General features: G+C 40.8%; 2 protein-coding genes and 4 long non-coding RNA genes across 12 annotated transcripts; 1 reads left to right on the top strand and 5 right to left on the bottom strand.

Moving 5' to 3' along the window:
* Window positions 1-12,341: 12,341 nt before the first annotated feature.
* On the bottom strand, window positions 12,342-17,780 carry LOC147656106 (uncharacterized). Its single transcript, XR_015295044.1, has 3 exons — window positions 17,383-17,780; window positions 14,425-14,539; window positions 12,342-14,356 (listed from the first exon to the last, which is right to left on the bottom strand). It is a non-coding gene; the product is annotated as an uncharacterized LOC147656106 (long non-coding RNA).
* Window positions 17,781-18,339: 559 nt separating this feature from the next.
* LOC105735713 (uncharacterized) lies at window positions 18,340-21,839 on the bottom strand. The gene is made up of 4 exons (XR_015295043.1): window positions 21,667-21,839; window positions 20,644-21,498; window positions 19,330-19,496; window positions 18,340-19,239 (listed from the first exon to the last, which is right to left on the bottom strand). It is a non-coding gene; the product is annotated as an uncharacterized LOC105735713 (long non-coding RNA).
* A 6,895-nt stretch (window positions 21,840-28,734) lies between these two features.
* Window positions 28,735-44,877, top strand: LOC100866499 (UNC93-like protein). The gene is made up of 7 exons (XM_012487677.2): window positions 28,735-28,901; window positions 35,930-36,567; window positions 39,226-39,512; window positions 42,423-42,648; window positions 43,445-43,604; window positions 43,672-43,939; window positions 44,435-44,877. Exons 2-7 carry the CDS (start codon window positions 36,320-36,322, stop codon window positions 44,704-44,706), a joined length of 1,461 nt encoding a protein of 486 aa, XP_012343131.2. The 5' UTR covers window positions 28,735-28,901; window positions 35,930-36,319; the 3' UTR covers window positions 44,707-44,877.
* Window positions 34,803-35,991, bottom strand: LOC147656105 (uncharacterized). The gene is made up of 3 exons (XR_015295041.1): window positions 35,873-35,991; window positions 35,079-35,517; window positions 34,803-34,975 (listed from the first exon to the last, which is right to left on the bottom strand). It is a non-coding gene; the product is annotated as an uncharacterized LOC147656105 (long non-coding RNA).
* On the bottom strand, window positions 36,780-37,269 carry LOC147656104 (uncharacterized). Its single transcript, XR_015295042.1, has 2 exons — window positions 37,042-37,269; window positions 36,780-36,923 (listed from the first exon to the last, which is right to left on the bottom strand). It is a non-coding gene; the product is annotated as an uncharacterized LOC147656104 (long non-coding RNA).
* Window positions 44,878-45,011: 134 nt separating the features above from the next.
* Window positions 45,012-235,753, bottom strand: pdm3 (POU-domain protein pdm3). 7 transcript variants are annotated; one of them, XM_086916951.1, is made up of 14 exons: window positions 233,785-235,753; window positions 218,173-218,468; window positions 97,051-97,098; window positions 71,399-71,573; window positions 70,923-71,081; window positions 69,929-70,141; window positions 65,679-65,852; window positions 65,126-65,379; window positions 63,804-64,023; window positions 60,447-60,627; window positions 59,461-59,517; window positions 58,177-58,260; window positions 51,166-51,317; window positions 45,012-50,922 (listed from the first exon to the last, which is right to left on the bottom strand). In XM_086916951.1, exons 2-14 carry the CDS (start codon window positions 218,437-218,439, stop codon window positions 50,798-50,800), a joined length of 2,109 nt encoding a protein of 702 aa, XP_086773077.1. In that variant the 5' UTR covers window positions 218,440-218,468; window positions 233,785-235,753; the 3' UTR covers window positions 45,012-50,797. The 7 variants fall into 7 exon arrangements, with proteins under 7 accessions (XP_086773077.1, XP_086773078.1, XP_086773079.1 ...); XM_086916952.1 differs by having other exon boundaries at window positions 51,166-51,302; XM_086916953.1 differs by having other exon boundaries at window positions 69,929-70,120.
* Between the last annotated feature and the right edge of the window lie 23,583 nt (window positions 235,754-259,336).

The following is a 259,336-nucleotide window of genomic DNA, read 5'->3' as shown; positions in this document are numbered from 1 at the left end:
GAGGAGGTGGCAATCGAAATTTTTGGAGAAAATGTAAAATTTTGCGATTCTGGCTAAAATTTCGACTTTTCATTAGGAGAATATAATTCTAGAGGAGGTGGCGCACGAAATCTTTGGAGAAATTCTAAAATTTATCGATTCTGGCTAAAATTTCGACTTTTCATTAGGAGAATATAATTCTAGAGGAGGTGGCAATAAAAATTTTTGGAAATATTCTAAGATTCACCATTTCAGCCCAAAATTTCGACTTTTCATTAGGAGAATATAATTCTAGAGGAGGTGGCAAACGAAATCTATGGAGAAATTCTATAATTTAACGTTTCTGGCTAAAATTTCGACTTTTCATTAGGAGAATATAATTCTAGAGGAGGTGGCACTCGAAATTTTTAGAGAAATTCTAAAATTTAACGTTTCTGGCTAAAATTTCGACTTTTCATTACGAGAATATAATTCTAGAGGAGGTGGCAATCGAAATTTTTGGAGAAAATGTAAAATTTAGCGATTCTGGCTAATTTTTCGACTTTTCATTAGGAGAATATAATTCTAGAGGAGATGGCAATCGAAATTTTTGGAGAAATTCTAAAATTTATCGATTCTGGCTAAAATTTCGACTTTTCATTAGGAGAATATAATTTTAGAGGAGGTGGCAATCGAAATTTTTGGAGAAAATGTAAAATTTTGCGATTCTGGCTAAAATTTCGACTTTTCATTAGGAGAATATAATTCTAGAGGAGGTGGCAATCGAAATTTTTGGAGAAATACTAAAATTTATCGATTCTGGCTAAAATTTCGACTTTTCATTAGGATAATATAATTCTAGAGGAAGTGGCACTCATAATTTTTGTTGTTTTTGTTGAATCATTTTTTTTTATTATTTATATTTATCTAATATATATTTACTTACCTGCGTACTTACCTGCATACTTACCTACATACTTACCTTTTGCAACTGCTATTTTTTTATACTTTTTTATCTTTTTTTCAACAGTTTACTTATTTCTATATACTTACCTTTCATACTTACCTTCTGTATTATGCTTCTTATGTTAGTCTCTTATAAAAGTGTTTCTTGTGTATTTTAATTATTTTGTTTTGAAATTTCAAAATTTTTCAAATAAATATTGATTCCTTAATTGTCTATTAAGTATTTTCTTTTCTCTTTATATGTATTTTGGTTTTTAGTATTATTCCTCGAAATTTGTCCTATAAATATAATAATTATCCTATATATTCTTATTGCTTTATTAGAAATGCATAAATGGAAATGGAATATTTTCTAGTTATATGATATCAAATATGTTAAAAATTATTGAAATGGATATTATTCCATCTTCAATTTCTATTTCCATTTATTCGCATAAAAAACGATACTTAAAATACTATGAATGAAATTTATACTTATTGACATGCACAACACACAGCACGGCACAGCAATGGCCATCGACGAAATACATAATTATCGAAAGCAGATAACAGGTTTCGTTATACGAACATCGTGCCACATAAACTATACAGCTTATTTGAATTATCCAAATTTTAACCGCTGTCGCTACATTTTCATGGAAACTCCCGCTTAACATCGTTCCATTCTGGTGATACTTGTTATAACGGGTTCCACATTGTTACTACAGCCTCTCTTTTTTTCACTCCTCTGCATTTACATATTTCATCAGAAATATTTTCGATAATTACATTTAAAGTTTGTTTTATGTTTGATTGATCAAGAATGTGTCCAATATTTTTATCATATTCGATATGTTTTCGTCCTATTTTTGACGTTACAATTATTCTAAAAAAAAAAAATCTTGTAAGCTTTATTAAGCTTATAGTTTTTTAAAATTTTTTTTAAAAAAATGGAAATGCAATTCATTATATTTCTTAGATTAAGCTCATTGATTAAAAAGTTGGTAAATCAACAATGAAAAAGAGACAATGATAATCTTCTTCAAAAGAGAAAACCGGATTTGTGATAATGGTTCCTTAAACAATAACGGCATTATAAGGATGTTGAATTTAAAATGGTATGTATAAAGAAAGATGAAAATGTCTGGAAGATGTTGTGATTTAGTGAGGTGACTTTCGAAAGTTTTGGAAAGTATATTTTTATATTCTCCTCTGTCTCATTCCAATCGATTTATCGATTAACTTTTATTTTTCTTTATAGTTTGACCACTAGAGGATATTATTTTGTTGGGAGAAGTTGCTATTACATGATAAAACTTTAGAGAATCTTACTAATCGAAAACTCTCAATTGTTTAATATTTTATAGTAACTCATTGAAAAAAATAGAATAGAAAAAAAGTTTGCAATATCAAATTTTAACATAAAATCTTATAATTTTAAATACATTAATTATCAGAATAGAATATTTAAAATTTTCTAATATATTTTTTATTTATATAATTAAATAAAATATCTTTTTATTAAACTGAAGAATGAGATAAAAATTTACATGAAAATCAAAAGATTAAATAAGAAATGGAATTTTTTTTGACATACAAAAGATGGAAAGAAGTTAACGAGATTTTACAATTTAAAGAAATCTAATTACAGGAAGTAAGTCAGAACAGTAATTTCACAAGATATATCCGTCATAAATTATCTCAACCTCTTTAACAAACGTTTTCAAATTCCCTGTGACTCTAGTATAATTTTCCTATAATTGTTCGAACGAGATTGCGCAATATCTTCAAAGAAATTAATTATCAGAACATAATTTCAGAATATGCAATTCTATAAATTATTCCCACCATTCTTAAAAAGTTAAAATTCGCTCTAAGAGATTTCCTATATCTTAAAAAAAAGTCAATTTTCTAATTGTTTGAATTTTCCTCGTAATTGTAATACGACACTTGTAATAGCAATTTATTTGCTACTTTTTTCTCAAACAGTTACTTCTTTCTTTTCCTTTATTTGCATCCCATTCTTTCTTTTTCTTCTTTCAACATTTCTATCTTATTCCTCCTTTTTATCTATCCATCCTTACTACTTATCTATACCTTTCCATACTCTTTCCATCTCTTTTATCTATCTCTCTTATACGATCTTTCATTATCTTCCTTTTTTTGTTTTTTTCTATATACCAAGTATCTCACTTCATTATACAGAAAATATCTCCTGTAACTAATAAAACAATATGTTAAATAAAAATTAAATGATTTCGAGACGAATATCGTGTAATTATTTTTTTATTTAGGTAAACACTTATCTTTTGTTTTTAAATAAAATTACATATCTTTTAATATTTAATTAATTGGATAAAAATATTTTTGCTTGAAGAAATTTTAATTTTTTGTCAAAAAAAGAATATAACATTTACTAAAACATGGCATGTGAATTTTTTCACTTGATTTTTACATGAAAAAGTATTAAATGTCTACCTTATGCCCACACATGTGCTTTAATTAAATAATAAATCGATGCAGCATTTTTCTTTTCATTCTTTTTCTCGTGATAAGTGTTTAATATACAATCGATAGATATTATGTATCATTTTGTTTTATAAAAATATCTTGATTATTCGCAAACCAATTAGGAGAATATGTATTCAGAATATTAATTTTGTTTGATGAAATTTAACGTTGATATAATTTTTATATATAAGATTAAAACGAAGGGACGATTGTTCGAGAAAATGTAACACCGTTTGTATTGCCTATAAATATAGATTTAAATTGATTTTTTATTGAAATTAAATTTTGACGAATATAAGAGTAATGAAGGAAACTTTAACTTATAAATTGATAGATTACTAATCTATAGTTAAATTTAATTAATATTTTATTTTTAGGATTAAAAATTGATGAAATTAAAAAGAGGTATATTGAAAAATGAATTAAAGGAAAAAATATTTATTACCTCATTTTATATTGAAATGGAATACGTTATAAGGAATGATAAATACTATACGTTATTAAATACAAATCTGTTCCGACAATATTTCGTGAAGTGGAAAATTATTCGATTCTATTCTTTCGTCTATCGAGTTATCGAAAAGGATCGAAATACATTAAATCATTCGTAATGGACTCTACACAAATGCCTGTTACAGAAATTGATACGCTATATTTTATCTGGAAATGTAAACTCTTAAAACAATAAAAACTATTATCCAATGGTATATTACCGTTTTTCTTTCGTACCTAAAAAATAATGTAAAAAATAATATTGAATAATACTGTTGGAATTGAGGGAAAAAATCTGAATGTATATTATTATTATTATTATTATTATTATTTAACGATACAATAATTACGTTGTCCTTTTAATATTTTGTGTCAAATATTTTTATTATATTTATTATGATATCATTCTCTTCCTTTCCTATACTTAAGATATGTCTATCAAAGTAAAATTAAAAATCGATTCACCTTTTGTCTCGTAGATCATTAAAATAATTGTACCCTTTTAGCAATCTTTTCATCGCATCATTTATATATTTTTATAGTTTCTCGGAATAATAATTACGATTCGTGATTATTGAAATGGAGGCAAAAGGCGAAATTCAAAGGTTGTTATATAAATTGAAGAGCCTTTCGTTTTATTTCTTATTAGATCAGAGAGAAATGGCAGTGGAACAATTGATTTCCTCAATTTTTTAAGTCATTAACTATCTTGAAATTTTTTTTATAAAATTGAATGAATTGAATAATTACATTTAACATGAAGACAATAGTATTTAAATAATTTTAATAATTATTTTGTTGATTTATTTAAGAATATTGTATCATCTAAATAATCTAAAAATGAATAAAATAAAGAGAAAGATGATTGAATAGTATTGTATTGTTTGTTCTTCTAACAAACTCAAATATTTGAATATGATACAAAAATTTAAAAATATTATTTTAAATATAGAATATTTGTTTTTTCATTTTAAATAAATATTCTATATATATAATACAAATATAAAATTGAAATAAAATTTAAATTAAATAAAAATATTTAAAGATACACATGAATAACGTACATGAAGATGAAATCTGAAAAAAAAAATTACAATACAATATAATCTTCAAAAAGTTCTCATAAATTATTTTATATAACAAACTTAGAATTCCATTACTCGTTTTTACAATTTCGATCCAACCCAAGAAACGTTTAAATAATTTCGATGTTTCGAATACATCTAGCAAGAGCAAAGGTTTATTAAAAAGTCATGTGGAAACTCATTAACTTTGAAAATGTGTTACTTAACCGAATTCACCTTGGAAGATACTCCATCCTCAAGTTCAACGTTTCCTAGAAGATATTACCTGTATATGCATGGTGCATGTAATGTGCACACCTGACCTGTTTATATAGCGTTCGCTATCTATGATTTATGAAAATGGAAGTCTTTGCATTTGTTGCACACTCTCTTACGAAATTGAAAATTTAATGCATTTAATGAAACTTTGTGATTCCTCATATTCTGTTCCTATCATTCATACTGTTTATTGTGTTACTGAAAATGTATCTGCATTATCATTTCTCTTCTTATTATCATATTTTATATTTGATATATTGTCATATATTATATTTTCATCCCCTTTCCAACTTAAACATTTATACGTATGCAAATTCTTTTCTGGATATAAATTGTAGCTTCTTTAAATCTCTTTCTTTAAGTCAATTTTAAAGTAGTCTGGGATAAGTAATTTAGTAGTAAGTAGTTAGTAATTCTAACATACTTAAGCAGTTTAAATAGAGCTTCGCTTCCTTCATTCACAAATTGTTGATATATATTCGCGAGACATTTATGGAGAATCGATTCTAAAACGAAAAGTATAGTAAAATATTAGTTTATATATATTGAATTATAAGCAATTGAAGAAAAATAGAGACATCCCACTCGCATGCACACTTCAATCGTCTACAATTTTCGTAAATAACTCCATTTTGCATATCAACTTTTGTGCTTTTTAAGTTTTAAAATTAATCCTGTAAAGATATCCTATGAATATTAACATTGCAACACTCTCTACATATTCATCGTTTCGCGAAATAATAAAATCCATAATTAAATAATTGCGTTTATTAACTGTCATATCGTAAATTAATTCCTGTGTTGAATCATTATGAAAACGAATAAATCCCGAAATAAAGGAGCAAATAAATTCTGTAGATTGGAATTTCGCTTCACAAATCTGGATACACATAAGTGTCTGATATCCCTGAAACTAGAATAAACCCGTTATAATCCTCGCGTACATGCACGATCCGAGTTGTGCATTTTGGTAACAATGTCTATTCACTCAACTGCAACTCCGCGAATCATTTGTCACAAAATACTGGCGGCACTCGATTTGCCAAACGATCCACAACTGTAAATTTACTTTGAGACCGTAAACGGGAAATTTATGGGTATGAAGGGAACGAGTAACATTGTTGCCAACCGAACTGGCTCGTCACTCGCCCCTTTGTGCAAACGTAAACGGGTTACAGTCATCGATTCTGACAGCATTCACCATGACAATCGTTTCGTTCTGATGAAATTGATGAATTTCTCGCTCAAATGTTCCGCAACGAACTTTCTAATTCTATCGTGGTAATTGTAACTGATAGCTAATTACATTTCCTCGATCATGTCTTCATGAACGAAGTTTGGATATTTTTTTGAATAATTTGAAAGGGAGGGGGGAGATAGGAGAGGATAATTATCTTATCTCGCGATGATTTTGAATTTGTGTAATTTAAACTTGAATTTTTTGAGATATTCGATTTTAAGGATCGAAAAAATTGTTTCATTCTGTGAAGAGATATCGAAAAATTTTGAATTCTTGCAAACGATTCATTGTAAGAATAATTGAAATTTGGATTTTTACCGGATTGCCTTTACATTATGGATCAGTATTCTATACGGTGCTACGAATAATTAATAAAAAAAGAATATAATTAGAAATTTCCACCGTTGTTAGATTAAATTTTTCTATTAAGAATTCTACAAACGAGTAGCGCAAATTAATTAAGAAAAAAAATATATAAGGCATCCAATAATTTTGATTATACGTACGTAGCCAATAATATCATAAAACCTTTCAGATCTGTTCTTCCAAAGGTGATTAATATAATCCAAGTATGGTTTCGTGGCTAATTGCAAATTCCAAAAGCTACATTTGTTAATTTTATGGATTCATTGTCGCTACGTGATGTTTTAATTCTTTAACTAGACTGGCCAGTGATACGTGACGTTAAATAAATGCATGGATAACGCGTGGATAAAATGAATCATCATCCACTTTACTATACTTGTATTATAATTTAATTAAATGGGATCGTAATAATTTTCCTCCTCGTTTTATATCTAATTCCGTATTAAATATCATCTTGAAACGATTAAGAATATTATAGAAATTTTTGAAAATTTGATAAAAAGGATTTAATAAAAAGGATCATCTTTCGAGATTCGATAAGTTTTATGATAGAACTGTCACAGTATTGCGATTTAAAAGGTTCAACGCGTGAACGATCAATAAGTCGAAATTAATGGTGGCCTCTGATTTAAAAACGGTTCGACGAATTCATCGATTTCAGGCATTCCCTGTTTCCCGCAAATCGGTGAAGCGGAAATCGCGTGATTCGCGTCTTTCCTCAATAAACATGATAACTATCTTTTTTAATTCTCTTATTGGAAATAATATTTTGCTGCATAATCTACATGTCCATCTTATCGATAATTTTTCTGAATCGGGTATTTCTTATTTATAGAATTTTTAATTAATTTTTACGTGAATAATTTTTATTTAATTTCGTATTTCAATTTTGTGTATTTTTTTGTGTATTAATTTGAAAATTTGTATCGAATTTAGATTAGAAAATTTTTATGACAATTACAAAGTGTCATATGATTTTAATGTTAATGAATGACGTATAATGTTATGAATGAATAATGAAAATATTGACTTTTTTTCACATCCTTTATTCAATAGAAAGAAACGAGAAAACGAGGCCTTCAATTAATACGTGACACACACACACATGGGAAAGAATTTTTTTTATTCCTTGCGGTTGCATTCTTGTTGGCGCGCGAACTTGAATCTCGCGCCAATTACTTTTTTCTTGCTAATTAAACTTTGTAAGAGCTCAACAAAAAAAAGAGGCCTCTGGGGATGTGGAAAAAATGAGAACAAACCTAAAAAAAGAATTTTGCCTCCGGCCAATTATCTTTGTGAAGATTATACAATCTGGCGACATAATCGAATTTTTATAAAACTGACGATCCTTTGTGTTTCTGGTGTCTCTATAAATGATAAATATGATAAAAAAAAAGGAAGATTAAAAATTTTAAAACCTCTTAATTTTCAGGATTAAACGGTTTAAACAGAATATTTTTGTCAAATAAATATTTATAAAACGCTACAATCGCTTTGAAATTTTGTTATTTAATAATGTTTTTTTTAATTTTATCGTTCTTACTTACTTTCATTTATTATATTTTTATTATATCACTTGTTGAAAGTCACGATCGAAAGAATTATCTCTGATTATTTCGTTTCGATCTATATAAATTATCCTCGCTGTATCTAAATCATTCTAACAATGTGTACATCTTATGTACTGAACGTACAGAGAAACATATTACTCAGCATTCTATCTCTTCACAATACGTATTGTTTCCTTTTTAACTTATTCTCTATCTGTCATAATGTAATTTCACAGTGGTTGAGTGATGATATAACTTATACACTCAAATTGAATTCAAAGAGAAAAATATGACGCGATGACAATTTTTTTTAATTCATTTTGTTATAAATTTCTATATTGTATTCACTTTTTTTCTTTTACTTTCCATTTCTATTTTATTCTCTGTTTACACCACATGTGGGTGCCTTCAAAATTTAATAAATATCCAAGATAAACTTTCCAAAAGACAATTTTTCTCGATACTATGTTAAATTCAAATTATCTTCCCATTTCTTATAAAATATTATTGCGAATTTGCATCAGCCTATATCGATAATCGAAACATACATTCTATAAATTGCGATCGATACATCCTGATCAGTATTCGAACAATGTCTAAAAGGATTGGCAACGCACTCACCTTCAGTTCAAACACGCTCTTCCTTCAATCTTTCCCTCCTCTCGTGTTGGAACAGTTCCATCGTGGCTTCACTCGCCTCTCTTGTCCAACCTCTCTTGTCAACGTTCCACGTTAAGAAAACCAACGATGATGGGTCCTAAGTCGTGAAATTTCGCATTGACAAAGTGCATTGTTCGCTCGATCACTCACACGATAATAATACTGTCACTCCCTCGTTCCTCGTCTCCCAAACGAGCGATCCTCTTCCAAATATAAATATATACTTTTTACCATTTACAGTCCAAATTATTTATTTATTACACCCTTTCTCCTTCTCCTCTATCTATCACACTCTATCTCGCGGAACAAAGTTTTGATAATCGTCGAACCGTGAAACTTGCACGCGAGAAAACGATCGACGTCCAACGATCAACAACAACGTGGCAGAGTTTCCATGTCAAAAGCAAGTTGGAAAGTTCGTGAGGGCCAATTTAACGATAACGTCACAACGACACTGCAGAACGACATGGATTAATGAATCACGTTTCTCGATCTATCCTCGCCGATGCGTTATCCCGAATTTTGCACTTTTGCAAAATTCCCTCCTCGTCCATCCCCGTACACCGTGCTACAAAATAATATAATAAATTAGTATCACGAGTAACTTTTTAAAAAGAAACTCTAAACCGTATTTCCCTCCTTTCCCCCCGTCTCGTTTCTCGAATTTTTCGAAACAATGAAATACTCGAATGCGAACATTTTCGACGAGAAAATGAGAAATCGTGAATCACGGCGCGTCAGAATGAGCCAAGATACGTGGTTCGATCGAAGATACTTTATTTACAGAACGAGTGAATGGAGATTGGAAACAACACGAGCCACGGAGAGGAATCGAGCTAGGGTCCAGCCGAATGTAGCTACGCGCGTACACTGAAGGAACTCGTGAAGCGAGGGCGCCGGCTTGAACCGGTTCAACCCCTCTTCCCAGCATCCCACGCCGTCGCGCATTCTCTTATCAAAGAATTCGGAATTCCCCTTGGAATCTATCGGCATGGATCCGCGAAAACATGTTGGCGGACGAGGCTTGGCGGAATTTCTCGAGAGGCTGGTGATCTAGTGTAGTAGTTAGAAGTTGTTGATCTTCGTGGATCGATGAGACGGGAAAATTTTCTATTTCTGCCTTGTTTTCGAGCGTATGGAAATCGATATTTGTATCCGTGAACGATTGTAATACTTTTCTTATTCGAAGAATTTGTATTGCGTGTTCGAATGAGTAAGAGTAAATGGATATTATTATAAAATTGGAAGTAATTTAAAGTATCCATTGTTGTGAAAAATAAATCTTGAACGTTTTACTCTCAAATAATAAATTTATATTTTGAAAGAATGTAATTTTGAGCATAAATAAATATATATATATATTTTCTTAATAAAAAGGAGCAAGATTCTTACCGAAGTGTATGTGTTTTGTATTCCATGTACAAAAGATCATTTTTCTCCACTTATCCCACGTTCCTTATCCTATAATTTATATGATTTATCTCACATCTTACGTTACGAGGAATAACAACGTTTCAAAGTATTATACCAAATCTTCATCACACATTATGTGCTTTCTCCTTGAACCCCATTTCCTGCATTCCATATCTCATATTCTCTAGATCATTTCCCACATTGCATATTCCACTTTCCATATTTTCAACTATAACTCATTCTGCATAATTTATATCCCCCAAATAATCTGTTTGCTGCATCACGTATCTCATATCTCTTGTTCTATGCATTCCAAATTCAATACTTCATTTCTCATATTCCGTGATTTCGCTTCTCACATTTCCTGTCACACGTATTTCAAATGTCTTATTTGACGTTTCTCACATTGGAACATCTTAGATTTACTTCATATTCTAACCTTAGTTTTCAAATACTCACGTATACCCACAAGATACTCACGAGAAGATACTTTTGCAGGATTTTTTTGTGTAACGGATTAAGCAATATAAACTAATAAAAATAAGTTAAAATTTATTTTTCATGTATGTTAGAATAATACAAAAATGTGTTCACTGTGGAATATTGTATATATTCACTGAATGAAAATTTGTTTATTTTACATTATATTTTTATTATTCGTTGTATAACACTAGGAGTAATATCAGTTTTAATTTTGAAGATGTAATAAACGAATATATGCGCACGATAGAAAAACTTTCATTTCCGCAACTCGACGAGAGGCAATACTGCTTACATTTGACTGCAGAAATTTAATTTTATGAAAGAGACTCGTACAAATATCGAATATAATGTATCTTGTAAATGAGAATTTTAAACGCTAAATTTTCTTCCAATTTTCATATTATTATATTTTCTGTTCGATGAACGTTTTATTATAAAATCAATTTATAAATAAATTCGATAAATTCGAAATTATAAAATAAGTAAACAATTTATTGGATGTCAAAAATGTGATTCACTTCACCTGATATATAATATAATAATATTAAATAATTAATAATAAAAGTAATTAGAAATTTCTATAAAATGCACACGTATAATTAAAGTTTAATTATATCACGTATCTATATGATGCTTCAAATTATAATAATACTGTGAGGAATACTGAGAGGAAATTACATTTACAGTTTTTTCTAAAATATTCATTATTAATGAAATTATACGTAGAATTTTTTTTTATCGAAATAAAAGATACGCTTTATAGAAAAATTTTTAATTTTCGTTTAATCATTAGAGTTTAATAAAATTTTTAAAATAAAGTTTTAAAATGAAGGAAAATTTTTGAAATTGAAACGATATTTGTAACTAGTCAAATTATTTCAGTTAGACATTGTTATAAAAAAGTAAAAAATAATTTTTAATGATAAAATTTTAACATGAACAATTGCTTGAGAAATTAATTGAAAAAATTTGACATCCAACTATTGTTATTATGTAATATCGTCGATAGATTAAAACAATTGTTTTTCTTTTTCTTTTTTTCTTTTTTTTTTTTTTTACTATTTTCTTGCATTCCATTTCTACGCAAAACTGTTTCGTTTCGTTCTCTGTACTTTGTTTTTTTTCTTGGAATTAAACCATTATTTATATCGTATTCGAGCACAGCATAGAAATAGATTCTTTAACAGTTCAAATAACAAACAAAAATTGCATATGTATTTATACAAATGCTTTTCATCGAACATTTCTTGTTTAGATACACTTGAACATGTAATACCAAAATACACTTAGATAATTAAAGATAATTAATTAAAAAAAATTTTTTTAAATTTGTATTCGTCTGTTAGAACAACCTTTATTTTTACCAATTTTGATAATTAATTTGTACATACGTAATTTATTGTCTTAAATAGAGCAAACAAAATTTGTAACGTAGAAATTGATCGTGTCGCTACGTGGTGTTGCACAAGTGATCGATCATGTTGAATTTAGGTGTCTTTAATAACGGTGAATGAACAACGTGTTCCTTAGTCAAACAAGTAGAATAGGTCACCGCCTGATCAAACAAATAGAGTACAGTAGAGGTTTAAGGTGAGTAAAATGCGTTTGGAACACGGTTGATGAAATATAAAATAAAGATAATTCAATTAAATTTCTTTAAAAGTATTATTAATTTTTTTTTCCATTTATTATTTTTATTTTTTCCTCAATTTTTCATCATTTCTCATCATCCTCTTTTATTCTCTTATCATCCATTATTTCTTTCATCACTCTTTCCTTAGTTTTCCTCCTCATTTTTTCATTGTTTCATTATCTTTTTCTTCTATTATTATTATATTTTTTTCACATTTTTTATTCATTATTCTTGTTACGTTCACTTTATATAATTTCTTCAATCTTCATGTTTATTGATTCCTTTCCTTTCTTCCTCCACAATTTTTTTCCATTTCATCGCTCTATCTCTCTTTTTCTTCTTTCTCTTTTTCTTTAACATCGTCTTGCACTTTTGCTTCTGCTTCTCTTTTAGAAGAAGAAGAAGAAGAAGAAGAAGAAGAAGAAAGCAATTTCTTCTCTTTTCTCTTTTATCAGATTTTACAACCTGAATTCGTCAACATTCGTCGCAGGATTTATTACAAGATTTGTAACGCGGAATTCATGAGAAACGAAAGGAGAAAGAGTTAGATGCGTGACAAAAATTTGAAAAATGTTCACCGGGAATACGAACAAAATTGCAAAGCGTGCGAAACACGCTGATGCCATTTTTTTCTATCTTGGAAATTGAATATATATCAAGAGCATTATTGTCGAATCGAAAAGGGAATTTTTAAAAATGCAATTTTTTTGAATACCTCGAGAAAACGTCGAAGGTATTGAAAGTTTCAATAGATTTATTTCTTTCGTCTTAGTTGACAACAATATCGATAGAAAGTTATGAAATTTTCGCTTCGACTCGTCGATTTCTTCGTTAAGAGGCCAATTTTCTTGGAACGCGTCGAATCAATGATTTTCTGTGTAACGAAGTTTCTACTTTATAAAAAAAGGATCTCGATTTTTCATTATCGGGAATTCTACTTGTCTCTCTTTGTCTGAATTCATTTACGCGAGTCAGACAAGTTCAATGATTCATTCCAAGAATCAATAATCGAATTAAAAAACAAAAAAAAATTCTTTTTTAGTTACTGGAATGAAAAGGAATTTTCATTTTAACATTTCTATTATATACGTTATTTTTAATTAAATTTTGACATGTAAATTTACGTGAAATTGGATTTATTCTACTTCATCCTTCCAGCAGGATATTTAAATGGCCTTGAACCTTCTTGATCATTATCTTTATCCATCACGATCTTCAAATAATTTTTAAACAAATTAATTCTTTACTATCAAACGATCTTATCATTTATCATAACCTTCAAATTATCTATTTTTTAAATATGATATAATGAACCATCAGTCGAAAAAAAATTATCGACAATAACGTTTGATTTATTTCATCCAACGAATGACTATGATTCAATCAAATTGTTGTGTTTAACACAAGGAAATTTTGAGTAATTTTAAGTATTTCGTCTTTGGTTTTTAATATTTCATTCAACTCGTTAGCTTTAACATTCCTTTTCCTTCGTAGAGATGTTCGAATGAACAGATTTCAATTTGGAATTTTTTTGTTTTTTACTCGTTTCCTCTTTTGTTGGTGAAATTTGGAATTTACTAATTACTAAAAGAATATAAAAATATATCACTCTTCGTTTATTATTAGACTTGTTATCATTGTAACTATCATTGTATTATTATTATTGTATTTATTAATGTAATTGCTTCGTTTTTTATAATTTTTCTTTAAAAATGATATGTTAACAAATATTTTGTGCTGGCAAATATGTGTCTGCTACTACCTAATTGAAAACATATATGTAAGTTTTAGTTTGTACACATTTTATTAAAATTACAGATTGGAGCATACCTCGAACTGTGTTGTGATATTTGCCTTGAAATTATTTATCTTGGCACTACAATATTCCATTATATAAATTATAAAAAAACTTTAAGTAATAACTTTCCAAAAACTTTCATGAAATCTGAAAAAAATTTAGAAAAAATCTTATTTACAGTAAAATTATCATAAAAGGAATAAATGTTTACCTTAAATTTCAAACTTGTGATCGGATACAAATTTTTAGCAATCTAAAATAAACTGTATGATACCGACTAAGCATAAATAGGGGGACTAAAATTTCCCCTGTTTTTAAACATAAAAAGGGTTAAAGAGGAAATTTACATTAATAAAATTCTTGTTCTCTCCAACGATGAGCAACACTCAACAAGTTTTCCAAAAGCGTGCTCGTAACATTAAACTGCACAATTCTCTCTTTCTCTCAAAAAGGAAACAAGAAAAAAAAACACACATAGCAGAATCTATTTTGTCGCGTAAAAGCGTTTCACCATTTTGCATGAATGTTTTTTAATTCACGCGCGAGTATAAAACAGTGAGAAAATTACGAATGTCGAGACTTTCGTTTTCTTTTTTTCGATGTTTTTTCAAACTTTCTCGTAAACGAATCAATGAAAGGGAATGGAAAAATGCGATGTAGGGATAAATGGATGAAACGATAACTTTAATTCTCGTTATTTTTTAAAGGATTAATAAAAACTGATGGATGCAATTAGCGGGGATGAGTATAGGAGTATTCGTAGTGGACTTTAATTTCATTTTAATTTCTAATTTAACGCTCCACCCCTGCAAGTAACTTATAATAGAGTCGAGTTTTTCGAGTATTTTACGGCAGATATGCAAAATTGTGAAATTTTCGTGTTTGTGCACGAATTGACAGCTTTGAAAAGGGATCAAGTTAGGGATGTAAACGAGGTTGAAACGATAAACAGGATGAGTTTCTTTTTCCTACGTTTTCTATGTAAAAATGATTGAATATCTTTTAATTGATTATTTATTGGATTACTTTTATTTTATTTATTTATTCTTTTCTTTGGCGAATCGTTCAATGAGGACGAGACTTGACTAGATTTTCCAGTATCTATCGCGAATTTTACTTCTAATAATGAATGTTTCGTTAAAATACACTTCAAAAAATATTTTCCATCGAAACATTTAAAAAATTATTGTGAGAAGTTAAGAATGATTGAGAATTAAAACTTATTTCACAGAAATATTTTCATCTTCTAAGAATTAATCATTTTCAATGAAAATTTCGGGCACTTGAACGGGCAATTATTTTGCGGATAAATTTTTTATCGATTGGTTTATTAAATTTATTAATTTTATAGATATTGTATGTATAGTAAATTCGGATAATTCGATTCTCTCTTTAAATGAGATTGCGAGAGAGAGGAAGGGAATATTTCTATATAAATTTAATTTCGCGCGTAGATCTAAAATGTGGGTTAATTTCCGGAGGGTAAATATCGCGTAAAGGAAGAGACCTAATTTTATTACGAGGATAAAAATCCCTTTGGGAATGTGGCATTGTTCCTAACGATAAGGCCAATCTTTAAATATTTATATTTTCATCCTTGAAAGCATATGACGCACAGATAACAAAGTTCCCTTCTTGATAAACGATCCGTTGGTCGAAACCAGTAAAATAAATGTTTGATGAAATTTCAGCGGTGTAGATTTAAATATGCTTTCAATTTTATATTAAAATTTTAGAGTTTCTTCATAGAAATTTCGATGTACATCGTCAATATATATCAAAATTGATACAAAAGTATATTGAACTTTAAGTTATTAGAACATAGGAAATGAATCAAAGTTTTAGCATCTAAGTAAAAATGATCTATCATTGGTCAGACATGCGAGTAAATACGAATTTAATAAAGTTCTCTTTCCACTAATGGACATAAAATTTTCTTCGATAATTACTCGAATGATGAATAGACAGTAAAAATCGAGTTAAATTCTATAAATTTTCTGCTTAAATAAAATTACAAAATTTTATGGTTTCATGAAGAATATATGGACTCGTTTAAGAAGAAGAAGAAAAATTTTCCAAGTAATATTGTTGAAAATATAATCTTCGATAAATGATATTGTACACGATGGAAAATACTGAATATACAAATTTTTTTTAACGCCACGTTTGAAATGAAAGAATAGATCGTATATTTTGAATCGTTGCTAAATTAAAGCATCAATAATGAACTTTTCACAAGCTTTACCACTTTACGATGCAAATGTTCGTAAAGAATTGTTTAGAAACTTCTTCAAATTGTTACGTTGTATTGATGTCACTTTGAACAAGTTCAAAATCGTGTCACAATTTTGAAAATTTAATGATGCGATTATTAGCTGGAAACAATTCTCAAATTGTTATATTTCCATTTCACGTAAAAAATTTTCTTCTTTTTGTTTTTACTTTTTATTTTTTAAAAGAATTGTCGTAAATTTCTTCTAATGCAATTAAAATTGTTTTATATTGTTATGCAAGATTGGAGAGGAATGCGTTAAGTCGTCGGATACAGAGGAAGAAAGATGTAGCAAGGCAGAATGATTTATTTGAACAGACTTCTAAACGAAATTGCGCTAATTTTAGAGCTTCTGTTTTCCTAACCGTAACTGGCTCAAGAGCTTTAAATGATAATACATTTTCTTAAATGCTAGTGGAAGAAAAACCTGGTGAAACACCTGAAGGAATGATCTCTATAAATCTTTGAAACGAATTTCACGTGATAAATCAGGATTTTAATTTGTATTGGAAAATAACAAATAATCGAAAGATAAAAATAAATTTCGCTTATTCTACGAATTTTACGCTCCATCCAATTAATTAAAAGGATAATATTTCATTAATATTCATACGTTACATCAACAAAAATAAAGTGAAACGTGTATCTCGTGTCACGAGAGTGAATTAAAAAGGGGAATAAAATTTTCTCGAAAATTATTGGAGATTAAAACACTTACCTCCTTCTTGCCCCAATATTTTTCCACCAGATACATCGCATACTTAAATATTTCTCCATATTTTCCCACCCTCTCGCCAGTCTCACTCGCGTTGGAACGTTTCTCAATAAAGAAGAAAGAAGCTTCCGGTCACGTTTCAATGTTCCCATCTGATTAAATATATAAATGCAACCATTTTTATTAACGCATCGAGGTTGTTACGTCGATCATTAACTTTCAACCGATCTCTCGCGAGTTTCCACGTTCCCGAAATACGTGGACGGAAGACAAAAATAGAGCGATGGAATTTTTATTCGAGTCACGCGACACCCTTGGGTGCCTATCCCATACTGTTGATGCTCATGGACCACCATCTGGTTCACGTTGATGAATTTACTCGAGACCGTCATTAATCAACCAGTATGATCAAATCAGGGTATTAATTATCTCGTTGCCAAAGATTTTCTGATTGAAAAGAATATTTGTTAATTATCGTAACAATTTTCTTGATAGATTTTGCCTATGCTTGGTATTTATTTAGCTTTGTTTTTTGGATGATTGAAATTTAATTCTCCGTAGGTGCGTGTTTATTTGGAAATATTGAGAATATTAAATTGTAGGAGATTCTTTTTTTTTCTTTTACATTTAATGTTCTTCTTATATTTGAATTTTTCTTCCAAGTTTGTTGTCCAAGACACTTATTTTTTGAATAAAATTCCTTAAATACGATGTTTAAAGGAAGACGTCGAATATACAGTTGACTAATGTTTCGAGATCAATATCTAATTAAATTTTCCGCCACTTTCAAATTCCTTGAAAGTTGGCCGAGTTGGCCGTAATGATGAATTCGTTCCTGTGAATGTCGTCAACGTTCCGGAAATTAATAACTCGGAGGCGAGAGGTCTAATGAAGCTTCGTATGAAAACGGGTGTCGTTCCAATCAAAACTTTCCTCGTCGTCGGGGAAAAAATCGTGGCAGAAAAATCTGGCTTTCAAAAAGCGATCCCCACGACTTGGCTACTTTTCGCTTTGTTTTACGTTATAACAATTTTTTGCAATTCACGGGGCGAGCTGCGTAAAGTCGATTGAAAAAAATCGAAGTGTCTTATGCACTTTTGTCGTATGCTTTTTAAAATTTTACAATTTTACATCGAACGAGAGGAGAACTTTTTTCTCGATCGTCAGATTAAAAAGCATTGCATTATTTTTTCAAATCAGAAATTTCTCTTTGCTTTTATTCAATTTATTTCAATACTTTTATTTAAGATCATCATTTTTTTTTTCAATGAATTACAAAAGATTCTGCTTCTGTTTCTATTTATTTCTATTTATTCTTTTTGTTTAATTTGTTACTTAAAATTATTATTTTCTTCTTACCTTCATATATATTGTTTCTTTCTTTCAATGAATCACAAAATTGATTAAGAACACATCCTCTTGAACGATTCTTCTTTCATTTTATTAAATATTTAAGGAGTTAATATTTTTCATTTCAACTTCAGAGAATTTTAATTGATTAGGATTCATAAATGGCAATTATTTGCGTTCTTATGTTACTCTAAAAATGCACTAGATTTCTGAGATATGAAACAAAAGGTGAAACGAAGAAAGGATGGCCGATTTCAAGGAAAAGAAGAAGAAAAACTGGAACGAGGTTCGTGGAATATCTTGATTCAGAATGCTGTGGGAGTAGATCCAAACAAATTGTCCCCGTCTTTCGTCGTCGCACGACGAAATATTTTTTTAATGTCGCCCAGGAAAACAACGCGAGACACGAGCTAGAAATTGGACGAATCTCCAGCTTCAGCCTGGAATCTCGGTAAAATATTTTTTCGCGGTTTGCGTGTGGCTTGAAGATTTGAATGTAAAATCACCTTGCTGCAAAAGCCGAGATGTGGGAATTATTTAAAATGTATGGAAATCTCGCGTCCTTGCTTGGCGTTTCATTGTTCAAATCGTGTTACACACCGTTTTTGCTTAACTTTTTCCAAATGTCCGATGTCAACGATGATTTAAACGATTCGATGTTGCAGTGAAAATTTTCCTCGAAAAGGAATTTTTTCTATTATAAATTCTATTTCTCAATTATTTGCAAATCGAGGTAAACAATTGTTCAGTTGTTTAGTTGCTCGATTCTGAAAGAAAAAAAAATTTTTGTTAGTATAAAGTTAAACATAAAATAAATATAAAATGTTAAAGTTATTTTGTGTTTTAATAAATAATGGTTAATAAATAAAAAATTTTTACGAGATGATACATATAAGAATGATATTGAACCGAATATTAATTGTTTAATTATAAAATTAATTATTGAAGTTATTGAAATTTACAACATATCGATAATTGTATAATTGTTATTTTCTTTATCATTATATATACATTTAATGTACATGCTATTTGCATTATAGCTGTCATGTTCCATTAGTCTGAAAAGTGATTGATCGATACTATTTATTTTACTTTACTTGACTAATGAATTATAAATATATTACTAGTTTAATCATTTATAAAAAAAAATAAATATTATATATAATAAAATATATTTTGTAAGAAATTGCCAAAAACGATTGATTTTATAGTTTTAATTTTATACGATATACAACAGAAATTCATGTAATCAGAGAGAATTTGTGAAGATAATCTACATGTAACCTACATGTCAAAGAATAACTGGTACTCGTGGATCAGATGTCACAGGATTGATAGATTAGAAAATACGCGAGTCTAGGAATGCCGACATTGCTTTTGTCGTGAAGAACAGGAGAATGAACATTCTTAAAAGACTTGTGAGTGACAAAAGCGAGAATGACTTCTAGTTACAAGATTGAACTACAATTTAGAATTATTTCTTTTTATAATTATTTTCTTTTAATTCTATATTTCTTTTTTTATTAATTTAAATCTATCCTATAGCTAATCTTCTATATATATTATATATTTTTAACTTTCTTTTCAATAATCTCACACGTGAAATTACTATTGTAAGTATTTTCATCTCATGAAATTCCAGAAAATTGTATCATTTTAATTTTAATTAACGATTAATAGAAGCAGGAGAAATCGAATAAAAAAAAATAAGGGAAAAAAAACTTTCTATACAAATACGATTTTGACCCATTTTAAACAAATCTACGTCGAGCTAATTTACGTTTATTTATACATCATTTATGGATTAATCATTATGAGGTTAAAAATCAAATAAAACGTACAGAAAATGGAAGAAAAAGGAGGGGGAAGCTAAACAACGTTTAAATATTCACTTTGTGGATTTAAATTACTAACCATGCATACTAGCTCGATCTTGACCCGTTTCCAACGAATTTAAAACGATCGTGCATTTATTTCATGCAAGGAAGTCGGAATTTTCCTAATTTTTCCTCGTGCACGCAAGTTTGTAGTTGAAGATTAATGCCGCGAATCCAAAAATGCAACATTTCACGGACGATTTGTTAAAAGCATCTCACTGTGACAATATACAGTTTTTGCCAGAAATTTTATGCGAATAAAAGAACCACCCAATGTTCTGTTCCTGGGATTTTCTCGAAATCTCGATGCATTTCTCATCGGGTAAAAACGTGACAGGACGATTCGTCGTTGACAGAATGATAGGTTACAATGTCGTTCTTTATGTGTTACATCTATACCCAGAAATTCGTAATTTTCTTAATTATAGGTTAATAGGAAGATATTTTGTTGCTTTAATTCAAAGTTAAAATTATAAATCTCTTTAAAAGATTGTACGTTAAATTTTTCTGCACCAACACTATTCCAATTTAATTTTTTTTTTCAAATTGTTAGGAATATGCTGATAATTCTATAATACTTGAATTTCCTGTATAATTTTCTATATTTCTCACAGCACATCCTTTTTTTTTTTTTTACAGATTAAAGTTTCACCAAGTTCTTACATCGAGCCTCGTGCGATTTCTCAGATGTTTAAGTTGAAGAAGTTTAAAGCTTTTCCATTTTCAACTTAAAAAGTTCGAACGTTCGGACAAAGGGGGATTTTGAATTTTGAATTCGTCGAACTATTTAAACTTCGTTGTCCTGTCGCTTCTTTTCGAATCTGAACTTCTCAAGTGTTGGCTTTGAGACTTCGACCAGCCACCGCGTTTTTTACTTCCAGAGACGCGCTTTCTACAATCAGCAAGAAAAAATTCGATTCAAAAAATCGATAACTATTCTACCGGAATGTAGACTCGTTATAGCATGGAATAAGAGAGAGAGTGGATGCTTGGAGATTCCTATTGTGCGAATTGAGATAGTTTAGCAACTTTGTTGCAAGTAAATTCAAGGAAAACCTACTGCTCCTATTTCCATGCAATAAACTTTCAAATCTCTTTCTCTCTCTCGAACTGTGACACGAATAAATAAATATTAATTCGTGGAGAAAAATATATCTTCTTGTTGAAAAGCGAGGTTAGGTGATGATAATTAACTTTGAAATGTATCACGGTTTTCGAATTTATAAACTAACTTCGCGATTCAAATAGAATTCCATATTTTGTTTCGAATGAATAATTTCACAAAGTTATTCATAAATCGAATACATAAATAATTTATTATTTTCTCAAAAAAAAAAAATGAAAATAAAAATATACGTGGGAATAAAAATTGGCAGTAGAAAATAATGCTCGATATTTATTTCGGTCCTATCATTTAATGGCTCCTGAAATATGTATTCTTTCAATTAAATTATTATTTAATTATCGATATCCTAAATCACCGGTTCATTGATTCTGTAATTCTAAGAATTTCGAGAATCATCGAAAAATCTCGGGACGAAATACGTTTACGCAAATGTTTGATGAGATTACAGCGTTCCGTGAAGAAATGCTTGATCTAAAGGGAATAGATAAAAAGATTGAGAAAGCAAAGTGAATCGAGTGCATCGTTCTTCTCGAGCCGATATTTACATAATGCCTCTTGCACGCGATTCACTATGTATGACATTTCACTTGTCTGCAAGGTATGTACATCCGTTTCGCGGAAAGGACGTCACATTTGTTGGTCTTGGTGTAGTAAAACTTTTCTTCCCTGTTCCATTGCATATTCCTGCGTGATTGTTCATCTGAAATTCTAATTCAAACGCCGCTGAAAATTTATTTTGCCAAAGTTCCTGAACATGAGACTCGATCACACGCAATCCTGATGTTGTTCCCAGTTACATTTCCAATTATATTAATGAATTTTTACTTTTGTGCAATTAAATTATGCTCGAATTGAATTATATTTGAGGATTGGAGATGAATTGTTATAAATTATAAATTGTTTGTTATTAGATGTTTCGTTAAATTGGCTATCTGCTTTCGCGAATAAATATTTCCTTTTTTTCAATATTCTTACATCTATGGTGCTATAAGTTTTGCTTTAAGCCTTGTCCACATTTATGAACATTATCTGCAGATATATATTGATATACAAGATTTTTGAGTATCCATGTCAGTTCATAAAATGAAGTATAAACATATAAACCTATGCAATATGTGTATACAATGTGCGTATAGATTGCATCCGGATACTGTAGATGAATTGTCGTATCGTTGAAGCAATAAAGTGGTCAAATTTTCGATGAAATTTTCGACGTTCGCAATATTATTGAAAATAATATCAATCGAAATATAATTTCACGAATATAATTTCACAGCTTGACAACCCTGAAACAAGGAAATAATTAGTATAATTGAAATTTAAATGATAAAAGTTTGAAATGACTTGCACAATTTCATTCGCACGATAATACTATGGGATCAGGATATTAAGGGTCAATAACTGTTTATCGGCCAACAATATTCAATTTCTAAAGATTCGTTGTAAATATCAAACCTGCAGCTTTATATCGGTGAGTTTTTTATGAAGTTCCAATATAAAATAAACGTGCAAAATTCGTCGACGGTTCGACTCGATGTGCAAAATATTTGTCATCGATTCGAGTCGATATGAATGAATAGTAAATTATCACCATTGATATGGAAATTTATCTGACGTACAAAAGAAATTTTCGTGGGCGATCCCCATGATACAAACAATTCTCGATAAAGATTGATAAATAATATTATCTGTCATTTTCGTATAAAATGAAATATCTTCTTTATTTTCAAATTTTAATTTCAATAATTAATAATTTTATACTCCAAATCTGGAAATCTATATATAAATAAATTTAAAGGAAAGATGAAGTAAATCGTAGTTTTTCCATTTTCAATCAATATTTTAATCATATCTTAATATATAAGGGAATAAATATATTAGAAAAATTTATGATAACGTTAATAATACCACGAGTTATTCGGGCATATCGATTATCGGGCATATCGCGTGATTGCGACAATTGCAATGATGCATCGCTTCCAAGCCAAATGACATATAGAAATTTCATGCTAACAAATTCACGACACATTGCGTCGCTTCGTGTATCGTGTATACATTATCCAAAGATCAAACGTCGAATTTCAAAGAGTGAGAAATTCGTGGAATTGATTGCTTCTATTGTCAATCTAATTTATGGCCAAGAATGAAAATGAACTTTTCTTTTCAAAAACTTGATTATGTGATTACCAAACAAGAATTTTTCATGTAACTTTTTGTGAAAAATTTAAATTAAAATGCATAAATATACAAAATATAATAATTCTTTGATATGAAACTTTTCATACAATTAATTTTACTTGTAGAATATCTTTATACGAAATATTATTATATAGTGATAGTAACTTGGTTTTTTCATTTTATGTATACTCTGGATCTTATTTGCTGTCATCCTCATCAATTTTTAAAAATTAGATCTCTCAACCATTCCTTTCTTATCTTACAGTCGAATTCTCAAAAATTGCACGTCCTGATAAATATCTGATATGTGTCCCAATTGTAGAGATTAAAGTGAACACCATTGTACGTGGACTAGCGTAATTTACAAATTAGATTAATTTACATATAAATATAATGCTTACTATACAAAAATGTCGATAAAAGTTATAAGAGATTTAATTACACGCTGGAAATATCTGTACGTAGACAATCAGCCAATCGCCATGTGGACGGTAAACGTACTTTTCAATTCTTATTTTCTCTGTTCATCTTCGAGTTTTTTAATAAAATGAATTTTCTTTTAATTTCCTTTATCCCCGAGAGAAACAAACCTGTTATTCCGTTTGAATTTTCTGCTTGATCTTCTACAATTTATTTATTTAAGAAAGATAAATTGTTCTTCCCGGAAAAGAAACGATCGCCTATTATCGTTATGACTTTGAGAAAAAATTGAGAAGAAATTCTGTTACATCAGTTCGTAAATGAAAAATAAATTACACAGATTGGAAAATAATAATTAATTCCTAATTGTATCATTTGTGGCTTATTTATCGTATTGATCTTTCATATATATATGGATAAAGATCTTATTTTATTTTGCACATCATTGTTAATACACTTCTCCTTATCATTCTTGACAAGCGATTCAAGATTAATCGAGATCTTTATTTGAAATTCTAATTATTGATTAAAGATGTATATAATTTTTTAAGAAAATATGTTCGAAAATTCGTTAGAATTAATGAAGAAGGAAATGTTTTATATATTTCAATTTTAAATATCATAATTTATTTATGAATTCATATTTTCACACGTGTAAATAAAAAAATTTTTAAATAAAAATAAAACATGATTAGAACTCCAATTATCTTGCGAATAAAAATTTACGGATGCTGGTTGTCAATTCAACTTTTTTTTTTTAATATAACAAATGTTACCTCTAAAATAAATATTTTATAAAGATAATTTGATATGACAAATAGATATTCTCAATCGAATCGAATAAATAATCTGAAACAACATAACATGAAACATAAGCAATAAAATAAGAATATGGAGCGAAAAATATAAAAGTTTGCGATAAATATGATTAAATTGTTATTTCACGAAGTTGACTGATAGACACCTTTATGCAAAAGGATTCTTTAAACAAATTCTAGTTTTTGTTTATTCCATTTCAAACACGCATGGTTGAACAATCTCAAATCGCATTTTCATCATATGTCTGTCGTTTAAATTCAACTTCATCGAGCAAACGTATAAATGGAAAATACACGGAACGACGTTAAATCCTTCTCTTCGTTCAATTTTCTATTTTACCCTTCACCCTCTTGTATAGTGTTCTTTAATCTCCTTGGAGCGTTCTGCTAATTAAAGCAAATTTACATAACACTTCTTTCTCTTCTTTCTTCGTAATTGTCAACCGCATTAATCAAATATTTATGGTTGGGTATTAATTAGTTATGACGTTTACTGGACGGGCATTTAGGTATTACTGATTATATCCGATAGTATCATTAATCTTAATATTCGATAATCACGCGTTTCACCACCATGGTAGAATAAATATTCCATCATCGACGATCTCTCCTCCATAAACATCAAAATAATTCTCTCGATTAATTTCTGAATTTGAATTAGATGAGTATAACATCAATGATTTATTACATTCGATATCGAATATTCTGGAAAATTTTTCACATTAAATTAGTAATCTTATCTATGTAATTTATAACTTAAATTTAACAACTTACTTCAATGATGTATTATAAATTATGTATAATTCATTGAATTTCATTCATTGATATATATATTTCAATATTTATCTTAATAATTATTATTGAATATACGGTGACAGATAATTCTTAATTCAATTTCCATCCAATTAATTAATAATACATATAATTAAATTTATATGTAAAGAAGAATTCGATTACGAATGCAAAATTAACGAGCACCTGTTATCTTCTCAATACAATTTATAGTTTACATGTTCGACAAACGAAATACAACGAAAATCATAAAATCAACGACACGTTCTTATAACATAGAATGTTCGGCAGAATATTTTGCCGATTTGCATATTTACAAATTGGACTTAATATGGATAACCTGCATATCCGCCAACAATAGTTAGTTTACAAGTTTTTCCATTTCTCAGTATTTCATTCTTTGTTCTGCAATAAGGATTAAATTATATACTTTTGATTACTTATCCGATATTTATTAATCGTTTTTATTCCGCAATTTAATAATTCCGTATTGCAGATATTATATTGCAATTGCAAACCACTTTTAAATTACACGTGATTATAATTTCGAAAGAAGGCGCTGCAATACAATACCAATATTGTGGGAACATAACCTCAATTCAGCTTTATCCCTGAGAATATAGAATGAAATGTTCGATAAGACAAAAGAAGAAAAAAGTAACAATTGGCTATTGTAAATTTCAATTATAACACTATATGTAGTGACGCTTTGTTAATTATTTGCTTATTGCAAAGAAAAATACAGAAGCTTTATTCGCCGCCGCCTTTGTTTCGATGGTACAACATTATAAATAATCGAGATAGGTACGATGCTGCTGTGTATATGATAATGCACGCAGTTTGAATTAAAAGTTCCTGAGATAATGTTGTATTATACACTTGGACCAATTCATAATTTCTAGAGAAAAGCTGGAGATTTAAATGAGGTTTGGTTAAATCTTTCTTGAATGAAAATAGTTTTTTTTTTCTTGAAAAAATTCGACCTGACTGAATGAAAATGGCGATGAACAAAAGGAAAGTTTTATATGATATTTTGATCTTTTTTCTTTCTTTCTTTAAAACAAGATATATTTAAGGTTTGGAAATTAGATTCAAATCGTGTTGTAAAAATGTTGTTATATAAAAATAAAATAAGCCAAGAAAAATATAAATATTAAAATCACGAAGTTTTGATTTTGAATAATTTAAAATCATGATTTTATTTATTTATTATAATTTGATGAATAATATATAATAAATACAAATATTTAAAATAAATATGATTATTTATGTATTTTTCATAATTAATCATATGAGAAAATATCAATAGGAATCTCTTAATAATAAATTTACGTCAAAATTCGATTTCCATGAAAATGGATACAAAATTGCATATTTATGAATGAAAAAAAGAGAAAAATCAAAGCCTCTATTGTATGCCACGAGAACTTATATATTTAAGATTGTTATTAAAATTAAATGGTTAATAATTGCCGCATAATTGTGCATAATTTTGTTCAAAGTAATATTAATTCGAAAAAATTATAAAATAAGAATCTGACATGAACTAACGATATTTTTTATGATAAATAAAAACAATTTACTGCACAAATTGGCTTTATCATAATTATATATCATTTAGATCCTGATAAAATTATTCAGGTAAAAATGATGAGTTATAAATGGATTTTGTTGCTTGTTATCAATTATGTAACGAAAAATGTTGTGAAGAAAAATATGTAAATTAGAAAATATCTAAAAGATAATTTTTAATTGGTTAATCACGAACAATAGAACACAGATCGTAAAAAATAAACAATTATCAAAGATGCAGCCTACATCATGTAAATTTTTCTTGAAAGATTCTATTTAATGCGGGTACTATATATATGAATTTCAATCTTTTTGAATTTTGATTTGTAAAAATATTTGGAAATATTGTTAGAATTTTTTTCAACAGCCATTTGTCGAATATTTTGTAATTATATGCTATTATTAATTTCGATTACATAAATAAGTTATCATAAATAAGTTCTTGAAAATTTAATTGATCTGATATAATTATTTGAAAATTTTTTTAATTTATTAACTTTATAAATGATATAAGTTAAAATAAAACACTTTGAATGCATAAAACTTTTAATATTCTATTATTTTGTTCTTTAAATTTTTTTAATATTTAACATTATCAGACCAATAATAAAATTATATTCAAAAATGATAGAATTTAAAAGATTAATCTCAACAAATTTTCTCTTCAAAAATATTATTCTCTTCTGCGTTAAAATGTCCTATTTTAACATAAAAATATTTGAATTTCCCTTACACGTTTATCTTTCTAAGTAAAGTTAAAAATAGGACGATGAAATTACAAATTTCTCAAATCTTTCGAAATGTTAGATAAAAGAATTGAGAAAAGTAATATCGTTCCATAACCCATTATGCTCTATAAACATTCTCTGAAATCAAAACGTTCGAAATTCTTAAACGAATTTCGTTGTAAAACAACTTTTTACGAAAAATCGTAATACATACATGGCAAACTCGGTCGAGAATTTTTCACATCCTAGGCATAACTGGAACACCAAAGTTTCCTCCTCCCCGAATCGAAACTTGGCTCGAATTCACGAAAAAATGGCGGATCAGTGGCTGGATCCGATAACAATCCGAGCTTGTGTTTGGAATACAGATAGCCGCGTTCTTCTCGATAACCGTCGAAATCCCTACTCAAATACCTGTTCTCGCGTCGAGAAAAAGATGGCGAAAGGTGGGGCGGAACAGGATGAAGGTTTGACCGCGAGGTTTCGTGTTCGATTCAGTGTTATTTCATTCGTTGCGTATCTACGAGCAATCCGCGTCACGATTTCGAATAATAATCTAAAGGAGAACAATAAGTTATCGTAACAAAGGGGTGAACCGAAACCCTTCGGTGTGATTGTGTTACAAAGGAAGAAGGGAATTGTCCATCCTCTGTGTAGAAAGGTGAGATTCATACTCGAATGGAGAATTGTTGAAAACTGAAAAATAAAAATGAGATTCGTGTATTAGAATTCAAATTTTGTATGTAGAGATTTATTAATTTGAAATTATTAAGTATTTGGATGTAAAAAAAATATAGTGAACTTGAAATGTTCCTTTGAATTATGTTTCTGATTTTTTTCGTGTATATATCCATATTTTTCTTGAATTTATTGTAAATTTGCATATTGTGAATGATCATCAGTTTAATTCAATGGATGATGAAATGGAGATATTAGAAATTTTAAAAAAAAGAATAAAATAATGCATAAGAATAATTTTATATTCTATTCTGAATTTTGATCACTTTAATGATTCCTGAAGAAACAGTTGGTTTCATTGTGAATTGACAATTTTTTCTTTCTTCTATTTCATGTTCAATTCTATAAAATATTGCTACATTATTTTATCGTTCTATTTTTTTTTCTTCTCAATTGAACATGCTTTCGATTTAATTATTTTATAATTTAACGAAACTTTGAATTATGAATATCATACAATGAATATTTCATTGTAATTAATAATTTGTATTTTTCAACGCTATAAAAATTATTTAAAATGATCTATATAGAAAAATAGAATACGTATAACAAGTACAAATGATATTTAAAATTAGTAATAATCTAAAAACAGTTGTTACACTGTAATTATTTCATAATTACACATTTTAAGATACAAAATGTGTAATGTATATTTATATGAATTTTATTCTCCTTCTCACTGTATAAAGCACGCTAGGTTTTGGGAAACAATTATTTTGTAATTAACAGAATATACGTTTAAACCGTAAAAAAGTGTATATACAACAAAGAATCTTCTTTTTTGTGGAAATGTAGTAGATTTCGTGGTATAATTATTTCGTAATTAGGAAACTATATTTATATGTTTAAGTTTTAAAAAAAAGTACATACATAAATGTTTAATGTATACACATGAGTTGAAAACTTTTCAAAACGGTACAGTAGTAAATTTTCGTGGTACGATTATTTTGCAATTAATTATGCTTGTGTTATGTACATGTTTCTCTTGGCCATTAAAAATATCATTTATTCAAGCATATCAAGGTTGAACATTATTTCATTTGAAATAATTAAGAATTAGGTAGAATTATAATTATTTAAAAATAATACAGCAAAATTTCTATTTGTGTATTATTACTACAATTTTTCATGAAAAACATCAAAAATTTATCAAAATTCAAAATGCGAAACAGAATAAAAAATTATTTGTAATAACTTCATGATATAATAATAAATCATCAATAAATATTCTCATTATACACGCGTATCTCTAATCTTTTAAGGAAACCTTGTGGACGAACACGATATAAATTTGGAAATAAAAGATACATGTGCACAATATGTACACAGATTGTAAATCAACTATCGATCACATTGCAGACCAACCCAATTAACGCAATTAACTTTCTTTTATCGTATTTGTCATTAGCGTTTCCTCATTAACGCTATGTTAATTGCGAATTAGTATCTATGCCATTCGACTCTGTCAACTCGATGGAAAAACGATATGGATAGACACATAGGAGGCGTTTTGTCTCCTATCTCACGGAATCGCAATAATGTTTGATTCAATCCACGGAGAAAAATTATTGAAAAATAAGTCTGTGGCATGCACGGTAGATGAATTCGTTTAGAATATTCTTGAAGAAATTTCCTTCATCGCGATAGATATCGTCGTGCAAGTGACGTTTCTTGTTTTCAATTCTCGTATCGATTTCAATATTGTTTCTGCGATAAAGATGTGGATGGAAGAAAATCGTCAATAAAATACGACGTTTTATAAATCAAACAGAGACGGATTAATTGCTGAATCAATTGTATCGTTAAATACAGTGTTTGCGAATCCTCTTTACTAATAATTTAATTTACGAAGCGTGATATTTACTTTTTTCTGAAAACATTCTATTTTTTTTGTGGGATAGTAAAAAGAATACTTCAAATGTTCCAGATATCTCAGTACTCTGGTTTTTACTGGATATAAAGTAATTGTATATATATAAGAACTTGTAATAGTAAAGATAAGAACTTGTAATAAAAGTTGATTGCCATAATTTTGTTTGATCTTTCTAATCTAAGTTAATTTGTTAAACTTAGTGGAATTTTTGTTTTCTTTATTTTATTTTCTTGTATTATTTCTAATTAATCCAAAAAAAGTGTTTAAATATTTATAATAAATAAATAACTGTCATTAATTAAATAATTAGTAATATATTTCTCCTTAACATTTCCATAACTGTTATTTCTCATTATCCTATTTAATTTCCTTTTCCTCTACCATAAAACTCCTATCGTAACGAGTTCCATTATTTTAAACTAAATTCTGAAGACCACGTTACACATAGAATGATTCAATAAAAACTATTAATGGATACTGAAATTACATACAGAATGGCTCGATAAAAAACTATTAATGGTCGCTAAAAAAAAAATAACATTTCCTTTTTTTTTCAACGCAATAACGAGAGACTCAACGGAATTCCCGTTTCCACGAGAATATCTCGTTGAGCAGGAATATATAAGTCCATGTTTACTGTTAATTAAAATCTCCGAAATTCGAGGATCGCTGAATCTTGGATTAAAACATAAATCCGCCATTATCTAGGTACAGGTCGTGCATCTTCGTGCTTTGCTCGCGGATTACAATTTCGTAATGTCAGAAATATTCCCATACTTGAAATAAATCCGTGTGTTAATTTATTCCTCCTACCAGGAACGATGTGGTAATCGTATAATAAATTAATTCCGATTACCGTACGACTCGATTATAATGATTCTATTCTTTTATTCAACCAGTTGATTCGTTTGAATAAACTTTTTTTTACGATGGAATAATTAAATTGTAATTTGATTCGACTACAATGAAATACAATTACATTACGATTGTATTATTGTATTATACATACATATATATATCCTATATATATGTTCATATTAATTACAGTCAAATGTATATATTATTATACTATAATATTTCACAGTATTGTTATATACCTCGATTAAATTTGAGTTCGAGTTATTATAGTTTTGCTTCGATATCCCATACTGAACGTGATAACTATGCAAATGTTATTTTGAAAATGTTGGGTACAAATTGTACAGAGGAACTGTCTATCTAGAGAAGCAATGTTCCTCTTCGAGGCTTCCTGTGAAGTAATCGGATCACGGGCCGAATTTCCAATATATGTATGTGTATTATATCTATACGACGAATAACTTTCCTGTTTCTATCTGCTTAATTTGCCTCCTCTTCGAGGTACGATGACGCGTATTTACTTTATGATGATTATTACTTGTATCGGAAGATAATTAGCCAGATATCTTTCGATAGAAAGATTTAAAGACATTGGTTATTCTATAGTTGCAAGATTAATGGTTCGTGAAAAGTATTGGATTATCTCGATTTGGATTATTATTATTATAGCGAAATAATAATCTTGAGATATTGGAATTGTTTTAAATTTGGAATTATTGTTTCCAAATTAATTTTATCGGAATAAATTTTTTTATACGAAAGAATTTCATTTTTTATTCTTCTACAATTCCTTCTGTAATTATTTTTATAAATTTATTTATAAACCATCATCACGATGATTCACAGTCGTATTTGCTTTGAATATAGTAATATCATTTCATAATTTTTCTGCAATATGTTTTACACTTAACATTTGCAAAATACTCACGAAAATAATGAATGGAATAAATCATCACAACTGACAGCAATAATTTAATCCTATATCAGAATTATTCCATTTAAAATATTTAACACCCATTTTATTCTACAACATTGAAATGTTATCCTGGACTGCAGTACTACAGTACTAGCTGGTTGCGACATTTGAATTACGAGATCGTATGATAGTTAGGCGGTTTTCTATGTTGCGTGATGGAATTGGAAATGTATCCAGTTCCAGAACGAACCTCGTGAAAGGAGCAAACATATTGATCCTCAAGGACGCATATCGTTTGTGTGCGTGTTCAGAAAATCATATATTATCGATATACAATATCAATCGGACACGGTTCGATCGGTTATGCTCGTTTAGATTCTACACGGATTCGATATTATCTAAGTTCGATACGCTGATTATCGATATTATATAATTCCTTTTCTCCTTTTTTTTCTTTTATTTAAGATTTATTTCGACTAATATACTATGATATATATGGACAGCAATCAACTGTCAAACGATCATTTTTCTTTTTCGACGTATTGTATATTCTATCTCTGCAATTGTATATTCTAAATTCTACAAACGATTTCTACTAAATTGTGTTTAATGTAACCTTCTATTTAACCATTTGTGTATTCTTATCTTAATGGACAGTAAAACGTTTCATTTTAATTGCATTTACAAAATAGTAACTAACAGTTGCTTATATGTTTATATATCGATAAAATATATTTACCGTTAATGATTCTTTATCTCATATTTTTGAAAAAAAAAAAAATAGTTGTAGTTATACTTTTAGTTATATTTTTTTAGTTAGTTAATATTAGTTAGTGTTAGTTAATGCTGCGCTGGTAAGTGTAATTTATGCTGAATAATGCGAGTTCCCGAAGGATTAAGTTAATAAAGTTCATCTAGCTCGAGTAAATTTAATGAAAGTTTAATGAGAAGATTTATTGAATACTAAAACGTCGTGTCTGCTTGTTTCCTTGAGACAAAGGCTGTCGATTCTTGAGCAAGAGACTTTTCTTAACTTTTCATTACCAAGATGTACAAATGTATTTTTCATTTAAAGTGATATATCCCAAATTGGTGATGAGATCGACGATACGAACGATTAATTGAAATTAAATAAGGTATGCACCAATTTTCAAATATTTCAGAATTTTTACATCCAGTACATGCATTAAATGAATCAAACAGTATCAGTATGCATACAGGATAGAATATTTTATTCAAATATTTTGCATCATACAATTTTTCCTCAAATTCAAGTTTTTCCTCCAATCGTTTACCTTGAAACGAATAGTTGTGTAAATAGCTTGTCAAGATATCGATATAAACATGCATATTCAATACAATCGATTTCGCAACATCGCAAGTACGAATTCTTCTCAATATATTTATCTTTCAATCAGAGATTTCATATTAGATAATTTTCTGATTACATCGATTTTAGAATCCCTCGAATTTTTCAATTTTTCAAAAAATAAAAATTATTACATTTCGATTTATAATCGATTGTCGATCGATTTTCATATATGGGACTCGAATATGGGACTAAATTGTTCGTGTCGTGATGTTGTGAAATTTTAACATATAAGTCGCGTTAACTGGATTCTAACAAGAATCAAGTCGGTTTAACTTCGAGTGACAAAGAAGTTGATAGAATTTTTGCACGCATTGATAATTATGTGAGAAATGCGTGACACACATGAAAATGTGTAATTTTTCTATTCAGGAAATAAACAAAATTATTTCACTCGATTCGTGTTTCTTTCGAGCGAAACTTCATTTCTCTTCCCATATCGAACATTTTTCAACGTCTACATTTCGTGTTTTCAACATTTCGTCTTTCCTCGATCTCTTTTATCAATCACCAAACAAGGAAGTCGTAATTCAGTAGCAACGTTCGATGAATATTTGAATCTCCTTTCGAAAGAATGGTGGATAGAATACCGTGTTAAACGTCAAAGTGAGGGATGATGCATTTATTCCGGTTAAACCTCTATTATACGTTTGCATCTTCAAAATAGAATTTAAACATTTTCATCACTTTGATAAATTAACTATTTACGATTGATCGACGAAATTTTAAAAATCACTCGAGGAATATCTACTCTCGTTTTTTTCTCTTTATTTCTCAATTGTTATCCAATTAGTTGAATTTTAAATCTATTTTATCATTTGGACCTTAAATTAAAAATTCTAAAATATAATATTTAATTCTATTATTTATCCCAAAAAATTCATAATTATTAAAATAATATTCAATTTAATTTTAATTACTTGTGACATATTTTACGAAATATTTTTTCTTCCTCTAATTCTTTCTTCATTTCTATATTTTCTGGAATACAAACATATGGACTGGCTACAATATCTTTTAAATGTCAACAAAATATATTAAATTAAATATATTAAATGTATAATATTAATTAAAAATAACATACTTTCACTCAAAATATAGCGTGAGATCTTAAATCGACAATATCTCAACCACTTAACATCATCGATGTCTTAAGCAAGTTACATAGAAGGATCTTCGATGATGTATAGCGTTATAACGACATCAAGTGGAACGTGCCTCGTAATGAGAGTCACTCGATCATTTCTGATCACCCAAGATAAATAAATATTCCTCCTTCTCCATTCACTCGTCGAGCGTCGTTATATTATTTTCGTCAAGAATGTAAATAGACTGGTTATCTTGCAATTCGAACTTCGCATAATGTATCGTTATCGATGAATAATTGCATCGATTAGTCGATGAAATTTACTTGCGAGTAATTATGGTCTTCTTCTGTTTTTCTTTTACTTTTTACTTCTAGTAGTAGACAGAGGATACAAATTTAGGTAGGCAAATTTTTAGTATAATTTTTATCTTTACAACTGAAAATAAAAAATAATTATTCGTTAAGATATGATATGAAAAATCACATATTTTAAGCGAAAAATACAATATCACTAATTTCGCAAATTATAATAACGTTTTTAAAAAAATTTATAAATTTGCAATTATAGAATTATCGAAAAATCAAAATTAAATTTCTACTCGATTTTGCATTAAACGACAAATATTTTCGTCAAATCTCATCTTCAAAATTAAAAATTTCATAAAAAAATTAACATGCATATATTTAGTCACAGACAATTCCTCTGCCAACTTCCATAAACTTAGTTTCGAAAGAGGTATATTCCATTATCCTATCGTACATCACACATCGTACACGCAAGTATTAATTACTTTCAAAACTCGTAAAACGGCCTTTAATACCGTCGTAAAATCATCATTTTGTTGCAGGAACTCCACGTCTTCGATATTCGACACAATTATGACATCCACGTCTCCAGCCGATTCTCGACCCGCAAATCCGCGTACGATCACGCGAAAATCGCATCGTTGATCACCGACCTACGTGCGAAACAATTGATAAGAGGGAAACCGGCGGTGATATAACGGTGATATAATATTTCAATCAAGCCCGCCAATAAATTTCATCATGCGGACCCTCGGTGTGTCAATCGACGAGTGACGTCTCCTCCTCGGTGAAAGTATTTTTTATTCGACGCGCGGATACGAGGGAAACGTGTTCGACGACAATAACGACGGAGGAATGATCGCGACTCGTCGTCGATCGTGATTTAAATCGTGATTTATAGCGCGTAGATCGAACGATTGTTGTTGGACAAAATGGACGAGGCGCAGTTCGTTAAAGTGAGAACGACAAAGACTGGATTCAGGCATTCCGAGAGATGGCGCATCACGAAGAACGTGTTGATGATCGGGCTCGCGTTTATGGTGAATTTCACCGCGTTTATGGGGGCGACCAATTTGCAGAGCTCGATTAACGCCGACGAATCGTTGGGGACGTTCACGTTGGCCTCCATTTATGGCAGCTTGATATTCAGCAATATATTTTTACCGACGTTGATCATAAGGTGAGATTTTCTAGATTTTCTAGATTTTCTAGATAGTTTCGCGGATTCTTGTGTTTTGCGAATTTGCAACATGATCAAGAAGTCTTCCCGTGTTTGAAAGTCGTTGTTTTAAGAGATGAGATTATAAAGATCGAGATTTTTCTTCTAGATTGGATAAGGTAAAATTTATTTAGGTAACGAAAAGTATCATGGTCGTATGTGAAAGGAGACCATTTTTATTTATTTTTTTTTTTTTTGCGCTGATTAAGAAATGCTTCTTCAGATATATGGAATTAATAATTCTGTTTCGCGGTTATTCTTGATTCACGAAATTTCAATTTTACACAATTTTTATCCAATATAACAATATTCTGATACTGAAATTAAAACAAAACATTGTAATAGATTAATTATTTGTATTGCAATGAATTAATTGGATTGTAATTTAAAATTTGATAAAAATCACAATGGATGTTAATTGTTAATCATACTTACTGACATCTTTTCCTCAAGATTTTGCGAATTCGTTACATTTAACTTGAAAAGATCAAGAAATATTCAATCATAACTTCCGATAGTCTGGAATCACTTGGAAAACAGTTATCGTAAGAAGAGCTTCTACAAACACTAGAATTCTATCAACTAGATATAAAGTCTCTCGATGGAAGAGCAGTGTCAATAAAAGAAACCGGTTTGAAAATTGAGACCGTTCGTTTAATTGCAAATTATCGACCAACTTATATAAAGGTTTCCACGTCTCAAATTCACCCTTGTGAATCTCTCCGCGACACGACGTGAAAAATATCGCGAAAAATATCACGGAATATCGTATTTATCGCAAACCATCTTTTTTTATCTCGCGATCAACATCGATTCACGCAACTATAATTTCATTTCCGCCGATGAGGCGTAACGATATAGTCTTTGCGTGAAACCGTATTTAAAACGTGGCGTGAATTGCGGTAGCGTTTTTCCGTTTTCCACTTTCGGCATTGTGTACGAGCACACGTGACTCGTTTACCTTAAAAGGGTCAAGGGTCGTTCTTCCTTTGTGTTTTACAGTGTGCGGATTATGTTGCATTTGCGAGCTCGAATGAAACGGAAGGGTGATAACAGGGTTGGTTAAGTAACACTTGCAGATGTGCTCGTGGTCGAGAGAAATTTATATTTTCATTAAAATTGCAACTTGATGAAATTAGAGAAATTTATTTACCTATTCTTTTTCTTTTTTTTTTTCTTGTATTAATCATTTACGTAGATTCAAAAGTTATAATGTTTTATTTGAAATATATAGCTTAAAAATTATTGAAAAAAAATCAATAATTATATTGATGATGAATTGAAAAATTGTAATTTTTCGTGAATTTCTGAAAATCAAAAATTAGAAAAATTTAAAATGGATGAAATAAATTTAAATAAATTGTTAATAATAGATAATAAATTATTTATGTATAAAAACTGTTTATGTATAAAATGCTTCTACTTTACCTGTAACATAAAACTCAACGTGTTGATCATTAACACAAAAACCTGGCAATGAACACTTTAAAAATGGAGTCAAGTTTCTGCCCACTAAAACTAAAAATTGCATGCGTGTCAAAATGGAGATGGAAGATCGTAATAATTGTTTAATAATTTCGGGTGGTTGTCGTCGAAAAATTCAGGAATCTTGTGCTCGTTTAGAATTTACGAGATATCAACTATTTCACTAGATGAAAGTAACGCGAGATATAGCACTGACGCAGTAAACTTTATTATCGAGGTTTATTGTCCATGAAATTTTCCATGATGGTGTCAACCATCATTTTTCTCCGGCATCGTTTCCGGATTATCTGGCCACAATGTCAAAATCGAATCACTTAAAATTGGTAAAATACAATCTTCAAAAAAGATGATATCTTGACGATGGATGTTATACGATTTATTTAATAATATTATGTAAATTGATTGTTTATATATATTTATAGAAAAACTCGTTGAATTTTTTTAAATTAAAATTGATTTGAAATACTTTGAGATACTACGAGAAAGGCAAATATCTGAAAAAAATCTTATCGAAGGTTGTTCCACTCCCCTTTGCATACACACGACTAAAGGAGATTTCGTCCGCTTTGGATCAACGCTTAAATCTCAGAGTCTGATACTTTAAGTCTATTTATTGTCACGTGCTAACAAAAGTGTCAGTAACCCGGTCGAAGGACAGACAAGCACCTTTCCTTAAAGTTTGTCGTGAAACACTTTATTACAATGAAGTCTTTTCACTTATATCCTTAATAAAAACTCAAGAAAAATACGTATTTTAAGATTTACATGTGACTTTTAGAGAAAAAAAACGATACAAATAATAATTTTTACCTTCTGAAGTGATTAACGATGACCTTATGATATTCATGAAGATTTCCAATTCTATGATTGACGTCACGTCATAAATTTTTTCAAAGAAAATGAAAAAAAAGTTTTCCACTTCTTTTTTTGTTTACTAAAAATATCCCCATTCTACATCTACAAACAAATAAGAAATTACAAAATTATTAAAAAATCAATTAAAATCAATCTGTAGAATATACATATATTTTGAAGCGGGAAGAAATCGTTGAAAAAAGAATTTGGCAAAAGAGGTTAAAGTTCGACGAGTAAAAATATGAACGGATGTCTATCTCACCTTTTATCTGGTTACAGCTGGCTGGGTTGTAAATGGACCATATCTCTGTCTATCCTCACTTACGTGCCCTTTATGGCGGTTCAGTTCTACCCAAAATTTTACACCATGATACCGGCCGGCCTGCTGGTCGGTATTGGCGCTGCTCCGCTTTGGTGCGCCAAATGCACTTATTTAACAGTGGTGGCGGAAGCGTATGCCACCCTGTCGGATGTGGCCACCGATATCCTCGTCACGAGGTTTTTCGGCCTGTTTTTCATGTTTTACCAGATGGCGCAAGTCTGGGGCAATCTTATATCCTCGGCAGGTGCGTATATTCGTGTTATTTCTTGTGAAGAGGGCATGACTCCCGAGTTTCTTTAGCCAAATTTCTCGTTACTAAGGATCACGAGATACGAGCGATTAATTTCTTTATGCAATATGTTACAAAATTGTTGCGATCAAAAGGAAAGAAACTTTGAAATTTATTTTTCTTCGATAATTAATTCATTGGTTCGATATTTTTGATAACTATGAATAGTACGAACCATATAATTATGGAATAGATTATTTAACATAATAACTTAATATATCTTCAGTCGGAAAACAAAGTTTATATAATAGAAATTTATTGATTTACCTCGCTACCTCGTATGATTTTTCGATCAAACAAGAACTCATGTTTAGATGAATGGATTTAATCCGTAAAAGTTTATTTGATAAAATATAATTTCTTTTCGTTTCCATCAATTTTAATTAATCAACGATCGAATTTAAATAATGCTTATCTATAACTTCGAAGAGAAGTTATTTCACTTAAAATCTTCAAATAATTAATAAAGTAATTTCTTAAAAGTTCTTAAAAAACTTTACACGAAGTTCCAAACATAACACGAACACGTCACAATCGAATAATTAACTAGGATCAAATCTAAAAAAACATTTGAAACTGAAACTGCTATGGTACTCGTGTGAAAAGTCACTTAGCCATTAGCAATTCTAATTCCTTTGGGTCTGCTACGGAAATACTTTCACGTATATATACCGCTTTTATCCGCTTTCTTCTTTTTTCCTTCTTTCTATACGTTATTCACCGAATTTCCTTTGGAAAGTTTGGAAAAATAAAGTTTAATTGCGATGCAATTCGTCGCAACAAGAAGCATTGACGAACGTTCAAATTCGAAATGGAACATTTTTATTCTTTATTTACAGGACTTGATAAAAGAAGAGGAAAAAATTGAATAAACGTTTCTTTCACGTTTGAACGTGAACGATGCCGAGGGCAAGAATTAATTAGTTGGACTGTTTTTAATCTTAGTTCGCAATATGAATCGCGATAGCAATATGATACCACGTGACGAATAATTTCTGCGTGTCTCTATGTTCTACGTGGTAAAACCGTTTGTTTAAAAGCGATTCGAAGCGGAACCCAGCTGAGCCAGGGATTATTTCAAACCTCCATTTGACGGTGCATATGCGCCGGAAATAGCGAGAATTAATATGCGAAAGGTCGCGTGGAATTTGTCATTTCGAGATTGAGCGAAGTTTTGAATAGATTGTTTTCATTTTTTTTTCGATCAAACGTCAAATATTTCTAAGATAAAGATTATTACTCGACATAATTTTTTAAAATGCAAAGAATGATGTATATTTTTATTTATGAAATTTCTTTTTTCTGTTCTTTGGAGTTATATACCCATTCAAATTTTAATACGATTTCATCGAATTTTAAGGTAGATCAATATGTTTATTCTGGGAAAATATTCCTTATAATGATTTTATTGATAATATTTTGAAGACTCAAAATTAATTTAAAATTTATCTTAAATCTTTTATATAGTAAGTTATATATTTATTTAATCTATCTAAATTTAATTAATCGAAGGATGCTAAAATAAATAAATAATCTAAATGAAATTCTATATAAACCTCATGTAAACCGCGTTAAACGTAGAATTAATCAGTGTTCGTAGATTTGAAGTAAAAATTTTTCCATCATATTGGAAAAAATGCGTATTTCAAACGTGAGCATCATCATGCATATAGAATCTTTAAGTAAAACAAACAGTACCTAAAAACTATCTATATCACGGCCGACAGCCGATATTCGATAACTTTATTTGAACAGATATAACACGTCGAAAATTTTACTCTTCCCTCTTTATTTCTCTCGATCGTAAAACCAACAAATAAATGATGGAAACGTGTAAAAGCATTGGATAGCAACCTACCAGTTTCCTTCTTCGAAACGACATCCAACGTATATATTGGTTCGTTTCGCCTCGAGTCCCACGAGAGGTTAACGTTATTCACGAGCCTTCCAACTCGATCTTTCGAAATTCAAAGGTCCTTGAAATTTTTAACATTTTCGATCGATACGTCGACGCGCGAATACCTCCGATATTCTGTAACATACGTTATGCAAGGCTTAAGGATAAAGGAACCATACTAGAGAAGAAAAAATCCCTAGACCCAAGTTCTAGTGATATAATCGTTCTAGTTGAGAAGAATTGTGAGTGCAACTGGGTCAGCGATTTTTTCCCTGTCGAATAAAAAGATCAGCAAAGAGGTTTAGGGATAAGGAAAGATTCGACGATAGATCCCGATAAATCTTTACGGGTCCTTACGGTTTGAAAGAAATACTGTATGGGAATGGTTGAAAACTATCGATAGATTAGGTTATAATCCCGATATCGTAAAACGGTTGTCGTCTACAAATTTTCGCCGCGATTCGTGAGGAAAGAACATCTCCATTTCACGGGAAACTTTCTCGAGAATGTCGGGAATCGTTCGATTTCAGGTTGTCCTCTGGGAATCCCCGATAGTGTACGGGTTACTTGGTTACTGCCGTCGGCGAAGGGAAGTAGGATAGTAGATCTTGTGGTAAATTAAAGCACACGGGACACATGGATGTAACGATTTTAAAACTTGTTAATTTGATTGTACAATTTTCTCTGATTTTAATTATTTCCGAATTCTTGAAAAAGTTTATTTCGATGAAAATCCAATGTAATTAATCCTGATTAATAATAATACGATACATTATTAGATAATTATTCTTGATAAGCTTCATTTTTTCTTTTGTAGTTAATCAATATGTTAAAATGAATTTGTATTATTCGATGCTATTTTAATTATTAGTAGAAATTATTTTCTCTATTAAATTTTTGCCCTTCTTACTTCCTTGAATTTTAGAATTAAATTCGTGATGATCCAGCAATTGATTCATGGTTCACAGTTCTTTCATATGGAATCGACGCAGTGCCAACGAATATCACGTTAAATACTAGTGTTGTAGCGGAAGTGTGCGGTGCCAAATTTTGCGGCGCAACTTCGGCCAGTAATGACAGCTCGAACCTGGAACGGCCGTCGGAGAAAAGGATTCATCTAATCTCCGGCATCTATTTATGCTGTATGATAGTGGCCTCGTTAATCGTCGCATTCGGAGTCGATTCTCTCGCTAGGTAATATAATAACTTTGATTTAACTAATTATAATAGTCTAATTTATAGTCTAATTTAATCTTTACATTTTTTTTTAATTTTCAATTTTTCAAATCTTCGAATATTCAAATATTCAAACGTGCAAAATTTTAAATGTACATTGTCTTATTTAAAATCGATCTTGTATGCACGTTTATATAACAACGATCATTATCGATCGGCAACAACACATATGAATCAAAATACACGAATGTGAAGAGGAGGTGGGATGATTCATGATCGACTTTTCAGCCGAGACAAAGCTTATTGCATCGACTGTCATAAATCGTGCCGCAAAGATATATTTGCGAATCCTGAATTGATGGTGTATTAAGCTGCGGCACAGGTACAATATTGTTTCCGTTTGAAAAATTACAACCGGTAATTCTAACGATTAATCGAAACTCGATTCGAATACTATTTTTCACGGTAAAAGAGAATCATTAATATTGGTTCGAATGTAATATGATTCTTTATTACGCGACAATTCGTTACAAATCTGGATTTAAAAGCAAAGATGAAGTGGATATCGAATTGTTCGAATCTATCAATTTTGAATTTTTTGTTCGAATACTACGTGTGGTATGAAAAGATATTTTGATTCAATTTTCTTTTACAATAGCCCAATATTTTCTGAATAATGGTACCATTATTTTGAGAAAATTATTTCGTATCGAATAATGTCAAAATTTTACAGAATAATATCTATATTTAAAAATTTTGAAAATTGATGTTTGGTTCAAAACTATAACGTCATATTATTCTATGCTGTTCCCAGATACAATAAAAATAGAACGGGTTCAGCAACTGGCAAGTCAGGATTAAAACTACTAGTTGTGACGTTAAAACTTTTGAAGGAAAAGAATCAGATTTTTATACTTCCAATAATAATGTTCATCGGGGCGGAGCAAGCATTTTTATTTGCCGATTATAATGCTGTGAGTGCTTTGACGTTTTCACATTTTGATTGGTCGTTTCTTAATATATTCAAGTCGTTTGTTTTAGTCGTTCGTTTCCTGTGCATGGGGAATTAATAATATTGGCTATGTGATGATCTGTTTCGGTGTGACGAACGCTATAGCAGCGTTGGGTGCAGGATCTATAATGAAACTAACAGGAAGAAGGCCTTTGATGGCATTCGCTTTCTGCGTTCACATGGGAGTTTTAATTTTTCTTTTGCACTGGAAACCTATGCCTGAACAAAATTTCATATTCTTCTTAATATCTGGATTATGGGGTCTTTGTGATGCCATGTGGCTTGTACAAATAAACGGTAAGAATTGCGACGAGAATTATAATATAAATTATTATTATATTAATTCTAACAAATTAAAATTTGAGTTTTGAAAATATTTATATTTTTGTTTTTACCATCTTTCGATCAAACGAATTTTTGTGTGATATTGTTAACTGCTACTAAGATAATTTTTGTACTAACTGATGGTAATATAACTGCATCGTTTCGTCGATAAAGTTGAATATAGTTTTTATCTTGATCGTAGTAAATTGTAGATGACGCAAGATAATTGTTCAAGAAGTCGATATTGCAGAAACGGACCTTTATTGTACCTTTATGAGATATTTATTGTACCCACTGTAGATAATTTTTTTTTCAAAAATATATTGAATTTGTATTCTATTCCATTAATTTTTTTAAATGCGATAGAAATTTTTAAAGAAATATAATGGAAGATATTATTTTTCTCTGTTAATATTTTAATATTCTCATTTCAATGGATAATAATACAAATTTTCTTGTAATTTTTAGCTTTGTCAGGGTTACTATTCCCGGGCAAGGAAGAAGCCGCCTTCTCAAATTTCCGGCTGTGGGAATCCACGGGTTCTGTGATCACGTATGTGTACAGTCCTTACCTGTGCACAGAGATAAAGCTCTATATCCTCATAGGAATTCTCTGTTTTGGAATGATCGGTTATGGTATGATCGAGTGGTTCAAAAAAACCATTGGATCAATTCCAGAATCAAAACCAGATTTCGAGCTGGTTACAAACAACGAAATTAATGACACGACGAAACTTTGAGTTAACAAAAATGAAACTAATGAATCTTTACAACTGAAAATATATGCTTCTCTTGTAAAACGTTCCTCTGGATACGTTATATTTTTGTTAATTCGAAGTAACAAATGTGAACGTTTCTTCGAGTTTTCCATGGTGTAATATTAAAAAAAAAAAAAAAAAAGAAAAAGAAAATCATAAGAATTTTTGGTTGGTATTTAAAAGTATTTTATATGTATATATATATAATATATATACATATATATATATAAAAACATCATTGTTAAACACAGAGGGCGGTGAATTAAAGAAGAAAGAAAAAGAGCTGATTTTACTAGCGATAATTCTTCGGATTATTTGAAAACGCTCGACAATAGGATTATCGTGTGTTAATAATATTATAAATTGCGGTATACATATCTCGTATATATAGAAATCATACACAAATCAGATCGGCATATAAAAAATTATATGTACAAGAAAGAGTTCGGTTGGAGGCGCAATCAGGACCTTGAAGGTACGATCTTTGTGTGATTTGTACCACAATATATGTTTTTATTTTATTCTTGTGGACACCTACTAGATTTTACACAGATAGTTCGCTTAACCGCTAAAGATTCTTTTTTTCTCCGTTCCACTTCATGTTCTTCATTTTTTTTTTTTTAATTTTTTTTTAAATACGTAGTTTAATGTTACATCGTGTGTCTAGGTGCTAACATTCAAGCTAAAGGCTACGGCTGCTTAATTTAATTGTATACTTAATGTGTTTGAATTTCCTTTTTTCACTGTACGCGTGTGTCTCATGTACGTGTACGTGTATAATAATGTATGTATATATGCGTGTATGTCTGTGAATGTTCCTCGTATTAAATTGTATATGTACGTATACATGTGTGTTACGTGTCTTATGTATGTATATTAACGCGTTTTCCTCTCTCGTAGCGTGTTCCGTTATGCTCATCATTTATTTGTGCTGTCACGATCAATTGTCCCCCGTCTTTTAAATTGCAAAGACGATTGGTATATTACAAGATTATTATTATTACTATTATTATTTCTTTTTTCCTTCCACTCGAATGTATCGCGTGGACGTGTTACGTGAATCTTCTCGAATTTGTTGAAATTTTATATTAATAATAAATTAATAATAACGAATCGTGACGTGGAATCAATTGACCCTGCATCCCTCTTGTCTCTTAGCGTCGTTCGATTGCTGATTGTATTTGTGGATCGTGTGCTAGCTTAACCCTCGTTTATGTACAATTCAAGTTTTGCAGTTCAGTTATATACTTTATAAAACGTAGTAGGAACTTTGGTTTCGCTGGGCAATGTTTCAAAAGCAGTTTCCTCTTTTCATTCGTGCCACGAACTTTTCCCTCTTTTTTATTTTTTATTTCTTACCCTTGATTTATATCCCTTTGTTTAAACTTATTTTCCTGAAAACACAATTCGGTTATTTTATTCTAGTGCAGCTAATATATCGCGTGGGTGTTTTTTTTTTCATTTTTTTTTTTTTTTTTTTTCATTTTTGAATTCAACCTGAAATGTGAAAATTCGGCCGGAAACTGCTATAAAACATTCGCCCGTGGATCTATCTTCCTTAGAAATATGACACTCACGAATACAGTTCACGTTTTTTTTTTTTTTCTTTAATACTCATGTTTATATTTCCGTAATGACCTATTGAATATCAATTTTTTTTTTTTTTCACGAAGAAAATACACATGATTCGTAAATTTGTTTTCTCTCTCTCGTCAGTAGTATTTCTCTCGTTCACACTCTCCCTCACTCTCTCGTTTGTAATTTTATTTTTTTTTTTTTCTTTTTAATTTATTCTCTCGTCAACATCCACCGCGCCATCCATTCTTCCCCATTTTTTTTTTCCTCGTATAACAAAATTTAATAACCGGAATATCTCTGTACAAACGTTTTCATTCTTTTCTCTTTTTCTCTTTGTCCCACCGCACTCCGTCATTATTTTCCTATCAAAAAGAAAAAAAAAAAAAAAAAGAAAAATAAAACAACATACACGTCCCCCATTAATCAAAATTTTGAATTTTGAATCGTCCCTCCATCGTCCCCAATTCACCCCTTAACCGTACACCATTCCATTCGTTTCTATAATACATTTCTCCATCTCTCTCCCTCTTTTTTTTCACTATTCTCCATTCTCCGTCTTCTCTATTGCCTCCATCTTTTTGTATGCTTCGTTTAGGAACAGATCACTTTGCTCGTATCTTTAATCGTATCCTAGAGAGTAAAATACCTTAAACGTACGCGTTTACCCCTTACAAATTTATTTTTTTTTTTTCATTTTTTTCAACCCCTCCAAACCCCTTTCAACCCCTTAACGCTTTTATTTTTTTATTTTTTCACCTTTTTCACCGTGCGAATAGTGTTTCGTCCGTCCAATACATAATTACGTCTGTCGTCGTCACGTCATTGTCCTCGTGTAACTATTTCATAGCTATCACGATTAGTTAGTTTGTTAAACGTATCATTTTTTTTCTCTTTTTTTTTCTTTTTTTTTTTTTAGATTCTTACGATATTGCAGTCCCTAGGTGTCGCCTTAATTATGTACACTCGCTACCCTTTCGCGCTTCTAGCTACGCTCCTTGCAAGGATCTCGTGGTTTAATAATTAATCGTATGTGAGTTAGCCCATTACAACGGCGGGGTATCAAAGTATGTGTATGTGTGTATGTGTATATGTATCTGTATGCATGAATGACTTATACGAATGTTTATTATGTGCGTGTATACGTGTTGTATATATCCCATTATTCCGTTTCGTTCCCTTTATTGGCGATCATACGGTGTGTCTGTGTGTATACGTGTATATTTCTCATCTTTAATTATACTCGAGCTGAGAGATATTTAAGAAATCGTGTCGTACCATTATTACTTTTTTTTTTTTTTTTTTTTGGGATGGGTTTAGTTTCGCCTACAGTATCGTTTATTACGGCAAGGAAGGAAAAATCGTCGAGAGAGAACAATGTCGATCGGTCGCGCGCACGCTCTATTTCTGCAGTTATTATTTATAATTATTATTACTTTTTTTCCGCATATTATTATTATTTTTTTTTTCTCCATTTAAAAACGACTATCCTGCCCTCCAGTAAGATTAGACGTAAAGAAAGAGAGCCGTGACTCACTTGAAGCGGAACACATTCAAAAAGTAAACGCTATTATTCACTATATCGATTAACCGGGGAATACATGTGATACTTTTATCCTTGTGTGGATGGTCGATATTTTAAGCTTCTCGTAATGGTATTATAATTTATTTTTTATTTTATTTACTTCCTCTTCCCTTCCTTCTCCCTCCTCCTCTTCCTTCTTCTTCTTCTTCTTTTTTTTTCGGTTTTTTTTTTTTTTTTTTTACTTTTTTCATTTTAACTAACGAACCATTCCTCTGGATGCGTTAATAATAAATACGAAGATTCGTCCGTGGAAATTGGAAAAACCTGTCCCTGGTCGTACCGCGTCCCGTCTCGGCCGCGGAGAACACCGCCATCTTGTGAATAACGACGCGTTTCAAATGGCGGCCTGAATCGCGTAACCGGAAGTGAAATTAATCCCCGCCAATGACGGTTATGGAACGCGTGATTCACTAGCACGCATTTATCAGTGTCCTCGAGTGGTGAATTTGCAATCGAATTAGTATCGTTATAGAGTGCACGTTGCCTGCTCGTTGGCTGTGTTGTACACACGTATATAATACGTACATTCATATGTATATATATATATATGTATATACAGTGTATATACCCAGCTAGCGTTTATTTCATGGAATTTATGTCGGTGATAACTATTTCGGTCGGCTTCGCACAAATTTTACCGCAAGATTATCTTTTATACGAGTCAACACGGCTCTTGAAGAATCCAATGAACGCGGATATCGATCGTTTGATGATTCATTCTTCCAGCAACGGTCTATCGATTTTTCGTGACAATTAAAAAAAGATGATTCTGAATCTTTCTTTCGAAACTATCGCGATTCGTTCAATTTTTACTTTAACTAGAAGCGAAGATTCAGTTTCTTTTTTTTTTTCCTTTTTTCTTTTTTTTTTTTTTTTTTTCTTTCCAGTCAAAGGAAGAATTGAATTTATTCGATCCTTTTCTTCTTGTATTTTCCTTATTTTGAGGTAATTCGGGTAATTCGATTGCATATTTCCCTGGGCTGAATAGACGGGACGCGTACCAAATATAAATATATCGATACAATCACCAGCGGCCAAGCAGATCGAACATTTAGGAACGAAAGATGCGTAAATGTTTAATACGTATACCTCGTTATATGGCAGATTATTACGGACTAGTAACTTTTTTTCTTCCATGTTTATCTCTGCGGGGGGAAAAATCTCAAACCACTTTCAAACCCTTTCCCTTCTCTCGTTTCCGGTTCGAATAGAATTTTAAAAGGGTATTTTAGGAGGATCCTTATGATCGATCGATAATATACTTTCAAAAAGACGTTATTGCATTAATTTACTCGCTACAAAGTTTCTTCTTTTTCATTTTTCTTTTCGTTTATATATATATATATATATTTTTTTTTTCTTCCTTTTATTCCCTCATTTCCCTCGTGACTTTTTGCTTTTCCCTTTCGATCAATTTTTTTTTCTTCTTTTTTATCTAAAATACACGCGTATAATTTATACAGACGAGCACACCCAGAGAACAATATGGTTGAAACATCTTTCTTTTCTTTTTTTCTTTTTTTCTTTTTCCCTAACGAAGCCTGTAAACGAGTGGTTGTTTCACCGGTAAGAATGAAAATAAAAAGAGTTGGATGATGGATCGTCATAAACGATAGCGGCGGTCACTGTCAAAACTTTTCCGTTTCTATTTCCTGTGTGAACAACTGAATTGTATCCCGCTGTGTATGGCATGTGAACGTGACGGTACTGTTGTTGCTGTTTGTTATTGTTCGTTATCGGTATTGTTACTGTTTGCTGTTCTCGTTGCTTCAACTATGTTCTTTCCTGTGTGCGAAAGGATCGAACCACACCGGTCCGTTCCTCGATCTCATGGCTCTCGATGGGATCTCGTACGAAAAATATCATTCAAACTCTTCGAACGAGTTTATCAAAGCTCGATCATATTTTCCGTACGATCCACGATTTTTGTGCTTCGTCTGTTGATTTCATAATGACAGACGATTCTCAGTAGCTGGAAGCTTCTCGATCGTTTCACGAACTAGCGTTATCTGTGCGATTACTTAACGGAATTACTTATCCTAATTTCACGAGCCGAGACGCGACTTGATAATTGTTGTTTGATTTACGTCTTATCGTGTTCCGTCCCTTGATACGAATGATACACGAGAATTTTTTTTTTTTTTTTATTTTCTCTTTTCAATTCGCGAATTCTTTCCCGAACAATTTACATCTTTTTAAAATTTAAAAGGTTTCCTATTTTATCGTTAATCAATAATATTTCGTGTATCACCCATAGGAATTTATATTATCGTCAGTCGCTTTCTTACCGGCTGCCAATAGGAAACTCGCACTGACTCGGTTCACGGTCGATAAAATTCTTTTTAATTTCTTAATCGATTTCTTATTTTTTTTTTCTTTTTTTTTTTTTTCTTCGTTTAACGAAATATCGGATAAGACGATGGCGATTAAGGCAATTATCAACGTTAAACGCTCGACTCCTGTACATCACATTAACCGTAGGTTAAAACTATTTACAGAATAGGTCTCGTATACGCCTGCAATCACAATGATGATCTTTACATCGATCGTCGAGAGCACGCCTTTAAAAATTCATGGCTCGACGGGTATCGGTGCATGACTTTTTAAAGCGATTCCTCCGGAACGCGCTAATTTCTCTGAATTATTTTATTAACGCGACGCCGAGATTCGCTGTTACTTCTTTCTCTCTTTGTCCCCCGTTGTTTGAAATTCCTGTTCACGCGATTATTCATCGATCCGTCCCTGGTTTCGTCGAAGATGATCGATGAATGAAACGCTATTCGAATCTCGCCGAATTCAACTCGTGCAACGTAAAATTCGAGTCCTTAAAGCTTCTTATTTTCATTCTTTTTTTTTTTTTTTAATTATATTTGCTCACTGGTTCCATTCGCGACCAATCTTGTCCTAGCACTTTTACACAACGTCCTTCGACATCAGTCTCACCGCGTTTTTCAAGGATTGCCTCTTGTTACAGAACCAAATCCTGATCACTTCTCGATCGTATCCGAGGCGTTGCGCCAAGTTCGTGATTTCGTTACCTGAAATGAACGCAGAAAACAGTTAGTCAAATTGAGATCTTAAAGGACAATTTATCTCCAAATTTTATTTTTTCCTCCTTCTCGAATGCGTATTTAACACGCATATTAAATATGTAACGATTCTTTCAAAATATTTTTCTTATTAGAAACGTTTAAAGTAAAACAAGCTTTTTCCTTTCTTGAAGATTGCTTCGAATTTCAGAATTGTATCGTGTAAGAAAGACAAATGACAGGAAAACTTACCATTGGGATGAGTATTTCTGTCGAAGTGAGCGTTTAACAATTCCAAAGCCTGAGGGGTGAACGAAGTTCGTCGCTTTCGTTTCTTGTTCGTTTCCACCCCGATAAAATCCGTCAGCTGATGTAGCCCGCTCTTGTGCCTGTAACCAAACACACTGTCCTCATTACTCTTCGATAAAATTCATACTGATAATAACCTTCTTCTACTAACACTACTTATTAAATACTTTAATATATCGCGAAACAAGAACAGAATCTCGAAGGATACGAAATATTCGAAAACAATGAAATTCAGAATGAATCGATATAATCGATACATCTCAAACATCGTATTATCGTATTAATTAAACGCCTTGAAAGAAACGCAACGCGAGAAAAAGGGAATAAGAAAGAAAGAAAGAAAGAAAAGAAAAAAGGAATACAAACCCATGTAAAAAAAAAAAACTTGGAAAACTGAATTTTCATCTCACACTAGTGCAAATACCACCCCGATCATACTCTAATCAAATATTAAAACAAAACGGACGGATCGGTCGTCTGTTAACTCGGCAAACTTTCTCTACATCAAAGCGATCCTCGCGGAAAGCGCCATCGCGTAAACAGACGGAGGAGTTAGCGCGCGTCCATCCCACATCTCTCTCTTTCTCTCTCTCTCTCTCTCTCTCTCTCTCTCTCTCTCTCTCTTCTCTCTCCTCGTTCGACTCTCGCGAATCGATTCGATTCCTTACAAAGGAGAGAAAAAAAAAAAAAAAGAAAAAGAACGAACAGAAAAAAAGAAAGTAAAAAACGAAGGGAAAAAAGGAGAGGACGAGGAGGAAGGAGGAACAGCCGAACAAGAGAAATGACCGAAACAAAGGCCGGCCGGTTTTGCGAGACATTCATCCCCTTGACTGATTGGCCTTCGTTCCCCAGCCGACCAACTTTCCCTGATGGAAACGGACGGTGGAGGACGACGCATCGCGATGTCGCCATCGCGCAAATGAAATTAGCGATCGAAGCGCGTCGCATCGAAAAAAACCTCGTAACCGTAAACAGGAGAGAACTTCCGTTGGGAATCGCGGCTAAGCGAGCGAAACGCGGAGAAAGGGTGGAGGGTGAGGGTGGAAGGACAGGGACGGTAGAGGGAAGGGTTGGGAGTCTCGACGAGTGCGCGATACATACGCATCGAGGGAGAGAGAGAGAGAGAGAGAGAGGGAGGGAGAGGGAGAGGGAGAGGGAGGGAGCATTAGGCGACACGGGAGGGTAGAGGAGAGTAGGTGGACGCCGCTGCGGAATTTATGTTTTTAATTTAACTCCGTATGACCAACTGTCGAGCCCCGCCGAAAAAAGTGCAGGCCGAGCCATTAGCATCGCGTGGTGATATTTCGTCGAATCCGCGAAAACAATATGCTAATGGAGAAGCCGGGGTGCGCGAAGAACCGATGCTTCGAAACAGCCCCAGCCGACGGGGGTGGGGCGAGTTTTCGACGGAGGCTGACGAACGACCGAGAATTGGAGAGGGCGGGGGAGGATGGTGCGTGGCGATACGTCGACGATCGAGGCGTCGTTTTGCCGGTGTTTAATGGGGAAAAAATTAATGGGGCGGTGATGAGATAGGCTCGGTCGAATGAAGAGCTTTTTTACGCATTTTCCCATATTTCAGGAATTTTTTTCCTCTTGTCTCTGTGTGTGTGTGTGTGTGTGTGTGTGTGTATTAAGTCGAGTCGAGTATATTGAAATTGGACGATGAAGATTGTCGAGGATTGTCGTAATCGTATTTTTTTTAAATAAACATAGTGATATAATAAGAATTATGTAATAACGATTACGATGGTTCGCGATGAGTTATTCTTGGATTATTCTTTTAAATATCGTTTCAGACTGTCATTATGCCAAAATAACGAATTGGTTTTCTGTTAATTGTTGTTCTGTCGTATAACCATCGGCCGTCAGTGACTTAATTAACGAGAAGAATCGGGAGTGAGTGGGAGGAGAATTTATTAAATTGATAGAGAAAAAGCCTCCTCCGTCCTACGGTTACCGTGTTTAACGTCCGGGGGGAGAGGGTGTGTGATTAAAATTAACCATACGGTAATTACATTTTTCCTACAAAAGAGGATTTATTTTTGGCGGCACACGATTTATTGATTACATTCGTGTTATTGGTATGAAAGTCTGATGAAGCTTGGAGGCTCGATGAATTTGCCGAAATGTAAATTCACCCATTAAGAAAATATTGAAACTCGGGAGGACCATGTATATAAAGGTAAAATCGATAAAAACGATTAAAAAAAAAAAAAAATTAAACCTCTATATGTATATATATGTATCAAATCTTCCGATCTTAAAAAATAGAAACTACCAATTATAAATATCGGATATCAAAGTGTAATAATTATGCATATTACTTTTAAACGTTCGCAAAGCCTGCCCTGGCCGACATTACGACCGATCGAAATGCAAAAGCTCGAGTTGTTCCCCGACAAACTCGTCAAAGCATGCTGAAACGAAAAAAAAAAAAAAAAGAAAAGAAAGAAAGAAAGAAAGAAAGAGAGAAAGAAGAGAGGGAGGGGGAGGGGGAGAGGGGAGGAGGAGGAGGAGGAGGAGGAGGTGGAAAAAGGAAGCACAAAGCTTTCAATAACTGAAGACACGCGACACAAATTAAAAGGCGACCGTTTCAAAGCGGTCACAAATATCGTAATTGCTTCTCTTGCGCCAATTTACCACCGCTTTCAATAATCTTAATAAACCCTTCCGCCTCCAAAGGAAACGTTATTATCGCGCGCGTGTATTGCAGGCGAGAAAAGCTGACTGAAGAAGAGAGGAATAGCCCGGTTAAGGGTGGGATGAAGAGGGAAAACGTGGAATCAAACCCGACGTCGAGGGTTAACTCGAACACGTATTCCCCGCATACATATAGGTGAGAGAAGCCGAACGAAGGGAGAAAGAGGGTGGAACAAGGTGTACGACTGTGAACAAGGACAAGATTATTAACTTGATGCGCATGAAATTTCGTTTCTACGGAGTTTGAATATTATCAAGTATATTAAAAAAAAAAAAAAAAAAAAAAAAAAAAAGAAATAGATCACGCCTAAAATCAAAGGATTTAAAGAGAGAGAAAGAAGATGTTTCGAAAGTTTAAAGTTTAATTGTTTCTAGATGCAAACTTTACAAAAAAAGATATCAAATATTGCGGATATTTTTTAAAAAAGTAGATTATTTCTCTCGATAACGAATGATTACAAAATAACTAAAAAAAACTAGTTATCTAGAAGAATTTTATTCAACAATTCGAGCAAAAATGAACGAGAGGAAACAAGAATCGATCATGATTCTCGGGAAGAATAGGTGAAGAAATAAAAGAGGCTCGACGGGTCGTGCCGTTGCGCGATTCTTTCCCCATTCTCTCTTTCTTTTCTCCAAATATGAATCAGACACTCTGTGAGCGTGCTTAGTCACCCTCCTTTGGATCTCTCTCTCTCTCTCTCTCTCTTTCCTCTCTCGAATCCGTCGTCTCGAATCGATCGGAATAAATCAGCGAATCGAATATTTATTAGAAACTCCTTACCGGCTCGCATTAAACGAGCCCATCTAAATCTCGAGGCCGTGCAGGCACACATATTTACCCGGGTGAATACGAACTCACGAGGGGAGGGGGATCAACCGCTCCTCGAAACGAAGAGGAACAGAGGGCGCGAACTTGGAAACGCGTGGAAACGCGGGGCAGCAGCTGGGTCCATTGGAAAAGTGAGTGGTGGAGGGGAAGACGGGGATCGAAGGAGGAAATAAACAGCGGGGGTGGAGGATTCGTGCGCGGGTGTGTGCACAGCATCGGGTTCGAGAGAGTTGGTCGGCGTTTTACACGATCGTGTAGAAACGTTAAGAAGGGAGGAGGGGAGAGAAGGGGAATAAGAGAGGAGGAGAAGGAGGGGGAGGAGAAGAAAGGACAGGAATCGTGGGGGGAGAAGCGAGGAGGGGAAGGGTACATCAGAAACCTGATTTTAATTAGTCCACAGTTTAATTACTCGGCAGATAAATCGTGCACGTGCACCGCATAAACTAGCCGCTTTCATTTTTCCTGGACGCGGCAGGCGCACGGTCGCGCGCGCTTACTTCTATGCCGCGAGAATGCGGGATGGGTCATTGTTGGAGGAGGGAGAGAGAGAGAGAGAGAGAGAGAAGGGGAGTGGAGAGGGGAAGAGGAATGACTGCGTTTCAAACCGTCATCGAAACGGATGGATAATTGTCGAGAGGGTTAACCGGTTGATGGATCAGCGGACAGCGTGATCCGCGTCCTGTATTTTCTGTCGCGATTTTGTTGAAATTACATTTTAAGGACGAGAGGTAGAAGTAGAAGCGACGAAATTTTATAATTTTTCGATTACCAGTTTTCGAATTTATAATTTCGATAATTTCCCGATAACGAAATTCTAAAATTGAACTTATAAATATAAGTGGCGACGAATTACAAAAAATTATAAATATTCATTTTACATCATTACAGTGCTTATTATTTCTCCCGTTATAATCATTTACACTTTCATCACTTGCACAAAAGAATCTTACGAAAAAGCAGCAACAAAACACGAGAGAATAACATTTTCCTCGAAAGGTATACAACGGGTTTCGTATTATCGCGTAAATCATCATCGCATGAAACCGAAAAAAAAAAAAAGAAAAAAAGAAAGAAAGAAAGAAAAAAGAGAAAAAGAAAAAAAAAGAAAGATAAAAAAAGAAAAAAAACAAAAGGATCAACAAGAGAAAATGTTGACAACTTTCGCTTTTCGTTTCGAAGCGAACGAGTAATCAAGGAACGAATCATTAAATGGGGAAAAACGGTTCCGGGCCAATAACGGGCGGGATGATTCGCTGTTTCGCCGGCGCGAAGGTGTTAATGCACAGTCAACAAATCATTTTGTTCGTTTTGGGAAAATCTGTTGATGCTACGCCGCGGGAATGCGGAATGGGTCATTGTTGCCGGCTCGGTCGCGGAAAGAGAAATGACCGCGTGCTCCTGTCATCGAATCATCCGGTTCACGGTCGAGATACATGCCGCGCACCTCGATACGCTACCCTGTATATGTATACACACGTATACACGTGCGTACCTTTTATAACACGTATCCGTCTCTCTACGTATTTATATGTATATATATTTTTTACATATACACACGCATATGTGTATATATATATATGTATTTTTCACACTTTTGTCGGCAATAATGAAACGGTATCACCGGTGAAATTGAAATCATAAACCGTGTTAGGTGTCATCGACTCGCAAAATTCGACCGATCGATGCTCTTAGATTCCGGTATCGATTAAATGACGATTCTTTATCGAGTTAACATGGATTAACAGCGATCCGTGGATCGTGTAAGACATAGTGATGGAAATAGATGGATTTATGATGTGTAATAATCACGTGGATTTTTTTGTTTAGTTTATGGATATATTTAAACGATGGTGGAATCGATGGTTTTGATTGGAAATCAATCGAGGATATAATTGTATATATTTTTAAAATAAATTTCGTGTGACTTAAATTTTTTTTCAGAATTTTCGAAAAGTTAGAATATTACGATTGCTTTTAATCCAAATATTTTCACCCTTTGCGAAATTCGAAAATTTTTCCAATTTTTTTCAAGAAACGCTCGCTAATAGGGTTTGAAGCTTTCCATTTAAACATTAAAAATAGAAAATATATGCCGCGTATATAGCAAAATAAAATTCTTTTCCACGATAAAACACAAAAATTCCATTTACCATTTGTAGAAACTTATCCAATCTTTTGTAAACTTCGATACAAAACTCGTACGTAGCGTTCCAAATTCCACGCAAACCTAACTTTCGATTCGACGAAACAACAAGGCCAAACTTTTTCCACGCTCGAGAAAATTAAAATCCACACAACAAGGAGGCGAACTGGTGATGATGAAACACGTTACACCGAAAACTTCGCAAGAATTCCCAATTGCAGGGATATAAATCGAGACGTGGCGTGGTTGTGTATGCGTTATGAGGCCGGTCGTTGTGTATCGACAATCGAACGATTCGAGCGATGAATTAAACTTTGAATTTCGCTAATTACGAATCCTGATACACCGTTCGCAGAAAAATGGTTGGGCGGTGTGTGTAGGTGTGGCGGTGTGTGTCGGTGCGCGGCGGCAAAACCGATACCTCGAAGGAGAGAGGCCGATAGGCGACTTCTTTCGCGACACGAATAAAACCGGCGGTACCTGTAACCGTGTGGAGAGGCACACGGTAACGGTTTCCCCCATTCTAATTAACATTCCGCGTATTTATTAGACGCGGATCCGCAATTAATCAGGCAGATTCAATTAGCGAATTACCAATTAGCACGCACGCGTTCACACGGTCTCGGACACCGCTTGAGATCCTGGATGTTGGACGACGTTGGATAATCGTAAAATTTGCCTTGTCGAAAATTTTAAGTTCGATGAAATATAAACTTTGAACAAAAACGTTCGTTCCGAGTTTCTGTTTTTGGAGAGGAAAAAGGTTTGACTTTTTTTGATAAAATCGACCGGTTTGAACACAGTTTAATGATTTGGTTCGAATGGAATGATTTTATTTTCGAATGATGAAATGATCCTCGAACGAGTTCATTCTGAATTTCTTTTTGTTTTCGAAGAAAGGAATGTTTGACGTTTTTTCGTAGAGAAGTTTGGAATAGTTTGTATTTTAAATATCTTAAATACGAATAATTTTGTTTCTCTTTTTAGAATATTTTTAAAGAGAATATTCCATTTGATCAAATGGAAAACTTGTAATTTGAATAGATAGGCAATTTAGATATCAGGAACATGTGACGGATAGTTAGAAACTTCAAAGAAAATTGTTACGTGCAACGTGTTTTACAATCGTGCCCGTGATATTTATGATTTTAAATTATTCGTATCTAATAACGTTCTCTTTGAGCACACGATATCTTCTACGTTAATATCAACGATCATTACATATAATGGAATGGATTGAAATTGAAATTTGATATTCTGAAAAATAACAACTCACCTTTCTTCAGCCTCTTTCATCCACCTTTCGAGGACCGGTTTAATCTTTTGTGCACTTTTTGGCGTGATGTCCAATTTTTCGAATCTAGAGCCAACAACAAGTTATGATTCACGTTTCTCTGATTCCATATCGCATATAGAAATATTATTACTCGTGAAGAAAGAAATCGAAATTTCAATCGTCAAAGACGTAAAGATCCTTTCTCCCAAATCTCCCGATATTTTCTGAATTTTTAATCTCAACATACTTTTCAAAGCGTTCGTCTTCGAACGGAAGAAGATAGAATTATCAAAAAATTCTTTGCGTCTTTGTTCGACTAAAGGAGCACTAAAAAAAGCATGCATTGACTCAAAAACAGGACATTGACAATGCGTGCATGCTTAAAGGTTTTGGTGATGCCGTGTATGATGTTGCCAACGCGCTTCGAGAGCTAGTGTTCTTCTGCGTATAAACGACGAGCGTATACCAAAGTAATTGTATACAGAGATCAATTTAGATTAAAAAAAAAAAAAAAAAAATTTAAAAAAGAAATAAAAAAAAGACACGAAGATCGTCAAAAAAAAAAAGGAACACACTCTCATCGACGGACGTCGATCTTCGCGATTTTTTTTTTCTTTTTTTTTTTTTTTTTTCTTTTAACGTGTACTCACGCGTTGGCGACATCATGCCCAAGTTTGCCAATGCCCTGGCTCGAAGAAATCGTTAACAAGTTTCACAAGTGCTCCTTTCGCATCTCATTTTAATCTTTTTCATTCTCTTTTTCTTTTCTCTTTCTCTTTTTTTTTTTTTTTTTTTTTTGCCAGAAACGGAGTTAGAAATTAGTGATAGCGATATTGCAGCTATACCCAAATATGCCCCAAATTGATACTTGATAAAGAGATGTTCGAAGCGATATACAATCGTTTCGTCTAACGAAACACCGAGGAATGAAACCGAGGAGAAAGTCGACATACATTGGAGAAAAATAGAAGAAAGATCAAGGGTGATAGAGAGAAAGAGATAATGTAAATTCATATTATCGTTATGCACGTGTACACTCGTGTCTCGCTTGTCGTTCGATATTATTATAAGGAAGATGTATATATATATATATGTATTAAATTTCAACAAGCCTTGAAGAATCGATGATTTTTGAGAACACTGATACTCTGAGCTACTCTCGCACACGACGATAACCAAATATGTACGGATTCACATGCTTGGGTATAACTGCTATGCTTCCAGAAGGATTTGAAAAAGTTTTAGATTTTTAGGTAAATTAAGTAGCATGAGGGGTGAACGTACGTAGCTTGCTGCTGAGAGGCAATCTGCGAGGCAGCGTACATCTGGGTAGCCAGGGCACTGGGGAACAATCACCAATGCTTAAATTAGTCGTTACGATAACAATACTAGGGTGTAGAAACATCGTTTCTACTTGCCACCAGCACTACTACCACCGTGGTTCCTTCCTTTCCGGATTTTCCGTATCTTGAACGGATCTTATCTTTTAGTCAGCTAAGTGAGAGAACAGGGGCGCATGATCTCGTATTAAATCACGTGTACAACTTCGAACGAAACACATTTCAGGAACCACCGTGGCAGATTATACACATTATACATGAAAATTCAACGACGTTCTCTCTCTCGGAATTTGTACTCGAAGAAATCGCGGATCAAGATACACAACATGGCTAACTCTGTCGCGACAGCGCTATGTCCAAAATTAATTGGTTACTTTGGGACCAAAATCGAATGCTAATTTCAACGACGACAATCCTTCTTTTCCCTCTTCTCGGAATGATCCATAAAATTGGAAAACACGAGGATAGATTACAGGCAAGGCAAAGATACAGATTGGCAGAGAGGCTTAAAGAATTAATGCAGTAAATCGAATGACCAATTTAATTTGGACATAGGGCGGAATAGTAAAAAGGGTTGGTCCTTGGAGGAACTTTGAACGAGTGTCCCTTAGCCCCGACTTCTTTAAATGGAAGAAGACATCATCGAGATTCAGCGTGGTCTAGAAATGTACATACACAGATTGTTAGCAGCCAAAACAGGGAACCATCCCTCTTTCTTTTCTTTTTTCTTTTTTTTTTTTTTTTTTGGCCATTTCCAGTGACCTGGCACATTGTCGTATATCAACCTAATTTCATCGTCCTTTCTTTTTCTTTTTTTCTTTTTTTTTTTTTTCCATTTCTCATCAGCGACGTCCGTATGAAATTCGTGACAAGATGAAGATAAAAAACTAAAATGACGAAAGAAAAGACGACGAGGTGTCGCACACTCACCTGCATATGGCACTTTGGCTGTAAGCTGGCCCCTCTGTCACGCTCAGGGCCTGTCCCACTTGGGTCTGCGTCAGACCCAGCGACAATCTGCGAAACTTGAACACCTTAGCGAACTCTTTGATCTCGTCCAGATTTATCCCGTCGACTACATTGTTCGTGGCCTCGTTGATCGTCGGTTGATCTGTAATTAGTAGAATCTTTCCTTTGGTGGGATTTAAAATTGAGGAGATCGATAATTATTACAATCATGAGATGGTTTCGTTCGATATTGATATTTATTTGTATTTTATCTATCTTCAGATTGTTTTTTGATTCTTTAATTGTTCTTTCAAAAAAATATATTTCAAAAAGAAAAAATATATATATATTCGAAATATTAAAATTTTTCGAGAATCCATCGAAAATATGATTTAACGAAAATGTTCGAGTTAATTAATTTCCTAGAACAAGCAAATCTCGATCCAAAAAAATACACTCCAGAATAAAGATCGTCAATTATTTTTAATTATGTTTGGTTAAAAACTAGAACGATTTTCTGATTTAGAGATTATCTAATAAAATATTCCATTGAACTCATTTCTCAGGAATATCTTATTCAAAGAATTACTTTTACTCTAAAACTCATCCATTATCTTACCTTAAGAATTAAGATTCTCTTAAGAAGATCTACGATTCTTGGAAGAAAGTGTTTTGACAAAGAGCAATTGTCCAACGAATTCCGGATCGATCGAGCGGAATGCCTCAAAGTTCTCGACCAAGAGGCCGTCTAATGATACCGGCTTCGTTAAAGCTGTTTCAAACGCACCGATTTCTCTCGTAAATCTGTCACCCCGAACGTATGTACATACGCACGCAATAGAGGTGGCCAACAATCTCGACCAGTTTGAACTCGGCTTTCTTCGCCGAGCAATAAACCGCAAATCTTTCTTCCGTCGCTGCGCCGTCTCTGCGATCATTAATTTCCAATCGAACGCGGGATCCTCGTCCCGTGGAACGAGACAAAAACACGACGACGATGCTCCACGACTTTCTCGTGCCACGAGGAAATGGCTTCGGTTTCGAGGAATGCCCGAGTATTTTCGCGAATCGGTACCGTTCCTGCAGAGAATCCGTTATTTTCGCATCAAGATGGTGAGCAACGTTTACACGAAATGTGTTTTTAACACGAAAAAAACGTGTCTAGTCTCTCTCTCGAAGGATTTAATAAAATAATAGATAGAAGTTATATTTAATTGTGATACTTTTTTTTTAGTAATATTCTTAGTAATATTCGCAATCTTCTCCATTCAAATTGTTCTTTGATATATTTTCTTTGGTATTTTGTATTATATGGGTCTATTGTGTAGGATGGAAATGGCCGAATTCTTAATGAAACTTTCAAATTTCGTCGAAAATAATTAATTAAAGTATAACACATCACTGTACATACTGAAATCGAGCAGTTCATGTGCAATGTTATAACTTAATTTCTCTTCAATTCCATTTGCATTCGTTAAAGTTTCGTGACAGAGATGCAATTTCGTTGAAAAACTTTCACGGTGGTTATACATAATGATTTATAAAAAATGTATGAAAAACATTCGACAATGTTACTTCAGAGAGGACCGAGTGCCCGTAAAGTGATTATTAACTCTTTTAGGGGCGCCATTTTTTTTTCAGAGAGGGCGCCACGTGCCCGGCCAACAGATAAAAAGTAACGTAAACGTACTTATAATCTCGTATTCTCTTCTTTCTTATTATAATACGACAAATTTTCATTGCTCGTTTTCATTCCTTTTAATTACTTGGAATTCGATCTTTTCAAAAAAAAAAAAAAAAGAAAAGTCACTTTAATCCTCATTATTTTAACCAAATCGACACGTTCAATATTTCTCATCGCCCGCAATCAATCCTAATTCGAAGCCTCATTGTTCTCAACGAGTGATTCGCGACATTTTTCCCAGCAAACGAGAAAGACACTCGATAATAAGGGCGTGAACGAGCAACGTGAATGCTCGTCGATCGTGATCTCTTCCCTCCAAATTTACTCCCCATTGTCCTCTCTATCCATCCATACGAATCATAAACGACCGACCGACTATCCTCCTCCTTCTCCTCCTCATCCTACGCCTCTCTAAATTTACGAATCGACTCTCAAGGATCAGCGCGAGATTGGTTAACAAAAGCTTAGATTTATCAAGTAACGTTGGCATCGGCAATTGAGAATCGTTAGGCTCGATACGTCGAACGATTATTATTATCATCGTTGTCCCGCGGAATGACGAAGTGCCACAGCCTGAGCAATGATTGTGAATTATTAAAATTATTGTCTGGCCGACTTGTCGAGGGGTTACGTGCACCGTACACGGAATCTTTATGGCTTCCCAGAAGGCAGCGAGAGAGAGCATACGATCTAATACACCGTAATGAGCCGTGCATTGTACGATATCCTATTAGGATTATTAAGAGCTTCGAGGCGCGGACGGACGCCGCCAACATTATTATTTATCGGCTTTGACCGTGCGTTAAATGTTGAACCCGAGTAGAAGGGAAGGAAACGTGATTCGAAGCGACGAGGCACGAGAAAGAATCGGAAAGATTGGATTGAATTTTTATGCAGTGTCGTGTGAGGAGGAAATTTTCCTTTCTAAAATACGATTCTTATCTACGTAATTATCTGGATCTGGATAATATATATCGTAATAGTAAGAATATAAGAGACGTTTTGTCGCTCGATTCATACTTCTTGAAATGTATTCTTGATTTGGATTGGAGATATTAAAAATCGTCATTATCTCGAAATTGAATGGAATCGATAAATAATGTCTGAATGGTTAAATATTATAAATATTTTAACAATTTTGCTAATTCCGGAACATGGACTAAAATAAGATAAAGCGATGAAATCGATAAAATGTTAAATATACCTATATGAATTCTAAATATATTCGTGTAAATATATAAAGAGTTGATGGCGCCACTATCGCCCGATTACGATCAACAAGACAATCAAAAAGATTAAAAGATTCTTTTTGCAAATATTCTGAATCCATATAAACTATTCATATCAAATATCACATCATTCCAGATCCAAGAATAATTTTTTCCAAATTCTATCTAACCCCTCTCTACTACTATACAAAATCTATCTTTCCATCCAAAATTTAAATAAAAAACCTTCCTAACCTGTCTAAACTTTATTCCATTATAATCATACATCAATCTATTTCAAATTTAAGAATGATCTTTCCAACTTTCAAACTACCAAATCTGTTTTCTCTATTATCTATTAAAATCTATCAAAAAAAAAAAAAAAAAAAAAAAAGGAAAAAAAAAGAAAAGAATCAAACGAAAATAAATAAATAAAAATGATCTTACTAGGTGAATCATTGAGATCCTCCTCCTCCTTCTTAGGATTGTGCATGCTGCTCGGCGTGACACTCGCCTTCACCCCGGCTCCACTGGGTCCATGCGTGGTCGTGATCGTTATTTCCCCGTTGCTGGCCGCCAGTCTGTTCAGGGCCGAGGCTGCGGATACCACGGACTCGTTCAAAGGCGACGATTGCTCGGGCCTCTCTCTGTGATGTTTCTCCGTCGGCTGCGAGGGACACGCAACAGTAGAAACGGATTAGTAAGCTCGATCGCAGTATCAACGACGATGCCCTGCCTCTTCTTCTCCTCTCTCTCTCTCCCCGCCCCCCCCCTCTTCCCCGGCCAATTATGCACTTAATAATGAGATCTATCTCCTTCCTTCAACTCCCCCTCCCTTCTCCCTTCCATCCAAGATCGAAGAAACACTTTAAACTCTAATTAGTGGAAGAAAAGCGCCGCCTGGCGAATACTTTCTTAACGAGATCGCTTGCTATCGGCGAATTATTCCGCTTGTTCGGCTGATCCTGCGACGGTTAAGTCCCCTTTCCACCTTCGCGGTTTTCCTCGATACGTATCTCGATACTCGCAACAAAGATGGGGCTCTCGTTTCGCATAGCAGCACAGTTGGACATCGTCGTGATCATCGTCGTCCGGTATCGGGGTCCGGTGTTGGTTAGTTATCGAAGAAATCGAAAAAGTATCGACTTCGATTCGATGCAACCCCCTTTTCTTCCTCGGATATATAATAATTGAAGGAAACGAGGGAAATGTCGGAGGGAGGAATCGATCGACAGTAACAGTTTGTCGAAGGGAATGAGAATGGGGGGACGAAGCCTACTTCTGTGGAACGTATTGTCCGGATAATTTTAAAATAATCCAGGGAAATGTGATTTAATTCGGGGGGGAAAAAAGAAGAAGAAGGAAATTGTTTAAATTTAACGTGACAACAGGTATCGATTATCGAGCGTAATCCCGTTCCTGTTTAAACACAGAGCGAGGATTTTTTTCTCGAGGATGGAGTAATATCTGTCGGACACGTTTCGTTGAATTCTTAACAAACGCGATCGAACACGAGGTTTCACGAGGATGGAAACGATTCGCTAAAAATATGTATAGGCGATTGATTAAATTATCGACAACGGTCTATTAATAGGATGTTCGTTGACGGTATTCGAAGCGATAATCCAATTATCGGTGGAAATAATCGCATCGTTTTGCTTATTTCGTAAGATGGACGGGACGGTGAGGAGGGAGGGGGGGGGAGCGGGGAATGATTGTTACGCGCGTGGAGAGGTTTAAATTATTTCGCGGTCAAGGAATCTACTTACCGTGTAATGATTCATATGAGAGGTGTGTCGATGACCGTGCTGCTGGGGCGAGGTGGTCAGAAGCGGTTGTTGAGAGGCCTGTGCAGCTTGGACAGCCTGTGCCGCTTGAGCCTGAGCCGCCTGCGCGGCCTGGAGCAGTTGCTGAGGCTGCATCGCGCTCAGAAGTTGCTGGCTGGCCGAGCTGTTGCTCAGAAGGTGCGGTAAGGCGGCCGGATTTAACCCTAATCCGGACGCTAAACTCGGACTTGTTGGGACTGTCACGTGGGAAGAGAAAAGCGTGAGTTACTACTCCTCGTGTCGCGCGAGAATTTAGACTTGTGCTATTCCGGACATTCAATTTCATTTCATATATTTTTATCGAATCTTCTTTTGGGCAAAGAATCGGAAAATTTAGAAACGAGACCTGAGAAACTTTGGAGATTTAACAAAATTAATCGAATCTTTACAAAAAAAAAAGAAAAATTACTATAATTATAATTAGAATTTTTCAGGAAAAATTGCTGTACTACTGATACTACTCGTTCGGATACAACAAAATAAATTTATTATATACCTGTAAATTCACCATTGCTAGTCGGCGTGTTCAGCATGTTCTGCGGTTGAGCGATCGACTGAAGGTTCGCCAAGGTCGTAGACACCACTTGTCCGTTGCTGAGCGCCAAGTTCACCATTTGATTATTCGTGACGTGGCTGACAGGGATGGTGAGGATAGTTTGCGTGGCTATTCCTGTCCGGGCGAATAACGAGAAAAACGAAGGAACGTTAATCCCTGGATCAGCAAGCGTCACGAGACAACGACACCAAGTATAAAGGCGAAGCGGGAAACGGAGTTTGATAATTCTATCTTTAGCCTATCCCCGCGTATGAACGTGTCTCGAATCAATAGATACTTCATTTCCATTATGAACGTAGTCCACGCGTCGTTGATCCAGGAAGGGTAGTAAAGTTATCAGAGTCTCATAGAGGGATTATTAGGCAACCCATAGGGCAGGTAACCTCGCAGGCCAGCGTAGTTGGCAAACTATTATCGTCATCTTAATAGTGGGTACAGGTACTGGCACTGGACTAGGCTGCGAGAAGGACGCCTAATCATACTTAGAATAGTTTCGGGATTACCTCCAGCTCCGCTAATCTGATTACCCTGTACACGCGCTTAATATGATTACTGATCATGAGTACGTACCCGTGTTGGTACCTATAGCTAAGCTAAGCAAATCCCGTATTCCGAACAGCCATAAAAGTTTCGCGTTCTGAGGTAAGGTCAACTGACAATCCGATTAACGTTTAGTTCCGTCGTGATATTCGACGATAATATTCCGTCTGGTGTACGTTCTCTTTCTTTTTTTTTTCTTCCCTTTCTCTCTCTCTCTCTCTCTCTCTCTTCTTTTTCTTTTCATTTCCTTCCTTCCTTCGCGTTGTCGTCACGACACACATCCTACCCTGTCTCCTTTTTTCTTCTTCTTCTTTTTTTTCTTTCTTTTTTTTTCTTTTTTTTTTTTCCTTTCAACTTTTTCCTCCTTTTTTCACGCCCCTCATGAAAATGGACTTTCACGTGTCCGCGAAATCTCATTTCTGTTCCCGTTTAAACTATTACGTTTCCCAAGCTTCCTCCGGCCGACTATGCTCAGTGAGATTAAGGCTGACGTACACCGCCTCTCGAAAACGTGTATACATGGACAGTTGATTATTTTCCATTGGGATGTAAATAATTTTAATACGATCGCGGGATTAGAATTAAGTTCGAATAGTTGCGATTCTAACGTATCGTGATGTATCGTGATGATGAGTAAGTTCTTTTCGAATTTAATTGAATCATGAAATTTAATTTCAATCGTTTTAATATCGAATAATTTCAACGCTTATAGCTTCGTTGCGCGGGAAATAAGTGGCGCTTATCGATTTATCATTAATTTTTCTTTTTTTTTAGATAAATTCGCGATTCACCTCGACATCATCGTTCAGATCGATCAAACTTGTCAAAAAATTTTGAAAAGTTTCAAAAAGGAAGGAGGAAAATTCCTCGGTTGGAATCGGGGAATCAGATTCGGGGGAAAAATTGATCGAAGACTAATCGAATCATTTGTACGATTCGTGTTTAATGCAACCTAACGTCGCCGAGGTTAACCGATCGAATTTCGATTTATAATCGAGCTAAGATTTACTCATCTGACCCGTGTCTTTTTCAAGATTCTTCAATTTCCGGACGAAAATAGAAGCGGCGCATCTGACAATCCTTCGCGAGGGCTTATTCCTGAACGAGCATTCCAAAGTATCCAACGTTATTTGCGTTGCCAATGATCCGTATCCTCATGACCTACTCCTATCTTAAGTATCGAACATTCATTCTCACTATTGCTTTCAATCGTGTTCCGATTGTAAAATTATTCATCGTAGATTCAATTTGGATCTGATACACATATATATATATATATATATTGGCAAGGCGAATTGGCGCAAAAGTTCAATACGTCGAATAAGTGTTTAAGCAGGGTTAATGCATATTTAATCGTACTCTATTTCCCGCAACGCTAAATCTCTGTCCTTAGCCGAAAAAATGCCTCTCAAAAATAAGCTCGCCGGTGAATTTTCGATATGTCGCGTGAAATTTTTATTATCCCGTTGTGTAGCATAAGGATGAAAAATTCCTCTACCTCGTACGTGTACGTAGGTAAACAGACAGGAATCGAAATAAATGTCATATTAATCGGAAACAATAATTATAGAAGAATTTCTTTCCAACAACGCCTCTCGAATAATTAAAATATTACCGTTTTAATTCATACTCGACTCGCATTTTTAAAAAGTTTCGCAATTAATTAAATGATCCACCGAATCATAGGAGAGATCCTTTTCTCTTTCTCAATCGCGTAGATACAACACGATTGTCGACATTGTTAATTATTCGCGAACGAGTAGTTCACATCGTTGAAAAAAAAAAAAAAAATATTATCCAACGAATTCGAACGAATCTTCCAAGCAACACGAATCTATCCAGTTTCATTCGACGACTCCAACAACACCTGCTTCTTTGCTCGCTCTGTGCACGTCTTATCGGCGCCCAATCGAGCGTGTTAGTCAGTTACCATCGATTGTGCCGAAAAGCAGTGCAAACATTATTTGCCACCACGTAACTCGTCATCCTACCACGACCGGTCCATATCCACCAACTTCAATCCACTTAGTCGGACTCGCAAAGTTCTCCTTACCCCTCTTCTCGCCCACCATGCCACACTTCCTTCTCCTTCTCTTTCCTTCTCTCTCCCTCTCTCGTCTCCCTAACCATCTGTCTTCCTTTGTCCCTTCTGCAACCCCTCCTTCTCTCTCTCTCTCTCTCTCTCTCTCTCTCTCAATTGCCAGAATAGAAACCCAACTTGGTAGAAACGAAGTTAGCGCGAACCGCAATCGATATAATAGCGGCCGAATCCGCGGAGCTATGATGTCCAGCCAGCGAGAGCAAGGGAGAGAGAGAAAGAGAGAGAGAGGGGAGGGAGAGACAGAGAGAGTAGGGTTAGGAGAGTAGGAGAAGCGAGGAGGCGAGGGGTGTGGGTTATTCGTGGGTCTGGAAAGGGGTAGTGAGACGTTAATTATACATTGAAATTAGTTGCAGAGTTTGCCCTCTGCTCGCCAGGCTAGTCTAGGACCACTAAGTATGGACGACGGGGCGAGCCTTAGTCCGAGCCTTGGTCAGAGATAGTCGATATCATATTATATATTATACGTACGTATGTATGTATAATATATATACATCGGCACATCTTGATTGCACAACATTATGCGCCGGCACATCGTGCAGATTTCACGATGAGACCACTCGGACTGATTTATGCCCCGAAATTCGAAGGTACTTAGTGCGAGGGTTATTGTTGGAGATTTCTTGTTGGTTTACTGATAGCAACGGGATATACCCTCCTCTACTCTCTCTCTCTCTCTTCTCTGGGTCCTTTATCTCTGTTTTCCGATCTCTCTCGTTCCCTCTGCGCCTCTCGATCTTTCCCTCCCTCTTGGCCGCCGTTTAATTAAATTTCCCAGGTGAGGCCGCGATTAGCCGCCTCGAATGTTTTCGGGAGCTCGACAGCTTGGACCGGTTTGCCGGCGTCCAACTCACTTTGCGAGTTTGAAAAAAAAAAAGAGAGAGAGAAAAGAAAGAGAGGAAAAAAGAAGGGAACGATACACCGTGACGTGTAAAGTGAATCGCAATAATCTTCTGACGGTGCGGGGAAATATATCTTGTACGAAGAAAAGTTTTTTTGTTGGGAAATTGCTTTTCGAATTAATTCGCGATGGAGAAATCTCGTTTGCTTTCGAATTAATTTGGGATAAATAAATTGTTCGATGATGATACTTCAACCGTCAAAAATGGTCAGAAAGATACGATAAAAATTTTGAGAACTCTTTTTAACTTAATCGCCAATATTTCTCCAGGGGGCATATTTCCTGCACAAATTTTATCAAAAAAAAAAAAAAAATCATATATATAAATTCAAAATACAACCATTTGAACATTTGAAAAAAGAACATTTGCATTCGGAACTAAAATATTTTAGTTTTATTAAAAATTATTCCAAAGTATTCAACGTATTTATTACCATAGAATGTGTTTCCTCTTGGAATCTAATTATTTCAAACTACGCATCCAATGGTGAATAGGATCCGCGAGAGGGTTCGACGTACAATCGATTTACGTGACACGTTGGACGTGGACGGCCTTAACTTCGATCGCGGACAAGCCTCTAATGGGTGTCGTTCAATGCTCGTTTCGAGTGTGTTGAAAGGGTGCTAACACATAAGAAACAGAAGGCTTACCTTGCGACGTAGGGATAAGGAGCTGAGCCCCTTGAATGCCTTGAACCAATTGACCGGACGTTAGGATGAATTGAGGCATCGCGACCGGTTGCGGCTGAGATAATAGCTGAGGTAATGTCGCCATTGGCGTCGAGCTCGGTGGCAGGAGGTGAGGGGCAGCTGTCGTGTTCGAGGCTGTTGGTACCGTGCCACCTGAACATGAAAATTCATTCGCTGAAAAGAGAATCTGCCGATTTAATTAGCTGTCCACCACCTGTTTTTTTTTTTTTTTTTTTGTTCTTTTCGTTTTCAACGCTAGAACCGCCAAATTTGTCAGAGTTTATAAGTAGAATAAGTTTATATGTGTAAAATCGTATTTTCATAAATACACAAGCCAAACGAAGATTCGTTTTATCTACTATTACTGGATATTACATCGTAACACGAATATACTATATTTTAAACGTTTTGTATATTTTTTCCATGTTTTATGCGCTTTTGCAATTTTTGTATATTTTTACGCTGCTAAATTTTTCTTAAACGTGTAAATAACAGATTAATCGTGATCTTTCGTATGTACGAATATTTTCTAAATTTTTACCCCAATATTTAGATAGTGAGATTCTGTATTATCAATTTTTTTTCAACCAATAAGAAAATCTTTTTTCAACGATTCACTCTGTATGTGGATACATATAAATTGGTAGTTCTAGCGTGAAAAATATTAATTATTCGAAACCAAAATTATTAGAAACCAAAAAAAAAAAAAAAAAAGGGAAAAAAATATCTTGAACCGTACAAAGAAGTATAAAGAAAGCAACTTGACGAGTCGCAAAACGAATCAGCGTGAAGGGTTTAAAGATTACAAGCGTGTTGCATTATTTGCAGCGGCGTTAAAGTTTAATTGAATCGGTGAAGGGATGGAATTTGAATATAATTCAAGCGAATGAAAAGGAGTGTCAAGTTTTGCGTGTGCCGGTTCGTCAAGCCATGCGATGACTGTTTGTATCCCTACCCGAGGAGCTGACAGTGAGATTCAGGGGTGTGTTGATGAGCTGATTGTTAGTCAATCCGGCTGTCATTCCCTGGAGACCTGCGGCCAACGATGCGACTTGCGGTAGATTTTGTAGACTCGCCAAATTCTGAAGATTCTGTAGGGTCACCATCCCCGCCACTGATGAAACAAAACATTCAATTACAATTATTATTCTTCTTTTTCAATTAAACGCATCCTCTAATTCGTCATATTATAAACTTTGTTTCCTCTCATACGATAAAAATGAGAAGTACAAAATATAAAAAAAGTTGTTTAAAACTATTTAAATATCTACACTAATATATGTAATTTTAAAATTTTAAAATTTAAGACAAAAAAACTCTCGATATCGAAAAATGTATATCTCCGCTTCGATCAATGATCAATTATTAACGTAATAAATCAGATCACAATCTAAATTATCAATCTACGTGATAGAGGAAATCTAAACTCACTCGTCCCATTGAGATGTGCTTGCGCCACCGCTGCCCGTTTCGCCTGATGCAGATTTTCAGGTGACGGGCTATTCTTCCGCGAGTTTTTCATTTCATCCATCATCATCTGATGCTCATGGAGCGAGCCAGTGGCCGCCACCGGTTCAGGACTGCCAACGCTACTTCTATCGCTATCCTGCAACAAAACGTCCATCCAGATGGTAAGTTACAATTACAATTCGCACGTGATCACAGCTTACGTATTGAATTAAACTCTGCGATTAAAGCATCTAAGCATTCTCGTTCGCTCACGCATCGCAAAACACGTTAAACGAAATGAAAAAAGAAAAGGAAAGAAAAGGGAGGGGAAAGAAAAAGAAGGAAATGGGAGAGATCGAACAGTGTATCGCGTCGAAATCATACGTCCCTGTAATTTTTTTTTTTCTGTTTTTTCATCTTTGTTTTTTTTTTTTGTCGAATTTATCGAAAGCCAGAAAAAAGCAGCCGCCGGGAAAAAATATTAATTACGATTGAAGAGGCACCGGTGAAAACACGGCCGAAAAGTCCGACTGGCGAGCAATGCGCTCTGTCAGCGGCGAAAATGGCGATACTTTATTTCGTTTATTACGCCGCGTTTGAAACCCCTTCGCATTTGTACCGTATTGATAACAATTATAAAATATTCGACCGCCGACGCTGGAAACAAAGTGCTTTCGACTATATACGTCGCCGCAAATTTTCTACCCTCCTTTCCATTTTTTCTCGCCGATTTTCGACGATTAATGGCACGAATGTTAAAGGAAGGGATCGATCGTTGACGATCGAGTTTTTTGAACGAACGTCTTCGCACGTTCCTTCAACCTGAAAATCCTGAAAACGTGTTTTAGTCTCTTAGTCTATTTTTTTTTTTTTTTTTTTAATCGATTTGTTGGAAAGTAATTATTATCTCCGTCGAAATGGAATTGGAATTATTCTTAGATCAGTCGAATCAAAATATTTTTCCAAATATAATATCACGTTTCAATTTGGAAAATTGATTGCACGATCGAATCATTATTACATCGAATACACGGATGATTACGTATGCATTATAGTATTATAATATAATTCGATACTAATTCGATGATCACGTTTGAATGGGGTCGAGAGTGAATGGTAGAATTCGATTGAACGAGTTTCGAGGTGTGCTCGACGATTATAATTTCCAGTAATGCGTAATAAGGGGGATGGAGGTAAACGAGTGGCACAATTATCGTGCCGTTTCGCCGTTAAAACCCGGAGGAACGTTCGAACAACGTTGCTCGAAGGGAGTTCGCCTGATACCACGACTGATTATTTCACGAAGGTCAGGCAAAGCCACTGCAAACTTCCAACTTTCCTACCTGTTTAAGGACAGCGTGGATCGCCGGACCCCAACCTACCCCAAGGGGATTCGATAAACGTCCCAACTTTTCGATGACGCTCTTCGTTCCCAACCCGGGAATACGACCAACTTTTTAAATTATCGATCATCCATTGTGCGCCGATATAATTAATTCTACGAGTTGCGTAAGCGAGTTGACACACTGAGAGTCACTTTGAGAACAGGAATGATGCTATATTTAATTTATTTTTCATTAACATTTTTTTAAAATGTTACGCGTTATTTTTATATCGATGTGTATGTACGATTTCGATAACGAGCTTGCATCACAAGTTTTGTATCGATTCATTTGTTTATTCGCGAAATATTATTTTTATATCAGAAATAAAATAAATCAAGCTTGTTGTTCTAATTTCTTTTTTTTTTTTTTTTTTTTCTTTCCTTTCCTAATTCCTTTAGATCATACCTGTCGAACAAATCGATCTATTCTCCTTCTACCTTCTCTATCAAGAATCCTGTTTATTTTTTAAAGACAAGTATAATGACAATTTTTTTTTTTAATAAAAAGAAATTTTAAATAGAACGAACGAAACATTTTATTCGACTACCATATGTCACTTTACACACATACACTTGTTATTTTCAATCACGTAAATATTTTCCGATCAACTTTTAATAAATTCGACGCGCGCGAAACAAAAGAATCTACAGATCTCACCGAATTATTAAATTCCCAAAACCGTTAATCCGATATCCTAATCGATTCCGCGCACGCGATCCTCGCCACGGTGACGTGGCTTCCTATCCAATAAAAAAATATATATATATATATAGAGTGACACAGAGAGAGAGAGAGAGAGAGAGAGAGAGAGAGAGAGAGAGAGAGAGAAATCGAAACTACACAAGTCGTCCACCCTTTTTATCAACCCCGTACCTGCGCGCCCCGATTTTTTTCTCTCCTTGCTGGCCGAAATCAATCGAACGGGCACGCAAAGGTTTTATCACGGGCTCGCAATCATTCTCGCCAAAATGCTCAATTATACGCGCGTGGTTCGTTAACGTACCACGCTTTTTATTGCGGCGGCACGTTTAACGCTGAAAATTGATTAATAATCATTCACGGTCCAACTGGCCGACGTTAAAATGCTTCGCTACGAAATAATGGTGGTAGACACACACGCCGTTCGATAGGGTACAAGGAGGGGTGGTGCAAAATAAAAAAAAAAAAAAAAAAAAAAAGAAAAAAGAGAGAGAAGAGAAGAGAAAGGAGACGAACGAAAGAGAGAGGGACAACCATATACCGAAAACAACCATATTCGACGAATCATCCACGAATAGACCAAATCAACCATATTCGACGAGGTTGGCCAAGATCTCGATACACACGCATGCGCGCAGACATTTTGTACACCGCACGTGGTACAAAACACGACGACAAAGCGTCACCGATTTCTCGAATCGAACCGGCGAAAGAGAGAAAGAGAGAGAGAGAGAGAGAGTTCGTAATATTTCCCATGATCCGTGTTGTCCGAACCGATTCTTTGTGAGTGGCGCGATTCTTTCGCGAAATGAAGCTCGTTAACGAAATTCTATCCGCGATAATACGATTTTCGCGCGTGGTGTGTGCAGAGTGCTTCGATGAAACGAGCGCGCACACACACGCACACGCCTCCCTTCTTCCCTCCCTCCCACCCTCCTCTTTTTCGCGGTTCGAAAAATTGCATTGTTCGTTTTCCCGTATCGTATCGGGTGGATATTATATAAACATAAATAATTCGTATCGCGCAATTTTTCTATTGTTGGAACGGCGATATCCCAAATTAACAGGCCGACGCCGGGAGACGGTTGGCTGGTCGGTATATAGAGAGCCCACGAGAAGATGGAGGGAGGGGAGGAAGGGGTTGGTTGGTAGGTGGTTCAATCAGCGGCGTGCGCGATATATTGGCAATCAAGCCGGTGAATATTTTTTATACCGGTGGTGTACGATTACAAAGGTGCACAAAGGATGGGTACGGATTGTCAATTTTCTTAAAATACCACCGGCGAATGTACAATCTCGCGAGGCCGCGTTTGAATGCGCGAGGTGGGGAGGGAGTGAAGATTGGAATTTGTGGCAATTATTCGCTACCGGATTTTTGCGTTACGCCACTGCGCAATTCAACTGAGTTTCTATGGTTACTTATTATCGATACGTATAGAGACGTATTAGTCGGCCGAACCGATGTCTTCCGCCGTTCATTCGATCGACTTTGACGAGTTTTCTCGGAAAAGAAAACTTCCTTTTCGACCCGTTGACGCGATACGGATGGAAGGTCAGGTATATGGTTTCGATCGTCGCTCTTTCGAATTCTTGGGATAACGTGATTTTCCTTCCTTGTTATATTTTTCTTCTTCTTCTTTTTTTTAATTGTTTCAAGGAAGGATCAAGTAATGAGGATCTAAAAGGAAAAAGATTTGAGAGAGTAAGATTTGAGAAAATAAACATAACGTAACGATCATTATCGACGCGACAAATTTATCACCTCGCGATCCCCCTTTCGGGAAAAAAACGGAACACGTGGGTGGTTATCTCGAGAAAAAAAAAAGACAAAGAAAATGGAGAAACGCGAGCGTGTATTAATCATTCGTCCACCCGGTATCCCTTTCGTGCCGCGCGATATATAATTCATGCATATTTACGGGATGCCGGAGGAATAATTAACGAACGGCGGCGCATTAAGGCGCGTCCTCCGTGTGTATATACGTACGTGCACGTACAGTCGGCTTCTTAGAAAGACAATTTAAATTATAATAAATCGATGGAGCACGCACGATGGTTTAACCACCTCGACTCCTCGCTCCTTCGCCCTCTCCCTCCACCACCGTCCCGTTTCCCGCTCTCTCATTCTCGCACAACGCGTCGATGGCTGTACAAAGTAATGTTACCCACGCGGCGCGCCGCCTCTTTGCATAATGGCATGGAAATATGCCGGAACGTGTATCGCCATAGTTGGATACAGATTAAGCGTGTTAGAGCTTCGACACCCGGCTAATTCGCGAAAAAGGATTCTCCCCACGGGTTGACACGACCCATGAATAAATTCGACCGAAACATCCCCACCCTCGCCTGGTTGGTCAAGTCGAGCAACTTGGCCGGAGACCAGACCATCCACCGACCGATTCCCATCCCGAGTAACGGAATTATTCTACCGGCACCACTTTCACGGACGGTCTTTTCAGACCTCGTAAACTCGTCCACTCGTTTGTCTTCGCCGGACAGTTCTTTGGGTGGTTGGACTTGAGCTTTTAGGGTATCGTTACAGGGTAGAAGATATTTAACGATTTGATAATTTCCGTCGCTCCACGGACACGGTTTTATCGTCACCCTCGAATAAGTTCACAGTGGGAATGGAAATCCCACTTTTCCAAGTCAAGGAGATTGAAAAGGGGCGTGTTTATTATTATGGAATAAATTTGGAAAGAAAGTTTTAATAAAAATTTATATATACGTTGCACTTACATCTCAACGTATCGATCACACGTTTCCTGTACCATGTGTGTATAATGATTTCTCCATAAACACCGTTACGGGAACATGTTCACAAACATTTTCACGGCAAGATCGAGGGGTTGATCGAGGGGTTGATCGAGGGATTGCGTTGGAATCTCGTTCGTACAAGTGACAAGGGGATGGTCAAGAGAAAAAGAAGAAAAGAAAAAAAAATATATATATATATAACGATCCCGAATCCCAGAACGGTGGAAGTTATCAAACGATTCGAATGCCCTCGCTGCCATTTTTCTATATAAAAGGGGCGAATATCCCCTTTTCCGGGGCGCTGTAATTTCGAATTTTCGTCAAAGTCGTACAATGGAGAGCGGGCACTCGCGGCCGCGCCGCCATTGGTATCGGGGCATTTCATTGCATAAAAAATAGATAAAGCCCGGTCGATAGGTAACGAACGAAAATAGGAGGCGCAGGAGCCACGTCGGTAGTTCAATTTTTTTTTTCCCACGCAAATTCGTAAACGGCTATACCGACGGTATGGCCACCCCCATATTAAATGGACGAGGCGAGGGGGATTAGTTGAATGCACCAGGCTCGGCCATTTTGCTTGTAAAAGTGCGCCCCGATATATATATATATATATATGTATGTGCATATAGTAAGCCGTAGAAACGTATGTTTACGTTGGAGTTTCGGCATTTCGCGTAAATTAATCAGCCGAAACCGATCCCTTTCGCGCCAATTTCCCTACGACGACACTTTTCGATTTCCTTCCGGAGTACATTCGATTCCTCGAACGTTTGCAACGTTTGCCAGAATGCAACGTGTTTTCTTCTGTGCCGATTTTGCTTTTTAAAAATTTCGTGCTTTCGATTCGAACGGATATTTATTCGTTTAATTTTTTTTTTTTTTTTTTTCCTTTTGGAACGATGGCGGTGAATATTGATCGTGACGTAGAAATAAATAATTAAATATTATTGGGTACGTTCTTTTTTTTCCCCCCTCTCCCCCTCGATGATACGAACGATTTTATTTTTATCATATCGCATTTCTCCGCTTTTTTCTTCCTTCTTCTTCTTCTTTTTTTTTTTTTTTGTTTTTCTAAACGGAATTATTCGAGTAATAATCGTGACGGTTATAGGGGATGTGGTTGGAGATTATGCACAAGTAGTTGAAGTAAGAAGAAAATTCATGTAAACATAGGTGGCCGGTCACTTTGCATTTTAATGTAATTTATACAGCGAAAGGAAAAACTTTAGTATGCATGAAATGAATTTTAACCAATGTACCCACGACACCGCGGTTTGTTCAACCCTTAACTGATAAGTTGGATTGTCCAGGCCATGTTAAACGTGTCTTCTAATTATCCGAGCCTCGTTCCTCGGATTTATCCTCATTTCGATAACGACGAGCCGAATGTTATTTTTCAAACACACCAATTACCCTTTATGGCATCGTAACTTAACTTAATACGATGTTCATGTAAATATACCGGTATCATATTTTTCTTCGCCAAGATCAAATGACTTTTACTCCGTTAATTATGTAACAAATATTTCAACCAGGCGGTCCTGGTAATTAATGTAAACGAGCTCTTGACCCGCGCTGGAACACGGCAAACAAATCATTTGGAAAAAGAGAAAAGGAAAGGAAAAAAGAAGAGAAAAAAAAAAAGAAAGAAAGAAAGAAAGAAAAAAGAAAAAAGAAATATTCTCGAACCAAACCTCGAACCTACTTCTCGCGCGCATAATTCACGACCACCACTGATTGAGCTTCGTTACTATTGTTCCTAATTGTTGCTCGTTCATTCATTTCCCCGTATTTTGGCAGTCGTTTCTCAATTCCGTTAACAAGTTCGCTCTCCTCGCCTCTAATTACCCCCCCCCTCCTCCCCCTCCCCACACGCGAACAAACTCGCGCGATTCGAGTATCCTAAATATATAAATACCAGGAGGGGAGGAGGGAAGCGGACAAAAAAGTTTGCCGCATTCCGAAAATGGATTTAGCCAGGAAGCCGCAATTGCATCAACTTCACTTATCATTACAAACCTGGCCATTTTCATTCACGGGATACGGAACGGTTTACGTACGTGCCATTATCAGATTTCGTTAAAAAGAGAAATGGGAAATTAAAATTCGAAGGGGATTTCGAAGATAACACGAAAGAGTGTTTAATTTTTAAGTGGCGAGGACTGTAAAGAGAATGGAGCGGAATATTAATCGTCCTCCGCACTATGTAAAAATTTATCGGAGGAAACTTGCCAATTTTTTTACCAATCAATTGATCAGTTTGAGACTAAAATGTCGATTATTTATACGAAATGATCGTGATCCTCCACCATACCTAGGAAGAAAAAATTGCTCGACAAATTGATTAAATTTGGAACGTTTCGTTTCGAAAAATTTGTGTGAAGATTATCGCGACAATTTCTCTTCCAAAGAAATTTTTATCAAAGAAATTTAGATTTTCGTAAAATGCCAAAGAGAAAATTTGCCAATTCGATTTTAGAAATTAGAAATAGGAGGCGACGAGGCGAGATTCACCTCTTGGAAAAATTATCACGAAACTTTCGGGAGAGTTTATCGTTAAAAAATCTGTCTGGCCTCAGACGAAATCATCTCGCAAATCGCAATTACAAATTTATACACGACGATACGAAGGAAACGTTCCAAGGATTAGGAGGCCTCGCCGGTAAAATAAACTTGAAATTTTCGAGTTATTGCAACTCCAATAAATCGAAGAGGGGAGGGGCATAACATTCTTGTCGGCGGGGGTGCGCGACGAGACATAAATTCCCAGGACGGCCCCAGGACAAAAAAGCCCCATTCCCCGATACAAAGAAACTAATCCGCGACCTTTCACACCTTCGAAACGGCTGGAAAGCAGCCCGATTTACACGAGAGCCACCCTCTTCTCCCCCACCCCTCCCTCCCCGCCCCTGTCCGCGCGCCGGCGTCCAGAGCAATCGGAACAGCGACCATCAGCGACAATGCCCGACCGAACGAAATAATAACGCTTTAAATTTCGCGGCAAGGATCGTTCGTTGGTCGGTTCGAGCAGTAAAAAATCGTTAGCCAGCCCTCACGGGCCATCTCGCTAATGCGAAAAACCGTGCTGTACCGTTCCCTGTTCGACGGACGGAGGGAGACAAAAAGAGGGAAGGAGGGAGAGAGAGAGAGAGAGAGAGAGAGAGAGAGAGAGAGAGAGAGAGAGAGAGAGAGAGAGAGAGGAGCGCGCGCGATAGAGAGACCACCACCCTCGGATCGGATCAGAGGGTGGACGAGGGTGGTGTGTATCCGCGTCTGTGTCTATGCGTGTACCGGAACGAACACACGCGCCGTGGTTCGGCGCAAAAAAAAAAAAAAAAAAAAACAAAAAAAAAGAAAACAGGGAAAAAAAGCAAAAAAAAAGAAAAACAAAACGCGAGAGCAGAAAAAGGGCGTTGCGAGAGCGAGCGTGGAGGGGAAGAATGGAGGTGGCGCGCGGGATTGGGATACACGGTCGTTGGAAATGCAACAATAAACATTACTTATCGGCACGGGAGCCTTTAACAATGCGGATACGACGAGAGAAGCGGCCGCGCAAAAGCGCAAGTTTTTTGCAATAAAGTCATTTCGAGGCGTTTGAGTTATGGGTAATTCGTGTGGAACTCGCGCGCGAGGACCGAACGCGCGCACACCAATCCAAGCACGGGAGGGGGTGGAGAAGAATGGTAGGTGGTGGAGTGTGTGTATCGAAGGGCGGAGAGGAGAAGGACAGAGGGAGAGGAGATCGGGTCCCGGCTCCATTGATTAGTATTAATGACTTAGCTGCACTCATTTCGCCCGAATAAAAGTAATTGGATTTGGCTTCGACCCCGCGGACCGCGCCAGCGGTGGCTGGCGTCGGTGGCGTCGGCGGCGGCGGTGGTGGCGTCGGCGCAACGAAAACGGCGGCCGGCGTGTAAAAATACATTAATATCTGTTTGCGCTTAATAAACGATAGCCGCGCTGACTTCAGACTAATGGCCGTATTCCGGAATCGGTAATACGCGTTTTTATGTTTCTTTCTCTCTATACAAACTGTACCCCACCTCCCCCTATTTTCCCGCCTATTCCTCTCGCCAATCTTTCGTTACGATCGATTCTTTCGTCCCTTTCTATCTCGTTTCCTTGCTTCTTCTTCTTCCTCTTTTATTTTTTTTTTTTTCTTTCGCCCGTGGTTCCGTTTCCGTGTTGTTTCCACGATTTTTCCCCCTTTTCCTTCCCCCCCCCTCTCCCTCCGTTTTCCTTCCTTTTTTCTTTTTCTTTTTTTCTTTCTTTTTCTTTTCGTAACGTTGCGTTTTAAAAAGGCTTTCGAGCCGGCCTGCTCGTTACAACCGGGGATTAGAGCTTTCCGCCGGATATCGTACACACGAGCCTCGAGTTTACCCGACTTCGGGTTGCTGAAGGGATTCTTGGTGTTTAACGTTCGGCCGGAGGGGATGGGTAATTGGGAATGGGCCGTTTCTAGCCACTGTGGTTGCATGTTTTGAAGATGATACGTTCTTTTTAATCAGTTAGAGTTTCGATCTTTATGCCTTCGGTATATAATATTCGGTTCCATCGGTATATAAATTTCGACAAATAGTGGAAACAATGAAGGCGATTCGCGTAGATGATAAATTATTTTATCATTGTAGAGGAGCGAAAAGAATGAAATTAAATGTTTAGATCTAAACGAAACTCTCTTCTTCGTTCGAGCGAGAAAGAGAAATTGGGATATAAAAAAATAAGATTATAGAACAGACATAACGTCCCTTACAGAGAAGAATCCAAAGAAATAAAATACAACGAGCAAATTAAAAACAAACATGTTCCGCTGAATCCGTCCTGCATTTCTCTATCGTTTCAATTCAAAATGCCAAAGGGACAATATCCGCGAACCAATCGAAGCAAACAAAATTTGAGCGCCTCATTACAAACCTTACCGCAAAATGAGAAGAAGGGAGGGGGAGGAGAGGGAAAAAGAAAAAAAAAGAAGACACGAAAGAAAAGCCCATTAACAAAGTCCGTATCACGAGGTAACAGACCCACCACCAAGACACTTTTAACTCACCGGCGTACCCCGTCACGAGTACTCCATTGATCGGGATTAAGGATTATCCGTGGCCATCCAGGGCGAAGCGGTGTGCGAGGAAACGATGAATTTCCTCGACGACCTAACCAGGGCTATCCTAACGGGGACGGTGCTCCACGGGGGTTGCAATTATCACGTGGTCATTGCGAATCGTTGTTATCGGGGTGTAGGGGCGAGAAGGACGGACAAAGGGTAGGCCACGTGCGAGAAGGACAAGGAGTGGGAGGAGGGTGGTTAGACGAAGAGCCACGAGAGAGGGAGGGAGAGAGAGAGAGAGAGAGACGGACGAACGAGAGAGAGAGAGAGAGAAGTCGACCGACCCCTCGGCACAGGGCTGCTTTGTCTGTAAGTGTAATTAGTCCAGGGTGGGGTTTCTCGAGAGAGGGACAGAGATGGACAGAGGCAGGCAAGGGTGAGAGGGAGAGGGGTAGTCGGAGGAAAAGGGTGGCTCATCCTGGCTTCTCCCTCGCCCCGCCACCGTGCCCCACCACCGCCTTATTTATATGCAAATGAGCTTCATTTCGCGATATTAATGTTCCAGCCGAGTCGGCCTGGCCTGGCGCGAAAGGGTACACAGGATACGCGGAAAAGGGTTCGTCCTGGCCCGTATATGTTTACGACCGTTCCATCGCGACAACCGATTCCCTCCGTTAGAAATTACGGTTGGATGGGAGATCGAAGGGTGCGACTGACGAAGCGTGTGGATGCGACGACGAAAGAAATTTCCCCTCTGTTCCCCCTGATCGATTTGTTGCTTTCTCTTTTTTTTTTTCTTTTTGTTTTTGACCGGAGCGTCTAACGAAATGAAAGAAGAAAAAAAAAAAAGATTCAGAGTTTTATCTAGACGAAGAAAAATAAAGAGGAATTGAAAGAGGATACAGGTTGTAGCGCAATTTATTCCGCCAGATAGGGAGGGGGGGGGGATATTATTAACGCGAGACGTCTCGAAAACTTGATACCACGGGACCACCGAGAATCCGTAATTTTCACTCGAGAAATTTCCCCTAATCTGGACCGCTATCTGGCCAGAACTGGCCCCCTTATCAGGAACGTCCGATCCGGTTATGGTAATCGTGTAACTCCGAGAAAACGAACGGTTAACCCAAAATTCCGCCCACCTCTTCCATCCTCCTCGATCCACGGAAAACGGAAAAAGGGGGAAATAATAAGTAAGAGGAGAGGATAGGAAGGATGGGAAGGAAGGAAGGAAGGAAGGAAGGGTGGTTTTCTTCTCTTTCGGCCGACGTATCGGGATAATGACCGATTTATCGCAACGAGGAGGAGAGCATGGCAGCGGGTAGACAGACCCCCATCAAGCCTCCACCACGGGTTAAATTAACAACAGACAAGCCACTTGAAACATTACCGAGGCTTCCTAGGCGAAGCAAGTCGAGGGTGGGTTAGCTCCTGCAACCTTACTCAACATAAATTAGGGCCGATAGAAAGGGTAGATTGCAGAATGTTGAGTGTATAACGACCGACGCTCCTGTCGGTGGCCTGTGTCTCGAGCATCCGCGGCTCGCGTCTTACTCTTGCGGCACACGCGAGCCCCGAAAAATCCCCACACGCCACTGCATTCTAATGCGCCCCGTCCGGTATTCGAGCACGCTTAGCTGCTGGCGTAACCGCGCCTAACCCTTGTCGCGTTCGCAACGTGTCAATCTACGGTGCACGTATATATGTATACCTTCGATCCGAAAATTTAAATTACCGAAATTCTGCTTTCTGCAAGCTTTCGATTACTCTCGATCACTCTTCTTACGATTTTTGCAAACTTATTTTGTTTAAGTCCCTTCAATTCTTGGTTTTTATTTCATTTTCGATGCGATAAATGTTGGAGAAACGTTTAATAAACAAGAACTCATGCGAATAGCGCAAAATATTTTAAACTATTAAACGTATGCAAACGTATAAAGCGATCCAAGAGCCATTTCGAACCATTCATTGAGATTTCTTTCCTGTTTCGTCCCGATATCTCAATCGGTTGCGGGGATATAACGCAAAGTTTTCTTGAGACGGCGCGAAGATTATGAATGAGCCAACTGGCGACCTACATTTTTTTCCTGGAACTAGTACTCAGTGATCCCGTTTGATACTAGAAAGTGTAACAACGAGATAATAAACGATCAAAAAATTATCTTTCCACGACTATATCTCGAGAAACGAAAGTCGTTACGGGATGAATCGAGATGGATTTTAAAGGTTTCACTCTTCCCTTTCGATCTCTCGTTCGTTGGTTGAAAGTTATCATCTTTGGAGTTATACCGATTCAAATTTTTCCTAATATCACCTAATAAGATTTAAAGTAGATTTAAGTTAAACAAATTGATCAAATGTTAAATTTGACACGACAAATATATACAATCTATTTATCGAATGTTAACGAATTTTTAAATTTCACTTCTCTTTCCTTCGGAAGGGGCAGCAATTACCCTCTTACTTTAATTACAATTCGTAAAATCCAACTGAAGAATACCCCGTTCCCCGGACCGCGATATGGAAATCACGAGGCGAACTTTATGTCAACCTTGTGCGCGAGTAACACGATTCTATTAAAATAATTATAAAACCGGCGTCATTAACGCGGGAATTTATGAATATTTTAAACGGAGGAAAGACGATAAGGCGATCGTTCCTTCTCCCTCTTCTCCCTTCGTCCATTTCTCTCTTTTTCTTTTTCCTTTCTTTCCTTTCTTCCCCAGTTCCGTCTCCTAGTCCACCTTAAATTTTAATTTCCAGTTATCGCGGGGGAGAATCGTCACGGTGAGTGGCGTTACGTCCACGTGGTTCGCCCCCCCCCCCCCTGTGTACAACATAATATCGTGCCCCTCGAGAGAAACACACACGTGAAGGAAAGAAAGAAAGACAGAGAAAGACAGAGTGGAGGAAAAGAAGGGGGGGAGAGGAGGGGGACGGGAGAGGGGGGGCATCGTTACCCGGTAACGACTCCTCCGTTAGGTAACGTTCCCCCGAATCCCTTCGAAAAGCTTAATTACGGCGAGTCAGCGAAATAATTCGAAATAGGAGTAAACGTTTGTGCCCGGGGTGGTATTTGCATTTAATGGATATTAAAATGAATGACCATCGCTCATTACGAATGCCGCGGGGCGCCCGTGGTAAAATCGTTGGGTAATGAAGTCGCGGGGGTCGGAATCTTACTTGTAAATGGATCCTTCATTATATCCAGATATCGTTTCCTCGGGAAATGCGTTCTAACGACTATTCGGACACGGCCTCGCCTCGTTCGAGAAATTGTAAGAATCCTCGGGGTGTGCGATAATGCACCACCACCCCCCCCTCTCTCTCTCTCTTTCTCTCTCTCCTTCTCTCGGATTCGTGTAATTACGCCGTTGCATAACTTCTCCACCGGCGAAAACGGTGCTCGCTCGTCTGATTGGGCAGGAATCGAAACGAAGTTTCGGACCCAACTTGCACTCGCTTGCACCGAAACTTTTAAATAACACCGTTTCCCCGGACGCTTGTACGCGTTGCTTGGACGCGATTATTTTGAATAATCGAGAGAGGAAAGGTGTCACCAGTCGGGAACATCTACCGGGGATTATTCGATTAATGTAAAGGTTTAGCCTCGAACTCGGGAAAAAATTACAAACTGCGGTTGCCACGTGTGATATTTCATTAGTCGTTCCGTTCGTTTAATTTCTGTCTGTTATGTCTGTTTCTTCAAAGTTAGTTTCGTTCGGATTCTATATATCTTCATTTCCTCGAGAATTTAATACAATTACTAATCGCGGCTGTATTCATATAACCTGTATGTACATATAAATTTCTTAAACACTTGTCGATAAATGTGGAGAAACGACGTATGTACAACGCATTCCTGAAACAAGCATCGATACCTGCTACGCTACCCATCCGTGCCAGTTATCCGATACACGCGAGCGGCCTGTAATCAGCTCATCGGCAACGGTTGCGAATATTCTTCGCAACAGACATCTTAATGCTCGTAAACAGCGCGGACGTGACGTAAATCTATTCGCAGCCGTGGTTGTTCGGTCTTTGCCGGCTAAGAGGGGGCGGTTGGGTTGAAGGCGAGCGCGGTGGATGGAAGGAGGAACGCGTAGGAGTAAACGGACAGGGGGCGAGGAGGATGGAAAACCGCCGGCTGAGAAGGTGGCGGTGCCGGCGGCGGCGATGGTGGTGGTGGTGGTGGTAGGCTAGGTGGAGGAAGGGGCGGTTGGGCGAGAGAATCGGAGGTGGGTCGACCGATGTATGAATATACATGACCTTACCACCAACCCTTACACCGCAACGGGGCTCTGCTTACATTATTGTATATCTAATTCCGCGGACGGTTCTCAAAATTCCGTGTTGGCCGACCCTCGCGGCCACCCACGTATCCACGTGGCCCGTTGAGAATCACTGCCGGCTCACGACATTATGCAGGCAGTCTACATATTATACATTCGGACTGGGATTCAATTAAGTTTGGTTAGACCACCCTCTACCGCCCCCACCACGCTCGTCCTTCCGCACCCCATCGTCCACCCACTCCACCCCTTTCAACTTCGCCTTTCCCTCTTCTGCGCTTCCTTTCACCATCTCCTCCCCCTCCTCCTCCCGCTCTGGTCGACGAACACGTAAAGGTGTTCTAAATCGTGTCTCGCCGAGACGACGATTCGTTCCGCGGTTCTCGCAACTGTTCCGGCCTCGTCTCGTTTGAATTATTGTGGTTTGCCGCGCTCGATAGACGCCCCCCACCCTCTTTCCATATTTTCCAAGAGAAGGAGAAGAGCGTGGATCTCGGTTCGAGAATCGGGGAGAGGTGATATGATTCGATAGGCTCGTTGAAATTTTTGAAACTAGCGGGCGATGCTTCGATCGGTGAACCGCGGTCGAATTAATAAAGGCGTATCGATGTTTGTTGGGAACGGATGTGCAATTGTCAATCCTCGGTTTCGATCGTGTGATCGAGAAATGAGTGGATCGAAGGAAGGAATAGGGTTTAAAAATTTGTGGAAATGAAATAATTCAAGTCTGTCTTTCCACGATACGCGGTTCAAATACGGTCGATTGTAGGATCTGAACGACTTAACTTAACAATGGTTGAAATAATAATCGTCGAACAGCTGGTGGAAGGTTCGATGTCACGGCCGCCATGGTGTCCCATAACACGGACAAGCGTGTTTGACAAACGGCGAGCGTAACGAGGCACGAGCAATGAGGTTAATTGAAATACGTCAAGTATGAACGCTGGAGGATATTTGGACGAGGCCACGATTAACGATCCTGCATTGCGTTGGAAGAAATTTTGACGCGTCGCTAATAAATGACTCTCCGTTTCCCCTCCTCCCCCTCCCCCCGCCAAAAGTGCGCATTTAAAAATAACTTAACCCTTTTTCAACGAGTCAAACACCGGACGTGAGATTTACTCATTGACGAATATTCTTTCTTTTTTTTCAATAGCTATTTTCAATATCCCCATACCTCGTACCCTCGAAGATCGCACGATTGCTGCTCGATTTTCGACACGGGAATCCTTTCCCTTCTTTTTCCTTCTCCTTTTTATTCTTTTTTCCTCATAATTATCTCGCATATCCCATAGAGACAGCTACTTTAGTTTACTTTATCGATATTCGCCCCCGGGGTGATCGAAAAAAAATCCTTCGCAACCCTTCCCGCCGTTTACTCGCGCGGTACAGCTGGATAGGTAATTAGCGAGGGGCCACGTGGTGCACCCCCGATATAAACGCGCGTCACACGGCCGTATCGGTTGATGCGTGAGTGCGTGCGTTTCGACAGGGAGGGGGAGCCGATGGAACACGGAAGCGGAGCAGCGGAGAGACAGAGAAAGAGAGAGAGAGAGAGAGAGAGAGAGAGAGAGAGGGGGGAGGACAGGTAGAGGTCCAAGGGTCGCGATGATACGGGCGACGAAAAGGTATAAGAGGGATGACGTGGCAGGGGAGCGTGGCGGAACGAAGAAGGCGAAAATGGAGAGGCGAGCGTGGAGGAGCGAAGTGGAGGAGAAGGGAAGATGCGATCGAGGAGGGACAGAGCGCAGACTGCACACAAGGGGAGTGGTGGTGGGGGGGAGGGGACGGGGAGCGTTGCAATAATGACAGAAAATTGCGCGCTTCCAGGTTCCGCGGCACAGCACCGACACTTAATTCAATTCAATTGCGATACAGTTCAATAATTCGATTAATTAAAAAATATCGCAGGGTCGCTCAGTCGCTTTCCGTCGTATGTGCCCCCTTCTCCCCCTCCTCCCTCCCCCTCCCCTATCCCCTCTCCCCCTCTGGATTGATCCTCTCGTAGTTCGACCCCCCGGGGACCATCGTCTCGTCGTCGCGAGATACACACCACCGCGACCCTTTCGTCACACTTTCGTCTCTTCCTGCATGTTTTCATTGCACCTCGAACCACCTTGCGATACACACGCTCACACGCACACCTACTACAGAGTCAGTATCGCACAGAGATGTTGCGTATCGTTGAGAACCTCTGACTAAAAGGCGCCCACGTCTCTCCGTCTCCTTCCCCTTCCTTCCCCCGTGTGTATCGACGAGGGTTAATATCTGAAACGTACGTGAACTCGATGCATCATCTGCGATTACTTGATTATCAGTGTCGATGCTTCCTCGCAAAACTACAGCGGGCCGCATTTCCTCCAGCGGGAAAACGCTCTCGCAAACGTTCCGACACCACGCCACTCGTGCATTGGCGACCTTTGAACCCCAGCCTCATCCCCTTTTCCGGTTTTCACCCTACGATTCCCATCCTACGTCTCGCTACCTTCCGCTTCTCCACGTACGCGCGTCGTCCCGCGTCCTCTCTCTCTCTCTCTCTCTCTCTCTCTCTCTCTTCAGTGTCCCACACCCTCGTCACGGGGGTTAAAGGGAGGGGAGGATGCAGAGGTGCACTTGACTTTTAAAAACCCTATTAACCGACGGTAATAGAGAAATCGTGCTTTCACAGACTGTTTCGCAGCCAAGGGAGGAGATCCCTGTTCCCGGGCGCTCTTCCGTTACGACCAAGGGTTCTTGCTTCTCTCCGTTTCAACGTTTTTCGTTTTCTTTCTCAACCCCTTTCGAAACTCGTGCCGGTTCGAGAACTCGCTCTCCTTCCTTCTCTCGATTGATTCGATCCTACCTCCTTTAACAAACGCGACATTTTGCGCGGCTATTTTATTTTCAAAAATAGCTTTTGCGCGCGAACCTTGTTCCCTCGATCGGAGATGAGATATACCTTTCTCTCGTATAATTTGCAAATCGATTTCTTTTCGTTTCTTTTTTCTTTTCCATTTGTTTGTAGATTTATCGTGTCGCATAGTATTTTCTTCTTGTATTTTTCTCTCCCTTTCCGAGCAGCGGATATTTATATTATCCCTTAAGAATTCATCAAGAACAAAGGAAGAGAATTTCGCAAGAAGCGAATGACTGTTTCTTTGGAACGGGGATCCCGTGACAAATCAAAAGGAGCTTTCGCTTTTGCACCCCGGGTGAAAAATGGCTCGCAGTGGGTAGCCGCGCTCTCGAGAAGCATTTCGGGATATTATAATCCCGCGGCGGTGTCATAATCATAATAACAACGCGTTAATTAAACCCGCTGATTTATGCGCCTTTCATATTGTAATTGCCCGCCGAACTCCAGTCGAGCCGTGTAAAAGCAAGCAGAAGATGTCCGTGACGATCTTGGACGATCCCTTGGTGCACAGAGCCTGAGATAATGCGGATGAATTAATAAATTAAGGGGCAATTAATATCGACCATTTTGCATCCTTCGTCCCCCGATATAATCAAATTGTCCCGCTTCTCAACGTGACGATGAAAATACCATTTATTAAAATAACGCGATAGAATTTCAATCTGATCTTGATCTCGAGAGGACGATCTCCAAGTAACCTTAAAACTAAATTCGAAACAAGAATCTGATAATCTAACAATTTCTCTCAGGGATTGCGTTTATAAATATATATGGAAGCATTATCAAAATATCGAAAATTATTATTAATATTTAAAAATCTGGAAACCAAAATGGGAATCAAGCAAATCCAATTTTCCTTTCTTTACATTATTTCACGAACGAGAGATTATTAAAGAATCCTTGTTCCAAGGATTCGTCCTCCTTCTTCCTTCGTCACTTCTTCATCCACTTCTACACGATGTTCGTCGATGGAATCGCAGAAGGCGGCGAAACTTTCTTCTCGGCCGAGGCCGAGAAAGACAGGGAAGAGAGGAGGACTCTTCTCGCGAGCCGCGGATACAATTCATTATGACTTAACGGTAGCAAGAAAGCGTATATAGCCGGCGTGGGCGACGGCAAATCGCTTATTTACACCGTGAACGGTGTAATACGCTCGCCGGAGGCCATATTTAGTTTACCAGCCCGCGGGTATAATGTCTTTTTAGGTACGTTAATTAACAGTATTCATTTTGCACAAAGGTTTCTAATTACGTACTATACGGAGCCATAGACTTAGTACCGCCTCCGCCACGGAAATGTTATGTCCCAGTTCTTGCACCAGCCTTCTCTTCCTCCGGCTGTGAGGTGTGACGGTCGACCGAGAACGAGAGCGAGACACCAAGAAGAAGAAGAAGAAGAAGAAGAAGAAGGAAGAGGAGGAGAAGAAGAGAGAGAGAGAGAAGGAAGGAAAGGAGAGACGAAGAGGGGTTGAAGGGGTTGACGAGAGAGGGATGGTCGAAATTAAGACGCGAAATCTGCCGCGTCAGCGGCCTTCACGACACCGAACAGGCGAAAGGAACACGAAAGATCGAGAGGGATCCTCTCGTGGAAAGAGAATCAGAAACGGTCGAGCGTGCCGGGTCAATACTTGTCCGGCCGGCACAGTTAGCAGTCGCATTAATTAATTATAATTAAGTTTTAGTTGACGCGACTGTAGAGCGGTGCGCGCGGGGTAAGCAAGGCAAGGTAGCTACGCGACTCGCATTTTGAGCATTACCGATATTATGCAGATTTCAACCCCCCACCATCGGTCGCCACCCCGTTCTAGTCCTCGTCGTCGTCGTCGTCGTCGTCGTCTCCGAGACGTGGCTGGGTACAGTCTTTCTCCCTTTCCTTCAACCGCTCTACGAATGTCCTCGCGCCACTCCTTGCCTCCCTTCCACCGTCATCCTTCAGGACACGCTCGTTCCTCGTGCCACTTGCCAACCGAGTCGGAGAATGAATTATTTACTTATTTACGGTACGTAAACGGAAACTCTGTAATGCCTCGTTCCGGATCTATGGTGGAGAAGGAGTTAAGACGGGGAGGATGGGGGAAGGGAGGTTGCGAAATTGGCTCAAGGGGATGACGATAGCTGGACATCGCTTGGGTTTCTAGGATGTAGATAGATCTCTCTGATTGTCCGAGCGAGACGATGTTGTTGATCAAGATTTGTTTGTCTCGGATTATTTCAATTTCGTCCCCTTACTTTATACCTTGAACTATATTATGAGCTTTCTTGCTTGTTTTATTTTCTTCGTATCGTTAAAAATAGGCTTGAGCTTAATAGTTGCGCGTTTAATAATTCGGCTTTGATCGATAACGTCTCAAGTTGGTTGATGTATGTTTTAAAAGCTTCTTTTAAATGTTTAACGATCGCGTTATAACGCGATCGATGTAATCACACTTATCTCGAGCATCTATTTATTCTTTCATGGCTCGGACGATTTATGTCGAAACGAACATTCGGCACATTATATGAATGTACGATTAATTTTTCTTGCATTTCGCAGAATACAATTCTCCAATAGAGGAAACACTTCGTTAAACGGAAATAAAAAATTAACAAACGTATCTCAATTATTTCTCGATCTGTCTGCACACTCTCTTATTTATTCTTCGGCAAACGTGGGACAGCTTCTGCCAACTTGCTCGCTCGGCAATCAAATCATAGAATTAATTACTTGTGTACGGTGGATAAACGGGAGTGTACACACGACTTCCTTCGCATACTGAAGCAGTCGAATTTTCACCAAATAGCCCGTTACTTCAACTTCTCTCCATCATCGAACGAAAAAAGAGCAGGCAAACCGCGTCAAACTTGTTCGAACGTTCGTTCTTCGACAAAATCTTTATACCATCGATATCACAGTACCGTTTCATCGAATAAAATTCACGAATGTTGAAGCGTGTGCGGCATCAAACGTGTTCAAACGTGTTCAAACATCCGCGTCTCGGCGTTCTTCGTCAAAATTCTTAGTATTTACGATGCCATTATCGCCTTCATCGAATGAAACTCACAGAGATGATCGAAAATTGAAGATGGATCGATGAACAAACACAATCAAACACAACTTATTGCTTAACATTCTTCGACAAATTCACCGTATCATCGATTCTACAGCATCGTTTTCATCGTCATCGAATGAAACTCGTGGAAGCTGAAGAAGGGTCGGTGGAAACGACGGAGGAGAAGGTAGTCGCCAGCTAAGCAACGTGCGCACGTCGTCGTAAGAAGCTGTTAATCTTCGGTAATAAACTGTATTTTCATTATAATACGGCATGAATATGCAACGGCGATAATGGCCTTAATATCCCGGCATGCATCTTCCTGTGCTTTACGAGCTGAGCCTCCTCTCCCGGAATTTGAGGCGTACTCACAGTGGATTTTGCGACGACGTTACTGCCGACGGTTGCCTGCCACCGTGTGTCCCCCAGCCAGCTCTTTCTCTCATCGCTGAGATGGATTCGCAGCTTCTCATCGCCACCGTTTTGCGACTTTGCGAACGAATCGTAAACGGTTGCGCAAGGTTATCCAAACCCTATCTCAGGAAAACGATGTTATTTGGACGCGACCAGGCACAATGTTATAATTTTACGCCAAAATTATACCGAGTTTCGTCGATGTCAAGACGAAATATTCACTGTTTAATTCTTCCCGACCTCTTATGAGCCTCTTATTAATTATATCCTTACTGATAAATTTCACCGAGTAAAGATTGCAGAAATTTTCCAACTCAATTTTCTCTATTTCTTCGTTCGTTTTATAATCGACAAGTTCGATATTATCTTAAAATTATCTTCCAGTTTCCAACATTGAAAAATTCATTCGAAGGAACGAATTCCATCAAAGTTACATTCTCGATTTTGCAACGAGGACGAGAATGGGAAGAAATATTAGATAATAAATTAGATAATAACCGAGATGTTCGCGATTGTAAATTTTCAACTGTGGAGGAAAAGGGGCCGTTTGCCTCACGGTGTTTCGCAGAGGCCGAGAGACGAGCGTTCGATCGGGAATTCGAGCTTGTAATGGGCGCGATACATTCCGCATCGCCGTTAATGCGGGGCAACTTAATGTAAGCAGCGAGCGAAGGAATAATAGTGGCCTAGCCTACGGACATTCATTTATCTTAGTTTATTGCCAACTGCGAGGAAACAAACACCGTTGGAATACGCAACGACGCGCCATTAACCTCCCGGTCGCTTTGCCGAGCCGAGCTTAACGGTTTGTCTCCTACTTTTATTCCGACTGACTTTCATTTTGCTTAATAATGACTCGATGACGCATCGTCATTTGTATCGGCTTTCCTAATTGGATTCGTATCGACGTGACCGCCTCGTGTTGCAACACGTTCGAGAAAATCTTTGTCCGAGATTCTTTGTCAAGATTCCTTGGTTGGACAGGGATTCTATTATTTCTTTGGGTAATCAATTAGGTCAATTTCTTTTAATACTTTTTAAATATTAAACGTAGAGTGGACATTTTTTATTTGCTAAAATTCATGCACGTACGGATACATGATGCAAACTATTATTTGGTTAGAAAAAAAATTCGTTTGAAACAGCAAGAGACAGATAACTAAGTCTAATGATTATTTTTAAATTATTATTTACAAGAAGCTTCCAGAGATTCGCACGTGCACTACTTTTGGGTTAAGAAAATCAGAAGCGATGTTTATCAATATTCTTGGAAAATCGAGCTTGCAAAATTCTATCTTCGTCGAAACCGAATTCAATATAATCCAAATTTTCTGTTTTTATCAGCGGATTTAGAATTGGCTCGAAATATATATAAATAAAAAAAAAGATTTTCCATGAATATGATCGATATATTTCGTCCAAGATCATAGATATCAAAGTTCGAGCGGGATTTCAATTTCCGCAGGATCTTTCCCGATATAATTAACTTCTTTTTATATTTTCTTCTTTTTTTTTTTTTTTTTCTTTTTCCATTTCATCCATAAGATCCGTAACACCCATCCAATCCCGCGACAACGTTTCGATCACGTTGGAAAAATCGTTCGGTTTCACCATCCTCCTCGCGCGGAGAGAAAGCTTCGGTTGTCCGAACAACCGATTCCCTAAATTTCACGAAAAGCTGGCATAACAAAAGATCGAGCCAAAGGGATGTGGCGACGGTGGAGCGGGGGGTGCGGCGGTGGGGATAGGAGGGCGGCGCGCGACACACACCGGGATCCGAGAGACGAAATCGAACAGCGATCGTTTCGAAGCGGCGGGGTAATTAGCGTCCATCGTTGTTCCGCATCGGCCGCGTTGTTCTCCGGCGAAACAAATTAGACCGTGGCGCGTCGCACGAGCGAATAAATTTAGGGAATGTTTCGGCTTCGAGCCGGAGACGAAGGGGATAGGGGGGTGGGGGAGCGTTCTCGTGGGGGAAGGAGAACGAAAATTGAACGAGAAGGAGGGAGAGGAAGGAACGAAAGCACGGTGACCAACAACGGGTGAAAAAAAAGAAAAGGAAAAAAAAAGAGAAGGGAGGAGAAGGGAAGGAGAAAGAAAGAGCGAATAAAAGAGAGAAAACGAGGGGAGGGGGAGGAGGAGAGAAGAAGAAGAAGAAGAAGAAGAAGAAGAAGAAGAAGAGGAGGAGGAGGAGGAGGAGGAGGAGGAGGAAGAAGAAAAAGGAAAAGAGACAAGAATAAAAAGGACACGAGAGGAGGGGAGAGGGGTGAGGGGGTGAGGGGAGTAGGATCCGGGGGGAAGGGGGGAAAAAAAATGTTTCTGGCACAGGATATAATGGACGCATTGCACACGAATATAATGAGATTTTACAGTGCAATTCACATAAAGCATTGGAAACAACAAAAGCTTCGGGCTGGAAGGGGATGGGAGGGGTTGGGAGCGAGCAGGGAGATCGAGGGTGCGGGGGTGTATAGCGCGATAAAAATGCCTGCGCCTAAACACATTATTTCTACCGTAGCCCTGCTTTTGCTCTACCACCACCACCGCCGCCGCCACCACCATCACCATCACCACCACTGCCGCCAACGCGTGTTACCATCCCTCTGTCCCCCGTTCCAGATATATTCCACGATCTCTGAATGCAGACTGTTACCCTTTCCCACCACCTCGAGACCACTTGTCCGCCCTCTTTTTATTCTCTCTCCCTGTCTCTCTCTCTCTCTCTCTCTCCCTCTCTCTCCCCCCTTTCCTCCTTCCCTTTTCACTCTATCTTTCTCTCCCCATAGTGTCTTTTTTCTTTTTATTATTTCTCTCCTACCCGCCACGGATTTGGTTTCGAATATGCCGCGACACGAGAGTGGGAATCGCGGAATACGCGTGTAAAACGCGTCTCATTAACGGTGCTTGAGGGAAAAAAAACTGGCCGCTTTCTTTGACGATGTTGATTACCTCTCGAAAACGCGCCCCGGTTTGCTCTCCCCGTGGAAATGCAAAAAGCCTGGTCGCGGCGGGGTTGGAGGGGAGGGCATTTTTGATTATGGGGACAGGGATTTAAATGCTGATAATTACGCGAGCTCCCGTTGGAAAAACGTCGAAACGAGGAGGATCAAAGAGGGATGCCGAGGCCGGCCGCGCCTCGCGATCGGATGCGTTTTTCGCGTTTCGAGCAATCTCAATTAACTCGGTGAATAAAAAATAAAAATAAAAATAAAAAAAAGAAGAAAAAATGAAAGATGAAAAAAATAAAAATATATATATATATAGATATACACGAGGAAAGCACTTTTATCCGCGACATTGTATACCCACCCGATACGCGCTCGACACTTCTCAAATGTTTCTGTTCCACGCGCGTGATTTATGCGCGTGCTCTATCGGTTTGGAAATTAAAACGCGAATATATTCCGGATGAGGTGAATATCGGGAGAAAGCGTAAAGAGTTAAAGAAGCGATGCTGCCATGTAGGAAATGTGACGTTTATGCGAAAGATGATTATACGAGGGATTTTTTAAGGGGGGATCTAATTTGGAAATGAAGATCAAATTTTGTTCAATGATAATAACGATCTTTCTATTCAAATTCTCGCTATCTTAATTCTTATCTCTTTTAATTAATTATCTAACGAATAATTAACGAAAGAATCTATTCCGCAAACACTTCAAGCGTGTATAGAAAAAGAAAAAGGATTACAAACTAAACTGATTCGTGGATATTACTTTCGAGGATTAATAATTCGTACGAATTCACGAAACGATACATCGTGCACGAGTAATCCATAAGATAAAGGAGGACCGAATGAACAGATGTACAGGATTTGGATTTTTGAGGGAATCACGACGCCCGGTTAGATCCGTTGAACAAACAAGTGCCTAACTCTGTCTACCTGCCTTTTTTTTTTTTTTCACCCAACCATTTCCGGACCTTCGACTCTGAATACCCTTTGAACGTTGTCCAATAGGGAGTGGGACGCTTGAAAGCGAGCGGACAGTTGGAGGGACCGCGACGGACAGAGAGTCAGAAGCGATAGTGGAGAGATGTTGTGGTACGAAGGGAAGAGCGAGAGAGAGAGGGGGGGGGAGGGAGAAAGAGAAGGAAAAAGGGAAGAAGCGATCGCGGATGGCCGGTTGGCGGACAGAGATGGGGAGGGCGGAGAGGGAGATAAAAAAGATTGAAGGGTGCGTTTTGTCGCGCCGCCGATAAATTTTGAATGCACCCGCCGGCGGAATTAGTAGCCTGTTGGGTAATGATCAAAAAAATTATAAACAAAAGATTCCACGGATGGCGAGCCTTTTTCGTGGATCAACGAGGCAAGCGGAGAACGCTTGGCGAAAAGCTTTGACGGTGTCACGGTTCCCACCCGACCCGTTCCTGCCCAAACCTGCCGGGCGCACTATATTTAAAAATCGGCGCGCTCTCCCGGAAACTTTCTCTCCGCACAAAGGGTAGGGGCCAACCGTTTACATCGGGTTTATTAAAATCGACTGCCAGGCGAAATATAAACCGTCAACCGGAACGTGGACGCATCGGTTGTTGTTCGGATGACGGCCGCTAGATCGCGCCCTCGTCCCAAGCCTTCTTCGGTGAATATTAATCTGTCCTCTGATTTCTTAAAATCTCTAGAAAATTGTGTTTGAAATTTTTCGCAATGTAAATTTAAACGATTTGAAATTCGAATACTTGGATTTTCGAAAAATTACTTACTACTTAATGTCAATAAAGCGTCGATAATTGTTTCCCAATAATTTCTAATTGGGAAAAAAGCAATGCACTCTACTCACGTCATACACGTGCGGTCACAATGTCGAAAGGAAGGATTGCGCGATGCTACTCGTAAACCATAAAAAAAATATTCGCTAACTGATGCGTGCATTAAAGGAAAAAGAAAAAAGGAAAAAGAAAAAGGAATTCATGATCGAACGCCGCAACGATAAGAGGAAAGCGATACATGATAGGGGGCGAAAAATAAGAACGAAGAATAAAAAAGAAAGAAAGAGAGAGAGAAAGAAAGAAAAGAAAAGAAAAGTGACAGAAACAAACAAGAAACCTATCGCATATCGACAAAAGCATAGATGCATAACGCCGTAGCCTGGCTCAGCTTTCAAATGCGATTGATACGTACGGTGGATGATGCCGACGCTGGTCGTGCTCGTAAATCCGCCCACCAACGCTACAGACAGAGAGAGATTCATTATTTTTAATTAAACAAAACAATAATACGGTTATTAATTGATTAATTAAACATCACGTATGCATTACGTTGTTCCATCAACGGCCGCCGTCGGTTAATCCACCCCTTTCGACCCCTTTCGTACTCGCTCGCCGCTTATTACGCCGACTTTTATACCCACGTACGGTGGAGTTTTGCAGCAACGACGCACGAAAGGGGTGGCGCGGGGGCGGGAGGGACGGTTGGGCTGGTTCGAGGGGGAGGGAAAAAAAAATGGGCGGACAGGGTAGCGGAGGATGGGCAGGGAGGGGGGTGGAAAAAAAATTTCGTTCGCTCGCTATCATTGTGTTTGTCCGGTCGGCCGTGATCGCGACGCGGGTTTTATCAATACCGCCGTTTTCGGCGGGATAATAGCCTGATTTTTTGCCCGCGCCGCCGCGTTCGCCACTCCTCATCGATCGGCAAATTTAATGAAGTTGTATCAGTTATCGACCCGCTCCGCTTTTTCTTGCAATTTTAGTAATTAATTTCTCGATTTAGTCTCTTGACGTCAGTGTTCGACAACCGACAGTCCTCCGTTCTCCGTGTCGCTGCTAAATTTATGGATAACCCTCCCCCACTTTCCTCCTCGCTTGGACTCTTCCTCTCAGATACGATTTCTCTTTTAAAACTCATCGTCTTGTTTGCGCGATTCAACGCTTTTCAGAAATTTTAAATGATAATTTGGAAATTGATAATATAAAATTGATAATTCCCTTCCCGATCTCGATTAACGACCAATGAACGAACGAACGTATGAGCCGAGCGATAATGTGTTATAAAAATTCCTATAAATTTGAATTTTAAATATCGAAATTTTTGATAATGCTTTTCCATTATGTCAACACGTACGAAATTAATTCCTCGATCCGAAAATCCGATGATCGAACCACACCACGCGAACTACAAGACGACAAACGAAATTATAATTATAATCCCTAAACGTTCCTTTCTATCCCCTATTAAATCGCATTAAATCGCTAACGTGTATACCCAGGGATATACAAACACGAAATTCCATTAAAAAAAGAAAAAAAAGAAAGGAGGAAAGAATGATACAAAAGAAACGACGGGAAGTCAACGTTACAAAGTCAGCAGCCATTCAAGAGTATATCCAGTAACACCGGTAACGCTCGTGGCGTGCATCTAATTAACGTCGATCGCGACGGGAGAAAAAAGAAGGAAACAAAGGGAGAGAAAGAAGTGTGTGTGTGTAGGAGAGAGAGAGAGAGAGAGAGAGAGGAAGAAAGGAAAAACGGTAGAAAAACATCGTTTCGCCTTAATATCGTGGAAACGATCACGCGGCACAATGACGTTTGAGACTGTAACCAGCTCATAATGGCGGCTCGCCGTTGGCCGCGATAATAACATTAAGCTTTATTTAGGTGAAATTCAACTTTAAAACGTGACTCGCGGTAATTATGCGAGAGTGAAACAATGCCCGGTGGTGGCCTGGCCTCGCATGATATACGTCTGCGGGTTTTTGCAAGACAAAGGCGTTTTATATCGCGCGCATTCGCCGCCCGCAACTTGCACGCGGTTTTGTGCCTTCGGCCGCGCGCGTCGCACCAAGTTTATGCACTTCACGGGCGCCTGCGCGAAACGCGCCTCGTGTTTGAGAATTCCCCTTCACGGACAAAGCTCGCCCGTTGCTCGTTTTTTAAATCGCGCACGCCTTCCCCCCCTCCTCCAGGTGTTCGGCCTGCTTTCGTTTCTAGGACGCTAGGATTATTGTAGCTGCTATTTACGCGTTGTGATTTCGCGGCTGTTCTTATTTATTGTTCGCTCGTGGCTTGAGGGTGAGTTGTGTAGATTGGATGGATTTGGAAAAGTTTTCGTTCGTGTTTCGTGTTAGGATATAGAATATATATATATACGAGTTGTGTTTCAGCGGGAATGGAAGTGAAAGAGTTTAGAAATTTTCTTTCCGTTTATTGTTCGTAATAAAATGTATGAACAAAACTGAAAAGATATAAAATTCTCTATTTCTTTCGTAGAAGAAAAAAAATTCGTCGACTATTTCTTATAATTTCGTAAATATTTCTGAAATCTTAATATCCCAATGATGTAGAGAGATGAAATAAATTTATCCATTGACTAGAGTTTTTTTAATAAAAAAAAATTGTATATGTACGCAGAATTTAATCTCAACTTCTCTTTATACACGAATACCCAGACTTTTGTCAACAAGCACATATTGTAAATATTTCTACGTATTATAATCCGATAGAGCAGAGCCTTGTTTCTCTCTTTCTTATTATACCTCTCGTAATAATAAGCATAATAATAAACGTAGTTATTCGCACAACACGTTGAAAAGAACATTTTCTGTATACTTTAGGGGAAGGGGGAGGTGGAAAGGGTAACAATCCGTTAAGAATCTAGGTACACTAGATTCACAATGCGTCACCCGTTAAAAATCTCTCTCTCTCTCTCTCTCTCTCTCTCTCTGAGTGCAAAGGGTGCAAAAAAAAAAAAAGAAAAGAAAAGAAAAGAGAAGAAAAGAAAAGAGGGGAAAGAACAACAACGTGGAAACCGGGCAAAGTGTCTGCGCGATAGTTTTTAATATGTAGTATTAATTCTACGCGGAATTACTTTCTCGCTGAGGGAAGTAATGAGGGAACCGTAAAAGGCATCGACGTAACGAGGCGAGAGAGAAAAGGGCAACGGTATAACACTTGCTTGTGTTTCTTTCCCCCCTCCCCCTGCATCCCCGCCTCCCCCTCCCCCTTGACAAAAAAAGGAAAGAAAAAAAAAAAGAAAAGAAAAGAAAGAGAAAGAAAGGGAAAAAATTCGCTTTCTTCGGTCCGATGGCGGTCGCTTTGCCGTTTGACTTTTCTAATTACGAATTCGAGCGTTCTATTGGAACGCGTTCGCGGAAGGAGTGTCGCAAAGAACGTGTCAGAAATTACGTAACCCTCTTTTATATATTTTCGCCTCTTTCCGCCCCCCCCCCTCTTTCCACCCCCTTCTGCATATATAAATAATATTCTCCCCTCTTTTTTTTTTCTTCCCTTTAATTGAAAAAAAACACAGCAACGAATTTAATTACAACGATGTCCATACAAACTTTCTTTTCCGATTGTGAGCAACGTTAATTAATTACAGAATATAAACGCAAGTCCCGCGGGCGCGCTTAAGTTACTCACCGGGCCCACGCGGAGTAGAGAAAGAGGGAGGGGAGGGGAGGAGGAGGGCAAAAAATTAATAAGACTCGATTCGACGAACTTTTAAAACCGACAAAAAAAGAAACGTGGAAGTCGAGGGGGGGGGGGAGGAGGCAGAAGGGGTGGGCCCGAATGTAATGAAATTCCAAGCTTGTACAAGTAATTCATCACTTTTCCAACGCGAGCGAGAGCAAAGTTTTCAGAGACCTTGAGATCGAGATTTATTATATCGTCCCATTACTTTTACTTAAACCGGAAATAACCGGGAATCGATTCGCGTTGGCGTGGCGTTGTTTCTAACCGATGTCCAGCAATCTCGCAATTACTAGTTTCAACGATAACACGTTTCAAAATAACAGCTTTTCACGCCTACCCTTTCGACGAGGTAACAGTGTCGCTATTGTTAAGCAATATCCCTAATGCGGTGTCAATTCATAAATAGCCGCGCGCCAACACGCGCTTTCGCACGCACACGGGACACCGTCGCCAATGCGACATCGCTGTAAATGACGACCATCGACGAGCCGAGTATAACTGGACGTTACACGGCCGCCACATAAACGTTGCCTCCGTCCACTCTGTGGACAGTAATTACGCGTTATGCGCTCACGCGGCGATTCAACCCCCTTTCCCGTTGAAAAAGAAAATTTCCCGCCGTGAAACCGCGAATGAACACCGCTAAAATCTTCCATCCTGCTGTTTTTTCTTTCTTTCTTTTTTTTTTTTTTTTTTTCTTTTTTAAACCACGAGTATCAAGGCTCGTGTTATCTTGTCGGCAAATCGAAAACTATAAAGCGGATTCGGTTTATTCCGGAAGGGGGGAATTAAATAAACGAGAGTGACAAAATTTGAAAATTTCCCGATATTAAAATATATTGGAGCTCGGTGGAGAAAATGTCGAATATTTAATTAATTATCCGTTAATATATAAGTATATCCTAATATTATAATCGACGCGTTGAACAGAGGGAGAATGGTTAATACTAAAATACTCGTTTCATCATCGATATTTTATTCGTAATTTTATCGAACGATAAGGATTAATCGTATTAAACTAAGTTTCCACCAAATACGCGTTTTTAGGATTTCAATTTCATTTTTTCGTCGTATCCAATTTTTTTTTTATTACCAATGAAACTATACGAATATATTTTAATCAATTATCATAAAATCGTAACTGGCGTAATACTTTTTTCTAGCCACATAATTCCCCAATTTATCCTATCCATTCCTCAGCTATCTCCTCCCATTTATCTTTATCTAATCCAACAACCCCCGTTCACTCCTATCCCATCTACCTCACGAACCAATTACTAACCCTCCTCAAAATCCATAATCCAATCATCATCCAAAAGATTCCTTCGACCGGTTCCCTTCAAACTTCCTCCAACCCCTTCCTCTAACCTATGCAAACACAACTCGCGAACGACTTCCACGATTTTCCCTTTTCCTTCCTTACGACTCGCGATTTAATTTTCAACCTTTCTCCTGAACCTTAATAGGTGGTGATCTCGCTTGTCCGCGTGAAAAAAAAAAAAAAAAAGAAAAAAAAGAAAAAGTTAGACGCCCCGTCGCCGTCGTAGACGCGGCAAATTTGTTTATCGGGAGCCAGTTCCACGGCATTAATACGCGGGGCGTCAGCGATAACCATTCTCAATATCCATAATTATTATCAACGGCGGGAGGAGGTGTTGGCAGCCCCAGAGCGGACGGACCACGTGACTCGTTCCCGTCGAAATAAAATGACAACGTTCATTTGCAAATGCACGAAAGTGCATTATTTTTATTGGGTTTGTTAGTAGCCGAATCGTCGGTGTACCACGCCGGTTGTTCCTCCATACGGTGTCCTCCACGTTCATTCCACGTCCACGTATATATATATATATAACACCTCGACACGTTGCGAAACGTTGCACACGCACGTAGATACGTCGCGTACGTAGATACGAGAGAGAAAGGGGGGATGATCGAGCGCGTGCGAGCGTCAGCTTCGTTCTACAAGCCTGCTAAAGGGAGTGTGACAGATTCGTTGGGGGAATACCGATGGCTCGCTCGTTTTTTTGCCCCTTCTTTTTTTTTCCTTCTTTCCTTCATTTTTTTATTTTCTTTTTTCTTCTTTTCTTGATTCCGTTTCATTCTGTTTCATTTTTCCGTAAGCGGTGAGATGAGCGAGACAGAGAGAAAGAGAGAGAAGAGGGAAGGGGAGGAAAAACTACGTCGATGTTTGGCAACGATCCTGAACCTCTGAAACGAATCGACGTGTCACAGGAATTTATCTTAATTTATGGGAAACGGCCGATGGCGGCCACCGGGAGAATCTTTTTGTTCGCCGATTAATTATTCCCGGCCAGTCGACGTCGATCTCGTTGGTACCAGAATTTTAATAACTTCGTGCCCTTTTTTCGCCGCCGAGGGGAGGCTTCTTCTTCCGTCCCGCGGTGACGCGAAATTGATTGGATCGCGGCTTGCCAAACGAGAAGAAACGCGCGGCGATCGGCGTGTTAATCCTTCGTGGATCGCGATTACCGTGGGACAACCGCGTGCATGAATATATTTAAAATACACGCGGCGTACATCATCGAGATCTTTGATCGTCGTTTCCATCGCGCTACCTGGTTATTACGTTAGGATAGAGATCATGTACGAGATAGGAGGGGAACGAGTGTAACCCAAATCACCTCTTATTAACATTGAAACGAAGCAACTTTCTAACGATACGCAATTCTTTCCCTCCACTCGTAATTACACGTAATCACGCGTCCTACGTAAGTCGACCGTTTCGCGCACCGTTGTGTCAAAAAATCGAATCCATCCTCCTCCTGATCGAACGTTCAAATTACATCAAACAGAGAGATTCCATTGGACCGCTATTATCGCGGCCAACAATCGCGGCTGCTCGTCGAAAAACAACGGCGGCGAGAGCCACCGTTCCTCCGCAATTCCCATGGAAATCCGTTAATTGAACCGGTCTCGTTACAAGTTTCTCATAAAACAATCCCCGCTAATCACGACGATATTTTCGCCGGCGGCAGGGAGCCGGCGGCGTAATTAAAAATTCGTACGACTGTTTGACTCGCCACAGGCTCGCCGTTGCAAAAACCACCGCGGACGGGGGAAGGTTAATAAACGTAGGGTGTCGTTGGAACGCGGGGAAAAACCGCGCGCCAGCGCCACCTGGCCGCGTCTACGCGCCTCGTGCTCCGATTTTCGAGAAATCCGCGGCTTTTTGCGGATTATCCTGCCGCCTCGACACGCCGGCTCCGTGGAAAAAAAAAGGAAAAAAGGGGGACGGCACGAGCTGGAAATCAGCGGCCACTTTTCGACTCCGCAAATGCAAATCGCGCAACGCGACCGATTACGCTCACGGTTTTGGCCCCTCGAAAACTCGGCGAGGGGGGGAAAAGGAAAAGAAAAAAAGGAGGGGTGGAGGGGGAGGAGAGGAAAAAAGAAGAAAGCGGAAAAGGAAACAAAAAAGGTGGTTTGCCTCTGGCCCCTGGCTACCGCGTACGCCGAGGAACACGGGAGGTGTTGAGGGAGGGGGAGGGAGGGGGAAGTTGAACGTGCGAAAAAAAGTCGCGAATGTTGTAAAAATCCGGGACCGCCAATCGGGCGCATTGTGTCCAGCCGGTGAACAATACCGACGGCGTTCGGGTGACTGGCGCATTTTCCTGCGAATTGGCCGGCATTGTTGGATTTTTCAAATTGTATTTTTAGCTTGCGCAGCGGTTGAAATTGCACGTAATCCTTTCGGTCATTGTCATCTTTCGATTTCGCTTCTATCTGTCCTCAGATTTATCGCCGTCTAAATTTATCGAAGTTAAGGGGAAGGGAGGTGGTGTGCGAGCAACTTTCTTGGAAAAATTAAAAAAAATTTGTAAAGAAATATCCATTTTTTGTAACAAGTGTAAATTTTAAATTTCGATGATTCTAATTGTTGATAAGATTAAAAATAAGGAAAAGAATTTCAAATTCCGAATGGATTTAACCGAAGTTCAGTCGAATCAACTCGAACGTATCAAGTTGGTTTTTACGGACAAATACCTAATCGAAATTTCAAATTATATCCTTATTTTCCAACGAATTGAGAGCAACGAGATCGCGTTATAATCGATCGCGAATAAACTCGTCGACGAGATTTCGGAAGAAGAATATAAAACGCGAGGAATCGTAGACGGAGAAAAGAATCATAGTTTCCTGTTTACAAGAATCGACGACCCTCGGATTCGAAAGAAGCCCGACAAGAAATCTGCGAACAACCACCCTCTCGAACGACAGTCAAACGGTTACAACGGGCGCAGCCCCGATACAAGCAGCCGCACACACAGCCGCTTGTCTGCACCGGGCATTCCTAGAACAGTAATCTTATTAAATTTACATATTAATCAACGGATTTTAATTATCCCCAACCCCTTGTCGAGAAAGAAAGAGAGAGAGAGAGAGAGAGAGAGAGAGAGAGAGAGATAGAGAGATAGAGAGGAGACGGAGGAGAGGCGAGTTGCCGAAGGAAAGGAGTGGAGGACGGCAGCGAGGAGAAGAGTGGTGGTAAAAGAGAGAGACGACCGCAAAGACAGAGAAGGTGAATGATAAGGGGTTGAACAAGATGAAGCGAGACCGAGGAAATATCAGCAAGAGAGATGGACAGATAGAGAGAGAGAGAGAGAGAGAGAGAGACGAGGAGAAACGTTCGAGACCGAGTGGAAAAGAGAGGAAACGCGTTTAGACCGAGCGAGATACCGTTGGCGCGAGCGAGACAAGAGTATGGTATATACACGGTGGATGGAGGAAGAGAGACAGCTCCACCCTTGTGCGGCGGTAGCGGTAGCGGTGGCGGAGACCGAGCCAGCTCTCGTAATTTACATTAATCCAATAATTGCATGGAGGTTTCCTAATTAGAAATTCAAATGAGGTGGTGGCAGGCAGGCAGGCAGGCAGGCACAGCCAGCCAGGGCTACCAACTCAGCAGTGGGAGAACACCATCGCCAAAGTCCGTGCAGCACATCGGGGCGATCGTACGTCGTCGGGACTGGCCCTGGCCTAACATGAGTTCGGGGTGCGATGGCCGTTAAAAGCTAGCCGAATTCTCGAAATTCGGATCCGATGGTCCTGTTACGTATACGTCCCGGGGCTAATGCCCGGCCTGTAGACGCGCCCTCCACCTATCTAAGCCACGGCCTTTTAATCATTCTTCCCCCCTCCTCTCTGCCTCCCTCCCTCCTTTCTCCCACCTAGCCTATCGCGGATCGAACGGCGTAAAAATTGAATCCTAATCTGTTTAAGCCTGGTCTGGATTAAGTTAGTTCCCTCCGAGGAAAGGATAGTTTCCCGGTAAAGATGTAATCGGGAGTAGTGGGAGGGATTATCGCGGTAAATGCGATCATAATTTTTCGTCCGTTAAAGGTTGGCGATACTCTTCGAGGCGATCAAGGATGGTGTAATTATTCCACGAATTCTTAAATTTCTACTTTTTAAATAAATGTTTTCGCGAGGATCGATCGATATCAAGCTTATACTTGCTTTGTAAATTATAAACCAAACCAAACTCGAACAGGATCTCCTTGGATCAAACCTTAAAATTTTCGTTTCGTTAGGCTTAGAACTTGGTAATTTCTAACGCGAGGCACACGATACTTCGAAAGAGTAATTAACTTTAACACCCGTAACGGGAACGAACGTCTTTCGTAAAAAACACGACTTGACCTGATTAAAAAGTAAGGGGAAGATGTATTCATCCGGTGAAAAGAATATCAAGTTTATTTTCCCTCCCCCTTGAAGAATCGAAAATAGGGGAAGAAGGCAGGAAGAAGATGGAGGTGCGAGAGATATCGGGGGCAGAGCAATTTCAGCGCAATATAACGTTGTCCATTGGCACGTCCCGGTGCGTGTGGTCCTTTTGTTGTCCCCGGAGGGATCCCTCGGCAAACCTAACACGTCCCTAATATCGTCACAGGTCCGTCCCTCGGCCATATCATGGCACACGGTCGAATCGTCCCTGATAGTCCCAACGTGGTCGATTAGCGAAGGTGTCAACCTGTGAGTGCGACGCGTGCATATCATTTGCAACGGGTTGTCGCTTATCTTCCGGCCTGTTACCACCTTTCATTCACCGACCCGTTCGCCAAGATTAACCTTGAAAAAAATATTACGCGTATACCACGTGTGAGAAGTGACACGAGGGGAACGAGAGCAAGAGAGAAACTAGACGTTCGAAACGAACGTTTTTTCGAGCAATGTTTTGATTCTAATCCGAGAAATTATAAAGCGCACGCGTTCCCCCTCGAGCATGGAACAAGCACGGAGCAACATCGGTTTTTTATACAATACTCTTCCTTGGATAGAAGTCGTCTTCGTAACTTTATTCGTAATGCAATGGACGTGTCGTTTAGAAAGAGCGACAGTGTTTCTCATCCGGATTTGGATAAACGAAACGAATCCTCTTCTTAGATCTCTTCAATCACAAATATATCATTATATCGTTCTTAATCTTTTATACGCTACATATAGACGAATGATGGTCTACACGAATCGTCCGTCTTCTTTTCAACATTTCTTCTTCTTCTTCTTCTTCTTGTTCGTGATCGATCTCAAACTTCGTGCGAAATGTGCTCGAATCGGGGCACTGATTCCAGGTCAGCCAAGAGAGATCATCGTCTATTCCCATTGCGACAGGTCAGCCGAGTTCCATCGAAGGAACTACCGCGCGCAATTATGATAATGGCGACCGTAGCCGAGTCACCTAACCCGTGCTAACTCCGTACGTTAGTTCTGGTAGTTCTGATATCGTCTGTGTTTAAACAGCCAGTCGGTGCTGCGGCAACCGTCGTCGTTGGAACGAAAAGGAGAAGGGTTGAAGGGGGGCAGGGTGAGAGGGAGGAGAAGGAGGAGGAGGAGGACGAGGGGGTTCGGTGGTGGAGCAGCCAAGGTAATTGGAAGACGGGGGGGTGTGAAGGGGGAGGTGGGTGGGGGTGAGCAGAGGAAGAGGGGGCAAGCTGGATGGCGGGGTACGAGGCTACGACGGCAAATCTACATAATATAACCAACTATTGTTCAAATAGACGGCGCTCCGCAGATTCAATTACCATTGTGATACAATTAATGTTGGGAATTTCATCAATTCGAGTGCCGGGCACGGCTCTTACATATGCATAGGAGAATCGAACGTGGTGCGGATTTCGCCCGCGAAGAAAGTCTACGACAAATATTATTCAAGCAGCTTGGGCTCTAATCAGCCCCTAGGCCTAGGGATTCCGTTCTACGGATTTCCTATTCGTATACCATATACGTGGATATTGGTAACCGCGATACCGATGTTTCGCGATACGTGTTTCGAGTGACCAGGAATACCGAGTAATATTTTCTCCCTCGTTGCAACGATAATAATTTCTGGGAAATTTGGGAATTTTTCGAGAGAACGAATAAAAAGAATAGATCGTGTCGCTCGTATTCGGGAGATCACGATCATCGAAAACTTTATTTAAAAAAAATATTTGATCGGTAAACGATTGTTGCACGAATCGTGGAAATTTTCGATATACAAACGAATAATAAATCGAACGCGAGGAAGACAAAGAAGAAGAAGAAGAAGAAGGGAAAAATGATTCGAAAAGAATCCTGTTGGAAATCGTGAACGGTTGAACGGTCGTTCAAACCGATTCAACCGATAACCCAGTGACGGGGCCGCAGAATTCCCCAAGCAACGTTCCTTGAAACATTAATCTGCCGGAGGTTATATAATCGACCCGTATTGCACTGTCGCCGGGGCTATATTCGACAATTATCGTTTTCACCAAAACATCGGCCGAATATTCCCTGGCCGAAATCACGATCAAGGTCTACCCTCATCGTTATTACGCAAAAATGATAACGACGCGTTATTCAATTAGATTATTTTCATGGGACGCGTAGTAATTTCATTGCGCGCGACGGGCAAAGCGGGTGGAAAGCCGGCCGGGAGGGGGTGGTGAACGGGGTGGGTGTCGGTGGAGGTGGTTTCGAGTGAATTGGCGAGCCGGACGCCGGAGGCGGGGCGATGTAGGCGCCACATCATTGCTGGACGTTAATCGCTGATATCGTTGGCCGAATTAAGTGGTATATCGAGAGCTTTTAGAATTAATCGTAAACCGACCGCGGCCCGAAAACAGATCGTCCGTATCACGAGGGCTCGTTTTCATCATCAACGGGGAGAGATTGAGAGCCACTGGGTGTACCGGTGGCTCGCGTGCACGGATCCATATAAATTCTAATTCCGCAATCAGCGGTATCCAAGATAGTTCTAGGCCGATCCTAGCCACGTTGGCTAATTCCAACTACTACCACCTAACAGCGCATACTCCCCTCCCCTCCCCCCTGCCCCCCTCACACACCCTCCCCCACCTTCTTATATTTGCCCGACAGTTTATAATAGCCATAATCAACGGTTATACCAATCCCACGATAATAATTACCGGGGGTGGGCCGAGTGGCTCAAAGTTTGAACCCGCGTGTGTGAACTACCGTGTCTCGTGCGGCTAATTCGCCGGCACACGCGTCGTCGCCCTGCCCCGTTTCTAACTTCTTCGGTGATTAAATTTCATTTCGAACGGTCGACGCGACCAGGCAAAGAAGAAGGCACAGAGGATGGAGGCCGCGTGGACAAGGGATAGAGATTTCCACACGGTCGTGAGAGCACGGGGTGAAAACCAACGCGCGTTCGAAACGACCGCGGTGCCTCTAATAACTTCTCCAACTATCGATTCAACGCTATCTCGTCGTCTCGACCGAATCACTTGCTTTCGTTTTATCGACGCGTGAACAAACGAATTATTTTATTCGCGAGGAAAGATAGAAAAGAAAGAAAAAAAAAAAAAAAAAATTCGACATCTGTCTGATATTTATCGATCTATGGAATTTACGTCGATCCGACGAAATTGATCGATCGTAGCGGATCGAAAAACGCTCGTTTGTTCGCGATATATAGATAGAGACGCAGAGAGGATAGAAAGAAGGAGGGACGCGAGATATTCCGCGGAAGGAGGCGCGGAGGACCTTGAATTATCGAAAATAGGATGGATCGATTCGAGTCGAAGCCAGCCAAGTTTACTAGACACTTGGTGGGGAAGGAGGGGAGCAATTTTCACCCCCTCGTCTCTGGCCCCCCGCCGGTCTCCTAGAATAATCGATCGTATAATTATCGTGATGTAGCTGCTAATGCCGCGAAAATCAGCCCCTCGCAACGTCCGCCGTGCCGTGCAGACGGCGGGTTAAGCGTCGGTAGTAGGAGCACATGGTAATTATATCACCGACTAATGGATATAGTTAATTGCTAATTATGAGGCCTGCCGAATGATCGATAGTACCGTGAGGCATCGCGGCCCCTCTCCTTTCCTGATCGTTGGTTGGAAACGACAGGGGAGGGCAGGGGGATTACCAAGAGTGTCATTCTGCCCTACGCTCCGCTGCCCTAAGCCGACCCTGTTCGTTCTCGCTCTGTAAATTAGGCTACCGTTCGCCCGATGATCAATAATTCCAATTGATAAACGATCTCTGACGGCCGTCCGCAATTCCTACGCCGCCTCGGGCTACATTTTCTCCTTCGATTCGATCCGCGATTCGATCGCTTCTTTCGTTCGGGGCTGAAGAAGATCGGGATGAAAGGGATTTAGAATTAAGTAAAAGTAAGTTTCGTAAGACGAATCGAGAAGTTCTTCTTTTTTTCTTTTTATCCCTTTTTTTTTGAACCAAGTATTCGTATGTCGCGTTGGAAAGATTGTAGAAACCGAGCGGAAAATCTTGTTTAACGTTGGAGAGAAAAATTCTAAATTCTCAAATTCGTAAAAAAAAATCGAAGTATCGAAAGGAAACCGGATATTTTTCGAGACGTTTCATTCGTTGGAAGAGTAATCGAAGAAATTAAAAACGATAGGCGAGATACGAGGCACAAAGGATTCTCCTTTGTTCCCGATCGTGCTTGTACACGCGCGCGCGAAAAGCGAGTTGCCGCCAATTAGGTGAAAACAAGTCAAAGGGTGGAATAATATTAGCCTTCTCTTAGCCAAGGGAAGGGATTTTATTAGATCGCGCCGAGACAAAGTGTTTCGGTTCGCAAAAGCGAGTGGCGCGATTCCTCGCGCGCCTCTTTCACGTCGAAATCCGAAACGCGTGCGAGGGTACAACGGAGGGAGGGGAGGAGTGACAAAAGTGCCACGGGGCGTTCAAGGTGGTGTCTGGATCGGGGCGCGTCGAAAACTCGCTTGCCAAAAATCAAAGACATGGAAATTAACACGGCGCGTCTAGGCGCGACTACGAGATTAGCTAATGCGATTCAACGTCGTCGTGCCCAAGGACGCGCCGGTCGACGATAATTATGACACGAACGGCCGTCATATACGATTTGCGCGGATCTTGCGATCAATATCTTAATTACTCTCTTAAGTTTTTGCGAAATTTATTCTATTTTTGTAATTAATTCCTTTTGCATTCTTCATTGTTTCCACAGGAGGAAAATAATATTCCGTATTCGTATTCGAAGTTTTATAGAATCCATTCTATTTTTATAATTGATTCTTTATGATTATTTTTTTTTTCTTTTTCCTTATTATACCCGTGCTTGATTTATTACGCGTTTAAAAAAAATTACCACCGCTAGAAGAAATATTGTTCGTGATTATTATTAACTTTCGACGTGGAGTAATGTCAACAGATTCCATACATTACTCGAGATTACGAAGCTATCGAAAAGCCAAGTATAAATAATCAACCTACGCGCGACACGCGTGAAAGAATACGCGGAATTGAAAACATCTGCGACATTATCTCGAATTCCCTCGATTCATCTTATCGTCGTGCATCTCCCAATCAATTATTAATCTCGAGTCTCGCGGGGCGATCTCGTTCCATCATCTTAATATTAATTAAAACAACAACGCGATATATATACCTCCATCTGTTCGAATATATCTAACCTCATCCAATTATATCCGGTTGTCGTGTCGCAAGAAATTAACCGAACAAGGATAAACCAATCTCGCATGGATTGGACGAGGAAAGAAGGGGGCAATTGTCCGAGTCTTTTTTTTTTCTCTTTTCTTTTTTTTTTTTTCCTTTTCTTTTTTCCTTCCTCTTCTTACCGAGGCGTACGTTTGATTTATAAGTCGGTTGGAAGGCAGCGGGAGTACGTCGTAATTCGTATAAGGAATAACATTATTCCGAGGAGGCTTATTATACACGGCGACCGATTTCCGCGCAGTCCTTGAGTTACACAATCCGGAGCCAAGCTAAGATCATTAGCAGATGCCTCGGTGTTAATGAGCGTAATTCTAGATGTTCCAACGATACTGCCGCCGCTCCTCGCGCGGTTCTAAGACGATTATTCTAGCTTCGTTGCCCCGACACATCCTCAGCCATAACGCTCTAACGGCCATAAGTAGGTACTGGTCAATATAGTTCGCGTGGAAAAAGGTTAATCGGTACCGAGGTTTCTCCATTATCATCGTCAAGGTTGTGAAACGTGACTATCAATGTCGAATCAATTTTCGTTCTTCGGTCTTCGCGATGAGAAAGAAAGAGAGAAGAGAAGAGAAGAGAAGAGAAGAGAAGAGAGGAGAGGAGAGAAGAGAGAGAGAGAGAGAGAGAGGACAAATTAATTCGCCTCGGCATTTTTCATTGTAACACATTCGAATCGTAATAACGTCCCTCCTATTTTCTCCACCAACGATTCTTATCGGGAATTGACGGTTCAAAATTGCATTTGCTTCGTATTTATCACGATACACACTTTCGTGCACGCGTGGTGTATACGTGCATAAGATAATCCGGTTGTCCTTAGGGAATCCATTTATTTGTTTTAAGTGTTTCGAACGGTTAAAGGGTATCGATTAATTAATGTCTTCGCCTTTCGTTGTAATTGATTTCACGCGTGCGTTTCGTTGCAATTCACCGTAGACGCAGGAAATTATGATGAAAATCTCTCCGAGTTTGTGTCTACTTGTGTACACACGTTGGAAAACGATTATCTTCAATTTTATTTATTACTTGATACATCGAGGATGGATGAGTTACATCGGTCAGATGTTTCTCATATAAAAAGTTGGAGGATATTCTGGGATAATTAGTTTTCTATATATAGCAGCAGTTATGGAACGCTACTTTTTCTTTTTAAAACAATAACGCTCTATACCGATTTAACGAGATTTCTTAAAACGTTTCAAACGAGATATATTCCTCTCTTCCTCTCGATCTCGATCGAGCAACAACAAATTTCGGATCTAACGTACGATGTTAGATCATCTGATCGAAAAAAAGCCAATTCTTTAACTTTCGATAAATATTTCCCCATCGGGAGAATACCGAAAATGTGATCAAAATCCCGAGAGTAGTTCGTGGAAACTTCCACATAAGAATTCTCCGCATCCAGATATTATTTTCCACCAGAGGATAAAAAAACGAATTAAAACCTCGAGTTCCACGTACGAATTCCATAGATCTTAAACAAGTTCTCTCTCTCCGTCGCGCGCGCGACAGAGAGAGAGAGAGAGGGAACTCGACTCGCGCGCTCCTCGAGCTCCCTTCGAGTTAACTTGAACTTGCGGTTCAACGAATGAAGACGCCATTATTAAAGGAAATGTCAAGTGTCGGAACATTCTGTGCGGATTAACGCACTCCCATGCATCTCCATTGCGCCCGATTGGCGGCGTTCCTCGTCATCGCGACTCATCGCCCGACGAGATTGACCGGATTTACCAGGGTAATAATAATTTATTCCCTCGCCCTCCCTCCCTCCCTCCCTCCCCACCTTCCACTCGTACAAACGACAAGTGGATCTCTTAACATGTGCTGAACGACTCTCTGATGACTTCTGGGAAGAGCCGGTCGGTCGACTTGGACGGTTACCGAGGAAAACGTCAGCACATAATTACTGGCACGAACGTGATGGCCGACCGAGGCAACAATACCAATATACCCTCTGCCCGACACCATCCTTCATCCCTTCCCCGTAATTCGAGCCCACAGACACTCTATACCTCCCCGATAGGCTGGATTCACGAACAATACCGATTTCGAGTTCTCGTCGGTGTGTATCGATTTTAAACAAATTTTTTTCTCCGTTTTATTTATTTTTTTTTTTCTTTCGGAGCGATATTTGACAGAGGTTTAATCGAACGAGATGATATACGTTCGTTTTTTGTAGACGATATTCTACACGGCTGATTTTTTGTCGTTGTTGTCGTCGTTCGTCTCAATCTCTTTCTCGTTCTTCTTCGTTCCAAAATTCCTTCTGAGTGGGATTTCTCCACCTCAACCCTTCCCCAATCAAACGATCCCAATCGCATCTGCTGCCGGAAAATTCTAATCGACGCGAGCCGAGTGAAGGCAAGGATATCGCGGCGAAGGAGCACGAGACGAGAAACGAAAGAGGAAGAGGAGGGGGAGAAAGAAACCTGGGAGAGAGAAAAAAAAAACGAAAAGAAAATGTAGAATCGAGAAGAGAGAAAAGGAGAGAGAGTCGACACTTCGTGCAGGACCGACGACGCGGCTACGGTCGGTTTAATTAAGTTGCGCGAGGCTGGCAGAAGTTTCGTCGGGTTTGTTTCGAGGCGGTAGAGATGGCAGTGTACAGCGACACAAATAAATTTTCCCGGAATGGCATTGTCTTTGAGGTCGACACATTTGCGGAATAATACTCGATAACTCGGGGGCCGAGGAGAAGTTATATTAGGACGGCTTAATTAACCCCCTACCATAACCCCTCCCCGCCCCACCAATTCTATCACCCCCACAAACCCGCGACCACGCCGCCTCTCTTTCCCTCCTTCGCCCTCTTCCACGGCCCTCTACCCCCCTCTTCACGTGAACCGCGTAACCGCTTCCGTTCCTCTCTCCTCGAACCCTTCGAAGCCTTCGACCAAGCCAACGTCTATCTATATATATATATATATATAGATACGCGGCCGCTTCCACTCATTATGGATTCCTTATTACTCGGGATAGATTAACGGATTAAATCTTAACCGACGACAGACTGGGCGGAGTAAGACTTGGACGCCTTTTCACCGGGTTCCCCCTATATTCGCCCGATTCGTCGTCGCCCGAGGTTTTCTACGACTAGAAAACGGGTCGATAAATGCCTCGTAAAGAATCCCATTATCCCTCGACGTCGACAGCCATTTTGACCCTGATTATACGCCATCTCTTAACCAACAGTCGCTTAATATACCGCTCGAGGTTCGTTCGTTCGTTCTCTTTTTTTACAAGTTTTCCTCCACTCCCCCTCCCCTTCCATCCTTTTTTCTCCCCGTCGAATCGCATGTCGGTTACTTTATATCGTTTAATCGTCGCGCGCTATGAAATATTGGAGGAGAAGGAGGAGAAGGAGAAAGAAGAGAAGGAGAGGAGTAGAAGGATTTTTTGTTTCTTCTTTTTTCTTTTTTCCCCCTCTTCTATACTATCCTCTTAACGCGACGTACCGTTAACGCTCGAGCGGAATCGCGTTTCACCGCCGATGGTTTATCGCGAATGGTATGCGAATCACGCGCACAGGCGATTTCGCGAAGAAAATCGAACGGTACAGAGTGTCGTGGCGGTCTTAGATCGTGGACAGAGAGGGAGAGAAAATGAGAAAAGTGGCGTTAAATTTGATTAATACTTCGAAGGAAGATGATGATGAGTCTCCGAGGAGAGAATTTAATGATTCGCGATTCGTTCCGTTCCTCGCATTTTTTCCCCCAAGGATGCTTCCTGGAAATTCGATTAGCCGTTTGGAATGTGACCGATGTTTTAAGTACCTTAGAGATGAGAACTTTTTGAACAGGACATGTTTTCTCATACACGAAATTATTCACCGTACGAAGAGTATTCCAAACTCTTCGACAAACTTTCATTCGCTTTATTCCTCCCGTGTCTCTTTTCCGTTTTCTTTCCACGTCTTTCTTCGTAAACTCGAAATTCGAAATTATTCGCTCTTCCGAGTTTAGAGTTTGTACCTTCGTTGTATCTTCGTCAAAAAGAAAAAAAAGAGAAACGAAAAAACAATCAGACATTTTTGAAAGGCAGGAAGACAGCGCTATCGAGGGCAAGGGTGCACGAATTAACACGTGCCGATGAAAATGGTGGCGTTCGATCGAATCGAAGTAACAGTTCCACGGGGATCTCGTGGCAGTCTCTCCGTTGACCTCGTAAAGTCGGATCGGTAATACGGAACACTATTTATTCCCCAAGTTTCGAAGGCTCGGGCGAGCCGAAAGCAGCTCACTTCGAGGTAATTACGAGTATTCGCCGTCTTTCTCGGCGGCGGCGCCGCGCCGCCTCGACCCATCTCGCTTTCTTCCCCCGCGCAAAGTATACAACCGTCTCGCTCCCGCCCGCCGATTCTATCGGGCATAATTACCTTTCGCTGTCCCTCTCGGATAATCATTGTAACACCTAAGCACCCTACCTAACCTACCGGAGCCTAGCCAGCGTTTCCACCGTTATTCGCCATCGATCGGCCGCCCTCACGACGATTTCCGTGCTACGACGTGGTCATTGCTGCCGCACCGAGTAGATCGTTTCGCTAACGATTACAGTGTCACTCGGCCAATCTAGGATTATCGCTATTTCGAAACCTGCGTGCATGCGAGCCGAGTCGAGCTATCGATATTGCGCGCCGTGGTTGCGGGGATACAACCGATATCTTCCCGTCTTCTTTTAGGGAATTTAACTCTTTCAAGAATTTTTCGTGGATGAAGGATGACACGATGGAGGGTGCGTTCGAGATCGCAATTAGTCCAAAATTAGTTTGCTCGGTTTCGATGTGAATCGGATTTTCTTTTTTCTCTTTTTTCCTGCGAGAAATTTTCGAAATTTCTTCTAGAAAGTCTAGAACCAATCGTCCTTCGATCTTGAAATAGTAAGCGTAAGCACTGGTGGCGAGGGAACGATACAGAAATTAAATGGATCCACTAGAAAAGATTAAAAATGAATTTTCGTCTATTCGAACGTTCGAGCAACGCGTTAAAACTAGATAAAATTCCTCGTCTGTCTTAATTCCACTTTTTAAATCTACGCGGAGCGAGACGTATCGCCGGATCATTAACGGCGGAAGTCGCCTCGAACAATTTCCATCCACGGCAAACATCTAGCTCGAGTTCATAAGTACCACGATTCGCACAACCGCTATTACCTATGCTTGCGCAACCACTTGCATAACGCAACCAGTTGGCCATTCCCCGCTGAACAAAAGAAATTAAACGTTTCCTTCTGCAAAGACGACCGACAACGATTAAAATCCGCCTTCCACGAAAAAGAAAAGACACGCTTCCTTCCACGATCGACCCGCGACCCAGTAAAACCGGCCAACGTTTACACGCGCTTCGGATCGATGACTTTTCGCCGCCGCCGCCGATCGATTCCAGCTTTCGTTTTATCGATCCCTGTATATTCAATGAGGGGATACGCGGCAACACGCGCGACGCGTTAAATCATTGAAATTTATGCAGAGAACTGGGGGAGGGAAGGGAGGGAGGGAGGGGGGGGGCGAGTACGCGCAGTATCTTTCACTTTTCATTACGGGATCATTTGTCATGCGTCCGTAGATCCCTTATCACTGGCCGATCATAAACAACCGTGGCATAAATTTCAACTTTCGCGCATAACCTGACGGGGAACGATCGATTCTCGGCCGGCCACCGAGAAATTTATTACTTTAAAATCCACGAGATCGAGATGTGCGTGCGTGTGCTCAACTTTTGTTTCTCTTCTCCTTCTCTTCTTCCCTTTCTCGCTTGTGTCTTCGATAGTGCGTGGATCCATCGCACTTCGATGGAGGATTCTTCTCGACGAGTGGGGAGATTGTTTCGATGGAGACGCGTTTGAGAAGAAGGTTTTGCGAGTTGATACGCGAAAAATTGGATGGCGCGTTACCGATTTTTGTTCGAAGATCGTTCCAGGATTGTTAGGAGAGGAATTAAATGTCCAAGATCGTGCAAGTATGCCTTCTTATTACGTAAATTTTCGTGCGTGTTGATCGAAATATCGTTTTTGACAACGAGTTATTTTTATTTCAATTTTAAAGTATGTAATGTAATTATAATTTGTAAAGGTTCATAAATTTTTTCAACAATCTTATAAAACTACGCGCACGACGTATGATAATGAGTTTTATATTCGTAGATCGTTCGATAAGGAATCGTGCGAACAATGAGAATAGGAAATAAATTATAAGAATGATTAAGTGGTCTGAGTTTCGAGATTACAAATGCGCGGAAAGATCGACGATCCGAGATTAAGAGCGAAAGAGTAAAATGTGTAGGAGTAAAATTTCTATCTTCTCGGAAACAATATAAATAATATAACCAAAAATCTTACAAAAATTCGAGATCCATGAAATCTTATCCTCCAAAATCTTAATAAAAATCTATCGATTTTTACAAGAAAAACATTTCACTTCGCGAATCGAACGAATTTTCCGAAACTCCCTAAAAAGTCTTTCGTACTTCCAACATTCCACCGCTTTCTCGATCGGCGCGTATTAAAAAATTTCTAAATTTCCTTTCTCCGCTCGTTCTCTCGATTCGACGAGATCCATCGTTCACGAAACTCGGTAACGTAGACAGAGGGAGGGTGGAGGGGGACGTGGGTTTCACAAAAGGATTTAATGCCCTGTAGACGAATCAGCGTCCTGCGTTCGTTCACCCCGCATAATTATGTGTCTATGCTTTATGGCAACGATGTAACGAACGCGCGCGGGTGCGCTTTCAGACGCTGTAAATTAAAGTTGAGAAAGTGCGCGGTACGCGAGCAGTCGCATCGCGGGCGAGAGAGCGAGGGAGAGAGCGGAGGGAGGGAGCGCGCGTTAATTAAAGCTCATTGTAATAAAGAGCACTTTTTATTCACTTTGCCTCGTTCAGGCAGAGGCAGGCTGGGCAGTTCGGGCTCTCCTCCTAGCGGCGCGGGATATTTTTATGTTTAATTATATTAGGTTTTACGAGGTCGGCACACCGACCGTCTTGGCCGACGTAAAACATCCCCGGGCCCGAACAGTTTTCAACTTTAATTGTCGACCACCAGTCCCGGCGGTTTATCCGGCTATAAACACCGGCCAGGCGACACTTCTCTCCTTCGATGAGAATACGCCGCGACGACGATCCTCCTCGCTTCGTCTTCATTATCCACCCTGCTGGACGAATTAATTACGATTTTGTTTCGAGACACGTCCGCCTACCCTCTCCCTCCCTCCCCCCCCTACGTTCTTGCAATTTATCGCGTTGCACGCTGGTAATTGATATTTGATTGCCGAGGATCGATTAAATCCCCGGCTCGATCCTTTGGGGAGGATTTTCTTGGAATTGGAATTTAGCGAGCTATGCCGTGCCTTTTTTTTCCTTTCTCTCTCTCTCTCTCTCTCTTTTGGTTTATTTTTGGAACGATTTCGATGGTCCGGCTCTTCCATTTATTTCCAAGAGTTTCGAGAAAAAGAAGCATTCTTACGCCACGCTCACGTCGAATACATTAAACTACTATAATCGTTATGACAAATTGTACATTCCTTTCGAGAATATCCAAGAAATTATTGTTTAAACAATTTTAATCGTTGCTAAGAAGTCGTAAACTAGACGAACGAATCATCATGGTTAGATTCTAATTGCAAGGAATATCATTAATTCCGAATACGAAGAAAAGAAAAAGAAGAAAAAAAAAATTAACGCTTTCTCTTCCCTTTCGCGAACGTAAATACGATACGATACGATGGACAAATGCATCTATCAACCGTTTAAGATGCATTTTCTCCAGAGATGCATTTTTCCAACGGAGAAAAATCGAATTCTCGTAAGAGGTTCCTGAATCGTTATAAAGATGGCACAGTGACGATTACCAAGAACGCACATGTATCATTTACAAGCGCATTAAACGGCAATGGCGCGACCGCGAGTTACGTAAGTGTCAAGTTAAATATAGCTAAAACTCTCGTTCTACCTTATTAACCCCGACTAACGAGAGAAGCATCGCGATCTCTTTGAACGCGAGTCTATCCGCACGCGTTTCATCCTCGGGAGTCAAGCAAATTTTCGAGCAAATTTCCCTATCGCTACGCGTAAAACCGTCCCACTGTTTCCATGTATTCTTATTCGGGGGAGGAAACGAGGGGGGACGGAATCCGATGATTAAAATTGATATTCGTCCGAACGATCAAATTTTCCTATTCCTTCGCGTAGAACGATTCCTTTATTTCGGTATTGTTACTTAGGGGAAATGGGATCTGATGATTAAAATCGATTTTCGTCTCGACGATCGGTCGACCAATCGTATCCAATATTCGTTTTTAGCCGCGAGACGAAATAATATTCGAATTTTTTTTCTTTCCTTCTTTTTTTTCTTCCTCCCTCCCCTCCTCCCCCTCACTCCCACCCCATCGAAAAAGGATAACTCATGTTGATATCAAGATTCGAAGGATATGAGGCCGCGATGTAAGCCGTGGATGTGCTCTCTCTTCCACCCTCTCCCTCCTCCCCTCCCTGGCAACCGTCCTCTCTCTCTCTCTCTCTCTCTCTCTCTCGCTCCTGGCACCGAGAGATATCAATTAGCACTACGTCCTGGGGAATTAATCTCGGGAATTAATATCGCGACGTTGCCAATTAATTTTCGTTAATTTCGAATCAGCAGTTTCCAGAGCAGTGCCAGTGCGGCCCCCTAACACAAATCCCTATCGCCTATGGTCGTGCCTCTCTGTGCTTCCAAACTTGGGCAACAGACAGAGACACGAGCAGGAACTAAGACGAGAGGAGAAGAGACAAAGAGACACGTACCGGGAGACAGACGAATTGGAGCGAGAAGGATGGACATATATATTTATAGAGAGAGAGAGAGAGAGAGAGAGAGAGGGAGAGAGAGAAGAGGAGTGGAGTGGAAGGAACGAAGGTTCCACAACTGCGACGCTGTGTAGACACTTCCACGAAAGTTTCGAGCGAACAAGCGGATGCCTCGTTGGCCGTTTCTTGCTTGCACGCCCAATCGGAAGGGTATTGCGTGCAACGTTTGTCAAAACACACGGTTTAATTATGACCGCCACTTGCGTCGAAAGTGTGGCGTCGTTGCGCCATTGCTCCACTCTCAAAAATCGCGCCCAACAGATTGCCACTGTTCTCCCCTGCTCCCCGGCTCGGTTACGTTCGGCTACCTTCGGCCGTTCTCGGTTGCTCTACTGACCATTACTTTCCACCCCATTCGGAGGCACGAATACGTATACACTTTTAAATAATAATGTAAATAAATGACGGAGCAAGAGAGATTTGTTTTGAAATCATCGAGTGTTCGTCGAGTTCGTGGAAAAAATATGTGCGAGATTATCTGTGTTTACACGTGTGAAATTTCTCGGAAACAAACGAGGAAATTTATTTCTTGGAATTTCTACTCCTCCTTTTTTTCGTTGTCCACGAGAGGAAAACAAAAATATTAACGCAATAAAAATATTACGCAGTTAAATTTTTCGGAGTGTTTCTTGAGAGAGAGAGAGAGATAGATAGATAGATAGATAGATAGATAGATAGATAGATAGATAGAGAGAGAGAGAGAGAGAGAGAGAGAGAGAGAGAGAGAGAGAGAGGAGAGGAGAGGAGAGGAGAGGAGAGGAGAGGAGAGGAGAGGAGAGGAGAGGAGAGGAGAGGAGAGGAGAGGAGAGGAGAGAGAGAGAGAGAGAGAGAGAGAGAGAGAGAGAGAGAGAGAGAGAGAGAGAAATTCTTTTTCAATAAGGATTTCAATACGCGATGAATATATTATCTATTTACGCGATATTATACGCGATATTCCTCTTTTTAATAAAGAGGAAAATATTATAATTACATACACTTTTATAATTATAAATAGATCTTGTATGCTTATAAGAAATTTCAATATAAAAGTGCGTAGAATATATATAATACGTAAAAACATATATATATATATAATATTCAAAAAAATATTCGTTGTAACTTTTTAAGTAATTGAAACAAATCTCTACTTATGTTATATTTTTTGACCTATATTTAAAACCGTATAAATTTGCATCGATAAAATTGCAACAAACATCCATTCTTTAATTCTAAACATTACATTAATCTACATCGAACTAACAAAATATAATAGATATAAAACTATCGCAATAAAATAGCTAAAATGATTGTAATTTTGTCCCCAGGAGTAAAGGTAACGAAGTAAATCGAACGTCACGCATAAATGACAATCGTTCGCGATGTAAAATATCTCTTCTTATTAAAAAAAATTGATAATTCTATTCTTAAATGGTTATAAATTATATAAAATTAAATTAGTACGGACCTATCTTCGTTCACACAGCATGTTGGATAGCGAAGAAGCCTTTGGTCATCGTCCATTCGTAGATTCCGAAGATAATATATCGTAATTTCCGAAAAGAACGCAAATACGCACATCACTCCGCACCGCACAAAATTTCGAAGCAGACTGGCGTCTTTGTTTACGATTTCGGACGGGCTTTGCCGACGACGCGCGAGCTTCGTTCGAGACACGAGAGCGCGAGAATCGAAGGGCGAAATAATAATATTCGATTCGAATTCGATAATGAATTTCAATTTATTTTACAACCGCGTAATTATTTTATTTAATTAATTATTTATTTAATCCTTTTTATGAATATCGAAAATCTTTTTCTTTTCTTTTTTCAATACTAATTTTTTTTTTATACGGTTTATACAATTCTTTGAATTATATATAAATTATTCATCATATAAATAATAATGCAAATTTTATTTAATAATTTTAATTTTATCTAATAATTTTTTATTATGCATAAAAAATAATATATAAACATACGTTTTTATACTATTTTCATTTAATATATATAAATATACATTAAATAATTATTAAAAGTTAGATTTATATTTAATTTAGAAAGTTACTGTTTATATAACAAATTTTATATAATGGATTTTATATAATGAATATTATGTTTATTATAAATTTTATATAATGAATATTGTTATAATAATAATAACAATGTAAATGTAAAATAAATGTTACTAAATATTTATTATACTGAATTAAATCAGTTTAAAAGAAAAAAAAGAAAAGATAATCTTATCTACGAAGAAGGAACGATTTTTGCATCCATTATAAAAAGATCTCAAAGTTGATAAAATTTCTAATTAATCTCATATATTAATTGCGCATTTAATAAACAAACATATCAATAAACAAATATATTATATATTCCTATAGATTTTACACAATTTATACACAAGAAGATTACAAATCGAACGGTAATAAAAAAAAATTATTTGCAACCATTTATAGATCTATCGACCACCAAAAATCAGCCCATCACTCCCAAATCGTGGAAACAGTTTAGATAAACCGCTCTTATCCCGTCGAACGGTTCGAGGAACGAAACTAATGCGCGTTAAACATCGATCGTTTCCAAGGGTGGAAAATCGTTCCACGATAAAACGGAGGAAAAATATTTGCATAAAGATCACCGTGATGTGGGTGGGGTGAGAAGGAGAAGGTAGGAACGGGTGTCCTTCGGTGGCCCGTGAAATTTCCGCTAGGTGGTTCGGAAACGGGCGGAGAATTGCGTGTTTCTTGCGGCCCAGGGTGGAGGCCGGGGTGGCCGCACGGCGACGGTTTCGTTTGCGTTTATCAAAACACACATTTAATTATTCCGCGCATCGCCGTGGGCGCCGAAAGTGGATACGCGGCTGCTCGCTTATTCCGCGCTTAATTCACACCTGGAACCGTGACGGAGCGACTAGAGCCGCTTAAATTAAAGCGACGGATAATAAAAGCGTTAGCTCGTCGGAGCTCCGGGTTCAGCGAATCCCCTCCTCCTTTTTTTCATCCCGCTCCACCCACGTACATCTTTTTTCCACCTTTTTTTCCCTCCCCCCAACTCTTCTTTTTCTTGTCTCTTTTCCTCTCGTTCTTTTCTTTTTTTCTTTCTCTTTTTTTTAACCATTCTTCTTTTTTTTCCCCTTCTCTTCTTTTTTACTTTTTTATTTTTCTTCATTTTTTACACCCGTTTTCTTTCTCTCTCTTTCTCTCTCTCTCTCTCTCTCTCTCGTTTCCGCCACCACGTACGGGGGCAAGTTGCGCGTCGCTGCAACTTGCCTTTTGTTTTCTCCTCGCCCTTGCCGAGGTTTTAAAACACAGGAATGCGACCGCGTGCAACCGAGTTCAGGGGTGGCCCGTGGTCGACGAGAGAACTGTGCCATTTTATCGCGCCACCTCCCCATCTCGCGGTACGTTAATTGGGAAAGTAGGGAAAATAGTTGGGGAACTGAGTCACGCTCGATTCGACGGAATAATGCACACCGTTTCTCTCGATGGAAACAATAAAGATTTTTGGCAATATCGTTTTTGCGCGCGGAAAATTCTTTTTAAAATTACAACGAGAGCATAGTGATAGATCTTCTTCGAGATCGAATTTCCTTTTTCTTTTTTTTCTTTCTTTCTAAACTTGTTTCAATTTCCAATAAATTATTCAAGTTCGAACAGAAAATATACCGAAAAGAAAGGAAAAGAAAAGAAAAGGAAGGCACGACGATTCTCGATAAGTGGTACGAATGAAACCGCTTCGGTGGCGGTTTCCAGCGAGGGGCGACGTGTGTGACGTTTGCGAATTGAAATATGCGGTGGGAATATGTGACCGTGGAGGAGATTACGCGGTGGTTACACCGAGTGAAACGCTTTAACACGCACACGCGTCTCGGGGCTCGCGCGAATTTACGCGTGCGCACGCTCCTCGCACCCGGTTAATGAGACACATTCACAAAGTTTGCCCTACGCCGAGACGAGTCGATTGTACGCCGAGAATTAGCTTTTCAATTCAGCTCGGCCCGCCCCGAACTTACGACTCCAAAGTTCGGCTGAATTTAAATACGTCGTCTGGATAAGTCGCGCAACATGCTCACCACCACCACCCCCTTCCCCCTCCATGTCGTTCATCCGTGTCTCTTTCGAATTCTCGCCCCCTTTTCACCATCGTTCGTTTATTTCGGGATGGATGTGTAATATCGAATGAAAGAAAAATTGGGAATAAAAGAAGAATTATTAGAGATGCATTTTGGGTAAGTGAGGTAAGCGAGTATTCGTCGTGATGGAAAATTGAGGCGAAGGTTTAAATAATGGTTAGAAAGATTCGTTATAATATATATATATATAAAAGAAATCGAGGAGCGGGGCATTCGTGAATTATTTCCCTACGAGTAAGAGAATTTAATTATTTAAACGTTCGTGAATATTAACAAAAGTGATTATGACGTAGCTAAGGTGTTTAAATATCGATGGGTTTTCTTTTCTTCGAGCTAGAACGTTCGGGATGCTCGTAAATTATTATTATTATTATTCTTTTTTTCATTCGCTATTAAACATTGACCGATCATTCTTTCCACGATTAATCGAGCTGATTGTTTGCAATTACAGAAACTTTTAAAAATTGAATAGCCATATCTTTTCCCCGGACGGTATCAAGTTACCACAGTATCGTTTCTCTTATTAATACCACTTCAATCACAGTTCCATCGTGCACCGTACATAATTTAATTCAACTTTCCTCTATCAAAGTATAGGTCAAAGGTTACTGTTATATCTATGGCGTATATTTTAGATCGCGTCGCTACATTTTCTCTTACCGCTAATCGTTTCCAATCTCGACAAACTCCTCGTGTTACCCGCGCTATCCTTCCTACATTTCATTTTTTCCCGAATGAAAAATCAAGACGCACTTTCGTTCGACGAAAAGCAAAGAAAAAAAAAAGAAAAAGAAAAAGAAAAAGAAAAAGAAAGAACCCTCGATTTTCAAAGTGTTGCCAACCCGTCGAAACTCTTGTACTACAATTATTCAACCAGCATCCGGTCCACCGGCGGAAATTACGCGTATCCCCTTAGCCGTGAATTCTAATTAACAAGCGAAAATGAGATCGAAGAGAGGAGCGGGGCATCGTTGGGTGGGCTTCGATTAGCCGAGGGACTCTCTCGTTACTAAATTCAAAACAATAAGAGTAAGAAAGAGAGAAAGGAAGGGAGAGAGAGAGAGAGAGAGAGAGAGAGAGAGATAAAAAGGGAGAAAGGAAGGGAAGAAACTGCTCGCCGCCGTGAATTTCACCCGCGCCTGGTAATGGAACTTCTGCCGCTTTTATAAAACGGGCCGGGCTTTCTTAAATAATGAGATACATTTAATCAGAGGATTAATGAACGCCAAAGAAGTGGAATGAATTATGAATGATATTTATTCGTCGAGTACCGAAGCGACTTGGGAAAATGATAATGCGGATCTTCGTCACGATCGTAATAATAATAGCAACGGCAACACGGGAAGGGGATGGCGGCGAAAAAAAGAGAGGAGAAAGGAAAGAGAAGAAAGAAGAAGAAGAAGAAGAAGAAGAAGAAGAAAATACACGAAGAGGAACGACGATAATAAAGGAAAGAAGGTGCAGAAACAATAAGAAACGTGTTCGGGGAAGTCGGAGCCAAGGGAGGGAGAGAGGGGGTGAAGAGAGGGTGAAGAGAGGACGCGAAACTTCGTCTCTCGCCTCTATTTGCATAAAATCGTCGTAGTCGACGCCTTCGAAGATAATGAAATGAAACTAAACAAATAACGCGGATGCTAAACATTAATTACATTCGCCGTGGAAAGGCGTGGGAGGGGGGGAGGGGAGGGGAAGGGGAGGCAGAGGAGGGTGAACGCGGCGAGAGGGTTTCGTGGAAATTAAGAGAGACGAGGGTGAGGGGTATGCGAAAAAGGGTTGCGAGCGGGGACGGGAAAGGTAGGACGCGGGAAACATGGGCGAAAACGTTCGAGGAGCTACACAGCCCCCCCCCCCCTCCCTCCTCCTCTCGAGGTTCGGGGTGGCGAATTAAGAAATCGTTTAGGAAGTTTATATCGGGCACTCTGCCAGAAAGAAAGGAAGGGTCGAACTCTGGGAAAGGATACTACTGCATTTTAAGCGTCCCCACCCTTCGTGTTCGACCCCCTCGCCGCGTGATTTGCAACCTCGTTCATACATTCTGATCGATTAATCGAATTTACTTGCACTTTTCACTTGTCCACTTTTAATTTGTTCTTCCGTGAAATTGAGTCACTATTTGCGCCATTACAGGGATACGAGATGTATTTTTGAAATATTCGAAATATAGAGGGGGAATTTTTATCTACGAATAGGGATGAAAAATAATTCTTTCTTTCCTCCGAAGAATCGTCAGTTCAGTTTCTCCCGATTAATTCTAACGAGTCTCGCTCGGCGAAACAACAACGTCATATCATAAGTGATCAACAATCGAATCGAATTCAATCGAAGACAATTATCCGAAACCGGGATAAAATGCGAAAAGAGGTAGAAGCCTGTTACTCTGACAAAAAAAAAAAGAATAAAAAAGAAAAGGGAGAACCTTCGAAATCGAAATACCATAGAAAGATGCCTGTCGGTAAATTGAGCGAAAAATATGCGAGAAGAACATCTCCTCTTATTTTCCTCGAACGATAAACCGCGACGATGCACACGCACACGGGCGTGTACACGGCCTCCGTGCACCCGTGTACGAGTTATGCGACGCTTGGATCCTCACGTACGTATGTATGATAGCCACTGACCGTTGCGTTTCGTTGGGTATGCATTTACGAGCATGTTGGACCTCTTTCGCGGAGACATTGATGGACAAGCGCAGCTTATATGGCTACTCCGGGAGAGGCTCGCCGTGGCCGTTTACATATTTATGTTATGACTTCGCTTCACTCGACTTAATTGACGGAATTGCCATAAATTTGCGAATATCGCGTGGACGGGAAGACGACCAAGACGAGAGTCGTCGAGAGACGCGGAAACTTGCGCCTGTGTACACACACACACACATATTTATACGCGCACACGTATTTATATGCACGCGTGTGTACGTGTACATATACGGCCGCGTAAACGTGCATCCGAGATCGAAACGAATTCCAATGAATACCGATTAGGAGAGTCACGGAACGTGGTCGTTTCGTATACAACGGCCACTAGGTGGGAATTCCAAAAGACGGGGATAAAGGGAGGAGGGGGAGGGTTGTAATTGACGGAATTCCATCAAGTTTTGAGCGCGTTCAGCTTTTCACCGGTGATCGATACACCGTATTTTGTAGTGGTGGACCGATCGCAAAGTTTCCCCTCTCTCGGAGTCTTGGAGGGTTTCGACGGGGGACGATTGAAGAGACTCGGGAAGAATGGTGTCGTCGTTTGAGGGGAGGCGGGGGCGGTATTCCGAGGGCAAAATTGTCGGAGTCCGAAATTTTCGATAGAATCTCTAACCTTGTACAATCTCGATAAAAATCCCCAGACGGATATTTAACGGTATCCACGAATTCGAATTATCCTCGAATCGCAGCTATTTCGTCGTTCGCCCCGAAAATGGAAAGAATTTCCGCAACCATCGCGTAATTCTGTTCTCATCCCTCCCCGAAAAATCCCTTTCCAAGTTTGTATCGACAACGAAGCTTCCTTCGCATTCGTCCCAACAACCTGGCCAACGAACAACCGTTTATTCCTCCTCTCCAACTCTTCTTCCTCAATCCGTCTCACGGTGTACGTCTCCCTTACACGAAAGAGACCGTGAGGCAGAAGAACAAGAAGGCGTACGGGTTAAAGGTTCCCGCTCCGTGAAATTACCTCGGCAACCGAACGTTCTCCAAACGTGCACGCACGTACACACACACACACACACACACGTTCCGAAGAAGTCGCGTCCGAGGTCCTCGCATTTATGCGATTCGTCATTGTGCAACGATTACTTAGCCGGCGAGTCGGCGGCCATTCAGATGCATTCCAATGTATACCGATTAAGAGAGCCGAGGGAACGTCGTCTGGTATCCGAGAGCATCCGGCGACTCGATGGGAATTCGAAAAAGTCGCCGTTGGCGGTTTATCGTATAGGTTTAGCGGGATTCGTCGGGGAATAACTCACGTATTCGGATCTCTGGCAGCGTGTACCCGGCACGGAGATCCACAGAGAGACGCGTGGAGGGAGGGAGGGAGGGAGGAGAGAGAGAGAGAGAGAGAGAGAGAGAGAGAGAGGGAGGGAGAGGGTAGAGCGTTTCTCTTTAATTGAATCGGATCTACATATCTGGATGGCTCCATTCGTCCATGCACGGAGAGAGCGGAGATTCTATAACGAAGGCGGACGCGTTCCGGTCTCGCGAAAAAAAATGGATATTTGCCAAAGCGTTTATCTTCGTGTAATTGCGCTTTTAAATTTGCTCGTGCCGCTTCAACCCTCTCCCCCTTCGCCCATCCGCGTGTCCCTCCCCTCCCCCCTCCTCTCCCCCTCGCCGCCTTCCTTTCGTCCGCCATCCTCCCTCCTCCTCCCTCCCCCGCCGCTCCTCTCACCTTCCCCTACCTCGTCTACCTACCCACGTTTGTTACGTTTCCAATTTCTGCCTGCACTTTTTATTGAAACATTATTGCTTTGTATTATTGTTAATCATCCCGAACGAAACGCGGGCTAAATTCCAGATACGGTGCGCGCTCGAGTAATTAGCTCGGATGGCTGTTTGTCCGAGGATGGAGGATCGATTCTTTCTTTCTTTCTTTCTTTCCTTCCTTCCTTCTCGTTCCTCGTTTCGCTCGTTTACGAGAGCAGAGTTTTCTTTGCGACGCGTGACGCAAAGATTACGTGGTTCGGTTGTGAAGGAAGGTTTTATGCAGAATTTTTGCGGGATGATCTAATCGTTGGTGATTCTCGAGGCCGGATTGTAAATCGTCCGTTGTGCGATCGGATCATCGTGATCGCGGGGAACGATGATGATGGAAGTTTGAACGATCGAAGCTCGAACGGAAGAGAGATAAATTTTCGAACGAAGGATATTTGGTAGGAAGAAAATGTTACGGGACACAATGGAACACTGTTTGCGATTGTTGAAGCTCGAACGAAGAACGAACAAACAGCCAAGAATCTTCGTAATCTTTGTAATCTTTGTCTGGAGAACAGTTATAGAGAAAGAGGTATATGTAAAGAATAAGTTTAAGTTAAGAAAATTATAAAAAATTTCCAAGATATTTAAATGCCCTAATCTGTCTCGAAAATTAGGAACAATTTATCATATATGTGAGATTGAGATTCTTCGAGATTCGTTCGAAATCGATGAAACTTCTCGATTTCTTCAAGTTTAGTGGAGGCGAACACGTAAGGGCGCGTAAGCTGGAAAGACGCGATAGTGACGTTTCCAGAATGATGTAAACGGACATAAAGTGGACAAACTAGGGCCATTTGTCTGGTTTCCTGGATAGTCCGTACTCGACGATGCCGTGGCATCGAAGGAAGGGATAGCGCGAGGGAGAACGGGCACTGGTTTATTTCAGGGATAATCCAAACAAATGTACTCGGTGGCTCGCGAGTAAATAACATGCAAATGCCGTAATGCTGGTTGACCGATGGTTTCACTCGTCTCCAGTCCACGGACGTGGTCCGCGGAACCCCGCTCTCCCTATGAGCGTTCTCTTTCTTCTTCTGGACAAGGGCGGCCGTCCAACCGGCCGATACCGAATTATTTATCCTGAATTTTCTCTCATACGGGAGAAAAAAATTTTTCATCGATCGAAATTGTCCCTTTTCGTTCGATCGTGTTCAAATTTTCGAACAAATTTTTTTTTTTTCCTTTTAGATACCGGCTAGTAATCTATTTACTCGTATCGATCGTGCTCTTTGTAACGGAAAAAAAAAAAAAAAAAAAGAAAAAAAAATATGGCGAAAGAACCGTTTAAAACGTTTATGCACTTATTACGCATTTGTTGTTTTCCGAAATTATCATTTTACGGTTTTCAATAATAATTATGAGACACGATTTACGTTAAATAACAAATTTTGTGCAAGTGCATCGTGAATGTATATACGTTGCGTACAAAGTGGTGGAAGAATGGTCGAATCTTTTGAAATCGTAAATATATTAATTTTAGGTAACCGACAACAACAAACGAAAATTAACAAAAGGCTGATATCGCGGGTTGACCATGGAGAGGGAGGGAGGGGGGAGGGTGAGGGAGGGGAGGGGTAGGGGGGGGGAATGGCCGGATAATTAAAACGTGTAAGCGTACATGCATTTTGCAAAATGAACTTTTTTATTCCCGTCCCGCGGTAGCGGCGAAACGGGCGAATATAAATATTATAAATTTCCTCCTCGAATATAATACCACTTTTTTCCACGGTCGAGCGTCGAAGAAGACATAATTTAATGCATTACGCACGGATCGCGTGTATTCGCGTGTTTACCTATTCGTATTATGTTGAACACCGGCATCGATTTCCATAAAAATTTTTATTCATTTTATAATGGATACTTTTATTTCAGGCAGGAAATACGCAGGCTCGCGCTGCTCCCTGTTTTCGTTACCCGATTAATAAAACAAATGCCCGTCCAAACGAATTTCGTATTTTAATTCGAATCGCGTCCTCGCCACGTTCGTATCCTCCATTAATAATTATTCTTTCCCCTCTCCCGTCCTTTCTCTTCTTAATTTCAATCTCGCGAAATCAACCTTTATCGTTTCACTGCTAATAAGCAACGATCGATGTTGATCTCTTATTCATTTCTCTTTAAATTATTTACTACCACTCGAGCACCTTGTCCATCTTCCATTTTAAAATCCTCGAATCGAAAGATTCGTAGTAAACATTTGAAAAGTATCGAGTGCAAATTAGTATCATTGCACGATTATTATCGATACATCCTGGAGTCTTTCGAATTCGATTACGAATTGTGCAATTACGAATGGATTCGAAACGAAGAGAAGAGAGAGAGAGAGAGAGAGAGAGAGAGACAATATTTTCGTCCCCCTCCCCTCTTAAACTAGCAAACTTTTAATCGAACTCAACTTTTAAAAATTGCGCATCTTATTAGTGATCGTCGGTGTCCGTCGATTCGATCCCTCCAAGACACGGGCAGAGAAAATAGCACGGACGCGAGCATATAATTCCGGAAGTCTTTCGAGCATTAACAATTGTCCCGATCACACGGAGGGATGCGCAACTTAGTTCCCGGCTGCTGGCCGATTCTCATTCGACTCTAACGGGGGTTGAACAGATAACCTGGTTTCGAAAGGGGCAGCAGATGGGGTGTTGGCCACTGGCTATCTCAGACTTCCCTCATCTTGTGCCGGTCTGCCCGCCTCGCCCCGCCACGACGTACAACCGCCCTGCTTTATCCGCCCGCTCACCATCCACCCCCATAGTTTCCTGGGAGATCGATTGTTATGCATAGCCTGTATTTGCCCGGCCAGCTCTGTAACCGGCCCCACAGTCTGGAAACTCGGGGAGAGAGAGAGAGTCTGCAAGAAGCGACTCGACTCCGTCGACTCGACCGATTGACCATCGTCCAGAAGGGACCCGGCCCGAGGACGCTCCACGAAGAAGGCAATTTCGAATGGACAGGCAAATTAGAGCCGGGGCCGGGCTACTTTTAAGGTTTCGCGAGATATTCGGCCGGATAAGATCGATGCAGACAATTCGATGCCGTTGATTTCACGCCAATTAACCGTTAATTTCGATCGAAATTTTGGAACAATTGGTTTCTTCGATCGATGGTCGAACACGTGAGTAGTTATTTTTATGGTTGGATGGAAAGAAACTGGAGAGAAGATAAGACTGACATCTATCGACAGGAGTGGAAAGTACGGGCGAGTTGAAGGGAATTGTGAGAAGACGTTACGAGTTAATCGAGAGCGAACGATGCGTTTAGAATTGATCGTTAATTATCCGAAACGTTAAGTCAATCTCTTCATAAATCGTTCCCCAATTTTCGAACGAAAAGTAATATCGATCTTTGGGTTGTATCTTTTATTTTTGCCGAGAGAAAATTACTCTGATCGAAAAAGAGATAATTATTCTGTGCCTGATTTTGACGGATGTAATCGTTTCGAACGTTAAATAAAAGTTGTAGCAACGCTAACTCTAAGCACCTCGTCATATCTATCGATAGTTGAAATCAAAAATTCAATGTCATTTAGCTTCATTTATTAACGAAGCTAAGATCTAGAATCACAAAGAGAACAACACGTACAATTACACGTTTCAAATTAAATTATTTCAACGATGTTTTATACGAATTTGATTTCTTTTATCAATTTCAACTTGAAACTCACTGTTACGGAATAAAAGTTTGAAAAATGAGAATAAAAATTCGAAAGACCGAATAATTGGCCGAACTGACGAGTCTAATTGATGCGGGCAGTTACAAATTTAGTGCCCCGGCCGCAATTGTTGATTTAATTACCAACTATTTCTTCGAATAACTTGAGAAATCAACGGGGAACGAGGAACTATTTCCGGTCGAATTTCGAGAGTCCAGTCGGCCAGCATGGACACGAGAACATGCCACCGTCCAGGATGTTTATTCTTGCTTGGACCGGCCTGCTCCGAGCAAACAACGAGATGCAAATCGAGATTATTCCCGGACTGCGCTGAATTATTCGAGTCTTAATGATAGCTTAGTTCTCAACCCTCCTCGATCTAAAGGATCGAGAATATAGTCGGATCCTCGACGCACCCTCCAGTGTTAGGTCCACGTTCCAACATCGAAAAAAAAAAAAAAAAAAAAATATCAGAAAGCCCTCGAAAAACAATTTAACAATTTGAACGATTAATCGAACGAAAATAGAAATCCTAGAAGGGAATTATTGTTCGAAAGAATTTCGTCCAAAAAGTTTTTCGAAAGTTTTTCCTAATAACTTTATCCGATGATAACGGACATAGACGGATCTAGCAGCACGCGCGAAAGGATGGAGAAACCACGATATGAGATACGAGAGGTGTTGCAGGAACAATGGATACGGAATGCGGTTAACCGAAGAAGGCTGAAACGGGAGGCGGAATAAACCGGAGAGAAACAATAAAGTGAGATGGGTGAGAAGGACGGGTAAATGGGTAACGACGTTTGAATCGTCGGCGGAAGAACACCCGAGGGAGCGGATCGGTGTCGTCTCCGGTGGTGAAAGTGTCGTCTCCTTTTTTCTCATCCCTTCACGAGCCCCCTTCACTCGTGTCGCGATTTAACCTTTCTTTTCTCTCTCTCTCTCTCTCTCTCTCACCCTCCCCTCTCTTCCATTTCTCGCGTTACAGAAGAAGAAGGATCCATTTGGATGGAAAAGCGACACACGGATGACAGGGGCCGGTGTCGTGCGCGACACGATTCGCACAAAGAAATCCCGCGTGGCCCCGGGCCGTTTACGCGTTCAAGTCGAAGGATCGCTTTGAGCCGGTGGTTGCCGCCTCGTAGGAGGAACGATACGCCGAGGGATCGGCGGAGGATGAGGAGAAAAGGAAGAGAGAGCGCGATGCCTGTGCTGTGCAGGGTGCTAAGGGGGTGGCGAGTGAGCGAACGAGGGTGTTTTTCCACCACCAGTTGCTCGCGGCATCCGCAAACCCCTCTCGATCCCGATGCTACACCGAAAGAGAAAGAGGGAGAGAGAAAGGGAGGAGGTGGAGAAGGTAGAGAAGGTTGGCAGACCATAAAAGTCCCAAACTCGTTTCCAACCGTCCACTTTGCTCTTTCCTCTCTTCGACGTTTTGGCCTCTTCGACCTGAATACACGTACACACATACACACACACACAGACACGCGTTTCACGGATGTGGGATACACGCGTTGCATACACGTAGGCGCGTGGGTTTCGAGGGCGTAACGAGGAACTCCGTGCAGGGACACGGAAAAAAAGAGGCTTGTCACGGTTGAACGCGTGCAGCGTGAAGGTGAACGACCGTGAAGGAGGATCTGGCGACGCTGATAGAATTTAGATTAATGGACCCCTTGGCTCGGGGTGGGTGGCGCGTGGCAGTTTGTTCGCTGTTCTTGCGCTACACGGTTCGTGCTCTTCTTCTCCAACGTCCCCTTCTTCTTCGCTTGTTGTCTTTATGCTTGGTTGTTTTTATTCAACATTGTGAAAATTTTAACAACATCCTCTTGATTATAATTTCGAACCGTCTAAACATCGTTATCATATATTCCGATCGTATATATTTTATCGGAGCGAATAAAGAATTAAGGGGAATGATCGTAATAAAAAATAACAACCAACGAATATTGATTTTCTTTCTACGACGAACGAAATTCGAAAAATCGATTAAATTAATTAGAAAAAAACCTTGACCGCTTAATCTCTGTTTGCCGCGAATTTTTTTCAATTCTCCACTCCACGCCCCATTCACGGAAACGGTAACAGTAGAGGAACGGCGTGTTCGAATAACTTGGAGGATTTTCTCGCAGTTAAAACAGGGCGGTGAAGGAGGGGGGAGAAAAAGAGAGTTTCGGATAGCCGTTGTCAACGCGTAATCGTAAACCGATAAAAACGAACGCGAAGATTTCGAAGGAACTCGTCGAGGGGTGGTTTTTTTTCAGCCACCAGTTGCTGCCAGGCCAGAAAACCCCACTCGAATCGACGCCGCATTACCGTAAAAGTCTGAACCTCTCAGTTACCGCCGTGGCTGCCGGGTGCCTCCTCTTCTTTTTCCCTTTTCCACCCTCCCTTTCCTCCGCGGGCCTCCAGACTTTCTCTCTCTCTCTCTCTCTCTCTCTCTCTCTCTCTCTCTCTCTCTCTCTCTTTCTCCTTCTCTCGTCGACCACGAAACTGGGTTAGAGAATAAAACGAGGGGAAAAGTGTGGGCGTACGAGTCGATTGCTGGGGGAACGAACCATCATCGTGATTCCGTGATACTCCGCGATTCCGTACGTTGAAAGTTGCGCAAAGGCACGGAATCACCGGCTTCGTTTAATCGAGCAACGGTGGTGGAAATGGTTCAAGGTCGATCAATCGAGGCTTGCTTGCGATTTCAAAGGAAGATCGAATAAAGTTGGCATTTGTAAGAAAATTGTTTCGTAGAACAATTTTATTATGCTTCTTTGAAATTTAGTTTGATTCGATTGGAGAAGAGAAGAGAGTGATTTTTTTCTTTTTTTTCTTTTTTTTTTAAAGCGAAGCGAGGAATATATTCTTAGCCTCTGGAAAAAATAAAACGGGGTAAATTTTACGACGAAATAAAATTATTCGTACCGAAATATACTTTCCATTCTGGTAACGAGACAAGTGTAAAATATTTATATCAAAATCGAAATATTCTCCACTCACAGTAAAGCTAGAAGAAATATTGGTGCACGTCTTTTCTCCCCGTTAAATAACACGAAATTCAATATTTGAATAATTAATCATTGAACCTAATCAATCGGTGTAACAAATATACAGTTATCTTCCTATAATATTCACTTTACATCATCTTCGCAATATCCATTTTTATTTTCAACGAATAAGAAGCATGAAAACCTTCGTTATCATCATCAAGATATCCATTAATTTTTTCATATTCATGCTTCGCGAATTAATTCGCATCCAGAAAAATTGGACGCGTGGAGAACGAAAACGTCCGAAGATTCAGCTTCCGGCGATTTTAAACCCGAGACAAGATGTCCGGTTGTATTCAAGATGTGGTTGACCAACCCTCATCTCGAGCTCGTAACTTTATTTTAAACGTTGCTGCCACGTCTTGGCGGAAAATTAATTTGCTCAATTATGCGGTTTTTAGTGGCGCACCACGGTTAGAAGAAGAAGTCGCGATCGTCGTGCATTATGCCGCCGCCCCGGGGGTCGACGGCATGCGCCCTACAGCAATTCTCTGCTTACATTAGCCACCCTTATGCAAATTAATACGAAACAAAGTACGACGACGCGATCCTTCAACCCTCCGCCGAAGAAAAGATACAACGCCGTTGTCCCCTTGTCTCCTCCTCTTCCATTCCTCCTCACTTTCATCCCTGCTCTCTGGATCTCTCTTGAAATTGCGACGCGCGTGAATATCGTGTATCTAACGCGGTGATCTCCTTGGAACACGGACCTCTCGTCCGGTTACCATGTTTCCGCGTTGGATAGTCGTCCATCGATTCGATTCTCTCAAGTTAGTCTTACCACTCGGCTGACTATAGAGAGCAGGGCCCGGAAATTTTCCTCGATTAATGACTTTTAAAAAAGTAATTCTATTCGTTATTAGTTTGCAAAAAGTTTTACAAAGATCCGGGAAGAGGAGGAATAACGATAAAATAAAATTCTGTACTAGAGAGAGAGAGAGAGAGAGAGAGAGTAAAGTTTTCTTCTCTTTTCTTTCTTCTATATATTCCTCGATTAATTTTATTATCGTTCCTCTTCGTTGATATCTCTTCGCTCTTCGTGGAGATGCATAAATTACTTTTGTCGAGAAAGTTGCGACGGATGTATAAATTTTCCTTTTATTTTCATCCAAAGTTTTCGTTTCGTCTGTATCAGCGTAAAAAACGTGTAAAAACGAATATAAAAGGATGAAAGATCTGGATCTAGATCGGAATCTCGCTCTCGGTGCGAAGAGCGAAAGAGAAGAAAATTCGAGACGGATGGAGTAGAAATTTGCAAATTCATAAGAGGTTCTCGAGTGGAAAGAGGGCGGTTTCGTGTTTCGTGGACAGGGAGCATTCTTGGGAGCGTGTACACAAAAAAGGCAATTGCAACGGACATTAGGTGGGTCGAAGTAGGTAGCGGAGAAGGTAGCTGGCCGGTAGTAGAATGAGGGATGGGCCGAGTGTCCAGGTTGGAGGGTCGTTTATTGATCTCTCAAGTCCGAACCTCGCCTCGTGTACAAGAGGGACCTAACCCCATCCCATACGCCCTCGTGACTGGCCACAACCACCCCAGCGGCCGCACGCCGAGACACTGGACACAACGACTCCCACCTCGGCCTCTCCTTCCACCCTCCTTTATTCCACCCTCTTAGGAAAATAGGTTCCCAACCGAGGAGAACCCTTTGCTCGTTGCACTGAAACACAAGGCTGCTTGTTTCACGTTCACTAATCACCCAGCCCAACGATTAACGCGACGTCTTACATTTTTAATCACACGATTTCGTCTTCCTTCGACCACATCTTCATTTCCCTTTTTTAGAAGTATATCCACCTATATATTCGTGGAAAGAATCTTTAGAAGATCGATCGAAATGACATAGAAAAATCGGTAGATCGAGGCTTATTTATTCGAGTTATTAGTCTTCGCTCTTCGTTTCATTTGGCTCGATACAAATAACCGAGATTTTTGTACACCATATTCATTCGTTTCAATCTCTCCTCGAAACGAGATTCTCGCAGGAATATTTTAACACGCGAATATTTCCATAACGATCGACGAGAGATTCGTTAGTTTCTTTTTTACCATTCAAAGATATCCAATCGACACTAACAATGTTCGCCCGACAGACGGCCATTCTAACCGGAATTCCAACGTCGTCTCCGCGCGGAGGACAATGGAGTGAGATGTTCCCGCTTGAGAACCGTCCACTTAGCCCAAGGGTTGCTAGTTGCAGATAACTTATTCCAGCTCCGCCCGACCCACCACCCTCCTCGATGGAACACCCTTCCTCTCTCGCAGATCTTGGCCGGCGAGCAAGCGGTCATCTTGTCTGGCTGCTCCCTCCGTAATATGGATCGTACTGTGCGAGCCATTTCCACGAGGTCTTAACAACACCGTCGGTACAGGTTGTCGATAAATCGAAAGCCGTCCAGTTCCCTCTGACACGCCTCTGCGAGCCGAGAGACGTCCGACACCTGCTCAGACTTCCTTGGTCAGTTTCGTCCATTTCACCACCAGTGTTGCGTATTTCTTCGAGGATCATCTTTATGTCTTCTTCTTCTTCTTCTTCTTCTTTTAAATATCCGAAGAGAGTTCAACGTTCAGCGCGAATGGATGCATCGATGCGAGACGATTCGTCGAAAGGGGGATGATTTTTTGACGCGTGTTGAGGAAAGGATCCTCAAGAATCTTTTTTCTTTCTTTCTTTCTCTCTCGTGAGGAGGGATTTGTGGGAAGGAAAGACGCTCGACGTTTTCGGCATACCTTTGAATCGAGAATTCTTCTTGAAACAACCGTTCTCTTTGTCGCTCGATCACTTTCAACTCGAACGAGCTTTCAATGGGATCGGGCTAATTTCTATGATATTACGACGAAACCAAGAATCGCTCGATCTCGTATTGGAATAACGTTAGAACGTGCCTATAGATGTAACGAAAGTGATTGGATACCTTCCGTTTCTTTCTTTTTTTTTTTTCACATTCAATCTTCGAGGCTCGATAATCGTATCGAAAGATGTATCGAACGCATCTCCGATTGGATCCTCGTCGAAAACTCATTTTACCCTCCTCCTCCTCCTCCCCCCTCCGGTTAAGGAGGACAAGAAACAACGAAACGATGTTGCATCGCGTTACAACGATCCTCCTTCGGACGATTCCTTTGACAAAGGATTTTGATAACTCGTAATCTCGCTGTGCATCGGACAGCACAGGTTGTTCGCGTTCGAACGGATTCATCGACGCTTCCATGTCGGGACGGCGACAAAGGAGGGGGAGGGAAGAGGGGGGAGGCAGGGAGAAGGGGGAGAGGAAACGAAAGCTAGAGAAAGGAGGTGGGAGGGGGGGGGGTTTCACACGCAAGAAAGTCCTTTGATAATTCTGCAATCTCATTCCCCGGTTCATTTACTTTCTTTCCCCACCTGTCTACACCTAGTTAACCCGGGCGCCCAGGCCCCCGGGAGAAGTTTTGCATCCCGGTTCTAATAATAGCTATCGCTTCATACATTTTCATGGCATTACAAAATCGGAACAAATAGAGTGTACACGCGGCAATTACGAATGCATTATGCAATATAAATATTGATGCTTCCTGCAAAAACGAGACGGCGAACGAGGCGAGCGGAATGCAAAGCGTTCCGGGAAGGAACGTATCGGCGCGGCGTGGAGAGGAGTGAGAGAGAGAGAGAGAGAGAGAGAGAGAGAGAGAGAGAGAGGGAGAGCAAAAGAGGGATACCCGAGACGATAACGTCTCTCAATGGGCTCGATCTCTCGCCCGCTTCTTCCTTTTTTTTCTTCCCCCTTCTTCCTCCCCCCCCTCGCGCTTATTCCTATACACCGTTTCGTTCCCGTTAACAGAGGTGAACGAGAGAAAGAGAGAAAAAAGGTGGATACAAAGTTGGATACCAAGGTGGCATTACCGGCGTATACGTCTCGTTTAATCTTCTTTCTCGCGTCGACGCGAGACTGCTGGAAAAAATAGTTTCTGATCGAACGATGATTCTTATCGATGGATTGTTCGATTACTCGAACAAGTTGTTGCGCGAGTCGTATCGATAATTCAATTCGAGGTGTGCGTAGATATCGTGCTGTCCTTTCGTGGATTCTATTATTTGAAATAATGGAAAAGTAGTGTTATCATATCTCTCGAACGAAGAAATGTCGTTCTAATTTATTTTAATATTAAAATTAAAACGTGTCGTTTCTTTAAATCAATTTGAGAATATTTTATTCGAATCATGTTCCGTTACATCGGGATACGAAGAAATCCCTTTGATATTCTTGTTTTGGATTATATTCTACGAAAAAACGTTGTAAAATTTGTTTAAGTAGTTGTCGATGGATTACCACAATCGATTATTATTTATACTCCGTTCCGTCCGTCTGTTTAATTAATACTCGTCCCTTTCGTATGTTTTTGTCCGATATCGACGATGCCGGTTAAATTAAAATGGTATCTCGAATCCGGTCATAAATGGAAGGTTGTACATTAATGAGCAATTTCTTTCCGCGTTACGTTTAAGAAGTTTCTTTTAGAAAGTTGATATTAACGGGTTGCCCGCGCGGCTGATAATGAATTGTCAGGTAGGAAATCCAACGTTGAAAATAGATTTAATACCTCGTAATATCGTTTACCAAATATCCTCGTTTGTGAGCATTTCCTCGCTACTTAGCCCCTGCAAATTGATCCAATTTTCTAGTTTCAAGATTTTATTCGTTGCGTCTTGCCGAATTTGCTTTAGTTATAAGAGGATTCTCGATTCGCTTGAATCGTTAAATTGATTAAAATCATTTGATCGAAAATCAGATAATTCGAGCGAGGTAATGAAATTTCATAGATTAACGAAAGGAATCGAATCATCACGTTTTACATTAATTCTTAAAATTTATTGGAAATTATTCTTAATCTTTATACTTTCGTAACGTTTGCTTTCTGAATTAATAATCAAAAATATCACGGAAATTTCAATTTTTCAATCAAATACTCTCAAAAGCAAAATTTTCATTTTTCATCTTCCAGAAAAACCATCGAATACCATCCAAAGACTTTTCAAATCCAAATTTATTTTCCCATCGAGTTAAAAATTTCCTCCACTTTCCTTACTAATTTCTCCTCGCACACTTTCTCTCGAATCTTCAAGAATCGAACTTCAAAATTGAATCGCGGATAAAAAAATTCCCTCCCAAAAATTCATCTTCCCCCCCCCAATCACAGCTTGCCAATTTTCTTTCCTGTCCCATCATGCTGCACGTCACAACCGGGAACGACAACCTCGAACAAACAATTTCCGTCGAAAACGTTAAAGGCACAGGCGTGGAATCGGCGCATTTTATAATCCTCCGCCCCCACGATGGGCAGCCGTGCGTGACGCACACGAAGGCGCGAAAAGCGAGCGGTGGCCGGCTAAAGGCCAATAAAACTTAACTCCTAATTAAGAAGCGTGAAGGATGAATCTATTATCCGCGCGGGGGCCTTGCCAACGCAAATACGCGGGCAGTAATGTCGCCGTCGGTTGGTACAAACATAGCCACGGACCGGGCATACGTGTTCATTAGGCGTATTTGCTGTTTAGCATTTCAAATTCGGCGGTGAGAGCGCCCCATCCGTGGCGATACCGCCACCGCTACCAGCCCTCCGCAAGGGGCACGTCGAGATCAACCCAAACCTTTCCCCCAATCAAATATTTTAATTTAATCGCCCTTCTAATGATCCGTCTTACATTCGGTACACGTGGCCGATCCCGTTTTCTCCTCCTCGTGAACGGCCCTCACACTTCGCGATACCTCTCAATCCCCGTGGATAGGGGCCTCCTTGTGATTTAATTACTTTATCATCCGGTGGAATGCCGGTCTCGAGCAGGCCCACGGATTTTCTCTTTCTCTTTCTGTGGGCGATATTGTTCGCTTGTTACGGCTCTACTCGTCGCTGTATGATGTATTCAGGCGTGGCTTTTCTTCTACGCGAGTTGATTGGATAATGATATTTCTCGCCCAGAGAATTTTATTATATTTGGGATTTTTTTCTTTCTTTTTTTTTCTTTTTTTTTTTTTTATGGAAAGAGCTATTTGAAGTAGATATTTCGGGGTTTTGAATTTAAATATCGCAATATTGGAGATTAGACGGATGTATGGATTGGACGTGTAGTGTAGAAATTGAACGTATGTAGTGTGTAACGCTGTAGAGATCAAATTCAATTAGTCATATCAAACAAACGCGATATTTCTCTTTTAGCCAGAGATATCGAAAAGGAATTGGAGGCGATAAAACGAAGGATCAAAATCATTCTTCTCCACGATTGTTAATCACACCTTCGCACGGCAACGTTGGAACGAACGAGCTCCCTTTAATTTGCCCGGATCTCCGGGCTTAATTATATCTTTTAACATGCTGAGACGGTTCGAGATCGTTTCATCGACGTTATTTAAATAAACGATCGGTTTGGTCACCGAGTTATTCCGCGTTTAATCGTCGAAATCGTAAATATCCCCGGTAAAATTCGTTTTATCTTAACGTTTGCACCTTTGGATCGTTTGCGCTGGTCAATCGCGTGTCGATGTGTTCGTGCTTGAAACGATTTTGAGAGAACGGCGGAACACAGCCGAATATATTAATTTAATCGTACTATTAATGACCCGTTTTATATTCGATGTACGTGGGTGTCCATCTTTCGGATCCTGTATCTTTTAATTCCAATCACCGGGTGACCGGGGACCCGCTATCATCGATTTAATTATGCCTCTATCTCGCTGGGGTGGATGGCAGATTTCGACCGAGTCCAGTCCATTTCTCTTACGTCCATTATTTCGATACGGTTGTTCGTTCTCGATGATTACCAAGTATATCGAATAAAATTGTTGTCGTTATTCACAATTTGTGTAATGATCGGTTCCCGATCATCCGTCTTTATTTAACGAACCGATATTACGTATTTGCAAAATTGTTACTGCCTTTTTATCTAGTATCTTCACGTTCCAATATACGAATATATTATACGCGAATTCTTTCTTTCGCTTCCCTCTCCCTTTACTCCTATCCCTGATATTTTCTTATCACTAACTATACGAATCCAATCGAATAAAAATATACAAAATCGACGCTTGAAACGATATGAACGAAAATACGATATCTTCATATCCAAGGACCCATTAAATCAACTATCGCCTATCTATTGGCTGATCGACGCTATCAAGAGTCGAGCGCTATCTCCAAAGAAACTTGTCCTTTTCTTTCCATCCCTCAACGTGTTATTTTCACCGCGACGAGCAACCCCCCGCGGACGCAATTCTTGGCTCTAATTTGTATTTAATTAACCAAGTCTCCGGGCCACTTCGTCCAGGACCGTGGCTCGCCCGGTTCGGTCTGCGCGTTGGGGTTCATTAGGTTATTGAAACCTTAGACAATGTAACTAGTGGCTGGCGGATACAGTGCTCCAGGGGCTTCGTAATGCCCGCTGCCTCGAGTGCTCGCGCGTACGACATTTTGCATCTCCTCCTGGCTGGCCACTCCCCGTGTGTACCACCGAGTGGCTCCACCAGATTCTCCTCTCTCCTTCTCGCGCACGCTCCTCCAGCAACCTTCACGATTTTCCCTCCCCTTTCCCTCTGACGAACAGCCGCGGGCTGGTTACGTCCCCTGGACGCGCGAGTTTATATGCTAATAAGCCACATTAATTAAACGGGCCGCGTATGTCCACCACCTTTCAGCCCTCTCTCTAATTCTTCTCACGAGACCGAGGGAAAACTGTCCAGGCTTCCTGTCTGGAACGACGTTTCGAAATTGCATCGCTCCGAATCTACGGATACCGTTCATGTATTTAAGGATGCGGGGTGAAGGAGGCTCGATTTAAAGGGAAAGGACCTAACCTGACCTAACCTGACCTAACCTGACCTAACTTGACCTAACCTGACCTAACCTGACCTAACGCCTTGATTGATAATCAAGATTGGGATTTCTTTCGCGATGGATCGCGAAAAGTAGGTGTTATATTTTCGGGAAAATAATGAAAACTGTACGAGTTTCTGTACGAATAAGGGAATGCAATAGCGTGTTGCGTGTAAGTCTGTAATAGGATTTCTTAGGAGGATGATAGTAGTTTAAAGAGATCGTAGAGATGGGCGGACTCGCGATTGTGCGTTGGCATACTGATTGACGGGACGATGGACAAGTTGGTCGATGCATAATTTATGAGAGGATGTAACGGGAGAGAGGGGTAACGTGCAACTTTCGAGAGAGAGAGAGAGAGAGGGAGAGTGTAGACGAGATTAATACGCGGTATATATTATGGTATAGGTTTTTAAAAAGTGTCGCGGAATGAATGGCTCGCGTCAACGGGCAACGAGGCGACTCGACGATGCCCAGCAGCGTTGAGATCGAGGGCAGATAGACGTCTGGATGTTGAACGAGTCCGCGTGACGATGCTATTTAACTGCGGTGACAGGGCTCGATAACGGTCGAGCTTTTGAATTTTTGTAATTACAGGACAGCGCTCGGGTGCAGAATAAGAAGAATTAAGAAATCAAATGGTCTATCGCCACTTTTCAATTTCCATCTACCCACCGTTTTCTCACCTAATTTTCGAAGAACTTAGCCTACCCTAAGCTTCTTTTGCTTCTTCGTATTTATACAAAAATTACCAAACTCCATTTAACTCGTTTTACTCGATATATACACTGCAATTTCTTTACAATTGTTTTCGCTCGCAGACATCTATCTCATCATCAGTTGGAATGAAAAAGAAGAGAGAGGATGGAAGAAGATGGAAGATCGAATCACCGATCGGGCATCGACTCGAGAAAATACTGCCTGTAAGAAAGTACCCGCATACACTCCCCTCCCCTTCGAAGAATATCCTCGAGCGGATATGCGGGTGACGAGAAGAGATTTATTTAAGAATCCGTTTTTTCTTCTTCCTCCCTCTCCTCCTCCTTCTCTTCGGCCTATCCCCTCCCCAGCCGGAAACAAGAGAACCCGTCGGATCGAAGAGGCCGGGGCCGACACAGGTTTTCGGGAGCGTCTCCGGGGGAACACACGGCGCCGTCTGCTTCTTTTTCATTTCCCTGGGCGAAATTTAATTTGGAACGCGTCCAGTTGCACCTTTCCGCCGAGGGCCGACTGGTACGAGGAAACGAAGCCCCGGAAGATCACACGAAAAATGTACGTGCTTCGCGTCCAGGCCCGTCTACGATCTCCCGGAGCCGGCCGGGAACGAATTAGGAATTTTACTAACTCGGATAGTCGCATTTAATTTTAAGCCGGAAACCATACGAGTCATTACTGTCTCCATTTTCGTGCGTATATTAAATTACAGGGGGGAGGGGGGTGGGCGATGAGGAGGCGGTGAGCCGATTCGAACAGGAGGGGGAGGGCGGAGGAACGCAACCCGGACATATTACGAAAGAGCACATGTACTACTCGAGGATTAGCCGAAGTCGGTTCTTGCTACATAGGATAATACGTCGGATGGAGGCTCGAACAATCGGGAAACTTGTTCCTCCTCGCGCTCCGGCGAGGAATGGTGTAAGTGCTGCGAATCGTGTCACAATTTTCCAAGCGTAATCACGGATACTTTTTCGATGTTGGGTACTAACCGAAGATCGAGAAGAGGATTTTCTGATCAATTTAGAATCTTTGATATATCGTTAGTAATAGATCGTTGTGAGGGATTCTTTCTCCAGGAGAGAAACGTATCCATCGTCTCTTTATTAAATTAGAATAGGTTGTATTTTTAAAATTAAGAAAATTTTTGAACCGTTATAATCTCGAAGAAATCGGCGATTTCTTTTGTTGACGAACGAAAGATCGTTGGAAGAGCGGAATCCTGCTCTTTAAAATTGCGCTTTTTGATTCATCTCGATCACGACTTCCGGTTCCCGAGATATCGTCGCGTAAAGAAAAGGGTAATTTTTAGTCCTTCGCTATTTTTGCTTATCGGATTTCTTCCTCGTTTCATCGGCCTGGTATCGGACAAATATCAAACGTGACGTAAATATCAGTTGCAAAAAAATATAAATCGCCATTCATCTCGTAAGCGTTACGAACTTCAACTCTTTATATCTCGACAACGGATTGAGATATCAATGATGAAACAAAATAGTTTCCTCCATTTCTTGAATAGATCTTGATCTGAAAATATTTTCAATTTCTTCTCAATGTTTTTTTTTTTTTTTTTTTTTTTTTTTACATGAAAATTACCATTTTCTACCTACAATTGCATCATATCGGAATTAAATGCTGATAATAGACCCTATCCAAGAAAAATCGGAATGACAAATATACCAAAAGTAAGTAAATGGGTGAAAACAATAATTTCGAAGAACGATAATAATTTTTCGCATCGAAGAAGCTAGAATGGAACGCGGCGAGAAAGAAAATTAGGGAGATGAAGAGGTGCGTGTAATATCGCACGTGCGATATTACATACATTTTTTTTTTTTTTTTTTTTTAAGCGTTTACACGCGACGATAGAATATATTTCGCGTTACTTAGCTTCATCCGTAGTCGTTCTTTCCCCGGAATCGCGTATTTAAACGCAACTTCCCTCATGAGAGCGTGCACAAGAGCTCTGAAACGTACGAAAATTAATGAAAGAGTGTGCAGCCTGTTCTCGTTGCGTCCCGTTTACTCCCTTTTCCATCCTCCTCCCCCCTTCCCCACCGTAACCCCCGTCCACACTCTCTCGCATTGCGACCAATAATTTATTTGACTTTCAGTGCGCGTGACATCATCATGGACGCATTAACCGCGCTTACAATGTAACGCGATAATAAACATTAAGCGCGCTTTCACAACGCTGAATTAGTTTCCTGGCCGCTTAACCCTTCCGATCGTTTATCTCTTTGAAAATAATACATTCGTTTCTTTAATCGACTATGCAAAGAAAAACGTTTGATAAATTTTACTCGAGAAAATAAATTTGCCAATTAAGTCGAATGTGCGAAAATATTTATATTACAAATATAAATATTAGTTTTTATTCCACACGAGTGGAATTGTGTCCAACGATAAAACGGATCCATTAATTTCATTTTATACGTATATATTTTTTTTTTTCTTATTCCTTAAGGATTTAACATCTTTGCAATTCGTAATCAAGCACGAGGACAAAAACAAAGATGCTTGCACGATCGATATTTTCTCGCAAATAATTTTAATTCCAAGATCGCGCGAAACACTTTCATCGAACGACTTAATTGCAAAGATCAGCCTTCAAATCGGCACATTCGTATCCGATGATGACCCACAACAGCGATCATTGCCAATTATTAATTTATAACCGTCCACGGTGTAAACCTGTGGCGCGCACGGATTCGAGTTGAGCCGTGAACCTCCGTTAATTAGGTTCTTCAATCGGCAGTTATTGTTTCGTGGCGGCCCTAATTTGGCAGCCGACAGCTGCCACTGCGAGCCGAGGCGCTAATTAAAACACCTAATTGTGGCCATTAACGCGAAATGCGACGTAGCGATGCGTTGCCTGAACAAGCGGTTCACACCGATCCACGCTCGGTTATGCCCCCGCGCTTTAAACCGCGCTATAAATACGATCTAATTAGCATTTCTCGGTGTCTCGATTGAAATTAAGCGGGCCGCGGACCCGCCAACGGAACCAGAGAGAAGAGAGACGGGGCCAAATATCGCTTGATTCAAACTCGATTGCCGATTGCCATTTTCCACGTTCAACGATCACTTGAGAGTCGAGAATTGAACTGTATTTTATTTGAAAAAAAAAAAAAAAAAGAAAAAGAAGAAGACGAGAAAAATGAATGAAACGAAGGAAGAAAAGAGAATTGGATTCCAAAAATCTTTGGAAAAACACGAGTGAAATTACGAATCGCTCGAATCGATTAGATCGAAATAGATAGATCCGAATAAATATTGAAGGAATGTAATATAAAACTTTATACGTTAAAATTAAATTACACGAATATATATATTTATATTCACTGATATATTCTTTTTACAACGATGGAAATACCGACAATAACCGGCTGTGTATACACCTTAAGTGTACATACTACGTGTGCATAAATAACAATAATTACAAGTTCGTGAATCATGATTAAAGGTGATGAAAATAAATAGGCGCGCAACAATTAGATCCGTATCTCGACGAATGTAGTCAGTTTTTTTGAAATTTTTGACGAAAGCATTTGTACGCCTATTTAACGGGAGGAGAAAAATAATAATCGTTAATTTATGGCGGCACGGTTACGAAAAATACACCGGCAATTATCCCGGTAAATTTTTCGGCGTTATGATGTATGTAAATTATATTCGAGCGTGGACAGGTGGGGAGGTTTATAGTGTAAGCGCGCGTTTCAGTATTATTCAGCGTCGCTATAGCGACGACTGTTTTGCGTTTTCGAGCTTTTTAGATACGTCCCGATGATAAATTTAATTATAACCTGGATCGCACGGGGTGTCCCGTTTTAATCTATAAATGAACGTATCTGGCCGAAGGTGGATCGCATCATTAGAATATCGTCGAGGAAAATCGTCCGGTGGACGCGTCCAAGGACGCGTTCCAAGCTTTTATTTTGTCTCTCTTTTATAAATAGAATCTATGCTGCTCTTTTTTTCTTTCTTCTTCTACCTTTTTTTTTCCCTCTCTTATCTCGTAATTTCTTTCGAGAAATTAGTCGAGTATGAAAGTGCACACAAGGTGATCTCATTAGAGAGGCGGGCGTGAAAACCTTGAGCGTGTTATTTAAATTTTCCATATCGCGAAAGAAGAAGAAGAAAAAAAGAAGGAAAATATTGTTTACAGTTACATTCAGACGAGAACGTAATAATGCGAGAATAGCTCATACAACACGGATAAATTTAATCATACGTTCGAATTCAATTTCGTACGAGTGAGAAACGAGTAGGCGTGATAATTTTTCTCCAATTGCTATGATATTTTTATAAATTACCATCTTTAGATTCAACTTTCTTCTTTCGTTTACTATTACCTATAAATTTATCCAAGTTTTTCGAACTTCGAAACAGATTATTTTTTAAAACTTTATTTGATTCAAAACTTTAAAACCCGAAAATTCTATCCGATAAAATTTTTATTCTTTCCCGAACAATAGAATAGAAAAAGCCATAGAATTTATGGTCTCACAATTTTTCTCGAAATCCAAGCCGACAATTGGATGATGGGAGAAAATTCGAAGATCGTTGTTGTTCGAGATTTCCTCGCTTCGATCTTTCGAAAAAGATATGGCATAAATCGTTTCAACAGGCGTCGTTAAATCCAGCCAGATAGGATGCGGCGACCAAATGTTTTTCCGGTTGCACGCCGTACTTCGAGAGAGACCCCGAAACTTCGTCTTCCGCGTTAACCGCGAAACCGCTCGATTCGATCCAACTACGAGGCCATTCACACGTACACACTGTCGAGAGCTATATGCATCGATCTATATCCTGGACGTATACTCGCAAGATCCAAGATCGCGTCATCTCGACCCGAAAAAGATTCGTGAGAGCGGTCGACTCTCGACCTCGATAAAAGAATTTCCTAGTAGCGAATTAAAGGATAAAGCGGTGGTAATTGCGGCGGGAATTTAAAGGCGGCGTCAATCGTACGTCAATTACATTCTAAAAGCATTAGAAAGCAAAGTAGAACCGGCAACTTTCTCGACTTTCATCCAATCATTCACACGCCGCGGCTTGGAAATCCGCGTCGGCGTATTGAACGATTCGCGTTAATTGTGAAATGATTCTCTTTGCGGAAGGAAATTGGATTTTGAATTTATATGTGTATATATATATTTGAAGAGGATTGTTTGGCAAATTGCATCGATCTCTGACGGATTTCTTATATGGATAGATGAATAGATGAATATGTCGACGAGAACGAATTCTTTTAATTCAAAGAATTTTTATTTTGTGAAAAGTATATATCAATAGAGAATCAGATTGATTAATAATATGGATGTATAATATATCGGTTTATATCAATTTTTAACGATTAATAATTTCTTGTACGCGTAGTTCATTCTCTTATTCAAATATTCTTACTTTTGGATTTCATATAGTTTGTGGAAATTTTATGAAATATAAGCACATTGAATGGAACATGAAAAAATTCCATTATTTCCATTGCCAACACAATTTGAGAAATACGTTTCATTTCGTAGCATTTGAACATCAAAATTCAATCCGTTTCGTTCGATACGCATCGAAATCGTTTTCTCAAATTCCTGATCGAATTTCCCCTATTAAAACCAAACGCAGCTCAATTTCTCAGCGGCGTGGCAAAACAACCATCGTATCGCAATACTCGTAACCTCGCCACCCAATGCGAACCGCAAAACCTTTCACTCTTTCTCCCGCGTCGTGAATAATCGCGATACGTTGAAGTCGATTCCACGAATTGCACCAGCCATCTTCGAACGATTGTTTCCTCTTATCGCGGGTTAAATTAAATACAAATCACCCTTGAATTACACCAACTTGTATAATCAGAGCGAAAAGTAGAATTAAAAATCATTGTTTCTTATCCGATGAATAGTACAATCAACCTGATGAATTACACCGCGATAGCAGTGTCAAAAGTAATTTTCTTTCGTCACGAATCACATTACCAGTTGTATCGAATTACAAAATCAATGACCAAATTCTTCTCAAGTTTCATCATGAAGAAATCATTCCCACGTATCAAGTTACACTACCGTATCGGATTACATCTGGATCAACGATCATTACAAAGTCAATGTCTATTCCTTCTTCTGTCTCGAATTACACCGAATCATTCCGCGTATCGGGTATCATATTACCTCAAGGAATGACCATTCCTTCTTACCATTCTGGATTAAAACGATGAATTATCTACTAATCCCTACCAACCTAACGTAATCATTAAATCATTCCTTCTTATTTCCAATGACTCGATTACCAAACAGGCTCGTTTTCTTATCGCATGAGTTACATATTACCCCGAATTCTTGCGAAAATTCGGCGCCCAATTATTCCGGAGCCACGATTATTCGTAGGCACGGTGGACACGGGGCTGTAGTATTCATAGAAACGGCCGGTGTATCGGGCGTGGCGCACCGATCTCGCGTCCACTACACGTTTCGCATGTTCCCGTGGAGCGAGTAACAACCGCCGAGTGTCAAGTCGCCGCCAACACAATGACGTTATAATGACTAATGATCATATCATTTAATTAACATCGCGGCCTAACCAGGCCAGGCTTCATTAGCCGGCCGCGGCCTTAGACGGACGCGTACAACGCCACGCTTATTATGTATCTATCGGCCGGCGATTGTCCGCGGCGCGTGTTAAAGCCTCCGCGTTGTACCTGTCCCGACACGGTTCCTCGGTGTGCCGCTAAATTTCCACGTTGTATCTATGCCGCGTTCCACGCGCGCGGATAGATATACACGCGCGTACGTGTACGTGGCGCGTTGTTACGTGGCTGTGCCACCGCACCGTACAACCGTTCCCGGTCTATCCTGAGGGAAAAGGAGGAAGGCTGGATGACGATCGATCTACGTGCTCGTGAATCACCTTCGAGACTTGATATCGTTTAACCAGCTACGCTACGATGAAAGGAAGGATATTCGGTCGAATGGCGCGTGCGGGGGATAATTGGAAAGTTGTTTTCGTTGTTTTGTCGCGGGTTATCGAATGATTTTTCCAACGATGGGGTTTCGAAGATCGGAGAATGTTTTTTTTTTCTTTCTTTCTTTTTTTAGGAATTTCGGTCGATCGATAATATCGTGATTCGATTTCGAAGAATTCGAAGTATCGATTTTAATAAAAATCTTTTTATTTAATACTTGTGTGAAGTGTACTTGTAGTTGTCTTACCGTTACATTTTTAGAAAGTATTAGGAGGAAGAGAGATTCATTCATCGGATGAGAATAGGGGAAAGAGAATAGCGTGAATGGAAGACATATGCATTAAGCAGAGACTCTATTTTCGTTCGTTAACCTGGCTGTCGCGTGTGAACCGTTTCAAGATTCGATAGCCCGTTACGCGTGTCACTTAAACATCTGACAGGTATTTTAACACCTTGATTAAGATCTTTCGTTTAACTTCATTATTCAAGAAGTTTGCAGAGAAAGTAACGATAAGAGTTGAAGTATGGTAAAAATATTACTGTTTTACATACTTTCGTATTAGCTTAAAAGCAATCCGAATCTTATCTCTTAATCTTATCGTATAGCATACGCTTACTTGAATTTCTTTCCGACTGCAAGCGTTACCTTTCAAAAAAACGATGATTTCTTAACAATATTTTTTTTTTTTTTTTTCATTTATTTCTCATTATACTCTTACATTCAAATAGTTATATAAACATTATAAAAGGAAAGGAAACGCGAACATGGGAAAGAAATGTGAATCACAAAAGTGTGAAAACTTTTGTACGCGTGATTCACGCAAATTCCTCTTCAAGAATAATGATTACGTTTCCTTTCAAATTTCTTTTTATAAATTAGATATAAATTAGATGTAATTTTAAATATATATATATATATATATATATATATATATATATATATATATATATATATATATATATACTTTCTCCGTTTAATAAATCCATTTCTCTACTGTTTTTTTTTCTGAAAAATATTATTTTTCAAACAAACGACGATGTTCCAGCGTAACTCGACATTGCACGAAGATTCAACGTACAATACGCCAACGTTGATACTTGTTGATCTCGCCTCGGCGTCATCGAAAATTCACCAACCGCTCACCGCCCTCCCCCTCAACCTCCTCCCCTTCGATAAGATCGGAATCACCACCGCGAAACTTCATTACCACCTATCACACTTGCTAATTAAGTGTCAAGATATCACCGATCACCGAGCACCACCGATTCTTCCAATCGAAACAACGAAAATAGACAGTCACCTTCACCTAATCGTACCATCTGCGCCTCGCCTCGATCTTCATATTATAATTCCTTTTTTAATTAAAACGCAACCAGATCCCTCCCCCCACATTTCTCTCGATTTCTCCCCCTTCAACGACTCGATCCGACGCCCACCCACTCGCACACCGAAAAGAAGAAAATTCGTATCGCCACTACACCTTTTTACTTTTTTACTTTGCACTATCATTCCGATCGAATATATCCGTTAACGATCGTTAACGGATCGATCTTATATCAATTTCTTTCAAAGCGCGCGCATACACGAAACATACACCCCACCCTGTAAAAATCGCCTCACCCTTCCTCGCCAAGAAGGGATACTCGGATACTCGATCGGACACCATCGATCTTTCCCCCTCCGTCCTCGAAAGGAACCGAGGGAAAGACTGCCGGTATATTCGCGCCATAAATCATGCATCAGCATATAATTAAACCGCCTTGTAATTAATAACTCATTTACGCCGAATAATTACGCTCCTTGAATACCACGGAGGGAAGAAGGAGAGAGACGCCGCTACCACCGATCCCGGAAACCTGACCCGATCGATAACTCACGCACACTATATATATATCTATCTATCTATGTATATATATATATATATATATTTATATATACCTGTAATAAACCAAGAGAAGATTTACGCGATGACTCTCGAACGCGAAAACTCACTACGAAACCGCGAAATCAAAAGTCAATGCATATGTAATGGGGGTGGGGGAGGAATATAGCAGGCGTTAGCCTGATCGCCGGCAGCGATATGCTAACGCGAAACGCGTTACCTGTTTACTTATGATTATACCGCAATTATTGGATTTATCGACTACCGTTTCGAAGCTCCTGATTTATTTCAACATTAATCACGTTAATGATGCGCGGCCTAGGCGCCCTTCGACCCACACCCCTCCGTCCCCTTCTGCCTGCCTCCCCCTTCTCCCCAGGTTGGATGGTCACCCAGCCGCCAGTTCCCTCTCTCTCTCTCTCTCTCTCTCTCTCCTGACTCTGCTGGCGGCCAGGCAAACAGGAAATGAGCATTTCGATCAAGATCGATCGTCACAATTACCGATGATTGCCGGAACGACGACGCGGCGGTGTTCGTCGCGACGCGCGAGCACGGCGTGAAAACGGGCCCGCTAATGAGCCGAGTAACCTTAACCCACTCTCCTCCATCGGCTCACCTTCGCTGGTAAATCACGTCTCAATTTGCCGCCATTTTTACCGGACAGAGATATGTGTGTGCGTGATTGGTGTGTTTGTTGAACGAAACGTAGGATCGTGGGGTGTAATTGCAAATTGTGAGTCTTGAGTATGGTTTGAGATGAGAGAATGCAAATGGTGATTCCTGGGAAGTGGGATTGGCGAGCGAGAAGAATTCAATGATTGTTCGACGTGGGAGGTATTTGGATTGTTGAGAGAATTATTTTCGATATTGGATGCCCCTCTTTTGGAATTGGATTATTTTTGCGCTGTGCTTTTATCGCGTGGTATTCCATTTTTCACGATGGAAATCTTTTGGAATTTTCTCGAGGAACGTTTTAGAATTCTCGTAAGTCCGAGATCCGAGTTGTTTCCCGTGATCAGTGAAGTGAGATTCGAGTTTCTATCTTCTAAATTTTTTTGAATTTATAAAAATTAGAACGATTTTAAAAAACTGACTTATTCATTTTCCTTTTCAAATTCGTAATTAAAGCTTAGATGCCTCAAAAATCAGCGATTTAAAAAAGAAAAGGCTCATAGATGTATCCTCGCGTGAAAAAAAAATACAAAATAACTTTTTTTTACAGCCGATAAACGTCCCTGTAGATCTGTCACGATCTAAGCCAAGGCCGGATCGATGCGGCGAGCAACCGTCGATTAAGAATTAGATAATTAATTACAGCCGGACATGATGTAGCAATGCTGGGACGATATTATCGGCGCATATATTTGGCTACAGGTCAGGACATACCGGCCGGGACGCGAGTGTTGAGTTGATGTTTGCCAGCTGATTGATGATGTAACATCATCCTGCCTACCCTCCCACCCGATTTCCGCCCTTTCACTCCCTCCATCTCTCTCACTTTCTATCCTTCCTCGATGGATATACGTGACGGTAAACAGGCTGATCGGCTGCGTTAAATAGATTTCCACGTTCTAATGTAATTAGTTGTAAGTTGTAATTTCACCTCTAATAGAATTTAGTTAATTACTTCATCAATTCCCACACGCACGTATATTTTTCGTTCACGTTCATGTGAGCTTTGTCCGTTTATCTATTGAATGAATATCGATAGATAATGAGATAGATAGTGGAAGAAAAGGGCGATAGCTTAAATAGGTGAGTTTAAATTGTTGAAGAACGGAGGGTGCTTCGATTATCAAATTATGTCGTGTACTTGTTATTTCTTTCATCCCTCCTCTCCTCAATTTTTAGATTCAGAAAAATGTACAACGAGGATGGATGGATATTAATTATACCTCGATTGTGCAGAATTGTGACGATGATTGGATATTCGGGGATATTCTCACAGCATCATTTCAAACGAGGATTATCATAAATTGGAACTGAAGAATCGTGTCAAGGCGAGGCGTAGCGAAATGGGGTGAAGGTCGCGGGACTCGTTATTTCCAATCTTCGTGATTTCCCGTGGAAGATGAGAACTTACTATGTCGTTATAACATGATCAATCAATTTTAATAATATCGCTGAATCGGCGGAAAGAGAAACACACGAGGCGAATTCCTTTCAAAAGCTATTCAACGAGAAAATCTTGGTTCTTGCCGGCCAGAAGGCTAATCAAATAATCTTTCGTCGTAAATAGAAACTGTCTCTCCGTATCCTTATTTACAAGAATGCTTCGTCCTTCGTCGCAAACATTTTCTCAACTTTTCAGACATTCGACCATTTTCATTTTAGTCAAATGTAATAATTATTTTTTCCGTCTGGATAAAAACCAATATTAATTTTGTCAAAAGCACCTGCACGTTTTTAATAATTGCGCAAAAAAAAAAAAAAATCAATTCAACCGGTTCGGTTGTTCTACGGTTACATTTACATTTCACACAAGTAAGTATTCGTTACGTATAAAAAAAAAAAAAAAAAAAAAAAAAAGCAAAATGCACAAACTCGTGCAATAAAAAAGGATCGATGTTACCCACAATAATTTCATCGTCCACCAAACAAGATACCATACATGAACCAATAATTTCTCGATTCGCTCCCGATCTCGAATCTCCGAGTCGATCTCGAAAATCCCCGTTTGGATCTCAATCGATCCAAACGCAACCATCCAATAACCATCGACAAAAATACGCATATTCCGCGAAACATCTTCGATCGCTCGTCGAGGTCAAACCAATCGAGACCCAACCCAAGTCTCGACGAAACACTCGCGTTCTCATCTCATTCCAAAAAAACTCTCTTTCCCTTTTTTTGTTCTTTATTTTTTTCCCTCCTCCTCTGTTCAAGCCTGTAGGGTGTTAGGTGTGGCGCGCGGCAAGGGGTGTGCAAGGGTATGTACCCGGTAGGTGGCCTCCACCTACGATAATCTACCCCCGTGGCCCCCATAATGCGCATCCCTCCGGCCGCAATAATGATGATTTATTTCAGAGCTAAAAATTGCGCGAACGCCGAGGCATGAGTAATGTTCCGATGTGGCCCCACCCTCCCGCACACTGGGCCAGCCAGCTTTTTTATCCGCGCGCAAACGTTATGAATTCCATTGACCCGTGCACACACACACACACGCAAACACACAGAGCACGGTGGTAGGGGTCCCGGCGTCGAGGGCTGGTCCTCCAGATAATGGCGGATCCCTATTTATTTATCCGAGCATGCGAGCAGACACGACCGATCGTCTTCCATTCATTGGAAAGAGCTTTTTGATTCCGCAGATGTCGGGGGCTTTAAACCGCAGAGGCCACCGGGTATCGTTGCGGGCACGAGCGACGCGAGCTTCGATCTCGATCGACATTGGGAGGGAGGAGGAGGGTGGACGGGTCGAAGCGGACGTTTCGCTTGATAATTGTGGCGATCGGTTATATTTTGTGTATACAAGAGAGCACGACGTGGTGGTTTTACCCCCTCCCCCTCCTCCTCCTCCTCTCCTTCCCCATCGTCGATATTTTGCTCGACCGCGAGAGAACCGCGTTTCGAACTCGTCCTCGAGACGCGGGGGCGCGTGTACACGCGAAGTCGAAGTCGAGAGTGAATTAGGTAATTTATCTTTGGCCGGGAGAAAAATATCTGGTTACAGCGTTGACAGCGTGAAAGGGGATAAAAATACGGCATCGATATTATATCCCGGGCCGCGAGGAATCAAAACATAATGTACGTACAAAACGATTGTTCGGTCGACGTCAGCGTCGTTCGACCGCGAAGAGCGAGAGCGAGAAAAAAGGAGAGTTGGTCGCGATCGAGAAAGAGAGAGGGAGGGACAGAGAGAGAGAGAGAGAGAGAGAGAGAGAGGGCGGGGAGGAGAAAAACGAACGAGGGCTTGATATCGGCAGGCGCAGGGTGGGTGGAAGCCGACGACGCAGCAAACAGCATCGAGATGCACAAAAATCGGTCCTTTCAGCTTAAAATTACGGTTGTCGCGTGGGTGGCGGAATAGCTGATGGGGTGGTATTGTACGGGAGTGGTGTAGACGGGTGCAGACCCGGCCGGGTGAAGGGTATCGTGGGGAGGGCGGGAGTACCGGGAGGTAGAAGAGCAAAAGGTAGGGAGAGACGGGTGCAAAGGGGGCGGTGGTGTGTGTCCCGGAAAAAAATCCATACAATCCGATCAGGACAATGTATTCGTGTGAAACGCTCGATTGTCTGGGTGTTCACGTGTGTTCGGACATTGATACGGAAGCCAGATCTGAGCGTGCACTGATAAATGTGAAAAAATCCCCCATTTTTAAAACCAGCGACGCCTGCCGGCGCGTGATGCTGCTGCTGCTGCTGCTGCTGCGTGAACGTGTGGGCGAACGTGTGTTGCCCCGAAGAATCAGCCCTCGTTCTATGCCTCCTCCTCGCCACCACACACACACACACATACACGCGCGCGCGCTCTTACGGACATACGTATGCACGTACACGTACTGCCTCTTTTTATAGTTGTGTACATGTACGTATACACAACCTCTCTCTCGCTCGCCTCTTGTTTTCATCTCCTCCTCCTCCTCCTCGATCACCACCTCTCGCTTCCACTCGTCTCGATTCTCCCTGTTTTTTTCCCTCCGCTCGGCCTCTCGTTTTCTCTCTGTCGGCCGTCGCCACCACTACCACCACCACCACCACCACCACCACCACCTCCACCCCCCTTTCGACGAGCGGTATTGTCGAAACAACGAGAGCGGCTTTGTCCTTTGGTCCCCGCTGTAAAATCCTGGGCGTATTTTAAATTCGCGGCATTTTATCGCATTCGCTATTTATCGACGGGCTGCACGTCCAAAGGACGTCGGCGTTTCTCTCTTCACCCATCCACCCTACACCCCCTTATACGTCTCTCTCGCTCTTCCCCTATGCGCGCCAGATAAAACACCCCGTGGGGTTGGATGCGCGATATCGCAGGCCGATCATCGCCGGCATGATCTTTGTTAGGCATTGGGAATTGTTGGTGTAGCACAACACGTTCGCATCCCTTGTCACGAGGGTTGGAAGCGGCGGCCGATTTCCGAAGATCCTCTCGTTCCTTCTCCGTCGCTCTTGGGGAGAGAGAGAGAGAAAGAGAGAGAGAGAAAGGAGAGGGAGATACCTCCCTCTCTTTCTTCTTCCCTCCCACTCTTCCCTCGGTTTAATTGGACGACTTTTCCATTTGTTCTTATTCCTTCCAACCTTCTCCTTCCAACTCTACTCTTCTCTTTCTTCGTTTCTCGCTCGCGTACAACGACGACTACTACCTATCTACCTACCTACCTATCTACCTACCTACCTACCTACCTACCTGCCCCTTTTTTCGCTCGTTTAATTATCCCACCACGTCGCCTCTCTCGTCGCGATAAATTTATCGTCAAAGAAACGGATCCGCGAATTTCCACCACCCCGCCCACCCTATCGGTTTCAAGTTGCAGGATTCTATAACCGGCGGCCGGATTATCGAGGATGGGCTTAAGCAGATGCGAAGAATGGTTTTAATTAGTAAGAGGCACGAGTGGCCCGGTACCTCTTCGCGGAATAAAATATTCATGTAATTATGATGGTATAATAAATTCGCGTAAGAAGTTGCAAACGGTGGTTGCAACGCGCTCACGGGGAGATTCGTAATTAGTTATGCAACGCCGGCGAAAGTAATTGGACGTACGGGGATTAAGAACGAATTAATATATACGTATATATATGTATATATATATATATATATATTTACGTGTGTATATATATATATATATGCGCGTGCGCGCGCGCGCGCGCGTATGTATTCCTGCAATATTTTTCCTTCTTTTTTTTCCTATTTTTTTTTTTTTTCATCCTCGTATTTTATTTTTTTCGACGTTCCCGGCTCGCGATGTTTCGTCTCGCTTGCTTCCCGCCGACCAATTACATTTGCTCCCTGTAAATTGCTCGCCCCCATTCGCGCGGCGATAATTATATCTCGTCAAAAGAAATACTACGTCCACGATACAAAAGTGTGCTAAAAGCGCGAATTTTTGACTTATGACCGCCATTAATACACAATTATCGCCCGTGGCAATATTCACGCGCGTTTAATCGTCTCCACGAATGAATCAAGATCGATACGTACATGGAGCGAGAAAGAGAGAGAGAGAGAGAGAGAGAGAGGGAAAAATCGATCCTCCCTTACAAACGAGAAAAATATTCAATCAACGAGGAAACAGGATCTGCATAAAAAAAAGGAGCGAGGAAAAAAAAGGAAAAAAAAAAAAAAATTCCTTACCCCGAAATCACCGATCGAACCGGGCCATCAATTTAATTCCTTCCGTGGCAATTCGAAAAATAACGACGTCCCCCATTAATCAATTCCGCGATCGTCGATCGACTACCAAATTTCCCCATCAAAATTCCCCCAACGTTGCGGGGTGGTTGCGGACGTCAGCGACATCGATTCGGCCGCGGAAAAAGAGAATTAGAATCGTCGAATCTGTCGAAATCTCGGCGCGAATCCCGGAACGCGAGGCCCTGCTCCCACCGAGATGGTGCTCTCGTCGAAGAGAGAGGAGTGACGACGACGACGACGACGACTACGACGACGACGAAAGTGTTCCACGCGGCGTTTCCGGGTCGGTCGTCGGCCGGATACCGCCGATTCCAACCGGATAACGACGTCGTTCGAGATCCGATGGCAGAGGGTTGCCACGATTGTGCCCGCTTCGGAACCAGAGAATTGGCGCATCTCTCGGCAAGAGGGAACGAGATATAGAGCGAAGGGGGGCGTCGAACGCGATCGAGAGGGGTGTGAGGAGGGGTTGCGGCAGGAGAGAGAGCAGGCAAGATCCGCGCGGCTAGAGGGTGGTAGAGGGTGGAGTAGAGGGTGTTGGGATATAACGCAAGGGGTGAAGATGAGGACACGAATAGTCGGATTCGTTGATAGCGAGTAGGTGTACGTTCGGCTACCAATCAAGCGGCCCCGAAACCTCATCGGTTTTTTCCTCCTGTTCGATCCCCCGCGTCCCACCCCCTTTTTCCACCCGCTCCCGAACCGATCGTCCGTCCAACCCACCTCTCCTCTCTCTCTCTCTCTGTGTACTCTACACGTCTCCCTCCTCTCCCTCGCTCTTTCTCCGCAATTTTTTTTCTCCCACCCGCGTACACCTGTCTCTCTCCACCATCCACCTCGGAGCTATCCTCGTCCGCGCGGTTGGCCCACCGAACCGGCGCGCACCATACCCCCATACTCCCTCCCTCCCACCCACCTCCCCCCCTCCTCCCCCGGCCAATGTTCCATTTTTTCGCCCGGCTATCCCGCAACTCGAACTCGCGATGCAATTATAATCCAGCTTTATGAAAAAAGAGGAAGGAAAAAAAAATGCATCGCAAATGTGATTGAGCACCGATACGGTGGCGAGATTGGTCGATGGGGGGGGGGGGAGAAGAGGGCCAAAGGTGGGCGGAGGAGAGGGCAGCTATATATATGTATATATATATATATATATATGTATAGCGCGCGACCGACTCGGGGGGTACCTACAGGTGCAGAGGGGCGGATGGCGTGAGAGAGGCGAGCTATATACAGGGTGGGAAGGGGGGTGGGTGTTGGGGGAGGAGGGTGGTTGAGGGATTGGTCAAAGCGCTTGGTTGCCGGTGCTGATAAAAAATTACACCCGAAAAAAGTATCGCCGTCACCCCTCCCCCCCCTCCCTCGCGCCTCACCCACACCGATCTCTTCCCTTTTTTTCCCTCGCCCCGATGTCGTTACGCTCTCTTTCCACCTCGTGCCCGCTCTCTCGTACCCCCCCTGCCTCCCTCCCTCCCTCTCCGAACAGTTCCACGGCTCGACAGGCCAGCCAAACCTCGGGTATACATTATTCCTGCCGGCCAACCCCTTTGGACGGCGGAACACTGAAAATTGTTCGGAAACAAATTCGTCCAGCGCACCCACGCCGCCACCCTCCTCCCCCCCCTCTCCCCTATTGGAGTTTCCACTCGTAGACGTGCTTCATACGCGATCGCGCGAAACGACGCTCGTCTGATTGGAACCACGCGCGATATTTTTATCCCTTTTTCTTCCTTCCTTCCTTCCTTCCCCCCTCCCTCCTTTTTTTCTCCCCCTCTTCCCTTTCCCCTCCACCACCATCGCTCGTACGATCCTAAATCGGCCGTTGATTCGTGTCGTGTGTACGCATCGGGGAAAGATCGGTGGAAAGGTCGGCCGAGTCGCGAACCGAGTCTTGATCGATTTAATCGGGTTGAGGAGGGAGAGGAGGGATGGAGGGAGGGAGGGAGGGAACGATCGGAGATTCGGGGGGCTCGTTTGCGTGCGCGGAGTTTGCGTGAAACGGTGGCGCGGTTTCGCTTGACATCATTTAGCGGTTAATTTAACGCACCGCGGCCACACCGGCGACTATCGCGCGCTCGCATGCCATTTACGCTCGCGCGTACCGCGGATTCGCTCGAATTAAAATCCCGTTGAATATCGTTTAATATTAAAATAAACTTTGAATAGGGTTTTTGAATTGGATTCAATCCCCGTTACGGCTCGCCGGATATTCGGCTAGTTGGGCCGATCTTTCTATACTTCCGTTCCGTTCCGTTTTCTCACGATGTTTCACGATCTTTCTTTTCTTTTCAAGGATCGATGATGATTACGCGGAAAATTTGTTGCCAACATCTAACGAAATGAATGATTTTTTTTTTTTCTAATTGTACGCGTGACGTGAAATTCGATTCTCTTCTTTTAAATATCGTAAGAATATAAGGAAGATACTAGGAAGAATGAAAAAAGTTTCAACAAAGTTTCAACGAGTTAATTTCAACTTAATTTTCATATTGGAATGATTTTAAGGATTGTATCCGATCGATTCTTTTCTTTCGAGGATCGAGAAAAATACAGCGAACAAATTATCTGAAGAGATCCAGAGGAGTGAAGGAAACGGGGAATCTTTAAAATCTGTCCGCGGTGGATATCTTTTTTTACAACTGTCAAAGTCGTAGAGCGGGGCAACGGCGTTTCATCGTTTCTTAACCGTTTAATGGATTCTATTTCCGAGGCTGGGCGTGAAGGAGGACACGGAAGGAGGTCGATGAAGCAAGCGGTTGGGAAAAGCCGCGACGAAAAAAGGTATGAACGTAGGATGAATTTTTAAACGGATCAACGGGGTCGTGGCCCGGGGTGGGGAGGAGGGATGGTGCGATTTCGTGCCAAATTTGGTTCCAATCCGTCGAACCACGTGCTCCATCTCGCGGTTCTCCACGGCTCGCAATTTTCTACCCGCGTCCCCGCCATTAGTTGCACGATTGATACCGACTCGAATTTGTCTCCTTCTGAAAAAATTATGAAGCTCCCGAGCCTGTCATTCGGTCTATTAGCCGGCTACGCTCGAAACACCGTTATCTCGCCCGCCGCTATGCAAATTTCCATCGACCCGACCTGGAAAGAGAGAGAGAGAGAGAGAGAGAGGAGAAAACGTTTATTCCATTTCATATTCTCCCCCTCTTTATTCGAGTTTCTTCGACACGCGAGGATCGCTCGGTGATTTTTTTTTAAGCGTTTGTCCATTATTTGCGCGATTATACGTTTACGTAATAAAATCTTGTTAATTTGTTGCACATATCGAAGGGGTGGAAAAATAATGGACGATGATATTAGACATCGATTTTTTGATAATTTGATAGACGAATTTTAATTTCGGAAAATGATATTCCTTTTCGTTGGTTCGATCGAAAATTTTCAGTATTATTTCATAAGAGATATTTAAACATCGTTAAAAAATTATTTTTCGGTTATCGTTTTATCATTTTAACCTATTAATATCTAAAGAATGATTAAAGAATGAGTAATAAGAATGGAAATTTTTCGAATCTCGTAAAAATTCGTGTGACAATTTTCATGTAAATTAAATTGAATAATTGAATGAAATTTGATGAAAGTAAAGAAAGGTTATTTCCAAATGTCCAGACAGTTTCTTGCCGTCATAAGACGGATAAGTTTCATTAATTTAAAATAAATTCGTAATAACGATCTAAATTAAATAAAGTTTCATATTAATGGGAATAAAGAGGTAAAATGACGGTAATAATGCAGGAAGAAAAATACACTCGCGAATGGAATCATCGGTCGAGTTGTTTAAGACAGGTATAATGAATTTAATAAAGTCGAAAAAAATTGTATAAATTATTAGCTACGAACCGCGTTCCAACAATATATTCAACTTTAAAAGGATCAACTCCAAATGACGAATCCTAAACAGACGTATAATATATACGAAGATCTATCTTAATCAATTTATTTGGAAGTATATAATAAATATACTTCCGACGAATTATCGATATCGAATAAATTAGCGATCTCTCATAGAATTATTAAACCATTACCAGATAATCAATCTGTTTAAGGTATAAAAATATTATTATATCAAATAAAAAACTGTGAGAGGAACGATTTTCCATTCGACGATAGTTCTTCTTCTTAAGAATTATTGTTCATACATTTAAGAATATTGAACTCTCAATAGAACTTCAACTCTCGAGAATTAATGGACATTGTATTGTTGAGAGTAAAAAATCCCTATTTATAAAAAAGAAATTCTCTGAGGACAAGTTTTGAGAGAGAGCTTTCTTTTTAATACCTATTAATAATTTCCTCTTTTTCCATCGAAATAATCTCCGCAATTCCTTGGTCATCCAGTTCTCCGAGCTTTCGCTTTGGACATTAATTGATTCTAATTTCGTTTGTTGATATCGCGGCCGACTATCCAGAGGAAGAGAGTGGTCGAGGGCGGGGTTCGTTAAAATTTTATTTCGCCATGAAAATTCGAACAAAACCTGAACACTTTTTAAATTAAATTTAATTATATTACCCCTCTTCCATTCACCCCCTCCCCTCTTCATCTCTCTGTTAATGCCTGTTGCGGGGTGGCACACACACGCAAACACACACACACACACACACACATACATACGGTGGTGTACGACCGATATAAAGTATCATCCGGACAAAGTCATTAAATGGAACTAATATGATTAAAAATTTTTTTCCGGTGGGGAAAAAAAAAGAAGAAAAAAAAAAAAAAACAAAAACGCGCAGGGAGAAAATGCATCGTACAGGGAGAAAAAACAAACATACGAAATAGAAAAAAAATATATATACATATGTACACACACACATATATATATATATATATATATATATATATATAACAAAATAAAATAAAATAGGATAAAATAAACAAAAATGAAAATGAGAAGGAAGAAGGAAAAAAAAAAAAAAAAAGAAGGGAAAAATATACGCATACATCTCGATCCCTGCGAACCACAGATTGCACAGTTGTAAACGTATTGTGCAATATTTTCCCTGTGGCACCGGCGGCATTATCTCGAGCTGTTTCATTTACTAATTAGTAACGCGATATCATGAGCGGTTTTTACAGACCTAAATGAGAAAGGAAATGAGCACGGGTCCCAAGACCTTTGCCCGTGCTTTATTTCGAACGCGCAATTATCGCGTGCCCGGGAATTTTTCCGACGTTTCGCCAACATTTCATCGCGCGCCGACAAACGCCGCTTAAAATCCTGTCCTTTTGATATCGGGTGAAAAACCAACTTCTCCTATAAACACGCGCAAATTATACAAAATGTACGAAATGCGTATCGAATCGGTTGGTCCTCGATCGACCGGGGGAACAACAAAGGAACACGGATACCAACCAACCACGGATCAACCACCACCAATCGTCGACCCACCGATTCGTCGAATCCTATCTCGATTGGATTGGAGGAGAGGGTTGGTGTTTCGTCATCCTCACGTTTTCTCGCGTAAGGCAACGCGAAGGATAGAAAGGGATGGTTGATTATATGACACGAGGATTGGTGCAAAAAGTATTTCCAAAGGGAAAGACTACCTAAGGTTCGCAACGGAACGAATAATAAAAAGCGATTAAATTCAACAACAACAACAACAACACGAGGCGGCCAAGTAGCACGAGCTGTCCTCGGGGCAATAGCGAGCAGTGATTAAACGCAACAAGTAAAATTCGATACTCTATGAGGCGAGCTGTACGGCTAATTGGAGCGTAGTAAATAAATTATGCTCACTTGTAATGCGGTAGGATTATGTGGCGGTACGCCGGGCGACTGATTACGGTTATTTTCCCGCTTAACACAAGCAGATAACAGAAAGCGAGAACCCGTAAGGTGTGCAACGTTACGCCACGCACCGACCGATCTTCCGGCCAATTATATTTTAGCTCATTACATCACATGGTTATTTGCAATAATTTTCAAGTGAAACGGGCGCGCGGCGCGGACACGCCGCCGCCGACGCCCCGCCGCCGCCTCGTCCCTCCTCGCTTATCCGTTACGTAACAAAGCAATTTGTTCGAACACGAACTGCTCTCGGTTACGGGAGCGAGAACGTGAAGAAAGTACGCTTTTTTTTTTTTTTTTTTGGTCCTTCGATGCAATCACGATGAGGAATCATTCGAGTTCGTGTTATCGTCGTCGTGTTTCATCAAAGAATTTCGGATCTCGTTGAATTTTTTTAAAAACAGGAGAACAATGTTTATTTGAATTGTAATTTCGTTTCGAAACGAGTCAAAAATGACTGATTCGTCGTATTGCGAAGTATATAAGATTCTGTGAACACGAGGTGTTCATTACCACGTTTGTTCTAGGATCATTCTAGGAGAGGTTCGATTATACATACGCGCTACAGCGCTACGAGATAAGGATCGACCCGTTTGCACGAGCGTAATTACTCGTGACGAATGTAACCAATGTAGGAGCATCGCGTTAACGCCTCCATTATTTTTTCTTTTTTTTCACCCTCTTCGATTTTTATCTAGATTCGAAAATTTTACAATTTTCATGCCTATTCATTTCGGTTCGAGAAGCGGAATTCTTTTCGAAGACGGGCTTATCCATATCGATGATCTCCGCGTAAGAATCGTGTTCCATTCTAACTCTCGTTCGAAGAATTGATCGGCGATTGTGCGCTGTATTAAACGTGAGCCGCGTTCACGGGGAAGGAACGTTTCATGCCTCTGCTAAAAGGATAAACGGAGATTACGGATCTTAACGATCGAGGTGTTTAATATATGGGTAAATGATGTTTCTAGATCGAGGCAAATACGGTGTACAACAAAGTGAAGAGCGTACCGTTGAAAGTAGGAAACATCGCGAGGCAATTACGGTACAATATGGCACGTAATATGTATCTAATTATTTTTCTTTTTATTCCTATGCCACGTATATTTTCTAAATTATGCAATCAGTTTGCATCGGGAATGTTCTATTAGTTGAGAATTTAAAATTTTTTTAATTAATCTATTCTTTTTCTTTTTTCTCTATCTTTTTTTTTTTTTTTTTTTTTACTTAATTTCCATATGCGATTTTAATTATTTAATTTTGAATTTAAAACAAGCGTATATCATAAGCGTATTCTCTTTTCTTATATTAAGTTTCACATTTTTTTGTCTTGTATAATCTGATTTTATTTCTGTTTCTTTCTTGTTAATTAGAATTTCTTTTCCTTTCCTATGATTATTAATTTTCGAATTTGAATATCGTAGGAGTAAGTTTCACCTATAATGATTTCTCGAAAATTGCATAAAAATTGCAAAAAAATTTGTATAATGGTTGCATCGTGTCTGGCGAGGTACGATCCGATTCTCCTTATTTTTTATTTCCTGTTGTAACCTCTGTTAGATCAACATTTAAATTCGAATAATTATTTCCTACGTATTTTGGTTCCGTGTTCTATTATATCCTAAATTGTTTGTATCGAATTTTCAATTAATTTTGATTTAAATTTTAAAACAGGAATTTACTTTGGTAAATTTTTCGTTAAAAAGTTTTTTTTTTTTGAAAATACTAGAATTTTTTTCTCTTAATTCTCCGTTCGATCGAACACACTTCAAAATATTTTACTAATGGTGTATATATATTTTACATTTATAAATTATCTTGTTTAAAAAAATTGTTTCCAAAATTTCTGATTTTTAATTTGACTCCCACACAATTCCGACTCGTCTTCATACGTATATTCAAGGGAAGAGGAATGCACAGAGAGTGTAAAAAACTTTTTGTAAAATTTTTTCACGCGCAAAGCAAATTAAAAAATTCCCCTTTGCACTCTCTTCCAAGAAATACTTCGTACTAATTAAAATTAATCCTTTGCGGCCCAACCAGCATTCGACATTTTATCCCAACTGGTTTACACCCAATAAGCTACGTTCGAAATCTGTTCATTATATGAATGTATTTTCACATCTTCATAATCAATAACGTAATGTATTGACATATTTTTATTAAATTAAATTATAACACCGAAGGATACATTTTATATTTAACTTTCGCAATACCTCATTTTTTACTATCACAAATAGTACCCTTCTCTAAAATCAAAATACTCTCCAATAGTTTTAAAATGATTTTTAAAAAAAAAATTAATATTTCTTCTTTGTTCCTCGATAAATTTCTAGACTAATTATTGATAAGTTTCTTTATTAATGATAAATAATATATATCGAAAAATAAAATTTAACCCATGTTCAAATATAAAACCATAAAGAATTAAAATTCAATTCAACTCGATCAATAGAATAAATGAATTGTTTGCAAAGATGTTTTAAAAATAATAAAATCTTTATTTATTACACGTTTCGAATTTTGTAAATACCATCGATTCGCTTAGAATCGCGGCAAAAGGCTTTCAACAAGAACGAAATAAGAAAGAAAGAAAGAAAAAGAAAAAAAAAAATAGAACAGAAACGCTCGATTCGAGCAAATCCAAGCGTGACATCCGACGCAAATTAAAAACCTCATTACCACGGAAACGCGTTTCTCGGAAAGCTCATTACTTCCCAGTATCTCGACAAAAGCGATCGTACACACACGAGATCCTAATCGGCACGTTGCGTGAACATAATTTCGCACTATGAATACGGCTGACCTTTAAGTGTACGCTTTTCTGTGACTTAACCTACAAAATTATATCACAACGGGATTAGTTATCTCGTCTCCTCTTTTCTAAAAAAAAAAAAAAAAAAAAAAATACGAAAAGAAAAAACGTAGCACGTGTAAAACTTTTAAATCTATCACGACAGATGCATACAATTCGTGTATCAATTCGCCAAGTCAACATCTATTCGCGTTTAATCGGATGTATGCTTAAAAATTGGGACGAAAATTTTGCATTTATTTCGATGTAGCGTTGTATCGAAAATTAATCTTGATACGATCTGATCAGAAATCTGTTGTTCTTCGTTTTTTTTTTTTTTTTTTTGCTCTTCTGAACGTAGAAAAGTGAAAGAGTGTGGAAAAGAAGAAGGAATTTCGCGTAAAAATATAGGTACAGCAAATATTAGATAAGAATCGAAACGCACTTATGGATGTGTATATTGAAATTTTAATTCCAATATAACTCCGAATTTTTTCTATCGTCTCAGGACAATCTTGTATCTTTTATCATCTACTATCCACGAATTATCCATGGATTTTTCCGTTGTAGATCGGCCTTAAATCACACGAATGCTTGTTTTCACTCGCCTGACCGGAAAAGCAAGTTACATAAGCGGCCACGCGACAACGTCAACGTTTTATATATTTTTACGTCCTTGCTCATTCACGTTTCACGATCCCGTAAATTAGTCGAGCTAATTTGTCGAAGTGCGGAAAGGAAATGGCAGCACGGACGAGTTAGAGAAAGACAGAAGCACTAATTTTGGAATATTTCGCAGTGGACGATAAAAATCGATGTTAGCCTCGTTACCACGGCGGCCATGTCGACTCCATCGCGTGTTAATTGCTTTTTTCATTGTACTTAAAAAGACGACGGTCGTTATTTTCGTTTTTTCTTCGCGTCGATCTATTTTTTTTTTTTTTTTTTTTTTGCTCTCTCTACTTTTGATTCGAATGAACGTGTAGTGGAATTTTTTTTATACGTTCCATTCATAAGTGTAGGGTAACACAGTCATTTTTAGACAAATTCGTGCGGAGTTTCATTAAAAAAAAAAGAAAGAGAGAGAGAGAGAGAGAAAAGAAACGATTCGTTTCTAGAATCATTATTCTCCAAAGTATCAAAAATATCTCTTATCTCTCTATACACAGAGCAAGCAACATCGGGTCACCCGTCATCTTTAAACTGTTTCACTCTAAACAATCAAAATATCTTCGATATAACCAATAGCTACGTGACTTCGAGCCACGAGTTTCGTCCTTCTATCCGCGCGTTCTCACGTGCAATCTAAGTACCTGACATACATTGCCCCAAACCGGAATACAGCGTCAATTATCGATTACTTCTCAAAAATCTATCATCGCTATAGAGTGATCAAATAAGCAATTTCAATATCTCCCTTCATTAAAAAAAAAGAAAAGAAAAAAGAAAATTGCAATCGTCTAGCATTCAACAACTCGCACGCCTTCTTCGACACTTTCTTCATCTTCTTATCGTCGGTCATAGCCCGACTACAGTTATCGTTTAACGAACTCCAAACAAGTCGGACGTATTATACAGAAATAATACGCTTTGTGAAACGTGCAAATTGCTGGCCGTTTGGCGTCGACGAAGTGCACCGAGTCCTAAGAGGGGAGGGAGGGCGGTCCAGTGGCGTAGATGTATTCCTTGCATCTCGAGAACCAGAAACGAGGGAGGGTGGGTGGTTCACGCGGTAATTGTAATAATTGTTATTATTCGGTGTATAATTAACGCCAGGTCTCGAGCTACCGCGAGCGGCCTCGCTCGGGTCTCCGGACGAAAAGTTTAAGCATGCTGCCCGCCAGCCATTTGCATAATTAATTAAAGAAGGAGTCGAGTTTTCAACAGATTTTCATGCCGTGTGCCTTCTCTCCTTCGGCTCGGACGAGAACCTTCGAGATCCTCTTCTCCTTCAACCCCACCTCCCTCCCCTATCCTACCCTTCGGGTCAGACGAGATTCAGAAACGACCCCGTGAAATTCAGTTTCGACCCTGGTAGAGGGATAGAGAGAGAGAGAGAGAGAGAGAGAGAGAGAGAGAGAGAGAGAGAGAGAGAGAGAGAGAGAGATAATATTCTTACTCTATTTCTTTTCTTTTCCTTTTTTTTCTTTTTTTTTCTTCTTTTCTCTCTCTCTCTCTCTCTCTCTCTTTTTCTTTTTTCTCAAAGCGATGGTTAACCGGCACTTCTCTCTCGATCCAGTTTCAATCGAGCCATTTTCCATCGTTCGTCCCTCGTCGACGACATCGTCAACCTATGCCCGCCTAATCCTATATTTTTCCATTGATTCCGTCCACTGTTCGTATCAGGGTCGAGGGTGGCCTCCGTGGAAGGGGCGAGACGAGCTGGCGGGGCCGGAGAGGCGAGGAGGGCAAATGTAATTAATTATCCCGGTAATGACTCTGACTGATGAGCGGCCGGACAAGTCCAGCCAGCGTCGAAATAGCGTAGAAGTGGTGACGGCCTCGAACTACCGCCTCGACCGACTTACATTTCCTTCTTTCGTGTTTTCTTTTTTTTTTTTTCTTTTTCTTCTTTTTTTCTTTCTTTTTGACACGCTTCTTCTTCTTCGACGACCGGTTTAGTAATAATATTCGTGAATTTTTGTGCGTGATGCAAAACTCATCATTTCTTCTTTTTTTGTGATTGAACTTGAAGTTCCTTTTTTTTTTTTCTTCTTCTTGGAAATTTCTCTTTGCATTATTTCCTACAAATCGAATAATTACCGTTGATTCGTGAAAATTAAACTTGAATATCAATCGATGAATTTTCTGAATTTTGGAAATGACGTTATCGTAAATAAAATAGTTGAACGATTTGTTCGTTCGAGTTTGGGTTAAACACGCGTCGTGAGGGAAGATAAGAGGGAAGTTGGGGGAATAAAGAAATAATTAAGCAATTGTTTATAACGACGAACGTCGCGTGTGATAAGTTCTTGGAGGCGAAACCGAGGCACGGAACGAATTGTTCCATCGATCGATCGGACGTGTTCAAGGACCGTTCATACCTGTTCCTGAAACACCACGGCGGAGAGACAACGAGAGTGGCCGGCACGGAGAGGGGCTGTGCATGACAAGGTAGATTTATTTTTTTCACACCCCACGCCAGGACTCACCAGGGGCTGGACGAGGTGTTTTAATATTTTAATAGGACGCCGGAATGGCCGGTTTCGTGACTTGGCGTTTTATAATGATATTCTCCCCGCGTTTCGTTCGTTGGAACCTAACAGGAGAAAATCAACGGCTCGAAATAACCCATTTCGTTGCCAACTTGTTCTACTATTCCGCCTAAAATAACAACCTCGACTCTTTACGCTTTGTATTACGCGTCGTTTGATCATCTCCCTCACTCCTTCCTCCACTCCTTTTTCTCTCTTCTTTTCTTTTTTCTTTTTTCTCTTTTGCCCGTCGTATTCTTGGACGTCATCCCGTGCCACGTACTTGTACAGCAGGATTATAAATTTCCATTCGAGCGGCGATTGTCTCTCGAGTGCACGGGACAAACGAATGATTGCTCTGTGATGAACTGAAGTATCGGGCGATGAGTCAGGCGATTAAACACAACCGTTCTCCTTCCCCTTCTCCTGCTCCCGACACTTTTAATATCTTAGACGCTGTTACGTTTTTTCGTTTCTTTCGCAGCTTACAATTTTTTCTTTTTATCCGATGGATAATTTCGCGTCAATTAAGAAGAACACTTCTTGGGATAGATTTTAAATTTTACGATTATCGATCGTAAGCACATATAATATATGTATATGTAACAAAACAGTTATCAAATATCGATCCGAAAAATTAATATTCCCAAACTTCCTAAACGATCCTTTATTTTAAATCTTTCTCGAAGCGAAGCGAATTCATTTTTTCCCAAGATTTTTCGCAATTATCGAACGTTAACTCGAATCCGACAGAGAATACATCGTTTATCGAGCAATTGACGAGGGTCAAATTTTATCTCCGTAAAGATTGAAGAAATATAAAGTATTTTGCCCCGCGATAATCTCGAAATCGATTAGGGGGGGAGGAACGGCCGCGATTACCGCGTTAAACTTTAACAAGGAGTGTTGAAACGAGGCGAATATTTTCGCACACACCTTCGTTCGATCACCTTGATCGAGACGATCTATAAACGTTTCGAAGATGGTATCGTTATTCGGTATAGGAGGAGCTGAGTCATTCCGCATCATCGTTCCCGAGCTCTTCTTCTTTCGCATTCATCCATCCACCATCCCCTCATTTCCCCCGTTTCAATCAATCGGCCGGAGTTCAATTTCATTTCTTCCATTATCATCTCGCTACGAAGTCGATTAAGACGGGACAGTTAAGATCTAATTACCTTCCGTCAAATTAACTCCACGTCCGAGCCCGAAGTGTGGGGTACAGTCGGGTCGAACAATATTTACCGTTACGATTATAATCGCGTCACGATTCAAATTGCAAACATCGGGATCGTTAAAATTCTATCGATTCACGATTAACCGTGTTATTTCCCTTTGAATTTTCTTTTCGGCCAGAGATGTTGCGGACGCTCGAGAAATAATTAAGGGAAGGGGAGGGGCGAGGTTCCTTATTCCGTATCGCGTTTAATTGCAATTTAAACGAACCCTTTTGACGAGATGCTTTTCATCTAATGTAATTAGTTGTTGGCTTCTTTTCATTTTGTCCCGATCTTTGATCGATCTCCACGTGGCTATTTAAAATGTACACGTTGTATGTGATTGATTAAAGATTGTTGCAAAATGCTAAAGAAGAAGAATTTGCTTTCTGGATTGGTGGATTAAATGAGAGAAGAAGAAAAGAGTGAATTTTAAAATTTCAAACGATCTGCTCGCATGCTAAATTAATCAAATCGCACAAGTCGATTTCTCATTTTTTCTTCGTTTCCAATAAAAAAAAAAAAAAAATCTCCCAAAAACTTGCCAATTCATCCCATCATAAAAAGTGTCATAACCATCAACAATCAAATCCATCATCTATCAAAAATGCTAACGAACGTCTCAACGTTGCAAATAAAATTGCAACCCTTCGTAAGACGTTCGCCAACGTTGAACGAAAACACCTTCACACTTTCCACTCGAAGCTCCATTCCCCAACTCCATCTTTCTCCTCTCATCCGTCAAAGCACATCCGCCACACCCTCGACCGATGCCAAAACCAATGCGCCATTCCCCAGAAGATCCGAATCGACGATAGATCGAACATCCCCTCCCTCATCCTAGATCTCGCGAATATTTCCCCGAGGCAGAGATGGGCTCAGGATGCAAGGATTGATGCGTTGGGCAAACAGCGTAGGCGCGTCCTCGTTTGCAACGGCGGCGGCTCGCAATTAATCGCAGCTAGGATCGTTAATGCCGCCTAATTTCGCGGAAGGGCAGAAAACGGTTCGGCCGGAGAATCACGATTCGTTAGCCGGCGCGCAATTTTTATCCCCAGCCCAGGCAGAGCGTCGTCGTTCGCCATGGTGTCACCGTGTATTCGGGGAGTGGGGGGGGGGGAGGGAATATAACTAGATTTACGTCGCTCTATTATCTCTATCGTCGGGGCCGTGTGTCTAACGGCCGAGAGGGAGAGAGAGAGAGAGAGAGAGAGAGAGAGAGAGAGAGAGAGAGAGAGAAATCCGCTCGAAAATTCCGGTATTCCCGATTTTTTTACACACGTATCGACAACGAACCAGCGAGCGAGCGAGGAGGAAGAGAGGAGGAGGAGGAAAGAGGGGAGAAAAAAAACGACAACAACTTACGATTTATAATGCGCTGGATAAAACGAATTAAAAGCGGCGGGAGCGGAAAAATCCGAAGCGGCGCGCGCGTTGAAATAAAATTGCGTTCGACGGTGAGGAATACAGGGGAGACGAAGTATTTTTCGCGTGTCCGTGTGTATAGAATTCGTAATTAGGGGTGCGAGGGAGCTCGTGTAATTTTGAATGGGGAAATTTGACGAAAGCTTTTCGTGGATTGAAAGGTTAATCCCTCGCCTTGTGATTTTTATATAATAACTACGCGTGTTATAGTTATTCGTCCCGAGAGAGAGATGGATTGGAAAAGTTGCGTGTCTAATTCTTTTTTTTCTCTTTTCTTTTTTTCATTTCCTTTCGATCCTCTTAAATCATTAATCGATCGTTTCGATGCGACAACTTTTGTTAACGACAAATATTTTCGCGATACAAACGAAATACGAGATACTTTAAAAAGTAAGATTTCCATTTTCTATTGGCAATAAATTCATTCTTTATCCAATTTGATAATTCTCGATCGATATAATAAATACGATCTTCCCGGATATCGGTACGAAATTATTGCCGCAAGCGTGAGTCGATAAAAAATATTCAGCAGATATTAGAATCGTTCGAATAAAATCACGTCCTTACGTTCTAATCCATCAAAACGGAAATTCGTAATCCTCGCTTTTCGAAGCACGCGCAACACGGATTCCACCCACCATAAACATTCCCTTCTTTTTTCTTTTCTTTTTTTTTCGAAGGGTCGAAAGTCTGGACGAGGGAAAAGGGAGTAAAATCAAGCACAGAAATAACAGTGGAATCGAAAATGAGCAACGCGCCGGTTCGATCGACGAAGAAAGAGAAGGGAAAAGGGAGGCGGCGTAAAAATTTCGGAGTCGCGCCGTTCGGCCGATTCGCTATAGGCGGTATCCGATTGAAGCCAGATCACGAAAAAAAGAAGGGAACGAAACCGAAAGAACGTCTAACTAAAAAAAAAAAAAAAAAAAAAAAAAAAAAGAAGAAGAAGAGGAAGAAGAAGAAGAAGAAGAAGAAAGAAAAAAGGAAACGCGCGAGAGGAAAAAAAAATGGAAAGAAAATAAAAAATCGAAAGGAAGAAACGAGATGAAGAAAAAAAGAGGATCGAAACGTGTAGCAGGGGTGTGGATCAAGGGATGATGGAGGGGGTTGAATTCGAAGAGCGCGGTCAGAGGATAGAAATGCGGCGTGTTCGAACAGGAAGGGGTGGAAAGACGCGGGAGGGGGGAGGGGGGAGCTGCGAGGGCAACCTTTTATAATCCGGCAAAATGCGAAACGCGCGCGCCATTTTAATCGAAATAGGTTTTTGCCTCGAAAAAAAGGAAAATAAAAAAAAAAAAAAAAGGAAAAAGAAAAAAGAGTTCGTATTTAAAGAGAACGAAATGAGTTCACCTCCGGCTCGATGAAAGACCGATAAGCATAGCTGATTTATACGAGGGACGACCGAACCGAACCGAAGCGAAACCGTTCGCTCGTCCATTCGTTCGAGCCTTTTCTCCCTCGCCATCCGGCGAGATGCCGTGCGTTTACGCGGATATATACGATTTTGTGCATCACCCCTACTCTTCCCTCTCCCTCTCCCCCCTCCCTCCCTCTCTTTTTCTCCCGAATATCCCCGATTTTTCGCCACCCACCTCTCTCTCTCTCTCTCTCTCTCTCTCTCTCCTTCCACCTTCGACGTTTCGTTCGAAAGTGTATACACGTATACAACACGCGTGTGCATATGTACGCGCGAGCGCGCGCGTGTGTGCGATGTTACGATGCGAGCGGCGTTTAAAACAAAAAGAAAAAAAAAAGAGAAAAAGAAAAAGGAAGGAAAGAGAAGGAAGAAAGAAAGAAAGAAGGAGAGAGAGAGAGAGAGAGAGAGAAGGGTGGGGGTGAAAATGAGAGAAACACAGAGCAAGAAAGGTAACAGGGGAGTAGGAGAAAGAGGTAGAAAGAGGTAGAAAAATGCATGGCGCCTGTCCTCGTGCATTCCAATCTAGAGAGGTTAATAATATCGAAAATATTGCTCTCCCATCGGTAATTTAAATAAAAATACGTTTTTTTTTTTTTTCACAGACAGCGGAGGTACAGGGAGGGATATGGCGCGCGTGCGCGCTGGTGGACAGTCGTCGGGTGAAAAACGAGGAGGAATTAGAGGGACAGTAATTTCTCAGCCGGAATCAACACTTATTATGCCCGCGTCTATGCCGTGCTGATAAACGAAAACGCTTTCAAACGAGGAAGGATGAGACGGAGAAAGAGGGAGAGAGAGAGAGAGAGAAAGAGACGCTCGTATACATATATACATATTTACACGTATAGACACGTACATACGTGTATATCGCACCCTGGCCAACTCGAGCTCCGATCATAACGAACGATTATTTTTCATACGCTTTTTTCCGTACGGAATATTCTGATCGGAAAAAATACGACCGTGGGCTGCCGGGAAATTTCGTGCACGCCTTTGCAAGGAAATCATTTTTTGCATTTTTTTTTTTGCCCTCCCCCCTTCTCTTCTTTTTTTTTTTTTTTTTTTTTGATTTTTCCCCTGCACAGGCCATGTAAAATCGCCTGGACTTTCGGAATGAATGGAAAGCTTGTTTACTTGTTCACTATACACCACGGAGGAGAGAGAGAGAGAGAGAGAGAGAGAGAGAGAGAGAGAAAGGGAAAAATATACCGTACATATCGTATCCTTTGAAGACATAAAATTGCTGGCATATTATCGATACTTTATAGCGCGAAAGGGTTTTAAGCTGTTGTAATCAACGACATATTATAACGTAACGAGGAAAAAAATAAGAACACTTTTATAAAACGATCAGTTCTATAAAATGTAGCGGGTTTAAAAATATCCCTTCTCTTTTATAAACAATTTTTTCAAGTTGTTGTGATAATTTAGACAATATTTTATCATCAAATGTCAAAAGGGGAAAAGCAAATTTTATATAATTATCGGTTATAAAATATTTCCAAATTAACGAGTTCGAATATTCTCCTTTTCTTTTTTTTTTTTTTTTCAAAAAGTATTTTAAAATTACAACTATAATCGACGATATTTCGTCACGCGGCGAAATGAGAAACGAAATCATATCACGATCGATCGCAAAACTCGAACATTCTTCGAGAATTGACCGCGAATCGTCGCGAGTTCTCGCGCGAGATCGAGCGTACGGAAGAAGTGCAGATGAAGGAGAGGGAAGAGAGAATTTTCAATTTTGTTCGACGGCCGGCCTGTCGTCCGGCAATTTTGAAACTAACTGGTTATCCAGAGAGTCGTCTACGCAAACAGATGAGCGTTGATTTCGTCGCTCGGCCCGTTGAATCCAGAAGCACCCTGGTCGAGGACCGGTCGAAAGAGGAAGAAAGAGAGGATGAAAGAGGGTGGCGAATTTCTGGCAGCTGCTCGTTCCAGCCGCTCCTCCAACTCCTTACGGATTCTATAACGATTCTAAATAATAATAAAACACGTACTGTTACTTCGTATCGGCTTTACCTTCGGGCTTAGCCGACGTAACGATTATGTAAAGAGGTGGAAGAGAGAAAAACCACGTGAGAAACCGGAAAATGAATGTTCACGCCTTTATCGCGCATTCCAATTATAATTAGATCCGTTAGCCTCGGATATTTACGTGTACGTTTAAAGGTGAATTGCATCAGACTTTGCTTTCTCATATCATTTAATCGAATTTCCATTGGTGTAGGTAAGTGTTGCTCTTGTCTCGATATTGGAACGGCTATTAGTTCCGCCTCGTTTGTGATTTAACATTGGTACAAGTTTCATATACTTAACGTTATTCGACGTGTATTTCGACGTGTATTATTGTTCATGGTTGATAATTAATTGAGCCGAACTTTGAAGAAAAAAGGAGGAAAAAGAAACGGGCACTTGGATAAAATTTGTTATCATCTATTAATTGTAACGTGGAAAATGGTTCGGATTAAGAGTTACGACGACTGAATATAGATCTATTAATTAAATCGCGTTATTGACCGAATATGATATAAAACACATAAAATACCGTCTGATATTTTTATAATTCATTAAGATATTGAATCGATACCGACTGATATTATCCGACTCTATGCGCATGTAATTTTGTAACGACAACTTATGCAATTTTACACCTTGACGATCGAATAAATTTACGTAGGCGCGATGTGAACAGGCGGGTCACAACAGGCGTGTTAATTCGTAATTAGTAATTTACAATTTATAATTTGAAACCATCTCCTCCCCCTTCCCCTCTCTTTCTCCCTCCCCGAAAAATTGATTAGCAATTGATTAAATTGATAGAGAGAAAAATTTATCCTTCCTTTATTTTCCGTAAAAAAAAAAAAAAAAAAAAAAAAAAAAAAAGGAAAAATTTCATCTACTCGTACGATTAAAAAAATTATTCTCTCTAAAAATTTTTTATATCGTAAAAAAAAAAAAAAAATTCATTTCCAATCGAATTAACAGAAATTGATTAACTATTATCCTATATATCTAAGAATTCGAGAATTCGATAATTCGCGTCAACGGACAGCGCGAACGGATACACGGATATGCAAATCCACGCATGTAAACTGTCAGTCTCTCTGCCCGGCGAGAAAATTTGCTCCCTTTTCTATCGAAGTGATGAAACACGATACCCTTTCATTGGTTAATTCGTAGCCATAAATCCCTGTCCACGACGCTTCGTTGTCGCAGGGGGGGTTAAAAAATATAAGAATTGATGGGACAGTTGCAGCGGGCTCGCTCCCGTTAATTCCTGGCATCCGTGGCACGACCTTGGCTACCGGGGATCGATCTTCCTCGCGATCCCCTCCAAGGGTGCGAAAATAATAACCCGACCATTCATCCCTCGCACAGTAGGTTTGTTTAACTTGGCCGTTTTTATTTATTCTGTTCTAATAATTTTTTCTATCGCCACGTTTTTTTTCCACGCGCAGAAAGGGAAAAAGGAAAGGGAAGAAGAAAAATACATATTTACGAAAGGAGTTGCACATTTTTCCTTTTTTCCGTTTTCCTCTTTTTTCCTTTTTTTTTTTTTTTTTTTTTTCACCGCAACTCCACACTCCGCGATGAATAATCAATCCTTCAACTTGTTTAATAGAATTACAAGGAATTTGGGAAGAGACTGTTCGAACAATTTTTTAAACTTGTTGTAAACTTTCATGATCGATAAATGATCTAATAATTGAATGGTTAGAAAAGTTAAATCCAAATAAATTCCGATTTTTTTTCGAAAATTGGAAAATTTAATATCTAAGACTTTAAGATTCGAAATTTGCGAAAACTGTAAGATAAGATCCGTAATAATAATTCAAACAAAGTACAAAGTTGTTAAAAATATTAAATGAATCTCGCGAATCGTGTATTTTCATTCCTTGATCGAACAAAAAGAAGAAGAAGAAGAGGAAAAAAAGGAGGAGGAAAGACGAAGAAAGGGAAGAAATTAAAATATGGGGGAAGGGAAAGCGAAGGTCTGGGGGATGATAAAGAAAATAGAGAAGAAACGGTATAAATTGTTTGGCCTCGAGGGATGAGCAGGAGAAGGTTGATCGGTAACGAGGGAATGACAGAATACGAGGGACAGGAAGACGAAGGGTGGGAACAGGTGGAACGAAAGAGATTAAAGAACGAAAAAAGAGCAACGGGGCATAGGTGGATGAAAGCGCGAAATGCGGGACAGTTGGACACGTCGGACTTTTCGTCGTGCATAGAGAAAACCACTCGTTTGGAACTCTCCTTGTCACCCCTTTCGGCTGAAATAATTGATGCTAGTTATGAAACGAGTTGCAAAATGGCGTAATTTAAAGTTACGATACGAGTCGCGCGCGTGCGATAAAGAGAGGGAAAAAAAAGAGGGAGAAAGAGGGAATGCTGCCCGTTTCTTTTCGCCAAACGTTTTAAGTACGTAGTTCATGGCCGCGTATCTGAATCACTGAAAGGAATATAATTATTTTTTTTATCATTGGAAAATATCATGGAATTAATTCGAGCGATATTGAAATTGTGACAAATGAATATTCTTGAAAGTAATTCACTTCTCTCCGATCTCTAATAAAATATAAGATTAATCTAATTTATCTAACGAAGAATTTTAATATCGCAAATGTTTTATGTGTTTTGAATAATTATACGTGATTAATCCATTTAATTATATTCAACATAATTTAACAAACTCTCATTCACAGATATAATAATGATATCTTCCAAAACCTTGTTTACAATTTCGAGTAAAAATATCGAAGCGCTGGATAAAATGAAAAATCAAACGTGATAATTTTGAACGTGTTCAATAGAGAGAGAGAGAGAGAGAGAGAGAGAAAGAAAGGCGAATTAAAAAATCGATGATCGATGATTATTGACGCGTGAGCATGGCCTGGTCGAGAGGAAAATTTTGCCGCTTGGCAGGAGGCACGCAATGCAAATCGGGATCACACTTTCAAGAGTCTTAGGCATTCGCCACTGAATGGCAGCGACTTGAACTTGGCCGCCAACTTAAAAGTTTTCTTGTTGGAACGGCGCCTTCCAGCGTTGTCGAGAGCGAAAGCGTCCACCGCCTATTTCTAGCGTCCCGACGCCCCTTTCTTCCTGCGCCCCGACTGGCCGTCGCCGCCGACTTCGACGACTCCCACCAGCCGAGTCACTGGGTTAAACCTACCATCGTCGCGCGACCATCCACGCCGTATTATTCTCGCTAGATTTGCCCTCGGTTATCCATGCTTACGGGCCACGTCTAATATTCCATTCATAAATCGCGCCATACTAACCGCGAATATCTCTAATCCTGGTGAGAGTAACAAGACTGTGACGCGATCCTTGAAATTTGTGAAACTGTAAACAGATTCAATTATTTTTATTTCACCTGTACACGCGAATTTTATTTCTTCCTTTGTTCTTTTCCAATATCGCTCGATCGTGACGATTGTTGTCACTCCACCGACTAATATCACTCGTAAATTTAAAAGGAAACTCTCGTTCACGAATTCGAAACAAAAATTGGAACGTGAAAAAATTCGAGTTGATAAAAATTCCACGAGAGAAGATACCAAGATAGTTCGTTTAAAAAGACTGAAAAAAAGAGACGGACGACAAATGGCCCGCATCACGATCGTACGCACGACGCCAAGCAAAAGATATCCCCGCTTCCATTGGACATTCTGAAAACTTCATACACAATTTATTCCTCTCTCTCTCTCTCTATCTTCCCTCACATTCAACCGCGTGAAAAGTCTTCTCTCCGTCTCGGGAATTAAGCATAGCAGCTGTTGAAAAATGAAGAAGAATCGCGTCATCGATCGCCCCGCGTTCCAATCCACGCTTGTTCACTCGTTATTATTATTATTATTATTATTATTCCTGTCATCGTTGGATGTGTCTCTCTCTCTCTCTCTCTCTCTCCATTTTTCTCTGCCCACGTATTATACGTAGACGACGCGTGTGCACACGCATAGACGAGGAAAGAGCGAATTCCACGCGTGTCGGAGAACGCGCGCACGCGGTCGCGCCTACGGTCGTACCCCGGTTATGAATATGCATTTTCCACGGTTAAGTATGTGCAGATTGCGTCGCGATACAGTCGACGGCCGTTCATTATTGTCGGTAGCAGCTACTCGCCGCGCGAGTAGCGACGGCGGGCACAAGCCCGTGTGCACAAGGCCGAAATTACTGATACGCGTCAATTGCAATCATCGGTGTGTAAGCTTCGTTCGTGCGAGTGGAAGATCTTCGAACGGGGGGTTGGGATGACAGTAGGAGAGTTCGTTTAAAGTGTGTGGATATTTCCATGAAACATTTCGTAATGACTAATAAGAATTCTTTGGTGCGAGAACGATTCGTGGATGGTATGATTTTTCCCTTTTTTTTTTTTAAAATATCTCTTTTATCCAATTTCCCTCAGCAGATTAAAATTATCTTCAACCGAGTATCCGGCGTCACTTGTTGTAATTGTTGGAGGAGGAACTTTTCAATTTGAACAAAAAAAAAAAAAAGAAAATATAACGTAATCCCCAAAATTTCCTCTTCCATAAAAATCACGTGTATAAAATATCCTCCACTTTCCCCTCTATTATTACAGTTCCGCGGAAGGGGAGAAAAATTCTCAAGCAGCCCTAAAAAAATATCCCGCTTCGTATCCTCCTCGTATGAATGAAAAGAAAAATAGGAAAAAGAAAGAAAGAAAAAGAAAAAGAAAGAAAAGAAAGAAGAGGTCGAAAAAGAAAGGGAAAACAATTTCTCGCCCGTCTGAGAGGGAAAGAGGCGTTATGAAGTGCCAAAATTCAAAAGAGGGTGGCGTTACTTGATTCCGAACAGTTGCCCTCGGCTGTCAGGATCCCTTCTGCTCTCTCTCTCTCTCTCTCTCTCTCTCTCCTCTCCCCGTGTGTAAACCCTTGCACGAGGCCCGAGAGAGGCCTCGGTGGTAAATAGGAGCGAAAGAGGAGGGGGTGGGGCGGAAAGAGCGTGCTTACGGTTCTCTCTCTCCTGTTTGTAATTATTCATGAACAAAGGCCTTGATAATTGCGCTGCTTGATTGCACACTCGTGTACCGATGAGCGGCAAAGACTTCTGCTACGTGTATGGAAATGAGCGGCGCGTGTTTTTATTGTCGCGCCGCTCGTGTATATCCTTCCCCTCCTTCTCCCCCTCGCTTCCGGTTACGGAAGGCGATACACGGAGGTAGGAGAAAATGCAAGGATCCAGAATCCCCCTCTCTTAGATCACTTTTCCTAACCACGAAATTTCGAGGTAAATATCTTTCGAGGCTTTCACCTCGTTGACGAATTATCGATATCGTGATAGACACGCGGATAGATCCAGATCGCGTGGGGCAGGGCACACGTTTCGTAACGAGCGTATCGATAAATTAATTAAAGAAGGAGGAGGAGAGTCTCCTCGTGCCGATCGACTTTCCTTTCCACGATTCCTTTCTTTTTTAGAAAGCGCGCCGCGTTCGAATCCCCGCCAATCGATCGGATGGAAATTGGAGCGAGGAGTGAAAATATCGTGAAAACGTGTAAGCGTTTTTCGATCGATCGATTGCTCATTGCGATTCCCGTTCCTCGACAAACCGTCGCTATTCCAACGATAAACTCTCGTAATTTCGTGATAAAATTGTTTTACATCGATATTGTCTTAAATCTTTCGACGCGTAATCGTTGTAAAATTTCTTTTTTTTCTTTCTACACGCGCAGTATCGGATCTCGTTAGCAGCAAAAAAGAAACGGGATCCGCGAATGTAAATTTAGAGAGCATTCGTTCCGAGATACGAAATAATAATAACAAAACAACAACAACAACAACAACAACAATAATAATAATGAGAAAAAAACGATCTTTCCCGTCTTCCCTTTTAATTCGAAACGCTAAACATTGAATTTGAATTCCGTAGCCAAAGTGAATCCGTATCGCAAGAGTTACGCGTCACTTTCCCTCCGCGCGAATATTCGCTCCAATTTTCACGGAACAATTTGCAAGGTCTTTGTCCGCCGCATCCGTCGCGTCGACAGCGATATCGACGCGACGACGTCGACGACGGTAGACGACACTTTGGGACCCGTCGTGGACATGTCGTGGAAATCTTTCCGGCCGCGGGCAGGGGATGAAAAAGGAAGGGAAGGAAAGGAAGAAAGAAGAGAAAAAACGCACGCTCGATCTCTCCGAGATAAGTAGTTTAGTTGTACGCGTGTCGCCGCAGAACGGTGCTCAGGAAGCGCGAGAGCGCGCCAGAGAAGAAGAATGCTCGAGACTCGTCAGCGAGACACGCGAAAAGAGTGGCGCGGGGTGGGTGAGAGAGAGAGAGAGAGAGAGAGAGAGGAGAGAGGGTGGAAAGAGAGAGGGCTGGTATCGCATTAAAGGGGTCTGTCACCGTGGAGGAGGAGGAGGGAAGGGAGTCGTCGTGGCGCTCACCCACCCTCGTTCCGCAAACAATGCCCCGTATCCTCGTCCATAATGAACGCGGGTACCGGGGACGTGCACACGTTCGCCCCCTTACAGTCCCAGTAATAATGAGCACGCAGATTATGCGTGGTGATTGGTGCTCGATATACGCCACCCTCCGGAAAAGGAACGGGGAAGAATGCGACGCGAGGGGTCGAGGGAGGAGAAGGGGGGTGGACGTGTGCACAAGATCCTCTCGATGGATACAAAACGAGCTGCCCTCAAAGACGACCGTTTTGAATTTATCGACGATCATCGGCAACGACGTCGAGGGGCTTCTCACCTCGATGACGCGCGATGGAAAAGAAAAGAAAAAAAAAAAAGAAAAAAAATGATCGCGAGATGATTCCATCGAAGGGAGCGAGTAAATCGAGAACGATGAAGGGTGGAAAAATGGATGTTTAGTTTGGAATTATTGTTGTAAATTGTACGATTGTCGAGATCTCTGTCGTCGGTCTGTAGAGTGTGTACGACACGATCGGATGCCAATCTGTCGGACTTAAAATTTCGGAAGAATCGTGGAAGAGAGTTATGGAATTTTTATCGTTAGAAAAAGTTGGTTGGTTGAGAATATCCTCGTGCGAGGAGGATTACGAATACGTTATAAGTCACGAATACGTATTTGCACGAAATATGGGTCGAAAAGTTAGTAGTTATTCGTGGAAAATTCTATCTGCAGAGATAGAATCGTTGCTCTAATACATAAGACGCTAGAACCAATTAGATAGCTTTAAAACCTCTCGAACCTCGTGCAAAATTAAATAACAATAACCCGCGACGATCGTTCACGATCAAGTAATATCTACATCCAAATCAATTTTCAATACCAATTATCCAAACGGAAGAAGAGAGAATAATGATCGAGCACTTACGATGATTCTCCAACGCGAAGGAAAAACGAAGGAAACGCGCAGAGAACGCTCGATATTCGATATTTTCCGAGGAACGATACGACACGTGATAAACGATGCATACGAAGAATCGCGTTGAACGGTCGCCCGCTTTGAAGCTAATTCCCGAAACGGTGGAAAATGAAAAAAAAAAAAAAAGAAAAAGAAAAAAAAGAAGAAAGAAAAAAAAAAGGGAGGGGAAAAAATGCATTGCCACGTTTAAATCCGGCGATATTTCAAGGCAGAGGCCGAGTCCTGCCATCGGGGAGATTCCGGGCGCGCTTGAAAAGCAATTTCAACTTTAATTACCGTGACCGGGCTAACGAAGAATTTCGATCCTGAAGATACGTACATGATTATCGGCATAATTCAAATTGGTTCCGTGGAGTCACGCTACGACGACGTTTACGTATACATGGAACGGAACGAAAATCGAATTGGTACATACAGATTGCAACCGGAATACACGGCCAACACCAGCGTGAATGCACCAATTAGAGTATCGAAGGATTCCACCGCTACCCGCCCAAACTCCAGGGATTCCTGAAGGACCTCGACGAAGGTATTTGTCCAGCGTCGTGCTTGCGGTGTTCGTTCGAGTAACGATTCGATTCGGCGGGGGGGGATGGAGAGGAGGAGGAGGGGTACACCCTAGGACACCGAATTCGTATCTGTCGCGCTCTCGTATTGTCTGTTACGCCTGTTTACACATTTGACCCGGATTTTCAGTCTCAACTTCCCTCCGCTCTTCCATCTCCCATCTGCTCCCCGTGAACACCCTATCCTTCCATTTAGATGCAATCGAACTCGATTAAGGATGTCGAAATTAACTTCGCATCCCCCGTCCAACGGATGCGGCCAACGGAAATGCGTGTCGGCGAGGGTTGAAAATTTAGATTATATTCAGGAAAAGTGTCTCGCGCGAGGATGATTCCGTATTCCGGTGTCGACGTTTGTATCGACGATCTCGAACACGACGTTTCAGATTTTAGATTACGATAATACGATCAAAAGAAAGATCCTGCGAAAGAATATTACCTATTTATCTGCATGTCGTCGATCTACAAAATCCTTGGATAAAAGTAACTCAACGAGTCATACGCTTCAAACCACCATTCTACACTTCAAATCGCATCCCTCTCCGTTAAGAAAAAACCTAGAAAGCGCAAGGGATAAGGGAGAAATTCTAAAAATCGAGATTTCTGTATCAATATCTGAAGAGATATACCTCGAATTGTATCCCCTTTCGTTAAAAGGAGGGAATAAAAGAATCCACGAAGAGACACGAAGAGAAACACGAAAAGAAAGGATGTGTGGAAACACGGATTATCAAGATCTGAAAATTTTTTCACGACCACCCTTTTCGACGAAAAATAAAAAAAAGGCGGGGAGAGAAAAGAAGGAAACCGCGTCCTCTGGTACAGGGGAACAATGCGAGCAGGTTTTTGGTGACGGCGAAAAGCGCGGGGCGATTCTGAGAAAATAATTTACGGCATCGGGAAAAAGAGGCGGGGAACCGTGTGGCGCCGCTATCAAAAAGTCACGCGTCTCCATTCAAACGTTGGCCAGGCCCTGCGATTTTTCGAAATATAAATTTCGCGTTACGCACACCATTTGCCAGTCGGTGTCTCCTCCGCGGCTTAAGCGAGACGCGCAGCTTAAACAACCGGCTGCGCCGCGGTTCCGCCCTTTCTCCCCTCCTCCCCCCTTTTTTTATTTTTCTCGTCCTTTTCTTTTTTTTGTCATTTTTTCGCATTATAAATTCTCTGCTCCGGACAGCAGCCGACCGCGCGCCCTCTTCGGCCCCTCGCGTCACCCTCTCCAGGCCGCCATCGATGCCTTCCACCCCCGCGATAAACGAGCTTACGTACGCGGACGTGTCGATGTATTTAACTTGAACCGAGATCGCGATCTCGTGGTCGAGGTTGATACGATGGTGGCCTGGAAGTGATACGAGGAGGTCGTAAAAATTGGTCGACGCGAGTAATTTCGAAGAAACGTTTTAAGATTAAATCTCCAATTATCAATCCAGCTCCTCCTTTCGAAAAATTTCGCGTCCGAGTTGAAGAGTTTGTCCAAATGCGTTGTATATGTTCTGATCCATCGAATGGAAATACGATATACGTTGTTATTTGTCGCGTTCGTATTAATTATGGTGAAACATGGAATGCAATCGAAAAATTTGTGGCAACGATTGCGATTCCCACGTGGCCAAGTTTTAATTTTGGTTTCGATTTTCTTCCAATTTTATTTTATCTTTTTTTTTTCGCACGTATTAAATATTTCTTGTGCGTCATATCGTGGCTGCGAATATCATCGAATATTAAAATGATTGCGTACGAGAGGTCCGTTATAGTTAGACGGGAGGGGAAGGCTGGGATTAATTTCAAAATCCCGAGTCCGCGAGTCATTAGACTTAATTAAACCTCCACACTTTTGCCTCTCTTTTTGATATTGGTTTTTAATACGGTTATAAATTTACATTGTGCAGAAATCAATGAACGATTCGTTTTTAAAATAAAACGTAAGAACCGTATTAACAATCTATATATACGTATACACACATATATATATATCGAACGATTGGAATAAATACAGAAAAACGTTCCAAAAATTTTTTACTCCCTTCCCTTTCCCATCTAACAAACTTCTAAAATTCGAACGAATTTAATTCACATTTACCTTCCAATCCCATCAGTTATGATAAACATTTCGTAACGCATCGCGCCGCCTATAGAAAAATAATCCGTCTAAATTTTAACGAAGAGGGTGAAAAAAAGGGGAAAAAAAAAAAAAAAAAAATTATTCGATTGAATCCGTGGAATCGAACGAATGCCGGAACGATGGTTTACAGGGTTGGATCCACGCCGATCAGCGTCAATACTTCTACCCATTGCCGGGCGTATCTTCGTTAATAATATACGCGGAAATCTGATTATTTGTCTGCTTCACTGTTTTAATTTTGAACGATTTTTTTCCCAACCCCCGACCACCCGTGACGCGCCCTTCGCCCACACCCCCTCCGCCACCCGGCGCAGTTCAATGTTTTTACGCGGGGTGAGGTCCGATTGGTTGGCGGCCGCTTTCCAAGTGGGGTGGGAAATGAAAGGCTGGCCACTCTTCGCCGTATACGCGAGGATCGTAGCGAGTAACACACGTGGTCGAGCCGTGGAACGTGTGCTCCCGCTTCGAAGGACAGAGACGGTCGAAGGGGGATGAACCGGGGGGGGGGGGAGGAGGGGGGCGGGGAGTGGAGGAGGAGGAGGCACAACCAAGGTACCGATACGCGCGAACGAGTGTTTGCTGGTAAAACAAACACGTTTCTCCACTCTCACCACGGCTCGCTTATACTCGTTCCTGCTCCAATCTTTCAACGCTCGCGCTTCAACTTATTCGTCGCGTGTCGCGTTTTTGACCGAGACGATTTGTGAATGGAAGGAAATAAATGGTACGAAATATATATATATATATATATCTTCATCAACGTCATTTTCTAAAAATACCAGCAAAGTGGATGACCTGAAAGTTAGAGTCGTGTATGACAACACAATCCGTGGTGGCGCCAGACCTTGTTCGAAAGGAATGGTGAAATTTAGAATTCTTATAAATTTGTATGAATCGTGTCTGACGAAGCTCGCTAGTTCTTTGAAGATACGTATACGAAAAGTCGGGGGCGCCAGCGGCAATCCCGATTAACGCAACGCAATTTATACTCTCTTTCTCAAAACTTTTGTCCACTTTTCCACTTTTCATCTTGCGTTTCCACGTTTGTTATACGCGCGAAATTTCGCACACCACTTCATATCTCAAAAAGATCATCCATTTGGTACGAGTCACGATAAATCCCCTCTTCCCTCGTTTAATCATTTTTCCTGTCCACGATTATTTATTTCCCTTCTTTCCCTTCTATCGACGTTGAAACGCGAACAACACTTCGCATCGACGTCGACGCGCGTACGGTCAATCAACATTAATCGATTCCTTACATTTCATCTAAACGGAGGACTCGAATTTCGCCAATTGACCGGAATCACTCGCCGCGACGCGGATCTGGCGGAAGTCGATACGCGTTTCCCCACCACCCTCCCCTCCCCGCCGCCCCCGCGTTGTAGAGAATTAATTAAAAACCGAGCGATCTCTCACGCAGGCTACAATGAAAATATTATCGAATATTTGCGCAAGACTCGGGGCTCGATCATTTTTTCCGTCGATTAATTGAAAAATCGCGCGAACCGAACTCCACGCCGAAATTTTTTTCCCCCCGATCAACCACCCCATACCCGCCTACATCCCATGTCCGCCATTCGATATACGCGCATATACATATACATACATACATATATATATATACATATATATATATATAACACACGCGCGCGCGCATATACATATTCACCGTGTTCCGTGTTCGAATCTTGGCGTGGTGGATCGTCGAAAAGCGACAGGAACAATGGAAAATCGCGGACCGAAAGTATTCGATTCGACACGACTGGACGCTTATAAGCGCGCGGCGAGCCTACCCTGTCGACGCCGCATCGCGAGAGGCACACGGTGGTGCGCCCTACGGTTGGGCGGCGCAGACCCTTTTACATTTTTACCACGGACGCGCGAGAACTCGATATTCCGACAAACACCGATTGGAAATGTTAAAAGATCGAAAGAATTTTAATGAAAACCCCCGACCATCGGCGGCCCGGCCGAACGTGCCTTTTAATAGTTCATCCGCGTCCGTTTTTTTTTCTTTTTTTTCTCTTTCCCCCTCCTCCCCGCTTTTTCCTTTTTTTTTTTTTTGCTTCGCCCCTCGCTGTCCCCCACCCACCCATCGACGGCTACGTCTCTCCCTCTCTCCTCTCCTCTCTCTCTCTCTCTCTCTCTCTCTCTCTCTCTCTCTCCCTCTTTTTTTTTTTATTTCATTCGCTACGTTTCGGTCCGCGAGCGGTCCGCTGCGGCCGGACACAGAAAATATATATCTGTTGAAAAAGTAAAGCGACCGCCGTACGTTCGCCACCATTCCGGACGGATGGACGGACAGACGGGCGGACAAATGGAAGGGTGAGAAGGGTGGTGGTTGCCTTGGAAAAAAAGAGTAGCGACAAAGAGGCGGAGAGAGAGAGAGAGAGAGAGAGAGAGAGGGGAGGAGGAGGAGGAGGGAGGGACGGACACTTGGAGAGGGAGGCACACAGGAATTATCTTTCCTCTCGTGCATGTTTATTTTTCGCGTGATTACAAACGAAGTTAATCTGAATCGAATGAAATTAATTTTATTGTCCGCGGGGAAAAGCTCATCCGCCCTCTCCAGCCAGCCGATCTCCTCTTTCAAGCCTTTGCTCTCGTGACTCTTCGTACACACTTGCCACAGTTGGAGCGTGTCTCCATGTTGCGAAGTGTGTGTGCGCGCCGTGACGATGGATCCTAACGGACGTGCAATTCGTCTGGAATTATTACCAAGAAGTGGCGCGTACATTCGAACCGGAATTGGAATCAATGTCCACCGGAGGTGGTCCTCGCGATGTTTAAGTCGGATAAAAACCATCGCGTTACATTTGTCAACGTCACCGATGGAAACGAAGAATAGAATCTTGAATACGATGAATACGCGAATCTTTATTGATGATCGGAAATACGAAATTAATATTTCAGCTCTTCCGGACAGAGTATTGCAATAATTACTTTAATTTTTGCCATTTTTACCATACGTAAATTGATAATTGACGATTCTTAGGAATCGTTACTCGGACAAACATTATATTTTCATATTATATTTATCATAGAATTAAATATCCTATACATCTGGAAAGATGGATAAATTACAGGGAGATTGAAAATTACGAAACACATATCGGAGAGAACGAAAGTAGAGAAAAAGTAGAGTAATGGGAGAGGGATGAATGACGAATGGCGCGAGAAGGGGTGAGGATGGGGAAAATAGTGCGGCAAGAAGATCTGTAGCGTTGTGTTTAAGTGGTTTATAATCGATAATTGGCAATTAAAAGTGTGCCCGGTATCGGCGTTCGGAGGCCGTGAAATTAAAATAGCGAAACTAGAGGCACGGAAGGTTGGGTGTTGATGATCGATCGAGGCAATGATCATCGAGGAAAGCCACGGGCGTAATAAATAGTCCGGCCGCGTGAAAAATGATAATCGATAAACGAGAGGTGCACGCGCGGCACACGTACACGCGCGGCACACGTACACGCGCGGCACACGTACACGCGCGAGCTTTTGGCACGGTCGGGCGCAATGTTGACAAAGAAAATTATTATTTTCGATTGGTAACGCGAGCCGGTGAACGATGACCCGAAATAGTCATCGAGAAAGTGATGAACTCGAATTCCAGCCTGATTACTCGCGCGCGCTCCATTAACTCGAATTTCGCGCGAACCAATCGACCGTGGTATATATAGTCACCGCACATGCCGATCGCCCTTCCGAATGGCAAGATTCTTTCGCAATTTTAACCGCGTATATATAATGTATTTATGCCGTTATCGGTTAGAGATAAATTATCGATGTTTACACTGTGTATTTTCCATCTATGAAATCGCCCCCTAAACGATCGCCTAAATATTCGACGAACCGGGTCATTGGATTTTCGTAATCCGATCCCAACGGATCGTTATCGGACGAATTGGGCTAAGATTCGTGACGTTTAGCGATTTTGCTAATTTCAATTTATTTTCGAAAAACACTGCGATTGCTGGCAAGGATAATTAATTTAGAATTATTATTATTATTACCGATCTGAATTTAATTCACATTCGTCTTCGCTTATATATGGAGACTAGAAAAAAAAATAAAAATTATACACGATACAATACTCGTCCTATTTCCTCAGCTTCTATAAATTCTCGAACGACCGGTTAAAATTATCTCTGAATTAATTCTGAATAGCGAGTGAAATTGGCATCCTCCTACGTGTCCCTGAAAAAAGAAAGAAAGAAAAAGAAAATACGTTCCGTATTTTCATCGGCTGAACAGACGGACGAAGACGAAGAGACTCGCGAGAAAAGAAAGACCGACAAAATCGAGCCATCCGAAACTTCGCGACTCGATGCCAATCGAGCGAAGCGAATGAACAGAGGCGAGGGGGGGGTTAAGCGCGGACAACCCCGCACGTGGTGCAACGTTTAACCCAGATCGCGCGAGCTCCTCGTATATAAATCATCAGGCATTAGGCGTGCTAATTACAACTGTCTCTAAGCAGCTACATTAGCGGCCCGTCGGTTAAACCGGCGCCACGGTTCCGGGAAAACACGCGGCAACGAATTTACGAACGCGTCTATTACCGATCCGATCCTTAACGACTTCTTGGAATGCGACTCGCGCGGAAACTCCCCTCCACCATCATCGCGCCAGAATTACCCTCAACAATAACGATAACGCTCCCCGAGATCCGAGATACAAGTAACTCGAAACTCAATAATCCCGGCGAATTACACTCGGAACGGAGAGGAGGGCAGCGCGTGAAATGTCCAGCAACAACGGCGGCGACGAGAGCAGATTTCATTTCGCACGGAAGCGCGTGAACGCGGGCAAGTTAGGCAGGGCAGGGCAAGTATTCCGTGGAAGAACGGGAGGAATCCCTTTCTCCGCCTCTTGGCGGATTAACTCGGCGTTATTTATTTTTTCGCGTTCTCGCATTCCTCGCGGGACAAACCCGGGGAGGGGGAGGGAGAGGAGTCGATGGAACGAACGCTCGAGGCCAAAGCTCGCGCGGCCAACTTCCGGGCAGGGGTGGGAGGGGAACGAGAGAGGGCAGATAGGCGGATGTGGAGGCGAAGAAAGAGGGAGAGGAAAAGGGAGAGGGAAGGGTTTCGACGCGAAACAACGAAGAGGGTGAAGAGATACGATGCGCGCGGTTGACTGACGGAGACGGGGAGGCGAGTGGAACGGGGTGGCGAAAGGAGGAGGATGAGGGGAAGAGGGGATGACGAAGTCGGAGGGAAGAGGAGATGCTTCGGCGAGCGTCGCTCGAGTAATTATTACGGATTTTCCGGATCTAATTCTCCGGACGGTAACACGACACAATTCACTCACGCAGATTGCGCACGAGAGGATGTAAATTCCTGTCAGTCGGACGGTCCATTTCATCTCCTCTTTTTCGTCGGCTCCTAACCGACACCGAGGTCGACGCTGGACGATTATTCGGTTTTCCACTTTCCCCTTTCTGCCCCCTCCTTCTCCCTCTCTCTACCATTCGTATTTCCACCGCTTTACCACCGCTCTCTTTTTCACCCTCGTGCTATCCACGAGGTGGACCAGGGCTCGTTCCCAACCCCTCTCGCCGCTTCTCGGCTTTTAACCGCGATTACGGGGATCTCGAGTAGGCCTCTCGAGATCGAAGTTAAAGGTGATTCCGTGTTTCCTCGTGTTCCACCATTTCCTTCGTGCATTGCATGCAATTTCAAGGTTACCAAGCGAATGAAACTTTCGCTCTTTCTCTTTCACCCCTCGCTTTCGCTCTATCTCCGTATCTCTTTCTCCGTATTACCTGAATTTCCGCTTAATAGAATTTCGGTCTTCATCAACGGCTTCTCCTCTCTTTCTCTCTTTCTCTTTTTTCCCTTTCTTCTTTTTTTCTTCCTTTTTCCTCCCCCCCCCCCTCCACGCTCTTCTTTAATCGCTTCTTTCATTTCACCGGCCCTTTTCAATTTCGACCGTTTCGCTCGGTCTTTTGAAGCCCGACCACGGAATAATAGAACAGATTCCACGGCAATTTTTTCGAATCCTGCACCGCGTTGCACCGCGAGCATATCAATTACGCCGATTTTTAAATTGTTGGCCCGTGAACGGGGGGTTCTTCACGAGGTATCGGGGTCGTTCCTTAATTTCCTCCGAGGGGGGAATTCTCCTTCTTCGATCGTTGGATCGTTTCATTGAAATCTAAAATCTGTCAAGAGGGCTGGTGGAAATGGCGAATCGGCCACGCTGTAAGTATACGCTGTCACTACGGATCTATCGTTAGGATTATCGGGGACGGTTAATCACCGGTTAGGCCAATTTCTCTCGATTTCGCCTCTCTCTTTCTCTCTCTCTCTTTTTTTATATCCGTGTTCCATGGATTTCGGATTAAAAATCGTTTCTGCGCGTGAGAATCATGCAGCTTGTAGAGCTTGAAATTTCGAATAAAATCGTTGTTTTTCGTGTCCCTTGTGCAGTTTTATATATATATATTCGAATGTTTCTCATAATGCTAATTGAATTTATTTTTACTCGAATACGTTCGTTTTTCTTAAATGTCACTTGTCCATTCGTTTATTCTTCCTTTCGAGTCGTTATTATTAAAGGGAAGTTTTCCAATTCTTCGATTCCATTCGACGACGAAATGGATAAACAAATTTTACACTTCCTCGAACATCCTTTTATGCATTGCACATATCCTGTCAGGGTCTATTTCATTAAGTGATCAAGCGTATCCAAAGCATTCCTCCGCCAAAGGATTCTAATCAAAGGAAAGCTGTTTCCGAATTCCAGGATCAGTTCCGACCTTGTGCAGTTACATGTCCATTCGTTCATCTCAAAGATAATGTTGGCTCGCATCAATGATTAATCATCAACATAATATAGATTTCACAGGACGAACGAAGAAACCAACTGTCAAAGTATACCGCGTCTCGGTAAATAAATATTTCAATATTTCAATCGTCCACGGAAATTAATTTAATATTACTACGAATGGATTTAAAGATGCGTGGAATTATTTCGATTCTGTTCTTTCTTTAAGAAAGGATTTAATCAAACAGAATTAATAAATAAACTCAACAGACTTTGGATTCATTCAAAATAATAAATATTTCGCGCTGACCTGAATTTCTTCGCTTAAGCGCCGATCTAATACCTATTTTGGAGATGCTGTCGGATAATATTTATTATTAAATTCACGTTGTATCCTCGAAATTCTATTTATTCTTCGACTAATTTCCGAATCAAGAAAGAAGAATAAGCGATCCAGTGAATTCCATTCTTTTCATTCCAAACGAAGAACCAAACGAAGATCCAAAAATATCGTGATCTAAAAATCTAAAAACGAATTTCTGCAAGCCTTCATTTCCTCCCCTCGAATATTTCCCTCTACTACTACCGATCCCCAAAACATTCTCGGTGGAACAATGACAAACCGATAACTCACGAAACACGAGCAACTTAATAATTTGCAAACCACGGCCCCGGTGTCGAAAACTCGGTTCACTTTCGCGTCGTTTTAATAAAACGCTATGGCCCTGATCGAGAAAAAGGGAACAACGGAAGAGAGTGGGGGGGAGGTAACCGTTCCATACGATAACTCGCGTGACGCCTAATTAAACGTTCTCCGCTCAAAATATCATATTCAACTCGGTAGAACGATCTAGATATCAGCGACCGTGTCACCGTCGTCGTGCATGCGACGACGGCGGCGGCGGCGACGACGACGACGACGACGAGGACGAGGAGGAGAACGAGGAGGAGACACGCACACGAGCGTATTATGGGGGTCGCAGGGACGTGTGAGTGGTCATTAAGGATGCCGGGGGCCACTAATCGTCATCAGAAACGTATTCACCGACGACCACGGGCACGCAGAAAATATAAAATTGCCCGTACGCGGCGATCAATAGGCATAATGATTATTTTCCATGGTATAATGAGCACCAGTCACTCCCACCATCGCGGATTACGTGTGCACGTTCGACGGATAATAAAGGATCCGGGTCAATAGCGATGTAATGAGGTATCTGGACATCGTCGCCAAGATTCTCGAGAGGCGAGACGTTAATGCGTTTTTACGAGAAATGACGAACGTTACTGGTCGATGGTATTCCTTTGTGATCAATGATAGATTTTTCATTTTTCTCTCTCTCTCTCTCTGTCTCTCTGCGAGTATCGTTTCAACTTTGTTCGATGTTGCGGGCATTGTGAATGTTTGCGTATGTTGTGCGGACGTAACGATTCTGTTTTTTTATCTAATTTTTCAAATGTTTACCAGGTACGAAATAAAATAAGAGTGATTATTTCGATCTCTCAATCAATGTCCATCCTGCCATAATTCTCTCTCTTTCTCTGTCTCCCTCTTTATATTGCAAAGTGTTGTGTTGTTATTAGGTGTTAATATTTCATACCGATATCATATTTTACCAATTATTATTTTTCTCTAACAATACAAATTGCAAGTATTGTCGTTTCGTTGTCTAGAAAAATTTTAATTATGATTTAATCGCGATCGGATGGGACCAGACAAATATTTCAGCAGAAATACTCCAATGTTTTCAGGTCATCCCCAAATATATCTCCATTCCGATCGCATTGATTCCACACAACTTGACAGCTATATTTTAACCATTTTATTATTCCATGAGATACTTTGAACCATCCTTAATTTTTCAAACTAATAAACGCGCGAGTATCAACCGGTATCACCCCGATCTCTCAAATTTTCAGTTTTACAAATCCCAACAAACGAGTCGACCGATATTATTAAATTAAACATTTACGCAAACAACGCTTATCAAAAATTCCCCTCCATCTCGATCGATTCCACCAAAAAAAAAAAAAGAAAAAAGATCGTCTTCGTATACATTTCGATATTTCCATTGCACGACGAATCGACGATTGAAACGCGTCAACTCGAACTTTGCCGCAAACTTTCCCCGCCCGGCAGAGAGATTCGAACTTCCTTCGTTGTCCTCCACCAACCCATCGTCCCACGCGCATCGCTCCACCGGGGCAAAAATTCCATTTATCCTTTCGCCGCGTGTGTTTTCGCCGCTGTCCGATCGTGAAACGGCGATTTCGCTTGCGCATATTCATTAACGAGGCTGGGATAATTCATTCGTCGTAGGAGGGGGATATAAAAATATTTTTCGGCTGTGGAAAAAGTGCTGCGGAGGAGGAGGGGGAGGGGGAATTCGCGTGACGAGAATATTCCTGGATCGCCCCTTCCTTCTCGGCAATTATGAGAATGCGTGTATCTAATTTTGCGCCTTGTATTAATTCGATTCGCGTGGCGAGTCGAGGATGGAGGGGAGGGAGGGGGTTCGAAGGATACGCGTGATCGTTAGGTTTCGTTTCCACCCTCCTTTCTCGTCCCTCCCCTTCCTCGTTCCTCCTTTCGTTCACCTCCCCGGGCAGGTGGGAGAAATTAAATTCGACATTCGGTTTTTATGCGGGCGAATTAAGGCGAGCAGAGTTTAGCGCGGTGCATAAAAATTAATTTAACGATACGACGACTTTTGGAAGGGATAGTCTCTCTTTCCATAAAACCAACTTTCTTCGATACGTTCGATGATTCGACAGTAGAGTATTTAGAGTCGTTAGAGTCGTTGCAATAATTTTACAATTATTTTTTGTATATATGAAAAATCCATCGGATGTTTTCTTCGATGCGTCAAATAAAAAAAAAGGAGAGAAAGGGGAAAAGTTGTGACTTGGATTACTCCCGTGTTATTAAAATCTGGATTTACGAGTGTATGGAAGCGCGATAAATACACTACTAGAGAGGGGTGAAATTTGAGTAAGGAACTTGGACGCGACTAGTTTTTGTCTCAGGATTCCCTGCTATGGAACGAGAATTTTACAACAGATTGCCTGTGAGTTGTGAGAGTACATATTTGCCAGGATTACTCACGACCGTTTGCGTCTTGCCCAAGGGCTCTGCAACGCTTTCCAAAAATACTCGAATTTACTGTAATAATGATAAAAAAAAAAAAAAAAAAAAAAAAGAAAAGAAAAAAAGAAAGAGGAGACTTAAATAGACCCCTATTTTCTTTCATTTTAAACCTTCGAGTTTACACGCGTAATAAACACTGGATTAACTAGAATTCCTTTTAAACGGCATTCCCTTTATCTCCTGTGTACATTTTCATACTTACGAAAACGGTGATGAAATTTTCTCCTTCTCTAAATAAATTCCACTAAAAAAAAAGAGACGTATGATTCCACGTATTCTTACGCAACAATTTATCAACGAAAAAAAAAAAAAAAAAAAAATTGCGAAACTACGCAGAGAATACTTCTAATCCGTCCAGTTTTTATCCAGTTTAAAAACTCGAACGAGAGAAGATTTCACTTCGAAAACAATCTTATAATCTGTAATATTGTATAGATCTCGTTAATAAATTTGTACCAATTCGTTCGCAATTTTTTTTCTCCGTTAAAAATTTTCGAAGCGCGAAATGAATTTCATTAGCCAATCCTAATGCCCGAGATAATTTTTAATCGCCTTTGAAGGTGTAATTTCGCGAGAAGGGAGGGGAGGAGAGGGACACGATAAATTAGAAATAGAACAATTCTCGCGAAAGGCGCGAAGTTGCCGGCAAGTTTTAACGATTCCGCGGAATTCGTGTAACGAAATTCCCGCGGACTCGCGAAAATTTCCGTAAATTAGCCGTGGCGCTAAGTAACAGCGGAGTCGTCATTTCGCATAATTTACTCGCATAATGCCGGGTCGGGGCGAAATTGAATCGTTAGGACTAACCGCATCGAAATAAATGGCGAGGTCGCAATTTAATAAGGACCAGTCACCATCTTCCGGTGATTAATTCTTGCTAAAAAGTTCCCGCCAACTTTACAGACTCCTTTCTCATGGATCCTAACTTCTCGGAGTCATTCTCACCGACCGCCAACCCCTCTCCTCCCCCTTCCTCTCGAGGTGAACCGTCCCCTTCCTCAGAGGGCGAGGTAAACTTTCCAACCCCCTCCAGCCAAGTTTCTTTCCTCGTAAAACAGCCGGCAACGACGACGTCCCTCCTGTCCTCCTGTCTAACGCCATCGACACCTAATGTATTTAATTTCCAATTAGCCGCGGCATAATTCGATCGATATTTATGGCCATCGAATAAGCCGAGACGTTCTCGTCCTCCCCTTCTCTCGTCCCTTCCTTCTCCCGTGTATTTTCTTTTGTCCCGGTGCTCGGGATACTTTTATTCTTAATTTTTCTTCTATCTTTTCTATCTTACTCTGTCGTTCGTTTTTCTTTTTGGTATTTCTTTTTTTTTTTCGCGTTAATGATCTTTCGAGTTCTTCTTATTTCGTGAAACATTTTAGGTAATTTCGTGGGGAGATTTCTTTCCATCTGCGATCTTTACTTTTACATAAGATATTTGGAACGATTTGCATTTGTGGAAAGAGAGATAAGAAATAAACTTTTGGAATATTATTTCGATTAAAAAATTATACTTCGACAAGGATCTGAGGAAAATGAAGTTTAACGAGAGATCGGTCGCGGAAGATATTCGAGAATGAGCGGCAGGATGTTCACAAATTGAAATAAGTTGGCAACAACTTGGGCAATTATGATCCTAATTACGACATACATTATGCTAATTTTCCGTTTATATCGTGCCACTCCTTATTCGCGAACTTTCGAACGTCCTCGTGGAAGAAGAAGTTTTCGAAAAAAAAAAAAAAAGAAAATCCGGTACACCAGCGAGATCCGTTCTTCTAAAATCTTCTCTAAAATCCGGCACGAACGATAAACTATCGCATTTTTGCGATAAAAATCTTCTTAACTCGTGTTGCATCGGAGCAATAAAGGAAGATCTACAATCGTGCTCGTCGTTAATCGCTATCCTTCGCGTTTCACGAGGTGAGAATTTCCACCAAAGGAAACGAATCTTCGAATATTTCGAACAAACGTTTTCTAAAATTAATTCAAAATTATTTGAATGCATTAAAATTTATAATACGAATCATTTTTATGCTTCTTTTCCTTCCTAACAAATTATTAAATAAACGGAACAATATTGAATATTCAATTCTTCCAAATTCGTTAAATAAATATCCTCCACTTATCGTTAACCCTACGATTTCTCAATTTTTCATCTCAACTCACCAGCCATCTCACTTGATCATTTGACAAGATAGCACTTTTTCCGCGAGAATCGGGCGAAAAACGAGGAAAATACGATTCGATCCCTTTCACGCGAGGTTTCGTGGGAAAGCAGCAAGACAGAAAGCGAACTATCGAGTTTCTCCCTGTTCCTCCTCGACCCACCCCCTCCCCCTCCTCTACGTTGCCTTAATGTTTCATTCGGCAACGCGAACGGGAAAGGTTTATTAAAATACGGCCGGATGAAAAACGAGAATCGTAAAAACCCAAAGTCCCAGGGCCTCTTTCGATATTTTTCCCTCTCCTTCTCCCCCTCATTTTTTTTTCGGCAGTCAGCCGGAGAGAGGGAGGAGGGGTTTGGAAAGAGGGTGGAACAGAGGGGAGGGGAATACAAGTTATTACGCGACGCTTGGCTCAGACCCGTTTGAAATCCCCGAAGCCATTAAAATAGAAATGGGAAACTCGGCCCTCCCAATTTCAGCATAATATTGTGATTACGATATGCAGAGACGCTTATATATTCGCGCGGGTACGGACGAATGCCCCTTGCCCAGTGTGCTCGCCCAATATCGGTATATCGCCCTTCCACCACCACCCTTGTACATTTATTCCTGCATAATCGACCTCTCGCGTCATTATATTCCTTCAACGCCTAAATGTGCATTTTAATAATAATAAACTGCTGGAACGCCTGGGCCAGATATACAAGAGGAGGTTGCTTCTTAATTTTATATCACCCGTCTCGTCTTTCCTGCTTCGAGAGGAACAACTTCGATTGTATATTCAGTTAGTTTCGTTCGTAGAAACTATACTTTTCTTGGTTCTTGAAAATTGTTGGTGGACAAAGTTTCAGATCCAAATGCTATTTTCAGGTAACTTCTATCGATTATGGTTATTCAGAGATTAAGGGATGATCGGTGATAATTGAGAGTGACGATGTATACTTCGATTGTGCGTACAACGATTATATATTTAATTAGTTTCGTTCCTAGAATATATTTCTCTTGGTTCTTGAAAATTGTTGCTGGATAAAGTTTCACTCTAAATGCTATTTTCAGGTAACTTCTATCGATTATGGTATTCAGAGGTTAAGGGATGATTGGTGATAATTGCTTCGAGAGGAACGATGGATTATATATTTAGTTAGTTTCGTTCGTAGAAGCTATACTTTTCTGATTCTTGAAAATTGTTGGATAAAGTTTCACTCCAAACAGGTGTTATCCTCGTGTAACTTCCATCGATGATGGTATTCAGAGGTTAAGGGATGATAATTTGAAGACAGTAATATCGTGAAAGCAACATCACTCGCTATCGATTCTTCTTCGCTACATTGCAAAGGAAAATTCCTATCCCAGCTGAATCCGCGTAACACGATGTTCGATCGAAAAGAAGAAAATATATTTTTGAAGTAGAAGAGAAAGGCACAACTATCGCGCCACTTGAACGGCATCACCATAAATCCCAAGTGGTATGGCTACGTAGGTCGTATTCGCGCGTGAGATAGTGGCGCGAGTGGAGAATGTATCAAAATCAGGCGCGAGGTTGCTTTATGGACGGGAACGCTCGTAAATACGCACTTCTGCTACTCCTACTCGGCTGCGGAACTGCCGGGAGAAACTGGCTGGGATAGGTTCGCCGATAGAGAAAGGGCCACGAAATAGCTTCCACGGGATGCTAATAAAAGATAGAACCGGATAGATAGAGACTCGAGCGGCTAGATACCGCGCCTCTTGCCCTTACTTCGCTTCCATTGTTTCGCGGATCGTCGTCTTCTTCGACCAACATCGTGGAAGGGATCGATCGCTAGGAAACGAAAAGTGAAAATTGGAAATTATTTTTTTGGAAAATGGTGAGTGAAGAGAGGCGGTGAATCATGTTGGATGTTTATCAGGTATCTCGCTATAAAGGCAGAAATTGGGGGAGGGGAAAGGAAACGGAATGATTGGATTTTTGAAAGTTTTCGTTTGTGTAGAAATATTTGTGTTTGGCCTTCGTAGCGGTAAGGCGATTCATAAATAGTTTAAACGGTTTTTTTGATTCGAAATGCATCGCAATGGGATAAAAGTGAATTTGACTAGATGAAAAAAAAGAATTGGAATTATTTATATAGCAGTATATTATTTGGATTTTTTCGGATTTTTTTAATTTGAACTTTTCTTTTTTAAGTTCTTTCTAATCCGAATTCGAATTATTTAATTTTTGAATTTAAATTTAAATTTTTTGGGCAATTTTAATCCCCAATTCGATCTTTTCCAAATTTTGAGGTAAAATTATTCTTAAATTTAGATTCGTCTATTCATGAATCTCTAAATTTAGATTAAAATTTTTTATTTCAATCTTTCATTCCGAATTACATTAAATCTAAATTCCGAAACTCTCGTTCACTTTTCTCAATATGTTATCCTATCCCAGTTCCTCATATATCGATAGATCTCCCCTTCCTTTCCCCTCCCATACAGACAGAGCAATAAAACGTTTTAAATTAATACATTTCCAAAAAAAAAAACTGCCCATTACCGCGTATAACGATATAATCTTCACCAATCTCGGCAAGAATTCCCATTACGATCCTTGATATCGCGTTAAAGGTACTTCCGATTAAATTACCAATAAATTTCCACGAACGACACCACGTGTTATTAGAGTCTCATCACTGGTTGGATTTCTTGCTTTGCGTTTAATGAAATCTCTCGATCGTCGAAGAACACGCAAAGAATTACGTTGCGGATGGAAATGGTGTTGCCCCAGAGGACAATCATCCGTAAGGTGTTCTCGAGTCAAGGGTACGTTAACGATCCCCTGAAACGTTTCCCAGCCGATTCAAGCCTGGAATTCCCTCACGAGCTGTAGAAACAGTTACACCCTCTCTCTCGATGCCGCGGGCCGATCGATATCCAACGATCGAACTTCGTTTCCTGGTTCGCATCGCTTTACGAATTTAGATTCGCGCGATTTACCGGCTCGCCTCCCCAACTTTCCACTTCTGACGTGTCTATATTTACATTCAAACATCGGAAAAAAATAGGGAAAACTTGTAATAAAGAACTTCAAACTTGAAAATACTCGAATAATAAGAGAATAATAATATGTAACGAGAGGAAAAATACGAAAATATCCAAACTTTCTTTAAACGATAATGCATGCATTTCTCGTCTATTCTCAAGTTGTTAACTATAGTTGAAAACTACGTGGCGCTAGTGTCGCGTCACGTATCGTCACAGCGTCAATATATCTCGCCAGATATGTTAAGCGATTTATTTCGTATACCCTCCTGCAACGTCTAATTTCAAGGCTTGTTGAAACGTTTGTTGAAACGTTTGTTGAAGCCACGTATCGGTGAAACTCGCTCGCTCTATCTCCGCTCACTTGTCCCACCTTCGGTATCTCATCCGACCCGAATCTATTCGATCCATAATCGCGGAACGAGGGGGTAATTTATCAGGGAAGGTCGAAAATCGACGGGAGAGGTATAACGCATTGGCGTTGAACACAGCGTGAAATATGCAATACATATTCGGATCTTGCGTTCCCGGGTACAGTTTATCAGGCGGCATACGCCCTAAATCACGGTATTTTTTAACGTTTGTCATCGGCGGGCGTGCAATCATCTATATTACGCTGTTTGCTCAGATACGTTTCGGTAGGGAGAGAATAAAAAGGCCGGTTTGCAAGGATTCATTGTGGACGATAACGCTGGTATCCCCGGCTGGTGGAACAGGGACACAGATACGGTGGAAGAGGGAGAACGATGACACACTGGCATTACCGTAGATGACAGAGTGGCCGGTTTCATTCACACGCGTGCGTGTACGTTGGACGGTGGTTAACTGACGCGGAATATTTACATTGTGTGGCGGTGCAATTAAGCCTCGTATCCGGCATCAAGCGTAGGAAATTCCGTGCGGACTAACACCTTGCTCCCTGCTTTCATGCCGCCTGTTTCTGTCCTTGTGACAAGCGGACTGTTTCGTGCGAAACAGGAACTTCCAACGACCGTGTTTTTCCCTTTGTTCCCTCCACGCACCGATGATAAACTTTTCCCTTTTTTCACTTCTATCTCGTATGCACGCACGCGTATACCATTTCTTCCTTCCTGCCTGCCTGCCTGCTTGCCTCGATGAAACGAGTACAAGTGTTCGAAACTCGTGCGCGATCTTTGAAACTTCCTATCGTGTTCCAATTATTTTTACACGTCGGATTGAATCGGCTGCGTTATCGATTAGAAATTTCGAAACAAATATGACAAATTTCGAGATTTTAAATATAATTGTTCGATAACTCTTTCAATTTTCCACGTAACGTGGTAAGCTTATTATTAAAGATCGGGGATGTCTTAAAAGTCTTCGTATGAACAGAGGTGGGGATCGGCGAACTACGAATTTCTCTTTTCCTTCGCGATACACACGGATCGGGAAGCGCAAACACGGTGACCCGGCCGAAGGAACTTCCTAATCCCTGTGGCCAGCTAACGTTCAAATCTACGGCGAGCTGGCCAAGCAGATAGTTACACCTCCATGCGGAGATACAGGTAATGCCTGTTTACAGATATCGGGGCAAACATTAATACGAAGTAGCTTCCCCTTCGTACACCGGAGGATTATGTTATTCTTGGAAAAGAGCGCTTTAACCTTTCAACTTCGTTTCAAGAAGGTTCCGTTTCTACCTCGAAATCCAAACTTTTCGTCCGAATTGATCTTGAAATTGATCGGGGAAATCCTTACACTTCTCTCCGGTTGAAAATTCGAAGAACGTACAGAAAGAAAGAAAGAAAGAAAGAAAGAAAGAAAAGAAAATTTTTGACGCGTTACGACACGTCGACGTTTGATCACGCAGACATTAATCGCGATCTCGATCTCAACCTCGCTCGAGGTTTGATAAGTTTTAGATTTTCTTTCGCGAGATTTCGCCCAATGATTTCGAGAAACCATTTCTTATTATCGAACGAATCCGACTCGGCGAGTCAAAGTTAAAGAGCAGGGACGAAGGATCGGCGGTGGTTGCGGTCATCAAGGTGGAAAACGGGTAGGGGAGGGGGTAGTGGCGACACACACGTACAGAGTATCATCCCTTTCAACCCCGTACTTAGGGTGACCATCTCATTTATATAGTAAAACAGAGTCGCGCAATGGTGAAGCAGGGACCGGGAGTTCAGTTTGTTTGTCGAGCAAACGTTTGCCGACGACACCGCCGGACACTGGTGCCTAGCTAGCTCCGGTCCTTGGTACAAGTCTGTCCGAACCACTGAAGGTGGGCAACCGGGGAGGGGGTGGTTGGGTCGCGGCAAGGGGGGAGGGATTTAATACCATCTCCCAGGATGAACAGTGGTGGTCAAATAACTTCGGCCAAGTGATTCCCTGCGACGGTATTAATGTGTCCAGTCCCTTCGGGCTTCTGCTTCATCTCGAAATGTCGATAATCTAAAGGCGCGGTGTTGCCGCCACCCCCTCCAGCGTCATTAGCCTCCATGTTCCCGGAAAATTATTCAACAACGTTGTGCAACGTCCGTTCTATTATATCCCACGTTATATATTATACGACGAAAAGAATCCATCATCCACCCTAAAGCGAAAACAGTGACCCCGATAATTCTTTCCCTCCTCCTCCTCCTCTTCCCAGCAGACGTTAGTTAGGCTCTCGTTTAATTAAGCAGCTTCGATTACACGGTCCAATAAAGGCGCGAAGGATTAAATTCACCGTGCAAAAAGTCCACAGTCACCGCCACGGCTCTCGCAATCAGTATTAATTGAAAATTCCCATCGACGTTACCAGAGAGGGCGGAGGGAGGCTGTTGATAGTCGGTAGCTATTGACGTCGATTCGAAGAAACAAACAATTTCTTCCGTTTCCGTTCCGGCCGAGCGAGTCGTAGTAAGAAAAGGAGGGAGGAGGAGAAGGGCGGAACGAGGGGTGTTATGCGCGGACGAAGATTAAACACGAGTGACGTCCGCGATTTCAAGATTCCATTCGTCTTACTCTAAGATCTAAACATCAAGGTCGTAAATCCATCAATAAATCCCGGCGCCCTCCTCGCGGTGACCACATTTGCTTAGGGATAAGAAGCAAAGACAAGCACACGGGGGCGGCGGGGAGGTGTAAGTCTGTAGGGCAGTGAGGAATGGCTCGGTCTAGCGAGCCTTTAGCCCCGGCTTAGCATGTACTGGAAACACCATCCCCTATCCTTCGTGTCGGGGCCAAGTTATACCCGCAAACAGTCGTACATTAGTGCCTGCAGGAGTCCTGCAGGATTTATAAGGGGCGCCCGCGGGCGCACAGGAGGCTATGCGGCCCGTCTCTCTCTCTCTCTCTCTCTCTCTCTCTCTTCCTCTTCGTTGGTTAAAACTGGAAGAGGGGCGTTGAGAATCGGCCCGGCCGCCAACATCGCGGAGAAACGGAAAGAGACAAGAGGAGGAATCGGAGAGCAAGAGTGGAGATGCTCGCCCGGTCCGATAGAAGGGCACAACGGAGATACACCCAAGGCTTGCGATCTCTCGCTTCTCTAGAAATACGAGGGGATATTTAGACGAGTGCATCGCTCGGTTTATACCTACCCACCGTATCTCCTCTCTCTTGTCTCTCTCCCTCTTCTGTGGATCGAACTCGAATTTCTCCGTTAAAACTAGGGAGCGGGAGTAGAACAGTGTTTATCCACATCATGGAGGAAACGCACGGTCGATGTTACGCAGGGAAATTACTCTTCTCTCGTTCTCACGATTGACCACGCGCGATGATTCCATCCTTAAATCGTGGAACGGAAACGTTGTCGAGGTCGTCGTCGTCGTCGTCGAGACACCTCTCCTCACCCATTCATTATGCACCGCTGAAGGGGATAGGATAATGCACCGGCGGGGATTATCGTATTCGATGGTTGGGAATATACGAATTCGTTGGAACACAGGGAACTCCGTGTTTCGCGAAACTACTTGCTCGTTGGCCGGGCTTTAACGAGCAATTGGCAGCCCGGTGGAAACGGGCTAAACATCAGGGACGAGGAGGTTCCAACTCTCGGGGAGTCTCTAAGAGTTCCGTTCGGTACGTGAGCACGTCGCTGGAGGGTTGGATCGGCCGCGGAAACAAGATGGGGGCTCGGTCAAGGGGGTTGGTCAGGTTGAAGGGAGAGGTCGTGGAGGGAGGGGAGAGGAGAGGGAGAGGGAGGGCGGGTGGGTGGCGGTAGCCAGTGGTCAGCACACTTGGCCGACCCTACTTCGCTAACTAGTTTAATGATATATGTTGAGCTACAAGCGCCTTGATTAATCGTTAACTAATGTTGGACCTCGTAGTGCACCACCACCACCACTACTAAGCCGATGTGTGCCCGCTACCACCACACCGCCGCCGCCACGGCTCCAACTGGCTCGCAGGCCATCGTCGCAGGCCACTATCACCAAGCAGCGACACACCGCCATACGTATACGAAGGAGAGAGGGAACGAACCGGTATGACGAGAGGAAGGAAGGGGAGAGGGGAGGAGGAGGAGGAAGGATGGAAGGTCCACGCCACCGCAGCAGTCCTTACCCTCGTCGTCGAATCCACGGGATCCAAACTCGAACGTGGCCAAACAGAAATCTAATCTCACTCAGCGTATAATTTGATTTATGACTCGCGGCCGTTCGGCCGGAAGGAGATAGAGAAAAAAAAAGAGAAGGAAGAAGGAGAAGAAGAAGGAGAAGAGAGATCGGGACGGGGAGGGAAAGGAGAGGGAGGAAGAAAGGGTTTTGCGCAGGTTTTGGAGGAGTCATCGATGCAATTTGCCGGAGTGTGTCCACCGTCCTTGGGGGATAAGAGAGGCTGATCCGAATGGGGGCGGTGGAGGGGGCGGTACGTACGCAAATTTACGTCTCGCGAGAGAGACATCCCGAAACCCCCTTCAGCCTTCCTCGAATTGAATTAACTCGGCGTCTTCCCCCGGCTCTATTCCTGAGCTCCGCACGTGGAACATTGGTCATCCCTAATTCGCTTATGGCCCTCGATCAATTAAGTCGTCGGCCATTCGCGCAAATCCCGCTGACCCTTCCAGACATCCGCTAGCCCATCAAGACACCGTGTTGCTCTGTGAATCGCCACCTACGATACCATATATTATTCCACGACTAAGTTAGAATTTTTACCCGATATTCTGATTCGTCGATTATTTGTAATCCTGAACGATATCTTGTGAAAAAGTAAGATGGAAAAAAAGTACGTCTAAACGAACGAGTCTTTCCATTTCGTTACATCGATCGTTTTTCTTTTTTTTTCCCCCGAATAAATACTTCTTCCAGATTCTCGTAAAATCCTTAATACGATCTTTTAATACGTAACGATGGCGGAAATCGATACACTTCGATCCATTCGATGTTATTCCGCTATTACGCTCCCCTACAATACAGGATCCTGATTTGGAAAAATATAAACGTATCGTCAAGGGGGCCGTCATCCAATAAATTATCACGAAGTATCATTAGCGCGAGTGGTTAGTTGGTTTTAAATTTGAAAATAATTTTATCGTAAAGTATGGCGTGTTCGAAGGAAAAGGAATCCGAGGAACGCGTCGAGGCAGTCGATTCGCATCCGATTAATGCCTTGAACGCCGATCATAATGCAGGAGTGGCGAATATACGAATATGGCGAACGTATCGCGCGGCTTTGGACAGAGGAGAGAGGACCGAGAGGGGAGTGGCAGGGAGAGTGAAGGGGGGGATGGCTCAGGGATGCAAGACACCGTGAAATTACCAGCAGAGTCTCCCATCCCCGTGTGGGTGGATGGGTGGAACGGACTCTGTCCACTCCGCGCCCTTGGACCACCGTCCAACCGGGTATTTGTCTTGTCTCCTTGTTTATGAGATTCAACATTGTTATTTGGCACCGCACCGGAGAGTTCTAGGTACCGTGTGGCCGCTAGTTTCCGCCGAGTTTCCTACTTTAAAAGGCCGTGTCCTGGTGCGCGATTTCACCGTGACTTATCCGCGCTTCTTCCTCCCTTGCACGATTGTCTTTAATCAAGGTGGAAGGGGCGTCTTAGACCCTCCTCCCGAAAGAGAGAGAGAGAAAGAGAGAGAGAGAATTCTCGTGAATCAGACGAGCGAGAGACGTAGAGAGTAAGCGAGAATTTTTTCGCGTGTAAACCGAGCTTGAAAATACACCTTTGTGAAAATTTGCGGAAGTTTAATAAGCGAAAGAATTCTTTATAGAGGATTTTATTTAATTTCAGTTTACTTGGACGATTTTTTTCGAGAGTCGAGTCGAAGGAAGATCCATTAAAATCTTCTCTTTGATAAATTTTCTTTAATATTCAACTCGTGTCGCGCGATAACGAGACCAAACTCGTAAATATCGAATTAAAAAGAAGGGGAAAAAAAGAACTATGTATTCCTCGAGTATCTGGGATCTCGATCGGTAAAAATGTACGCGAGTTCGACACGTGATCCGTGAATTATCGTAAGAAGAGGTTCGAGTATAATCATCGCCGTTTAAATTACTTAATAACGGGGCACGAGTGTGGGATGGAAGTTTAGCTGCGTGGCAGTATCGTTAGGGGCGGTCCGCATTTTCAATTAAATATATCTCGCGTAATCGCGACGCCTTATCGCTAGCGTAATACGTTCTCGATTGCGAGGCGAGCATCGAACTGGTTTGGACAATGGTCCCATATACGGCGCAGCGGCGAATTGCAATCACGTTTCCCGCGGTGCTTAGCGTTCCCTCCTTCGCAAGATACTGTTTTAAATCAGTCGAGATAATGTTATCCGGCTTATGTTCCGCCTAATCGTCGAATTATCTCGGCTACCAGCTCGGCTAAGCCCCCCTTCCTCGAATTAGCTTCTTTTCCTACCGCTGATATATACAAGTGGAATTAGAATAAACAAAGGAAACCGCTATAAAAGAAGCCTTATACAGAGAAAAAAGAATAGAGAGAGAAATAGAGAATTCGAAGGAAGATTATTGAAGATATCGATTTTATATCGATTTTAATTATTTCCCTTTGGTATCTGATCGGCAGCTATGCTAGTTATTGATATTGATCGAATCTTATTAAAATAAGAAAAAATTTTGAAACCGATATAACTTCGATGATAATGATTTTCCAACGACGAATGAAGAATCGTTGGAATTTTTTTCTTTAAAATGGTTTTTTTCTCGATACGACTTATTCGATTCCCGAGATATTTTTATCCTTGTCGGTTACTCGGACAAGTATCGGTGAATACTAGTTCCAAGAGAAAAATGTGGATAATCTATTCGTAATCTATGTTGAACTTGATGATAATTTTGAACATCGTTGTACATCGTCTGAGATATCGAAATAAAACAAAAAGCAACTTTAATTTCCTCTATTTCACGAACAATTTCCTTGACGAAAAAATTTTTAGGTTTTGAAGTTTTATTTGACGTGATTTTACTTTTCAACTGTACAAAAAATCCGCAGTCAAAAATTAAACGGTAATTTAACTTTCGAGCAAAAGTTATTCGATGTAATTTGCTGTGTTAAATAAAAAATTTTGGAATACTAGATTAAACATAATTGATCTTAATAAACTTCAATACTCTTGCATGACCTATTTAAATCATTCAAGTAGACCTGAACGTTGTTACGTGGAATTTCCATCAATTGAATAATTGTAGTTTTGAAATAAATAATTTTTTAATATAACCAATAAAATGCGCATCTTACAATGCGCAAGATTAAGTAAGATTAATGATGTAATTATTATTGCTTATGTGTAATTATGTACAGTATTGTGTTTATATTTCTTCAATTACACACAATTATGAAAAAGGAGAAAAAAATCGAATAAAAAAAACAAGAGAAGAGAGAAAAAGATTCAATCAAAAGTAATAAGATGTTCGTTTATAAATAATTTCATATGCATGTGAATTTAATGGGCTGGGTTTGGAGAAGATTCTCACGACGATAGCTGGGATTTATACGAGCGTGTAATTGATTGGTCGCTCGCAGCAAGAGGGATCGTCGTTTTAATAAGTATTTTCCAAATGGATTCTTAGAATCTCGTTAAGGAACGATCTCTGGCTAAATACGTAGTGGCCGTTGCACAGCAAACACACACGCATATACACACGGGCTTGACTGATTATACCGAATTAGGTGTCTACGTGGCAGAAAATCCCTTGTTCCACAGCGCGGGGTAGGGAGGGGAGTTTTAAGCTTGTCAATGAATGCCCGTTGATTAACAATTAGTTTGAAATAGACTCGAAGGATCGTTCTTTGTTTGAAGATTAAGACACAATTGCGCTATTATTTTTCATCTTCCGTTTTCTATTAGTTAATAGACACGACGATACTTTCGATCGAATTAAAATTAATAATAACATCTCAAACTTAATCCAAACTTCCCTCATCTCTCGACCCAACTTCTAAAAACCCTTTCCTTCAAATCGCTCGCAACATCCTACGATTCATCTATTACAAATTCTCAATCGTTTATCACTAGATCACAATTAGATTACGAACCCTACTTTCCAATCTCTAAACAAACTTCCAAACATCTCAAAACTCACGTCCCTAATGAATAAACCGGTCCCAAAATCGTCCAAAAATTTCTTCCATCGCCTATCGTCGATCGATCGTCGAAAAAAAAAAAAAAAAAAGAAAGAGAGATCGGGGAGTCGATTCGAAAGATGAACGAGGTATTCACGTGGCGCATAATTCGCGCAAGATTCGCATCAGATGCGAACGAATGACGCGAGCGAATTTGCGGGGGTGGCGGATGAGGAGCTGCTCGCGGTCCGAAGAGGGATAGGTGGGATAGGTTTCGGCGCGTCGCGGCGGGAGCGTCGCCCTCAAAGAGCGTCGGCAATTAATTTTACAAGGACGCAAAAAGGACGGGAATAAGCGGGGGGAGGAGAGGGTGGTGGAGAGCGGAGGAAAAGCGGCCCGTGTGTGGGCCGTGGCTCAGGACGGTCCGCGCGCGGGGTCCTCGCGCGACGATGGGTTTTTATCTGCACCGGAGTTGTCAGGCCAACGAGTTCTCTGCCTCGTTGCCTGGCCACTGGCGTATAATGTCCACCGTCAATATAAGCTGTCGGATGCTTTTTCCTAAATTGACAGATTTTCAATTTAATCAAGTTCCAATCTAATGGAAAAATGCCCGATCTATCGGGGGATGTTCGGCCGTGGCTCGTCGTTTCTCTCTCCCCTCCTCCCCTTTTACCTCCCCTTTCTCTCTCTCTCTCTCTCTTTCTCTTTCCACGTATGTACGTACGTACATGCATGGCTTCACTTCTATACACGTGTGCAAACGTGTGTATATATATATATATATAACGTGTATGGAGAGAGCGAGGCAACGACGGAGTCTGAATGTAGCCGCGGAGGGGCCAGATTGAAATAATACTTTTATGTTTAATCGCAATCGAGGAGTCCACCGCTCCACCGATTGTGCGGAGCCGCACGCCGATCTCCGAGATTAATCTATTGATAAACATTCCATCACTCCGCGAATAGCAAGCGGGAGAAATAGACGAGCCGTCGGCCGACGGGATATCACCCTTCTCCCTCCCTTTCAACCCCTTCCCCACCGTACACTCACCCTTTCTCTCGCTGTGTGTACTTGTCCCTCTCTCTCTTTCTCTCTCTCTCTCGCTCTCTCTCTCTTTCTCTCTTTATCTGCTTGGATCTGTTCGTTCGTTCTTTCCTTCCTTCCTTCCTTCCTTCCTTCCTTCTCTCTCGCTCGCTCTTTATGTCCGTTTTTTTTTTTTGTAGGTTTTCGTCGACGTCGTTCTGGCTGCCTTGCTTTTACCGAACGCCGCTTGTCGAGCGTACCCTTTTTCTCTCCTTTTTTCCTCGCTTTTTCTCCCTCCCTCCCTCCCTCCCCCCTTCCTCCTTTTTTTCTTTCGATTCACTTCTTTTTACTCTCCTTTCCCCATTTTTTATTCTTTATTGGCTGAATAAACCTTTCGCCGAACGGCAAGCACACGATCGTGCGTCATAAAATCGCAGATTTTCCAATCCATAAAGCGACGTCCACTCTCTCGGCGAGATGCTTTATGGATTTTTCAAGTTTGGATACCGGGATAAGAGATATCGTTTTCGGCTAATTATCAGATTTTTGATGCACGTGTTTCTCTTTCTTCTTTTTTTTTTTTTTTTTTTTTTTTATGAAACTTGTTGTTTGCACATTGGATAATTTTTCAGTTGGTTTATATACACTCGTTGAGATCGTATTGAAAATAATTTGCGTTTGAAAACGCAAGAAATTAAAGCTACGTGTCGTAAATTCATTTTATACCGTACAAAACAGACAATGTCGCGTTTGAAATATGAGTAACTACTTAGTCAGTAAACCAATTAGTTGGCAAGTTTCAACGACAACAAGTTTCTCTAAGAAGAACGGCGGCGCTTGATGAACTGGAAACACAAAGTAGCAAATTGCACGGTATAGATGTGGTGGATGTGGCAAACCGTTTTCGAAAATGCATATACACGATCGATATTCTTTGCTTTATTCCGAGCAGCTATATTTCGACAATTTTTAATAATCTCGATAATCTTCATTTTCAAACGAATTAAAAAATTCGATAAGTATTGAGAAATTTCATTGTTTCACGTTTCTTATCAAACATTTATCATTGACTTTTCGACTAAAACAAACTTTCTTTAGAATCGAATATCAAGATTAAATTTCAATACCATTACTTCGTAAGTGCAAAAGTTTGCGACACCGCTATTCCTACGCTTATCGAACATTTACTTTATATATTTCTTTTTCGAATCCCGAATAACTGGAACCCGTCATCAGGAACGATTCAGAAATCATCGAATCCTCACAATCTTGTCCCGGAGGATAATTGTGAAATTCGATCGAGCCCCGATTGACTCGGTGAAATGAGCCAGCAGAGGTAATGAGATCCAAACGTGAAGCCGGTTTGCAGCGCCAGCATCCCTCGTTTGCCTTCAATCACTTTCTTGACAGATGCATTTACGGTTCTGGCCTCCTGACTATCAAGGTGGAATGCGCCTTAAGGCCCTCCTTCGCCGACTCAACCTATCGATCCATCGACCAGTCCCCTATATATATATATCCCATTCTCTTCGACTCATCCAAAGAGTCAAGTTCAATCACACGCTGCTTTTTCGGCAAAAATCTCGAAATCGTCGATTTTATAATATTCCAACTCTGTCGGAACTCTCGAACGCGACACTTTTCTTAAGAAGAATCTCTTAAGGACACGTTCGTGACGACGCATCCATTTCCTGTTTAACCGAACAGATACATATCGACTTGCTGTTGCTGCCAAAGCTTGCTCGATACATTTCGACGCCCCTCTCTGTTTTTATTTCAACTTGTGTCCCAAGTTGTGTGGAGATGCTGGATCATGACTGTGCCAGTGGTTTCTCATAGATTCGAGGGAAACTTTCTTTCCGCTGGTCTTTTTTGACGCCGCACGCTGGGTGATTTCAATGCCCTCGATGCCGCTTCGACTTCGTGTATTTCGCGATAAAATCGGGATTATTCTTTTCTTTTTTTCTCTCTCTCTCTCTCTCTTTTTGGGAGATTATGTTTGAACGTTAAATGTACAAAAGTAACGTAAAACACTTCGTTAGATGCGAGATCACACTTTCAGGAAAGTGAGAATCAATGAATATAAAAAATCGTAGCAAAATTTTAGGAACGATACAAAATGGAAGGAATAATTCAAGGAATGTTCGTTTCCATTGCGGAATGGGAATAATGTGTAGAAAAAATAGAGAATACAATCGCGAAAAAATTTTCTTTTGCCGATAAAGTTTCACGTTCGTTTTACACCGGTATAATAATTTCTACTTTCGATGATTGCGTTATCTGATTTTGTTACGTATAGTTTCGTATTCTAATGGGAAGAAAGATCTTAGGAAAGTATAAGCGTAACCTTTGCAGGATTTCTGCAAGCATTAGACGTAGATGGAATCGAACGTAACTGTTTCAATGAGACAATAAGAAGAAATAGCGAAAGCAGCGATGACCATGAGAAAACCGTGACCGATAGCATTGAACACGTATATTCTATCCAATGTTTTCGCAACAACGTTTTTATGATTTTTAATCGTCTATGATCGTGTCTTCGCGCGCACGATCTTTCACGAAGAATTTTTCAGTCGAGTGACTCGCGTTTAGTCACGAACGGCCTCGTGCGTCTTCGACGAAAATCCTTGAAGGACTCTGCCTTTGTATTCTCTCGTTACTTATTATCTTGTTGCTGAATGTCCATTATTCTCGCGAGAAGAAGATATTCCATAATTAGAAGAGAAATAAGTACAGTGACATTGAGAGAATCGTTAAGAAAGCGTCGTTCGATAATTTATCATCATTAATCGACGATCGTTGTTCCATCTTGGAAAAATTGTAATTTGATTTTTTTCTTTCAATGAAAATTGAAATTAACGTACCTGCAATTTTATATATTCGATTCTACGATGAAGGATGATATATATCGATCAAAAAATTCTGTCACCTTAAATTCACTGCACTCACACTTCTCTTTCATTTATCAAAATTTCTAATTTCCATCCCTCTTTAATAAATTTTCAACCCCGTCTAATAAAAATTTCAAAAAGATAAGATAAACGTGCCACTGCACCAAACCCATTGCATACTCTATTAAAAAAAAAAAAAACATACGAACAAACCCTGAGCATCTTTGACGCGTCAACAGCGATAAGTAAAAAGAATCCCGGACAATTTCTCGCCGAGAATCTTTTCATATTTCAGCTGGAACGCGGCAACCACCGCCCCCACGCACGGCCGAAGCTCACCGGCGACATTATTATGTATGCTGTTAAACAGAGAGGAGGGGGCCCGTTTCTTTTTTCCGCTCGTAGTCGCTGTGAAACACATCCTAGTTCTTTTGCGCGTAAATTGCACCTCCCCCCTTCCTCAGACACCCGATCCTGGGAGGCATTAAGTCCATGCGTGGATGGATCCTGGATGTTTGCCGAGGGGATAATAGTGTAATGGATGGATAGAGGGTTGGCGGAGGGAGGGAGAGCGTGGACCAACGGATGAGACTGCTGTTTTCGAGACTCTAGTCTCGAGGCTGGCCGCGGCTCGCGGTTCCTCTTCTGGTATACTATTATTCTCTTTTGTCGGCTAATTGGCATCATTGTTGTGCATTGTTGGACGGACGAATTTGTTCCGCGATGCCCGGAATCGACCGGCCGTCCCCGGGAAAAGAAGCGCTTTTGTCGAACTTTAATAATACAACCGACGAATGCGACCGACAATTAGGATTACACGTTAATATCGGCTAAGCTCTGTTAGTCCTTCCTGTATCGTTTTAAACGAGCTTCTGAAAATTTCCCTGTTACGTATAAGCTTTTGCACGGGGTGGAAATTCGTCGTTCCTTTCGAGTTTCTCGCGTATATACGTGTCGATCCGCGAGAAATATATTTTATCTCATCATCTGTAAAATGTATAAATAAAAGTTCTAAATATCGATGGAATTTACGATTCCAAGGATTCTAGGATCCTATAAAAATCGCTATGCGAAAAGAGCGAAGGTTTCCTTAAAAAAAAAAAATTCTCCTTAAATCAAATTTAACCACGAATCCTAATCTCTTTCTCTCGAATACCTATCGGCTACCAAGTAATTCACCGCTTACGAACCGAACAAAACGGTTCTCGTTAACAGACCACCCATAAATACTAATTTCGCGCGTAGCACGCAACTACCTCCATATACACGAACCTAACCTCAAATCCGTTCCTCGATCATGCGAGTCTATATCCGTTTCCTCGAGATCTAAGGATTATAATAAACAATTATCCGATCCGTGGTAACGAACGCGCACAATATCCCTCCAAAAAATAAAAGAAAAAAAAAAGAAAAATAAAGACCAAGAAAGAGATCACGATCGTAATAAAGATCGAGCGCTCGATTCTCTGATACGGATCACAGGCTGATAAATGATCGACGCTGGATGGAGGGGCGGCTTGGAAACTGTGATTAGACTTTACTCCGTGGCGTGGAACGCGGAAGTGTTTCGCGCAAACGCTTAGGCAAATGTCGTGCGCATATACGCGCGGTGGAGAAGTCGCATACCGTGGTGGTACACACGTAGCCCCGTTAGAAACTTTGACATTCTATCTGCTACGATTTTCCCACGGGCGCAACCGATGCAACCTAACGGGAGCAACCTTTTCCGCCAGTTTTAAGGTAATAACACGGAGCCGGGCCCCGTTCTCTTAATGCCCGGACCACGGCGCTCTCCCAGTATGGAGATTAGATTGGCCACACGAGTGAACTACCGGTAAACGAACGTGTAAACCACCCGATAACCCGCCTTTGTCTTCTTTTTTCCTCCGCCACGTCGATACGCGGGCTTAAGAGAGTCGCGTGTGATCTATGATTCGTGGAAATTTCGCGTGCCCGAACAGATTGCACGTTTTATACACACGATTTATATACACACGGGTGTTTGATATACGGGGAGAAATTGTCCAAGTCGAGTGAAAATTGTTCGAGGGAATTTTACGATCGTTGAATTATTTCCATTCGGTGGAAATAATATTTTATGATGTACAAATGTAAAATGGTTATTATGGCGACAACGCCATGTTCGATCATTTTTTCTTTTTTTTTTCTTCTTTTTTTTTTTTTTTTCTCGCTTTGAGGTTAAGGAGGTAACATTCGAGAAACTTTCCGGGAAAAATTGTTACGAGAACTTTTTCTGGTGGATCGTATATATATTTGATTTATCATGTGTCTAATGGACACGAGAAGTGGTAAAAATTACATATTTTTCAGCAAAATCGAATTGGTTTTTATACGGCTCGTATATTAGACACATTTTAATTAAAAACGATATGTCAGAGAAGTAGCACCGTAACCTATAAATCTTTTTCATCAATTTTTCAGAAACGAAAAGATTATCCACTCACTGGAACGGCGGATAATTAATAATTATTTCATCCTCGAGCTTAATTTTTTATTACATTTGAAACGTGTTCAATTAAAACAAACAGCCGAGACAATTTAATCACGTTCATCCAGGAAGCTTCTCAATTGTTTGGACATATAAGGTTTGGGGGGGACAATTTGATTTCAGATTGATGATCGGGTATCACGCGTTGTGCAATCTCTAAAGAAAGAATCAGCTTGGTACATTGACCCCGGCCGTCCACATGGAAGTCGTTCGACACGCTTTGTTTTGTACGTTAATCGTATACAGGTCAGAGAGACCATTGGCCGATTTAGGTTGGGATGCGGCGCGGCAGCTACTTAACCAGACAATTGGTTGTCATTGACACACAAAACCGTTACTAACGAGTGTGACGATCCTTTCGACCGAGGGTCTTTCCTATTAACGTTCTGGAACGTCAGCCCGCAGATATCGGGGGATGGAATCCTCGCGTTTGCCTCCGGCCGAAATTACTAGAATTGAGAAATTAATTCGCTCCGAATCGTGGAAAATATACAGCTCGTTTGTCCAATAATTTCAAATATTTCTATCTATTTGCGTCTATTTATATATTCGCAAGAATCGAAAATGATCTAACTAAAAATTATCATAAATTATCGATTTCTAATTCTATTAAGCAAAAGAAGAGTCCAAGGATCGTAAGAAATTTTATAACGATACTCTCTATAAATTTTAATAGCCGTTTCTATTTCTCAATTTTCTAAAACGTTTTCTCGTGACTTGATATCTCATAAACATAAATACACAGAGAGAAGGAAAAAAAAAAAGAAAAAAATAATCACAGTGATATAAATCACGGTGATTAGCCACCCCTTTAATTACAATCCTCGAAGAATTCGAAAACCCACAATTTCAATTTCGAAAATTCGACGAAAGAAACTGAATACGTTCGATTTCAATACGATATTTCCAACAAATTTCTTCGATCCATCCGTCGAACGACATCCACGCGAACGACACTTTACATATTATCCAAATTTAATTAATCGCGTATTTAACGAGCATCGATGCAATTCGATGTTCCCGCGTTGATTAGAACGAATCTTAATCGATCACGGTACATTAATCGACCTCTCTCTCTCTCTTGAGAGAGAGAGAGAGGTGGATAGAAGATAGTGGATTCATGGAGGACTTACCTCGCTCTTGAGATTCAATGGCACATCACAGGGCGCGTCCAACTCGGCTTCCGTTTTCACCTGATGAGACAGCATACTGTGGCTGTGCCTGGGCGGCACGGCGGTCGCCAACATGTTGGGATGCTGCAGATGCTGAAGACGAGGTTGGAGATGGGACTGGTGGTGATAAGGCGGCGACAATTGGGTGTTCAGAGTGCGAAGATCAGCTGGCGGGGAAGCGGGCGCAGCGGTACTGCTCTGTTCCTCCTCGGCCGAACCCTCTGCCATGTCAGCCTTGCATCCCGGGGACTCGTAATCTGCAAATCGACCAAAACTCTCTAAGGACCGATCTAATAGTTGAAATCGCCGCCTGCGCGCCACCCCTGCTCCAATTCCATAATGCCAGGGATATCATTTCGCGATTGTTGGATACGCGATGATTGTTGGTTCGCTTTACCTGCGTTTAATTTTCCTTTATCGATAATTATGCAAAATCGTTGTGGCAAAAAGAATTTTGCTTTGTATGAACAAAGAAACGATTCCTTTTTTCGCTTTGTACGTTACGCTTATCCTTGAACAATTTTTCCCCGAAAGGATCAATCACGCGCATAAATATCATAAATTTATTACGATGTATTCGTAGAAGTTGTAAAAAGAATATACGTGGTCATGAGTCATATTGTAAATTTTCGTATTTCTTATTGTGTATCGCGTTTGTGTATCGCATTTGACCAAGGCTTTGTTTTGTTTACGAAACAGACACAGAGTCGACGGAGAATTGCGGCGCAAATTTTCGCGACATATTTTTAATTTTATCGAATACTTTCCTATCCTATCTTTCACAAATTCAAATTATAACAATATTAATTCCTATTTAATACAAATCTCATCAATCGTACGTTAAATGTACATTAAAATGATTCCTGATACAATTCTCGAATCACGAAGGAAAATCGAATAATATAGACGTCGAAGCATTAAACGAATACAAGTAAAGAATCAACAATACGAAGAAGAAAATTATTAACAAACGAATCTATTCAAACCTAAACCCATTAAGGTGATTCCTGATACAATCCTAAATTCTCGAATTACGAAGGAAAATTGACGTCGAAACGTTAAACGAATACAAGTAAAGAATCACACAAATCACCAATACGAAGTAGAAAATTATTAACAAAAGAATCTATTCAATACAAACCTAAATTCATCGATTAAGATGATCCCTGATACAATCCTAAATTCTCGAATTACGAAGAAAAATCGAATAATATCGACGTCGAATTAAAACGAACATAAGCAAAGAATTACACAAACCAACAATACGAACTAGAAAATCATTAATAAACGAATCTATTCAATACAAATCTAAGCCCATTGATTAAGATGATTCCTGATATAATTTTAAATTCTCGAAGGAAAATCGAATAATATCGACGAATAACATCGAAACATTAAATGAGCACAGGTAAAGAATCGCAGAAACCAACAACACGAACTAGAAAATTATTAACAAATAATTAATAATTTCAAATATTCTTACCGATAAGATCCATCGAGTGAAAGCCCGCAACATAATTTCGATGAACTCAAACACCGAGCGACACGGGACGATGAGTCACACGAATTCGAGCACAACAACGCGACGAGGAGCTCTCGGCTCGAGCTCCAACCGATCACTGACCTTCCCGAGCAAATCTTCCAATCCGCGAAACCGCGGATAGAAACGACGCGATCGACAGATTTCGAAATTGTCCCCGGGAAACTTAAAAGGGCAGCGACACGCATAAACACGATACTAATTAAACACGGCCTCTCCCGCCAGCCGTATCGAAGCGTGTTGCGCGCAGCTGTTAAGAATGCAGACGGTGGAAATTAGAAGGAGGTTCCCCCGTTCATCTTGCCGACTTCAAAGCAAAAACATTTGGTCGATGGCATCGGACGAAAATGTTCGAGTAGAAGAGAGCCGAGGCGGGGATAGAGAGAGAGAGAGAGAGAGGTCATGGCACCCGATGGATTCAAGAATAAAATCCTCCGAGCAGAGCGCGCCACCTAGCGACACCTCGCATTTATCTGGCTAATTATTTTTATCTAAGAGGCCTGTTAGTAAGAATTCAAGGGCAATGAGATCAGCCTGCCTTCCAGAGGAAGAGATCCTTCTTAACTCCATCCTCCCTCCTCCCTCTTCGATCCTCTCCCCTCCTTCCATCGCTTCCTTTTTCCCTCCCTAATTCCCTCCTCCTGGGGGCAAAAGCTCGAGGGATCCATCGTCGAAACGGCGCGGCTCGTGTACTTACTGAACGCAACTAACAACATCTGCTTCTATTTTTGCGCTGGCCCGAGTCCAGCGCTTCACTTTTTTAAAAGCCGTGTGCTCCTATGACGAACGGCTGGATGGATGATCGAGCGGAAGCAGAACAGGGCTACAGGGGTGAAACAGAGATTGTGTACGAAAGAAAGGCAGAGAGAGAGAGAGAGAGAGAGAGGAGGGGAGGGAGAGACCGATGGCCGGTTTATTCTGGACAAATTATTGTCAAAGGGCGCACCTTCTATGCCGGCCGGGCTACTTTGTTCCTCATAAAAGGCGTTTTATAATGGCAGACCGTGTAAATATTTCTCGGACGGTGTATTTTTTTAAAAAAAGAAAAAAAAAACGATACGACACCGTGTTCCCCATCCGTGATATATAAAGGTTCCTCTCCTCTAGGAGAGAGAGGTTGGTCTAGACGTGCATGCAGGTTGGATATGAATGTGTACGAGGTGGCTTGGCACCACGTACACCGATGTGCACGTAACACACGTAATTGCCGTAGTTTTGTGTCTCGTTATCGGGGAATTAACGCGCGGGATTGCATCATTCGTGAGAATTTCTGGGAGCCTATAGGCGGACGGTTAATTGCTCGTGAAAGGCGCGAGATTTCATGACGATTTTGTCTGGCAATTTTTCCCCGCTCGTGGTGGAAGAATTCTTTCTATGAAGGAGGAACTTTGCGTATGGAGAGGCTAGGGTTTGGCCGTGTTTACACTCACTCGTGATTAATCGTTTTCATTGAGGGAATTATTACGGTTGAAATTTTGGGGTCATGGTTAAGCAGAGTGTAATTGTGGCTTGGTGATCTAATCGTTCGAGTTAATTCGAGGAGATTATCTGTGGAACGTCAAGTGTGTTCGCGGAGAAAGTTTGTGGAAGCGTCTTGCTTCCAGTAGCTGTAGATTTGATGCAACGTGGAAGGTGAGGATCATTGATGCGAAATATTCGCGAGGGATTCGTAACGCGAGTCGTGTAATTTATAGAATAATCGTCTGTCGCTCGATATCGGTATATCAGAATTATAAATATTCCTCGAGTCTAACATCTTTATTTAAAAAAAAAAAATAATAAGTTACGAACTAGCCAGACAATTTATCTAAATCTGTCAGTCAAGATCATCAGGTGTCAAATCTAAAATAATCTTCTCGCGTTCGAATAGCTTCTGGAAAAGGATTCTTATAACAAGGAATGTAACATAATCCCGAGGAAAGATGATAAAACTACCATTCCTCGTATGAAATCAAACGTCAAATTGATAAAATTTTCTCGAAACTATCACGTCTATTCTCAAAAATAAAAGAAAATTATAAAGTAATAAGAATAGATATTCCGAGGGAATCCAATCAAAATCATTTGTCACGCAAAACGAAAACGATATCAAAATTAAAAATATAAAAAATCCGAGTCGAGTAGTTTTGACACAAAATCTTCGTCCATTACCAATTATATTAAAATTATAAAAATTCCTCGACTTTATTTTACTCTTTTCTTTCTTCATCCCGTCTTCTTCTTCTTCTTCTTCTTCTTCTTCTTCTTCTTTTCACAAAATAAAAACAGATCAAGATTCCGTCTAAATCTTACGAAATATCGAATCAATCATTCTTCGAACGAAAAATAGAGAGAATGGAAAGTTGCGAGTTCTTGCTGTTAACACTGTCGCCCATCCGACGCCTCGAATGAAACTCGAACGAAACGAATCGGTCTTGAGCAATCCTCTCGTTTCGAAGGAGCCCGCTTTTCGACGATCGTGAGCCATGCCTCCAACGAGCCTCCCTTTTTTCCGTTTGCGGTCGTTAATTTCCGTTGGAATCATATTAATCGCTCTAGGGCTGCGCCCATGAAATTACTAGACGCTTTAACCACCGCCTGTCCGGCCCGAATTCGTCCGCAACGATTATTATATCGCATCCTGAGGTATAATGCCGGGTATTCCGAAAGCTAGCCAATTAGTATCGTCGATTTGGATGCTTTAATGAGAGTGCGGTTTCATTAGCGTATCGGCATCGTTCGTTCTCTGCCTCCATCCCTTTCACCCTTCATCTCTCTCTTCTCCCCTCCCTCCCTCTCTCTCTCTCTCTCTCTCTCTCTCTCTCTCTCTCTCTCTTTCCCCCTTTCTCGGTCGTGATACGTGAAACGGAAGGAGAGAATCTTTGCGAAGAAATCGACGGTTGATTACGATCGTTCGTCGTCCGGGTGTCATTGAGTCGTAACGTTTGAAAATTGTTAGGTCCGATACACTCCTCCTCCATTCCGTCGAGAGGCGGTTTCGGTTTTTAAGACAAATGAATTAATCGCCAGTGTAAACCAATCATTTTCGCAATTATACGCGTGTCATTGCAAACTTGTATTGAGAATGAATGTTCGATTTGGTAATATTTTTGTGTTGGTGGTGATTGTTGATATGGAAGTAATGACAGTGAAAAATAATTCGTAGTAATTCTTCTAAGATTGGAGAACGTTAATAATTTTGTAAATTAGCGAAATTAATATTTAATGAAACAAAATTCTTGAATATCGTATCGTTAAATTTAAAATTGGATTAGATTAATTGGTTACAAAGTTTTTCGACTTGTCAATATCCACTTGTAAATACTTTTACTTTCTCTTAGTTACAAATTTTTTAATCATATATTTAAAAACCAAAAACCTGACGATTACTTTTCACCGCGTGACCAATTTAAATTAAACTTATGCACAAAAAGACAAAACTATTTCTCTCGAGGCAACGCTTCTCGACTCTCGACAGAGGGAACAACGAACCCTCGATTGAACCTTGACTTTCCAAAACTAAGAGACGCGGAAGTCCATCCAATCCGGTTAATTCTCCTTTTTAGAAAATGAAGGAGGCTCGATTCTCTCGATCGGGCACCGAGTATCCGCTTTCACCGGGACGCGTCCCGTCGTGTCTTCTCGAGCGATAATTGCTGACGAGGGATCAGCCCAGTGGTGAAAGTCCACGTAATCGAATATGCAATTAAAACACCAGAGACCCATTGATACGAGGATCGGTCGAGTGTCTAGGGAGGCAATTAAAACGCGTGCATTATGCGACGAGCCGTCACGAGCTTGGTCGCGAGCCTCACCCCTTCTTCTACCCCCTCTTCCCGCCAATCGTAGACGTTCGAAACCGACTCCGTCGACTCTGTTTCCTCCTCACTTTCTCTCACCCCTCTTCGCTTCAGCCTCGATATTCAGCCTCTGCGCTTTTTTTTCTTTTTCGAGTTATCCGTCGTTTACCGCTCAGTTCCTCCTAACGTCTAAGAAGTTGGAACGAGGAACGAATACACGAGTATACGAGTTAGGAAGAGGGGAGGAGAGGTAAGAAGCGAGAAGAAGAAGATGATGATCGAGTGTAACGCATGAGAGAGAGAGAGAGAGAGCGTGAACGACGCCGGCAGCAGCAGCGTACAATTAAGGGGGTTGATTGATGTTAATTCAAAGGGTAATTAAGAATGTTGCGCATAAAAATCCGGTAATTTATGGTCATTGGGGATAATTATATGTTGACCAGCTTGTAATTGCAAGCGTTCCGTTGCCTACAACACCGCGTATATAAGCGGCCAGGAATTGCGGGTAGCTCCTTCCTTCGACTGACCGACAACTACTTCTCGAAAGCGTGTATACGTTGCACGGTTTAGAGAACGTGTCTACGCTGCCTTCTTCTCTGACTCCCGCGTCCGCGTGTGGGTGTGTGCGTCTGCGTGCGTGTAGGTGGTTGGCTGGAATATACGGTCTCAGATCGCAGCTTATTATAGGGGCTAGTAGATAAGGTGGGTTTAGAAACAACGGTACGCCTCTGGCCGGCAGCTAGCCTCTCTACATGCTCTCGTAGGCTGCGGTATCGTTCCGTCCCTCTCTCTCTCTCTCTCTCTCTCTCTCTCTATCGCGTATACGTGTTCTCTCTTCAACCGTGGGTAGGTGATATCCGTGTGGCTTTAGGCGTTGCACCACGAGAAGGTGCGTGTAAACCGGCCCAAAATCCTTGCCTCGATTTATGAGAGCGATTCGCGGGCGGAGGCGCGCTTCTAGAATTTTAGGCTCGGTCCAATTCGCGGCGGATACGCGGTACGAGAGCGGCGAACTACGTTTCTTGCTCTCCACGAATGGCTATAAATAACCGTGGATAATCGCCATATGGCCGAGCACGCGAAGAAACAAGTCGGCTTCGTGGCAGACGATCGAAGAAGGGGAGCCACGGATTTTCTGATAGATGCGTCGCACTTCGCGCACGAGACTTCCGGTCTCCGCGGGGTTTCAAGGTCGGAGATAAGCAACGCCTTCTTCGTGAAATTAGTGGATAGGTTTCGTCCTCTTTTGCGGGTTACAGTTGTCGATGATAAGAGGTTATCGATGAGGATCGATCGATCGATCGATCGAAGGGAAATTTTTTAATCGGAAGAAATATTTTTGGAAAGAAATTTGCGGAGGAATTCGTTTTGGTGAAAATTATTTGGCGATGTTGGATCGGTGTTAATGTGAAAATTTGGATCAAGAGAAAGAAAAGGGAGAGGAATATGGAATTGTTCGACGATCTGCGAGGGGGTAGAAGAAGAAGAAAAGATGCAAGAGAGAGAGAGAAGACAGAAGAAGAAGCCGGTATGGGTAACCCTCCTACTTGAAACACGGCCAATAAAATGATCCCAGCGGGACCAGTTGGCAACCGCCCATCGCGACATTGTCCTTGCTTGACTCCTTTTCTTTCTTTCTTTCTTTCTTTCTTTCTTTCTTTCTTTCTTTCCTTCTTTTTTTTTCTTTTTTTCACGATCCCGTAATCAATCGACCAGCCTAATGGCAACGCATAATCGTGGCTTTGTGGCGCCTGGCCGTGCTCATAATGCTAAAGAGGCCGGGCAGAGGAAAAAAAGGAAAGAGAACTCGAACGTATTTCTCTGCGTATGAAACGATTCGATGGGGGGTGACACGAGCTATAGCGATACCCGTGCAAGGTTTTTCTTTTATTTCTATATCTTTTATCAATGCCGTTGCACCATTTTAATGCAGAGTAGGAGGTTAAAAAATATATTGCATCGAGTGATGCAATGATTCCTCTTTGTCGATTCCTCTCCGTTAAATTTATATTCACTGGAAAATGAAACTTTGCTTAAAATCTCAACACGGATATATGTATATATAAATTTTTAATTTTCCATCATCAGACGTAAGCTCAAGATCATCTTAGACCGGATTGGAATTACGAATAACTTGTTCCTGGAGTATAAGAAACGTGATTGTATCGCAAAAGATTTCACTTAATAAATTTCCTTCAATTACATTCATCCACTTCATTCTAGTTCGAATTCAAATCCGACATCTTGCACACATCTTACAAACGCTTCTCCAATAATCTCACCCTTTCTCTCATCCAACTCCTCGAAGCGATCGACTCGACGTCTTTTTCGGTTTCCTTTCATCCCCGTCGTCTCGATCGAAAGCGGAACCCTACCTGAAACCCTACCTGGTCCGTCCCTTCCATCATCATCATCGTGACGATGGAAAACAGGGCATAACGGCGTATCAGAGGCAAAGTCCTCCCAGAATCGTTTCGCTCCTCTGGGGTCTCCTCTCGGCTGGGTATCGAGTGATTCGAATTAATCTTTAACGCGCGTACGTAGGCAACGGTTGGCGGCCACTAAGTGCCGGCCGAGGTAATGGTCGTTTCGTGCGATACCATTCCGTCAGAAATCCGAGGGGCTTTGTCCCGAGTCACGAAACGCGGGGATTAAACGCGAACACAGGCCTGCTAATGCGGCCGTGCGAAACGCCTCGGCCGAGGATAGCAACCGCTGTACGAGTGTGCGGATCCTCGATCGTACGACTATCTATAAATCGACGATCCAAAGGGGATCCCGAATTGACGTCCGAGCGCGCCAAGATTCGGGATTCCGGGAAACCTGGTTGCCACCATGCTTCCGACGTCGGCTGATTGCTCCGCAACGGGTTGAAATTTTGGATGACGATTTACAGGCTTGATTAACGCACAGGGATGGACAGTTGATGGATGAGGGGAGTGAGGAAATTTCTTGTTGTATCGTTTCGAAGCGATACGAATTTCTCGAGAGAGGGTCGGGTTTTTTGCACGTACACGTTCTGATCCGATGAATCTTTGACGAACGAAGTTATTTTGAAGAGAGAGAGAGAGAGAGAGAGATTTCTCTCCCTTTTCTTTAGGTTTTGGATCTTTTTTCTTTTTTTTTTTTTTTTTTTTTTTTGAGAATCGTTTTAGTTAAGACTGGTTTTTAAGAGACGGTATCGGCTTGTTTGACGAACGATTAAGGACGAGGAATATACTGTTATAATTATTAGAAAGCTGCCCGTTGCAATTTTGACTCTTTCCTCGAGGAACGTTTACGAACGTTTTAATCAAATTAGCCTGTTGTGTTTATAGCCTTTGAAAGTATGATTGATATTACATGGAGATAGTAAAAGAAATTTAAACAACTTTCTGATGTTTTAGCGCTTTCTACGTTTGGAAAGAGGAAGTAATAAATATTCGATATTTTAAAACAAGTTGGAATGAAATAACACACGTGTAATTTTTCTACAAATTTTTCTAACTTCGATTTCTCGACCTTTCCAATCACGGGCTAAAAGAAAACACCTATCGCGCCATCCCGCATACAACCGAATCCAATGATACGCATATCAATTCTCAGAAAAACTGCACCACTCGCATAACGATCCAATACATACACACAGAACAGAAAATTGTCCGACAAACGTTTATAATTTGTCACTTTATTCCTCGTAAAACGCGTAAAGTGGCGTAGTAAGTACTTTATTCAAAAACATTTTCCCTGGCATTTCCCCCGAGAAATTAGCCCAATTCGCGAAACGAGACCGCTCGTACGTGGACGCCGCCGATCAAAAGACCGCGGAACGTTGGTCGAGAGAGAGAGAGAGAGAGAGAGAGAGAGAAGGGAGAGAGGAAGGGGCGGCGGGTGGTTTAAGCGAAAATAATCCGTGGAAAAGAGGGGCGTGCGAGAGGTGGCATAATGTGGCGTCAAATTTTGGCATGGAGGATGGAAAATATGATACGATACGAGCCGGGGATACGCGCGTAGGCGCGAGGGGGAGGGGGTGGCCGTCCAGAGGAGCCGCAGGAAGAATATTTCACGTTTTACGGCGCCGGCGTCGTTGGGGTTGCGCCGGACAAAAAAAGTGTCAGCCCGCCGGCTAAATCAGAGCGTGAGTGCATTAAACTCCGAATTACCACAAATAGAACTTTAACCGCACATGCCTATTATAATGGTACCCCCTGCTGAAGATGTATTTACGTACTAAACCGCCTTCGCGGCTCACGCTGAGCCGTTCGGTATTAACATCTGGCCCAGAGACGAGGCTACTCGGTTCATTGGACCCCTTTTCACCGACTTCCAACGGATCGACGGTTATACGCGATATATTCGCATCCGTCCCTCGCTCGATCGAGCTGAAAAATTCCCGGATCCCTGCAAACCTATTTAAGTTTTTCGTCCGAAAGGGGATTACGTTTATTCGGTGAACACTTGTTCGATTTCTTTTTGGGGAGGGGGGAAGGTATGGGATGGGGCTGTAAATGATAATTACAAATTTTTACTCGTCTATCGAAATTTTAAATATTCGAAATTCGTATAAATAATTTCGAAACGTTAAAATTAGATTTACAAGTATGGAGCAACGTCTTGGTCTTTTTTTTTTTTTTTTTTTTTTCTATCTACGATCTCGTGACGAGTGGATGTATTTATACGATGTAGTTTTATTCATTTATGGAAAATTAAAACACGCAGAAGAGCTCATTACCGTGCTCATTAGCCGATTTCATTTTGTATTAATTTTTAATAACTGTGAATGCCTTTTTTGCAACAATGCAACGAGCAATTTGATGATAAGCAAAATGATATGGAATATAATCATATGATGCATTAACGAATGCGTGATGATCATTGCGTAAATGTTCATTCATAAGCTTTAATTATCGCACTAATGAAACGATTCTCATAACACTTGCACTTAATATTATAATAATTCCTGCTCGCCAGAAATTGTAGAGTTATCATCGCGCGTTAAATTGACGAGCGTACAAGTTCAACAGAAATCCTTATCGATCTGGAAAAAAATAAAAACAAACGACGCGCACGGAATATAAACGGATAAGATCGGTCGAGGAAGAAGACACAGGGACGCGAGGAAGGAAAGCGAAGAGGCGGGATCCCATTCTTCGAGGAATTAAAATTCTTCTTCAGGACCCTTTCACAGGCTGGAATCGAGAAGAAGTTCTCAATAGGGCAACGAGGCACGGAAATCTCGGGAGTGCTTTTACACGCAAATTAGGTCTATTAGGAGCGTGGAGCGTACAAAAACACTCGTGCCGCGGCATCACGCTTGTCCCTCGACGTGCACCCGTCCCGTTACGCACGTGCGTGCTCCTTTATGAATTATTAGAATTAATGACACCTCACGCATCGCCTCGCGCTATGGGGCGTCACGTCGTCCAATTGCTTTGCGCCAGGATTTATCCCTCAATGGGATAGAAAAGAACTGCGAAAGGGTTCCGTTTCTTATCGCTTTCGATTATGCTTTTCTTCTTCTTCTTTTCTTTCTTTCTTTTTTTTTTCTTTCTGCCACTTGGCTAAAACGTGCTTATGTCTCGTGAGCGAGCCACAGTAATGGATTTGGTTAAACTGTGCGAGTTTGAAGTTTGAGAAGAATGGGATTGAATTGAGAAAATAATTATATATTAAGTTAAAATTTAATACGTTTGAATTTGTTTCAAAGAAATAAAATAAAATAAAATCTCGTTTCGGAAAAAATGGAATTTCTCCTCGATGATTCAAATTACGCGTGGAGACGTTAATCTTTAATTCGTGAATGTTTTCAACGATGATACGAATTTTTCATAATAAATAGAAATTTGTTAGGATATAAATGATATCGGTAAAAAAAGACGAGTGCTAAATATCGACAACCGAGATTGAATCGCCAAGACGTCAAAGCTTCATATGCACCGATGATATAAATAGTGATCGATCGAAGAAACTCTTGAAAACTTGGATCAAATTGGATACACCCATCCGCTAAGAAGATTAAACATCGAATCGATAAATAGATTCGAATCGGAATCTTTAGCCCGAAACTAAGACTAATAATATTTATCGTTGATAAATTAACTTCCCCGAATTATAGATATAACCATCCGAAATAATTTCCAAATCGGATCTATAAATTTATCCTTCTAAAATGATACTTATCGTCGAAATAATTCAAGGAAAACAGATCGTTCGTTGACGTACGTTCGAGTTCGAGTATCGAGGAAAGAATGAAATTCCAATTTTTCGAACAAGGAGAAGAAAAAAAAAAGAAGAAGAAGAAGAAAGGTTACTCGATCGAGGCTTAAGTAGACGTGTCGGCCGTTTAATAACGCGATATCGCGCTCGAGCACGAAACTGTGGGAAACACTCGATTCACATTTGACGCTCGAAGACGGCTGCGGCGGCGTGTAACTTGCTTACACCAGCGATGATTCCGTGAGTCGATAATCGATGGAGGGCGTCGGATGGAAAATAGAGAAGCAAGGCTACAAAGCGAGCCTGGAAGTGGGTAAGTTGTCGAGCGAAACGTTATCGCGCGGCGGATCGTCGGCAGGGGTTGAATCGGCTAAAAGGGAGCTTGAATGGGGCTGGAAACGGGGGTTGACGAGCCGAGAGGGAGAAGGCGAGACAGAGAGCGAGGATTGAACGGTGGAGGAACGAGGAGAAATGTGCAAGGATTTAAGAAGGGGAAGAGAGAGAGCATCGATTACTTTTCTTGACCTGGACAATATCCGCGTTCTCTCTATTACTCACCGGCCAACCGTTTATTCATACTTTCGCGTTTCTTTTTTTTTTTTTTTTTTTTTTTTCCCTCTTTTTTCCCCCCCTCTGGTGAAAAAGAAGGTATCCATTTCGCGATAGTTTCTCTTTTGAATATCGTTTTAGATGTTAATCCGTCTCTCTTTTTTGTTCGAGTATTTTTTTTTTTTAAATTGTAAACGCATCGTGGATCTATGGAAAAAGTGATAATTTCGAAAACAAATTGTCACTCGAATCGTAAGAAATCGTTAAAAATAACGTTATTTTTGTTGATTATTGAAAAAAACGTACGTGTATTTTTCGTGTAATTAACGTCGAGTACGTTAAAAATGTTTATTCATTTTTTATTCATACTTGTTTCAATCGATAATAGAGTTTCGAAAATTTAATTGTGGAAAATTCATTCACGGACGAAAGTGAACGAGTAAGTATATACAGACATTTATAAACTCGTAAAGGTGAAAATATATTCAATGTTAAAACGAAGAAATTTATATATCCATATACGCGTCCACCTAAATTACCCAAGAAAAACATCCCTCGCCCGACACGTGCCAAAAATCCAAAGCCAAGAGAAACAATTTCCAACCGTTCCCTTTCAATCTCCCCTCGCTGAAAATCGCGAAGCGAAACACCAGAAAAGAATCCCACGACAGATAAGAAAAGCTTTGATTTTCTTTCCCCGGTGTAGAACCACCACCCTCCCAACGATATCGCGAGTCGAGTGGTTTCCTTTGGGATTTTCCGCCTTCGACTCTCCATCAACCGCCACTTTCCTCTCTCTCTCTCTCTCCCTCCCTCTTTCCTCCAGTCCCATCCTCGCCGGGCAAAGCGGTGGCCCTCTCTCCTCGCCCCGCCGATCCCTCGCCGTCCACCCTCCACCTTCCCCCCCGCGCTCCTCTTTCAACCGGCTCGCCCATGGTCCCGAGGCGGCAAGCAAAGAACTCTCTCCTTACCCTCCCCCTCAGTTGCTCGCACTGATTTTCCACCCTCGACGCCACCACTCCGCACACCCTTCGCTCTCCTCCTCTATCCACCACCTTCCTTCCAACCCCCGCGGCGTCACTCTCCGCGCGTAGTCACGCTGCCGGCACGTGCTCCTGTTTACCTCCGCTTCGATCACATGGCCCGTGTGGGTAAACGGCGCGTCGCCGTCCCTCACTGACGGTGTCATTTCATCGAAAATATCTGCGTATGCGCGCCCGGTTAACTCGATTCATGACGAGTGCATGCGTGTTCGACACGCACTTTCGGGCTACCAGCGTACGCGCAACAACGGCCGCCGGATCATTCCGCCGATGATTTCGATGGTCGACCGCGCGCGGTACACCGGCCTCTTTTTCACAAATGGGGTTGGGAGGGTGGGTGGTTGCACGCTCGCGCCGGGTGGTGGAGGGAGGAGGGCAGTCATCGAATTGGTGTAATGAAGAGGTTGCGCGCCGCGTGCGTCGATGGTAGTCGAGGTTTAGAGCTCCACGATGACGTTACGAGTCATTTCCCTCGCGGATTATTATTTTTCTCTTTCTCTCTCTCTCTCTTTTTTTTTTTTTTTTTTACTCCATTTTCCATTCCAGTGTTTGGATTTTTGTTTCAAGGGTGAAAGTGATGTTTCGATGACGATTGGATACTTTCGAGTCATATCGTTCGTTGTTTTACCCTGTATTTTTATTTTTTTTTTTTTTTTTTTTGTTTTGCGTTTTCTTTCAAACGTGTCGAGAGAGTGGAAGAGATTTAGGAAACTTTGAAAATTTTGTTCTTTGCGCTTTTCATCGATGTTGGATGAATTTCTTTTTTTTTTTTTTTTTTTTTTTTCTCTCTCGAAGAATATCGAGAAAGAAACGGACGAGGACTTTGAGATTAACGGAGCGATACTTTGGATTTTATGGATTTTTTTTTTTTTTTTTTTGCGCTTCTTAAGATAATTTTTGCTCTTTCTTTTTTTTGTTGGAAAGAGAAATAATACGTTATTTGATATATAGGGGAATGAGATGATAAATTATGAGAAGAATTGAGATATGTCTACATTTACTTTTTGTTTGGAAGAAAAACTTCATTTTGACATTTTTATTACAAGGTGGTCGAAAGAAGATAAAAATAAACGACATCCGGTAGAATTTTATGCTGCAGAAATCGCTGAACATTATAATTGAAGTCTAAACAAGAATTACGACGAGAAATCAGGGAATCCTATCGATAAAAAAAAAAAAAATAATAGAATTTTCCTGTTAGCGAGAAACTTCCTCTTATTAAAAATGTCATAATACGCTATATCCGTCGATGAAAAATAATTGAATTTTTTCTTTCTTAACGGAAGAAAACATTTTTTCCAAAAAATTCTACGCATAAATTCCACTACTTATCTACTATATTTTTTTACGAATGACAAAACTTTACAACTAAACAAAAATTCAACGAATCCTTCATACACATACTTATACAATTTCACACGTTTTTCCTTTACGAAACGCTATATCTTTCAACGAAAAATAGAATAATTTTTCCAAATCTTTCGGTTAGCTTCCTCCCTAATTTTTTCCACAGATTATTTTCACAGAAACTTCGTTATTTGGAACGTCACGGAAGATAGAAGAATCTGGACAAATCGAGTCGAATGACAAAAATAATCAAAATATTCCTATTGCCTTCGAAAGTAATTGGGAATTAGAGAACGCGAAACTCGAAACGAATCGAAGGTTAAAAAAATCACGACGGGTTGCGTACACGTATATCTGGTCGATCTTTTAATTAGCATTTTCAACTCGCACCGGACACAGACGTGTACGCGATCGAGCATAATTATCACCTTAATTATTAGAACGCAGCTAAGTAGCCGCGGGGAATTATCACCGGGCACTCGAGGGCGAAGCCAACGCGGATACCCAGCGCCTGTTTCAATCTCTCGCTAGCCGACATTCCCGCGTGGCCAGGCCCCCGAGTAACTTTCTTAATTACAGAGATTAACTTCATGCTATCGGGGCAACGATTATCGCTCGCGAGCCTCGCAATTGCCTGGCCAGATATAAATACACGGCTGGATCGACCGGACCGAATTTTGATGGAAATATATTATTCCCTTCCCTTTCGACTACCATCAATTACCAACACCGATTATATACCTTTTCTATTAGAGATTGATCGGTAGAACGGATCAAATCTCGCGGGTATTATCTATAAATTAATCTTAACAAAAGAACGAAACGTTTCTTCTCTCATCGTCGTCGTCGAGTAAAGTTAAATTCGTAGGTGGGTTTAGATTTTTCTATAATTTACGTATAAACGATATAGAGTAACCTGTTTCCAATCTCTGTAAATAATTACCCCGCTCGGGATTACTTTTACTCGAACACACTCGTCGATATTCCCATCCCATCGGAGTGGAAACTCGGTCTCGAAAACAGCTCGACGACAGCTCGTCTAATTATTATTCCGTTATCCTATTATCCCTGTATTATTCCAATACGGAACGAACGGGAAAGTTTGAAATGCAAAACTCACCTGAAGCGACCTGTGATTGTTGTACGTGGGACGTCGTCCTGACGCGGGTACTCTCGACTTCTTGCTATATTTATTCACCTCGATGCCACCTGCTCGAACGAACGCCTCTCCGAGTATCTCTCTTCGTCCTTCCCCCAGTCTGAACCCGATCGATCTTCCTCCCTTCCTTCCCTTTTTCTTTTCCTCCGATCCAAAACACCAACGATTCGGCCCTTTACCGCTCGATCTTTCGCCGTGCTCACCTCTGTCCCCTTCCTCCTTCCCTTATTTCACGATCCACCGGTAATTTTCCAACGACGAGCAGCGACGACAACAACAGGCAACAGCCCGGATGGCGACGGTGGACCGACGTCGACGGACAAACGATTCACAAATACATCGACCGCCGGTGACATCAGCCTACTTAATTACGCCGGGTAATTGTGAGTAATTAGGAGCGATTAAGAAGCAAACAGTTAATTGCTCGCGATCCCGATAAATATACTTCGTCGCTCGATTCCTTCTCTCCTTCCTTCTCGATCGTGCCCGGAACGAATTCCAATTCTAGAAACGTGTTGTCACACCCTCTTGCCAACCCTCGATTCGAAAGAAAAAACTCACGATCACGTATTTCTATTTATCGTATCCGCGCCACACGGAGACAATATTACGAATCCCGTGAAATATGAACGGCAACGGTGAGTTCAGCTCCTCTCCTCGGAGATAGCGCGTGGCTCGAATGTGTGAAGCGCGCGAACACGAACGAGCGTTCCTTTAATGTGATTTTAATTATTCTATTTGTCAGGCGATGTGCGCGTGGAGCGTGGTTATCGCGCGCGATTCCACGCCGGGGGAACACGGTCGAGGGAAACGACGTGGTCACGTGCGTGTCGCAATTATCCCGCAGCGATAATTAGAAGTTTGTTAGAGGAAGAAGAAGTCCGGACAAGTCCTTGTATCGTCGTCACTTTTATCGTTGAACCAAAGCGGAGTCGTTAGAAACCGTGGATGATACCGAGCGCCTTCTCCCTGCGATTGGCCAGAGCACACCGTACACGTACGCACCATGTACACGCGAAGAGTAGGTAGAGTAGGTAGATAGAGGCCGTTGATCAATCTTTCGCAGAATGTCTACGTTTATTGCCGTGCAATTAACTCGGCCACCACCTGTCCGTAGCACCTGCCACGTTTAGTGCCTCCCGCACGTGGCCCTCGCGATAATATATTTTCGACAGTCTTCGAGCGTACACGTGAACCCTTGGCCCCTCGTAATTCACTCACCGAGTCCACCGAAATAAGCCAGTGAGTGGAATGAGTCCTGTTCGGCCAAGCCCACGGGTCAATCGATCCGGACGCGCACCGGTAGTCTGTGCACGTAGCGGTCGGACAATGGACACTTATTCCACTGGACGCGTCACAGCCGTTTCGTCGCTTCACTGTTACCGTGTTCATCCAACGACCAACAGTCAGGAATCCGTGTCTTTATATGTATACGTGTATATGTATATGTATATATATATATATACATATGTGAGTGTATATATATATATATATATATATATGTATATATGTATATATGACGTGTTCCTTCGGTGCGTCCACGTGCCGACTGGCGCACGCACCTCTACGCTCTGATTCCCTGATCACTCTCGAACTCACACACTTGCCGATCACCGTCGTCGCGTTTCACTTGTTTAACTTCCTCCACTTTTTATTTATTCCTCTCTACTCTGCATCCCGAGATCCTTTCGCGTATCCCTTCTCACTCGCACCAGGATCCGATTCGAATACCGTTGGACTGGTTGGATGATGGTGGACTCTCGATCGACGGATCCTTAAAATCGATCGATAGATCGGTGAACGACGATCGAACGAATTGGTCGAACGATGGCTGGATAATCGGATCCCCTCTGCCCTCGTGTCGGTGGCAGCGTGGTGTGCACGTTGCGCGGTCGAAGCTCGGCGCGAAAACTTGGACCTGAATCCTGACGGTCCGCAGTCTGGCTGCGTAGTGGCCCCGCTGTTGAGCCGAGGGAAGGCAACCCGCCGTGGCTTCTCTCCCGCCTAGCCGCCAGCCAATGCTGGCTGCTGTTGGTAGGGGTAACGTGGGCGGTCCGGAGGGCGGTCCCGATGCGCGGAGGTGGTCCGCGAGTTACTCGCGGGATCCCGTTGTTATGATTGTTATGAGTGTCCGAGCTGCCTCCAGCGAGCTGCTTTGGGGGTGGAACGCGGCAAGCGAGAGGGACCCGCGCGCTCTTCTGTCCCCCTTTTTCCATCCTGCTGCCCTCTCTCCCTCGCTCTGTAATATAACCACCACGAGCTCGAACGAGCTCGTAACCGTGATGCAAATCAGCCCGACGGGGCTGAAGAGTACTTCGCCGGGGATGCCCGGGAGGAGCGATTGCCGCCAAGGACCCCGATCTCTCCGTCACCCACCGGTCTTCTCGGCGCAAGGGGACACCGGTTGACACCGCTTCTTAACGATGTGATTTTAAGGATCGGGGGAGGATAGGATAGGATTTTCTTTTCTTTTCCTTTCTTCTGCCGAGTTCGTTTCGAAAGATGGACGATTGGTAAGAAAAGTGGGTGGTGGACCGATTCTCTAGAACGGTTCCATTGGTTTTTGCTTGTCAATTTTGGGGGGAGAGATGAGAATGAGGGATTATCGAGGGTGATTCTGTGTAGATCCTGTGAGATTTAGAAAGGGGAAGAAGAAATGGCGCGTGTAATGGAATTAGGTGAATTTGGGGTCCAAGTGTTTTAGATTATTTTATTTTACCGGGTTTCGATCGAATTTTTAAGCAGACGATCGTGAAGGCATCGGCTCTCATATCGGTTAAAAATGGCGGAGAAAAAATGGCACTTGGACTGGATTTAAGTGAATTCGATGTCCGTGTAATTTGAGATGTCATATCATGTTTCGTGTAAACGAACTTGGAGTCCATGTAATTCGATATCCCTTTTTTTGCTCTATTCGTTGAATACAATAAGTAGATGATACTTTGACTCAAGTTTCAAGTGATACTTGTAAACGAAAAGAATACTTTGAATGATGAACTTGGACTTCGTAAATTATAAAATATTCTAATTTTTTCTCTCTTTTTCTCTTTCTTTGAATTTTATTATTTGCGAACACAATAAAGAATTCTTTTGCCCAAAGATTTCAATCAGACTGAGAATTTAAAATATTTATAGAGTTAAAAACTATTTTATTTATTCGAGATATTATTAAAAGTTCCTAACTCTGTCTTTTACAAATCCTCGAGAAATCTTTCACGCATAATTTCTACATTTCGCAAAATTATTTCTCACCAATTGTCCATATTCCTCAAGTATCTATCCAATCAATTGGTAGTCACACACGTAGCCCAATTACATATACGGTCTGTCGGTCCGATAGGCCTCGGTGGTCATTAATTTTGATAAATCATCGTACACAGAAGTCGGAGTTCGTCGACGTTGATCCACTGTCTCATTTATCTTCAGGGGCGCGATGAACCCCGTGGCTGGTAATTGCAACGCTACGAACCGATAACGCGCCATTTTCGTTTCGTTCTGCCCCCTTCCGACCCGAATAACGGTTCCCAGTTTCAACCTTTGTTCCAAGCTGCAAGACGAATTCAAAAGTTCGAGTCTCGTTAAGTGACAGGTGCGTACATCACGAAATTACCCCAATTTAAGATACTTTACACGCGAACCTTGTATCAACGTTAAAACCTTTTTACGTTCGTTACTGTCGTCAGCTCGACAAAATAAATAAAAAAAAAACGATGGAAATATGTATCGAGGAAGAACGATCGGTTTGATGATGAACCATCGGGAAAAAATAGGAAACGAAATGATTCCTCTTTACTTCGACACACGAAACGAATGAAATAACGTAAGGTTTGAATTTTCATCGTGTACAGTGATCGCGTCGTGTTAGAAAAGAAATATGTCGCTATACGTATTAAAATGCGTCAATCTGGTAGACGAATCTGAAGTATTACGCTTTCCATAGGATGTAAATCTTTCGAAACTTTTTTTCTTTTTCTCTTTCTTTTTTTTTTTTTTGCTCACAGTATGGCACCGGACGAGTATAATCGTTTCGTGAATATATTACGCGTGATTTATACATTTTATCTTTGACTCGGCCTGTATACTTACACGTTGATTATTTCCGCCATCTGTCGCGCCGAAATCGTTCTTCTGAAATTAATTTTTTCACGAAAAAAAAAAATTCTTTCTTGTCTTTCATTCATCGTTGGTAAAATTTTGTTATTCGATAAGAGATATAAAGATTTTTTTATACGATTCTTTTATTGCTTTTCTACGATCCATCTACGCGTGAAAATATTCCTGAACGGTGAATTTCATGTAAATATAACTGTGTGTTTCGTTACTACGCAGCCTTTATTAAGTCCAAATTTTACCCCTTTTGAGCGACGAGCTACCCTCGTCGGCGCCACTATTACTGTCCGCACCCTCGGTGTTTTAATGTTCTCCCCTCAATTTCTCCAACATCGACCTCGACAATATTCTGTCGTGATTCGACCCTTAGAGGCGCGTCCTCCGCTACAAATACATTTCGGCTGAAACATCGCCCGAAGATACCGGAGTTCTTCCAGTTCGCTCCTCTTCCAGCCTACCGCCTATGTTGGTCACGCTAGCTAACAGTAAATTATTGTACTCCTTTACGTGCCGCCCCTCGCTCGCCATCGTGCTGATATCGATCGTGAAACCGCTGATTAGGTCTGGTAATTCCTAATGAGAGCCCTTTCGATTCGGTCATCCGAATCGAAATTATCCGATCGAATCGATAGCGATTACTATCTTTTGTCAGAGTATCCACATCTTTCTTCATTATCCATTATCGTACGAGTATCGTAAAAATTTTACAGGTATCAAGTGTCGTAAGTTTCAAGGATTTATCGTTAATACGATAAATTCGATGCAGTTAATCGTCAAATATAATTCATATCTATCAAAGACAGTATCTATTGAAAAGAAAAAAGGATCGTGAGAAAGTGATAAACAATAATTGAAAATCAATTATTTTCCAAATTTTAACAAATAAAATAATCCTCATAAAATTCTACCGCAATAAAAACAATTCTCTTTCAAGCGAAAATTCCCTCTTCAAAATATATCTCGCACGACACCCCAAACCCCGTTAAACCGAGCGACCTAATATTCCCAAAGAAACCCGACCTTCCACCTGTTCCTCCATCCCTCGAACCCCGCACACGACATTGACGAAAGTACGCGCGTATCTTTTCCAGGAAATATACGAGGAAATGAATGAATCCTCCCGTCCTTCTTCCACCCGAGGGTCCACGTGCTTTTCACATATAACTCGCCCCCGTGGAGGCAGGAGGTGTATCCCAGCTGGTGGTTGAAGTTGTAGGAGCCGGCAGGATGTGGGTCTCTACTCTCTCTCCGGGTATTCCTTCCATCCCACTTCCACCACCGTCTTCCTCGTCGCTCGGCCACTTCGCCACGTCCTTCTTCCGCCGATAGCCACCCTCCTCGTCCCGCTCGTTCGGCCTTCCTCTCAGCCGGTTCGCTCGTGCTTCTCTCCCTCACCCTCCCTCGCGCTCCTTGCCGCACATGCCGACTCACCCTCTCCGTGCTGCACGGAGAGAGGGGAGGGGTGCTCCGTCTTTCTACCCCGTCCCACCGGATCGATTAAAACTACAAAGTGTTGCCTCTCCATCCGTTGCTACGCTCATTCGTGGTCGACTACATTGCTCCGCCACTCTCCTGGCGGCACTGGGTTACCAACTCTTTCCCTACTGCCTCTGGCCCTCTGTCTTTCCCGCTTCTCCCCTTCTTCTTCCATCCTTCTTCCTCCCTATCGTCGCCTTTCCACCACCTACCACCTACCCTTTCCAACGTGTTTTCTTTTTCCTCTTCCTTTTTTTTTCCACTCTATCCTCTTCTTTCCTTTCCTTTCCCTTTTCCCTCTCCCTTCTCCTTTTTCTTCTTTCTTTTTTTTTTTCCTCTCGTCCTTTTATCGGCAGGATCTCCGTATTCATGGGCGTCCGCTCCGCTTCCTGATAATCTCCGCGTAAAACTTCTCCGTCCCGACGGGATTGCCTTCGCCAACGCGGCCACGGGACCCTTCCTCCTCTCTGTTTTCCCTGTGGCGTGCCGCCGACGATCGGACGTTACCTCTCTCTCTCTCTCTCTTTCTCTCACCCTCTCCCTGGGATCCACTCCTCTTCCAGCCGAACGGATGCTAATGATCTTACCCGTGACTTCGTCGTCGCCCTCTCTTTCTCTCCTCCCTCCCCTCCGGTTCCTTTCACGCTTCCTGTCTTTACAACGGGTGCAACGTCTGCTAGGAGGGGATGGATGTGGAGGGGGAGGGTACACCGGGACGCTTTTCACGATACCGAGATCACGGTTTTTTCCCCTCCTTTTTCTCTCTTTTTTCCTTCCTTTTTTTTTCATCTTCTTTCTTTCTGCCTTTCTTCCTTTCTTTCTTTTCACCCGCGTGAAATCGATTGAAAGAGATTTAGGAAGCGTTTAATAGGGAAGGTGATTTTATGCAGGACGAGTGCTCGATTTGACTGACTAATCCTCGAGATTGAGTTTGTAATACCTGCATTTTAGGCGGATTATGAGGACGATTTAGAGGATTTCTTTCTTTTTTCTTTCCTTTTTGCTTTTTCCTTTTCTTTTTTTTTTTTTTTAAATTTTAGATGGAATTTTTAGTTACGTTAAGTGTAGCGCGGAATTCGAACTATTGATTTGATACTTGAGCAAAGTGTGAATAATTGATTAGTTCCTTCATTTCTTTTTTTCGTTTTATTATTTAATCGATATGAATGGGTCGATGGAATAACTATGACGTTTATAAATAAATTTCGAGTATAAATTACAAAGTAATTGCAACAAATCTTTTCCAATATATATATATATATATACAAAATCGCAACGTTATATCATCTCTCGTCAGCGTACAATTTCTTAGCGACGACACCGTGAAATTTAATCACACTTTTATCACCGTAACGATATCTCATCTCTCGTCGACGTGCCCTCTCTCAGCACTGATATTTCGTGATTCAACGGCCTCACGATTCCAATATTAAAATCAAAAATAAAGTAAAAAACCAGTCAAGATCTCGCGACTTCTCGTTCGAGAATCGAAACGCTCGCGGCCTATCCCTCGCCCGCGCCTCGATCGCTCAATCCGGCCGTCAAACGTTGGTACGAGAGGGAAGAGGAGGCCTTTTAATCCTGGAAGGTAGCCGACCACCTTTTCTCGCGTTGGTAGTCAGCCACGGAAGATTAGTGGTATTGGGTGAAAGGCTGGGAGAAGGCGCGATTATATCCCCGGGGCCTGCAACCCCTTCCACCCTCCCTTTGGCCCCGGTTTCGCCCGTTTTAAGTCGCATACTATGCTCGGCTAATAACAGAGGCAACGAAAGCCAAGCAGTCTTTACGAGCATCTTCCCAGAAGTATAAACCGAGGCCCTGGAATACGCGTAACGGCTGTTTCGTGGCTTGGCCCCCGTTGGCCGTCTTCCTTCCGATCACTCCTCCGGTTTAATTAATATCGGGGAGAGAGAGAGAGAGAGCGTGGCGATCGACAATGTTGCGTGATCTGACCGCGAACGGGTCGATCGGGTGCATGTTCGATGAAAGGCGAGAAAACAATGAGGTAAACGAACGAACGAAGGCGGCTCAAGAATGGCGAGGAAAAAGGAGGAAAGTAGCATAAAAGGGATTCAGGATAATTACCTAATGAAGGTGGTGGGTCGAAAGAGATGCGTATATGTGTCCCTAACATTGTTCCTTTTCGTTTTCACGAGAAAGGGTGAATGAAAGATATATATATATATATATATATATATGAGATCGACGGAGACGTTTCGAAATAGAAGGATATAAATAAAAACATACGCCTCGTACCTGTTTGGTCGCGTGATCGTGGAATGGCACGCCGAAAATTCGCGTCTTATAGGTGTATTCAAAGTGAGGTCGAGAATAGAGGGATACGAAGGGACGACGAGCAGGTGGTTGATGAAGATAATACCGCGAGGATGTGCGATGTCGTGTCCGGTCGGGGATACCCGGGAAACAAAGTAATCTAAGGGAGGATCTCTTTGTATCAACCTCCCATTGATCGATAATTTCGCGCATCATTGTTGCCGTAATAACCGCTTCTCCACGTATATGAGGCGGATGGGTGCTAAAAGACTTTACGTTTCTTTATGTTTCTCCGGAAGAGGTCGTACAATTCGCCTTTCTTTTCGAGAGAGAGAGAGAGACATATCGTTGTGTTAGTTCCATGTTTTCATCCATGGTTAAATATTTTTCGAATCTTCTTGTTTTCCTTTCCTTCGTTTCATTTTTGGAGAAATCGTTCTTGGAATTTTTATATACAACTCTCTTCGAGAGAGCAGGATGAAATTTTGTTCCAAAGAAATTGTTATCTACAATTGTTTATAAATTATTGATCGTTTAATTCTTAATTTTCTTAAATTCGAATCATCCTTCTTATACGATTATCTGTATAAATTGTTACTTATCGTTTGGTCATTAAATCGAAAACAAAAATTTTCTATCTCAATTGCACAAGAAAGATTCACGCAAGAAAACGAAGCAAGGAAACGAAATACCCTAGAATCATCATCCCTTATTCCAGAGAAAATGTAACAAAACCACACGGCCTCTCGCGTCTTTTTACGACCAAATAATATACTATCTTGTCTCATATCGTTGTTTATTGCACAATTTACACGCCGATAATAAAACAGAATCTTGTCCCTTCCGGCGTTTAGATTCGTTAGCGACGCTTTATCTCCCATCCCCCTCAGCCACGTAACTTTACTTGCATACTTTAAACGAAACCGCTTCTTCTTGCGACCGCGTAATTAACAATTATCTTTGTCGACCAGCCTTCAAAGATTTACGATTCGGTATATCTCCACGTATAACGTATCCTACATATCGTCCTTGCGCGTTTCACATTGTTTCATTTTCGAGGAAAATCTCATCTCGTTCAATTCGCGTTCTCGCGCGATTCGCAATAAATGGTTTCGCAACGCAACCGATGCGTTCCCTCCTCGTCGTCACGGAGGAGAGGAGAGAAACTTGATATTTCACCCGCATCTTCGTGTTAAAGATCACGCTCGCCACGTTCCCGCCGTGATCCGGTGACGAGAGAACGCTTCGAATGGGATGCGAAACTTGCGCTTAGAGGAGGCCCTCTCGATGAATAATTCTCCCATCCCTATCGACTTCTTCGTCTTTATGGCGAGGATTTTTTCCAGATGCCTCCACGAATCTCTCTTCTTCTTGCTTCGAGTATCGCGCTCTGGATTTCTTAACTAAGAGGAATAACACTTTCGAAACTATACTCGAAGATGTTTACGGGATTTCTAATCGTTTGATCGTTTCTCATCTGCGAAGCAATGGAAAAATAACGTACGTAAGAACAAACTCAGATTAAACTTTATTATGTAACTTATTATATAAATATTAAAAAGAAAAAAATCTAAAATCTAATATTAATATTATTCCACCGATATTTTCACAAGTCCTTTCATCATTAACGGGAGAAGGGATTGGAAGTTTTTAAATAGGTATCAATTATGCGCCAGCAATAATGCATTGGCGCATTTTCTTCCCGGGTTGATATTGTCCGTGCCGCGGGTTATTCCGTTTTTGCGTCGGTTTCCAGCGTCGTTTTCTCACGGAACCGAATGGGAAAGCGAGTTCGCAGTCACGAATGTATCGGTCAATACTTGGCAGCGAAGACGAGTCCGGGCTCCTTCGCACCATTTCCGGACAATATTTAACCGTGCCTCCCCTGCCCGGTAGCTTCGATCATTAAACGTGCGTATATAGCCTCATAATATTGCAATCCGTGGCCATAATTTACGTCGTTTTATAGTTCAAACTGCAACCTACCGTAGGCACCGCGGCTCCGGCCTTTAGAACGTGGGCTATTCCCGTTCAACTTGTACCGGGTGATCATAAAGTTCGCCGACTCTGTTCCCCTCCCCCTCGACTCTGACAGCCCGCTTTCGGTGTTTCCATTTAGATGGCCTCGTGTAACGTGCTACGATTCGAATCGCCTTTTAATCGAATAGGAAAGCGAGCGAACAGAGTTTCCTTTCTTTTAAATAACGATTCCTTTTCTCGTTCGTTCAAATTCTCTCAAGATTTCTCTCCAATCTTTCACTGGATTCCGGGGGGATGTTAAGGTTAAAAGTAACGCGATTCGAAGCGAAACGAGAGAATACGAGTTTGTTTTAACAAAAATCAAGCATCACGAGACGTCCTTGTTCTCCCAGTGTCCACGAGTCTCATAAACGTCGATCACGCGAAAGAAAAGCGGGACGGCATCGAGAAGAATGTGGAGACGCGTGTGCCTCGAGAATTGAGATATACCGTTTTATAGAGAATCATCCGCGAGCAAGAGGAGGGCGGCCTTTTATGAAGTTACCACTGCGAAACATTCCGCTGTGAAAACGGTTACTCTGAATCGTGAACCCCATCTTCCTCCTCCTTCTCCTCCTCGTTCCGCGAACGGGACGGGAGCGAGAGAAACGGCGCGAGCTATTACTGAAATTACGGACGATCCGACGCTCGCAAATCAAAATTTCGCCGTTTCTTCTTCCATCGTCCCTTCATTGTTACGATTTATTGCCGGCAAAACGCCGCCGATTTCGCCGCGGCGTTGAAGAAACGAGGCGGGCGCCCTGTTTGCGCCCGCGACCCAAGGCCGGCCATTGGCGGACTTGGGCAAGGCGAACAAGTGCGAGGCAAGGATAAGTGCGGAATGATAATTAGTCGTCGAGCCCAGGACGGGGATAGTGGAACCCGATCCATGATCCTTTCGCTTTACGACAATCGCGTATATACGGAATTTATGGGTAGGAGGAGAGGTTTCGCTCGTTTAATTTTAAATTTTTTTCAGATGGAAAAAGGATTATTCGTTAATGATTGATTTCGATTTTAACGATAGCGAATATTTAATCGAAAGAAAAGAAATAATTCTCTCGTGAATTTTTTGGAAACTCGTGTCATGAAGAAAGGTTGCGTATCGAATTCTTACGTTTGATGTATTTTTAACGTGCTCTTCAAAAATCAAATTTGACGATCTTCAGTTTTTAACACGTAACGATAAACGTTCAATAATTACAATTATTATATTTTATTTTGGATAATTCTCGAATACTCGTTTAACTTTCACCGGGTCTGCACGTGTCGCCTATCGTCTTCGAGTCAAAAATTTAAGAAAGCGATCCAAAGCTGGCCAAAGTTCGCGTTTATATAGTACACGGTTCCTCTTTCAAAACGAAAACGTCGTAATTTTGCTTTCGACTCCGTTTCGACCGTGCGCGCAACGAAGATTGGGGTTCGGGCGAGGCAAAGCGGCTGACCTAATTTACATACATATAAAGCGCATTCGATGTGTTTTAGGGGCCGTAAATCGACGCAGCTACGCGAATCGTTAAACCCTTCCTTGCCGCAACACCCCGCCAATGCGTGTACGACAGAGGCCAATGGACGTGTATGGATGGATATAACGCACGCGCGAATACATATTCAACCACTTTGTCTTCTTCTGCTTGCCGTTTCGTGCTCCTTCGACCGGTTAGTTTCTATCTACCACCGACTCCGACTGGTTTAAATAGACACAATGTAAGCAGAATGTTGGGGAGAGAGAGAGAGGTTACGATCCAAGTTGTTGCTATTTCTCGGTTAGAATAAATATTCTACCGATAGAATGCCTTAACCGCGTTTAACTTAACGAGTTATGCGCTGAGCTGACTTTAATTGGCCGTGTTTGACTTTGTCCCGATAAATTTTGCGTAGAGAATGTATATAGGTATATGCCGATTTAAATTGGTATTCCTCAATTTTTCCACCCTCGATGCGATATTTTAATGCGTAATCAGAATTTCGAAATGGTCAGAGATCGTTACATTTGTCGGAGATTATCGAATTCTCTGTAATTTATTCGACTCGGAAGAATTTTGAATAAATTCGTCGAAGCGATTCTCGAAACTTTACGAGGATCGAAATACTGCTGGCAAGATTGAAATAATTGTTAGGTCGATTCTTTTTTTAAATATCGAATCGAGCTCGTGAAAATTAATCGATTGATTTTCCTGCGATTAGAAAAATTATTAAACGGGGGGAGAGGGGAGCAAGGATTGAAAACGAGTCGAAAGAAAATAAGGAGTTGTTGAATATTTCAAGAAAATTTTCTTGAATCTTGAATATATTCATCAGACTCGAAAGAAGATCCGAAAATACCACGCTTTGGGAATTAATCTCTATCTCCAGAATCCTCGAGAGATTCTTTTTAGCATCGAGGGAGAGAGAGAAACAAATAAATTTAAAATTCGCCATCATTTTAACAACTCCACTCAACTTTAACTTCGTCCCGTTAAAAAAATCTGGAAATAACACACACGTTGAAGATTAACGGCCACGTTCAAAGTCCTCCGGAATCTTTAATATCCTCGTTTGTAACTGTCAGAAATTTTCCTTTTGTTCCTCGCTGAACGCGATAAAACCCAAGATTTCCCTCCCAATGTCATTCTCAACGATCATAAAACGTCCCTCCCCGCCCCCCTCTGGCAGAGCCTTCGAAAAAGAAAACCGCGAGCCGTGTCTTCCGAATTCTGCCTCCTTCTTTTCCTCCTTCTTCTTCCCCCCTACAGTACACACTCCACGACGTGCATACATCGCGATTTTTCTAATTATAGGTAATTAATTTTTACGATTGCGCCGTAAAACACCGGCGGACAGGTGTTCGAAAAAGGAGGGATTCGGGTTCCTTTTTGGTTGGAAGGTGGTTGGCGGCCGTGTTGGCGGCCGTTTTTTGGTAGTGGTGCGCGTAGTATTGCGCGCTGCGGTGTCGGTGGTGGTGGCGATAAAGTTAAAGCCACCGGCGAACGATGCAGGGGCCGCGTAATGACAACGCACCGGCGTCGTAAACGCGTTTATGTCCAGAGTTGCATTATAGTAATATCTGCCAGCACCCAGCACCATGCTCAATGCCTTCTCCTCCGACGTGGCCTTACCATGGCCAACCGTGACGCCGGAGTGACCCCTTGTTTCCTTTTATTCCCGTGTCTATCTCCTGTCTATCCTCCAATCCAGAGACTTCGATGACCAGACGACCTCGCCGCGTCTTCTTTCTTTCCTCTTCCTCTTCCGGTTCCATCTACCCTTTCAACACGATAACACCTTGTTACTTCCTTCTCGCTCCTATCCTCGCCCTCTCTCTTCTAACGCAGCCTCAGAATATTATCATACTCTCGAAGCAAATAAATCCAAAGCGGATAACGAATACGCGTTTTCTTCTCGCAAAAAACCTTCGAGAGAAACTTAAATTTCCGCGCGATTCTTCGCCACTCCTACCAACGTTCGAATCGAAATCGAGTCTCGAGTCGCCACTCCTTATCGCAATTTCTCGTCATTGGCGTCATCGACGCGTGGCGATTAACCACCTTGGAATCGCCACCCAGATTCCCTTCCCGAAAACGGGAACCTAGTCCCGCCTCTTTGGACGGGGTTCCGTTTCGGGGAAAACCACGCCATTTCGAGGGAGATTGCACCACGAGTTGGAGATTCGAGAAACGAAATCGCGGGCACGCGGTTGTCCGCGGGGCGTAGACGAAGGGGGAGCCGCGTTTCGAAAGGGAAGAACCGGCGGTTAAGGGCCGAGTGTGGAGGCGCGGGGGGAGGGCGGACGGGGGGAGGGGGAGGCGGAGGAGGACCAACGACGAGATGGCAGAGTTGTAAAGTCCTGCGCGTGACACCGGGTTATGTTATGCTCCTCCGCCCGTGTGTGTGTGTGTGTGTGCGTCGGACGATCCCGGCCTCCATCGCTTTGTACGTGTGCCACGCGGTCTATTGCTCGTACACTGCGTTTATGGCGCATAAACGGGGCCGCTCTCCCGCACAGATTATTTTCCCTTGATCAATTTGATAACTCGCCTCGGTTATGCGCCCGCCTTCCTGATTACAACCTCCCAACCGCCCTCGGTGAGCGAATCTTTATTTCGCGAGCCCTCGCATCTATCGACACCGGTCGAGCTCGAAATCACGTGTATCTCGCTTCTCGCCTTCCAAAGAGGAAGGGTTGGCCGACATTCTTTTCGTTTTCTTTCGAAAAGGAGAAAAGAATTATTTCGAAGAATCGTTTCTTTCTTGGAAAGAATTAATTTTAATTACCGTTCCTCTCAGCCCCAGGGATTGTTAATAAATTCGTAAATAATAAGTGGACAGCGTAAATTTAGTTGATTCTGGAGGAGGTGTGAGGTAAATTTGGAAAAGTGTATGCATTTCATTTGTTTCGAGCGTCGTAACGTGTTACGTTTCGTGAATTTTATTTCACGTGGATCGAACGTGTTTGAATTTGTGCCGGTAGATCTAGAATATCGAAATTTCCTATTCGCATTCCCCGATTCGAGGCTGCTCCATTACAATTTTCTTAATCGCAGATTTAATTTTCTCGAACAACGAACCCTCGGTGTAATTTTCAGCGTTGAATTTCTTCCGAGTCCAATTTCTTAAACATTATCAAGCAAAGTGGCAGCCTGGCACGGGCACAACTATACCACAATTATACCTAATAACAACTTCGAATCTTTAAATATCGCACCTCGAACACTTTCCACCTGAATTACCACACCGAAATTATTCCTAATCGTGACTCGATTTCTCGAATCGAGTGCGAAATGACGCTCTCTCGTGCAACTTATCGCGCCCTCGCGATTTACGAACAGTGTTTTTCATTCCTTCGAATATTATACAAAAACGAAATTTCTTCCCAACGATACACGTTGAAAGGAAAAGGAAAGAAGAGAAAAGAAGAAACGACGCGAAATGCAGCAGGTGTACGAAAATGGACATGTTTCTTCCGGGTATCCCCCGGAAGTATCCTTGCACCTTGCGCGACCTTAATTGAGTCACAACAACGTAGATACGCAAACGTTCGAGCACCTTTTGTGCTGATCGATATCGATATTGCGGTCGTTCCTTGTCCTCGAAAGAGAAAGAAAAAGAGGATTACCCCTTTGCGAAGTAACGTAAATAAATTCACGTGACGCGAGTTTTAATACAGATTCTTGGGCAAATTGATACTTAACTACCAACCGTCCCGTTTTAACGTCCGTTTAAACTGGAAGGAGCATCCGTGCTACTTGACAATAACTACGCACGATAATCTACCAGAAACAAACTGTGTCTCGATCGAAAGAATTAACGAGCCCCCTCGTCAAACCATTCTCGTCGAGTAATTAGGACCAAGCTACTCGAATGACTTTATTACCCGTTCCAAACATCGAACCTTGAAATATATTACTGCCCTTGTATGCAATTACCCGGCTACCGATGAACCCCCCGCGTGATTGCAACATAATTTACTCGGAACGAGCGAGCGTTTGGTTACACATCGAATTAACTTAACGAAAACCAAAAATTCTCTTAATCACTCGACAAATTTGGTTCGACAAATAATTTACTTCGTAAGGAGAAACACTATCGTGTCGTCGAAATTCTTATATCTTTTCCATCTTTCACGTTGAGCCAAGTATCTGTTTTATTAACCGTAAATATTATATTGTTATGGCGCTTCCAAAAATTATTTTGATTATTCAAATAGATTGCTATACCTCGTCGAAAGAATGGAATAAATGGAATTCGTCCGAACATCTTGAAAAATACGGTTTATCGTAGCTTGCAATAATAATTTCCTTTAAAGGGAACGAAGCAAAGTCTGCTCGAAGTTTCAACTAAATCAGTGACCGCAAAATCTTCCATCCCTCTGTTCCTAAATCAAATCGGTAATCGCTGAGGTTGCGATTTCGCGGAGGATAACGCTTGCCAGGAGCTCGTTATTACTTTCCCAACTAATGATTACACCATAGATTTCTAAATCTAAATTTATCCGTCACTGCCACGAAACACATCCTATTCTTTTTAATCCTATTCTCGTGTAAACTTACCTTGCATCCCTCGCATTTTCAAGATCGTTCAATCTATTATACCTATATATATATGAAAAAATTAGAAATACTATCCACCACCCACGAAACGTTCATCTCATCCCCCGACGTTACATTTAGCTTGCCCCCTACATTTCTCTACAATCACCGTGCACGGAGAATCTTAATAATAATCTCCACCGTGAAAAATAAGCCTGAAACGAGCAACAACTTCCCCGAATTATTCCCCAGTAAGCATCATCCGCTAATTCGCCACGCAAACGGGCCAGATTCCGGGCTCGGAACCGCTTCAGGTGTGCATATAATCGCGGCCGGACCCGCGTAATTTCACCAAAGTTTCGACAGGCGTTCCGAAAGAGAGGACAGTTAAAGTTAAGAGAGGCCGGCCGAATGAGGGACGTGGCGGGATAATTATGCGCACTGCCTCGTTTCGGAAGGGCCCCCTTTTTTTTACGAGGGATGAAGAGGATCGGGCCCACGAGGCCGTAACTTAGCCGCGAATATCCGACTATCCGTTACGAGCTGTGATGCCTCTCCTTTCGAGATGCACCTACCTTTAACCTCTTCGAGGGAAGGAAGGGTTGGAGAAGATATCGGCATAAATTAGGCTAACTGCACGGTTTACTCCTTCCGGGAATGCGGGAACGTTTCGAACGCCCGGCTCGTTGCATTTTTCATGGATGTTCCGAAGGCGTAATTTTTTATCGCGAAACATAATTGGCCGGGGAAGTATCCGCTGGGAATTAAATTATCGTTTTCTAAAAGGTAGCGGGCAACGAAGTTGCAGCGTCATCGAAGGAAGGGAAGCACGTACGGGGCGAGAGGAAAGGGAGAGAAAGGTAGTCCTTTTCTTTTTTGCTATCGTCCTCTTCTCTTTCTTTATTCTCCGTTTCTTTTTTCTCTCTCCAATCCGAGGCGTGAACCTTAGCACCATGCGTTAACTCGAAAGAAATTTTTCTTAAAGCATGTAGAATAATTTGGAAAGATCGAAGTTGCGAGAGTAAGATTCGTATTAATTTATCTGGAAGAGAAACGTATATCTTCGTATACCAGTGGTGACGACTAACGTTTCTTTTTCTCAAGATAGCAACTTCATTCACAATTTTCCTCGTCAGTCTCCATTATATTATTTAATCGTAATTCCTCTTGATCTCTTCTCATAATATACATCGATAATCGTTGGACACTCTCCCGCTAGATGTTATTATACCTGAAATCTATCCATTCATCCACCTATCCTGACAATCGAAGATGCCCCAGCGGAATACTTTTTTTCCCAGAAGCGTTTTACAGGATCGAAAACGATTATGATCCAAGGATAACGATCCGGTTGCGCGCACGCTGACTAAAAAAAAAAAAAAAAAAAGAGAGCGCGCCACGGTGACTTACGCGCAAATGGATGGCGAAGAAAAATGGTCGGGACCATGTTTCATCTGGCGCGCACGTTTATCGTCCGCGCACTGTAAAATTTACACCGTCTCACTTCCGAAACGAGTGGGCCGGCAGTTGCATAAACGGGTGCAACGTTTTATTTTACGCCTAAACCCTCCTTCCTCTCCTCCTCGGACCCGCTATAGTAAAAAATATTAGTCACGCATTTGATTTTGCTTAATAAAATTCTTCGTGGAGATGAAAAAAAGAGAGAAAGAGAGAGAAAAGAAATCGGCACTTGGCCTCCCTGGAACGCGTGCACTGAACGAGAGGGGACCCGCGATCATTGTGGTTCTCAGTTAATAAATTTCCACCGTGTAGTTTCTGCCCGTTTCGGGGGGAATTCGTTGGCCACGATGTATCGACGAACTGCAGTTACCGTCGAGATAATGCTCGCCCAAGGATGGGAAATTGCACGAGGGAATCGAACTTTTAGACTTTACGTCCGTGTCCTCGTGTTGGTTTGGCTCGATCGTGGAGATTATACGTCGAACCGAGGAGCAAGTATAGATCCGTCTTCCTTTGTAGATATTTGCGAAAATAACTCCTCGATCCGCAGCAAAATTTCGTTAAAAATAATTGTAGTGTAGTGGAGTAGTGCGTAAATGAATTCTATATATATATCTATATGAACGATGGATAGATGGCAGAACTATGGAAAAGATGTTCAAACGTTTTCATTGAGAAGTTTAAAACTCGATATTTTTACATGGAGAAATTACATCGAGAATATTCGACAAGCATACTTCTACTCCATCATCGTCCCTACCCGTTCATCCAGAAACGGCAAAACGGTTCCCGGTAATAAGCTTCTAATTACATCTTCCTCCAATTACGCCCACTTAACGAACGTCATCTTAACAAGGTGCAATGATTAGCGCAAGTATCAACGTGCACGCATACAGACCTCCCGCACACGGTTACTCATCCCGATACTCATCCGTCTAGATCCAATTCCATCAATTAAACACACCGCTGATAATTATTCCCCGGTCGTCGAAGTCGCCTGTGTCAGTCGCGTCGACGCGAGAGGGGCCGACGCCATGTCTGGTTACCAAGCCACCACCGGCTTCGCTTTGGCGAACGTGGAAACGGTGAGCTCCGGTTATCAACACCACCCCCGAAAAGTATTATATGACATTAGTAAACCTTTTCCCGTGCCCTATAAAAATATGCCCCGATATCCCCTCCGGGATGAGCCGCGTTCCCGCCGCCGGTAACTCGGCCTCGACATTTTTTCTTTTTTCCTTTTTCGAAAACACGCGTATCCGCCCTCCGCCATTGCGCGATGGCCGCGCCTCCATGACGAGTCGTATTTTTTTCGCGCATTTACGCCCGTTACTCGACCGTATTTATTATTACATCCACGTGCGTCTACGCGCGCGCGCGTGTGTGTGTATATGTGTATATATATATATATTTTTTTTCGATTCGTTTCTTTTTTCGTCCTTTCGCCAACCTATCGTTTTAACCGGGGCGCGTCGCGGTGTGCGCGAAAAACGTAGGCCAGCTCTAGCTGGCGGCCGGCTAGTTCGCGGGAGGAAGGGATGAAGGTAGGGTGGAAAAAAAGCAGGCGAGCAACATTTTCGGGGGCGCAGCCGGCCTTTCAGAGGCTCCGCTCGGCGGTAACGGTGGCGGCGACCTAGGGAAGCATTTCATTGCGTTCGATACGATGGTAAAAAACGCCCAGGGATCGGACAGTAAAAAATGTAACTGGTAATTTAGTTAGCCGTTGCTGAACTCGACGCTCCGGATCCGGGCTGGGTGTTGGTGGACAGTAATAGGGCGTATCTCGTATCTGTCCAGGGGCTTGACGGGTTTTTATGGGTTTGCGATGCGCGGATTCATCATTCGATATATTACCCGGCCACGGGGAATCGGGGTGGCTACCCTCTGATGTCACCGCGTTAACCTGACCACCCTCCAAGGCGGAATTTTCAGGGCACGGATGACGGCCGAGCAGACGTGCCTCGTTGTATCCGGTTAGACGTATTGTCGTAAAACACGACGTCGCGTACCAACGATTTTCGATGATCGATGATATCATATGTGTATATATATATATATTTTTTTTTATTTTGGTTATTTTGGTTGGATGTAATGAATATTTTTTTGTCAAATATCGGCCAAAGGGTTTTGCGATAGGAATATCGTTAGAATCGATGTATATATATATATATGTCTTGATTTTCTTTTTTTCTTTCTTTTTTTTTTTTTAAACTTTTGAATTCCTCGAAATCCTGGATCGATGAAAGATCGCACGTACCGCCGCCTCTTTCCCTCGTCCACCGTCGATGGAAATTTGATGGAACGTAGGAAAATTCGACGTCCAATTTCTAAATGTCGTGGGAATCGAATCGTGGAACGGGGAAAACCAATGGTCGGAGTCGATTTTTCTGATCGGCTAGAAAGCGTCGGGTTCGATCAGTTTGTGGAAAAATAGATTTTCCTCGATGCGCGCCACGTTTTTTGGTAATTAATGTTGGAAGACAGGGAATATTTAATGGACTGTCGCGAATTCGCGGTGCTCGACGCATCTTTCGTGAAAAAAAGCGTGCTTGGAAACGTGTCGAGGGATGGCAAACCACGAATACCAACCCCCGACGTCTATTCTCCCTCGATGTGCTCAGATATCTGCTGCTAACGATTAGTCGGGCGCAGATACGTGTTTTCGTCAAGTACGGTGGAACAAAAAAAAAAAAAAAAATAACATAGAAAAAAAATATTTGATCAGCCCTGTGCGCTCACTCGGGGAGAGGCTCTCGATATCCAATTCAGTTGATATTCAAGTGGTGCGCGCGCGTGTTTCTACATTTTGATTTCTATGTAACAGCCGCCGGTACGCGACGGCCCTGTGCCCGTGTATTTGCTGTCTGGAAAGACAACAAATATTGTTTCGAAATCGTTTATTCCCATCAGCAGGAATTCCATCCGCCAGCGATCGTGTTACCGGCCTGCGAGAATTTATGCAAGTCCAAAATCGGTGACGATGGTCGAGCGAGAAGATGAGATGAAGGTATATGAGAAGAAGAAGAAGAAGAAGAAGAAGAAGAAGAAGAAGAAGAAGAAGAAAATTTAAATTATAAACAAACGATGAATTCGAAGCTTTCGCAAATATTCCGTACCTCTGTTGATCAGTTCACCTGTTAAAATTAAAATTAACGATCATTTACAAAAGAGGAATTAAATATCCTGTCCCACGAACGATCTGATTACGCTTACCTATTCGTCGTGTCCCTGTCGCGTCGCAAGGTGGCGAGAGAAAACGTTAGAACGATGGAATCCTTGGCGCGTCATCGGCGTTCCGATCGGTATCACCGATTCGCTAATCGTCCCGTGACAAGATAAGCTCGGGGGCTGGTCGGTGCCAAACTTTCCTCGTCGCGGGAAGAGGGACACGCGCGCGTGTGCGCGCGCGTGTGTGTATACGTATGCGCGAGCAAGGCAGAGGCTTTTCGTTTGCTAACGAGGAGGACCGCGATTGTCAGGAAGAGTCGCATGGAAATCCGATGCGCCGGTGCATCGACGATGCAATTCAGACGGGTGGGTAACCACCCCTTTTTCACCCCTCTCCCCTATGTCCCTCCGCCGGTGGGCGCCTCTTTCGCGTCGAGCCTTCCCTTTTCCCTCACCCCTCCGCCCTCGTTCCATCTTTCTTTCGCCTCCTCCATCCACCTATTCGACTACCGCTGCCACACGGTTATGCTCCTCCCTCGCTCGGCTCCGTTCTATCCTACCTCATCCTACCTCTGTGCCACCTCCTCCACCTCCTCCATCGCCACCCCTCTCCCACTCGTGAAACGCGTATGCTCGAGCGCGCGCGAAAGTGTGCCAAAAACCCTTTTGTAGCGATCGGAAGAATGGGACGCATTGTTTGCTCACTTGTGAATCGGCTCTAATGGCAAAAGTATGTGAAATCATTGTGAATCGAGATTACATACGCGAAAACAACGCGGCCAGGATCCTACCTACGACTACCGGCTCCCCCGCCGCTCCCTCTCCCTACCTCTCCACGTACGTGTCTACGCGTCCACGTCCACCCACATCGTTTCCACACACACCCGTCTCTCCCTTTTTTACCTATCTCTCCCTCCCTCCCTCCACCTCTCTCTCTCTCTCTCTCTCTCTCTCTCTCTCTCTCACCCCCGTCTCTCCCTTCGCGATACGTAGAGGCGCACGTAGCCGTAGCGTGTGTACACGTGTAGGTGTAGATAGATATAGGCGCAAACACGTCGAGTTCACGCACACGCGTGAAAAAAAAAAGCGGGCGCGCGCGAGCGAGCGAGCGGTTCGCCGAGCTGCCGTACCGGGAGGACGTAGATATTTTTTTTACGTGCAACGGGAGAGAGAGTGCAGGGAGAGACATGCATTCGACTGGCCGGGGGGAGAGAGGGGGGGGTGGACGAGGGGGCGGGCCGGGGACGGAATCCACGGTGGATGCTGGTGGAAGGGGGCCCGGGTGGGAGGGGGAGGGGGCAGCCCGGGGGGGAGGGGGAGGGTGGCTCGGGTGGACCACCCTTTGCCGTCGATTTTTCGGGGCTTTTTTTTACGGGCGACGGCCCTCGCTTGCCTGGATGAACGAACACGGGGAGGAACATCAATAATCTACAATCAAACTGCAGATAAAGCTACGATCGCCCTTTTGTGAATGTTTCAATAAGAACCGACGTGACGAACAACTTCCTCCGGCCCACCACCGACCGATCCAGCTCTCTTACGCGGCTTTCTTCGTTCCTCTTTCGCCTCAACCGGTTCAACCTCTTCCCGTAGTCGGGGAACAAGGTGCCAAGGAAGGAAACGAGGAAGAAGGGGGAGGAGAATCGGTCCGACAGACAGATATCTAGCCCAGTTTCCCGCGATTATATAAACCTGGCCCGAGGGTACACGGGAAGGATTCGTTGGCCGCAGGGCCGTTGGATGATCGTCGCTCTACTCGCCGCTCGTACGTGAAACCGGTGGAGAAGAGACGGAAGGAGAGAGAGAGAGAGAGAGAGAGAGAGAGAGAGAGAGAGAGAGAGAGAGTGTAACGGCGGTATAACGGCGAAGGGAGAAGGAGGGGGGAAAAAAGGAAGAAAGAAAGAAGCGGAGGTATCCAATAGTTATGAAGCGCGACTTTAAAAATGGAGGAAGTTACGGGGCAGCGTGACAGAGTGCATTATTTATTATTTAACCGCGTTGCAAAGTAAATTTGGATGAACGATGCACCGCAGCTTTTTACGACGAATCTTCACCCCCTTCGCCCATCGTCGAGCGGCGAGTTACCAGTTACCGGCATGAAATAATTACACGGGACAATTAGTAATGGTCCGGCAATTTTTACAACCGAACGGGGAACGCGGACGCTTCCCGGATAAATCTTCTTGAACGTTTTGCCGCTTAAAACTGATTGAACGTGTTTCTTTTTTTTTCCTTCCTTCTCTCTCTCTCTCTCTCTCTCTCTCTCTCTCTCTCTCTCTCTCTCTTGCCCGTTGTTATTTTTTCCCCGAGGATGAAAATGGTTGTACGTTTCTCGTTGACGTTTTTTGTAATTTTCGTTCTGTTTCTTTTCCGTTTTTAAAAACTGTCTCGTTCGAGTATATTTGCCGGCGAGTTTACCGTGTATTATGCGTTTATTACATTCGAATTTGACGCGGATTCTTGATCTTTTTTAAACGATCCTCTTTGTAAAACTTTGATATCGGGGATTGTCTTTCTTAACAAAATTTACGCCGCGAATTTACGTGTAAATTATAGCTTATAGGAAAATTTTGAACACGTTGTTTAACATGTAGATTGCGTCGCGCGATACATTTTAACGCGGCGATGAATTAAAAATATCAAGACCAAGAGGTCTGCGCGAAGGAATGTCTCGTAGAATGGAAAAGACTGGAGAGGTCTTCAAAGTAACAAGTAACAAATCTCGCTTCACTCAAGAAAACAACATGGACCTCTTTAGAATTTAATTACGAAATTTTTCTTTTTCTTTTTTTTTTCTTGCATCTCTGCATCAATCCCTGACTTCCTTTCCACTTCCTTTCTCGATCAAATTTCTATTATTATCTCAGCATCTTTTTGTTTTCAAAAATTCAACTCAAAAAAAAAAAAAGAAAAGAAAAGAAAAATTACGCCTAAACGACTTTCGAACGAGTTGAAAAATTGGTTCATTTCATTTAATACCCCTACATCCGTTCCAAGGAAAAAAATCCTTCTTTAATTCTGCGTTCGCAATCAATGCAGCCGGATAATTAGCCAGATCCGTGGGTGTACCCGATAAGATTCCAATGTTCTTCTCATTACAGGCTCGCGTTCGGCTGCGTGCATGGCGAATCCGTTCTCCGCCCGGTCACCACCTTAATGCGAGCCTTCTTATTGCGAATCCGTGCTGTTCATCCTGGATCGGTTGTAATCGCGCGAACAGCCTTAATGGAAACACGGCCGACTGTGTAGCACGGGTCATTTAATTCGCAATGATGCGGGGGACGAAATGAGCGCGCGAATCTTCCGTTTCCATGCCTCGTGTCTTTATTCCTCCAGTGTGTATGTGTGTTTCTCTTATCGTGGCCCTTTATCACGCGTATAATTGTGGTATATCAATGCCTTTTCAAATGTTATCGTTGATTTTTCACCAAGCTGTTTCTTTCTTTTGCGAGGAATAATCGTGAGACAGGTAGAAGTAGTTGTAAAAATTTGATGGAAAGGAGAGATTCGACCCATTTAACTCGAGATTTCGAATTAAATGGGGTATGGATTATGCATAAATTTTCCTTGCCAAAATATTTTTTTAACGTTCCAGATTCTTAAGGATATATTCAGAATTGCTCGATAGGATTCACCATCGTTCCATTATCTATTTTTAAATTATTCGCTCGAGTGTCTCTTCGAAAAGAATTATAAAATAATAATTGAGAACGTAGAAAAGCGAAGTTTTCGCTATTATCCAACGGATGTAAGAATTTTATCAAGAGTTAAATATCTTTCGATACAACGTATATAAATTGAAGAAAATTGGATGGAATTTTTCTTGATCCTTTAACCTTGCACTTTGATTTTATTGATATTTATTACCTGTAATATTTATTACCATAGCAATTTTTACAGCATCCTTCCGTTCGTCGTGCATTAACCTTAAGAAATAGAACTTAGTCACAAGATGCGAAGCACGTATTCGAACAGAGTAACAGAGAGAGCCAACGAAACTCGATATCCGTATATGCGGAGATGAATCGGCCGAGAAAACAGTTGAAATATTCAAGGAAGCATGGGACTGCATGCTGTGACATTAAGTGCAAGGATATCACTACTAAAATCAGCTGTAACCGTAGATATACCGTGCCCGGCCATCAAGTTGCGGAATTTACATTTCGATATACGACGCGATAAAAATGTCACATTTTCTTCCTTTCCCAACCACGAATCGTTGTCCCGCTAAAGGTTTCGAGTCATACTCGGAATATTCTCGTCGTATATCGCCAAACCTTCAGATTCTTTACGATTAGCCGTGATTTCGCGTAATAAGAGAGCGTCCGTTACAAAGCCGATGTAAAATCTTCCTCCTCTCCTTTGTAAGAATTTTCCTTTGCGTTCCCTTGGATCGCTGATGGTAGGCTTTAATAATGCTTTGAATCTCCTTTGAAGAAGGAACGGGTTGATAGGATTGCTGAATCAATTATTTCGACTATCAATATTTAATTTTATGAGTTACCGTTTAATATTTAAACTCGGATATTCGGTTCGAAGATTTGGATTTCGTGCGATAACAGATTATTAATCGATATTTACTGTAAAGGATTGTTTTTTTTTTTATTCAAATGAAATGATTCGAATCCAATTTCAGAAAATTGGAAGAAGGAAAAGAGAATAGGGATTGATAAAAGGCAAATGATAAATACGGAGAAATTGATAAATGACCGTGTAAGGAGGAATTGATAAATGAGCGTGTGAAGAGGAATTGATAAATGACCGTGTGAAGAGGAATTGATAAATGACCGTGTGAAAGGGAATTGATAAATGACCGTGTGAAGAGGAATTGATAAATGACCGTGTGAAAGGGAATTGATAAATGACCGTGTGAAAGGGAATTGATAAATGAACGTGTGAAGAGGAATTGATAAATGTCCGTGTGAGGAGGAATTGATAAATGACCGTGTGAGGAGGAATTGATAAATGACCGTGTGAAAGGGAATTGATAAATGACC

The sequence above is a fragment of the Apis florea genome, unplaced genomic scaffold (assembly GCF_048593485.1).
Source record: "Apis florea isolate Af1SG1 unplaced genomic scaffold, ASM4859348v1 contig_3810_pilon, whole genome shotgun sequence".
Lineage (NCBI taxonomy): Eukaryota > Metazoa > Arthropoda > Insecta > Hymenoptera > Apidae > Apis > Apis florea.
Note: the sequence above shows the minus strand (reverse complement) of the source record. Positions and strands in the feature narration are given on the sequence as shown.

Bases quoted from the DNA above. Each gene is read 5' to 3' on its own strand.
- LOC100866499 (XM_012487677.2), top strand. From the start codon at position 36,320: ATGGACGAGGCGCAGTTCGTTAAAGTGAGAACGACAAAGACTGGATTC. The intron at 42,649-43,444 runs GTAATATAATAA...TGCTGTTCCCAG, and splicing joins GGAGTCGATTCTCTCGCTAG to ATACAATAAAAATAGAACGG. The intron at 43,605-43,671 runs GTGAGTGCTTTG...CGTTTGTTTTAG, and splicing joins TATTTGCCGATTATAATGCT to TCGTTCGTTTCCTGTGCATG.
- pdm3 (XM_086916951.1), bottom strand. From the start codon at position 218,439: ATGGCAGAGGGTTCGGCCGAGGAGGAACAGAGCAGTACCGCTGCGCCC. The intron at 97,099-218,172 runs GTAAGTCCTCCA...CTCTGTCTGTAG, and splicing joins CATTGAATCTCAAGAGCGAG to CGTTGGTGGGCGGATTTACG. The intron at 65,380-65,678 runs GTATATAATAAA...CCCACGTGACAG, and splicing joins TAGCAATGGTGAATTTACAG to TCCCAACAAGTCCGAGTTTA.